The following is a 288,358-nucleotide window of genomic DNA, read 5'->3' as shown; positions in this document are numbered from 1 at the left end:
TGTGAGAGTGTGTGTAAATGTGTATGTGAGTGTGTGTGTGAGTGTCTGTGTGAGTGTGTGTGTAAATGTGTGTCTGTGTGTGTGTATGTGTGAGTGTCTGTGTGTGTGTGAGAGTGTGAGTGGGTGTGTGTCTGTGCGTGTCTGTGTGTGTGTGAGTGTGTGTGTGAGTGCGTGTCTGTGTGTGTGTGTGTGTGAGTGTGTGTGTGTGTGTGTGTGTGTGAGAGTGTGTGTGTGTTCCTCATAAAGACCTTTCTGATTCTGGTTCTGATTCTGATGTTGCAAGAATTTTGCCTCTAGGCCTTACGATTCAGCACAAAATTGGGTTTTTGGACTGTTGGTGGCGCTAGAGGGTTTGAGCTAGACACACCAAAGTTGCTACAGTAACTTCTAAGACTGGCCTCTACATGTGTGCCAAATTTCATAACTTTCCTACGTACGGTTCTATGGGCTGCCATTGACTTCAATGGCGGAAGACGGAAGAATAATAATAATAAGAAAACTAACGATAACAATAGGTGTCTACACCCCTTCGGGGCTTGACCTCTAATAATAATAATAATCCTAACAAAAACAATAGGTTTCCAGGGCTTCGCGCTTGAACCCTAATTATAGGCAGCGTGTCCACACAGAGTCCAGATGCCTTTATTACTAACCTTAACCACAAGAGGGCGACAATCATGCACGTCTTCTGTTCGCTTTACATTAAAAATGTATTTCATTTATCAGAATCAGAATCAGGTTTATTGGCCAAGTGTGTTGACACACACAAAGAATTTGGTTCCAGCTGTTTGTGACTCTCAAAAGTACAGAAATAAATAACATTATACTATACAATATACATTATACTATACACTATACTTTATTTCACAGTACATCAAATAAAATATTTATTTTGTAACCTTTACTTTTTTTTGTCAATTTCGTAAATTAAACAAACAAACAAAGAAACACTCCCAGATGATTTAAATGGTTATAATAGTCAAAATCACGTCATATAAATGTTGCATCACTGATCAGAGAGGAGGGGCTTATCACTGCTAGACAATCCTGTTCTCATGCGTTATTCTATTTTATTTAATAACAAACGGATGTGTAGACAACATGCATTAAACAGCTACAGCTTTACTTTTACTTATGCATCATGTAATTTTTATGCATTTTGAAGGAAGCTTATAAAACCACATTTCCCATGATGCATCAGTGAGACTTCCGTCACATGGACTAAAGTGAGGGGGTTAAACGCAGCATCTGAGCTGACTGTGTGTGTGAGTGAGTGAGCGAGCGAGCAGTGTATGATCATGGCTCCTGTGTCAGACCCCTGCTCTTTCTCTTCTTTCTCCATGTGTGTTACTCGCCATGTAAATCTGTTCTATCACGTGGACTTCGACAGTCATGTATTAAAAGGGAAGGTCTCTCTCACAGTGGAGGTTCTGCAGGATCGATTCTCTGACCTGGTAAAATCTCTATATTATATTATAGATGTTTTCCATCCAGGTAGCTGTAAAGCTGTCTTATTAAACCAGGCAGCTGTGTGTAAAGTGTCTCATTTAAATCACGTGTTATAGATACAGTTACATTTACTGCTAATACACGAGCTTCTACTATTTATGTTGTGTGCAGTTTTGATTTCCTTTCACTGCTTGTGCAACTAGTGGAAGATTTAATATTACATCCCCGGGTTTGTGTCTGATTTCTGTACTTTAATCAGATATCATTACTCTGCTATCACAAAATAAATCTGCACATAACGAGTCTGTTTATTCCATACCCGTTACCGACACATCCCGCCTTCTGAGCGTGTATTGGCTAGATCTCATAAGTCTTCTGTGTTATGATTGGCTATCATTTACATATAGAAGGGCACACGCGCAGATTTAGAACAAATAGCCAATCCGATTACAGGAGGCGGAATTCGGTGGGAAAAAAATGTCTGAATATGATTTGGAAAGGTTTGTGATGAACTTTGGCTCGGGTGTGGAGTGATAATCTGAAGACAATAACACATGAATATGAATGACAGAAATAATTTCACCTATAAATAATTTTCACCCATAAATAAAACTACCACAGAAAGCTGACTGGTCTTAATAATATTATGGTATTTATTTATTAAAACATGTATAGGATTAATGACAGATCGCAGGATAGAAAAAGATTAATGTTATAATTCTAACGTTGTTTAGCGACATGAACATAACTTAAAAAAAAAACCATAATCAGTAATGATCTTAGTTATTAGAATAAAATGACTTGATCTGTTGTCTTTGACTAACAAAAGATCTGAAACCTGGGTGTCAAAGTCTCTCACAAAAACACACCCATATTAATAATCTCAATTAATTAATTAATGTCCAAAAAACAGGCCAGACATTAAATGATCACCTCAAGGTTTAATCAATCAGTAACTAATGTACTAGCTCCACATTTTTTCTATTTTGATATGATAACGATATTAGTGTCTGAACTTGTTACTGTCACTCAATGCTTATCTTTAAACTCACACACACACAACACCACACACTCACACACACACAACCACACACACACACACACACACACACACACACACACACACACACACACACACACACACACACACACACATATCTATATCAAACTATCTGATACTGATTTTGTTTACAAACCTGTACTTTTCCTAAATTATGTGAGTTGATGATGGTGTGCAATAAAACAAGTATTATTTTATTTATGTTTTATTACAGTGTAATTAAAGTTGTCACTAATTAATCACTGGTAATAACCTTTCTTTAATCTCATTTTGTCTTCTAGACTCTTGACACCAATGACCTAAAGATATTCAAGGTATCAGTCAATTGCCAAGCTGCCAAGTTTACCTTGGGAGAGAAACAGGGCTATAAAGGCAGCCCCCTGGAGATCAGCCTGCCCTTTGAGCTCTCACGGTAACAACACACTCTTCATCTCTGTACATTCGTATGCTCATAATGAGCTTTCGTGTGGGACTGTGATTTTGGGTTTTATTTTATAGAAGAGCCCAGAGAAACCTAAAATGTGCCTATTGTGTCTGAAGTTATGATGTGAACAGATGTGTGTTGTGTGTTCAGTGGGCAACATGTGATTGTGGAGATCGAGTTTGAGACGTCACCGAAGTCCTCAGCTCTGCAGTGGCTCAATCCTGCACAAACTGCTGGAAAAAAGCATCCCTACCTTTTCAGCCAGTGCCAGGTATGCCCTCTCATCCTGTAAGTTAAGGATGTCAGGAAGGATTTCAAGCTTGACCTCACCTGCCTCTCTCTTGAAGTTCATTAAACAGAAATAAATTAATAAAGCAAGAAAAATAATATGAGCAAAATAATATGCATAAGCCTATAGTTTGTCACATGTACATTACAGTGCAGTGAATTGCTTTTCGTTGCATGTCTCAATTTAGGAAGTTGTGGTCACCGCATAGGGTCAGCCATTATACAGCACCCCTGGAGCATATAGGGTTAAGGGCCGTTAACAGAAAACCTTTTAATATCATCAACTGCACACAGTTTTTTAAATGTCTCATACTGTCCACCACTCAAGTAAATGTGTATACTACTAAGTCATTATTCCAAGTGAGTTTATATAGAAATGAACACCACCCTCTGACCAAACAGATGTGAGACTTAGCTGTTACTTCTTCTGCAAGTGTGATGTGGTTGTGTTAAACCAAGAGTATCTCCTTTCTCAGAAAAACCTTGTCTTTTTACACTGCTTTCTCTGTTATCTGTTGTGTCTCAGCTTCATCTGCTATCTGACTGTGATCATTAATCTGTCTCCTGGGTGTCAGCACTGCATTCACATTAGCTGCAATGGTCTCGAAAAGCTCCTTATGGTGTGCTGTATTTATAAAAACAAGACTATAAAAGACTATAATTATTTAAAAAAATCTTCATTTAAAATCTTCAAAGGTGCAGTTTGTATTTTTACATCTACTCTTATATCCGTATTAATTTAATTGTATTTACAAAAATAGAATCTTTTCAGAATAGTTTATTATATTTTATTTTAATGCTTTGTTCTATCATTTTGAACAATCCCGTTTCATTCAAAAGATTAAGTTAAGTTTAAAAGGCTCAGTTTTATGCAGTTAGATGCACTAAAAGTACATCAAACTGCTCCTGTAATTTGACACATTCTGTACAGTTTTTCTATAAACGTTTCTTTGCATACATCTAAAATATACTATTTTACCCTCACACCCATTGCTGTTTGTCTGTTGTGCACAATTAACCAATCTTTCTTTAATCTAACAGGCTATTCACTGCAGGTCTATGCTGCCCTGTCAGGACACTCCATCAGTGAAACATACCTACTATTCCCAGGTACACACTAAACTCACATACAGCCGAAATACAACAGCTCCTAATATACTTCAATCATGTATTTTTTTAGGAATTAGGAATAAGAATTTAGTACTTTAGTGAAACCTGGCTTTGTCAACATAACTCCAGAGTCTTCTTGTATAATGGTTTATGAATCTCTGCACTACAGGACCTCAGTCAGGTTTTAGTCAAAAGCTTGATTCTGTACTTATTCTTTTGTTTGTCCTTTCATTGTCCTTTCATGGAAGATCCAACCATAACATTCTTTTAACTTTGTATCAGAGTTCTATTCCTTGTATTTTTTGGAGTCCATGATGTCATGTGTCCATGATGTCAAGGCCAAATGAGTCTCAGTACATCACAGATCATCCACTTCACATAACAGAATTAACATTCACATAGACAAAGAGGGACTTGTCAGCTTAGTCGGTTTTATAGGTGTGTGTGTGTGTGCTTGTGTGTTTTAGGTGTCAGTACCCAAAGAGCTGATTGCACTTATGAGCGCAATACGTGATGGACAGGAACCAGATCCGAGTGATAACAGCCGAATCATTTACCGCTTCCGTCAACCGGTTAGCCAACATCTCTCTCTCTCTCTCTCTCTCTCTCTCTCTCTCTCTTCCTCATTCTTCTTATGTCTAAAGTTGTTACACTTGAGTTGTTGAAGAAATGCTCCTTTGACCAATTTAATAGTGAACCTCATGAAAAACCAGGCACTGAAAAATATTAATGACATATATAATTAATTACATCAATACTGAAAAATGATAAATGCACTATTTATGCTCATGAGCAATGTGGGTATTGTTCAAATACTGCAGCATTAGAATTGGTTGGTAAATGTTGGTGTTATTGTTTAACTGTTGAAATGAATCTTTTAGATCTTACTTTAGCTGATAAGAAGTCACTTTACTGCATGCCATGTTTAATGCTTCTGATAAAACCTGTTGTGAACATGTTGATGCATGGTAGCATGTACTTTATTGTCTGTGTGTGTCTGTGTGCGTGCGTCTGTGTGTGCACGCACATACGTGTGGGTACATGTTTCTTTCTCAGGTGCCCATGCCTTCCTACCTTATTGCGATTGTGGTTGGAGCTCTAGAGAGCAGGTAGTTCCTGTTTTTTGTACTACAGATTCTGAAACAAAAAAGAATACTCTGTATAAAATGCATAAAATCCCCCTTACTGCTAGATTAGACTTCATCTGTGTATGAGCAGCTGGTCCTATAGTTAATGTAATAATGTCTTAAATATGAATGGACATGTTCTTAAAGTTGGACCACAAGCATTCTTCACCTGCACTGTTTTGACATTACTTCCTTATGCTGAATTTAAAATGAAAGTATTGGATGTAAAAACACATACACATGTCCAGTCTCTCAGGTTCGAGAGTTCAAGTGATCTTTAAAATACTTCAATAAGTTAATCAGCGTGATTAGAATTTAAACCATATTAAACCACGTTCACGTCCACGATGAGTGAAAATAAAAGTCTCCAGTCTCATTGGTGTTTGTAGTTAAATTGGTGTCATAGATTATACCACATATGATTAGGCAGCTGGAATGATTGTAGTTGTATGAGTAATAGATTTGACTTGGATGGTTCTGTAAATGTATTTTGTGTGCTGTACAGGGAGATTGGACCCAGGTCCAGAGTTTGGTCAGAGAAGGAATATGTGGACAAGGCTGCATTTGAGTTCTCTGAAGTAAGTGTGGCACGACATTGTTTCACACATCTCACCCATGTGTGGTCGAAAGTTTAACAAGTTCCACTGTTTGTGTGTGCGTGTGTGTGTTAGACCGAGACGATGCTTAAGACTGCAGAGAGTCTTGCAGGACCGTATGTATGGGGACAATATGATGTGCTGGTGCTTCCTCCGTCTTTCCCCTATGGTGGCATGGAGAACCCCTGCCTCACCTTTGCGACACCTACTTTACTGGTTAGAACACACACTAACACCATTTCCATCATGCAGCTGTTTTTGCAGACCTAAGCATGTTTGTAGTCTGCAAGCCAGCTTCCCGTTTTCTACAGTTTCTAGCACACACATTTATCCTTTTATTAAGCTTTGCTTGCATGTATTTAAACAAGTTTATAGACCATGTAATTAAACTAATGAATCACAGAAACTGGATCATTTGTAGAAATTGTGATTTCTCACCTTCTTCATAAACTTAGTTCCTTCCTCTGTACTGTGTGTCTGTGTATTTTACACTGCAAGCCATCTAACAGTCTGCTCTTGTGTTTTTCCAGGCTGGAGACCGATCCCTTGCTACTGTAAGTCTGTGTTTTTATGTGGTGAATTTGTGCCAAGCTGTTATTAAACACCACTACATATGAAGAGAATATTTTCTGGTTTATTCCGTATCTGTATTGTTGATAACTGCTCCGTCTGACTATAGGTCATTGCTCATGAGATTTCTCACAGCTGGACTGGAAACCTGGTGACTAATAAAACCTGGGAGAATTTTTGGTCAGTCATCATGCACATGTTGTAAATTTATCTTGTTTGTAGGTATAATAGAAAACTTGATCATAACTCCTAGCTTATGTTGAGGGTCATTTTTGGTTTGTAAATGTAAACTGGAATTTTATTCAGCTGGTCAGTGTTGAGCTTCAAATACTTCCTTCGTACGCATGTAGTGGTTCAAATTTATGTTATTCTCAGTTCATTAAAAATGACCTCTGTATGGTTCATGCATCATGTGCAACATTTTCTTTCCAATATCATCTGTGATCAACAAATGTCAAGATTTCGAATACACATCTAATATGATCTAATGATTGGTGATCATTTACCCCAGATGACATGCTCCTGCAGGTCTTTAAAGATAGTTCATATTTTTGAGGTTATTCAAGATGTCTCAAACATGCATGAAATGGGGAAATCTTGTAGTTACAACAAACCGTCAGTCAGTGGAGCTGGACTTAATACAGCTCTTTGTTTGAGTCGTTACTGCATAAGACAATGCAAGCCGAGCTCAAATCTGTAATAAATTGTGGGGTCTATATACAGATTTTAATCTTTCCTCCTCAGTATATGTGCTTATTTGCTAATACATATGTTGTACATTATCTATTATCTATCTATAAGTAAAATATAATAATTCATTATTATATAATATCAACTGTTTTATATTTTATAGGTTGAATGAAGGACACACTGTGTATCTTGAGAGAATGATTGGCAGGGTGATGGAGGGAGAGCAATTCAGACAGTTTAAAGCGATGGGAGGTTGGAAAGAGCTACAGGAGTCTGTAAGACACACAACCCAACATAGCTGTCTTAGTCATCCATAATACATAAAGAACATCAGTGAGAACTATGCACATAGATGCTGTAACTCCTCTAACAAAAGCCTTGTGATGTGTGAACTCTAATCTTACGCATGGTTGGGTTTTGTTTTGTAGATAAACCATTTTGGGGCAAATAATGTCAATACTAACCTGGTGCCAAACCTGGACGGTATCGATCCTGATGAATGCTTCTCTTCTGTACCATACGAGAAAGGTTTCGCTCTTCTCTACCACTTGGAAGAGCTGTTGGGAGGCCCAGGTACACACACCACACACACCACAAACACCACACACACCATACACACCACACACAGAGTCTTCCCGTGTCTGTACATACCCCTAAAAATGCTGAGAGTGGCCGTTCTCAGAAGCCCGAGGAGTTCTCCTTGATGCCAGGCTTTAGCTTTGTGGCTATTGAGACTGTATCATCTATGCAGACAAGGAGCAGATCTTACCCACCCTGTGATCTTGTAGTGTACTGATTGTTTGAAAAACATGCATTTCCTCTCCTGCACCTTATATATTATATTTCCCAAAAGTACTTGGAAATCTGCCCATCACACCCATAACCTGTATGCTTGATGAGTATCTCATTCCAAATCCATGGACATTAATATGGAGTTGATTCCATCTTTGCTGTTTGCTGCATCTACATTTCTGGGAAGGGTTTTCAACAGATTTTGGAGCATGGCTGTGGGAATTTGCTCATTCAGACAAAGTCAGTGTTCTATTTCATCCCCAAAGTGTTCAGTGGGGGTGATGCCAGGGCTCTGTGAAGGCCACTTAAGCTTTTCCACCTCGGTGTCTTCATGCACATCAGTTTTGACCGGGGCATTACCAGCCTGGAACATGTAGGGGCCCCTCAGTGAATGGAAATACTATGCTTACAGTATTGTGGAACAGATTGGGGAAGAAACATATGAGTGCAATTATCAGATGTCCATATACTTTTGGCCATAAAGTGCAGTAGTGTTGTGATATTATGTGATTATTTGTTTCAGTACAGGATGTAATGCCCTAATTGACATTATAAACCTATGCTTAGGACATATTTTTGTGTTATATCCCCTGTACAGAGGTGTTTATGGGCTTTGTGAAGTCCTACATCCAGATGTTTGCCTACAGTAGTGTGACCACAGATGACTGGAAAAACTACCTGTACACCTACTTCAAAGACAAGGTGAGAAGTACTAGTCTGTAAAAGACTGAGAGTGTGTTTCCTACAGGAACCAAGACCGTTCTCAGTTTGTAACTTAGTTTCAGGAGTAGGTATTTCTGTATAAACCAGGAACTGTCGGGTCTGGTGCAGTGTTACTAATACTACTACAGTACATGTGTTGCTGTAATGTAATCACTTGTTTCTGTGTTGCTCCATATCAGGTGGACATCTTAAATAAAGTGGATTGGAATGCATGGATGCACACTCCAGGAATGGCCCCTGTCAAGCCAGTGTAAGCATCGCTGTGTGTGTTTGTGTGCACATGTACATCAGTGTATCTATATGTTTGACAACTTAACATTGTCCTTGGTCAGGTATGACACCACTCTGGCAGATGCCTGTACTGCACTGGCTCAGAGATGGGTGAAGGTAAACTACATCTTTTATTGTAAAACAATAAAAAACAAAAAACAAACAAACAGCAATGTGCAAAGGTTTTGACGTACACATAAATGCTATAAAGCAAAGAATAAAAAATCAGTGAAATTAATAATTCTATTTATATTACATGGAAAAAAGACATTCATTGTGTGTGTGTGCCTGTTTGTGCCTGTGTGTGTGCGTGCGTGTGTGTTTGTGTGCGTACACGTGTGTACACGTGTGTGTGTTGTCAGGCTACAGATGCGGACCTGTCAGGCTTTAGTGAGGCTGATCTAAAGCAGTTCTCTTCTCATCAGCTGATTGAGTTCCTGGCTGTGCTGGTTCAAGAGGTACTGAGACCTACACTAACACTATTACTACATTTATTTACATTATCCTGCACTGGATGTCTATGATCTCTTTTTATACACACTCTGTTTTCTTCAGGACCCTCTTCCTGTTTCTCATGTGAAGAGAATGCAGGAGGTGTATAACTTCAATAGTGTCCGCAATGCTGAGATCCGTTTCAGGTGAGCATATCAGATTGTGTCTATGGTGGATTTGGTCCTTGGACTGCTTCCTAAACAGGCTGTATGTTGAGTGCTGAACTCAAATATTTGGATGGACACTTTTAAGCATAGCAGTGATTTATCTATTGCAAGGCCTCAAGCTCTTATTCTCAAACAGTGTGTTTTAATATTTTCTTCAGATCCAGTCTATTAATAATGGACATTGATATTTGGCATAATTTTATTAATTAATGTTTTCATCTTTGCTACTTACTCAGTCAGAAGCTGAGTTAGGATCATACGAATTTTCACAAAACATTTTACTGTATTAAATATAATTACATGGTTTTATGTAAACATCAGTACACACGTTTAAAGTGAGTAAGTCACTGCTGCAGTAATTAATCATAGATCACCACATTTATAGGTGGGAGCTATTCTTATTGGTTGAAATGTGTGTGTGTGTGTGTGTGTGTGTGTGTAGATGGCTGCGTTTGTGTGTCAAAGCACAGTGGGAAGAGGCCGTTCCTCTGGCTCTGAAGATGGCCACGGAGCAAGGCAGGATGAAGTTCACACGGCCGCTCTTCAGGTAACTGCCAGACATATCTCTGGTTTTGAGTATCCAGTTGTTCCAGAATAATAGGAACTTGCTGGCAAAAACATTAATCAAATACAAATCTATGAAGTGTAATGAAGTTGTTAAGTGATCAAACCTCTTCTTCTTCTTCTTCTTCTTCTTCTTCTTCTTCTTCTTCTTTTTTTTTTTTTTAAACTGAGGGAGATTTTATTGCAAAATTCTATCAACCCCCACCACTAAATTTAAACTTGTGTATTCATGGGACATTTTTATTCTTTATCTCTACATTTATAAACTTAAAGAATGTGTTACATTCTAGAGCATTCACTTCCATTCCAGAGATTACTGCTTAATGTTTTGTATTTTCCTGATCCATCATTTTCAAAAGTGTCATTTCATGCTTCTGTGTAAAATGTTGTAGTGATACCTTCAATAAGAAAAGTGTACAGACTCAGATCTTTGGTTCTGGTCTGCATTCATGGACAGGAAAGAATCAGACACGGATGAACAGGCTGTGATCTTGTTTTGGTTGTGTGTATATATAGAACAGTTGGTGGTTTTTATACCAGAATTCTATGTCAGAAATATGTCAGAAATCTAGTTCCTTTTTCCAAGCAGCCGGCTTTCATCAATTCCACTTTCTCTTTATATTAGGTTTGTACTTAAATGTTTCACAAAACCTAATTGCATGATCCTTATTGTTTTGTAAGAAGTCTCACTAAATAATAATAATATTAACACAGGAAAAAATACATAGCTGCCTGTGTGTTTCAGATATCTTTGTGTTGGGTTTTAGATTTCACCAAAGACCGGATGCAGTGCACTTGCTGTTTGTTTCCTGTAGTGTTGTAACAGCTTTACAGAGCTGCAGAAGACAAATCTTCTGCATTTATAGCAGCCTAATTTAATTCATGTCTATTTCTCAATGGTTCCAATCATCTACTTACCTCATTGCAGGCACAAGATTTTTCAGTTTTCCTGTTGTGAACTGTTACAGATACTGTAATAACGTCTTTTGTGTGCGGTCTGTGTTCAGCTCTCGAAGCCTTGATCGAAGTTTTTGAAGGAAGGATTGATGTGGATTGATATGGATGCACCTTTGGCCTTTCAACTTTCAAAAGGAACATTGTTCTTTCTTTATTCTTATTTTTTGTTGTCTTTATGATATTTAATGCATTTGATCCACACTGTCACCAATTCCTCAGCATTAGCAGTAACAGCATCGGCAATAGCACCATGCATGTTATTAATAAAACGAATAAAATGATCGGAATGCAGGTATAGCAAGACAACAACAAGCTGATGTGATGCAGCACAACACAAAGTGAAGCAAAGTGAAATGAATTATTTACCAATGACCCAAAGTCACTTTCATGAGAGACGCTATAAACATTCCCCCATTTTCTTTTTGATTGGAAGTTAATAAGCCAAACTAACAAAAAAAGCAAAATGCGATGTGTTCCTTCTTTAGTGTTTCCCAATGGTGAACCTCTGAAGGTTACAGTATGTTTACATTGGAGACTCTTTTTATTTATTATTAGGCTTGGATTATAGGTTTCTCTGAATGAGCTGAAAAAAAAACTTCAGTCAAGTCAAAAAGCTTTTCTTGTCATTTCAGCAATATATAACAAATATACCGTTTTGACAGTCAAATGTCTGAATAAATCTCATATCAATATTAATATTTAGTATTGAGCCATAACATTAACATGTATTGATGCTTTATTGCTGTTTCTTGAACCTGATGTCCAGGGTATCGACTATGGATTGATTATTTCAGTATTTCTCTAATTGATCCACAATCTAACAATTATCACATTTATTAATGTTTTGCTAGAATTTGTGTCCATAACTTGGATCTCTTGTCTCTTATTCTTCCTCTCTTAGGGAGGTATACAATTTTCCCAAGTACAGTGATGAGGCTGTAAAGACCTTCAAGGAGCATAGAGCTGCAATGCACTATGTCACTGCCACCCTGGTAGCAAAGGACCTGAAAATTACCCTGGCTAGTAGCACAGACTAACCCTGCTGCCCAGACTAACCCCTATGAATAACCTCATCTGTGTGGCCTTGCAAGTCTATATTTGACTTAAAAGAGATCTTTATCTCAGGGCAAGAGGGGGGAAATAAAGCTTCTCAAAATTTTACCATCACTTTTGCTTGCTCTAATCAGCTTGTTTTAAGGGAAACGTATACTTATAAATCACCACAATGAGCAATAAACGCTTCAACTTCATAAGTGTAAGTGTGTTTATTCTACTAATTGTATAATTTTACACTGACATGTTGTGTACAGTAATTTGTGAACCAATTGTGCTTGGTAAATGTGTTTTTGTCATCATTACCATTTAAGCAGAAATAAACAGTCAACGTCTCAACATAAAGTTAAAGACACAACATACAGCTCGTAGTGAAAAATGCTTAACATCCTCCCTCCTAAACTTGTCTGAAAACATCAAGTTACATTAAGCCTTACTGATACCTCTGACTTCTAACCAGAAATGTTTCATCTTCTCAACAATATTGGAGACTTAATAGAGGTGTGGTATGAATTTCTATTAAATTATTTGAAGTTATTTGCTTAGACGTGTTTAGATTTTAAGGATTGTCTTTATCTTTACTTATCAGGATTTTGTACTTCAACAATGTCATCAGACTTAAAAAAATAATTTTGAAATATTAATCTTAAAATAATTTTGTACAATAATTTGGCCGACAGGGGGAGACAATACATTACTTCACAAACCAGAGAACATCTTGGGTTTTCTCCTCTAGTACTTTGATATTTGGATGCTACTAGTGCACTCTACCAATGTTTAATTGTACTTTTAAATATTTATTCTGAATATTATTTATTCTGTTTCTAAATCATAAAAATAATCATTAAAAATTCTTCTTTTAGATACAATGCAGGTTAGAACATGTATATGTGACACATTATATAGCTAAAGGTATGTATGTGAACACCTGACACCCATTCCATTGTAGTCCTCTAGTCTAGATCCCCCTGCAGCTTTTCAATAGATTTTAGAGCGTGACTGTGTGGCACTTTTAATCATTCAGCCACAATTGGCATTATATGAGTCAGAACCTGATGTTGAGTGAGGAGGTCAGGGGTACAGACATTGTTCTAGTTCATTCCAAAGGTGTTCACTGGGGTTGAGGCCAAGGGCCTGTGCAGGTCACTCCAGTTCTTCCACATCATCCTTGATCTTGTTCTGAGTTCCTAGTCTGCACTCCTCTTCTTCCAGACCTACTTCATCAATCCTAACACCCTGCCCCTGGTTTGAGTCTTGTTGCCTGGTGTGCACTCTTCTTGGGATTGATCTGCATGGACATCCAGCGACTCATGGGATTGCTGTGGATGGGGCCGCCCGGATATTATCACGCCGTGTTTGAACCACTGTTGTGTTAGCCAGCTTTATCTTTATCAGCGATCATTTGAGCACTTTGGCAGGAAGAAATTAATGTTGGGTCTGTGGTGAACTCAGAATTTGTGCTGACCCATTAGTTCACTCAACTACAAACTGTTGTAGAAAGGACATTATTTACATTTACATTATTTACTGTCCAGTGTCACCCAAAGGTTCTCTTCTGAGTCTGGTTCCTCTCTAGGTTTCTTACTTAAATCATCTCAGGGAGTTTGGAGATATGTATTAGAAATATATATTAACTTAATTTTAAACTTTGAATTTATTATTATTATTATTATTATTATTATTATTATTATTATTATTATGTTTCTACAATTCTGTAAAGCCGCTTTGAGACAATGTGAATTTAAAGCACTATACAAATAAACTATACAAATAAATTGAATTGAATTGAATTGTCAAGCCATGTCTTAATGGAGCTTGCTTTGTGCACAGGAGCATTGTCATACTGAAACAGGTTTGGGCCTCGTAGTACCAGTGAAGGGAAATCTTCTTGTGCTTCCAAGTTTAAGGAATAAGCACAAATAGATTCAATATTAAGACCTGCACATAATTTTGGCAGTTCATTTTGTTTTTGTCTACTAAACACATGACTAATCAGTGAGGGGATTTCTGTGGTCAAATATAACTTAAGTGCCATAGTTTAGTGATTCACATATCTGCCTTCCACGTTTTTACTCTGATATAACTATAATTTCCAGCTTTGTAGACAGCGTAAACTTTAATTCATTCTAGATGCCACTAGAGGGAGACATTAACTTACAAAAGTTTTTGTTGGCAGAACCATTCATCTTCCTTCAGCATCGTTCCTCTGGTGGATGTGGAGATTATCCCATGAATCCTGGGCATCATGGAGAATACACACTAGATGTGCATCGTTATACATGTGAGTGTTTCCCATCTCTGGTCCTGGAGTAACCCAGTGTATAGTGTTTTCCCTGCTCTAACACATGAGCTAATTAATGTAAGTAGCTAAGTCAGATAAACCACAGTGAAAAGCAATGAAAATTGCACAGAGGACAAAAGGAGAACAAAATATAACTTATCACTAAAGGCAATAATATTATAGAAAGTAAAAAGACATATCTTGTGTTCCCTCACAATTTAACAACTTCCTGTAGGTCTTTAAATGCCTTGGTGAAAAGTATAGATAATTGAATTGCATGAATTGTACGAATTTACACAAATGATATATGAATACAGCTGATGACAGTGCAGACACAACTAATGCCGAAGTTAAATAAGTCTATTTTAAAATGTAAGATCACTCCAAAAACAGCAAAATAAAACAGCTTGTAATATCACACAATGATGGAGACGTCACAATGTTGGAGACGTCACAGTGATGGAGACGTCATAACGATGGAGATTCACAATTTCTTGGCTGGTAAATGTAATGATAAATCATGTGGCCTGGCATGAAATGCACTATTTTATATGACCTCTCTGTTAACACTCATTCTAAATAAGTTAATCAGACATGAACAAAAAACATCACCAAATATTTATATAAATCCTAAAAGTTTTGTATTTCTGTTACCTTGTCTGTGGGGCACTATACAATTCATCAGTCCTGGAGGGAATCACCGAGTGATTTTAGAAAGCTAGGTGATACAATTCTGCACTGTGAAGCCAAGCCTCCTGAGCCCTCCAGACAAAAAAGGAAGCATATCTTTTTTGTCAAAGTTAGACAAAACCACTCAGACCATAAACTGTGCCATTCAATATTCTGAGAGTGAAGTTTTTTTCAAACAAGAGGGAAAAAAAAGTTATCTGAGTGATTTGCGCTCTCACACAATGGCTGTGGTTGAAGTTGTGCCTCCTCTGATCTTCTCGCAGCTGGACTCCTGCCTTCCACCCTGTCTCCTCTGATCTTCTCACAGTCATCCGAGAGGCTTTTGCCAGCCTGCGAGCTGTCAAAGTATCCATGGAATCAAACGCCACCCCATGCTCTCTTATGATCAAAGACATACAGGTAGGAAGACACAGAGCCACATACAATTGCCATCTCAAAGAATGAGTCATTTCCCCCCTTCCCTCACAACTACTCTGCCACAGTGCCAGGAAATGGAGCACATCGATCAGAATAAAGCAAAGCGATCAGGTTTTTAAAGATGTGACAAGAAGTTTGTCCTCTCAGAAACTTTTGGACAAAGAGAGAAAGCTGAGACAGAGGTGAAGGTGATGTTTAAACACTAGTGATACTTTTCCTTTCTTTTGATTATTATCATGAGTCTTTAAACACCATGCTTTTTGCTGTCTGAGACCTGTTTTGACTCACTCCATTGTCATCTGTGATAGCAGTAAGTCTTGCTTACTGGAATTGTAATACAAGAAATATTTCAAAACTGAAGAGTGGCGAAACATCTTCCTGAACTCAAGCCCAGGTCACCTATTACGAGACATTTATCATAGCCTGGATGACTGGAATTCTTCAGACCTGTAATATGTGATGGCCATATATGTCATGATACACTTTACTTCTGTAAAAACAATAGTGCAATGATTTGAGCTCTACCTTCTTTCACTCTTCTCTTCCTTCAGCTTTCCTATTCTGTAAAATTACGAAAGACATGAAAAATATTTGCAGTGCTTGGATGAGTAATGGGAAAATACCAATGCACAACAGGAGCTCAAAAACCTCATGGAAAACAAATCAAGAAGAACTGAGATTGTTGAAAAATCAGATGATAAGTGGATTATTACTCACTGATCTAATCATATCACAACAGCTCACAGAAGGCTGGCACGAAGTCCGAGTATGCATATATGTCTGTTGTCCTTCATACGGTGATTATATTGAGTGTATAATACTTTTTAAAAAATGTTTTTCTAACACTTTGATGACTTTGATGACTCAGAGTCATCAAAGGCCCTTTGATAAATGTCGATGACTCATACAAACACATGCTCAGCCTACACAAATAAAAGGAAGTTCTGTTGTGGCCTCGTTTACAGTCACACGCAAGACTGCATTGATATGTAAGGAATAACAAGTTGTGGCATGTTATTAGTTCATTATAAAGCAATAATAAATTACGGTTTAATGTATTGTTAGTAGTGGACGTGCAATAAAATGGTTAATCTCCATTTACAGCACATCACAAAGTGTGCTATAATCCAGCATTTTGGAAACATTTTTATTTACTAAAGTGTGACGTGTGCTTTTTAAGTCTTGTTTCTGACACACTCTAAAAATGCTAAACAGACATGTCCATAAAGAAAACTTTGTCACAGTGCCGACACACACATTTTATAATCTGTTTTAGATCCTTTACCATGACGTCTTTACCAGGGAAGTTGGATCTACAAACTTTTGTTCTCCACAAACTTCTGTTCACCTCTCCTTTCTATTTATTTATCTATGTTTCTACTTCATTCACTTTATCTTTTCTTTTATCTTCTTTAATTTTCTCAAATTTTCTCTTCTTTTCTCATCTTTTCTTCTCTTCACCTGTCCTCTGTATGTCTGCCTTTTCATCTTCTCCTATTTTCCTCCTCTCTTATTCCCTCCTTTTCTGTGCTCTCTTTAACTATCCTCATCTCTCCTTTCATTTCATCTTTTTCTCTTCTCACCTCTCTTCAATCCCTTCCTTGTTTATCTATATATCTCTTTCCTTATCTTATTAGTTTTCTCTTCTCTCTTATTCATTTCTCTTTTTGCGCTCTCTATACTTTCTTCTGTCTTCATACCTTCCTTCTAATTCTCCCCTTTCGTCTCCTATCTTTATCTCTTCATTTTTCTCCTCTCCTCTCATTATCTGTCTATCACTTTCCCCTTCTTAAATCTCTCTTCTTAGCCCTCTCACTTCTTATCTTTTTTATTTCTTCTCTTAATATCTTTCCTTTCCGCTGCTTCCACCTTTTCTCTGTATTTTACTTTTCCACTCTTTGTCTTTCCCATCTTTCCCTTTCCTTTCCTCTCATATAATCTCCTACCCTCGGCATTCCTCTCCTGCCTCTTCTTCGCTCCTCTTTTCTTCCTCTCCTCTCTCATTAGAAGGCTTGAGTTATGATTACTTTCTCAGCACAGCCTCTCCACAAGCAGATTGCAGAGTGAAGAGATTAATGAAGTGCTTTTGAATCTCCATTCATGAAGGCTGCAGTGGAGAACAGCTTGATTTTTAGGGTGTCTGTTTGTTTCTCTGGTGATTCCTGATTATCTGTTAGAGCCAAGTGGCTATCCAGCCTTCTCTATACAACTATGATAACACAGCATTGTGAATAAACATATCCATTTGGCACTGAATAAAAAATCAAATGCTGGTTCTGCTCACACTGGAGGAATAGATCATTATTATCATTATGTAGATGAAGCTAAAAGCTCAGTAGCCCACAGACCTTAGTATTTCAATCTAAACCTTGTGTCCTGAAGAATTCTCCAGTGAGACATGCTCTAGTCCTCTCTGATATATCTTCTTTTCAGGAGTCTATATAAAACACACAATTTGTAATTTGTCTGTAAATAATTTACACGATTAAGCAGTATATCCATTTCCATTACATATTTACATAGAACATAAAAAACATGCTTGTTTCAGTAACATTACATTCTCAATTTCTCTGAATTCTAAAAAAAAAAAATACCACTGTATTTTAAACCAAAACATTTAATATTGTTGTGCAATAAAGAAACAATGATAAGTCACTTTTTTATGGTTTAAATTTGGATCAGCTCGTGTCGGAGATGCTGGCGTAGAAACTTCCCTTTGCACTCAGTCCCATAGCCTGAAAAGAGGAAATGGATAAGCTTTATATCTGACTATGTCTTAGTGGATAATACTAAAACATCTGGAAAGCCCGATCTCACTGAAAAGAGAAGACTTTATTATTCAGACCTACGAGCGTCACAGACAGGTAAGAACACTTTCATCACTCAAATCAAGGAAACTACAGAGGAAGTGAATGATGGTTTTCATCTCCACATTAGCAACTCACCGACATCACAACCAAATCTGCCATCATTGTTATGAGCTGGTCATTCATCACAGGTACAGGAACTGGACAGTGCTGTGTGACTATGAATTAAAAAAATTCTAATTATTTTCTACTGTGAAGCTCCAGATTCCTATTTAAATAAATCAGAACATTGCGTTTTTAAGCGGGTCTGAAAAGTACAAGTACAATATTTGTGTAGATTTTGTTAATTTGATTCTTTGAGGTAATTTAATATCAGGCGTGTTGTCCTGATAATGTGACTATGACATGATGTAATAATCACATCCAATTACTATCCCATGTCCCATTTATAATGTACAAAAATACAGTTACTGTATACACTTACCAAATTATTAGTTCAAATGGAAAAAGTAAAAAAGAAATGAAAGTAATGAAGAAAATATATTAACTAAATTACATAAACATTAAAATATGAAATAATATAGTGTCATTGTTATTTGTTACCATGTGGAAAGTCAGTGTTTTAGCTATATTTGTGTATGTTTTAACATAGCTAATATTAACATAAATAATATAAATAGATTTTTTAACGATATTTTATGGCTTAAATATTTCTGGCTTTTTTTTTATTTTTTTTTTATGGCTTTAAGGTTCGCTTAAGTGAGATGATTTCAGTAACATCACCATAGTAACTAATACTTGTATTAACTGATTAAAACAAAGAACAAAATAAGCATCACCTGCATTAAGCCTTAATGTTCATCACATCAGTGTGTAACATTAAACCAGCAACATGTTACTCAATGTGTGTGTTTGTTAAAATTAAGGATTTAGACATTCAGAAACGAGGCTCTTAAAAGCAAGTTCTTTTAAATTAGACAGCTGAAATTCGCATCAACTCCTGAGAACAAGGTTCAATAAGTTATTTAACTAAAGCAGGTTTATTTACTTAATATTGAAACAAACTCTCAGTTACTAAAAGTGATAACTTTGTTAATATTATTTAAATTTATTATTTATTTATTATTATGAAAATAGTTTTACAAAAATACATTGGCCGATTGTTTAATTTTAATCCTGATACATTTATCACATTTATGTGTGTGTATATATATATATATATATATATATATATATATATATATATATATATATATATATATATATATATATATAAAGAAAGAAGAAAGATAATGGGAAAAATTCTATTTTAATACTACTATTTATTGTTAAATAAAACCAGGTAAGGATTAGCGCATGTATCACTGTGTCTACGTGTATTTTCATCTTTGAGATTTTATATGTGTGGAACCACAGAATGACACAGCAAAGAAACGTTTATAATAAATGATACTTCCTCTTTTAGATGTTATCCAATATTTTGCTTGAAACCCATATGTTCAGGAAAACCAACGTGCTAATCATGGGGTTTTGCATTTTTGGAGATCTGTTTTGATGACGTGTGCTATTTTGCGCTCATTTCATGTGAAGGTGTGCAAACACTGGACTTGTGTGGCATGTAGGCTGGGGTGCATAAATAAGTGTGCACCAGTCACGTAATGGGAATGACTGTGCAAAAAAACCAGAAGAAAACAAACAAAGAAAACCCTACTACAAAAAAAAAAAAAAAAAAAAAAAAAAAAAAACCAGCCTGTTTATATCATGTAAATATAAAATGAAAGATCTATGATAGTGGGCACAACTCAAAGAAAACCATCACATAGCTTTAAAATAAACATTTAATTAAAGCAGAAGTTGCAGGGCAAAGTGAACGAATGTTTTCTTGTCATACGAATCATATTAGAAGTGTGCTGAGTTTTGTTGGAAACCACAGCCACGTGAGGGACAGAGAGTGACTGCAAATATGAACGTATTTGTTATTGTAAACAAAACACAAACGAAGAGAGAATGATGCTCTGTGATGTAAAAGACCATCTCTGTTCGGTTTGAAGGTGATGCTGGAACTGCAATTAATAGAGAAATAATTATAATACCATAAAATAAAATGTGTTTACTGCTTTATAGAGACATGCTTTCATTTGAAATATATATATAACATATATTCATATATATAACTATATAACATGTACTCTTTATTGTTAAATAAAACTATATATATATATATATATATATATATATATATATATATATATATATATATATATATATATATATATATATAAAATTGCAATAAAATTTAAAAAAATCATTTTATTTTAAATCTTTTAAATCTCAACTTAAACATTAATGTAATCAAATAAAATATTAAACACTACCCTGAATGCCCTAAACATTTAAGGGTCTAATTGGAAAATAGCAGCAATAATAATAGTTATTATTATTATTATTATTATTATTATTATTATTATTATTATTATTAATAATAATAATATTATTATTATTATTATTATTATTATTTGTAGTACCAATATTGAAGGCAATTGAACAATGAGTTTTATATAGACGGGGGAATTTTTGGATAAAGAATAAAGACCATGCAGCTTGGTGTCACTGGTGTCCGAGGTGTAGTGTGCAGTACAGAATGTCTGAGTGGAGAGCTGAAGCATGAGCTATGTGCACTAGTGGAAATCTGTGCTAGCTCTAGTTTGTGTAGGAGGATATGGGCCCCAAGTTGTGTGTGGGCTTGTGTGGTGTTACAGAAAATCGGCATTTGTTGACTGTGTCATTGCACAATTTCCTCATACCTCCCTTTCCTACCAAAATGTCACACTCAATTACAGAACACTGCTTCTCCATGCTATTATGGCAGCTTACTTTGCTGGCATGTTACTCAACACAAGTGAATCAGATCTTAGTGTTTGGTGCTTAGACATTACTCCTCTTGTACATTCATTTTGCATATGCTTGTGAGTTTCTGTGCTCTTCCTCTGTCATTCAGGGGCAAGTAATCATTTAATATCATTATATATTATATTCAGATAATAGACCTCACAGTAATGAGGCAGAACATCATTTAAAACAAGTGTTTAGAATTTACTGACCTCAGGTGGTAGGATGAGGTACAACACTTTAAGGCCAACATTAAGTCAGAAAATATGATTTCATCCAACCCAGCTAAGTTCACAAAGGGCATGTGCTGGAAATCTCAGCAATTGCACTCAGACTGACTATTGCTTAATAACAGGGAGGGATGTGTGAATTGCCTCATTGACAGTGGCCAGCTCTGGCGTACTGGCGCACTTGTGTGGAGTGCTATCCCAGTGACGTGCTGATGAAGGAGCTCTTCATGCGCTCCAGCCCCGAGTGAAGGCTTAAGTGTGGCTCAGTGGACGCGCTCTCTGGGCTGCCTTGCCACACACAGAGTTCAGCCACAAGTGAGGCATGGTTCACTTCGTCCAATCAGTGGCAGAGACAGGGTTCAGCACAAGGGTGAGGCGCTGCTCACCCTTGACCAATCAGAAATGACATTGAAAGGGTTGTCTGTTTGCTATTCGTCGCTCTCAGCAGCAGGCAAGTGGCCATGCACTGTCCTATTTTATGCCAATGAGACAGGCTCAAGAGGGGCACAAGCCTGACTTAGACACACAGACACACACACAGACACACACACACACACACACACACACACACACACACACACACACACACACACACACACACACACACACACACACACACACACACAAATATATCCATTCTCATGTAAAAAAACCTGTCTACAATCTGGAGATTTATTAACTTTGGTCAGATAATCTGATTATTTTATAGTACAAACTGCACAGTGTGAGAATTCACCTGGGCTGTCGGAACTTTTTTATTCAGAAATAACAATTATTATAAAAACAACAACAACAACAAGAATAATAATAATAATAATAATAAAATTTGTTATTATTCAATTATTATTTTTATTATTATTATTATTATTATTATTATTATTATTATTATTATTATTATTATATCAAAATTGCTTGCAATTTTATTTAAGAGTTGTCTGAAGCATAATTATTTCTGGCATCAAATATACATAATTTTACAACTATTTCTATGTAATTTTTGAATTAAATCAAATGAAAATATAAATAGTTAAATTCCGAAAGACATATATTGGAGTCACTTTAGCCGAATCTCATATCTTTGCTAGATATATAGTGCAGTGTGTGAACAGGAAGTCCTTTGGTATTCAGCCAACTGTGTCTTTTATAATCCTTAAAAATATTCCTTATTCCGATAGACACATGATAGTAGAAGTTGGCTAATGCATACATTTTTTATGATCTGCTCCCATCACAGGAACAGATATACTGCTGTTAGATAGGGTGAGAAATGTAAGAAATTACTGTGGGCAAGATTCTGAACAAGTTCATGTTAAACCTATGACAGTAACAATTTTCACTCTCATATGTGCAGTAAGAATTTAAAAATAATATCGGATTTTTTCTACTAAATATTTCAATGAAGCAAAATCTGAAAAATAACAACACTAGTAATATTAATAATGATCATGACGATGATGATGTGCAGACAATACGTACATGAAAATCAATTTCAATTATAATTCTCTGAAACATTATATGGGTGTTTAGGAACGTTTTCAAACGAACATCTTCCAGCTGCTGAGTTATAAGTGCCTTAACAGTAAAATGCTCAGAATGGACTATACTGCTTTTGGAGATCAGCAATATATCAGGAGATCAAAACAAAAAAAGTACAGAAAGCCAGTGTAGATTGATTAAATCTGTGTTTATTTGCTTTGAATGGTCGCACCTGGGTCCTTCTTATAAGCACAAAACCTTTATGTATATTCCTTTGGCTCAGTGACTAAAGGGTCAGACAGATGCAGCCATTACAGCTCTGTTCAGAGCTCTGAGAGGCAAAAAGCAAAGAAGTACTGGTGACAAGAGCAAATAAATGAGTGCTTCCATTTAAAAGGTCTACAACAAAGCGCTGTGAGTGCCTGACAGACAGGTGAGAGCCAGAGCACGGCAGAGAGAATAAGTGAGAGGACATGAGTGTGGTGTGTTTTGGCCAGGCCTGATGAGAGGAAAGAGCTAAGCTGAAAGGCCGGTTGGGAAGGACTACGGCATCACACAGAGCTGTTCCTGACGAAAGCCTTTTAATGAGGCCCTTGGGGAAAGAAGAGCTCATCAGACTATAACTCATCCTGAGAGACCACTCTCTCTCTCTCTCTCTCTCTCTCTCACTCACTCTCTCACACTCTTTTACACACACACACACACACACACACACACACACACACACACACACACACACACACACACACACACACAAAACTGGTTCTCTGTTCTAACTCCAGTGTCAACCACCCACCCACCCACCCATCCACACACACACACACACACACACACACACACACACACATATGCATGTGCGCACACACAGCCAGCTTGTGTGCTACAGCCTTGTGATGTGCGTTCCGCTGCTAGTACTCAAAGCATCCTGAGGCTATTGCTCACGTCATTGTTTCTTTTATACAATCAATTACCTCTAGGCAGGTCTTTTAGTCATCTGGAGAGTTTACTGCTCACAGTAAATCATTACTAGGCACAAATTTCTTCATTTTGACCCTTGCTTGACTCTAAGATCACTAAGTGTTGGAATGTCCATAACCATGACCAGTATACAAACTGTTACTGACTATAAATTTATAGACGAATATGTTGTCAAGCAAATAAAAGCACTGCTCTCACACAATGAAGGGAAAGTTTTAAAACAAAGTGCAAATATAAGCTTTCATCTCATTGTACAGTAAATAGCTTAACATTTTTGACCTTTGCATCAGCCAACAAATGCTGAATAATACAGAATAGGTGGCAGTGTAAAAAATCTATGTTTAGTGTTGTTATCTTGTCAAGAGAGAGGCCTTGTTAATTGATTACTCATACAAAATGCCTCCATTGTTTATGAGGAATACAGAGTCTCTGGTTTATAAAAAATCTTCCACAGAAATAGTAGCCAACACTGGCTCAAGCCAAGTGCAGACAGGGACGATTGTCTCAAACAGCACTGGCTGAAGCAGACACTGTTCCTAGGAATGTAGAAGCACTCATCATCAAATTTGACCAGAGTCTAGATTCAGCAATTACACAGCACCAGCAATCAGCAATGCTGGTGACAGGGAACAAAAAAGATAGGATGGACAAGGCAAAAAAATTAACAGTGATTGCACTGATGTAGCAAGGTGAGGAGAGAAAATGCGAATCTGCCAATTATCTCATGCATGAGGTAGTGGCAGATGTGAGCATCATCTTTGGACAGCTTCTTGTCAGCCTATTAAGGATTTCTCTCCTCTCTCTTTACTCCATTCTGATCTTTCCCAGGCACTAGAGCTCAAGGTCTGGCTCTTCAGATTGGATAAAACTGCCTCACTACCAAATTGCTCTCATAATAGAGAGACATTATAATGATGAAGAAAAAGCAGCTGCAGCTCAGAGCTACAGAACTCCATATTTACATGATTGCTTGTCTGCAACTGGTTATACATCCATATATGAGACGATGGATGCTACATGACCCAGAATATAGTCTCTGTTGTTCAAACAAGTGCTGTATAATTAACAGGTCATAAAATAGCCAGTGAGTTATAGCAAAAGCATTGGATTACCTCACACATTCAGTTATCAAGACCTGTGGGATTTGGAGAGGATGTGATGTTCTGGTTCACTGTGGTCTGGCTTTTTCATGAGAAGAGACCGCTGGCATACTGTCTAATCGCCTAGGAGTTCTCTGTCGCTCCTTTGTCCCACTTATGTTCATTAGCCTTCTTCATTCTCAACAAGTGGGCTGGATTATACGAACACTACAAAGACGCATTTCGGTTATGCCAAAGATGAAGCAAGGCCAGTCACGCAACTCTCACATAAAGAGGCCTGGAAAGATTTCTAACATTTTCCGGCAACAAAATACTGTACATCCTGACAAGACACTGCAGTCATTAGTGTTGAACTGAGTGGTACTTAAGATGTTCCAATGGGACAAATCCTAGAGTTTTTCCTAGAGAAAAACTAGAGTTTTTGAATCCCAGAAAGTTTGATCAATTCTGCCTGCTCTCCCATGTGACCAATCATGCTAGCTCCTTCTCTTGACCAATCCCACCTGCTCTCACAGACACTCTTGACCAATCCCATTCACTCATGTTAAAAGTCCAAATTTCTTCTTCTTCTTCTTCTTCTTCTTCTTCTTCTTCTTCTTCTTCTTCTTCTTCTTCTTCTTCTGCTTCTCATTGGTACTGCCTGCCATATTGTCTGACTAATTTAGTTGAATTTAGTTGGTCATATTCTAAACATTCCTGACCATAATAAAGCACTTACTGCTGATATATGAATGAAAGCAGTAACTGCATCACAGCGTGAACAAGCTTTCTATATGAACATGTCCTTTTATTGTCCTGTAAGCTCTTTATTCCTGACAGTCCACAACAAAGAAAAAACTTGCTTGCCTGCTTTGTCAGGTTCTACTGAGGTCCCAGTGCATACCTCAAATCAAATCTTACAAATTACAGAATTAGTTCATTGCATGCGTACTTTTTTAGCTTCTTTATCACTCCATACTGAAAGGCTTAAATGGTAAAAATAGGAGGTAACATTGGACTAGGAGTAAGCATGAGTGCTGGCCTGGTGCTAAAATTATCCTCTGAATTGTTTTAGATATCAAGTGATTCTGTGTGACAGTTTAAAAAAAGAGTTTATTTGTACCACATTGTCTTTTATTTACTTCACTTACAAATAACATTGTGCATATAACATAGTAACTTTGTGGTCTTGTTTTTGTCCAGGTTTTAGAGATCCAGACTTCCAGAATGTTCCAGGGCTACCCCAGTGTGCCTGTTTCTCTTATAAGGAGTGATGTAAGTGAGCAGTGGGATTCTGGCCCATGGCATTCGTCATATAGCTACCCTTCCACCTTACAGCATGGCGACTACCACCATGTTCAACCTCCATCCTGGAGCCAGCCCCACTCCACCTGGAAGGTACATTTAACCTCCTTCATTTTCCTCCTGTTAGATACGTTCAGTCAAACATACAAAATTCTAAATTAATTTGGCATCAGTTAGCATCCAGCTAGCATCCAGCTGTTACATCCCTGTATCACATTTGAACCTACAAACATAAACCTACAAACAATATGTGAGTTTATAGTGACAGATATAAAGATTGCTTTCATCAATGCTGTTGTTAATATTAATACCTGAGTCAAGTGAAAGATTTTTTTGTAACTTTCCTCATAACTTCTGTAAAAAAAATTTGTAAATTGTAAAGGGATTTTTAACATACTGATGTCCTGGGATCAGTATTCATAGAAATCTTATATATAGTTACTTTAGGAAAAAAATTTGTGTTATATCTTTTATTTCATTGTCTTGACATTTTATGATATTTAAGACAAAAACATTGTAACCTGAAAGTTTATAACCTACATTAATAACCTATCTATCATAAATATCTAAGCGTATAATTCTGAGCCTAATAACACATTGTTATAACTGTTTCATTACAATGTCATGTCAGAACAAACATGGCACATGGCATTGGCATTCATAACAAATCTTCTAAATAAACCCATATAACTAACTCTATTCTTAATGGGTTTTTTTTTGTTTTTTTTTTGCCAGTTTACAAAAATTGGAATAATCAGGTGCTTACAGAGGTGCAGCATAAAATATAGACAATAATTCTTTATATGGTTATGGTAATAAAGGTAAAGAAAATGAACAGAGAACAGAAATTGTTAGTAAATGAGCAAATGAGCGTGTAAATTCAAGTGGGGGGTATACACTTGTCAAATATGGTTGTGAGTGTATGCAAAAGTGTGAAAATATGGTTGTGAGTATATGCAAATGTAAATGGGTAAATGAGTAAAAGTGTGAAATAACAATTGTGAATTTAAGAGAGAAAAAAGTTTGTAAGTATGATTGAAAGATTTCATTTGAAAAAACATTAGACTTCCTCTTACTACTTCCTCTCTGGAAAATCCATTTTATATTCTTACAGTTGTTTCATATTTCCACATAATTTATAATTTTTTTTACCGTATAAATGTCTTGTTTTTAATGTTCTATACTTTAATATAAAAATTTAACAATGCTACACGTGAAAAGGAATTAATGTCTTCATATTTACAACTAGATAATTGTTATATCACTTCATATTCTTATGAATGAGACATTTTTGGCATGAAATCTTATACATACTCAAGGTTGGGCAGCAGTATTAGAAATGCAAGAATGGATGCTTCATCCATGTATGTGTGTATAGTTGTGACCTTTCACATAGGAACATGCAAAAGACTGTGAAAGCTGAACCTTTTTTTGCCTGCTACTCTGGTATTTAAGCCCATAATGTGATTACAGATGAATGCAGATATCCGCAAACTGATGCAGAAACCACCCAAATGGCTCTTTGTGTTTTTGGAGACATTTTTCAGAAATTCTTACCCAGAGGATTTTGTGGCAGCATTGTTTTAGCTGTAAGTCCCTGCTAAGCGCTGACAGATCGGGTCAGTATAATCATGCTATTTTGTATTATGTGTATGTGTGTGGTCATTTCCAACATTAGCGCACATGTAGATCTAGGGTAAATTAACATGGTGTTTGTTCTGTGGTCTTTGCTTTTAACTTCCATCTGAGATAAGAAAATGAAGTTTTTCCTTCTGAATTTTCGAGGGTAGAAAAAAAAGAGCTTTAGTCTTCTGAGAAGGAGGAAAAAAGTAGCAGTCAGTTTTGTTGGTCAAGAGGGAAACAGGGTGTTGAGGTGGGCTGACTTGGACATCAAAGGCCTGAGTTTGGTATGTTCCAGAGGAAGTCTTTCATGTTTAAAGTCTGTATGAGAGAGAGAGAGAGAGAGAGAGAGAGAGAGAGAGAGAGAGAGAGAGATAGTTTGTGTGTGTGGGTGTGTGTGTGTGTGTGTGTAGATGTGAATGAGAGTGCAGCAAAACCAGTGTGTACAGTAGGAAGAGAAAGTTGTCTTTCAGGAAAATGTTAAACTCCCAAGGTAGTTGTGTGAAAGCACACACACGTGTGCACACAGACACATGGAAACAGACAAAGACAGATCCATAGCCATGTATGAACAAGTCGGCCCTGCTGTGAGGCTGATGTTGGGTCGGGGCAAGTGGAGAGATGTGTAGTAGAGAGGGAAAGGACAGGGGGTACAAAGAGAAGGACTCCTCATGGCTGCCTGAGTGATTGCAGACCACACATCCCTCCTGGCAAAGGGCCAAGTGTGACTAGCTATGTCATGCTGTGGCATACTGGGCTGCTAGTTAGGAGAGCAGAACAAGGAAAAAAACATTTGGGCATACTATCGTGGGAAAATTATCCATGACAGGATAAAAAATATCCCTTTTGCCACCCCAGTGCTGAATATTTTTTTGTTCAACCTATAACATATAGCAGGTGCTGACTTGTGTTATTCCTTTTATACCACAGCAGTTTGCCAACAATGGCAGTGTGTAGTTTATGAACGAATGAGTGATGGATAGTTTTAATGTTACAGAACATCTGCAAGACAATTTAGTTATCAGTTACGTTATATCAACTTTATGTTATCTCTCATTTTTAGTTTTTAAGTTTATAAGACAAATAGTTACAGAGAAACCAGAAACTGTTACAAAGCACTGATAATTGAGACTCTTTTAATTAATAATAAATAATTATTAATTTTTCGCTGTCAAATAATACCACTGTTTAAAATCTATGTGAATGTGCTGATGCTACAGAAAGATAAAGATCATATTAAAACAAGTGAATTAACATAGAACTGTCATTTGAATTACATTTGGAACTACTGCCCAAGCTACTGTTACAAAAAAATTAATCAATTCCTAATTTCCAGTCAGAGTAAATAATACAACTGTGCAGTTGTAAAAGTAGTGTTAATGCACATCGAAACATAACACAGTTCTATTAGCATTATGGTGACAATATGTTATGCCATATAGCTACAGGGGTTGGAGGTCATTTAAACAAAAAGTTATAGTATCAAGAAGAATCATTTACAAACAGAAAGAGAAAGATACAGCACCTCTTTTATCAGATACCACCTTTTGAGTGTTTCAAAAAATATCTCACCAAGATGTCTGAAGATGACCTTGACAGATTGGGATGTTTCTGGTGCTTTATTAGTAAGGCAATACCCTACTCTTTAGTGCTTGTTGTCCCAATCTTTGATCTATAAGGGTTACTTCCCTCTAATAGGATTAAATCTGAGTCCCTTTATGTGCTGAGCACTATGTGCACTGTGGAGTAGGGCCTGACCTGCCCTGTATCACCCTGTCTTTCCACAGATCAAGGAAGAATTTAACACACAATTTTAAATAATCTTACCACTATGGCCATAAATGGTTAGTAGCACATCCAGAGAAGACAGAGAAACTCATTCTGAACTGTCAAACACAAATTGAATAACGCACTTATTAGTGTGAAAATGTGGTTGTTTGGTTTATTATATATTTCTTGCATTATTAGCAAAGCAAGCTAACTGTACCAGCAACGTACATTTACCAGAAGCACCAATAATCTCTGCTACTCTTTTTTCTAGCTCCAATTTTCCTCAGGATATGATACATTATGTAAGTCAACACAACTGTTTGCCAGAGTTTCTTCCATGCTTTTGTTAAAAAATATTGGACCATATGTATCATAGAACTGGTCTGAGAAATCCTTTGAGCCAGTTGTTTTAATTTGTTACTTCATCAATTCATAGCAAATTTCCATTAGCTGAAATTATGGTTACAGTTTGGGAATGAATGGCTGCTTAACACTTTGTTATTTGGTAGCTGTAATGTAGGGTAAGACTTTTGCACAGTACTCCCATCAAGTGAAACATAAATAATTGCTTTTTGGTTGAGGTTGAGTGCAAACAGGCAGAAAACCAGTGTGTCTAGCTGGAGATTAAGGCCCATTTAATAGAAACTAAATGGACTGTGATTGGCATTGTGCCACATGGGGAGTAAGATGTTTCACCACATCTTGAACCCAGTGGACCTCACAGCATCAGCAGCTTTACCCTGGTGTAACCAACAAGCTCTTGCTCTGCTCTCTCCACCCTGGCATTGGTGGGTCTCGCTAATGAGCCTACATACTCTCCTTTATGAGATTAATGCAGTACATGTAGCAGGTGTCTGCCAAAATTCCAACCCTATTTAAACCTCCCGGCCCATACCAGCCCTATAATCCTATTAGCTCTAATTGAGTGAAGTCGGCAGTCTTTTTCAGTTTAACCAAGTTCAGCCACTAATAGGATTCAAAAAGAAAAAGGCTCAATGCATGGAATATGTGGAGTTTTAGTAGGGAGACAAGGGCATCTCTATGTCCAAGGGTTCCTGAGGGGGTGAACTAGCCAGAGATTTTGAAAGAGAGGCTTTAAAACCATGTTTTACTGGTTTCCAACCCCTCGTTCGCAAAACACACAAACACATATTTTGCATGCTTATATATTTCCATCCAAATTTTTATCCTCCTGTCTAACCTTTGGCCCCGGGTTTGTGTCTAGACAGGAATAAAGCCTGATTCAAAGCATCACTAAAGACCTTTCTATCCCCATCAGCCAGCACCTTTGGTCTAGACAGTGCTCTGACACAATTCCTTGAAACAGCTGATCTTTACAGAAAAGAACCTTTTGTGGTGAAGGCTATTCTTGTGAATATACTAATATCGAGAATGATTCATTCATTTGACTAACAAGTGATTGCTACTATGAAGGAAAAATTTTTTGTTATTCTTTAAACTATCTGGCTGCTCCATAAAGTGTCTAATTCCCTACCAATTTAAAGAGATTCCAATTCACATAATAAGTAATTATTGAGTTAATCATAATCCTTAAATCTTTATCCAGAAATCTAACACACTAAACACACTAAATATGTTCGTTTAAATTAAATTTCTTTGTCTTATTCAATTTGTCTGAAGGCTCTACAAACCTTTGCACTTTAGCAAATATAAGTGTTAATTGAAACAAACACACACAAACATATCAAGGGAAGTATCCCAGTGTGAAGGAATTGGGTTTTACCGCTATAATTAGGTTGATGTGTTACTGATTGCACACATATTACTGGCTCACACTGTGAAAATGCCCTGTGGTGCTGAGTCTTGTGTCCTGGGAAAAAGGTGTCAGGGACAGTAACAATACCAGATACTGAAAAAGAGGTCAACTGCATAGAAACACCTGAATGAGGTTAAATACATGCTATTCATTGATTTCTTTGTGCAATGACTACAAAGTAACAAAAGTAGGGACCCTTCCCAAAATGTCTTGAACCTGGTGAAATCTTTTTATTGTGGTAATTGAAAGAAATATTTTAACCCCTTAAACCCCCTGATTATTATTCACTTTTTTATTCGGCTGCTCCCTATATGGGTCGCCACAGCAAATCACGTCGTCCATGTATTAGATTTGGCTCAGGTTTTATGCCGGATGACCTTCCTGATAAAACCGTCCTATTTTATCTGGGCTTTGGAACTGACACTGACAGTTAACTCTTCAGTGGCTGGGTTAGCGCCTTGCTCGGGAATCAAACCCGGGCCACAGCATTGAGAGCGCGGGATCCTGCTGCTGGACCACCTGGAGGCCCCTCCCAGATTATTATTCACTTATTCACCTGGTTTTCACTTATTCACCTGGTTCACTAGGTATTAGAGTGAAACCCATAAAATAGCAACTTTCTAAACTTGCGGCTTTTGCAACCAGAAGGTTGTATGTTCATATCAGTAGATTTGAAATCACTCAGCTCTTAAAAATCTCCTGTGTTCCTGGAATAATCTCTGGGATCCACCATGAACCAGACCTGGATCATTAGCTTGTCATCATTAGTATCACAATTTCCCTTTGGTATAAATAGGCAATCCAGTCAGCTACATGTTATTTCAGAACCCTGCAACAAGCTGTTTTTTAAAGCTGATATTAATCAATAATTACTTCATCAATAAGACTGATAGTACAGTCCTATGTCATTTCACCAAGAAATGACACCCAACATCTTAATACTGCTCGGCATGTCAGCTCCACTCTTATAAACGTCAACCCCCTCAATCAAACATTACCGTGCACCCCAACATTACCCTGCACTGGGGAGATTATGAAGTATAAAGGAAGAGCAAAATAAGCAGAATGAAGAAGAAAGAAAGCAATGTTGGGAAATCAAAAGAGTTGGATTAATTGCCATAACGCAAGGTGGCTGAGCACAGCAAGAGAGAGCACTAGTATTAGGAGAATCCGAACTATCCTCAAAGTTAAACCATTTGCACAATTAGGTAACTCACCTCTGACCCCAAGCAGAATAATTAATGAATAACAGAGAGGATAAAGACAAAAGGCGCAGAGTAGTTGGGTTGAGAGAAAGCGAGTTGTACATCAAAGAATGCCAGTAATTGGCCCTGTGGTTTTCATTCCTCGCCCTATTTCTTTCAATTCATTGACTCAAAATAATGGGTTCAGGTTCATTATCAACAGATCGTAAGCTGAGCAGTGCAAAACTCTAACCAGGCTGTATATGTGTGCAAGAATGAGTGTTGTGTGTGTGTAGTCCTGATGGTTGACTGATAGCCACAGACGTGCCAACAGGAGAAAAGGGAAAAGCTGTGAGCGATATTTCGGTCCCAGAGAAAAGCTTGAGGTTGTCACTTATTAACAGGTTAACCTGTCTCATCATCATGCTGGAATATAGCTGGTATAGCCAGGTAAGTCTGCCTGGTCTTATATTGATATATTGATATATATCAAATATATATTGATTTCCGTTCTAACAAAGTGCCTCATGGTATATTGTGGCAAGAATCTATAGGGTAAACTGCAAGAACTCCTTGAGTCATCGCCACAGAGAAACTTGAAATTAAAATATTTATGTTAATAGCAATGTTAATCTACAATGATTTTAATATTACTATTTGATATATACGATTAAGAAAGATTTTAGATGTACTAATAATAGTAATTTGATAATAATCCGTTTTGTCAAATCTGTAATTCACTCACAATGCGACAGGCAACATAAATGAAACAATATGAAAATATGAAATGAAAATATTTGATGGCAAAAATAATGAATGTCATTCGAACACTTACTTGAAAAAGGAATGCATCTAAGGAGCTAACTATTATTGTGTTTAGGATTATGTTTTACACGGAACAAACCTCACTAAACAGTTAAAGAATTGGGTTCTTTTTACATCTGATGAAATCTGCAAGACTTCTCTATTTAAAGACTTCACTTACACACTTTAAACAGTACAAAAAAATGAATAAAAAAAAACAAAAGGGAGAACATTAATCTTTAACGTTTACCCTGTTCTAAATGCTGAAAGTTACTAGACTGTTAGATTACATCAGTTCTATTGTGACGTGAGAGGCGCATACTGTACAACACAGTTATGGATGAATCAGGTTTCTTTCTTATAAAAGAGAATGTGTTTGTGCATAAATAACATTGTGTATGGATTTGTGTTTATGGTAAATTTCCTCCCTGGGGACGCTATCAGTCAATCACCTCCTTCATGCTCAGGGAAAGCTTGCAAATGACTCTGATTTCAATGCCCACAATTCAGGACCTTGTCCACTGCATCACATGCAATTAGCCATGCTCATTCATGCAATTCCACCTCAACATGCTTAATTCAATTGCTGGAATCTGAGCGATAAAGCTTATCACACACGATGAGGCTGAGATTTAGCAGACAGGCTGTCCTCACAATCCAACCTTGATCTCACTTCAGAAATTTTCCAAACCTGGGAGTCATGTTTAACTAATAGTCTGAAGTTTGTCTGAAGTTTGGCTTTGTGTATGAGGGGCATCCTGTGGGGATGAAAAGAGAGGTGTCATGCCATGTTATCCTCACACAGGAGCAAAGCTCCGAGTAAACTTTAGAGATAGTCTTCCAGGAATGTGGGGTTTCCTACAGCTGATTGACTTAGCAGTGCATGCTGGTGAAAGAGTGAGTGAGAAATCATTATAGAAATGCTGGGATCCTGACATATGGATGAATTTCAAAAAAAAAAAGAAAAAGCAAAAAAAAACAAAAAAGAGAAAAACTGGAGAAAGCTCATCTCAACATAAATTCATGGAACACTTGCATATACTGTATTTCATCTGACCATATTTAAAGCATAGGAACTATATGCAGTGGGTTTTATACCTGCCATGTCTGAGTCTTTGGACATGACAGTAGTGCTTTATAAAATCAGAGAAAATTTCCAGTGTGACAGTTATGAGCAGGTAAACAGAATGCCCGGAACAGCTCACCTATAAAATAAAACTCAGTCTCAGTCGGTCAATCAATTTAGAAAAAGAAGCCACATTGAAACTTTCAAATTTCCGTTATAATAAAGATCAAATTAAAGATCAGCTGTATCTGTAGGATTTTCTTCACCTTTTATTTAATTGCTGGTATCTCACCAGTTGATAGGCTTTAATCACTAGAGAATATTAAAAATGTCCAAAACATTTGATGAATCATGAAGGCATCATCAACAAATAGATAAAATGAAGCATCATAGTGACATCACCAAGAACTAGAAATCCTGCCAAAATGTCAAAAAGACCAAAACTTACCAGGAAGGCTGCCAAGAGACCTGCATTAGCACTAAGGTAGCTGCAGGATATCTGACAAGTTTTTGAAATATCTGACAAATGTTTACTCTATGCATGTGACAAGAATCTCTTTTGTGAATAGAATGAAGCCCTTTGTCTTACCAAAAACATCCAAACTCAACTAAATCGCTTCAAACTATGTGATAAAAATGTTGTTGTATGATGAGACCAATTCCAAAAGATATAATAATCCCATAATTGAAAAAAGATAAAAAAAAAAAAAGAACACCATACCCATGGTGCAGCATAGTGGTGGGTAACATCATGCTTTAGGGCAGCTTTGGGTCTTTGATCAAGGTGGAAAATTTAGTGTAAAACCTTCAGGTGTCTGCTAGCAACTGTTAGATGAAACGGAATTGTACCTTTTTGACACAAGCAAATATCCAAATCAACAAAGGAACAACTTAATCAAAAAAAAGGTCAATGAGGCCCGAAATGTCTTGTGTCCTGAAGCTGGCTGTGCACAGGAGATGCTCTATAAAAGTCCAAGTCCAAGTCAAAGTGAACTTTATTGTCATTAATGCAGGCAACAGGATATACATAGCAAAAGGAAATTGTGTCTCCAAAGCTCCTATGTGTAGTTGTAAACAGCCAACATTCCATAGCCACAACACGTAACAAGTGGACAGCACACAGGACCGTACATTAATCAACAGTACATTTGATTTTTCAGTGAAAGCCTGATTATTGCATAAGAAACATCATTTCATATGGTGTAATTATTGCACAATAATATGGTTGTAAAACATTCAGTTGGATGTTTCTGAAATGTTTTTTACAAAAAAAATGAGAAAATATTGTCAAGATGTAACTATTAGCCAAAAAGAATTAACAATTAAGTAACAAAGATATTGCAAGACTTTTACTTTTTTTTTTACTAAAAGTTTCTGCTTTTCACTTACTGTAATTGTTATACATTGTAATTTCACATTAGGGAAAATCTTCTGCAATGATGTGTCCCGTATCTCGGTTTCAGTCATTTATTTTTTTTAAATAAAACTTAGAAAAATAGACAATAGCAAGTTGAGAATGGGTCAAAGTTTGATGTTTAAGAAGAAGAACTCCAGAAGTAACTGAAAATGAAAGACAAGGATATTAGTGCAGAGCTTTGCATAAACACATCACTGTTGTGTGTGTCAGTGTGTAGAGATTTAAGTTCACTGTACATGCAGTGTCACAAGCATAACCAAAAGCTTTTGTTCCACACTTAGTTACGGAACTCTTAACAGCATGGCCTCAGAGTAGGACACACACACACACACACACACGCACCAGCCTTGAACAGCTACAGCACAATCAGTTCTTTGTTCTAACCCAAACTGTGTATTAGTAGTTCGGGTAAGGTCAAAGTTGATTTAATTTTCTGCTTAGTTCTCATTAAGTGACTACTGCATTATTTCATTTGTTAATTTCCTCCAATTAAATTACAGCTGTAACAATTAGATGTCCAGCCTAAACTTCTGAACAGAAATTTATCCCATAAATGCACTTGAAAAACTTTACAGTACACATAGATTACTTTACTCCTGAACAAAGATGAAAGGAACTACCAGGATTGACAGAGAAACTTAAATAAGGGAAAAACCTGTACTAATATTGTCTTGGGTGTGTTTTTTGAAAATCATAGTCCACAGAATTTCAGTTGGCTTCTGACTTTGTTGAGATCCATCCAGATGATATTAACAGCCTTCCAACTCCTTTTCACACTGATGTCCCAAACATCTACTAATGTATACACTTCACACAACAGGGCAGTATAAATTCTATGGTCTAATTTGTTCCTCTTATTTAATCTTTCGTGATATTTAGAAAAAACAACAACAACAAAAAAAAATAAACATTAAAAAAATTTAATCAGGCTTTTGAATATAATTACAGATTTATATATAAGCTATACTAATTTTCACCTGAATGTTAATCAGTTTTTTGCGGTATTTTCGGAGTGAATGCATCTACTCATGCTACTCAAAATGAAAACTTTTAAGCAAACAATCTAGTCAAAAATGCCATAAAAGCTGAAAACCATCTCAACTTCTTCCTGTGCTGAGCCCTGGCATTCATATTCTTATTGACCGTACTAAATCTCTCCACATTAGTGTAAGAAGCACAGACCGTAGCAATCCGTTTTGTTGTTCAAAGCCAGTGGTTTGACTAAGCCCAGATAAAGTGCTCCTTTTAAATGAACAGCTTACCCATAAGCCTTTGCACTGCAGGCGCTGAGTCCCGTTTGTGGACCCGATGAGTGAGGGGAAGTCATATGACAGTTTGGTCACTTTGTAAAATTTGGTGGGACCATCAGGGGAGCATCAGAATAGAGAAACAGCAAGAATCCTGGCTGACACTGAGATCTTATGATGTAGATTACACATAACAGGACACCAAACTTCAATGTGACGTTCTTCCTTATGGGTTTGGGATCATCACACACATTGGGACTGCTGTTTAAAGTGACGTCTTTGGGGCACACAGGTAGAGTGAGCTAGGAAAATGCAGGGCAATTTACAATCAGGGTGAGAGTGAGTACTGTATGTGTGTGATTGTTGTCCACCTAGTACAAAAGTATAATTAATGTTGTTCAAAAAATACACAATCTTTAATAAATGCTGGGTAGGTTTTAAACAGGATTCTGAAGAAATTCATTCATTCATTCAGTCATTCATTCATTCATTCATTCATTCATTCGTTCGTGTGTGTAGAGTTAGGTCTGGTGTGTGTCCTGGTGAACACTGGGTATCCACTGTGGGCCACCATGCACGAATATCTAGGGAAATTTAGCATAAATATGTTTTTGGGAGGTGGAAGAAAACTGGAAAACCTGAAGAAAAATCACAGACAGTGACAAGAGCTCAGACCTGGAGCTCACCATGCTGTCTGTGTGTGAATGTTAAGTCCAAATCAATTAATGTCCATCAGATACGTGCACTGGTGGTTCATTGGACTGCTGAACTAATGGTAGTGAGTTCAAATACCAGCACAGCCAACTGAACGAGTAATGTGATAATAATAATAATAATAATAATAATAATAATAATAATAATAATAATAATAATAATAATACCATTTTTATACCTTTAAATAAAAGACATTCTTAGACTATGGTTTATTGTATTCTGGTTTCCCATGTGTGCTAGGTTACTAAAGGGCTTCTGCTCTTCTGTTTCTACAGTTTCTCTTTCTATTGCTTTTATTGGAACTTCACTGTGTTTTTTCACTGAAATTTATAAATGCTCTGCTTTGGGAGGTTAAACAAACTGAAAAATGCTTCATTTTAATATATATATATATGAATCAATTGATATATGAAAAAGATATAATTTTATAAACAAAATTCCACACCAAATAAATGGCCAGATATGATCATTTCAGACAAACTGGTGAAGGCTTTTCTTCATTATACAATACACTATAGACAAATCGTGCAGACTTTTAAATATATAAGTACAACTAAAATCTGAATGACAAAAATAGGGAAGTGGGAGATAAATGGGCACATGCAAAACCCTAATGCTGAATCTGCATGTCTGAGTGATGCCTTTTAGTTGCTGTATTTGCAGCAGTGTTGAGGTGCTTCAGTGCTTTTTGGCAATTTTCCAAGGTAATTTATAGAGTTGCATCTATTATATACAAAAACTGGGACGTGCTGTGACCTTCCTTTTCTTGAATTTTTTTTCTTGGATCCTTGTGTGTCTTGATTATGTCCTTATCTGATCATCGGCATGCATGCCCTAAAGCCAAAATTAGATCTGGCTTTGCAGCTGTGAAAGAAGACAGGCATTGCTCTAAGGTGTGCCTACTGTATGAACGACTTGCCTTGTTGCCTATGAAACGGGCACAGTTTAATTGATTTAGGGCAAAAATCACATTAGTCCTAACTGTATAATTTCAGAAAAGTCTGGCTGGACTGAATGCCCATTTCTATCCATGTGTACAAACCTCTTTTGCAGAAAATGAAGCTATTTAAACAACACAATATGTATCTAATGTTCATTAGTCCTGCTCTTATAATCTGAAAAAGACCTGGACATTTAATTCCTATGTTCTTATCATATCTTATTATCATTATATATATGTTTAGATATGCATTTGATATATGTACCTTACTCTTTGTTGTTAAATGTGACAGAGAGAATGGACCAGCCATCTCATAATAAAGTAAAAAAATGCTGTAATATTTAATTTATATATAAAATCATTAAAGTGCACCTGCTATTATGCATTCCTTTTCTACTTGGATAAAACAGACCTCAGATGTGTGAGCCAGACTTTGAAGTCTTGTCTTAGAAGCAGACCAACTTTTACAGGAAGTAGCTCATGTTTTATGCACGCTGTGTGCGGGACTAACAAAGGTGAGCTGTCATGCTGGGACAAGAGAGAGAGAGGGAGAAATTGGCTAACTAGTACTTTTAGCAGGGCTAAACATCTACAAACACACACACACACACACACACACACACACACACACACAAACACACACACACAGAGTACAGTACTGTGCGTGCTCATTTTCAAAGCCTATTTTAGATTTTTTTCAAAAACTAAAAAAAGCAATTATTTCATTGCAGCAGCAGATAATAATACAAATGAAACGGCATCTGAATGATGTGGATAGATTACACTTTACAACGCTGTATCTGCTATTTGAACTGTAATCACACCTATGTCGTCCGTCACACTGTTGACTGTAAGAAATTACTGCCTTTACATGGCTCTGATTATCACCCAAGCCTCATCAGCTGTGCACTGAACAAATTCAGCCTGACTCACTGATTAAAATACAGCATAGCGTAACTGTGATCATGTGTGATTCCAGTGCTGTGCAAAAGTGTCAACAATGACACTGAAATACTGTCAAACTAACTGGAATTGATATTACTGTAAACTCTGATACAAACTCAAACCCTCCCTCTTCCATGTTCAGTATCCAGAGCCTCTGATTTACATAATCATGCAGTCTTTGCCCTCTAGTGAAGTAATATGTGTGCCAGGAAATCCCCTTTAAAATGATTTTAACTAACTGGAATTGATATTACTGTCAACTCAGATACAAACTCAAACCCTCCCTCTTCCATGTTCAGTGTCCAGATCCTCTGATTTATAGATTCATGCAGTGTGTGACCTCTAGTGAAGGAATATGTGTGCCAGGAAATCCTCCTTAAAATGATTTTTTTGCCTGCGTGTATGTGTGATGTTGTATATAGTGCATGCGTGTGCTTTCTTTACAGAGGTGTGTGTCAGGGAGATAACCTGTGCCTGGAATGTGCTGAGTAAGAAAATGTGTACAGGCAGAAAGGAAAGATCCTAGAACACAACAACCCCCTCCACTTCCCAACCCGTTCATCCCTTGTTCCTCTGCTTTTAGCCATCGAAGCCATTTTTTGCCTCTGTCAGGCGTTTGGCTAATAGCTAGTGGTGGAGAAAAACCTTGCAGAGGAAGCCTGGGTACTGAGAATGCTGATGTGTCATGTCTTCCTTCCCTGACTTGGCTTTTAACATATACTGTTCAGGAAAATAACACACACACAAATACTCATCCTTCTTTCCATGCATGACTGCACAACCAGCAAGCTGACTCACATCAACTCCTTATTCTGTGAAGTTTCAGTTTATGGACACTGGGATTGTGAGATAAAGACAGAGGTTGTGTTGCTGAACATTACTGCTGCTGAAGCCATGAGCCACCATTGTGTAGTCAAAGTCATCTCCCTCACTGAGGTCCAGCTGTTGCCGGTAGGTAGCTGCAGATACAAACAGAGAGACAGAAAGACAGATAGAAAGACAGACAGAAAGTGAGGTGTGTGCTGTTTGCTTTGTTGGGTCGTTAAAGCGTGCATCTCGGTAAGAAATGTTTATTGGTTCTGTACCTGTGTGTGTGTGTGTGTGTGTGTGTGTGTGTGTGTTAGAAATGAGGAACTAACAGGCTACAAAGATTTTGAAGAATTTTTATGGTTTTGAAGAAGCTGTATGAGTTCACCTGATTATAAAATACAGAACAAAAAACACACTGAATGTGACATTTCCTCAACTGTGGCAGTTTATATGTATTAAGAATGAGAAGTAATTACTGAATTCACTTGATATTTATGAATAACATTTTTCTTCAATATGCAATCCACCATTTTACAGGAATGTAGGATTCATGGATTTCATATTTAGCCTTTAATGTGATATGTGATTTCACTTAAAAGACTGGTAGCCTTATAATAATAATAATAATAATAATAATAATAATAATAATAATAATAATAATAATAAAGGCATGAGAAACATGCACCTAAGAAAAATCTTGGCTCCCACTTTACTTTCTCTTCCCTATAGAAAACTTTGTGGTGCAATGACTCTGCATATTGAGGCCAATGTAGCTTACAGACAATGTAGGAAAAACAGTACTAACTGTATAATTAATGGCATACAAATCATGTAAATTTAGCTGTACGGTATATTGTAGCATTGTAACAGTAGTCAGAATGAGAGAAGTTTATTTGAAGACCTGTGGGCGTTAGGGTATTTGTCCATAATTTCTACAGTTGATAATCATCCACCCCAATGTTTCATAACCTGAGGTGAAGTGAAACAAGAACTTGGCTAATACTGAAACACAGTTGTGCAACGTCTGTGCCATAATATAGATTAAATTCCCACTTCCAGTTCACAGTCAGTGCCTGTCTGGAAGCCTGATGTAAGGACTAACATTTCTAGTAGCCACAAATCAATAAGGTAATGCAGAGTCTCATTTATTTCCGTCTGTCACTCTTTAGTGATTCTTCCTTCTCATGGAATTGAATGGTAGTATGTTAAAGAACAAACTGCTGGATTGACTTTAGCAAGTCAAACTATATTTTGGATGCAGGAGAACTTATAAGTGCTTAGATTCCAAGGTAGTAGCATGTAAATACCATATAAATAAACTATAGAGTGCAAACATGACTTGCAGTTTTCTAAACCTAAAGAGAAAATGAGAGATGATTTTAAGAGCATATTATTACTATTACTCTGGTGAAAGTGTGTGTGTGTGTTCTTGCTGTCCTATCAGATTTGCTCTGTGAACAGCCAGTGCAGCATTCCTTATCTGACTGAATTAAATAAACAAAATCAAGTTATGAAGCTACAGCTGTGCATTTCCCTCTTAACCAATTTTTATGTACTGTTGCACAGTTAATATGGAATTCGGAATACAATCCAGACAAAAACTGATAATATGGAGGTCTACCAATAAAAAAAGACTTTACTCCTCCAAAACCTCTGGCATCCTGAACATCATCATCATCGGGTCATTTCAACTAGATGGATGTCCAGAAAATAGTAAAAATATCTATCACAGAATCTAATTTCAGTAGTTTTGGATGAAATGGACAGTATTACCATAGAACATTATTACCATAGAAATAATTATGTTTATAAAGTCATTTAGAATAAAATGAAATACATTACAAAGTTAAAATTCTAAAAAATAATATTTTTCAGAAGTTCAGTCAAAATAAGCTTGACATTCACTGAGTTTATTTTTAGCCACATGGCAATAAAAGTTATTTTTGGATGTTCTAGAAATACCCTCAGCCGCCATGGGGTAACTTCACAGCTGGCCCTTTGTGAACTCAGACAGCACAAAGACAAAACAGGGTCAATTTGGTCTCCCAAAAAGTGAATAGGTCCATGCTATATATAGTTTTATGATGTGTTATGGACTAAAATAAGATAAGGGTCCAGTTCTTGACAGTTAGTTTTTGAGAGCTGACAGAGAACAATAGTCCTCAGAGCGCTGTGCCTAAGATGAGCCCTGGAGTTATTGAGAAACCACACACAACAAGCAGCATTTGTTTTCGAGCCCCCTGAAGCAGACGTGGGAAAGGGTTAGGGTGGCAGCTTGAGGAGAGGCTATGTCACACAAACAGAATAGGGCGGTCCTCTTGAATTGGTGATATAGGCAAAATGCAGGCATCCCACTGTGATCAAACCAACCAGATCAGTATTCTGATGGCTCTCTGTTTGAGGTGATTATCACACTAGGCCATAAAAGGGCAAGCCAGCCTCCCTGTTAATTAGGTCTTTTACTACACCCAGTTGGTTTATAAAGAGTCCTGGACAGGAGGGGACAGTCACAACATAGCTGCACAGCAGATAACGTTATCCTGGGATCCTACTAGAGTTCCTTGACAGAGCTTCAGAAGACAAGCGGGTTCTGAGAATGCCACATTTATCTGATTGTAGCTACTACATGATGCGAGACGGAGCCCAAGTTGCCAGTGTAAGGACTTGTTTTTTGCCTTGTGATTTTGAATTTTTAAGGTATCTGGTGGCTGAAGGTCAGGTATGGCTATGAGATTCATCTTCAGAAGTGGCCTCAGCTATCCGGTTGGAGGGAGCAGATCGCCATCTATAGCCTAGCATTTTATTACAGATTGTCAAATGTTGTTAAAAGTTAAATCTGAATTTAGAAATAAACAACAACTTAGTTCTTTTATAACCTTTGACTAGTTTAAATAAATTAGGACATATAGTGCATTTTCATAAAATGATGAACATTTTATTTATGTAAAATTTATGTCTGAATGTATAATGTGTAGTACTGACCATGACTTCAATCCCCAGGTTCAGAACCACCTGGAGAACTCCAAGTACCATCTCCACCAAGCCCAAGCCCAGCAGGTCAAACAGTACCTGACTCTAGGAACCAAGCTTGCTGGCCAGGCCCATCCACACCCGGGCCAGGCCCTGGGCACGATGCCTATCATGCGCAACGGCCATATGACACCTGTAAGCGACAACAGCACTCCGGGCAGCCCCGTCACCCTGTTCACCCTTGCCAACAGCCATGACACTGAGGTGAGTATCGTTCTCCAACCCCCACTCTTCCCCACACACAGCTCATCAATCACATCAAACATTGCGCTGATCAATACCAAAGTAAAAGGCCTCACTAATCTGATAAGAGACATTTCCATGATACTCCAGTCTTTTTGTGTAGAGATGATGAAATGCTTGTTATTGGACTGTCCATCACGCTGTTCTACTCTAAATTGATTCAATGACTATTAACCTTTGTAGATAAAGATAAAAAGGGACAATTGAGCATGGCAAATGTGCTACAGTGTAATCATTGTTTTTCTATAGTTTCCAGTGGATGATATTGATGATCTTATTGGCTTTGAATCGGGGTTTAATGATGGGAGCCTGGAGTGTATGGAGCCTAGCATCATAATGCAAAATAACGTAAGTATGAATTAGGTTTATTCTTTCAGTGTGTGGTCAGCGACCCTGTATCTGTAAATCCGGTATAACCACTGCCATTTCTACCAATGCTATCAAAGTCTGAGATGAAGTATTGTAATAGGAATTAAGAAATTATAAGACTCTAATCACTTAAATTACATCAACACAAATCTTCAGAGGTTTTAGACATGTCTGCTTTGATAAATCTCTTTAGAAAGATCAAAAGTTAAACCAAAATGTTGATTCTTGATGTGTTCAAGGGAAAAAAATAGTTTGTCTTTTGTGAGGTCAGATTAAGTCCAACTGAGAGTCAAAGTTCACGATGTGTGTGGGGAAAAGGCTTAAACAGCACTGCATTCTTTGCTGTGTAACAATATAGATTAGACACCTAATACAATCAGGGAACTGAGTGGTATGCAGAAAATGAGCTGTAATGAGTGCAGTGAATAGTCCCTTCCTTTCTGCGAGGACTCTCACAGGCACTTTAGGGTCAAAATTAAGGTGCAGAAGGGAGAAAGTGAGTAATGGGATGAACTAACAAAGAGAGAAATGCATATACATGCAAATGTGGAAAAAGTTCATGTTCGTCTAAAGAAGTGCAATTTAGCTAAGGAATATAAAAATGCACACACAGGCATCTAGGGATACAAGCGTTCCCTATGTTTCTTTGACTGGGCAAAAAATTTCTGCTGCATTTTGCTGATGCTTAGCCTGGACAAAGAACTGCTTGAGCGGTGATTATAATGACACCTGAACTCACCACAGAGGAATGCGTCACTGAAAGGGAAACTGTCACGTTGCATTCTACCACAAACAAAAAGACAGCGATGGAGAGGAGTCCAGTTTTACAGAGGGAATGATATGAGGGTACATGGTATGAGAGAGAGAGAGAGAGAGAGAGAGAGAGAGAAAGAGAAAAAGAGATGACAGATTATGTCTCAGTAACGTAGTGAGGCATTGGATTGGGCTAATGCTTCGACTCCCAGTGGGCTTGTTCAGAAATGATACCATGCTTAAACGGATCAATTGATTTTAATTAGTCATACAGTGCGACGCGTCATGTCGCTTCATGTATCCAAATATCTGCAAACACAGATGGGAAAGGATTGAAGCGATTACAAGGCCAGGAGCCGAGGGACTGTAGCAATCTTTCATTTTTGATAAGCATGATTTTCCTTTACTGAGATAATGGCATACACGCATTCACCAGTCAAACAACAGTCGAACACCGTATCTTCTGAGCTCTTCATCTAATACTGATTATGTGCCATCTTTTTTTAGTCCTTCAGCATGTAATCCACATAGAGTGTAAATGAGAAGTGTGTTGATTGTACTCAGCTGTATTTGAAGCGTGTTGAGCAGATGCAGCAGGAGACAAGCCCTGACAGATGGCGTTTTCTCTCACACAGCACATCTGTCAATATTGCATGTAAAAAATGTCAAAACTGGTAACGTATGTGATCAGACAGGTCCAGCTCTTATATAATGTCAGAAAGTGGCAGGGGCTTCTGAGATTCGATGCTATACAAAAGTGTCTGTGTTTGTCCTCACATATGTACTATACATTTACGTGCTACTGTAAATGACCTAAGCTGAAAATGTGGCATTAGAGAGTGGATGAGAGAGAGAGAGAGAGAGAGAGAGAGGGAGAGAGAGAGAAATCAGATCTGTTCTGTAAATCATATACAAATACTATTATATTCTAATAGAAATATAAATGACAAAGAAACCTAATCCTATCTCATCCTCTTTTCTTCCTGTTTAATTCAAAGGTGGCCCTGAACAGTAGTATGCTGGAAGTCTATGGCAGTGACCAAGGTATGACTGCCTCTCATGGTGGACTGACACCCCCCTCATGCCCCCCAAAGCTCTCTGTTAAAATGGAAGTCACAGGTACGGAGCACAGCTGCAGAAAAAAACTGCAATTGCGTGGATCAATTGTCGCTTTAAGGCCCCTGAATATCTCTAATCATTTCAAAGCTGTATACAGATGCACACAGCCACAAACATGGATACTCCTAGTCGAACATTTGTGAGTCCATGACCAGTGCTTTAAACACAACAAGGATGAATTTCAAAGAAAAACACACAGGCATAATTCATGTCAGTGTCTTCTTGCTTGATTACAGCCACTCAAAGTGCACACTGTTCAACTTCCTCTTTTACTCCACACATTTCTCATTTTCAATGCTTCAGTTAACTGAATATGATGGGACGTATCTCTTGTGTCGTACATATTGCACAAAGAGCTCCTTGAAAGAGACTTCGCCCCCACTGTGAATGTCATGCATCAACTAAAGCTAATTGATTTAGGAAATGTTGAGGATGCCTCAAGATCTCTCCACTCCGATGAGGAAAAGAAGTCACTTACTATCTTTTTCACATAAGTGTGCTGCAGGACACAGAGCGGTTACACACAGCTTAAACGTTCCTATCGAATCAGCAGAAACGAATCCAGAAATCTAATCACAGACTCCAATTACATAATTTGGAAGAATGCAAGTGGGATGGAGCACTTTTCCTTTGTGAAGCCGAGTTAATTGTCAGTGAGGGTGTTTTAGAAGAGGGCACAGAAGTGATGTTATGAGTGATGAGCAATAGGTATATAGCAAACATAGTGACTTTAACATTAAGTCATTTGCCACCTACCATCAGTGCAATTTATATTTATTTATATATTTTTTTCAAAAATGCTGAATTTGTACTTTTTTTTCTAAATGCCTTCTTCTTCTTTTCTCTTCTCTCTTTCTCAACAGAACAAGACACCAGAGTCTTAGCAAAAGAGAGACAAAAGAAAGACAATCACAATCTGAGTAAGATGCTTTATATGTAAATCATACATGCGTGTGTTTGTGAGTGTGTGTGTGTATATAGCGCACACGTGTGTAACATATATAGCAATTATTGTTATTTTCTGTTTCAACAGTCGAAAGAAGGCGGAGATACAACATCAACTACAGAATTAAAGAGCTTGGAACTCTGATACCAAAGTCCAATGACCCGTAAGTGGCACTTTTTCCCCACTGCTTCTAATCTATTAATCAACATCATTAGCCTATAAATATCCTAAAAGATAAACAGAATCATTACAATGCAAAACATCCCCTTTTTCAAGCTACACCCAATGGCTGAATGAAGTTTCTTAACTTACACAGTGTGAAGTGGCATCAGTAGTTCAGTGCAATGCCCATCTGAATATTGAAAAATGGGGTCAAAGTCAAAGTACAGACCTTTTGAGGAAAGGTTTAAGCACAACTGGACCTCGGGAAAGAGAATCTAGAGGGCCAGCTGAACTGAACTTTGGGGAAAATTTAAATGAAAGGTTTTCTTCATCACCATTCCATTAATGTAAGATAAAGGAGATTAGCTCTGATCAGACAAAATCTCACTCCAAAGAAAGACACAATTTTAAAACACTTCCTTCCTTTTAACAACTAATGGAATTGGCAGAGGCTCCACTTAGCTTCTGCTTCCAAATTTTTTTTTAGCTCAGCTGACACCTATTTTTACTCGAGGATTAATTTTTCACCATAGAAGGACCATAGAATAGCTTTTTTGCAGACACACTTAACTATTCTATTAAAATTCCCATTCAAAGCCAACATAATGTCTGAGAATGAATAATTGGCCATGTAAATCACCATTTCTTAGTCCTATAAAATAGGGTTTTTGTGATGGTATTTTTCCTGTGTGTGAAGGTTCTGCTGACACGACGCATGTGTGAAAAAGGTTATCTTTTCTGTTCTCTGGCAGTGATATGCGCTGGAACAAAGGGACCATCCTCAAGGCCTCAGTGGAGTACATTAAGTGGCTGCAGAAAGAGCAGCAACATGCGCGAGAGCTGGAGAGCCGCCAGAAGAAGCTGGAGCAGGCTAACAGGAGACTGCTGCTCAGGATTCAGGTAGGGAGAGCGGATAACAGAGTTCAATAGTAACTCTGTTGTAAAATAATAACAAAAAGAAAGAGTAGATAATACGAGTTAAATGAACCAAAACAGCCTTTACCACACACTCCTACAAATTGCCCCATGTTTTGCTGATGTCTGTCACTGAGCTCCGATTGAAAACACAGGGAGCTGAAGGAAATTACCTGATTAATAGCTGAGTGCTAGGACAGGAATACACCTGGAATTAGATTATGGGGCCTTAATAATGCAGGACAGACAATCCTCCCTTCCCCACTTGTCTGAAATTGCATTACAATCCAGGAGTGAGATACTCAAAGAGGAGACAGCAGGAGATATTACAGAAGTCCTCACACACACAGACATCCCAATTAGCCTCCAATGTAATTACACACAGCTCCTATCAAGCAGTCCTGCCACACACATTTCTACACAGGGCTTCGATCTCATAAAGATGCATTTATTATTATGGGAAAGCCACTGGCTGTATATATACATATAGGTATAGAATCTTCTGTATAGATCTGGTAAGCCTATGTGTAAAGTAATGACAAATCTAATCAAATTAAATTTCTGCTTAAATTCATCATCAATGATCAAGTCAGATACTAGTCATTTGTACCCCAGTGACTCTTCAATTATGACCTGAAATGAAGTGAGACAATGATCTTGTATCAAATGCTTGAGTATATGTTTGTGTTTAACAGGAGTTGGAGATCCAGGCTCGTGCTCATGGTCTGCCCTGTAACCTAGGAGCAGCAGAGCTCTCATCAAACCTTGTCAAACAGCAGCAGCAGCAGGCACTACCAGCTCCTGCGGTTACTCCTGGAGTGCAGACTTTCTACACACAGGATGAGATCAACGGCCCCGAGTACCTGCAGAGGAACTCCCTGTCTGTGGGCCATGCTGGAAATGAAGGTAACAGCAGCTCTTCTGGTGAACACGGAGACGCCTCCTTGACAACCTTCTCAGACCCGCTGTCGCACTTCACAGACTTCTTCAGTGCCACTCTGAAGGAGGAGCAGAGGCTGGACGAGCTGCTCATGGAGGAGGCGCTGTCTCCGTTCGGGACTGACCCACTGCTTTCAGCCACTTCGCCCAATGCCTCTAAGGGGAGCAGCCGCAGGAGCAGCTTTAGCACGGATGACAACGATGAGCTTTGACCACAGTTTTCCTACATGTCTGGACCTGCTGAATATGACTGAAACCTTTATGGTGAAACCTCCAACTTTTTCACTAGACAAAGAGACATATCTTCTATGTGTCCTGGAAAGTCAGAAACAACAAAAAGGAGAGATGATTTAACATAATGGCATTGTTCATAAGGACCTCTTAAGGAAAAAGTAAAGAGAAGATGGAGAAGAGGAGTTTTATTCCCCTCCTCTGTCATGCCTTATCTAAAACAGGGTTAGCTTTATAAACATATATATGAGAAGATGTTGTAAAGGTAATTTAATAGCAATAAAACTAACCTGCCTTTTTGTTTCTAAAGTATTTTAAAGGAAAAAATATCTCACTGTGTATTTATATATCCTAATCCCTGTATTTTTGGAAAAAAAATTTCTTAAACAATCTAACAAGGTTCTTTTTTATATCTTTGGGGTGGGAAAAATACATTAAACCCCTTTTTGATAAACCAGAGTCTGCTTTTCTTTCATTCCTTATCACAATAAATATGTAAAAGCAAATTTCTGAATGCACACACACACACACACACACACACACACACACACACACACACACACACACACACACAGGCTTGATTGTGTTCTATAGCTTCTCTACACTGCTGTGCGACTGATGAGGTCTTGGCCTGTCTGAAGATCCAGCAGCTGAGAGGTTTGGTGTTTAAGTGACATTTTGATGAGGACGTCTCCCTGTCACAGGATAATAATGACACACAATATACCCATAATTACACCAAACTAAATGCTCTAACAGCCCTCTGCCACACTGAGTTCAGGTTAGACCTTCGAGGCTCTCCAGACACTTCACATTTTAACTGCATTCAAACTCACACAACACGGCGATCGAGGAAACATGTGGAGCAGTGCTGGGGTCCTGAAGACTGGGGTGAGGATCACTGGGGTTGAAGACTGATGAGCAGGATGTTTGGATAAACTGGCAGAGTCCCTTTCAAATAAAAAAAAAATAAAATACACACACGCACACGCACACACACACACACACACAATTTTACACAACACAAATGTATTTTTTTTTAATTTGAGGGGAAATCTACATATAGATTAGAGGGGCAATTTGCATATGTATGTTTAATATCATACACATGCCCCTTAAGGGCATATCATTCATTCATTCATTCATTCATTCAGCTTCTACTGCTTATCCGAACTATCTCGGGTCACGGGGAGCCTGTGCCTATCTCAGGCGTCATTGCGCATCAAGGCAAGATACACCCTGGAAGGAGTAGGGCATATCATAATACTGTTAATTACTAATTACGAATATGACTGTTAATGCTACGTGTTTATTGTTTACATGGCTTTCAGTATGATGCTTTACATTGTTTGAGTTTATTTCAGATGTTTACAACATTTAAATTTTATTTGTTACAAAAGATAATTCATTTTACACTCAGTTTTTTTTTTTTACTTTCTAAGCTATAAGTATGGATCATTGTACTTCACTGCATTCAAAGATCACATTCTTTTATAAAACATATTTAACATGAACTATTAAAAACATAAATAGCTATTAAAAAAGCCACTGTGCTGTTTAGTCAATCTACTGTTTTTTGAAGCCTTTTTTATTCAAAATTTTATTTCAGTTCTGTATGATCATGAGTTTTTAGAAGGACTGTCTCATTAGCTGAGATTTTTAAGCAAATTCAGAAATGAAGTAATGCATGAATAATACAACAAACAGCGAGAGGAGAAACATGTGGATGTGTTGCAGTGGAGAGGCTGTGTGCTCATCAAAGGCTGCTGAAATGAATGTTTTACAATGCTATTAGATATTAGATTTATGTTTCTCCATAATGAATCTCTCCACCATATTATTATCAAATATAGACACTCTTACTACAGATTACAAACACAATTACACAAAGTGTATGCATGCTGGGATTAAAGCGAAAGCTTAGATCTTCTCAGTACATTTCTGCTGTTCCTGTTTCTCAACCACTCTGTGAAGTCTTTTGCCAGATTACAGCTCGATTGCTCTGATTAACATAAATACTACCTGAGATGTTTAGGATATCAGGCAGGTTTAGGAAGATTTTCCACCCCAAGTATTTACCTCAACAGTTTCTACATAAACACAGAAACAGCTTTATGTAGAAAGTAAATAGAAAGTCCCCATATCTAAAGGACTCTGGGAGATCATTCTAGGAAGTCTCAGGTCTCTGCTGTTGGCTTTACTCTGTGAAACCCGTGACCAGATATCTTAGTGTTTTTTCATCATATCGTCTCAGGGAGATTTTCCTAGACACCTTCACCTCTGGCTTGCTCATAAGGGATACATTTATAAATGTACAATTTAGATCTAGAGTTCAGATATTTCTGTAAAGCTTCTTCGTGACAATGTCAGACTGAATAAGCTTTCATCAAGGTCTGCTGTAAAATAGAAAGGAGGGGAAGGGATAAGTACCTTTAAAAAAAACAAACAAAAAACCCTGAACTTACTGTAAATTTTGTGTCAGTGTGTGTTCTTTCCTTTCATGGGCATCACTAAAAATCCAATGCTATTAGGTATTACAGAGGGTCAGAGAGGGTCAGAACACATAATATTTTACAAAATCCTCATCAGAGTGTAATTCTGGAGGAACTCCAAAAAGAAACTGGGGAATAGACGTGGACATGCTTGCTTAAAAAACAAGTCCGCTTATGATTTGTGTGTTAGCTCATGCGACAAAACCTTTACTGTAATGCATCTGTGCTTTCACTCTAATAATCACCAACAACCTTTAGCAGAAGCAAGCGCAGATAAAATGGTAGGGCTGCATTATGAAAAACATCCAGTGTGAAACCTGAGCCAAAATCAAATATGTGGATTGGATGGTGGTCCAGCTGAAAGACAACAACAACAACAACAACAACAACAACTATATACCAGTGTGGACATTTCAGTGTGTTTATCACTTCTCTGTTCACTGCACTATTTCACCAGTAGATGGAGATAATGCACTGTACTGCATCCTCCCTCACACCGCACACACACACACACACACACACACACACACACACACACACACACACACACACACACACTCCTTCTCTCCACAGCACTCTAATTTTCCATCATTAAAACTGCCTATAGGAAATACACACTACTCAAAACTCAGTTCAGCTCAGTTGAGCCATTTGCACTGAGTTGCATTATGCCTAAAAAATGAGGCAAATGCAGGATTTAATAGCAGCTTGGGTATAAAGTACTTCTTCACACTTTTTTGCAATGCCTACATATTAAAGGCTTTATTAAAGTCTGTGGCATTAATAGTTCAGACTTTGAAGGCTGCGTCAGCTTGACATACACACACACACACACACACACACACACACACACACACACACACACACACACACACACACACACACACTTACTAACCTTCCGAGGACCTTCTATTGACATAATTTATGATAGATTATATCTAACCCTAAAAACATTGGTAACCATAAGGAAACATTTTAGTCCTTTTTTATTAAAAAATACAAAACTAATAATAATAATAATAATACTAATAATTTCTTTTTTCTTTTCTTTTTTTTTCTTTTGTGGGGTGACAGACAAATATCTTTAAAAAGTCAAATCAGTCAGAAATTCCTTTTCCATGTTTGGACAATTGTAAAGATACTGTAGATGTAGATATAAATAGAGACATAAAAGCATGCCCACATACACATTTTAGAACTAACACTCTTTCCCATGATACAGCTCTCCTGTGATAAATATATGTACAATCTACAGCTAAACTATAAAGTGACATTAAACTATAACGTGCATATAACAATAATAAATAATTCATAACCAATAAGTGACTTTTGTAGCATGACTTGATGTGATGGAATCTTCTGCTGGATTTAAAGGTTCATTAGTGAGTGGATCCTGTGTGTGTGTGTGTGTGTGTGTGTGTGTGTGTTTCTGTGTGTGTGTCTGTGTGTTTGTGTGTGTGTGTGTGTTGTGGTGCCTGGTCACTCCACAGCCACCCTCTGGGGCTCTGAATCTATTCTGTGTTTATGGTGGCCGCACCCAGCCATACTTTAGCAACTCCCACGTCACTGGCTGGTGAACGGCGTATTAACAGCGGAATACAAAGAGATGAAATCCCTCCAGCTGCGGTCAGCGCTATAAAAGCCACCGATGCGATTTCCAGACAGTCCGATTGAATCAAACCAGATTCCAAAAACATAACTTCAAACAAATTGACTTCCAATTATTGGAGTGCACACTTCCAGATGTGCTACAGATGGAGATGGAGGGGGGAGGCAGAAAGGTGTCTTGGGCCACGCTGTACAGCGCTCCACCATAAAGCCAGGGCAAAGCACCATGTGTTTTAAATCACCTAAAGAGGGACAGGATGTAAGAGGACAAATATGGGTAAAGAGAGGAGAGGGTATCATTAGTGCAGTATAACACACACACACACACACACTAACACACACATACACACACACACCATCATCTAGCCAGGAGGTTTCTTTAATGCTAATTTAGTAGTGATTTCCGAGCAAAACCTTCATGATGAAAATGAAATGCCAGGCAGAGGACACTAACAGCTCCACGTGCATCAGCACATATTCATTTACAGCTGTATACTTATTTGTAGAACTACTTAATGGACACATGTAGCAGCATTCTCATTTTATTCAGCAGCAATACCTACTTCTGATACTTACTACATCCTCCACTGCTTATTTGATTACTGTTTCCATTCCAGGTAATACAATTAAAAACGGTTCAAAAAAATTCATTCATAAAGGGTTAACTACTATGTAATTAAATTAATTAACAGAAAGTTAGAATATGTTATTGAAATGATTTTTTTTTACAATTGTATATTATAAATAAAATAGAAGCGATTCACTTCATAGCATGAATAACAATCTTTAAAGAATCATCCTCAACAGACATAGTTATTATTTTTTTTTAATGAAAACGGTCTCAAAACACATCTCAGATGAACACAGCAATAAATCAGAAATACAAGTGACTTTTTTACACAAAGTCATGTGACAATTTAATATAAGAACATTGACCATTTATTGCTTTTGAACTATACAGTTACTGATCTTAAATGAATTAAAAATCTAACAGACAAACAATATAATATCATTTAAAACATTAAAGCACTGATCCTAAATATAAAAAGGTAAGAAAAATATTATATAATATAACATAATAGGTAAGAAAAAAAAAGAAAGAAAGAAAAAGACATGACCACTGCATTGCTGGTAAACTGACTAAATACAATTTAAGCACATGATTAACTGTAAAATCAGAAAATATCATATAAATGTGATAAATATTTCCTGATGTGAGTGGACTGATTTACAAATGATTTAAACACAGATAAAACCCATTAAAGAGGGAGTGTTCATCTCAAGGAGACCTTTGGTGTTCCCGTGTGTAATATCTGCAGTACCGGTGCTATGTGTAAAGGGCTAGGTGCTTATCTCATTAAAAGAAGTAAGTGGGGGTCTTTAGGGGGCTTTTGGGGCACTGATGTCCCACAGGGGCACTGGTCCAGCACGGCTAACAGGCCCGTTTAACTGCATTCATTCCCATTTGATCCACAGGGCCAGAGCTCCAATTCCCTGTGTCTGTCTATCTCTGCCCCGGGATTCAAATATACAGGAGCAGCAGAACGTGCAGCTCTGTTTAATTCAAGCCCCTGTATGGGACTATGCTAATCCATGGCCAGTCCTCCACTCTGATGCAACCTCTGCTAATCTAAGTGACCTTGGTAAAGTGGTGGACGGGACCTGCGATTGATTTGTAATTCAGAATGGAAGCGACAGGTCTGAAGCAGTGGACTGCTAGAACACAGCCGGCCTTCCTCAAAGCACTGCGGGGAAATCAGACAAATAAAATAAGCTGCAGTAAAAGGTTAATCCGAGTGTGTGTGTAAATGTGTGTGAGGTGTGTGGCTGTTCAGTGCTCTTCTGGGTGCATCTAGGAGAGTGTATGGCTAGTGTGTCGGGTTTAGGAGGCTCGTTAGCACACAGAGATAATTGGCGCCGCGTGGCTCGGCCCATTTGACCATGGCTCTGTGCATTATTCATCCAACAGCAGGCCGCTTCCCGGCCCTTTGGAGACGGACTCATTCAATATTTATGGGTAATTGTTTATTAAATGCAGAGCCTTGACCCTATTATGCCTATTACAGGCTGCAGAGTAGAGCAGCGCCATTTTACCATATTCCAAAGATCTACAGTCACACGAGGAGCACCAGGGTTGCATGGAGGGAAGGAGGAAGATGCTGCTGGAGAGAATGATGATGAGAGCAAACAGGTGAAGGCACATGAGTCAAAAGGGAAATACAATATTTATGATTGTTGAGGATTTTATAAGACAATAACAATTGTAAGAGTAATCACAGAATATAGTGAATAAAAATACTATATTACTGAGGTGACAATCTTTATATATTCTTTTATATATATATATATATATATATATATATATATATATATATATATATATATATATATATATATATATATATATATATATAACCTGTTTAAAGGCTACTTGATGATTTGGTTTCACTCAGTTTTCTATTCCTAAGAGATTTGATTATAAGAGGAGCAAACTCTTGAAATTCCAATTACATGAATTCGTCAGTGCCACTGTGGCAAGTGGGCAATTGTAAGATCATTAGTGAAGGAGTGGAAGCTTGAACATGACAGCTGGAGTAGTTCTAGGTGTGTGTGTCTAAGGCACTGAATGGGATAAAAGGTCATTTCTTTCCCCCCGTGCGGGCAGAAGGCGAGGGCCACTAGAGGACAGTGTTGGAGCAGAGTTGGGGTTATGTCTCGGTGCATTCGTTGTTCTGCTCTAACACAAATCTCTCAGAAAGACTCAAATATTTCAACAAAATCAAGACCTAACCTACAATTGCTACAATAACTAAAAAGCTAGCGTAGAAATTCATCATATCAAGGTAACACACAATCTATCACAAGTATTCACAAAATTAGAAAAAAAATCTGCCTGTAAAACAAATTTTCTAAAAAAAAAAAAGTAATAATGGAATGAAGAATAAGAATTTACCGCTTTAATATTTACCACAGAAGTGACAATTCATTTTTTATAGTTATCAAAGATATTTTTATAATTTATGTAATAGATGTTCACGCATTTATGTGAAATATCTGCTGCAAACTGTTATGACGTTCAGCGTGGTGTAAAAGCCAGTGCTACCTTTTTTAGTGTGTGGAGTAAAACACAAATCAGCCAGAGAGGATCTGCATATGGATGTGTACAGAGGGCTGAAGGTAAGTGTTGCATTGTGTTTGGTGTTGCTGGAGAGAAACTATTGTTTTACCCGTATTGTTTAATCTCATTTACAGTGTGTATAATTCAGCCTGACTTCCACACATCTTTAACAAATTCACATACAACATGACGGGAGAGGCTCATCTCTCTTTCCATATTTGGTAACAAAAGGCAGGAATGTTGTGGGAGGCATTAGGAGCAGTGGAATATTTCATTACCTTTGTGCTGCTGAGGCTGATTAATCTGAAGTGTGAGTTAGAGGGCTTGAGAGTGGGTGTGGAACTAATGACACTTTTCTGAAGAGCTTTCCAGCTCACAAACACAGCCAAGATTCGGTCTCGTTAAAGAACAATTAATTACGAGTCCCGTAATTACGAGGATGATAGTCCAAATTAAAATCGTCCCGGATTTATTAAATCACAGGAAACAAATGGAAGAAAATATTACCTTTTCTGGGAGACATGTACAATTAGAAAACGAAAAATCAATAATCTGTGAGCTTCACACATAAACATAATATGTTAGGGAAAAACCTGTTTTGTATATATAGAAGATGTCACATAATCCATAAATGCACAGCTAATTTTACACATGAACACACACACACACATACACACTATAATAATAATAATAATAATAATAATAATAATAATAATAATAATAATAATAATAATAATAATAATCAATACTAACCACTAATTAAATATAAATATATTACTAGTAATATTACTAGTTTATTACTAATATATCACTATTACTAGTACTACCACTACTAATAAAAAGTATTAATACTAATAACAAATACTAATGGTTAGAAATACTATTAACACTACTAGAACTATTGTTACTTGTAACAATATAATATTAAAATGAAGAACTAATACTAATGGTTAGCAATACTACTACAAATAATAATTCTAAATAAAATATTGCTATTAATAATGATCACTACCACTTCTACTACTACTACTACTACTACTAATAATAATAATTAGTACTAACAAATAATATGAACGATTAGCACTCTGTCTAATACTGTTACTACAGTAATTAATAATAATTACTACTAAACATAATCCATTAGTATGAATTAATACTAATGACTAATAATAATAACTAGTAATAATACTATTACCACTACTACTGCTACTAATAATTAATTATAATTGTAGGTATCTATACTACAATTATTATGCAGAAATATTACCACTACTATTTATAATGATAATTACAACAGTAATAATAACAAATAAAAATAGTACTACTATAATAACAATAATTACAACACCACCACCACTAACAGTGATTAATAAAAATACTATGTATCTACACTACAAATTGCTTGAAATAGCATAGAAAGAGAAAAAAAATGTAAATCTAAATTACTATTTATCTCTAACATCTATCCTTATTACTACTACTACTACTAATAATAATAGTAATGATAATAAATAAAAATACTACTGCTATAATAACAATAATTTCAACCTAATCACCACCAATAAAAAAAAAAAATCATCATAATCATCATCATCATTATTTTTTTTTTTTGCTGTATCTAGCCCTGTTAAAATAAAGCCACACTGCTACTTGCTGTAAGCTTGTGTGTGGTGTGATGGTGTACATGGCTGGTGTGTGTATATCAGTCATATGTTTCATAGATTCTAAATGTTATGCTGATTTTTGCTGGCATTACGAATCCGAGGCAACAACAGAGCAAATCAGGGACGAATAAAAGCTTGTTCCGGTTTGAGAAGCAGAGGTGGATTCCACATTAATGCTAATGCTTCTTTGTTACTTGCCCTGAATTCTAACATGCTCAGAATAAAACAGCACTTTTCACTCCTCACATGATGGAATATTTCATGTTTGGTTAGCACTGTCAGATTTAAACCGCTGTGTGCTAATGTGTGTAATCTGCTTTGCAACACATCAATTATGATGGATCTTCCTCCAGCGCTGGTATTTTTATTGCATTCCTCATGGTAATCACTCTTCACTAGTTTAGTAAATAACGTTCTGCGCTGTAGCACACGGAGAGCCCAAGACTGACAGCGTCTATCTCAGCAAGCACAGAGAGATTGTTACAAACTCTGTGCACGTTTCTATTCACTCACATAATCGTGTGTGTTTATAGTGTTATACTTACATGTGCGATTACAATTACATGATAGAAAATTACTAGCTCTCACTGTGGGTTATCTCTGACTGCATCATTTCTCACAGCATGCCGAGCTTTAATAAAGCTGAGTGAGGGTGAAGGCACTCTGTGGCAAATTCACATACATTACCTACATGATCAGATGTTGTTTATAGCATATAAAAAAAAATGTCCAGGTGCATTTCACCATCTTACTCCCTGGAAATCAGATTGATCACGTGGCACTACATGAATATTGTTGTAATGTGTGAAACATAACATGTAACTGCTAAGCACTTACACAATCCTATTACAGTTTTAAAAGATTTTTTTAAATGAATAAGGAATATCTTATCTTATATCTATGTGTGTGTGTGTGTGTGTGTGTGTGTGTGTGTGTGTCTGTGTGTTTGTGTGTGTGTTGTGGTGCCTGGTCACTCCACAGCCACCCTCTGGGGCTCTGAATCTATTCTGTGTTTATGTTTGTGTGTATGTGTGTGTGTGTGATACAATAATCTAACATAATGAAGACTGCCTGTTACCACTCTACCACCCTTTGCTTACGAAAAAAAGTGTTTTATTCCTCTTATACCACAGAAGGATATCACTCTGCTGGCTGCTTCACATGGCTCAGAGGAAGAACCTAAATGCCTTAATCCTGGTTGGTAGCTATAATTAGTCAACATTAAACTAGGGTGATAATCTATAAAATGTTTTATAGATGTAAAATGTTTTAATAATAGAATAAAAATACCACAAGATACTACTGGTTGAATTTGCCAACAATACAGTTTTTAAAATGAAAGAATAACTCATCATACATCATCATCCATTTATAGTTAGATTTAATTTATGAAACAACTAAGAATCATGGTTCTGTTCTGTCATTTGTTCTCTCTCTATTAAGACATTCTTCCAGAGAAAATATACAAAATACAACTTAGAAACAAATGGAATTAATATTTCCTTGAATAACTCTGTGGTAGTTCAGTAGCAGATGCTATATACAGTATGAGATATGCATGTTTTTGCCTTACTGTCCAAAAGAGAATAAGAGAAGATAAAGAGAGAATAAGAGAAGATAGATAGATAGAGAGAGAGAGAGAGAGAGAGGGAGAGAGAGAGAGAGAGAGTTTGATTTGTAGTGTCAGTTCTAATCCTTTCTCTGTGCAGCAGAAGTGATAACAGTGGGCTAAAGACCAGCTTCGTCCCTCTCACCACACAACAAAGCCACGTTTGTTCAGCAGCACACCTGAGACTAGAGTATCAACCACAACCTCACTGCCTCTACACACACACACACACACACACACACACACACACACACACACACGTCTTCAAGGCTCTTGTCTTGTCCAGGCTGAGTGAAGCCGTGGGATGCAGAGGTAGTTCTCTCAGCAGGGTTTCAATCTCTGCTCAACGAGCTCAAGGTCACGAGGTGTTGGAAAAAATATTAGCATCTTCTCAAGAGTGTTCATGAAAATCAGACCCAGTCCATATGTATTAATACATAAAGCATCATAGGTGATCCCAGATACCAAGCCATCACAACATCTCATCACAGAAAAGTGTTGAAGACAAGAAGATTTCATCATTTTGCTGATAATGCTCCTCTTCATACCTCTAAATATACAGATGCTAGACATCTCGTGATAAAATGGTCTGAAATATGAGCAGGAGTTGCTGACCAGATATAAAGAGTGTCAAAAATTCACAGAGAGACACAATTACTGACAAGAGGAGTAAAGGAGTTCAGAAAAAGTGCTGTGAGCATAATAGCAATATGGTTGTGTGGTGAGAGAGGAATGAAAAAACTGATATAACTCTTCCTATCATTTCTGTTCTGCATGACACTACTGGCTTAAAAAAGCTGCAGTTTCTCTCATTTAAAAAAAAAGACACTGCATTTCATATACACATTTCAGATGTTTCATAGATATATAGGAATAAAAGACTTTTCCTGGGTGTACTGCTAAAGCAACATAATCAGCTATGTGCTGGAGTGATGTCATGCTGATTATTATCCTGTTCTACAACATCTGTGTGGATTTTAGTCCTCTATCACCATAGATTGCTTTATATGTTGATAATAATGTTTAATGTTGTCAACTGTGGGAGACTAATTAGCACCTGTTATCATGTACTGTATATCATATGATGTAAGGAATAACACACGCCAAACCATGCTGTTTTATGGAGACAGTACACTACAAGGTGTGTGATGCGGCACTGTAGGCAAATGGAACGCTGCTACTCTCTCCCAATGTGCACAGGTGTCTGGAGTGAGGGGGTTATTCTTCTTATACCATAGCAAACTGCCAATGATTACAATATTTCATTTAGAAACTGTGTATTTTAAATATTTATAGTTAGATTTAATGCAGTGAAACATCCAAGAGACATGTTAGTTCCTGTTTGCACCTACACTATAGCTGCATAAACAATCAGTCTTTACCAGCTTTCTATTTCTCTCTCTCTCTCTCTTTCTCACTCTCTTTCTACGCATATATCAAATTTTTTACTTTATTTTTTTTTGGAAGTTGTGGTCAGAGTGCAGGGTCAGCCATGATACAGTGCGGTCGGAGCAGAGATGGTTAAGGGCCTTGCTCAGGGGCCCAACAGTGGCAACTTGGCAGTGCTGGGGTTTGAACCCCGATCCTCAACCCAGAGCCTTAACTGCTTGAGCCACCACTGCCTTATATATAAATATATATTTATAGATTTTTACAAGTAAGCTCTGTGTCATTTTGGAGATATCATATGGACTCTAGGACAGCTGGACAATCAACACCAAATCTCACAAAAACAGGATATAAAGAAATGTTAGTGTTTTCCCCAGTGGCTTCAACCCGCCTACTGCCAATCAGTTAAGACTCATTAGACATGCACACACCTGTGTTGTGGATCAGAAAGACAGGAGCAAGATGCCCTTCTGCCCCAGCGTATAGACTCCAGCTGGAGGAGAACGTGACACACCTGCGGATGTCCAGTGGTGAGACCCAAGCTGTGTTGTGTTGATATTGTAGATTATGTGACAGCTTTTATACAAGGCCACAAGCACTTTCCAGCACCACACAGGGTTCTGAGTTTACAGCTGCACAGACAGTGGACAGAAATAAACTCTTTATATGTACTAAAGACAACACGTCTGACCTTGGTGACACATCGAGCCCTGGCTGGAACTGATGTGCCTCACACTGTGTGTGATCATAAACTCCATACTGAGTTGTTGTCTCTTCAGAAAGAAAAAAGTTTACGGCTAGCGGATTTTTTTCACCTCTAAAATCAGGCAAAGACGACTACTTTCTCTCCGGCACAATTATCTTACGTAAATACGATGTTCAGCGTTTAGACTTCCAGTCCAATTACTCAGTCTGATTATCATTCCACTGATGAAAGTAGAGACTCAGTGTTCACTATTCTATTGCATTGAAAAGTGTCTGAATCAGGAATCAGGTGGTTTCCTTCATAAAACTGTTCGTAAGTCAGCAGAGATGTTATACTCTTGTCAACTTCACCTCCGTCTTGTTTTGCCAGGTGAAGTCTCCACACTCGCTGGTGTTTTGATGGAAAGCAGCTGCTGAGGCCTAGTACCAGTTTAGTCTGTAAAAAGCAGCCAGCACAAACAAATACGCCTGAGGCCTCGCTATGATCACGCTGCATCTGCTGACCATTACACAAGACGAAAAATGAACCATAGATAAACAGAGGACAAATAAAGTCAAGAGTGTGTAACAGTAAATAAATAAACATTGTCTACGGTATCTTTGTTTATTAGTGCTGATAGGAGCTTGAGAAATATCCACAGCTGCATGCAGAGGCCTCACACTTTTTCACACCTTCCCATCCTGCACTGCTCCACTGCTAACAAGAAAGTCCAAGCAGGCTGAATTTTACCTAACCAAAAATCTGATTGCTACTTAATCTGCAGCACCATTGATCTGTGATGTCACCGGCTGGTGCTGGTGATGTCACTTTATCTGGGTGAACCTTTAACCTGTGACATCATGATCTTCAGCCTGAACTAAATAAAGACCAAGATATTGGTCATTACAGACTATTACAGACAATGACATCACAGATCAGCTATCCTGGTCTTTATATAGCTAAGGCTGAGGATCATGATGTAACAGGTTAAAGTTCTCCCAGATAAAGTTGGCAAGAAATAAAATGAACCGGTATTTGAAGTTACAGTTCGATCACCATGTCCCAGGTTTCCACATTTCCCTTTCAGTGAACCTTTAACTGTAAAAGCAGAAAGGTGTCTTGTGTCCCGGTGTAGCAAAGAGAACGCAATGATAAAGCTAAAGCGAACACATACGTTATATTACAAAGTATCACATTCGCTGATCTCAGTAAACTTTTACACAACATTATTAAATAACTAAGTACACTTGTGGCTCAGCTTATTGCAATTACTGCACAATTTCAATAAGTAAATAAAAAATATCTAATAGCTGAAATCCTGTAAGTCCTTATTAAACACTGACTGGATAAAGTTTTATTAAAAAGCTACAAAAGTCAAGGTTCACTGTTTTCTTTGTTCCCTCGTGATGTGTGTTTTGCTACCTTCACACACTTTTTCCGGCAGTTTGGACAGTCTGCTATATTTGATCTCACAACATTCCTGATCATGTAAATTTGCACACCTATCCACAGTATAAAACACAAATTGGAAATCAATAATGCAGCTAGTTTCCCAGCTAGCAGAATCAGAGCGTGAGAGCACAGTGATGGACCTGTCCTGGTCTCCATACACTGTGTGGTGGAGCTGATGAAAAAAGAACAATGGGAAAAAACTCCAACAAGTCAAAGCCACTGAAATGTATTGTGTACTCGTGATAACACACGTGATCCTGTGAATGATAAATAGTAAAATGTAATAATAATAAAAAAACAAGGTAAGCTTTTGTGTTGATGGCTGAAAAGTGAAAGGTACACACATTTGTAACAAAATCTCCTAGTATGCACAATCACACACACCCACACACACACAAAGCACACTCACGCACACACACATACAACAAGAAAAAAAAGGTAAGTGTAGCAGAAAGAAATGTAGAGAAATAGGAGAGAGAGAGAGAGAGAGAGAGAGAGAGAGAGAGAGAAACTAGTTGAAAGTGACACAGCTGGTACTGAAGTTGTGACTAATAGCAGTGATGCTGAGTGACATACGCTGTTAATAAACACACTGCTGAGTGTTATAAACTCATTACAGTGTTATTATGCAAAACTGCACAAAGCAGCTCATACAGCTCACTACTGACTTACTGTCTTCACTTATATGTTCTAATATTTACTGTACTATAGTGTTATTTTCCTGAGAATAAAGTTTGCTAGACAGCTTACGCAGAAAAAGATCTGAACTCCATATATTAAGCTTTTTTATGTGTGTGTGTGCTTGTGTGGTGTGTGTGTGTGCATGTGTGTGCATGTGTGCGTGTATGTGTGGTGTGTGTGTGTGTGTGTGTGTGTGTGTGCATGTGTGAGAGAGATTTTGATTTTGACAAGAATATGAAAAAAGCGTTTTAGAGCAAAGTTGTTTGTTATGCTTTAAATGTTGATACTTTCAGAGAATTTGTCAGAAATTATTTTCATTTGTTGAATTTGCTGCTTTTCAGAGGTCATGGTAACAATCTGTTAGCAGTAGAGACAAACAAAAACGTGTCTTGGAGTCAGTCTGTATGTAAATGAACATCACAGGAAACTTCAAGAATGATTTATTTATCAGGATTTATTTTGTTATGAATCATATAATTATTATCAGGATAATTATCAGGATCATATGATTATATAACTTATCAGAAATATCCCTTTAATGTGAAAATAAATTCCATGCTCTGTGTATGTGTGTGTGAGTGTGTGTGTGTTTGTGTGTGTGGGTGGGTGTGTGTGTGTTTGTGAATGTGTGTGTAGGGGGGTGTGGGTGTGTATATGTGTGTGTTTGTGTATGTGTGTGTGTATGTGTGTGTGTCTGTGTTTGTGTGTGTGTGTGTGGGTGTGTGTGTGTGTGTGTGTGTGTGTGTGTGTGTGTGTGTGTGTGTTTACATATCTTGGTAGGGACCAAATATCCACACAATGACATATCTGGATATCTGTTTTGACTATGGGACATTTGGACGGTCTTCAGCTGAACTAAAATGGTTAAAGATAAGGTTAGCATCAGTAAACTATTATCAAAAAGATTCTCACAAAAAAGGAAAAAGAAATGTGTGTGTGTGTGTATTTAGTTCTACCACAAACATTATTAATTAATCGCTGCTGAGGAGGAGTTTAGTCCAAATTGCCTCACTACAATTAATGGCAATAAATCATAGTTGACAAGAACAGGCTTTGACACCTTTCATACTGCAAACAGGACAAGTAAGAAGCATCTCTCTCTCTCTCTACTTCTCTTTCTCTCTTTCTCTCTCTATTGCTCTCTCTTTATGTGGGTGTGTGTTTATCAGATATCCCTCACAATACAGCTGTTACTTTTCCTCGTCCGCTGAAGGATACAGTCACAACGATGCAGGTAGCAATGTGTCAGAGGCGAGCAGAAGCAGCAGAGCTGGATGTGGCTCTGCAGGGAGTTCCTCAGGCTACGACTGAGTGACAGCACACACAGAATCAAGAGGAGAAATGAAAGCAGGCACACTATCATGCCATCCCAAATGCTTCTCATTACCCAAAACATATTACACTCCCAACATTAACACTAAAGGAGAATCTGCACACAGGCCATTACTCACAGCTAGACATGCTAGAAATGTGTGTGTGTGTGTGTGTGTGTGTGTGTGTGTGTGTGTGTGTGTGTGTGTGTGTGTGTGTTTGTGTGTGTGTGTGAGTATTTTTCTCAGGAATGTGAAGATGGCTGAAGGTCACTGAGACATTGAGGCAATCACTCTAATGAAAACAAACGAGTGAAAAAGAGACACCACACAGACAGACAGACAGACAGAGAGAGAGAGAGAGAGAGAGAGAGAGAGAGAGAGAGAGAGAGAGAGAGTGAGAGTTAAAAATGTGTGAAGAAAACAGCTATAAAGAAATAATCCTTCAGTAGCACACAAGGACAAATTTCATCACAAAGCCTATACAGTTATGGACTGCTACTGTTGAAGAAATAAAGATCTATTATATACAGCTCAAAAAACATCACTTACTCTCTCACTCACTCATTCACTCACTAACTTGCTCTCTCACTCATTCAAGCATTAACTCACTCTCTCACTCACACACTCACTCACACTCACCCACTCACTGATTTATTCACTCACTTATTGATTTATTTACTCACTCACTCAATCACTCGATCTTTGGGTTGTGGTGGATCCGGAGCCATTGGGTACACTTGCTACTGGATATCATGTTTGTCCTTCACAGGGTACCACACACACACACACACACACACACACACACACACTTATTTACAATTTATCAAAGCCATTTTATCAGTACGTTTAAAGGAGGTGGCAGTAATGAACATAGAGGACACCTACAGTGTCACATGGAGAACATGCATGCACATACATCAATCAGGACAGCCAGGAGCTGTGAGCTGGAAAAGCTAAACACTCTGAAAATTCATCTTAGAGGAAAAGGTGTGCATTTTAAAAACCGATCATTTAACCTAATTATATTTAAAAATAAAAAAGAATATACATGAATTGACACATTAATGAAATGCCCCAAGTTTGTTATCGGGGTCAGGCATCATTTAGCCTAAATACATGACCATATTAAATACATAACTCCATAGACTTGTAGGTGGTGAACAGTAGAAGAAGGAATTTAAAAAATTTGAATGTGATTTTTGGCCTGAATTCTTAAAGAGTCTGAAAACCTGATTGTTATTTGAATAGTGAAATAAAGGATGGTGTAGTAGCTAAATGTAATGATGCAACACTGCTGCATTTCAGGGCAATTTGAAGATTCATCTCACAATTTCCACAGATCATGCAACCTAATCGTCTGCCTGCAAAGACCATGCAGAGCTGGTGAGTGCCCTACACACTGAGAGACAAGCTGAGCTGAGCCAGCCACGGCTTCTTCATTAACATGGAGGCTAATTAATGAGCAGCTGTAACTCTGAGTGTAACATGAAGGCAACAGATGTGCCGTAATATCCCTACTGGTGGGAGGGAGGGAGGGAGTGAGCAAAGACGAGAGAGAGAGAGAGAGAGAGAGAGAGAGAGAGAGAGAGAGAGAGAGAGAGAGAGAGAGAGAGGCATCATAAGGAGATCATTGAGACATTAGCACTGATCAATACGCTGAAGCCCACTATTGCATATAAACCATCCCGATGGAGCCAGTGCCTGAGGCAGCAGAGAGAGACAGAGAGAGAGAGAGAGAGAGAGAGAGAGAGAGAGAGAGAGAGAGAGAGAGAGAGGGAGGGAGGCAGGAAACACAGGCTTTTCATAGAGTACACACACAACCATTACTCAAACACATACACTAAAGCTTTAAACACTTGCGCAAGAACACAATATTCCCATTGACTGAGCTGCAGGTGTGCAATAGGTTTTGACACATTGCCTCCCATGACATCTTAATAAAGGCATTATTGTGTTACAGAAGTATATGTAACTGTCAGCATTTATTATTAATAAACCTTAAGTTGCTGTAAATGCTCTAAACTGTGCACTCTATAACACTGTCAGGCCTTCAGTAACTGAGGTAGATATGATTTCTAAAAGCACCAATCATTTCCAACTCTTATCAAGGCACCATGTACTGTATGTATAGGTACAGCCTCTGGCAGGCAAACTCTAGTGTAGATCATATGGTTGTTTTTTTTAGATTTTGCAGATAGTTCACTGTAGATGGCTTGTAGATATACTTGTAGACTTTAAATGAGGCATTAATTCAATAATGAACAATGTTGGCCATTAATTTTTCATTTATTTCTGAAAGGTAACATTGCCAGGGACAGCATCTTACACTTATCTTACATCATAACATTTTATGACCTTAATTTTTGTATCTTTTGGCTTTAATCGCTTCCCCCAGAAGTCCATGAATTTGTTATCATAGAAATTAACACAAAATCAAGTAAACGTAGTGGTTTTTTTTAGCAGCTGGTATTTTTTTCGAAATTAACCACAACCCTTCGGAAGATTTAGGCCAAGATGCTTTTTGATGATGTCACATGTCTTCTCTTGGTCCAAATCTGCTGAAGCTCTGTAAACACCTGAGCTTAGCAGTATACTGTACACATCTGCAGTTATGTTTAATCACCAAATGGTAGGAAATGGTAGAAAATAATTGATCAAGAGATTTCTGTATCTTTCTTATAAAGACATAATGTATGAAAGCTGATGTCATTTAGTGCCAGTGTTAGTCAATTCACTGAAAAGTCTCTACATATCCATTAAAAGGGAATTCATATAAGGCCTTTTAATGTGGGAATCAGCATTGCCATTCCTACCATAGAGCCTCTGTCTGCGTCAGCATTCTCAGTAAAAGGCCTTGGGACCGAGTGTGTATTGTGTGTTAGGAGGATGCAGGCTGTTATTTTGCCCTATCTATCAGACAGCAGGCATGGAAGTGTGTGGAAGTGCAGTAAACACCAGGCAGATCTCTGGCAACCCTGTGGTGCGGGACCGACACTTATCCCATCCTGAAAGCTCCCTCACAGACCGCTCTAATAGACCCTTCAAAAAGCCGCCACGCTATCTCCATTCTGTTTTATGACTGTAGTGAGAGTGAGTCTGTGTGTGTGTGTGTGTGTGTGTATGTCGGCTGGCTGTTGACACGGGTTGCTTCAGTAGTGTAAGCTCTTGAGCGCAGTCTGCAGGGAGGATTGACTATAATCGAGCCGAGCTGCCGTCCCTTAAGCTGTGAGGATGCAAGCCAGATCGCTCCAGGGCCTGTGTCGTTTGGTGGGTCAGCCACACACACACACACACACACACACACACACACACACACACACAAACAGCGGCGTTTTTTGCACAAGAAGCCCCATAATGGTCTCTCATAGTCATTCAGCTCATGTCACAAACGTGTCAGTGCAGAAGATATCTAAACAAGCCCAAAGGCTGGTGTAAAGACATGGAGACATGCTGAGAGCTCATAACCTCAGCTCTCGAGAAGATTTTGCATATATAATATCGAGGTCATATAGCAAGATTGTGTGTTAATCTTTTTTACGTCAGGTTTCACTGGTACTGAGTGTTGTAGCATAAATAAACACACTAGTTTACATGTCCACAAGATTTTTGAAATCACTCACCCTATTCTCGCTCGTTCAGTCACTATTTAATCTATAGACTGAAAGTGGACTAAAGCGGACTGAATTCAAGAGATACTATCAGCACCCACCGATTCACAATACACCTTGCTGTAAGCATTCTGGATTTCAGTCTTTTTCAAAAAGCATCCTGGGAAAATCCTCATATTTGATGAGGATATTAACACTAGCTTTTTTGTTTTGTAAGTGAGCGTACAGCAAATCTCAGCCCTATTGAAGTGACAAGAGGAGTTTTCTTTTTATTGTTTCTTTTTATTAGATTGATATTACACTAACTGTTCGAAACTAATTAACAATGCAAAAGTGACAGAAAAAAAAAAAACTACATCAAAGGCAGATATATTGAAGGTCACCTGCTCGTCTCGGATTGGCTACAGCAAGCATCAGTCAGAGAAAGGACGGAAAACTGAGAGCAGGAGGTGAAGACAATCGAGGTAAGCAAACTAATGAATCTTCTGATGCTTTTGATCAGCAACATTTATTTGATGTCGTTCTACATTAGAACCGCATTAATATGTGCATACAGGAAGAGAAGTTATTCAGAAGAAACAACAACTGTTTATTATGACAACATAAGAAACTTTAGACCAATCTGAAAAAGTCCACGTCTTGTTTCTTGTAATTGTCGTACACTGTAGCCAATCATCATCAAGCTTGTGTGTGGCCTTCTCCTTCCTGTTCAAGTTAATGATTAAGTGTTTCAGAATACAGAATAACTTGTTTAATAAACTCTCTGTATAGACACTCCTGTTACTTTGTAGTGGTACCATGACTAGCATTCCAGGTGCTGAAGGACAAGGTATCAGTATTAGAATTTAATGAGTGTCCTGAAAGCCTTGTTAGGATCTGCCATGCTACTTAGCATTCAGCTGGGAGGCTACAATCAATTTTTCATGTTGATGTGGGAATATTTGTGTGGATGCAGCAAATATTTCCCATGCTGTTGAAAACAAAAAGGGGTGAGTGTGCCGGGCTGTGTATGAATGCGAGCGCAGAGGGATCTTTGAAGGTTCTCCTTCAAAGCAAAGCTAGCCTGCACGGGTGCGCCGGGGGATTTGTGTTATTAATTGAAGTTAATTTTCTGGGATATCAGTTTGCCAGGCACGTGGGGAAGATTGATGGCCCCTGCACATCTCCCCAGCGCTGGGAAATGACACTGTTCCTTCACAGGCACACACGATTTTATCATCCCAAATCAAATTATAAACAGGGGGGCCGAGATCGCTGCAACCTGGCTGGGGGAGATCTGCGAAAGATTAATTATGCTGGCTGGGCAAAGACAGGATGGAAAAGAAAGAAAAAATAGCAAGATCAGGAATGTGTCAGGGTGTGTATGAATGTGTGTGTGTGTGACAGAGAGTCAGAGAAGAAGGGGGGGTTCATTGCTATGTAAAAGTGGGAAGTCAATTGGACAATGGGTAATTAGCAGAGGCTGTATCTAGTCAAAGGCACCAAGGACACAGGCCTCTCTCTCTCGCAGTCTATGATGCACAGGGCCGCACTGTGAACCCTGCATTTAATTAGAGCACTTTGATACCCATAGGAGAGCAGTGCCCTGGGGCATCCTAAACACTGACTGACACCCGGCAGCCCTGGCCGCTCCCTGCACTCCAATTAGAGACGCACCAAGCTGGGAGGAGCGCCCTCCCCCTGGCACGTGTACACCACACACACCACCTCCCCCAACTATGCCAAACAAGCCCACGTCAAATTGGCATTTGGATTAAACGGTGTGCCGAGATGCCCTGAAGGACGGCGGGGGTGAAGGTGTTGGGAGGTGGTGCTGGGGAGCAAGCTAGAGGGTTCTCACCTGAGCTAATCTAGGTGCCTGGTGCTGTCATTATAATAAGCATTTTTCAGAAAGATCGAGTCAGAACGGAAACACATCGTCGCTTTCCGCCTTCTCCTGACCGAGCCAAGGAGCCACGTGTAATATTAATGCCACAGCAGCTGAATAAATGATAACAATAGCAGAAGCTTTGCTGCATTACACTGGTGTATTTTTAATGTGTAGGGACAGTCCTGACGCCGCAGCATTTTCCGAGGTTCCTCTTACGCACGCAAACACGGTGCATGAATTATGCAGCCTGGCGCTTTGATGCCACATTCACATGTTTAGTAAACAAAGTGCTTCTCTTATGCCAACAAGATGTTACTGTGAATAATAGATATTTAATTGAGCATTCAGAAAGTGGATGTAATTTGTTGTATTATTCACACACACTCCTGTCAATCTCAGCAGAAACACCAGACACAAACACATAAACACGCATCGTAGGCCTGCGATGCTCGTGCCGAAATAAAAGGCTCTGTTTATAAAAGCATCCTAAAGCGTTTGTCCTATTGCTTCTTGAAAGACAGTGAAGCTTTTTGGAAGGCGTACGCAAGGAAACAGGATAAATATGTGAATAAACAAAGACAATCCCGATGTGAGGCGCACAAACAGCCTGTCAGCCTTCATGATCCTATAAAGCTTTTCAAGCTAAGAACCAGTCCCATATGAAGCTGTCAGCCAGTGAGATGCTCACAACACAGCTTTGGAGTGGAGAGCAGAAGAGAGATCAGTGGCACAAAGCTGGAAGAAGCTGTTGTTTACAGGGGATTCAGCTTGCAGTACTGTCTAACTCCATGTACACTGTTAGATCAAAGATGATCTTTCTGGCTAGAGACAGTGGAGTAAACACATGTGAGTAACGCTGACTGAGCTCTGAGCTGGCTGAGCTGAGCTCTGACACAACTGCACAATTAACTGGGTTTTAATCATCAGCATGATTCTCTCACTTCATTAATTATCAGCATCTGCAATATCAATGAGCTCACATAAAGTCAGATAACAGGATATCCTTTAACTCATCCTGCAATTATTCCTCATTAACTCACTTCCTGTCCCTCAACTTCCTTCTGTTCGCTTGTGTTACTACACATTTTATTTTGTATTTATTGTCCTCTGTCTTTATTGTGTTGTGTCTTTATTGTGTTTTGTCTGTATTGTGTTGTGTATTTATTGTGTTTTGTCTGTATTGTGTTGTGTATTTATTCTGCTGTATATTTATTGTGTTCTGTCTGTATTGTGTTGTGTATTTATTCTGCTGTATATTTATTGTGTTCTGTCTGTATTGTGCAGTGGATTTATTGTTTTGTGTATTTATTGTGTTGTGTATTTATTCTGCTGTATATTTATTGTGTTCTGTCTGTATTGTGTTGTGTATTTATTCTGCTGTATATTTATTGTGTTCTGTCTGTATTGTGCAGTGGATTTATTGTTTTGTGTATTTATTGTGTTGTGTATTTATTCTGCTGTGTATTTTTTGTGTTTTGTCTGTATTGTGTTGTGTGTTTATTCTGCTGTGTATTTTTTGTGTTTTGTCTGTATTGTGTTGTGTATTTATTCTGCTGTGTATTTATTATGTTGTGTCTGTATTGTGTTGTGTATGTATTCTGCTGTGTATTTATTATGTTGTGTCTGTATTGTGCTGTGTATTTATTCTGCTGTGTATTTATTGTGTTGTGTATTTATTGTGTTCCGTCTGTATTGTGCTGTGGATTTATTGTTTTGTGTATTTCTTGTGTTTTGTCTGAATGTTGTTGTGTATTTATTCTGCTGTGTATTTATTGTCCTGGGTCTGTATTGTGCCGTGGATTTATTGTGTTGTGTCTGTATTGTGCTGTGTATTTATTGTGTTGTGTCTGTATTGTGCTGAGTATTTATTTTGTTTTGTATTAATTCTGCTGTGTATTTACTATTTTGTGTATTTATTCTGCTGTGTATTTGTTGTGTTGTGTATTTAATGTGTTGTGTATTTATTCTGCTGTGTATTTATTGTGTTGTGTATTTAATGTGCTGGGTCTGTATTGTGCTGGATCTGTATTGTGCTGTGTATTTATTCTGTTGTGTATTTATTATGTTGTGTCTGAATTGTTCGCTGTATTAACTTCAATGGCTGTGGTTTATTTCTTGGCTGAGTTTTATTTCTTGTGTGTCAGAAAACACAGTCATGGCAGCTTACTGTGTGTGTGTGTGTGTGTGTGTGTGTGTGTGTGTGTGTGTGTGTGTGTGTGTGTGTGTGTGTGGCCTCAGTGTGATCAGAGTGCTCATGCTGATCCTGTTACACTGTAAAATAAGGCTGATCCATAAAGGCTCTGCCTCACAACTTCCATCATCTGTTAAGCATTTAAGATTCACAATTTCTTTTCTGTACACAATTCTACACAACTCACAGTACCAAATGTAAATCAGGTCACTCCTCTTAGACTCTGTGTATAAATAAACTACATTAAAGAACTAGCTCAAAAGAAAAAAGTAATGAAAAGGTCATGGAAGTAATGTGCATTATGTTGATGTTAATGTGTTACCTGTAGCAGCATGAGGTACAATTGTAAATAAATGAAGATTTAGTGACAGTACAGCGTGTAGTGACACAACATGATACATTAACCTGCAGGTGAGTTACATGTAGTAACAGTTAAATGGGTCTCCATGAGTGTATTTATGAAGCTTCCTTTACAATGTGTTCCATCTGTCAGGTGTTCATTTATACCCCAGTGCTGCTGAATCCTCTGTTCTGACTGGACACAAGGTGTTGATTACTTTTCTATCAGGCAACAAGGCAAATCACTGGTTTATATTAATATACTCCTTTGTGTTGCTATAGTAACAACAGTAAGAACTTGTCCAATGGAGCTCAACATGAACTCATTTAAAAACAGCATGTAATTGTTTTCAGTGAGAAGATGTTTATTTGACATTTTTGGAAGAAGTCAGCATTGTTAGTGGTTTAAAAGAAGAGAGTAAGAGAGAGAGAGAGAGAGAGAGAGAGAGAGAGAGAGAGAGAGAGAAACAGAGAAGAAGAAGACACAAGAAGAAACACATTTTAAAGCTACTACAATGTAAAGGATAATGAGCCCTAACTTGTTTTGTGGATATTCCACAGTATTAAACCTAACTACCAACGGATAAAAAGTATGGTGTTCTTTATTAACCACTTCCACCCAACACCTCAGTACCTGCGGCGAGCCAGGACAGAAATGATAAATCCAGCATATCAGAAGTACGGGAAGAAGCTCCGCTAAAGCAAGTTATATAAGGCTACAAAGACCATTTCCACCTAAACAAAACACGGTTCCACAAGTGTCTAAATGAACAGACAGAAAAATTGTGTACATTGCGCACCAATCAAGACTGACAACAGACACAACCGGATACTGCAGAGTATAATAATGAGCACTCTGTGACTAAAAAGAAAAAAAAATTAAACAAGTTTTGTGAACAACCATTTTATTTATTTATTTATTTTTCTGTCTTCCATCTTCTCTTACTCTGACCTGGTAGTATATATATGCTTATTCTAAGAACTATAATTCTACCAGAATTATTTAAATACACCTAGTAGTTTTTGAGATACACTCATTTTAAATTGAGCATGTCGTTTTCAAGCAAGAGGTTTAAAAATAGGCCTAGAGTTAAACAGGTTAAATAAAACAATTGTTTGGATTGGAAAATTCCTGTGGTAAAAGCGGAATAAAATTTTAGGGTGGAAACATGTCGGGTCACATCACACCAGCCCATCCATCACTGATTATTTTCCTATAACAGCGCAGTGTGCACTGTCAGGTTTTATTCCTTACTTAACTTACTGAAAGTACCGATTATTACTTATAATCAGCGCTTTTTCATTCTTCTCACAGTCTTGTCAGTCTGACTAAATGACGATTGGTCCAGTCGGGGTTTACCAGATGTCGTCTGTTCATTGAACTCAAGTCATTTGTCATTGGAAACATGGAGGTGTATCCATCAGTAATTAAAGCACCAAGTGAGCATTTATCTCACATCCTTTGGGGGAATGTCGAAGGCATTATTGTATATGATTTGCTTTGGTCACAGTCAGATGGCTATAATCAAGGTCTTAGGGTCTCTGAAAAATCAACATTCTTCCTCTTGTGCTATTTTACATCAAGTCAATTTGATGACAGACTTAAAAACACGTTACGGCGAGTTAACCAGCGCTGCGATGTTTACTTGCTAGTAAGTACACAGACCGCATGTGCTACAGGTGAGTCACAGATACCATGTGCAGGTCATGTGCTATGTCTTTAATGTCTTCTTAATTTCCTAAAAGATCTGTCACATGTTTACATTTTTCCCCATAAAGTCACTTCCATTTGAAAATGAGAAAAAATGGAAACATTAGACATAAAACAAAAACAACCCCAGGAATGTGTATGTATACACAGAAACACATCATCTTGACGAGTAATGCATTTTGATAACACGCTCTTCACAGCATATTTTACTAAGTCCTTCAATTACATGTTCATTATTCCTTAGTGTATAGAATGAGTCAAAGCAAAGCCCCAATCAGGAATACAGAAAAAAATCAGGACTTCATCATCTCAGCCATCAGGCCATGGAGAGAACCTCTGACACCACGCTATATCTACACACCAGCTGCAAGTCATTACCATTTGTTACAGGTTCTGTATATCAACAAGGAAAACATTAAATAAAGAGTTCCATATGTTAAAAATGGCATTTGTGTGTTGGATGTTAAATGGTTTTGGGTAATTTAACATGATCCGTTTGGAGAAAGAGTTTAGGCTCCTTCCAGCACATTCTATCCCTTTAGCCTTGGAAAGAAATTGGGGAATTGGATGGAAAGCACACTGACACACACCCACAGACACAAAGCAGTACAATAACATTTACACTTGGAATCACAGCCACAGCATAATGCTCTACAGCAGAACCTCTCCAAACGTGTGCAGCCAAGAACGCCTTTAGCTGTTTAAAAAAAATCCACACAATCCAACTATTTAATTATTAAGCTGATTATTTAATTGTGCACCAAAATATTCTGGGCCTAAAGAGCACTATTTAGACTTTAACTTTCCACAAACAGAAAACTTTAGGTCCAAGTTGACATTATTTAATGCTTTTCTGTTATTGGACTTTAATCCTATTTAATACAAGTGAGCAGACTAATCATGATAAATATAGAACTTATTTGAATATGCTATATTTAATAAGGGTGGCTTGTCTTTTATGACCCCTGGCTATGAGACCCATTACCCTACAGATTCCCAAGATCCCCTATCTCTCTCTCTCTCTCTCTCTCTCTCTCTCTCTGAACAAGAAGAAGAGAACCTGTTGCATTTTGGCTCGTGATGTTGGCTGAAACCCAGCATAGCCTATTAAGGCAAAATGCCAACAGTGCAAAACAAACAAGGCTGTCCTCGTGCTGTGACACGGTGCTACATTAAGGCCTCAGACTCAGACAGTTCACTGCTAAACTGTTGTAAACACCTCTCACCCGAGTGAAGCAAGCTAACAGCAATCTGTGAGTAAATTAATGAGGGGCCTCCCACCGCCCGTGCCTGGCACTGTGCCAACATTGCAACAGGCGGGCATGGCAAAAAAAGACAAAAAAAAACTACCATGTAGCGCCAGCATCAGTGAAGCTTAACAGCAGAGGATGCCGATAGATTCCAGATTTGTGGGAATGACTGTGGAGTGTATATCTTTAAACCTGACAGCAGTTCAAAGCAGCAGCGTGAGCAGGCCGAGTTCTACCCACGTTTTCACACACACATGCACGCGCACACACACACAGCTTTTGGTTGAGCTCATTTACAAAGTAGCCTGTGTGAAGAACCCATCCCACCCCCTTTCCTCACTTCAAAGCAACTTTATTAGAGAAAAGATTAGGCCACACTTAACCCCTAATGAGCCATAAGGAGAAGCCCAATAGAAGCTTTCTTAACACCACCTTTTATTTGATAGTTTCAGTATGACTCGTCAGGAGGGGACAGCTCACTTGCTGTGCCTTTTTGAAACACAACAGCAACCTTCCCCATTTTAACCACAACTTCTTTTGCCACAACCTTTTTCCTTTTCCTGCCCTCTCTCTCTCTCTCTATCTCGCGCTCTCTCTCTCCCCATCTCTCTCTTTTGGTCCCTCTTTTTTTGTTGCAAAATAGGCCAAGGTAACTTGCAAGGGGGTCTCCCTAGGGAATCGTGTGATATTTAACTACAGCTACAGTGACATTTACTAATTTTATATGTGCAGAATTTATGTCAGATTCTTATTCAGAGATTTGCAGAGAGGGGAGCAAAGGTGGCCGCTCTCTGTCCACTGTGTATACAGTGGTATTAAGTGAACTATTCACAACACGTCCTGTGACATGTGCATCGCTATTTTGTCTATAACCGCTGCACTTTCCCCCTTGTGCTACAATTAAAGCCTAACCTTAGCATTTGGAGATTGGAACAAGGGGCAATTTACTGTATGAAAGTATATACTTTTAAGGCTGGTGAATGTAAAAGACGGGCGATATTTCACTGCGTCTCGAATTGCAAGGGCAACTAGATCATGGCAGTAAGAGCATGCCGTTGTGTGTATGCATTACAGAAATGGCTTTTGTGGGGAAATTCAGTGTTAGTAAGCAGCTAGCTCTGTGTGGAAACAGGAGGAGCTCTGATAAAAGCAGAAGCTTATAGACAGAGTTAAGCCGATTGACCCGAGGGACTCCAGAGCAAATTGCTCAGATATTGTATTCCTTCCTTTTTCCAGTTGTGTCAATCTAAGCTCCTTATTGATACCCATGTGCTGATACCACCCACACCTTAGGCTCATCCCTCTGTCAAAGCACAGCAGAAGAAGAAATTGCTGGCCTCTTTTCTCCAACTAATGCCAGATCCCCTAAGGGGGAGATTCCTGTTTGCTGACTGCATAAAATAATTAGGTGGGCATGGCTGTTAATCAAGCTCTAGAACATATGCAAAAAAAAAAATTAAAGTATTCCTCTTTTTCCCACCCTTACTGCCACATTTATCTCGTTAAGTCGCCAGTGTGCACCGCTGCCAACTTCTAAGAAAGAAAGAGAGGCTGAGAGATTGATTACGAAAGTGCTTTTTTAATTTTGTGTTTAGTCTACAGGAGGGGAGATTATTACCCGCGACGCTGGAGAGAAACGCTCGTATCAGCAAAATGGCTCCTGACTTCAAATAAATCCCATCGGAACCCATGTAATGGTGTTGGTCAAATAAACTCTTTCTATATTTTCCTTTCTCAGAGATTCCTCGATATGTAATTGTCAGCCATAACTGCGAACATCTGTTTAGCGTTGATGTCTGGACTAAAACGCTGTCCCAACAATTACCATTTTTAAACAAACAGACAGTGAGATGGAGGTGCGGTGGAAAACAGAAAGTAAGCAGGCGAAGAGAAAAGATAAAGGTGTAGAGGTTTAATGTAACCTTTCAGCTGACACGTTATTGAAATTAACAAAAGAATTGCAGACAATACCATGGGGAGAAGATGTGATAAAGTCACAGTGACAACAAGCCAGGGCCCCATCAGTGGAGGATGCTTATAACACTTTGCAACTTGCAGAGGCTCTAAAATATGAGGTGTTAATGCAGGTCCTGACACGTCTGCATGTTTCTGTTCCTCCCCCTGATAACAAATAGAAGTGAGTCAAGGGGTTAAACTAAGCATGTAATTACAGCTTCACAGAAATACATTCTACTCACCTCTCTCCAGAACTAATTAATGTTACTTCACTTATTTTGGGCAACAGTGTTGTACTGCGCTGGGTCTGTCTCTTGGGTGACTGTGTCTATAATTCAAATCATCAGTGGCTCAGATACTCTAACAGATGCTGTTTGCTCATGTAGAGCGTGTGCTGGGTTGCAGCTTTATGTACTAATAGAATACCAAAAAAGAAAAAAAGAAAATTTATCTTGCCACTTTAAGTGTCACAGATAAAATATCACTAAGATATCGATATTTTATACCCCAGAGCTGTTGAATTTTTAAAGCAGAAGGTGTTAATTAATTAAGAAAGGCTTTGACTGAACATCTCTGGCTGGAATTCAAGGAAAGATTAAAATGAATGTGCTTATTCTAAAGCATTGTTGTTTCTACAGTAACAGCTCATACACCCGTATGACGGAGGTGACAAAAAACAATTAGATAAATAAGCGTTAATATATAGTAAGTGTTAATATCATTAAAATGGTAAAGTTTTCTGTTAGTAGATATTTATTCAACATTTATGGAAGGAGTCTCCAGTCAGCACTTTTTTTTTTTTGCACTCACTTCAGGGAAAATTAAAGGAGAATCATTTTCTGAGCAGCCTTTTAACTTAAACAGAAAAAAAATTGTGCGTAGTTAGAGAAGGATTGTTTTTAGTGCTTATAACATAACAATCTATAATAGGAACGATCCTGCAGACATTCCGGAATAGAAAATCTTATAGTGAAAAGGGCCACGTGCAGTAATAAATAAAATATAGAATAACGTGTGAAGAATAAACCAAATCAAGGGGCAGGATTTTTAGTGGGTGAAGATACACAGAATTTTAGTGGGTGAAGATAAAGTTTGAAATCATACGAACAAGCACTTGGGGCATCTCAGAGAGCAGAGGCAGGTTTGATATTATTTACTTTAAAGATACAAAAAAATGTTTTTGGGGTGAACTTACCTTAACATTGTGATACATATTGTGTATGTTGGCACTGTCATTAACTTAAGTATTTCTTAAAGTGGGCTGGTTTAAGATATCACAGTATCACAATTTCAGACTTTTTTTTTAATATAGCAAGTTTCTTTTTCTATCAGAATTGTCTGTAAGCTCCTGCTACTCTACGCATGTGTATCCAAACAAATGTAACCTAGGTGGAAGATCACTGTGTGATTGTGTAACTTCAGTCGTGATGTCCAGGCTCATATTTTACACACCTCTAATGTGTGAACTGAAAATCTTGTTGAAACAGATGCATGATACCAAGATGTGTGACATATGTCATGAAAACACCACAGAAACATGACCAGTGTGTGAAAATACTCAACTGCACATTACCAAACCACATGAAAGCTTGGAGCGTTAATTGTTAGCAATTAAAAAAAAAAGACTATTTTAAAATGAAACATTTGAATGAATAATTTATGTCTTCTTAATTCTGTCAGCTTTATTAAAGCATCAAAATGAATGAATGTTTAAAATCTGTGATATTAACATATATTTACAACACAGTATACATTCGACTAAAAAGTTTGAGGTTACAGCTGGGTAAAATTCCTTGGTCAGGAAATAAACATGACTGAATGTGTTAACAGACTTTTTATCTATTGCTGATTAGTTCATGGCAATGAATAACTTTTGACTTGTACCACTTGCAAACTGAAATGATGAGGCATAAATCTTCAACTAAATAATTGTCGTAAATGTATGTAATGTGCTGAAAAAGCCTCAAGAGTGGGCCTGCTCATATTTACGTGTTTCTAACCATATCTTCACAACAATCAATGCAACCAGAACAGAAATGGGTAAAACTACAGTATACTGCACATTCTAGTATCTTTTTTTCATCAATGCACAGAAGAAAGCTTAGAGTTTAATTAACAGAAGTGTATGAAGAAGCATGCTGCCTCATCTCCTGCTGCATCAGAAGAACGCCTCATCTCCTGCTGCATCTGAACCTCTTTCATCTTGGCGGGCCTATCGCACAGCGCACCCATTCTTAAAACATGAGTCCGGCATCAACCAACAAAGCAATCAATAAAACATGCAGGGTCCAGCGTTCAAAGCCAGGGTAAATGCAGCTGCCATAGAGGAGAGGCTAGCAGACGTGTGTGTTTTGTCAGATGGGCTCAGAGGTAATGAGACTCACAACACCGGCCACAGCGGGAAGAACAGGACTTCGGCTAACTTCTACTACCTGTCATACTGAGAGCTAGCGGGGGGGTGAAATAGAAGATAGACCCTTGTGAAACAGGTAGCAATAGATAGATAGATAGATAGATAGATAGATAGATAGATAGATAGATAGATAGATAGATAGATAGATAGATAGATAGATAGATAATACAGAGTAACAGGGAGAGTAACAGGGAGAGTAACATGAAGATTATACAGAGTGACAGGGAGAATAACATGTAGACATGTAGTACAGTGTAGTGGGGAGATTGTATGAAGTAACAGGGAGAGTAACATGAAGTTCATACAGTGTAGTGGGAAGATTACATGGTGTCACAGGGAGCGTAACATTGAGATTATACAAAGTAACTGGGTGAGTAACATGGAGATCGTATAATGTAGTGAGGAGTAACAGGGAGAGTAACAGAGTAACATAGAGATTATACATAGTAACAGGGAGAGTAACATAGAGATTATACATAGTAACAGGGAGAGTAACATAGAGATTATACAGAGTAACAGGGAGAGTAACAGACAGATTAACATAGAGATTATACATAGTAACAGGGAGAGTAACATAGAGATGATACGTAGTAACAGGGAGAGTAACATAGAGATTATACAGAGTAACAGGGAGAGTAACAGACAGATTAACATAGAGATTATACATAGTAACAGGGAGAGTAACATAGATATTATACAGAGTAACAGGGAGAGTAACAGAGTAACATGGAGATTATACATAGTAACAGGGAGAGTAACGGAGAGATTAACATAGAGATTACAGTATACATAGTAACAGGGAGAGTAACATAGAGATTATACATAGTAACAGGGAGAGTAACAGAGAGATTAACATAGAGATTATACATAGTAACAGGGAGAGTAACATAGAGATTATACAGAGTAACAGGGAGAGTAACAGAGTAACATGGAGATTATACATAGTAACAGGGAGAGTAACATAGAGATTATACATAGTAACAGGGAGAGTAACATAGAGATTATACAGAGTAACAGGGAGAGTAACACAGAGATTATACAGAGTAACAGGGAGAGTAACAGACAGATTAACATAGAGATTATACATAGTAACAGGGAGAGTAACATAGATATTATACAGAGTAACAGGGAGAGTAACAGACAGATTAACATAGAGATTATACATAGTAACAGGGAGAGTAACGGAGAGATTAACATAGAGATTACAGTATACATAGTAACAGGGAGAGTAACATAGAGATTATACATAGTAACAGGGAGAGTAACAGAGAGATTAACATAGAGATTATACATAGTAACAGGGAGAGTAACATAGAGATTATACAGAGTAACAGGGAGAGTAACAGAGTAACATGGAGATTATACATAGTAACAGGGAGAGTAACAGAGTAACATGGAGATTATACATAGTAACAGGGAGAGTAACATAGAGATTATACAGAGTAACAGGGAGAGTAACACAGAGATTATACATAGTAACAGGGAGAGTAACAGAGTAACATGGAGATTATACATAGTAACAGGGAGAGTAACATAGAGATTATACAGAGTAACAGGGAGAGTAACAGAGATTATACAGAGTAACAGGGAGAGTAACATAGAGATTATACAAAGTAACAGGGAGAGTAACAGAGTAACATGGAGATTATACAGAGTAAGAGAAAAGAGAAAAATAAAGTATCGGCGTCAGATATACTGTATAGTATAGGGCCATGCAGGTCCAGAGGCCCAGCTTTAAAGTTTCAGAAAATCTAAGTTGCACTCACAACAATGTGTCATGGGCTTCCCCAGTGAGAAAAAAGGGAAGCAAATTTCATAGCCCCGTAGAAGAGTCTCTGTTTGTTCTGGCTATTCGTAAGGAGTCTCTCTCAGGTGAAAATATGCTTTAATTGAGTCCAGAGAATAACTCATACAACCTCTTCAACATGCGTAATAAGCTGAGACATACTCTATTCAGAGCAATCAGTGTGGTGAAAATCTGTAATGCTGTCATACAGCACACACTCAATTAACACCAATGTACAAAACATTAGTGTACAGCGATACGCTATCTCGCTAACAGAATCAAAAGCATGGAATCAAAGTTTTAATAAAGGAGCAGGAAGGCAGGCACAGTGCTGCATCAGTAGAGGAGGAGGTTAATTGGGATGCAGAGCGGAGTCCTCTGTTGAGCAAACACGTTCTTTGAAGGTGACTATGGAGAAGTGCGTTGCTTGGTGATTGCCCTTGCTCATCATTTATCATAATTACGCCGAGCAAAAATTAGCGCTGGCCCTGTTCAAATCTCCATCATGTCCGCTTTCATCGGACACGCGCTACTCATCATCAGCCAGCAGATCAACTGTCAATCATCTTCACCACTACTGTCCGCAATCTCCAATCTCCAACTCCCAGTGAGAGAGAGAGTGTGTGTGAGAGAGAGAGAGAGAGAGAGAGAGAGAGAGAGAGTGTGCTGCTAGTTTGCATCATACGAAGAGCTTAAGCAAATGATTAGCTTAATATATATATATATATATATATATATATATATATATATATATATATATATATATATATATATATATATATATAAACAAACAAAAATATGTTATATTTTTATATATATATTGTGGATCTACTTAAGTCAGGGGGTGGATATATCATAAATTCATTGTCTAGTCAAGTTAAATCTCTAATGTGCAAGCCAGTCACACCATTTCTTGCCTGGAAACATAAATGACCAACCTAAATAATGGCAGCTAACTTAAGGTAACTATATAATGCAAGGTTGTTAGTTAGTTACAAGCATTAGTACAGACTAAAAGAAACAAATGCGACCTTATCAAGGGTTTCTATCATAGCACATTGTGCTCTCAACAAAAAGGCTTTCAACAAAGTTTCAGCAATGAGGTTTATAGATCCTTGCACTGCATGTAAAAGCAATTATTCAAGTCTGGCTATCATCTTTATTTTCTTTTGACATGTTTAAAACCGCAAAGTGACTTCATGTTGTGCTAGCAAGAGTCATTTGACAGCTTCACCCTGAACCTTTTCACTCGGTTACATCAGTGTTTCCACATACATCTGTGTTCCTGATCCTGAAAATGTCATTCGTCATCTGTGCACAATAATTAATCTGCCTGAAAACAAAAACGATTTACCGGCAGACATCACAGCCTGGTCCATGTAGGTAGTGCAGCAGGTGGAGGAATCAGGAAGTGTGTGCTGTAGATACAGCGTTAAGACGAATACAGTATACAGCAAGTAAACATTAATCATAGCTATGTGCCTAAGCTGAGTCAAATACAAGTAAGATTGTTTGTGTTTTGTGAATGTTAGACTGAATATGTGCAGATATCAGATCTAAATCTGTTTGTCTCGGGTGTCCAGACTACTGACTTGGCCACCTTTCTAATCATTTATTATTTTCTTTAGTCAGATTCCCCAGAGATTTAAACTCCCTTTAACTATCCAGCCGTAATGCTTAGTTGTGTTCAGACCCAGAGCTAATACAGCATCTTAAGGTCTAGGCACAGATGCACTCTTTGACGGAGTGTTACTAATACACAGCTCAAGTGTCTGGTGGCGTGCTACATGACAGCATCGTGACTATCTCTGCTGTATCACTGAGCCATTCATTGAGTGTCAGCCGCAATCTGTTACTTGGCACTTCTGTGTGATGTATGACCCAGTTCACACAACTGTGTCAAAAACAGACAACATCTAAATCTCTCATAGGTGAGCAGACATGCAGAAGGCTACAGAGATGAGGATAAAGCCGTTGTGTCTGATAAGCCCTTACAGAGTCTTACAGGAAAGTCTTCTGTGTGACACGCTAGGCTTTTTACATTTAGCCCACTGTCAAAACCTGTGTGTCTGAACATACAAACAAGCGGTAAACAGCATACATGCCTGTGGTGTAACAGGATGCTGACATGTGTTTTCCCTGTGTTTCCTCCTGCTCACACACTTATAATTCATGTTCAATATTGGTGTTGGAGAAAGCCAAACATGTGGACCATCACATTCCAATTTGTTGCCCACTGAAAAATTGAAGTGTTATAAAATACTAATCAAGCTGCTTGTTTACACAGTGCTGATCTTTGACTGTGTGTGTGTGTATGTGTGTGTGTGTGTTTTCTTCTCAATGATCCCTATGTCCCTGTCTGTGTTTGTGGCACCTTCTTCAAACACTTGTGCTAGGAACAGACATTAGCTATTACATGCAGCTTTGCAGCTTGAGACTCGACATGTTTACCTGAAAATGTAATTCCTTACACACACACATACACACACACACACACACACACACACACACCACATGCCCCCACCCCCACCACACACCCCAAACACACATTGAATACACACCTTTCCTGCAGAGGTCAGTATAGTAACAGTGGAGATCAAACACAGTCTTCAATCTTAGCACCGCTCTCTAATGGTTAAGCAGCTTTTTAAAGATGTGCAACTAACACACTGGTGATAGTAGTAGCAGATGTTTCCAACACTGCTAACAGTAAAATCCCAGCAAGATTTGACTTTAACAGAAAAAAAACCCTAGTACCTGTTAATGTATGAAACAGCATTATATAAATATCTGTGCTAAGCAACAGCTAAGCAAATGTTCGGTGAAGTCATCAATTACTAATAAGAAGCCACACTGTCTTATCCTCATAACTACACAAAACACAAGTAATCACTACACAAACGAAAACGTGTATGTCTTACATCCTCTGTCCTTTCCCCTTCAGTGAAGTATTTTTTTATTAAGTAAACATTTTTGTATGTATTGAGAAACAAGTGGAGTTTTCAGGTATCTCTTCTGTTTCTTGAAGTTTCTGGATGTTTCTTATACTGTATATTCAAGACACTGACATATCTGGATTTGTTCAAAGTGCTAAATAAATCTGTATAGCTGTGCACACTACAGCTCATCCACTCTGGTTCATACAGTATTTGTCCATTGCAGCAACCTATCATGTAAGTATGGGGCAATTCAGCAGTACTGAATGAGCAACAGTGTGGCTATGCTGAAGATCAGCTGTGATTCTTCACAGGCACAAAATCAAAAGCTGAGTGCTTCGAATGTGGTTTGAATAAATAACACTTTGGGAACACCAATCATATTAGTGGACTAAATGTTGTATAAACCAATTAATAACCGTTCCTGAAGCTCTATCTAAGTTTTCTAGGTCTATTTATGAGCGTTTCATGATAATAGGCTGCGTTGAGGTCCATCAGTTCCATCACCAAAATCCTTTTTTATAATGTCTTTAAGAACCTTTAGAAGAGCAGTTTCAGTGCTGTGGTTTGTCCAAAATCCAGCCAGAACGTACTGAAAAAGTAGAAATCATCTGTGAATAAGTCAGTTGATGAAACACTATATTCAAAGGCATTTTACATTTATACTCACCGTCGGAATGGAAACTCACTACACTAAATGTCTTGTTATGTCAAATTTATTTCTTTTTGTTAATACAGATTCTGTCCTAAGAGAATGCAAAGATTTTCCCACAAGTCTATGAGTGTAGGTATTACTCCAAAATCCAGCTTGCTACATTTCCTCTCTCTTTATTCATCGTGCTCGTCTCTGTGCCACCATAAAGGCACGGTGTAAAGAGCTGATATTATCTGCTCCAGCCGAAGGCACTCGTGCCATTTCTTTTGTTAATTAATTTCATACCTGTCTCCACGTTCGGCTCTGGAATCGTAACAGTTTGTGAACATGTATCTACACCCCAAAGTAGAGGGGTAGAAGAGAAAGGCGCTGTGTTGTCTATAGTTAGTGCAAAAGTCATTGTATTTCTTGTTTTTATTCCAGATCTATTCTCTTGCTGTCTGTCTATCTGTCTCTCCCTTTCTCTTGCTCTCATTTTAATTGTGAGGTGTAAAGTGGAATGGCTGCACCCCACCACTCGGGGTAAGTGAGACTCGGGGTAAATGCATGTTGCGGATGGGTGAGAGACAGAAAAGCGAGTCCCCAAGGTGCTCTCTGAGGAGCAATAGATAAAGATTCCCTTGGGAAACTTTTCTCATTAGTTCTCAGACACAGTTCGGTAATTCAGTGGTGTCAGGTTACCATTTGTCATGAGACCGAAAAAAAAGAAGTCGTTTCTTCATGCTTTGGTTCTTTTATTTGGTTATGTCACCTCAGTGGAAAAATTATAAGCCTGGCTTGCATTCAAACAAAGGCCTGATGCACAGTTTACATTGAGCCTGCTTAATGAAGGATGGCAAACTCAGTGTGCGATGCTTATCAGGCTGTGCTCATGATAAGGCTGTCTGTAATGATTAAATATGAGCTTTCATACGCATGATCTCCGTACACTTTCTCCGCATTTTACGGCACAGAAGATTTTTTTTCTTCACTAAAACATGCCTGCATCAATTATTCTCCTAAAAATCTGCACGTGCAAAGACTCAGTGGGTGCGGTCTAAACTGCATTTTAATTCTTTCCCCATTATGTCTCATGACTCAACTCCCAAATATACAGTGGAAAATCCAAATATTTCCCTGTATCAGATTTCAACTAAAAACAACATGTGCTAGCAGACAAACAGCCCAGTTTGTGTCATGTAGCATGTAGAAGCATCCGTCCTCCTGCAAAACAAACAAAATAAAAAAAGACACCTCTGCTTTGTGACAGTATGCACATACAGTACAGGCATATTATGTTAGATGATTCTGATGATTCTTGTTTAAAAGAAAAGATTTTGACCAGTAAAGTGAGAAGCTTAAAAAGTTTCTTTAATGCTTTCTGAATTCTGCATGACAATCACTATTTCCTTGTTCCTCATCTCAAAACGTAACGAGTCATAAATAATCCTGATTTCTATTTCCAGGATGATAAAGTAAAACACAAGCCTGTGTAGAGGGATTTCTTTCTCTTGACTTACAGTACCATTTTTCCATTCATCTGAGATTAACCTGAGCCTGTAGAATCTTAGTCATAGATGATCAGCTTCTACCTTTTTGTTTTTTGTTTTTCTGAAATTAGGCAACATTTGTCCAGTGACATGCCCTAGGAGAGTTGTACTAAAATGTTGGTTTTCTCTCTGCTCAAAACCGTCTTCTTGTTAGCACCGCTTATAGTATTTGGCAGATTCCCGAATCCAGAACTACGTACATGAATCTCATTTACAGTATACTGTACAACACAGCAGTCTAGGGTTAAGGGCCCAGTAGTGGCAGCTTGGTGGTGGTGGCATTTGAACTCACAACCAGATCCATTGTCTTAACTACTGAGTAATGGACGCTTCCTAGAACCACGTTACTTTGTGAGCTCTGAACGCAGGTACAAATAAGGATACTGATTGCGAGTGCTAAAGAGTAAAGCAGATCCTCCATTTTTTTTTTTAAAAAGTGAGAGACAACAAATCTGTCCAATTGGCTTCTATTGTCTCATGAATGTGAAGCATGAACACCTAAATAAAGCTACCAGAAGCAAACTTCATGCTGCACATATTATTCTCTACAGTGAACTGGCTTTAAGATCTAAAGATTATTAAGGTTACAAGCAGATTGCTAGAAATTCTCTGGGCCTCAGTTCATATTTAAAAAAAAAAACAAAAAAAAACACTACTGAGTCCTGATGAATTAATAATACTTCATTCATCATCTGACCTTGGAGAAAGATGAACCCTCATGCTGTTTAGACCCAGAACTCTCCCATATTGCCTTTATTATTGATATTATTAAAAGGTGTAAGAAAATGTGAGACCAGCCACTCCTATTACACAAAATGTCCAGAGATGCACACAGATGTGGAGACGAGGCTGGCCGAGAGAGTGAGCCAACTCAAATGAACACTTGAGTTATTGAGAACAGAAGATGGGCCCCTGTGCTGTGTGGTAACTCAAGGCCACACAGCACCATGCTGAAATAACACTGGTGGTTAAAGCTAGCCATTGTTGGTTTTCTTGCCCAGAGTTTAACATACCCATGTCAATATTTGGACTGGGCTGAGCCTCAGGCCTCCCATTGCATGCGGATGTGACCTTCCATTTTCTGCTGCTGTGCACATCAAACGCAGATGAAGAACACATAATCATATGAGCTGGTAGGGGTGTGAAGTGCCCGCTTTCAGATGATACCATCCATATACAATTGACACAGTTATACAAGTAACAATTAATTCACTTCAGATCACTACTGAATAGAAGGGATTCATGTCGAGCATTGATTCATTTCACTTTGATTCACAATTGATTCGATATGACTCAGTTTAACATGAACAGATGTATCCTAGTTTTGTCTCTGTAAGGAACAACAGTTTCAAAACTTGAGCCTGCTTAATGTCTCAAACAGCATTACTACTGATACATTAATATATACCTTCTATCCTAAAATCTTTGTTACTTTTTTTGTGATTCACTAAATTACCTCTGACTCTCCACTGCGTTTCTGGCTTCGAGTGTAGCTGTCTTTATCTACAGGCTTTCCTTCTGTTGACATTACACAATTTTGCCTTTGTAGGTGTTTAACAAGATTAGCCAGTGTATTTTATGGTGATGTTCAAGTTCAAGGTTAAGTTTCTTTATTTGTCATTTCGCTACATGTTGAGACATGCAGTGGAACGAGATGTCGTGTCTCACAGGTCAACGGTGCAACATCCATACAGACATTAAACATAAAACACAAAACATAAAACGACAAAGCAGGGGGCAGGTACGGACTATGCCATCAGTACAAATAAATACACAAAAAAATAAATAAATAAATACACTCAAATGCTGTGCATATTGTAATGCTTTTATTAAAATGTTTTCCTATGCTTTTGTTCCAAAGTTTGTATACACTCGCTCTCTTTCTCGCTAGTTTTGTCAAAACTTTTTTGTACTCATAACTAAAGTTAAAAGTCGATACATTAGCTGGATTTAAAACCAGTGCCTTAAGTTGAGAAATTCATAAATTAAGTAGTGACATGCTTTAGAGCAGCCAATATGGAAACTGATTATCTCAACTATATTCAAGAATTCTCAAGTTATTAGCAGCGGCGTCTTCTGAATTTCAACAATAATTATGTGCGCAGATTCTGATAAAACATTCGCAAATGAAGGAACAAGTAATGAAGCTACTATAATGTACTTCCTTCTCAGAACCATCTTCCTAACACACTACCTAACATCACCAATTAAGACAAAGTGAAATGAAGTTTCTCTGGAAAGTGCACTAGCCGTAAATGCTCTTTATATTGCATGGAAATAAAAGACTCCATTATAGTGGGAAAATTCTTTATAGAGGGAGACGATACGGCCCTTGTATGTGTGCCACAGTAAATGGGCTAGGGGTGTCGAGGATCCTCTAGATAGCCGGCTGTCCTTGCAGCCAAGCATGGTGCTCACAGAAACGATTGGTCTTCCTGTAGAAGGAGAAACAAAAAGGTTAAGGGCATTGCATCTTATTTCACGCTAGACAAGCTTTTCTAGGTGGTAAGGAGAAAACGATATGGGGTTGCACTGATTGGTAGCTAATTAAGAATTTGGGTCTCCTGGGATGTAAATAGAGTGCATCACGTACCCAGGCACGCTGCCATAAACAACAACACATCACACATTTACACATTCACACATGTATTCTCACACTGCATCATCATAAAGAGATCACCGTCACTGAAGATTGGTCTGACATCCGCACTTGTACAAACAGAGAGCCGGGATTTGATGAGCCTGCCGCTGCAGCTGTCAGCCTGCGTGGTTCAAAACCAAAAAATGTGGCCAAAAAGGAAGAAAGTAGAGGAGGAAGGGGGAGTGGAAAGAAAAGGTTAATGCAGATCTGTGAGCACACATGACAGCACGTAGACCCCAGCAAGAGCAACGGAGCACCAAAACGAGGAGTCCAGGGACTTTCATCTTCATATTCACTGGACCCTTTGTGTTCCCCCCGTGCTCAAACTTCAAATTTATTGCCAAGCTTTTGTGAGGCAGAGATGACCTTGAGAGGACCTCGTAGTCATCCATTCCACTCAACGCTACCTAATTAGCGACACCATGGTTTAGGGTTTGCTAAATCATGGAATACAGTAATCAAACCAAGCGCTGTCAGGGCCTGATACAAGCCACTAAGCAAAAGCCTCATCTCTGTGTGCTAGTAAAGCAAAAATAATTATGGAAAGAAAGAAAGAAAGAAAGAAAGAAAGAAAGAAAGAGAAAGAAAGAAGAGGAAAAGGCTAATTGTAGTTTATTTTGTAGTTCTTTCATATATATATATATATATATATATATATATATATATATATATATATATATATATATATATATATATATATATAAAGAAAGAGCGACAGGCATTAGGCTAAATCACCATGTCTAAAACTGGTCCCTGTGAAGGAGCAGTAGAGTGGTGGAGTACGGCTTTCTACCATTCCATCCTTATCTCGGTAACCTCTAAAAAACAGGTCTATTGTTCCTATTGACAAGCAACATTGAGCAGAGCTTACACTAACCATTTAAATCACTTACTCTCATCCAGACCCTTCTGAACAACAAGCAGCATGTCGTCTCTTTTGTAACTCACTTTGCAAAAGAAGAGGAGAAATATAATATGCCAATTTAGCTAAATAATTACTGCATTTTACAACTACGCCTACACAGCCACCGCCGGCACCAAAAAAGCTAATAATTCAATTTCTCGCTTCCTATAATTGTCACCAAAGCACCTAAAGGTCATATCACTCACCCAGAAGAAAAAGAAAGGCAGGCAGGGGCTTGAGTCATGCTCACAGGGGTAATTTAGTGAAGTGAGTGTTAAGAGGAATGCTACTGTAATGGACTGTGGAGTGGTTGCGTCTCAGGGCTCTCTGATTCGTCTGGAATGGTGATGTGGGTGATTCTCCAGGTGTCCATCTCGGACAGCTGACGTGGAGCGATTGACTCAAAATGGAGTTGCTGTTTGTGTGGCGTGATCTAGAGCCAAGCACCATGTAGCAGGCTTTTTCTCCTTCTTTTTTTTTTCAATTTAATGGCAGCTGTAAAAAGCAGGCGTGATAGGGGAGTGGTGGCTGGGGTGTGGACCGGGCTTTGCAGTAATTGTCTAATACAGTGCTGGGTATTAAAGTCATTGAGTGCCAAAAGGGAACACGCTGGCGCTTGACCCTCAGCCACTTTCAAGTAATCTAGTATTCAATCCAGCGTGTAATGACTGCTATGGCTGTCAATCCTGATGCTTTTCTCCTTGCCCTCTTTCTAAAACGCCTGCGGATAGTGGGAGCTAACAAAAAACGCTGTAAGACAGATCAAGAAAAGCAAAAGAGACGAATGAGTGGCAGGTGTAGCTGTATTTGCCCAATGTCCAGTTATACGCCTATACTCCGGCTTCAAATCTCCACCAAACACTATTGGCACTTAACCTCGACTGATTTGTTATCTGTTTCCCCTTCTATTGACAGGAGAAGCTGGAGAGCCGTTTGATGGACGGTTTTGAGAGTGCTTCGGGTGGTTTATACTAATGAATGCAAGGCTGTCACTTTAGAGTGGAAAAGTTCACACACAGATGATTTGGGACTTTGGTTCCAGTTAGCTTAACCCCACAGCCACCCCTCACTACACCGGATCGATAGGTCTCGTCCTGTCACTAAACCATCTGTAATGACTGGGAGACACACTTCCAGCCTTTGTGCTGGAGAAGCCCTGATGTTTGCAGGGCTTGCCTGCTTCTCGAGATGTGTAGTCAGTGTTCATCACAGACGCCTCATTCCGAGTTTAGATTTAATTCATAACACAATTATACTGCACGCTAAAATATACTTCAGAAATAAATCCCTACATTTATTGTTTCTTGTACATATAAAGCAGTAACAAACTCCCCAAACCCACACAGATGCACTTTAGCTTCAAAGAATTAGTAATACGTCATTTCTAACTGCATAACTGTTAAAAACAACTCATTAGGGTTAAGGTTGCTCCATTACACAACTGGACAATATTTTAGTAAGTGTTTTCTGTTATTTTATAGTAATAATGGTTATAAAACTGTCAATGAATATACACTAATACGTACTGTAATATCGTGTAATAACAATGATTAGCATATATTAAACCATGCTAAGATTATGGCTATACTATAGAGCATTGAACTAATCAATTTAACCTTAAAACTAGCATGGATTCATGCTGGTGCTTTATGGTAACTATAACATAAAACTATATTTAAGTATGATACTACCACAGGTTTACTATACCAGTGGTTCTTGAAATGAGGTTCGGGGGCAACCGGGTACTGTAACGTGTTGCCAGGGGGTCTGGAATATTTTTTATTGTTCTAAAACTATGGTACACATGTTAGTAATAAGCCTAATATTAATATCATGTATGTGAAATAAACCACGGAAATGATTTTACTTATTTAGGTGCAAACATTTTGAAAACCCTTATACTACACTATCTTATCTAAAAACAGCTAGTGGTTTTAGTACTTTAGAGTATGTACGTTGGACTACAAGTCTGCTGCTTGTCATGAGAAAGTGTTCTCTGTCCTGAAGACTTTCCTATGGAGGAAAAATTACTGCTTGGTACCTGAGAGACCTAAATAAGCATAGGCTTAAATCATTTCCCCATATCCACAATAATACATTTGCCTTTGTTAAATAATCTGTTTTCAAATCTTATTGTTGTTATTAGGCTTTTCTCTTTCAACATTACAGAAAAAATAATGAGTTGAGTTTAAAAAGTTCATACTTGTCAAAGTGTTTTATATATATATATATATATATATATATATATATATATATATATATATATATATATATATATATATATATATATATATATATATATGTGTGTGTGTGTGTGTGTGTGTGTGTGTATATATTTTTTTTTGTTCCAAAATTGAGAGAGACTTGCACTGGCCCTGCTCTTAATCTCTGCCTTCTATGCCTTTATTATTTCCTCATCCCTGAATTATTTAAAAATGAGCTGATTTTTGGTCCAACTGCCTCCAGGATGCAAGGTCCTAGCCTTATTTGTTATTTTTCTGACTCAGCGGGAGTGAACATGGCTCGTGGCAGCTATACATTAACTCCAGTCCTGTTACGCGTTGGAGACGATGGACAATAGGAAAAGATCTGGGGGTCTGAGGGTGTCACGGCATGACATTTTTCCTGAACGGAAAAGCAGCACCTGTCACACTGTTTGAGCAGATGTAGGAGAAAAACAGAGGCACTTCACAACACTGTCATTCACATTCATAATACGCATTGCAGTATAAAGAAGGCCATTAGGGGCCCAACCTGGGAGCCATTAAATCATTTTAAATCGCTGTAACATCCCATTAGTGTCAGTGGTGAGACCACATAATAGTCTGTATTATAGAGCGCAGCAGTGCAGCCCATTTGGGCTAAATCACAGGCTCCGCCATTGCTCCTTGTCCTGTATGTCAGCATCTCTGTTCATGGACACTTGTGCAAAAGAGAGGGCTGTGTTGTCTCCTGGGGTTCAGCTGGAACTGATCTCGGTCTTCAACAAACACCAAGGCTGCATGGAGCCATGTGGCACTTGACTATTACTTATCTCCTGTTAAACAACACATTTCTGATAATTTTTTTTAGCTGCTTTAAATATGTGCTCAAATAAAACAAAAAAATGTTTTTGTAATAAACAAATTCAATTGAGACTGAATGAGAAAATTAATGCACTGGTCATTTTTTCGGCTTTTGTTAAAATATCCCCCCGATCCTAACAGCATGCAAATGATTCAAAGGAAAGGTCAGAAGAAATAGCCTAATTAACATCCACATCTAATGTGTGAGGTGTGGAGAGTGAGAGTGGAGCTAATTAGGGGACGATATGTACATTTCCTTACAGCTATATCACTACACAATCACACTATACAAAACACTCTACTTCCCTAAGTGCTACCTTCAAAACAGTAAAAGGAAAAAAAAAGACAATCTTGCACGGCAGTGTGTGTGCATGTGTGAAATATGCATCTCATATATATATCAGTATATCTCTTTCTCTTTTTCTGCAGATGATAAATCACTGGTGCGACAGACCCTTGGTCTGCCCTATGAATTCTTAAAGGAACAAAGCAATGATGAATGGATTAATGCCAGATCGCAAGCAAACACCTCTCAGCCTGATAAAAAAGATTCTCCAATGACAATTGGGGGACACTGGTGACCTGGGGAGTGGTCTATGGGGTATGCCCCCCAGAGAAAGCCAGTGATGGAGAGAATCGCCATTAGGGGGAAGATTAAGTAGCCCTGGCTCTTTCCCTCACTTAATTATACATGCAAGACTTGCCTCGTCGCACCTCCGAAAGAAGGCCTGCTCCATTGTTTCAGTGACTCACGCCACTTTGATTGCTTATTGGCTGTCTCGCTTGACAACCCCTGGCCACAGAAACAAATCCCAAGTGCCATGGTGCCCCTGTCAGGACTAGACGGAAAAGGAAAAGAGAAAGAGAGAGGAAGACTTCATCACTTAGCACAGATAGAGGAGAATTAAATAAATGTCGCCGTCAAACTCTTTCTGTCTCATTAAAGGACAGAGTCTCGTGTGCCACCTCCAAAACTGCTGACAAACAAGCAGTGGACCTGTTCTACTTCTTATTAAAGCAGCTCTGTTTCATTGTGCTTCAGTTCAATCATTCACCGCAACATGAATTTTACACAAACTCAACAGCATTTCCCCGGTAGTGGATGTGTTTCAGTGAACACAATAGAGTCTGATTTTTAGTAACTCTACCCCCCCTTTCTCATGGCCAGTGATGTGTGAGAAAAGCGAGAAAGGAAAGTCATTTGCAGACAGTTATGAGTCAAAGCCAGCTAAGAGCTGATGACTTTCATGGCTCTTTGACTAAATTCCCAATACATTCCACACGCATCTGAAGCAAAGCGAATCCAACATGTCATCAATGAGCATCATCTAGCTATCAGCATCTCCAGCAAGTAAAGCACACACACACACACACACACACACACACACAAGACAGCAAAAATATGAAGGCACTTTGAGAAGAAGGGCTGTATGGAGAACAGTGTAAATAATTAAAGGCCAAGCCATTTTAATCTGGCATTTTCTTTCATACAGATAAGCAATGATGCTTGAACGTGTTTAGGAAAGATCAACAAAACTGTCACTAAACCCCTATTTGGTCTGGATTAGTTTTATACAGATAGGTGGGATTATGTTAATATATCCAGAGCATCTCTAGGAGTTCATTCCAGTGTAATCTGTCCTGTCACAATATTTTTATGGACTTTTTTGTACTTTTCTCAGTATAAAGATACTACAAAAGTTTTTCTACAGAGATCAACCAAAAAAATGAGTGAGTTTAAAACTGGGAGCAATAAAAAACAGACAATGATTAAAAGTTATTGAGATATTGAGTTATATAGTCATGTATAGTCATGTTATAGTCATGTGATATTATCAAACGCAGCTCAAAGAGCCTTACAAGTGTTTAGTCCTGCTTTACTGTTATATAAATTTCTACTCTTCTGTGAAGGCTGTCCACTAGATATGGGACTGTGGCTGTGGGCATGGGTGAGAACAGCCACTGACGGTGTGTGATGGTGTGTGCTTGTGTCGGTTGGTGCACAGGGGTGTTGTTATGCTGGAACAGGTTTGGTCCTCATATATTCCTATATTTTGCGGAAAAAGCAAGGGTGTCCATATACTTTTGTCCATTTAGTGTATATATATACTGTATATATCCTCAAATCTTTTACATTTCTATCACTTTGTTTTCAGTTGAACCCTGATTTTATTTGATAAATGAGAAACTGATCATTGATGTATTCAATATTCTTATAATAGTAGAAATCTTCACATTTAAACCTTCATAGACAAGAAAAAAAATCAATTTTTTATTTAAATGTATTTACTATGTTTGTATTAGAGTTGGAAGAGATGGAACAAAAAGTGATAAGGAAGCATCAAAAAATTGTTTCTTCCTCATAATGACCGTATAAAACTGCTATGTAAGACCAAAAGAAGTTAAATAGACGATGTCACTTCCAGGACATAAAATCCAACACTGTCCTGCATTAACATTTATGGCCAAAAGCTATTCATTATTAAATATAATTTGAGAGTGATGAGGCGAGAGTGACATTAATGGCAGAAAGTAAGGGCATGCAAATTCAAACTAAGGCATGTCAATTCTTACACACACACTCACACATGTTTGCCTTACTATCCTTATGAGGACCTCATTATTAATGCAGTGTATTAGTGCTATTCGACACAGACTTCTAACCTTAACTTTGACCTCAGTAACCAAAATGCTTTTTCATTTTATTTAAAACCTGCAGTTTAAAATGAGAAGTTAAATAAAAAGACAAATGTCCCTACAAGGTTAAAACTGTCAAACATTCCAACCTTTTTGGGGACACTTGGGCTCAAGAAGAATATAATAAACATGCACAAACAAAAAGAAAAAAGAATAATAATAATAATAAATTCTGGGATTTGAACAAAGAACAGAAAAACCTGATCAAATAAAAATCACTTCATTATTGTGAACAATTCCTATAAAATTTCACAAATGTACCACTACAAACCTGTCCTGAATCCTGCGACTGTGCCATAAAGATTTGTGAGCTTTTTAACTAACATGATGCCGCAAAACAAAAGGCCGCTGCATGACTTGCCTAACTGCAGTCAATTATAAATTATGCAGCCATTGTAGGCCCACAAAAGAAGACATCTCACCATCGCAGTCAAATGTAATTATGTCTGTGAGCTGCAGGCTCCTCGTGATCTCTAGCTGATAGCAGCACTGACTGATGACCTTGGCACTAAAAGACTACCGGGTGGGTCACTGTCTTACCCCTCTACAACATCTCAATACCTGGCTGCATGGTACGTTCCAACACTAGCCACTGACAAATCAGTGCGTGGGTGCCCAAGCCGCGTCTCGCCTATCACTCACAATCAAGTCGCTATCACTCGTCTCCGTCAGCGTGCTAGGAGAAATGAGAGCTCGTCAGAGCTGCTAATTTGACACAGCCCGCTTGGCTTGCCATAATTGCTCTGTCACTGTCAGCCCTTGGACAGCCTCACTGTACAATTTGAACGACAATTATCGCCACCGTTTACCACGTGCCATTATGGCGCTGATGTTGCCCGGGTCGAGCGCTGACGCCTCATCAGGCCTGGATGCGGTCCATTAATGAACACTGTTTCTCTTAAAGTTAGCCCGCCGCTAATAAACAGGCAGCGTTCCATGAAGGCGCACCATCATCCTCATGACATGATATTTGTCTGCTCTTGACAGGGCGGGGTGTGGGGTGTTAAACGGAAAGAGAAAGAGAGGGGAAGAGAGACAGATAGATATATCATGGAGGTTCATGGGGTATAGCACAGTTATATTCCGAGCTATAGAGCTACTCTGTAAAGTGAGGTCATTCTTCTACTCACTGACACCTGTTCTGTGTGTGTGTGTGTGTGTGTGTGTGTGTGTGTGTGTGTGTGTGTATGTGCCTAAAGAGGAGAGGACACCTGCAGTGACCTAATGGTGGCAGTGTCCTCTAAAGTGCCCTCATTTCCTGCCCTGCCCCCTGGGTGGCGTGCACTGACACTGTGGGGGCCATCTTAACTGCAGGGGTCACCATTCATCATAGCCCACCCCTCGTGGACTGCACCACTTCCTGTTCCGAGGTAATTATACGCTGATCAGAGACAGCCGAGGTGTCACCCTGCAGCGGCTATATGCGACACACACACACACACACACACACACACACACACACACACACACACACACACACTCATACACACACACACACACACACACACACACAGGTCCAACTATTGTAGGTACTCTGCAATGTTGGAGTGTCATCCCAGGACAGTGGGCTCTGCTGGGAACATGTGACACTGTTTCTCTGTGGCACAGGAAAACTAATGAAGCCCTTAGCAGCGACTCTAAACAAAAAATGGCTCCTCATTAAATATCTGCATCAAACATGCACACGTTTCAAAAAGGTTCATGGGGTGAGCATTTACATATTTATATTTATTTATACCACAGTCCTGTTGAATTTTCAGATATGAGGCAGTAGGTGTTGTTTAATGTTATGGCAGCTGTGTTCAGAGGAATTCATGGGCTCAGTGTAAGACAGGTGCTACTGTAATCTGAGGCTAATAAAAATGCGTTTTTATTTAACACAGAAAAACATACAGTATAATCGGTGATATGACGTTTTCTGTTATGAGATGTTATGTTTAGATGTGGAAGGAGTCTCCAGTGTCAGCAATTTGTGACAATCTGCAAGTTTTCCATTAATGAAGAGACTTATGAAAGAAAGCTAAAGAGAGAGAGAGAGAGAGAGAGAGAGAGAGAGAGAGAGAGAGAGAGAGAGAGAGAGAGAGAGAGAGAGAGAGAGAGAGAGATTAGAAAAGTCCAGTCAAGAGGTTTTAATGTCATTTCTACCAAATGCAGCTAGTGCAGCATATAGTGACATGAAACAATGTTCCTCCAGGTCCCTGGTGCTACATAATGACATAAAGCTGCATAAAACAACACAGAACTAAGGGCTGAGAAATAATAAACCCAGTTTCACATAAAGTACATGTGTGCAAACAGAGCAAGACAGGAGACAAAGTATGACAGAGGATAGAGCAAGACAGGAGACAGAGCAAGACAGGAGACAGAGCAAGACAGGAGACACAGCATGACAGAGGATAGAGCAAGACAGGAGACAGAGAAAGACAGGAGACAGAGCATGACAGAGCATAGAGCAAGACAGGAGACAGAGCAAGACAGGAGACAGAGCAAGACAGGAGACAAAGCATGAGAGAGGATAGAGCAAGACAGGAGACAGAGCAAGACAGGAGACAGAACAAGACAGGAGACAAAGCAAGACAGAGGATAGAGCATGACAGAGGATAGAGCAAGACAGGAGACAGAGCATGACAGAGGATAGAGCAAGACAGGAGACAAAGCAAGACAGGAGACAAAGCAAGACAGAGGATAGAGCAAGACAGGAGACAAAGCAAGACAGGAGACAAAGCAAGACAAGGGACAGAGCAAGACATGAGACAAAGCAAGACAAAAGACAGTGTATATGAGACAGTGTAATACAGGAGACAATGTAAGGCAGGAGACAGAGTAAAACATGAGACAGAGCAAGACATGAGGCAGTGTAAGACAGGAGACATAGTAAGACAGGAGACAATATAATACAGAAGACAGAGAAAGACAGGAGACATATTAAGACAGATGTGCAGGTGAAGGGACGAGTGTTCATAGTTGTTATAATGTGTGTGAATACAGGAACTTGTCTTACAAATGTTACACAAATTATTAATAGACAAAATGCACAGTAAGCTGTAGAGTCCGAAATTAAAATCTCTAATTGTTGGTAAAATCTCTAATTGTTGTTCTGGTCTGAAAGGAATAAAATAGAACTGGAATGCTGTTACAGGAATATAACCAACTACAAGGTTCTAAATATCCATGTTATTAAATATGTTCCTGTGCAAGCTGCTTTATTCCTCACATCATATACTGTGCACATAAACCTCTGCCTAATGACTATCTTGCAAATGAACAGACTACCCAGCACTCATTTACAGTCTTCAGCTTCATTTCTGTTTACTTTTCATCCACTTATTGATCTGAGGAAGTGAGGAAAAACAATTACGTATTGCAAGAGCAAGAGCATTAAGCCTTCATATTCCACTATTGATCAGTGAACCCTAGTAGAACTCCACTTTTTAATACACTTTGCAATTAAATTGATAACTCTAAACAGCTCGCAGGCTTAATGAGATGTGTGTCCTGTTCCCTCCCAACACAAATACAAAGCAATCCACGTGCAGTTTTCACAGAGGTATCGCTTCTCATCTCTGCCTGCGTTTAGTTGCTCACAGAATAAACTCATTAATTTGGTTAATTATTTGACCCTATCTTTTCCTTTGGATGCCGTGTGACAGTCACAGAGCGGGAACAAAGGCCTGCCGCAGCATTACTGTTCCTCATATCACTAAATAAACAAGCCAATAATACCCCAAAGGCTGATTAGAGAGCAGGCAAGCATTCGCTTTCACCAGCAAATGAAATTGTTCCAGCGTGTTTTTGACAGCTCCACTGCAGTAGCTGGGTGGCTACGAGAAACATGCTGCTGACTGTAATTATTAAAGACTCGCAGACGACCTGAATAAATGAATTCCTCCGAAGCCCTCCATGCGCCATGCCACGTTCAATGATTAGGTTTATAAATTTGTATTTTTTCTTTATTTCTACTTTTTCTTTATTACTATAACTTGTAATGGTGTTAATACTGAATGCAGCACACTAGCACTTTAAGAAGCCTGTTTTATTTCATAGTGCCTAGAGGATGTGTGGAATAAAAGACAGATGTCTTATGGGACATTGTACTGTACATTTGAGATGAACAAGGATGTTCACAGCCATAAATAGTGCAGATGAAACTTTAAAAGAAACTCTGATTTATTTACACATAGCGGCATCTTCTCCAATATTCCTACTCACAAGTAACCAGCTCACACACCAGAAAGAAAAAAAAAATCACATTATTTTTAGTCCAGCCCAAAGCCACCAAAAAAGGGAAGAGAGGCCTCGGAAATATCAATCCATTAGTCCATTTGTGCTGAAAAACAGATTTGACCTCTCGCTGGTGCCAATGCGGGGCTGACAGTGTCAAGCTTCGTGTCTGGATAGGGTAATTAGGGGAGCGGTGGCATGTTCACGCTAGCAGCCAGGCTAAATCCCATTATTTGGCTCTTTTCCCAGAGAGAGTGAATTGTGTGTCAAGTAGGATGCATGCAGTAACTGCTATGAAATTACAGCTGCTGGGAGGATGGAGAGCGAGTAATGCACTTCCATTGTGTTTTCGAGTGCATCCAAATAAGCAGGGCTAAGTGGGAGCATGAGCTGTGTGGTGCTGGGTTCTGCCACCTGATGCAGCCGGGCTGTATCACCAACTTATTCACACTGCTAGAGTTGAGCTTTACAATGAGTTAAAGAATTTTTTTCACCGTGAACAATTTGCATATTAATCTGTAATCACTAATGAATATGTGATCTTAATGGCATCCAAGATTTATTTTGTAAAGAAACGGACTAATGCTGTCCATCATGTTCTACTACCTGTATTGTAACACTAGTTGAAATGATTCACCGCTACATAAAGAACCTGATGCAGCAGAGCTTTAGTCCTGTTATATCTCATGTCCAGCTCTCTCACCACTCAAACGAGTCAGCTTTCAACGCTTTCACGGCACAGTCAACACCATCACACTCGTCGTTTCGTAGATCTCTAACTAGCCGAGCCGAGTCTCTGCTGTCATACAGATGCAGTCCAACATGTTCTTTCTCCACTACTTCTACACTGGATTTTTCATTAATGTGACACTGAACATGAAATAAAGCGAGTGAGAAATAGTGGCTAGCTCTTTTATAAATATCATCACTTTAACTGTAATAAAGGTGCAGTTAATAAATAACATAGGCACATTCTAAGAGGAGATGCTAACTACATGTGGCCTTTGAGGACAACAACCTCCTCATCAATACACAATTGTCGGACTGTATATTTATAATCACATCCTCTGTGTCACCCAAATGAGGATGAGGTTCCCTTTTGAGTCTGGTTCCTCTCAAGGTTTCTTCCTCTTCCATCTAAGGGAGTTTTTCCTCACCACAGTCACCTCAATCACCTCAGGCTTGTTCATTGGGGATAAATACAAGCACATCTAAATATATATGTCTAATATGAATCTTGAATCTTTGTATTATATTAATCTTTGTATAGTATTAAACTTTTTGTATTATGTTTCTTGTGTTCTGAAAAGCTGCTTGGAGACAATGTCCATTGTGAAAAGCGCTATACAAATAAATTTGAATTGAAATTTGAATTGAATAAGAACGCATGAGCATTTGAGCCATTAGCTCCAAATTCTGTCATGTTTTCAGAGCTGCTTGTAACAGTGACATAGTGACTGGGATGTGGGAGAAAAGCCTGTGGAGTCGGAGGACATTCTTCACAACTCCCAGCAGGAAAATTAGGGCAGTTTCAGAGAGAGAGAAAAGAGGAGGAAAAAAAAAAGAACACACAACTGTCAGAAAAGACACAAGCCAGAGTTTCCGCACATCTATTATGAATGAAATAAATCTTGGCGAAGAGGCTGAATAATCACATATGCAAGTGCGCGCACACCAAAGTGCCTCAAGCACAAAAATGATCATTAACACAGGCTGCATCAACAAGCCCTTTGCTTTTTCCTCACTCATTTACCATTTATCATCAGCAGTGTCCGTCAGCAAGGTAAAACAGGTGATCTGAAACAGAACACAGGCTGCTGACAGCGGGAGAGTGGGATAAAGGGAGAGAGGGAGGAGGGAGAAGATTGTCGCTAATGATAGCTGCTTACACAGAGCTCTTTGTTCAAATTGGAACTATTGATGTGTGTTGTTTAGATTTTGATGCTGGTCTGTTGCAGATTTATGGTCCTCTGTGTTGGTTCATCGTATTACTTCCATAAACAATTCATATGTGCTCAAATAAAAAAAAAAAAAATCATCTAATTTACCTGAGATTATATTTGTTAGTTTTTTTAAGATCGAACTTGACCAATTCTCCAGCAAGTAACAGTGTGGAGGTTTGTTCGTCCAGGTTTGTTATTCTGGAAAACTGCCAAAATGACAAAAATGTAAGTTTTCTGTCAGCGATAATCTTTTAAATCTCTACTTAAAACATAAATATACAATCTGAACACACAAACAGATGATAATGCTGTGTGAGGAGCTGGTATAAGACAGAAACAGTGGTCAATTCAGTTAGTCCAGGTATTTGAAGGTTTGTTATGGTCCACAGCAAAATGACCTCAGATGTCAAGTGTCGGTTGTTAAATTCTGCTGTGTGTTGATGCTGCTGCACAGTCACGTCATCATCACAACAAATAAGAGTGCTGTCTTCTTAAAAAAAAAAATACATTTATTATATGTAATACTTGTAATAGAAATGTAATAGAAAGTAATACTTTCATTTATTTTGCTGATGTGAGTTTAAAGAGAAATCAGTGGAGTGAAGAGAAGACAGAGATGGGAATTGTGTTTAAATGCCATAAGTGATTTTTACCTCAGGTTCAAGATTCTTTTATTGTCACTACACTGAATACAGTGAAATTAAAGCAGTCCTTACAGAGCAATTCCCTTGTATACAAAATACAAAAAACAAACAAAACAACAACAAAAAAATAAATAAATAAAAAATTGCAGTCAGGGCGATAGAAAATGATCAGTTATTGTAAATGATGTATAGAATAAACAAGTAATAATATTTTTATAAACAGAAATATATAGATCTAATAGTCAAACATAGGGATTTGTATATAATAAATTTGATAAGAGAAAATGATCGAATTTGATTGTGTGTAAGATTTTCCCAGGCTGCCATGCAATTACGGCTCTTTGATGAGTGTATTTGGTGAACACACTTCACTTCTAAGGCAGATAAAAAAACAGATGTCAAAAGAAAGATGAGTTCACCCAAAACCTCTGTAAATTTGTAGTAGGCGGAGTTACACATTGTATATAATACAATTTACACATGAAAAAAGTACAGAAAGTACTGGAAAAAAAAAGAATACAAAACCGTAATGATCTAGACTTTTCATTAGAAGCACGGTCCTGCAGATTTCCCAATGTTTTTGAAGCATATTAAAGCGCCTCTGTTGGATTGTATACCAATTCATGAAAAAAAAAGTAAGCAAAATTCATGAAGGTGTTAATGCTTTGGAGCTGAACACTGCACCCCCTCGTTTAGTGCAGCGTTTCTCATCCGTGAGCATGCAGAGATGAACGTCTCGATACATAATTCTTTTCATCCTCATTCTTTAAGACCTTGTCTTACCGCAGTGAAATGTATCCCATTTCATATTAATCCCCCTCGGTGTTGCCCTGCTAGAGAGGAACTCATATCTCTGCTCTCCCCTCCCTCTGAAATTAGTGCTCATTGCTTAGAGGTGGGTGCAAATAGCTCGAAGCCAGAGAAGCCTTGTGCACCAGAAATATGGAAATGTCCTTATCATGAGAAAGGGCTTAATGTCTGACCTTGGAACATATTACTAAGAAAGTGTATGGATGCTGGTAAAGCTGGGTAAACATGAGCTTATAGAGAAGCTGAAATATTTTAAGAATAGTCCCTTATACACCCGAATGTACCTAGTTAAACCTATAGGTTTAGAGGAGACAAATGTATATGAGTGCACTTTTCTGATTTTATTTCAAAACCATATGCAGATTTTGTTTCTACAGAAAATTTGTCTGTAATTTGTTTCAATGCACTATACATTGCGATGCTATAAGAAATGAACAGCTTTAAAGGCTTTAAGTTATGTGCAGGCAGACGGACGCTGATTTCCAGCACAGTGAAAGCATGTCACACTGAGACATGTCTGTCCTCAGAATGCCCTTTTCCTCTAACAGTGTATTTATGATTAAACAGTTCTGCTACTCTGCTATAACTTTGTTGTGTGAGGAGTGAAGCACGACAGTAAACTCTGCTGTTTGTAGCCAGCGTGCTCCAAGTCCCCAGTGATAATTATTTGATCTTGTTTAGTTCATTATGCATCTTATGGGAACATGCTGTCACTTGTGCATAAATGCCACATGAAAGCATTGTGATCTGGGGATGCACCTCTACTTTTATCCCCGCTCCCCAAACAGATCAATTAGTAAAACTAAACAGTAAATAATTAATCATGATGCTTTGTGTCCTGGTTTCATCACCATTCGAAAAACAGTTCATTAGCCGACAACAGGCAGGTGATTGATTGGAGCTTTAACCCACACTGATGTTAAGAGAGCTTTAGAGAAGAAACCGGAGCCTCAGATTATTTGAGGTGCCTATCACGTCGTTTGACCTCCTATGTGATGGTGAATTTGTTATAATACGAATGTGAAAAATGAGGTCAGGTGACAAACAGAGTCACAGAGGCTTTTAACCTTATCTACTAACAATGGGCCTTGATTATCACAATCATTTAAAAGAAGCATTTGCACACGAACGTGTCCTTTTAGGACAATGTTAAATTGCTTAATTATTCACAGAAATGTAGAAAATGTTAGTGAAATCAGTTTTTTCATATTAATGCCTTTAAACAAAAAAGCCTAAATATTAGGGCTCTATAAAATCAGGAAGAGTTATTCGTTGTCTGGGGCACTGTGATGCACTGCAGTGGCTGAGCTGCATTACTGGATGTATTAACACATTAGTCTTTTGCTGTTTTCAGCTTTCTGTGAGATTTTGCCTTTTGTGGGCATGAGCAAATTAACATTAGATATTTTATGACCATACGGGGCAATTTACGGCAAAAAAAAAAAATGAAGCAAAACGTAGACATTTTTTATTTCATTTTGCAAATTTATGCAATAATCAGATTAGTCAGACTGGTCAATTCTATCAGTATACTAACAATATAAGTTCTAGTAAGATGTGAAAACAATTAAGACACATCCCTTGTTTCTCTGAAGAGAGTAAAGTACATACGCTATACTTTGTCCTTTTTCAAGAATACAATCTGAATTCAGGGGTCCAATCAGGGGTCCAGATTGCTTCACTGTTCTGAGATAGGCAATTTAAATAAATTATTCTGAGGCAAAAGAGAGAATAAGAGAAGGGGAAGAGAAAGACTGATGGAGTGAGAAAGACAGAAGTGAGAGAAAAAAATGGCTTGGTGGTTCATTTTGTGCAGAATTATATTTTCGCTGGAAAGGTTAATTTTGAAGGGAGGCTGAATGGCTGGGAATGGTGCAGCTGAGGGAGCAGCCTGCTGGAGGAGACGGCAGTTATTAAAAGCGATTGCGTTTCCTCCTGGATCTCTCCAGAGAGCAGAATCAGTGGAGATGTTAAACCTTGCTTGACACCCCAGTTGGATAATTGTGGGTGTGGGAGCTAATCAGTGGAAGATGTCTCCTCAATTTAAATCTTGTCAGTTAGTCGAGATTAGGCCCTCCTGTATTGGGCACCATTAGCTTTGTTGCATGTCAGTGTGCATGTGAGGCTGCTGGCAAGGTCTGGCTGCAAGGGTAAAAGTCAACGCTCGCTGGTTAAAGCAGATGTATTCGAGTTAAAGCGCTGGTATGGAACTGTTCTGAGAAATATATATATAGACTGAGGACAGAGTCCCTGTGTTGAAATTATGCCGTGTTTGAAATTTGTTCTTTCTGACACATGTGGGGGATGTGAACTGTTTTCTTTTCTTATTCTAAAAAAAGAAACTACACTTTGAATTAAAAAAAATGATACCAAGCAAGAAGCTAGAAAACATTACAATTTCAGTCATGAGCAGAGGTTAAAAATGCACATATGTATTTCCTCTCTCAGTGTTAAATTATTGCACGGTGCTCTGTCTCTTACATGAAAAGAATCAGGAGATCCGCAGCACTGACGGCATAAACGGCTAATAACCAGTGACAGCGTGATCTCATTAATAAAGGGAAAGTGTAAATTTAGTGCGGTTTGAAAGGGGACTAATTCAAGAATGTGCAGTGAATTTTATAGCCCCTGTCTGGCTGGCAGAGGCCCAGGCCTTTGCATTCCCTCATGGTAAATATTTGTAACAGATTTCTGCTGGAGGACAAAAGCTCCTTTCAGCGACTTGCTGCTGTAACCTCATGGCGAACGCTAGGTCAGGCCAAATAAACAACGCAACGCTGCCAAGTTCACCGGCCCCGCTGATTCCTGAGCTCGGCTGCCGCATACCAGCCCGTCTCCTCATCCGAGCCTGCTGAGTGCTGACAGATGTTTCAGCCTTGACTCTCTCTCTCTTGCACTCGTCCTTCCACCCTCCCATTTAGCACCATCTCTAACATCTGGAAAGCTCTTGGTTTTTGTTGAAACATTGCCTTGTAGTTTCCTACACTGACAATCATGGTAAAAGTTTATAATCACCCGTGCCACCATCCTATCCTGTTTTCCCCCTTCATGATGCCTATCCTAATCAATCCCACAAAACATATACACATGTTAGTTTCTACAAACACACACATATGCTCTTAGTCTTACACTTTCCACAAAACTGGAGCCTTAAACAAACTCTGGTCCACTGTAAGGATCCTGACACAGAGTTCAACAACAACAAACCTGTTAAACGTATATGACAGTGAGAGCTGGAGCCCCAGACTGGAGCACAACCTGCACGCCGGAGGAGAGTTCAGCACCTAGATTAGCTCTATCAAAGCTGTCTCCGCTGTGAGGTGGAGTCAGATCAAGGCCTGTCGGCGCCAAAGCTGTCTGTAAACAGCAGTTTCTCTGGAGCTCAGACAAAGGCGTGCTCTGCGAGGAGCGGCAGCTGTAGCCGGGGGAAGCAGAGTAAAACATCGATCCAGAGCGGCGGCGCGTTAACACCCCTCTGAGCGCCGGCCTTTGCTCATCAGCCCGTGGCTACAGCAGCTCTATTACATGCACTAAGAACCTCAGTGCATGTGTCCGGCTCGACAACAAAGTCAACATGAAATAACACTGGCTGAGACTGACAGACTGTGTGCGTATTATTAAATAAGCAACTGAGGCAATAAATTATATTGTAACATCCATCATGGTAACAATACAGAAATATTCCATGTGCCTGGTCTGGTTATGAATGAAGCAAATTAGGCATGCGTGTGTGTAGATGTCAGAGAACTAAAATCATTAAACGATGTCACAGGGCGTGTTGCAGTTTTATTTAGGAGTTTTAATAGTCACTGAAGCATTAATTATTGATAAGGCTGGCAATTGATTGGTTAACCAGATAATGTAATTGAAAAATGAAAATCATCAGAGATGAGTGAGTGCCTGGAGTACTAAATATGCATCTGGGAAGGATGTGTGTGCGTGCGTGTGTGTGTGTGTGTGTGTGTGCGTTTAGTTCTTTGGGGATCACCCTACGTAGAATTTCATCATTACTACCACACTATAAAAGTGGAGTGGTGATTAAAAAGACTTGATTGATTTAGCTCTCATTAGAATTAGCTGCCCTTGCTCTGTCTGAGTGCCGTGAAAGCAGGCACGTGCATGTGCCTGTGTGTGTGTGTGTGTGTGTGTGTGTGTGCACATTTGGATGTGAAGGAGCAAGCCAGAGTGTGAGGAAGCCTGAATGACTGTGCGTTGTTGCTGTCAAAAGGTGGCCCCACTTCCTCAGTTTTCATTCCTCCCTCATCCTTCTCTTATACAACCTACTGCTCAGTGACACACACACACACACACACACACATGCGAGTGCCTATTGATTTTACTATCAGGTGTAATGAGTGATCATCCGCTCCCAATTCCTTCACTCACATATGAGTTCAATAACCATAATGATAGTGAGGGGCTTTTTCATTAGCAGGAATTGGGAAGAGAAAAAGAAGAAAAGAAAAAAAAAAACACTTCTAGATGGGAAAAACGGTGAGAAATGTTTCATTTAAATGATGTTAGAATTAATTTTCATTATCTATGACAGGTTCTTTAAAATGTTAGATTTTTCTTATGTTATTAATGTGCAAATAAAAAGCATCTTCAGATTAAACACATTCATTCTGATGTAATATATGAAATCGTTCTTGTCCTCGACGCTTCCTACTTCAGAAAAAAAGTGTCGTTTTTAACATTGGGATATTACAAATATGATGTCAGGTTACATGAAGAATTACAGAAATAATATTGTGAAATTGTTATTTAGAAATTATTATATTATATAAAAAAACAACATTAATTGAAATCTATGAATTGTTTTTTTTTTTTATCAGTTTAAATAAATTCTTATTTTTTAGACACAAAAGCTGAGGCACTGCTGTGGAAGACAGGTGCTGAGGTTGTCTAGAACACACACACATAGTTAGATGTGTGTTTGTGCCACTCTGGGGCCGATGTGTGTTAATCGGAGAGCCTCCCTCATGCCGGGTTGGTAATTCAGCAGGCTGTTAAGAGAGGTGTAGATGAACAGATAAAGGTTCTGTGTGCAGGGGTCACACTGATATGGACTCCAGTCTAACCGAGGCTTGTCAGATGCCTGCATGGATTAAGTCTGAGATTTCCTCTCCTTTTTTCCCACTATTCTTTCATTGGTGAGAGGTGAAAGGTTAACCATTTACTGCGTTCACCAGGCCCTCAATCAGAAGAGTGTGTGCAGGTGATCTGCATAAAGGCCGCGCAGGCAGACGCTCCTCTGGGTTCATTTGGCTGGGGCCGAGAGGAGAGCAGCACATGTGGAGTCTGCCATAGGGGATTACAGCGCATACAAAAGACCCGAAGACACACACCGCATCACGTTCAAAGGATTTTTCCGTTTGCCGATGCTGCGGATGTCTCAGTTAAGACAGAACGGGGGAAGCGGAGAGATCACTCTTTTCAGTCGGCACAAAAAATTAGGGGGGGGGCCGCAATGAAAGGAGAGGGAAAAAATGAAAAATGTGGAACATGAAACTCGGCAAATTTGACTTATAACAAGCAAAATTACACCCTGCTGTCATTTAAATTATGGCTGCCCTCTATAAAGGTGTCTTTTAGGTGCATTAATTGAATTTGGCACTATTTTCCAATAATAATCTGTAAAGTTCATCCGTCCATCCCTCACAGGATCCCTGCTGCGTGTGCGAGGAGGACGTATCTATTTCAGTGGCTTAATTTATTTTCATGATTCGCTGATAATGACTGCCATGCAGGCTGTACATCAGAATTAACCTTCATTTCACTGAGGTATATTACGATGACAGTCCCCGACACATTTCACCTACACAAAGGGCATTCTCCCTCTCCCTGCTTTATAATCATCCTAGGCAGAAGAAGATTGTTTGATAGCCGATTAATTTTCATAGGAAATCAAGTGGCCAGCTTTCCCAAATGGCATTCAGCATTGTGCTTGGTGACTTTTCTGGCAATTAGGTATTTTATTTAATCCTATCTCTTTTTTTTTTTTTCCTTTTTATAAATTGCATTTCTTTTTCTTCCCTAATCCCCCACCCAGTCTCTACTATCTATACCCGGCAATTTATTTTCAGTGATGCCAACATAACAAAAGTGCTGTAAATTAATCAGGGACATCAAGTGACAGGGGCTTTCTAATTTCTATGCAAACCATTAAGTGTCAGATATGAATTCTACCATTTGCTATGGTCTCAGTCAAAAGATTTCATTAGGGAGCTGACGTCACACTTGGAGCCCACGCTGGATCATTTCTGTCCTATTTTCCCCCTCATGAGTTCTTTGTTCTTCTAGCCTTTGTAGGATCTGTACGCTAAAAAGGCCTATGCAAATTACAATAATAGATTTCGCTAAGCACCACGGCAAAGGCATGATAGCCTATTTAGGAAGAAACCAAAGCAACTTTCAATTTATAATATTAACCCTAGCACATGCAAAGGTTGCCAAAAAAGTGATTAAGAAATTACAGAATTGGTCCACACCACTTGAAGCTTCTTTTTTTTCTCCTCCTCGGTCTTTCCTTTCACAATGACATGGCATACATAATAAGAAAGGGCTGGTAATTAGAATGTTCTGGAGAGCGGTTGGGTGCGAGAGCACAATGTGTGTGTGTGTGTGTGTGTGTGTGTGTGTGTGTGTGTGTGTGTGTCTCAGGACTGACACAGCGACAAGAAAGAGCCAAGTGAGGTCTGCAGGTTACAACTACTGCTATATATAGGTTGGAAGAGACAGGAATGATGGACTGATGTACACTAAGAATTAAAGCGGAAGTGCAAGATTTTAAAAAATCTGCTACACCTTACATTTTTTCTAATTTTTTTTTTTTTAATAATTTTTTGATAAATGGAAAATTGGTAAATAAGAAAATCCACAGTCAGTCTGCATTAATGCCATATAAGTCTGAATGTAGTGAAATAATTTCAGGGAATATGATTAATAAATAATTAACTGGTACAAAGAGAGAGAGAGGACCTCAGATAGAGGTTAAACTGTATTTGGTTTTAAAGACTAGGATGAGTTTAATTTGTTCATTTAGCCAGTGCAGGAATCAGACACAGGCGTCCAGGGAGCATGCGTTCCAGACACAAGCCCCACAGCTAGAAGCGGGAACTCGCTGCCTGTCTCCGTGCCATGGCTTCCCTATGAGCCTGCAAATAAATATAATCAATCCTGCATTTACATACAAATGGACCTTCGCTCTTCTCAGTGATCTGTCAGCTGTCTAGGAGGCCACCGCATACACTCCGTATATCAATTTAGCATTTATCTCTCAATATTTTATTGATTGTTATTTTTTTCCTCAGTATTTCCACTTCATTTTATTAGCGGATACTGAAGGCATGTTGAGCTGACACGGCTCATCTCTCCTCGCCCTGAGAAGATTATCGCTATTGACACTGTCACTTTTCTCGTCACTTATCGCTGCTTACTGCTTTGCATCATGTTGCTTAAAAGCACAAATGGGCAGAGAGTGTAGTGTGTGTGTCTGATACTGTATGCCTCATTCAAGCTGACAGCTCGCCGGCCTCGAATGGATGTCAATCGCAAATATCCCGCGACCACAAGCATGACCGAAACAGCTCATGTTCTAACAGCACACGCAGAGCTGAGGACTCTACTAAATCATTCCCATCACATCCCTCGCTCACTAACAGTAACGGTGATACATATGTATCATTAGTGTAAATGATCACTTTATAGGACAAGCGCATGAGAGATGCAGGGAATCCTGTCCAAGCAAATCATTTCTCGAAAAAAAAAAAAAGAAGCAACTTTTAGCCCTGACTATAATTAAAGTGTCAGAATGTGCCTGATCTCACATACAATAACCGTGGCAGGTTTAATTTGAATAGGTAATCTGTGCTTTTGCTATGCATTAAGAGAAACATCTGAGCTATTGCTCTATTAACTGTTTCACTCACCCAGTGCTGGCCTTTTAATTAGAGTTTAATAGCAGTTATTAACTCATTACGGGGCGTTGGGGGAGCATTTGGAGCTACTGTGACCTCTAGCAAAGTTGACACTTCAATGGTGGAATATTTCCCGAAAATTCATTCATTTAATTGTGACCTATGCAAATGTGCAGTTCGTCATTACAACCCAGCTGCAATAATTAACTAGAGTGCTTCAAATTAAAATATAAATGGAGGAAGTGTGTGTCAGCCATGGCTCACTAAAAAAAAGAAAGAAAGAAAGAAAGAAAGAAAGAAACAAAAGAAAGGATTTAATTCTTTGAATTGTTTTAAATGAGCTCTGCAGTTTTGGATAAGGAAGCAGTGCACTTGGGGTAAAGAAGGATTTGTGTGTGTATATGTGTGTGTGTGTGTGTGTGTGTGTGTTTCCTGACTCAGGAACACACGCAGACACACACAAACATGTCAACACATGTCGTACACAGTGTCATCCGTCAAAACTGCCGAGAACAAACTTATTATGATTTGCATTTCACAAGCAATTTGTTTACTCGCAGACGTTAAGTGCTGTATCAACACCTCAGGCGTACATGACATCATTACTGTCACCCGAGTCTGCGAGGCAAACAACAGCATGCATCTGCAGAAACAATTAAAGCTTTTTTCTTTTTTTTTTTATATACACTTAACGCACCATTTTATTTTATTTTTTTGCAGAAGTGCCTGAAAAACACATTTCCTTTCCATACACAAAACATCAAAAGTTTGCTGAGTTTGCCTCAACAGAGCCTATAATTGAGGGAACTGGCTCTGACAACGACTCACATCCACCCAAGATCTCACACTCTCTATTCTCACTCATACCTATACAGCAGAGAGAGAGAGAGAGAGAGAGAGAGAGAGAGAGAGAGAGAGAGAGAGAGAGAGAGAGAGACAGGTAGATGCATTTCTCCTTTCACTATCCTCTCCTAGAGGAAGAGCTCAATCTTCCTTCGCAAATGAACCAAAAACTGTCACTCAGGAATTGCAGCGGGCTGCAAATATGTTCTTTGAAGTCCTCGTTTCAGCAAATTATTTAAAAAAAAAAAAACTTTATATCTAATTAAAATGATAACTGCATTCTCATTTTTCAAACTCTCCATATCCTGAGGGCCAATTGGGATGAGTGTTTCTGCCCCCCTCCCTCCTTTTTTTGTTCCTCCTGCTGCCTGTACAGCAGTGTGGCGTGCTGAACTGCTCCTGCAGCAAGATCACATCATTACCATCTCCCCAGCTGAGCCGCAGCCAACCATTATCATGCAGCATTATTAATCTTCTTGTCTTATCAACTTGCAAATCACAAACCATTGAGCCTTATGGCATGGTTTTTGGGTCCACGGTTATTCATTTTGTAGGTCTACCTAGCCTGCAAGTCCTCTTAATCACCTGACGATTGTCATTCTCTTACTTTTGCCCTGCCCCCTGTGGCCTGCCTCTGTATCTGTGCGGAAAAAAAAATCCCTCTATCCCTCTCCTTCTCCTCAATCTCCCCCTTTTTCCCCCCTAAAGGAGGACCCTTGCTTCTGAAGAGAGCAGACAGTGAGGTGGATAAATTTCAGTAATAGAGGAGAATTAACATCCCACTGCCATGAGATGACCTCTTTTCCTGACATGCATGTCTAAGTTGTTCTTGTCTTTATTTTTGTTTCTCTCTTTACTGTTAAAATTCTAGGAGAGAAACAGGCAGCGTAAAAAACCTGTAGAGAGGCAGAAAAAGTTTTTAAGCTGCATTCACTGACCCCTGGACTTCAGCTCACGGTGTTTGGTTTCACACTGCTGAAATATGCATTGTGTTGAAAATACACGATGGTTAATGCATTACATGTGTTAAACACACACATACACACACACACACACACACCTTTTTCTCCTTTCCTTTAGAAAAAAAAAATCCGAACTGGGCATCTTTTTTTTTACCCTATTCATTCTTTATATATTACAAAAAAAAAAGAAATAAACAATTTCAAAACTTAAAAAAAAAAAAAATTTGATATAAAAACCATTCATTAATTAAATCTAGCAATTTATTTATTTATACACTTCTTTACAAGTATTGTTCATAATAATCCAACGATGTTATTATTTAATATATTTTAAAATTAATTTTATTCCATTTTAAGATAAAAAAAAATTGTTTATAGTATTTCAGTGTTAAAAAAAAAAAAATAAAAAATAAAAAAGATTTCTTAATCACTTCCACTAACACAGACGTGCACGTTTAAAGAAAGGGTGAGAGATAAAAAGAGAAAAATTGCTGTTCCAAAGTTTTCGGGTTATACAGAAGCACAATGTACAGTATATGAAGCAGATAATAATTTTTATGCTTTTCAAATCGATTTTGCAGGCTTCATCTAACTCCAACCACAGTTTCATGAAAAAAGATCGGAGTGCTGTAACACTCCAAACGTTTATAAATAATAAAAGCGGTTTTTAAAAGAAAAGAGCGCTTAAGGACAAGATGTTGATTGCGTAAGTGTTTTTTATCTTCTCCTTCTGAAGACGTGAGCTTCAGGCAAAGCAGGACACTCCTTGTTACCAAAAATTCATTTCAATCTAAAATATGCTGACTTTTATATTGAGATGGACAGGCGGTATTTAGATACGGCTGGTAAGAGTCAAAGGAGCGCCATGCTGTGTGTGTGACTTGGTTTGAGCTTGTGTAAGCCTTTGTCCTTGGAGCTCACCAAGAACCTAAAAGTTTTACCACAAGCATCGTCTGATCTATTGAAACGGCTGCATTCATACATAAGTTAAAACACTTTCCATACTGAGAGAAGAACGTGTTTATGGCATGCATCTTTCATACTGAAAAGGCCTAGATGGACATCCAGCAGTCACTACAAGCTGTTTTGGAAGAAACAGAGTGTCAGAGTGTTTTGAAAACTGGAGAAAAGAAAAAGACCTTTACATGTTTAACAGCATGTGTCCTATTTTGTGGTGCCAGTGCTAAGCAGCAGCTGTAACGGAGGAGCCGGAAGTTTTTATGCCTGTCTATAAATTGGAGCTGGGAGGTTGATGAGCAGTGAAGGAGAAGAAATAGAGAGAGAGAGAGAGAGAGAGAGAGAGAGAGAGAGCGAGAGAGAGAGAGAGAGAGAGAGAGAGAGAGAGAGAAAAGGGGACACACAAAATTATATATATATATATAATGATTTAGATATATATTAATAGAGATAGAGAGATAGATAGATAGATAGATAGATAGATAGATAGATAGATAGATAGATAGATAGATAGATAGATAGATAGATAGATAGATAGATAGATAGATAGAGAATCAGTGAGGGAGAGAGAGTTATAGACATATTCACTGCATGGATATGTTTTTTACTGTTTTATTGTTATTATTTGCTTTCTTTTCATTTACTGTGGTTTCTATAAAAATGTCATTTCAACGCTTCAATACTATAATGCTGCAACAATCCTGCTAAATAAAGCACAACGAAAACTCAGTGATTGGCAGAGCGAAAGAAAGAGAGAGAAATATAGACATATAGACAGAGAAGGACAGTGAGAGAATGACAGAGAGGGAGAGACAGCCTGTGAGACCTGTGAGACACACTCCACACACTCTACACACTACACTCTACACACTCCACACACGCTACACACTACACTCTACACACTCCACACACTCTACACACTCCACACACTCTACACTCTCCACACACTCTACACACTCTATACACTCCATGGATGAGCTAGAGATCATTTCTGCTGTATTGCACCAGACACTTGTGGCGGCGTTTTCACACAATCAGAGTCAGAAGAAACAGAGGTGAAAAAAGAGAAATACACAGCAAGAGAGAAAGGATAGTCTTAGCCCACAGCACAGAGCTTCTTTCCTCTCTTCTCAGTGTATAGTGTGGATTTTCTCAAGGCTCCTGGCAGGTCGAGTGACAAATTTCAGCCTGAGGAGATGGATCCTTCACTGGCAGAGCATCAGAGCCATGATCTCTCAGCTCTCCCAGAATCCAGCCAAACATCCTTCCTCATCCTGGGGTTTATGAAGGTGAGAACGGACTGAGAGAGAGAGAGAGAAAGACAAGATGCTTGACTCGATGGGACAGCTGGACAAGCTCTGGGGGAGGTGAAAGGGCTCGGGCGCTGGGTCTCATCCCTTCAGGCTGCCCAGGGCCGCATGCCTGGGGCTATCGCTCGCAAATCGGCACCACTCCCCAATATCAAAGGCTGTAGAGCAGACCCGACCCAGCTGCTTAGGAGAGTGAATTACTCCTCAGAAATGTACCCTTATTCTTTTATTGCACGCTCCTCAAAAAGCATGTCTCAATCTTTAATGGACAGACAGGAAGGGTAAAAGACGAAAAAAAAAAGAGTGCAAGACACGATCAAAGTGGTTTTTAAATTTGCAGAGTTTTGCATTTGAATTTATTAATGATTGATTTATTAAAATCAGACCTCGACTTCACTCGGGTACATGGGGTAATTAAGTTGGCTTCATGTCTTAGTGGTGAAAAGCAAAGTAATTGACCTTTTTGATGATGTAAGCCACTTTAAAACTGCTTTTAATCATCCATGACATTGGAGATACAGCTTAAAGGCTATCAAATATGTGCTTATGCCATTAAATAATTTTAAGCTAGATGAGGCATGGTAACCTGAAAAGTCTAGGGATGTTAGAAACATTTCTTTATAAGGCTTACATGTTGTATCAGTGGAAGATCTCTGATTCTGTGCCACTGACTGCTGCGCTACGAATGATCCATATGACTTGATTTAACTGTTAAGTATTTTAACATTTATTCAATCCATGACTACAACACTGCAAATGTTTCTTTACACTGAATCTGGCCATCACTTCCAGAATCCTGCAGCAGCGCTTTGCCAAACGCTTTTTTGATGGTGTCTCAGGTGTGTTTGCATCACTGCTTAATTAGCCATGTGGCCGAGAAAGCAGAGTGTGGAAAACAGGAGCTGCTGCTGGCTCTCGTCATCAGGGATGCGGTTCCACTGGGCTGGACATGAACCACAAGCACCGCATGTTTCCATGTTGGCTGCGGCAGCCAGGTATCTTAATGAGAGAGGATGCGTGGCTGTGCGCACACCTGTGTGGGGAGTGCAGGGTTAATCCGGCTCACCGAGCGTGCTCAGTGCGACGCTGACAGCAGCACGGTGGAGGAGAGGGCAACAGGAGGTGGCCATCCCCTCGGGTTCCTTCCACCACAGCATGCCAGAATGAGCTGTTCCACTCACTGCTGGATACCTGACAGGCAGACCTTCATAAATTACAAAATGAAGATTGATAATCCCTGGACTCCCATCTGTGTGCTCACAAAGCAACACGCTTACAGAGGAAAAAGAAGCAAAAACACTGTAATCAAGGCTTTTTGTAACAGGCCAAGGTTGTGGAGGATATGGAGCCTGTCCTGGGAACACTGGGAGTGAGGAAGGAATAGAACACTACAAAGGAACACCAGTCCACTGCAAAGCAACTAGAAACCATGTGGACATGAGGACAAGCAAAAGATAGAACCTGAGCTCAGGATCAAATCAAAGACTCAGCAACATGATCTTCTGTGAGATTACGGATGAAGAATGAATGAATGAATGAATATTTTTGTAACTGATAATCGTGGAACAAATTCAGCAGACACATCACATCAATAACCATGTGTAGAGTCGCATCATCGAAACCGTCTGTTTTTTTTCACGTGCACGTGAGGCTGTTAATATTTCCCTCAAATATCAATTGTAGGAATATTAATTCACTTACTCACAACCGAAGTTAATCAGCCGAAGTTTAAAATGTTTAGTGTTGCTCTGTTTTCCTGCCATTAGTTTGGACACAGAGGTGTTAAAATGACTCTGGTCTGAGTTTGGGATTAAACTGAATAATGTAAACAATACAACAGACTCAGAATCCAACAAAGAGTGTAAATGGTCTAGACAAGGCATTTCACATAATCTCCAAATTTGTGAAAATACGCACACAGGAACATTTCAGCTATGATGTAAAGTTTTCAAAGAGCAACAAATTACACAGAAAGTAAAAGAAATACAAAACAAAAGTAATGAAAGACAGATTAATAGTCAATAAGAGTTGTATGTGTTTTACCTCTATGTCACTTAGGAATAAAATGTTTAATCGCCGTTTCTTTCGCTCTTGCCTCTGGCCGTGTTAAATTTGGGGTAGCGGCCATGAGAGATTGATGCTCGCCCATCTGATGCGTTACGGATATCTGCAGGGATCCCACTCCCCTACGTCTTTAAAAACCTCCACATCAGCATATCGGCCGTGGCCGCACGCACTCATACACGAGGAAGGTTATCGACTTGTGAAATCGCATTCAGGACAGCCTTGTATTTTTCCCAGACTATAACCTTGCCTTGTAAGTTGCTTACTCAACAGAGCCTATTATGAGGGGCCGTTACTCTCTCAGCGGAAAGGTCAGCGCAGTACTAGATGCTCCGTTTTCAATATCAGCACTTCATTATTAGCCTGCTATTAACATAAGCTGATTCACAAATTGGCACGGTGGTGTTTTTTTTTTTTTTTTTTTTGTTACGATGTACAGTGAAGAACAGGGTTCTAGGAGCTCACGCAACATCCTCTCGTAGTTCTGACAGCGGAACGGCGCAACATGCTGCATCTCTGCCGTCTCCTCGTCATGGCCTGCACTGATAAATTGGAAGTGGTGCAATGAGAGAGTCTGCCCTGGTCATAACAATCTGAAAAAGTGAAAAGGGGAAAAAATAGATGCGTGGAAAGGAAGAAAAGTGGAGCCGTTTACAGACAGGCAGACAAGGATGACTTCAGGGGCCTGTCAGAGGACGAGGTGAAAAAGTCAATATAGTTGACTGATACTTTACTCTGTCAGTTGGCCAAAATGCCAGATAGCATGTAAATCATGATCGGCTGACCGTTTCCACAGCTTCTCCTGGCTAGTTGTCAGTTTCCTGCAGGCTGTCTCCGCTGCATGATTTGGACAATTGTCTCGACGTACGCAAGAGCCTGAGATTGATGTTTATTCAAAGTGCCTTGCTTCAATAGCCAGCCAACATATTTCAGTACCAGAGCCCAAAAATGGACCCTCTGTCATTACTCTCAACGCTCAGAGTGAAAGGCTGTTTAATATGCTAGAAGGACTAAAAAGGAAGAGAGTTAAGACTTCCATCATTTATCTAACCTATATTTAAAAGTATTGTCAGAGAAGTTTAGCAAGGCTCTAGTTTTGATAATTAATGGCTCAGGATGTCTTCATTTCCTTCGCAAGTGTGAGCATCCTGCCACAGGTTCATTTTTAATATGCCATAAAGGGCATTCATTCAGACATGACGCGACTAGGAGATGACCAAGCTACAACAGAATAGTCAGGACTGCGGCAGTCAGATATGACAAAGTCGGTAATGTGAGGTTGGGTCGCAAACAAAAGAGAGTCGAAATATACAGAAAATTCAAACAGAACTCTCTATGTATTGTTGATGGCACTAGGAGGTGAGGACAGAGTGTCTTAAGTAAGTAGGATAGACATTAGTAATATGAAAACTGCAGTACTCTGTTGTACATATCAGTCACAAGTAAAACTGACCCATGAGCACATGCTGACTTAACTCAGCAGTCCTGACTACATGGCTGTATGTATATTTCCACAGGTGAGGAGTTAAAAATGTTGCCACACTGAAGCCTGTCCAATAAGAATTACCCAGCCTGTCGTCTCTCGCAAACATCCCCTCCAATATAATCAGGCCTCATTGCAATAAATAAGGCAGTCCCTGGTGAAAAAAACAGGCTCCATCCGAAAATAAGCGCAAGTTTAAATAATTTTCAAAAACAGCAGGCCAATAAATTTCTGTGCAGAGGTTAATTTAGTAAGGGGGAAACCCTGGTGCAATTACCTGGTCCGATTCCCTATCGTGCCCTGAGGGCTCCAGTCGAAAATGTCAGAGCGAGGAATTATTTTTCTGCTAAAACACAGCACAAGGAGAAAAAAACAGACTGTCCTAACTAGGCCCTGCCAATATCTCCCGCATCATATTAGCTTTTGTCACAGAATATTACTTTATCGTCTCTTCTACTGTGCAATCCTTAATAATGCACTGTGGAAGAGGAAAAAACTTTCAGCCACAAGGCTTTTTTTCCTTTTCTTTGTGTGGCATGGTGAGACATGCCCATGAGATGATGGGGAAGCAATTCAACTCAGCGAGGCAGCGCAAGCAGGCTTGATATGTTCCATCGAGGTGACAGTTTGCACCGACGTAACTTCATTTAGCTCTTCTAAATGAAGCCTTACAAGCGTAATTGAGCGCTGCACTCTAATCAGCCAGGCCTGTAGATCAGGTGCAAGCTCCTAAATCTCTTCCACCCATTACATGTGAAGCAGTGTATACGTTGTGACAGGATGTGAAATGTTTAGCAGTCACACATGTGAGTTACTGACACGTGGACTGCCCACCTGTCATCAGTGGACACACACACACACACACACGCACACACACACTTCCTAGAAATGTTTTAATCTCTCTCTTTCTTTTAGATCTGGACTGAACACTATAAATCTCATCATGCATCACTAATTATGACACTATCTTAATCGAGTCACATCAGACAGATCAAATCAAATTTCCTAAGGCTAACAACCCTTACCACCAAGAAGTCAGATCATGCTAGCTCAAACTGCTACAACAGTAGAGATGAAGATAAAGGACGTGCTGTGGATATTTTTCCCCACAACCCCAAAACGATTTTCTCAACATACTGTATGTGCTCTACCTCATGCTTCCGTGTTGTTCAATATTGATTTTCTAACAACCTTCTGACGTGACTTTTTAAGTTTGACCTTCTTTCATCAGCATGTTGGTTTCCCACAATGCCATTTCACTAGCTGCTAATAGTAGTGCCAGTTAGAGATTGATGCAGCGGGGCTTTAATTATACAACCTGTCCAGTTCTTACACCTCCACATTTGTACTGCTCAAACAGATCAGCTTCCAAATCATCATCTTGTAAAGATCATCTTCTGAAGATTCCTATCATAATGCTGAAATTCTCATTAAGATTTCACTGGAAAAATATCTTGTGCTTGTTTGTTTCAAGACTGAAATTTGTTTCAAGACGAAAAAACAAATCACAAATATTTCAATAAAAATGTGAATTTTTCTCTTAGTAAAAAATAATATACGCTTTTCCTATAAATAACTGAACTTCATAGAGATTAAAGTCCTGAGCTAGCAGCACTTCTTTCGCTCTTCACCTCTGGACCTGCTGGAAAATAAGCAACAAAACATCAAAACAGCAAAGGAACATTTCCTGATAACATATATCTCTAGCACATTATTAATCTTATGCTAAATAAATGCTGCTAATTTTGCCATTTCATAAAATCATAACTTAGTGTTTTTTTTTTAATGAAAAAGCTCATTTGCACTTCAGAGGTGTGACGAGGCATGCTTAGCAGGCTTGTACTTCATCACTGCATATCCTAGCTGTAAAAAAAATAAGGCAGTAGGAGTCCAAAGCTCCAGATTAGAAATTCTAAGCAGTTTAATGCAATGTGTAAAGCATTTAAACAAACATTATGAATATTTCACTACCCATAAAACCTCCCCTTTGATGCCCCCTAAAGCTGATTCCACAACTACACGCAAGCCGCAACATCTTGTTAACTAATTGACTGTGACGGTTTGCTAAACACACAAATGCGCTACATGCTCTGAACCTGTTCACACAGCATCCACAACAGATGATGGTTTCGCTGGATTTCAGCCTCCAAGGCCCATACAAACAGCCTGCAGATTTCACTAAGCTTTTTTTTAGCATGTTCACATCTATAATGTGCGCTTTCACTGGGAGACCTGTGGCAATGAAAGAGACAGGAGGAAAGAGAAACAGGCGTGGTTTGGCAATTAGTGCTGCCATATCCCTGTGCAGCTAGCAAAACTCTGAGAAAATAATGCATGAGGAGTGTGCGAGAGAGACCCTCTCGGTTAGAGCCGACACAAAGCGCAGACCAGAGCGGCTGCATCACGCGCTGCTCTGTCCTACACTGCCTTTTGAAGTGGGTGTGCTGGTGAGCCTGCTCAAACAAATCACCTCCTCTAAACCTAAACACACACCATCACAACACACAGACTGCACTTACTATTCCATTTTCTATGATGCTTGTATAAAAAGGCTACAGTGCCTTGTATAAATATTCCCCTCCCTTTGAACCTTCCTACAGTTTGGAGTGTTACAAACCTGGAGCTGAAATGGACTTCACTGCGATTATACTGTATGTAATGAATTTACGCCAAATTGTCAACAGTGCTTAAATTAGAATGTGCGAACACGTGTGTGTATGCGTGTTTGTGTGTGTGTGTGTGTGTGTGTGCGTGACAGCAAAAAGAAAGCATTATGGAAGTGTCAAATCTCCTGAGGAAATAGTCCGCTGCCTGAGGAGGAACTTGTTAACCCACAGTCTGCTAATTAAACGTCTGAGTCAAATGCCTCTTCATTTCCTATAACAGCAAAGCGGGCAGATGTAAATACCAACAGAGGGGCAATCAATTAGGGGAAATCAATACAGTCTGCAGAATGACTTACAATGTAAAAAGTTGGCATTGTAGAAGTATTCACCCCCTAAGTGTAAACTGTATTCGTTCGGGGGTTAGTAATGGGCTACATGCTCTCAGGGCTATACCGCATTTCTGTTTTAAAATAGCCGGAATGTAACATCACCATTAGCACTGCAGCGAAGCAGTACAGCAAAACAGCAACATCTAACATTTAGGGTTGGTTTTTTTAAGCTGTGCAATAAAGTCGTAGTTTTGGCCTACTGCTAGTAGGGGGTTAAAATTTATTAACAGTAACATGTATTTTCTTTGTTTTATAGACGTTTATGTATATATAACAAACATAGAGAGCTCATGTAGTCACTGGGTATACAATAGTGGCACGGCCATTAAAACATACGAGCCAGGAGCAGAAGGGGTGTCCTGGTTATAATGCAGAAGTGTTTGTGCAAGTTGCCCATTAGTCGAATGGAGTCCACTAGTGTGCAGTTAATGTGTTACATAATCTGCAAATACACCAGTTCCTGGAAGACCAGAGTTTGTTAGAGAACCTTCATAAACAAACAGCATCATGAAGTCTAAGCATCTATCAAGATACAACCAGGATCAGAAAGTGTGATCATCCTGTCCAGCACCATTAAGGCAATTATTTAATGGTGTCATCCAACAAAGTCAATGACTGGTTAAAGAGTTAATGTGAGTGTTGAAAATATATATATATATATATATGCATGTCACTGTACGTTTGATTACCTAAAAAGTTACACATGACAAGAAAACATGATCAGGACTGTTTCTGTTTTGTGTTTTTTTTTTTTACTTATGACCGGAATAAATGATTGTAATGCATATTTAGCATATCTAAGCGAGGCTAATAAAATCAGGTGTGCTCTCTGGTGTAACACTGAGCGGTGGCAGGAGCAGCTGGTGGTGGTACAGTCTGCTGCGCTCTGCTGTGCTGCCGTAGCACAAATCACTGATTGAATCCGAATGCCTACATGGAGGCTTTGTGGTACATCTGTTACTCGCCAGCTCCCCAGAGAATAACCTTCGACCACAAACGCTGCCTGCCCGGCACACTACAAGAATGTGTGTGGTCCTACGTCTTCTCCAGGGGCCACCTCACCCCTTACTTCCACCTGCCAGCTTTGTGCTGAGAGAAATGGTGAAGTGAAGCCCAGAGAGGTCCACAAACCTTCCCGCATCTTCCTTCCCCCCTGCTGCAACATTACAACTGTGCTGTAAACTCAGCCAAACAAATCGAAAATGTAGGTAATTTCCCTGTCTACATGTCTCATGTAAATGCTTGTGTTTCATGCCATGGGGAAAAGAAGCGTGTTGAGATAATAGCCGTCAACTTTAGAGGACGATGCTATTTTTACTCCCCGTCCTGGAGGAATCACCCCCAGCAGACATTTTCACCCGGTCTCTTCATATTTAAAGTATTCACAAGCAGGATTTGTCACATTCGCTGCAGGAAAGCAGGCCTGATGAAAACAGAGTCTGTTTGATGCAATGTGTATCAATTCTTTCTCCCACAACAGCCTGGCGTATCAAAAGCCCTATATAATCAAGGGATTTCTTCCACACATACACAATACCAATCCTGCCTGGCACCCAACTCTGACAGTCCCAGTGCTGGGCTGAGCTCTTGTTATTTCAGTCTGTTTGTTGTGCCGGCATGTGTTTACAGCACACAGGCCTTGTTTCCTCCCTGTGAGCACTGAAGGCTGATGAATAAGTAACAGTGTGTCTCCATGTGGCCGGCGCTCCCTTCATCCTCCAGTTCCTCTGCTTCCATACAGGCAGCAAGCTTTTGGCACCAATCTCTGAGGGTCTGGGACAAACACACCGCAGAGACAGAGGGGAAAACAGCTCTTTATCCAAGACTTCAGTGGGAATATATAGGGAGGAGAGAGAGAGAAAGTGTGTGTGTGTGTGTGTGTGTGTGTGTGTGTGTGTGTGTGTGTGTGTGTGTGTTGGGGTAGGAGAATAACAGGAAAGAGAATGCATTATGGAAGTGCCAACTCTCCTGAGGAAATAGTCCGCTGCCTGAGGAGGAACTTATTAACCCACAGTCTGCTAATTAAACGTCTGAGTCAAATGCCTCTTCATTTCCTATAACAGCAAAGCGGGCAGATGTAAATACCAACAGAGGGGTGGGTTGCAGCACGAGAGCATCTTCAGCCAGCGCTAACTGCTGGAGCTGTCAGTTTATTTACGCTTTATAAATAATAAAATTAGAAAACAGGGAGCATTTATCTCTATCCGCTGCAGGCTGTGCATGGCATGTTTAGTCTGTTTGTAGAACACGGCACACTAATTCGCCATGATTTATACCCAGTGTGTGACTCTTTCTCTTTTTTTTTTCTTGTAAAGAGCATGCTTTACTAATCGCATTGAAGCATAAAATCTAAAGCGCTAAACAATAGCTTTAAATCTTTAATACAGCTGGCTGTGAGAGTCACGACTCGCTAATAGGGTGTAATGCCTTTTGTTGCCGAAATGAGAGGAATCCGTATCGTTTGTAAAAACAATGCATCAATTAAGCAATTAGCTGTGAACAAACTGGGCAGCTATCCAAGCCACCCAATAAGGCACAGTGCCAAGGGGCTTGTAGCATTCATTATGAACATCACAGAGCAGAGGGTTGCCTTTCATTCACAGAGTGTAGGCATTTGTCTGCCAGCAAGGAGATGTTTTGTTCCACCAGATGTGCTTTTAACAGGGCCACATGGTCGGTCAAGGCTGGCAACTACGGGGGGACACTGTGGCCTCTTCACTGAATCAGATTAATTAAGTCATCAAAGCAGCCCAGTGGCAGTCGGGCTTAATTGTGGTAATTGAGGTTAATAAGGTGCCATTAAGCATTGATCACAAGTATTGTCTCATTGAAGCTGCAAATTGGGCTTAGTTAAACACCCATAGAGAGAAACTACAACTTGTTTCCAGGTTAGCTTTTTCCCCCCTCAAAGGAATCTAAAAGCTTTTAATATACAGTTGACATAACATTCTAAAATATTTCATAACAAAAAAAAAACAAAAACAAAAAAAAAAACAAAGTTACACTCAAAGATTTATTTATTTATTTAAAAAAAGCCTGAATCATACAGCGCCTCAACGACTTTGTCATTGGTGCTACAGTACAACAGTTTCCTTCTATACGCAGAGTCATGGCTGTACTATATACTTTCTATTTTTCAATAACGACTTATTGTTAGTTTGAGGGATGTCTGATACTGTTTCAAAACTTTTACTTGTTTCGATAACTCACTGGTTTGTTTAAAACCAGTTTGTTCAAAAAGCACACGTTTTCTTCCGTGTATTCGTGGTATTGAATATTATGGGTTATGTTGTCTACATACATGACATTCATATAATTCCAATTAAATCCATTTCAGTTCAAGGTACAGCAGTAACAAGAGGCAAGAATACTTAGACAAGACTCTGTAAACGAGGGCTGCAGCTTAATAAGATACTACCGCTGATTCATTAGGCATAACAACTGCAAGAAGGCATTGTGTGGATCTAATAATGTAAATCAAACGTTATCAAGGTAGTCAAAGACATTGAACATAAATAGAAAAAATCTCAAATCCAAACCAACACCTATTCTTTTAAGGTCTCATCGAAAACCATAATTCTTTTAGATGAGGTCAGTTTAGATGTTCCGTTCTTCAACATCTTCCTTATACAGTACGTCTGAAATTGTGACAGGAAAGCAGCTTGACATCGCTTCCTCTGCTTATGAATGGACTTTGCGTCTGGCTAATTTCAGTCGAGCACGTCCACTGCCTGCGGATCATCCAAGCTTAATGTGCAGCTGGAGTAGGTAGTAGAGTCAGAGAAAGCAGAACAGAGCAGGAGCTTGATGGCTGACGTCACCTACTACAACAGAGCCACAGTTAAACAGCTCTGAGAAAAGCACAGTGCAAGCAATTCCAGCATTCTCTCTTAATTCCTCTATTACAGCTCATCTGGATCAGCTATTACAATCCTTTAGGTTCTTACATTAGCTCCTCTGGATTTAATGCACCAAACCGATTTGCATTAAAATAAACTGCTCTGTTCTTACTCAACTTAAATGGCTTTGTTTTTTTTTATTCCACATGTTACTAGAGACATGAGCTGTGGCATGCTTTAAATTAGATGACACACAAACTCTAAAGAACTGTCAAACAAATTCCGCTGCCAGACTTTCCAGGGCTCACTACTACAGCATGATCTGTTCTGGCCAGAGCTTCAGCATCTGGACTCCATCTTTTAGTGATCTTTTATACATCTACTCTTCTCTTCTCTTCTCATCTCTCTCTCGGCACGGATGTGGATTTAAGAACACATCCTGAGAGAAAACATATTATACAGTAAGACAGTATAAAAACCTTTTGAATGAATATGCCACCGCTCTTGAAAAGTGTCATGGCCTGTGCTCCACTGTGCTCGTACATTCACGGATTGGCCATGTCAGTGGTCAGAAGGAGCAGAGCTGGAGAAGAAGTGTGCCAATTAATCAAAGTCAGATGTGGTGATGTTCCCGGTGATGCAGTGGATTCCTGTCGCCCACTTGCTCATGACAGGCCCCTGATCCAGGTCTAACTCTGTCTCCACATATCCTCTATCTCTCTTTCTCTCTCTCTCTCTCTCTCTCTCTCTCTCTCTCTCTCTCTGCTTTTTTTTTCAGTTTGTTCACTCAAGTTGTCATTCAACCTGCTCATTAAATCACTTTTATTTATACATAGGTCATGACCAGTTTTCAAAAGTGCTTTAAATAAACCATGAAAATTAAAAAGTTGATTTTTGACAAGGTTTCAAATACATAACAATCATTTGGTAAGTGTTTTTTATGTAAGTAAATGATTTCAAAAGGGATAGTTATGGCATGCTACAACTCATTAAACATCTGAAATCTGTACATTTGTCTAAGACATTTGTGTTAGCAGTGCGTGAGCTGTCACTGAACACTCACTGTAGTCTGGTGGTATTTTTATCAATAGAAGGTTACAGTAACTTAAAAAAAAAAAGATGATGTTTTAATTTCTATTCGAATTACAATACATGTTGGCATTTTATCATTGTGTTACATCAAGGATTAATAAAACCTATTTTAAATGTGTTTAATATTAGGTTTAGATTATGTGGCGAGCCTGGCATTCCACTTGATTTAGCTCTTTCAATAACGTCATGAGCACATTATTGTAGCTGGCACTACTGCCGCAGCTGCTGATATAGAAAACGAATCAACACTGACCAATCAGACTAACAGTGCTGTGGTTTACATCAAAAATAACACACGTTCTAATGTTCAACCAAAATGATAGATTGAACAAAGATAAAAAAAAAAATACAAGAAGTCCTGAAGTACAGAACACAATCCTGATGCACACAAAAAAGTTCAAATCTACTTGCACTTGATGATTATACAAAAGAATAGTGAGCAGCCACATAAAAGCTTCTACTGTGTTTTCCAATTAAGGAAGCAGCGATAAAGCGGACTCTGAATGGCATTCGAGAAGAGAAATGAAAGCTTATCATGCTGTTTAATCAAAGCCGTTAGTCATGGCTCCAGTGGAGAGGGAGGTTTAAAATAGCACAGCGTATCTTTAGTTTATGTTTTTTCATTATATAGACAGCGGCATGTAGAAAGAGAGAGAATGATTGAGAGAGAGAGAGAGACAGAGAGAGAGAAAGAGTATAAGAGAATAAGGGCACTCACTACTGTAATCTGTGGATTTTAAAAGTAGCTGCAGCTACAGGCCTAAACAGCTTCAAGCAATCATTACAGCCCTACCCCATCGACATCAGTGTGGCAGCTCTAATTCTGCCCACCTCGCCGGCTCTCTGGCAATTGTGCTTGTACCCATCAGACTCAATAGCATAATTACATATATGATCTGGAGTGTGTTGCATGCATTGTTGTGTGATGTCGAGTGCAGCTTAGGGGTTGTTTACCTGCTAGAGTAAGCTGTAATTATGTACCTTTAAGAGGTAATGTTGTAGAGATTGGAGAGAGGAAGAGAAAGAGAGTAAGCGGGGAGAATGAGACAGGGAGAGAGAGAGACAGAGAGAGAGAGAGCGAGAGAGTCTGAGCAAATTGAAAAATGCAAGTGAAAATGTCAGACGTTCCTCTTGATTGTAATCCGCTGTACTATAGAATCACGCTGCACTGCTGTCAACTATAATCATACAGCACCATACAATTACTCTGAATTAAGCTTCCTGGGAAATTTAGAGAAATGCATCTAAATGAGCAGATCAATGATGTGACCACTTTGCTTTGGGTAAAATATTGATTACTTGATGGAGAAAGGCAGTGATTGGAGTTCGTCATAAAAGCAGGCTCAGGGGGCAAAATTTAAGTAAGTGTTAAAGGTATAAGGAGAAGAATAAAACAAAATTCTGATTATGTCTAAATCACCTCATCATCAGGTTTAAAATTATGTAGCTTTGTTTCTCCCGAAAAGAGAAAGCTCAGCAATTCGGCTACTTAATTTCCAGTCACACAATCCAATAATATAAGTTATTTGTTTTGAGCCACCTGTTAACCGAATCCTGCTGTGTATTTAATTACCCAGAATCAAACAGCTACAGACAGATAGTAAGATACTCTAGGATTCTCACTTCTCCTCTCACTCTGCCCTCTCTACCCCCTCCTTTCGGCTGCCATACGACGGGGTCTAATAGACTCTATGGGGACTCAGCCTTTAGCACTTCTGAAAACTTCTGTCCGCGCACACACACACATACTGTACACACACACACACACAGTCTGAACAGATCACCTCCACACAGCAGTCCCTCCATCTCCACCAGCCTCTGTCCCGTTTGATCAGCAGCCATGCTGAACATGCTACCTTCTCTCAGAGTGTGTCCACAGACAATTTATTCACACAGACGAGATCTCAAGGTGCTCAGGATAATCTCTAAGCAGTTTGCTTTAAAATAGTTCCCTCTGCTGCTAGGATGTTTGAAAATCCTTACAATACAGTATCTTCAGAGGCTCAGCACTGCTCTCTTTCTGACCAAAAATGACACGTACAATTACTGTACCTCAAAATCAGACACTGACACTACCGTCCCATGACAGCTCTAACATTCTAAAGTGCTTGTGTCCTCCTTTTAATAGAATAGCTGAATCTAGATTTAATGCAAAGTGGTTATACACGTACCGGATACAAGAATATAGCTAACACACCAGTGATTTATGTAGCACCGTGGTCCTGGAGGAACACCGTTTCATTTCACTGTATACTCTACCAGATGTACATGGTTGAAATGACAATAAAGCCACTTGACTTGACTTGACCCTATTCTGTCCTCATGATGGTAAACGCTCCACATGGAGGCTAAAATGTGTTAAATCAAGTAATTCAATAATATATTATATGAGATGTTTAGCAAGCTAAGTGCATGAATACAGAATGGGACTAACTGTAAGCACACGGTGGAGACTGGAGAGTTAATTGATGTCTTTGCACTTGGATTTTATTTTGCTCGGTCATGTCAGTATGTCTACTGACCCGCATGATTCTGAAAAGGTAGTCTATCAACGGTACATGCTAATTAATCCTTATAATAGATGATAAAACCCTTTTACCGTCAAGCAGACGGTGCCTCGGCTCATGTGTGTACAGCAACAGGCACTGATGTTCAGAACAAACAGTACATCACTAATTAGAGCATCATGATATGCGACATTATCACAAAGTGTTCATTTAATGAAATGGAAACTTTGCTTTGGCCAAAGCCAATAAGGAGTACTATTTCTCTTTTAGGCTTTTGAACCTACTTATACTCTGAGACACTACTATTTAAAACTATCAGCCCAGATAGTACATTTATGGGATTTGGCAGACACCTTTATCCAGAATGACTTCAATTTGATCTTGTTTTTATAAAACTGAGCAGTGTGGAGCCGTAAGGACTTTACTCTGGGCCGAGTAGCTTGGTGGTCCTGGGATTTGTGGTCCTGGGATCCCAATACATCTACTTGTCCCAGACACCATTAATAGTGATACAGAGTGCTGAACAAATACTACAAAACAGATCCCACACATGCCTAATAATCAGTGCCAAAAATCTGTACAGTCCACACTTCCACTGTCAAGAAACCTTTATAACCCAATACACAAATTGAGGAATTAAGAGCAGACACCTGAGATCTGATTAAAGCTAGTTAAGCTCATACATACATATACATTTATACATATATACACAGTAAATTCTGTATACACAGCATGTGAGATCTTACAGCAGCTAGCCAGAATCAGTCTGAAGCAAAATCATTTTTCATTTCTGTAAATCAATGCTGTATACATACACAGTCCTACGGTCATTAGTTTCAAATATTAATTAGCTCATTATCTCCTTCCCTTTGTAATAGTGCAGTTGATCCGATGATAAACAAAAGATTTATGGCCATCGACCTCACTGAGGCTTTATAGCTGCCTGGAGTAACAGATTAATGTTATTCAAAGGACATCTCTGTGTGAGAAGAAGATAAACAGAGCCAGAGCCTAGACTGAGGCCTTTACAGACATGATGAAGAATATACTGAATTCCTAAGAGGAATCATACAAGCAGGACTTAAAGCGTTAAGGGAAAGTCCAGTAATAACCCCACAACAGACTGAAATCGAAAGCCAAAATTAATATATGTTTTTTTTTTAAATGTTTGTTTTATTAATAAAAACATCACAGGATTGAATGAGATTACAGAAAGAAAAAAAATAAACGTTTCATATTATTGGTATTCTACCCCTGATTTAATTCAAATATATGAAATGAAAAACTTCAATATTCAAGTCAATATTCAACAGATTAGTGTGGAAAAAAAATCTAAAAATATAATTTAATTGCTGTATTAAACAATAAAATAACATCATTAAAAACAGCAGCTGAAACAGATGGGCAGAAGGAGTGTGGGTGAGGTGTGTACACCGCATTTAATTGATAAAACGTGTAAAGTAAAGCACTTCTTTGAAAGTTGTCATTTGTGCGTGTGTGTGTGTGGGTGTCGTGTAACTGCAAAAAAGTTTATTTGTTACACACACACACACACACACACACACAGTTATACAAAACAGATATAGCACAATAACTAAATCATAACGCTTATCACAAAGTCACTTCATCAACTTGGATTAAAGTTCTGAGAAAATGGCTTCAAATGATAGGTTTCATTCAAGACTACAGACAGAAATCCAATGGAATTAATCAGTCCAGTGCCTTCAGTAATTGTAATTTTTTTTCGCCCTTACACAGAATTTTGATATAAATAATATATGGTGTATACACAGATCATGATGTAATCTGCACTCTAGGTAGAATACAAACAAATGTCTGGCTAGGAATGAAGAAATTCAATACTGAGGTCTATAATTGATTTCGATTAAAATAAGGTGGTTGAACATCTCCCGGGTAATCTGCTATTTATGAAAGTCAGTCCAGGATTCATAATATATACCAGTACCTTTTCAGCTGTACTTTTATTATTATTGTTATTATTCTTCTTCTTATTATTGCATAGAAATATTATTACATGTAGTGGAATAAGGAGTCTTTAATTGACCGATTATAAATCCACAGCAAATTCTCTATAACTCGCCTTTCAACCGATCTGAATCCAATATGCACGTTGCCTTCAAAATATCCCATAAAATCCCATTGCTGCACCTAATTGTTCAATATGAATCCAGAGCATCAGAGGTAATTCAAATGTCTTTGTGCGATAGATATATGCAGTCGTCCTCTTTTTCCTGTTCTAATTTAATGCCATCTGTGCGACATGATTGGCCCGGTGTTGCCACTGCTGCCAACTGAGGTCAGCACAACCATCAAGCGCTGTAATTGAGTAGTTAGTGGCAATTTCAACCCTTAATTTCCATTTGCGAAGCCCAGGCTTGGCATGGCAAATAGCACATTACACCAGCACAATGCTGCCGACAAGTAATAACATCATATCCACAGTTTGAAAACTTCCATGAACAAATGAGAAAATGTCAGTCTACATCGCAACTCGTTCATCTCTTTTAGACACACACACACACACACACACACATGTTAATAGTAATATGAAGATGTAATGCTTGAGAACATAGAGACATTCTAATTTACAGGTAATCAGCTTGACGTACATACTCTGTAGCATTTATCAAGCAGGACATGAACCAATTTATTCATAAATTTTTTACAGCACTATGCATTCAACCATCCATCCATCCATCCATCCATCCTTTTTTATAGTGCTTATTCTACACAGGGTCACAGGGATCCCAGAGACAATCCTAGGGACTCAGAACTCAAAGTGGGGTGTTTGTTTAAAAGAACACACACACACACACACACACACTACAATCATCACACTACATACAACTTAGAGATGCCAGTTAGCCTACAACACATGTCTTTGTTCTGGGGAGGAAACCGGAGTACCTGGAGGAAACCCCCAAAGCTTGAGAACATACAAACTCCACACACACAAAGAATAGACGGAAATAAAATCCTTCATCCCCGGACGTGCGAGGCAAACGTAGCGTAGCAGCATTTCCACAAGGAAATTGGTATTCAAGACAATCCGGGTTAAACTACTGTATCTAACAAGAGCTGGTGAGTTTGTTTATATTGTTTTATAAGGAGACTCATTCATGTGAAATCTGATGAGTTGCTGCAAATTTTTATGCAGAAATGATGTTTCTGTAGCAGGTTTCTATCAAGCGAACAGAAAGATAATGAGGTGTTAAACTGTGATTTCTTATTAATGACCTGTGACAAAGAAATCCAAAATAAAGACAAAAACTGAAGATAAATGAGACTGACTATTCACTTAGGAATACTATTTACTGCTGTAAAAAGGAGGAAGGGTTAGTTAGTGTATGTGGTAGCTGATGAGCTGCAGTGGCTGAGCTGCATTATTGGAGTAAGTAGGCACATGTTCACCGTTCATGTTCCGCTGTGAGCTTTTGGGCTTTTCTGGAGATTTGCTTTTGAAATAAATGCAGATCAGATGTGCTGTAAACAAATGAAACACTTTATTGTTGATTGGCATTCATCAGAGTACATGAATACAAAGAATATCAGCTGAATATTTAGTGCATCTAGCAGGAATCTGTAAAAACATGCATAACTGTGCTGAAAGACTGATATATGAAGGCCAGAGTGTGGGCATATTAAAAGATTTACAGTCATTTTGTATGGAGCATTTGTAATAGCGTAGACCTAAAAAACTGATTTATGAATGTGCAATCTATAACCAGTGACGACTTGTGTGTATTGTGGGGAAAAAAAGGACAAGGTGGGTGCTGTAAACTAATGATCCAACAGCGTCTAATGTTGCAACTTGATAAGTTTTAGCAACAGATTTATGGAGATCATAAACTGGCATCAGGGACAAAAAGGTACGAAGATAGGTGACTTATAATGGATAGATTATCACACCCCTGGATTTTATTCAGTGTGACGCTCTGTCTCTGTCTGTCTCACACACACACACACACACACACACACACACACACACACACACACACACACACACACACACACACACACAAAGAGCTCATATTGCTTCACCATGTGGAAAATGGCTGCCGAATTCTTACTAATACTTACTAATGATCTTCTTGTGAACATGGTGAGTATTTTTAAGAAAGAATTATTTGAAATAATAAATCAAGGCATGATTCCTCCATGAAGGATAGAATTCTTTTTTTTTTCACACTTTTGTAATTACTCTGATGCACTACATCAAAAGGAGAAGTAATAATAGTTGTAATTTAATCTATTCACACAAGTCATTTTCATAAACTCTGCCTCTCGCTGCTTAATGCACGTTTCATTCATTATTTATAATGTGCTGATGATGTGGTGATGACAATGCCATTGTTTTTTCCTCTCACTGATGATTCAGAGCCTTCATTATGGGCACGGCGGGCTGCGGATTATCAAGGGCAAACAAAAGATAATTAACGGCAGGAAGTGGGGCAGCGGAGCTCGGCTGGGCTCAGGAAGGAGCCCCGCTCTCATGGTTCACTGAGCGCAGGTCCTTTTAGCAGCCTTTGCTTCTGCAAGTCCTCAAACAGCATAATTAGTGAGGGCTCCCTGTTAGGAGGGGAATGCAATTTATTTTCACCTCCTCCCCTCCTCCTCCTATTCTCTCTCTCTCTCTCTCTCTCTCTCTCTCTGGGCAGACATTAGCACTGCATTAAGGTACGATGATCTACAGATAGAGAAGAACAGAACGCGGTCACATTGGAGAATATAAAGGTGAAACACACTGAATGATGAGACAAAGGATGCTGGGTGTTTTATGTGGAAAGCTGGCTTTAGACTGTTTGATTTCTATTTTGCCATCGCAGACAAAACTCACTTCTAAACGAATTTTTCAGAACCATGTGACGTGCTCCTGAATCAGTGGGTGACTGAAGACAGCCAAGTTCCGAAAGGCTCAGAAATCTTTCATTAAAATCCCAGAGCAGTGACAACTACTATCACAACTTTAACTGTGATGCTTACAATTACCCTTAAGCTTACTTTAAAAAATGTGTCTGTTTACACAGCCCTTTTTTTTCTGCACTGATTCATGACATAAGCAGCGTAGCGTAGTCATGCTCTTTAATCGCTCCCGTATCGTTGGAGGACTTTCACTGTATAGTCCTAGAACACGTTCTCTCAGATCACATGCGGAATTCAATCAGAGATCATCCCGTCAATCTATGACAAGTAATAATCATACAAACAAACAAACAAACAAAAAAGGCTGAATTTACTCTGTCTAAAACTAGCAAGTGTGTAGAAAAGTGCTAGGAGCAGAAAAGAGATGAGGAATTTATAAGGAAGATTTTGTAGCCAGTCATTTAACCTATAAAAGAAATTCCACAGATTTACGCACAACAGATTTATTTCATGAGCATGCTTGTGTATAAAAAAATGTGTATAATGTGATATAAATCTCGAAATGTGTATAATATTTTGACTATTTATTTATTGGAGCCAAAAATGTCTTTCCTTCCACAGAACACATTTTAAAACATAAAAATTTTTACTAGATGCAAGTTTTTATTATTCATTCATTCATCTTCTACCGCTTATCCGAACTACCTCGGGTCAAGGGGAGCCTGTGCCTATCTCAGGCGTCATCGGGCATCAAGGCAGGATACACCTTGGACGGAGTGCCAACCCATCGCAGGGCACACACACACTCTCATTCACTCACGCAATCACACACTACAGACAATTTTCCAGAGATGCCAATCAACCTACCATGCATGTCTTTGGACCGGGGGAGGAAACCGGAGTAGTTTTTATTATTTATTATTTATTTATTATTACGAGACTTTTTCTTTTTTAGTTATCGAGGTTTCAATTAAAACACATTGAAATCACCGAACCAGTCTGAATGATAGAGATGCAAAACTATAACTTGATTGATACTGAGGGGAAAAAAAGAAGAAGAAGAGTAAAAAAAAAGCTTCTTGGGCTTTGCTTTCAGATCCACTGATAGAGAGATGAGCTGGAGATCTATATATAAGATGAAGACTCTCATGGCAGAAGCGTATTGGCTGTAAAATGCTGAAACTGGAGACTCCTTTATTTAACAGTAATGTTTAATTAAACACCTCCGGGCAGAAAACGTCACCAAAACAATAATTAAGCATTTGTTACCCACTTATTACTAGTCTTAGATGATGTGGATCATTTACTGTAAAAGCTGCTGCAAGTGAGCTGTTACTATAGAAACAATGACAGATTAGAAACACAAATATAAACCTGAGAATTAATTAAAAGCTGTTAAAGCCAACAGACTTTTGACCAATCAGAAACAAGAATTCAACACAGCTACGGTGTAGTATGAGTTCGTATGAACACGATTAAGTTATTAAATTAATATTGAAGTTAAATTAATTTACTAAAAGTGTTATCAACTCCAGCATGATGGACATGAATAAATACACAGGGAGAAATGAATAAGGCAAAACAACGGATACGAGTAGACATCAATAGTCCTTAGTCTATCAGAGTAAAACCTAACTATGTTACAAATCTAAAAATAAATGCCGAACACACAATAAATGCTAATTACACTCCTACGCCCGTTCTAGGTGGTATTTCACAACCTTGGCTGTTTTTTTTTTTAAAACCTATTTTTCTGGATCTCAAATGCAGTGTAAATGATAGCTGACAAAGCCAGTGAAAATGATGCGAACAGGACCAGATACTGACAGCTGTCACATCCTACAGCACACAGCAGATCTGCCTCTGTTCCTACACAATCAGTGCCTCACACCGCTCACACAACCGAATCACACCTCTCCATATAATGACCAGCCCAAGAGCCGTGTAAAGGAAATGCCAGCGAGTGCTATATGCCTGAACAGACACACGTCTGTGGATGTGCATATAATGAAAGGTAGAAGTGTGTGTGTGCGTGTGGGTGTGTGTGTGTGCGTGTGTGTATACTCAACGTGCATCTGAGTCCCAGTCAGTGATTTTCAAAAAACACACAAAACAATAGTGGGATTCAAAGCAAAAGCAAATACTACTGGAAGTCAAGGGTCTCTTGAAAGCTTGGCTATAGTGTGTGTATGTGTGTGTGTGTGTGTACCCAAGGACCTGTGGCAGCCTTGACTGGAGTAGCACCAAAGAGAAATGACTTCAGTCTGACTACTAAGAGCTCGGGCAGGATTTTTATTAAGAAGTAGGGACAGCATTCATTTTTAAAACCTCCTCAATAAAATATCATACAGTCGTTACATATTCCTCAGTATTATAATGATATGAATATTTAAATTTAAATGCATTCCAAGCACGGGCTCGTCTTCAGTACGGCATCAGATCTCATTTTCTACTTAAGCTCCTCGGTCATGTTTATGCATATCCACATGCATGATACATCTCTCGTTTTAAAAGCCTCTTAATGCAAGCCTGATAATTTTGCTTGACTTTAATGAGAAATGACTCTTCATTGGAGAGAGATTTCCCTTTTTTTTCCCCCTCATCATCCAAATCGTATTGTGCTTTCTGGTAGCATTCTCAACGTCACAAAGCTTCTATATCATTACACGATTATTATAGGTTACAGAGTTGATTATCGTAATTATCAGAATTGCGGTAAATGAAGAAAAGATCTTTAGTTACCTAAAGAATGTATATACTGTTAAAGGTTTTTTTTTTTGGTTTGTTTGTTTTAAAGCTAGAATTTGATGATCACAGTCCTTAGTGGAACCACACTACTCTGATCTCTCTACTTACTGACAAGATGCTTTTTTTATCTTTTATTTATTTATTTTTTTCTGCGGAAAAAAAAGAAAAGAAAAAGACACTAAAGGCTCTAGCAGCATTTCATACAGCGGAGCAGTGTTCGTTGCTTAATTAAAGAACACACAAATCAAACAGTGGCATTTGTTTCTATGAGTACAGACCTGTCAGAAAAAGTAAAACGTGTCAATAAGCAGGTCTTTCTACTGCGTCACTATTCTGTGCGCTCAGAAATTTCTGGATTCAATCGAATAACATGCCAATCAGCTGGAAGAAAACGCTGAGAAGATTACTACTAATAGCAATTAACACTCGCTGAGATATCTTATTAAAGCAGCTTAATGAAACAGTCACTCCCTTTCTGTAACTTTAGCGCATGTGTGTATAAGCCTAAAGCCAGGGTCAGGACACAGGCACAAGAAGAGGAAGAATCGATTTCAATGCTCTTGACCTCCTGGCACTTTGGATGGAAGAAGCATGTGAGAGAGCTGTTCGTGTGCTGCGCAGAGCCTGACTACTGACTTTGATGTTGTGTGTGTGTGTAAAGGGTAAAACGGGTAAATGGCGACAGTCTCCTCAGATAAAATGCAGACAGTTGCCGGCACTTGGCATTTCCAGTGCTGACAGGCTGGCTTGTTTGTTCACTCTAACGAGCACTCGGACTCCATTAATGAGCGGACTGAATCCATTATCATCATCATTTCAAAAGGAAGCTCAGGGCTCAACAGCTCCCTGCATTAGCAGGCGTTGCCCTTGTTGTTCCATTTGATCAGCAGTGGCAGCAGGAGTTCATCCCTCTCCACTCGTACACACACACACACACACACACACACACACACACACACACACACACATACACACACATACACACACACATACTGCCATCATATTTCTAAGATACATACACAGAGAAAAATAAACTAGCGCGCATATGTCAGGGATGCCATTACCCTGCTACGAACCAGATAACACTATAATGAAGGATACAAGAGAGGAATCCTTCTTTTGTACGTCATAAACATTCTGAGACAATAATGTGACGGTGGAGGATGAGAGCATTCTGTCTCGCTGCCACTTTTTCTAAGGGGCATCAAAGGCCCAATTAAGGCCCTGTGTGCAAATGGTGCACGAGGACGCTGCTCTGGAGAGCTGTCATAAAAGAGGTGTGTGTGTATGTGTGCGTGTAGGGCTGTCGACTCCCTAGCACTGTGACAGGCCCCCTTTACAACCCCAACTCTCTCTCTCTCCCTCTCTCTCGCTCTCTCTCTCTCTCTCCCACTCAGTCTGCTAAAGGATTTTAATTAGGCCTTGTCTGCGCAGCCCTACGCAGGCCTTTTGTATGTGCTGAATGGTACACGGGCTGTGATTTGGAACCCCTTCCCCACCAGTCACCCATGTGAGAGAGCATGAGTGAGAGTGTGTATGAGTGTGTATGTGAGTGTGTGTGTGTGTGTGTGAGAGAGAGAGAGAGAGAGAGAGAGAGAGAGAGAGAGAGAGAGAGAGAGAGAGAGAGGAAAGAGAATAAAAGTCTATGAGGGAGGGGGCTTTTTCTTTTCGATACTTCACTACATTGCACCCTTTTTCCCACCCCATTGTACACGCTCCCCTTATGAAGCTGAGAAATTATTAAAATGTTAACACGACTGTGTTGGCTTTGATATTTAAGACAAAAGGGTACAGAGCGGAAGCTACAGCGACACTCCACAAACTCTAAATGTGAGATTTCATCTGACAATGTCCTGTGCTGATAGATTTAATCCCTGTGTGTGTGTGTGTGTGTGTGTGTGTGTGTGTGTGTGTGTGTATATGTGTGTGTGTTTTTTTAGTAGCCTAAGCAAACTTGCATTTATTTATTTATTTATTTATTTATTTATTTTTCAGTTATTCACTTAAAGTGGTCATTAGTAATTCATGCAGGCTTTAGAACAACCCATTTTTATTGTTTTATATCTTAAATGTCGAAAATAATGAAGAAAAATAAAAAGTAAATCTTGATCGTGATAATATACTTTCTATGTGTGTGAGTGTCTGTGTGTAAGAGAAAGAGAGAGAGAGAGAGAGAGAGAGAGAGAGAGGGAGAGAGAATGAAAGACAGAGAGGGGGAGAGAGATGTTAAGGGACTGAAGAAATTGACATAAAGAGAAATAGAGATAGAGAAATGGGAAATGGGAGAGAGATGGAAAAAGAGAGATTGAGAGAGACAAAGGGAGAGAGATGAAAATAGATTGAAGAGATAGAGAAAAGAAAAAGACAGAATGAGAGAAATGCAGAGGAGGGAGAGAGAAATGGTGAGAGATGGAAAGGGGGAGTGGTGGTGAGAAAGGAAGAGAGATGAGGGGAGAGAGAGGGAGACAGAGAGAGAGAGAGAGAGAGAGAGAGAGAGAGGGACAGAAAAGCAGAGTGTGCTGAGAGAGTAGTTTGGGCTTTTACTGTGGTCTCAGTGCGTATGTCTACGTCTGCGTCTCTCTCTACCCCACATCCTCAGAGTGCGAGTCTTGGCACTGTGCCAGTCCTCTCACCACCTCTCTTCTTTCAATATTTTTCCTGTGTAGTGGCCTGAGTTTACCAGGCGTGCCCATGCCAAGCAGCCGCAGTGCCCTCCCCAGCACTGACACGCCGTACTGCCACAATCTCGCCTTTCTCCCAGGCTGACAGTCCTCTCTGACAAGCCTTTTACATCTGCCTGCTCTGCACTCCGCCCGGCAGACAAAGAAATTAATACCCCCAGTGACTGTGTTTTAATTAAGCAATTTCATGCAAATTACACATTTTAGATTGTCAAATAATATACTGCGCAAAATGGAAGGCAGGCTGATCTGATATGCATGGAGCGTTTTTCTTCCAGGGTGCTGTGCATACATGGAAAATGAACAAAAATGCTAATTTCTAATCTATTATGCAAACAGTGTGATACTTACATAGATTTGCACGCCTTTCTTGGCATGGCTGAACAATCCTCTTGAATTTGCCGTATTCACTGGTAGGGATTTTAAGGCAACTTTTTTTTTTACGTCAACCTTTTTCCTTATTAGCAGTACAATTATTTACACAGATCTCTCTGGTTTACCTAACGAGCAAAATTGTGATTGACTCAGGACCATTTGTGTTAGTCTTGAAGGAAAAGAGTCACCTTTCATTTGATCTTATGGTTATAAATTTAGCATGTACTCTATACTACACATACAGAAGTAAGTTTCTTTTAATTATTTTTGATTAGCGTTAAATACGACTCTAAAATCTTTTGATCTAAGTATGCAAATTGTGAAATTGTGAATTGTGAAAAGAAGTCCTTGCATGTTCCTACTATTATAATTATTATTATTATTAGAATAAAAAAGTTGACTCTAAGAGGAAAGCCTTTCATTCAAGTTGATCTGATTAACTATTTGCACAGACTGGCTCTGAGAACGAGTACAAAAAGGCCTCCTGAAAGCACAAATAAAAGTCAGCATGTGCAGGTAGCACAATGAAGCCCTCCTTAACAAAGGCAATGGAGAGATCTGGCTGTTTCTTTGTGATTCAAATACATTTAATCAAAGGTTTGCTTCGATATACTGGCACTTAGTAGTGTACATTAACCCATACAATAGCACAGAATGAATTGCAATCCTTCCAGTGGGCTTTTTAATGGGAACAAATAGCAGGATAGGAGTGGGGACAGAAACGATAATGGAAGGGTACGACATGTGCTGTTGACGTGGGTTTCTTCATCATTGGAGCAGCAGTGCTCTTTAAATGGACCCTCATGGCATAATCGTGGGGTTTTAGCATGCATGGTACACATTAAAATCAGGCTAAGCACCTTGGCCCAATTATTAGGTTTTGAATTCACAGCCATACTCATAAGCTCTTTTACTCGCTGTGCTGCATGTATGTGTATGTGTGTAGATGTGTGTGTGTGTATGTGTGTAGATGTGTAGAAAGTGCAATGTGTGTGTATGGGTGCTGAACCAATACTACTTACCTTAATCAAATCAACAAAGGGGGTGGACCGAGCAAGGACAGTGCTGTTGTGTGATTTGGGTGGATGCAGACATGATTACTGACAACAGTCTCAACAGCTGCTCAGTTTCATTCAGTGGCAAGTGCTCTTCATCACAATACACAACCTGCTACACTACACACCATCAGAGTATCACAATACACAACCTGCTACACTACACTTCATCAGAGTATCACAATACACAACCTGCTACACTACACTTCATCAGAGTATCACAATACACAACCTGCTACACTACACTTCATCAGAGTATCACAATACACAACCTGCTACACTACACACCATCAGAGTATCACAATACACAACCTGCTACACTACACACCATCAGAGTATCACAATACACAACCTGCTACACACTACACACCATCAGAGTATCACAATACACAAACTGCTACAGTACACACCATCAGAGTATCACAATACACAACCTGCTACACTACACACCATCAGAGTATCACAATACACAACCTGCTACACTACACACCATCAGAGTATCACAATACACAACCTGCTACAGTACACACCATCAGAGTATCACAATACACAACCTGCTACACTACACACCATCAGAGTATCACAATACACAACCTGCTACACACTACACACCATCAGAGTATCACAATACACAACCTGCTACACTACACTTCATCAGAGTATCACAATACACAACCTGCTACACTACACACCATCAGAGTATCACAATACACAACCTGCTACACTACACTTCATCAGAGTATCACAATACACAACCTGCTACACTACACACCATCAGAGTATCACAATACACAACCTGCTACACTACACACCATCAGAGTATCACAATACACAACCTGCTACACTACACTTCATCAGAGTATCACAATACACAACCTGCTACACTACACACCATCAGAGTATCACAATACACAACCTGCTACACTACACTTCATCAGAGTATCACAATACACAACCTGCTACACTACACACCATCAGAGTATCACAATACACAACCTGCTACACTACACACCATCAGAGTATCACAATACACAACCTGCTACACTACACACCATCAGAGTATCACAATACACAACCTGCTACACTACACTTCATCAGAGTATCACAATACACAACCTGCTACACTACACACCATCAGAGTATCACAATACACAACCTGCTACACTACACACCATCAGAGTATCACAATACACAACCTGCTACACTACACACCATCAGAGTATCACAATACACAACCTGCTACACTACACTTCATCAGAGTATCACAATACACACCCTGCTACACACTACACTTCATCAGAGTATCACAATACACAACCTGCTACACTACACACCATCAGAGTATCACAATACACAACCTGCTACACACTACACTTCATCAGAGTATCACAATACACAACCTGCTACACTACACATCATCAGAGTATCACAATACACAACCTGCTACACACTACACACCATCAGAGTATCACAATACACAACCTGCTACACTACACATCATCAGAGTATCACAATACACAACCTGCTACACTACACACCATCAGAGTATCACAATACACAACCTGCTACACTACACTTCATCAGAGTATCACAACACACAACCTGCTACACTACACTTCATCAGAGTATCACAATACACAACCTGCTACACTACACACCATCAGAGTATCACAATACACAACCTGCTACACTACACACCATCAGAGTATCACAATACACAACCTGCTACACTACACACCATCAGAGTATCACAATACACAACCTGCTACACTACACACCATCAGAGTATCACAATACACAACCTGCTACACTACACACCATCAGAGTATCACAATACACAACCTGCTACACTACACACCATCAGAGTATCACAATACACAACCTGCTACACACTACACACCATCAGAGTATCACAATACACAACCTGCTACACTACACTTCATCAGAGTATCACAATACACAACCTGCTACACTACACTTCATCAGAGTATCACAATATACAACCTGCTACACTACACACCATCAGAGTATCACAATACACAACCTGCTACACTACACACCATCAGAGTATCACAATACACAACCTGCTACACTACACATCATCAGAGTATCACAATACACAACCTGCTACACTACACACCATCAGAGTATCACAATACACAACCTGCTACACTACACTTCATCAGAGTATCACAACACACAACCTGCTACACTACACTTCATCAGAGTATCACAATACACAACCTGCTACACTACACACCATCAGAGTATCACAATACACAACCTGCTACACTACACTTCATCAGAGTATCACAATACACAACCTGCTACACTACACACCATCAGAGTATCACAATACACAACCTGCTACACTACACATCATCAGAGTATCACAATACACAACCTGCTACACTACACACCATCAGAGTATCACAATACACAACCTGCTACACTACACTTCATCAGAGTATCACAACACACAACCTGCTACACTACACTTCATCAGAGTATCACAACACACAACCTGCTACACTACACACCATCAGAGTATCACAATACACAACCTGCTACACTACACACCATCAGAGTATCACAATACACAACCTGCTACACTACACTTCATCAGAGTATCACAACACACAACCTGCTACACTACACTTCATCAGAGTATCACAATACACAACCTGCTACACTACACACCATCAGAGTATCACAATACACAACCTGCTACACTACACACCATCAGAGTATCACAATACACAACCTGCTACACTACACACCATCAGAGTATCACAATACACAACCTGCTACACTACACACCACCAGAGTATCACAATACACAACCTGCTACACTACACACCATCAGAGTATCACAATACACAACCTGCTACACTACACACCATCAGAGTATCACAATACACAACCTGCTACACACTACACACCATCAGAGTATCACAATACACAACCTGCTACACTACACTTCATCAGAGTATCACAATACACAACCTGCTACACTACACACCATCAGAGTAACACAATACGACATGTTGCTTTCCTGGGGTTTTATGTAATAAGGTATAATAGACATTTTTCCAATTCTTTTTATATAAATGAAAAAAAAGTGAGGGAATGAAAGTTTATAGCTCTTATAATATAATTGATAACACAAGCTACTTTAACTCTAAACGATTAAAAAGCCTGACAAGGCATTAAAAAAAAGTAAGATATAAATAAGAAATTAAATAAGAATAAGAAATCTGCCATATGTTATAAATGTAAGGGCAGCTCCAGAGTCCACTTCCCTCTGAGTGTTACACTGACCTGTGTTTGTGTTCGACTGGCTCAGATTCATGTGTTAGCCTTTACCCTCTCTGTACAGTAGCTGTTGTGTGATGGCTAAAGCTGGCTGATGGATGGGAATTGGCAGCTGACCAATTGAAAACACGAATGAGAAAATGTACTCGACTAGAGAATTCACTTTCTCTGTCTTCTTTGGTTTCTGATTTAGCCTGTGCTTTGTAGTAGTAGCCCTGCATGATGGAAAAGACCGAAAGCTCAGTGCAATAACGATATCTTGCCACAGAGGTCTGCTTCCCCGGATATAAATCAAAACCAAAGCATAATCTTGTGTAGAATCACAAGCTGGCAGCTTGGCCTGAACTCCACAAAAACAAATTGTGTTAATGTAACTCAATTTATTCACATGGAACTGAAGGTGTTGGAATTCCTCCTTTTTTTCTTAAAGGAGGAATCAAAGAAACAGCTAAATAAAGTTCATCTTATTTATCCTGCTCTTGCACTGATGGGGGGGTAATAAGAGTAAAAGTAAAAGAAAAGGGTATAAAAGTGCCAGGATGAGCTGAGGTTGTGCAAACATCCTGGAAAGATGGCAGAAAGAGAACTGATAGTCGTGTTAAAGAACCAGATTGCAGTGTGTATGTGGGTGCGTTGAAGGAAACCATGAATGAGGAAGCTTTCTCACAAAAAGCACAACTTTTAAAAGTGAACCGTTGGATGAACAGGTTATGAGCGACTTAAAAAAGAAGCAAAAATGAAGATTTTTCCTTTTCTTCATAGAAAAGTTACAATTACTTTAGAGCAATATCCATGGTAAAAAAAAATGACCATCATATCCGAAAATGATCTCCCAAAGAAAAACTAGGTCTCTCTGTAGAGATGACGGTAGACCACAACATCCACGGTGGTGTAGAGCTCATTAAATCTGCCTCTAGGTAATTCAATTGATCTGCAATTCATTTTAAGGAGCGTTAAATCAATGCACAAAGACATGAAAAGCTCTGCTCCTTGTTGACTTCAGTGGAGCTACCTGCAACACTTTGTAATATTGATAATGCGCCTGACTCACTGCTCCAGCTTCGTTTTTCTCATGCAAATGATAGCTGTTTGTAACTGGGCCTGATCAGTGGGCTCGGGAAGGCAAGCTGAATGCCTGAGGGAATTTATTTAACTGAAGAACAATGCAGGGAAGCGCAGCGCTCCACTCTGAAGCCGTCTGTTCGCAGAGATAGTGTTTATCTTGAGTGTAATCCCAGCTTCTCTCTGTGTCTTAAGTGAAAGCCACAGGCCTACAGCAAGACGGGGACTGTAAATAAGGATTCGGCTCACTTTACATGCCACACATGGCAAACGAAACAACTTATTACACAACAGCTGCACCGCTAAATTAGCCGACTTGAGCGAATACGTGCAAAACGCATACAGAGCTGATGGCACACTAGTCAGAAAAGCATGCACAAACAATGTAAGATCATTATTAAAGTGCTGTATCTTTGCTTGTCAGATCTCACACTTTATACCTTATTGACTATTCAAAGCAAATAACGTTAGAATTGATTCCAAATAAGCTGCCGCTGTGCCGTGCAGCCTCACATCTGAATATTAGAGTATAATTAGGTAAGCCTGTTGATTTTTTAATGCTCTCTGAAATCATATTCATGCCCGCCGCGTGTCAGGTAGAGCCTGGCTGCAGTGATACATCATCATACGGTGACACAAACATAATGGCCATCCCTTCAAACGTGTGACCTTTTCCAGCGAGCGCACCCTGCTGCGGTATATCCAGCCACCACGTATGGCAGGAAACCCTCTCACCTGACACACACACCAGAGTGGATGGTTCCTGTCTGCTAAACTGCTGCTGAATGAGGCACAAAAGCATTTATTTCCCATGACGTTAAAAAAAGCCACATACAATATTCTCACTAACATCAGTGGAAGTTCCCACATCCAGTCTGTACAATTAAATAGACAGGAAACACTTAGCACAGGGCCTATATTCAGTAAAGGCTCCTAAAGTCCTAAAGTTACATCAATATTTATCCAGGAAATGTTCTGCATATTCAGAAACGAGTTACCAGCTGAAGACTTTTAGCTTGTACAGATATACAGGAAAAGTGTCTGTTTGTGATTATTTTTTTTTCCCTTAATGTCTAGACGCAGCCTTTAAAAGCAAGTCTTTGTCTTTAAGTTTCCAAATAATCAATATGACATATGACATATGACATATGAACTGAAAAAGGAAATTTATATATAAATATTTCTTCTTCATTGTCACACTGAAAACTTTGAAAAAGCATTTACAAATAATTTAAAAAAATAAATAAATAAATAAATAATTATATATATATATATAAACACTAATATAATGATCTAGGAATGAACCGATGACTAATACTAGTGTTTTGCTAGTATTTCGCTGCATGAGCTGTTCTAGCTGTAATCATCACTGTCAACGCCAAATCTAGTTTAACTGAACAAAATGACTTCCACCCTCAATATTCACAGGCATTCATCAATTAGACCATACTATTATTTAGCAATTTATTTTTTAGACAGTACGCTAACAGAAGAACATGTGCACAACTTGAAGCGATGTAATATAATAAAATAATATCGTTTTTAATTTGCTATTTTGATTAAAGAGAACATGGCCATAGGTGGAAGGACAAGCTAACTCAGCACTCTGCTGATACACTTACAGCTTATTTTAGGTGTGATTAATCAAAAATAGGGTTCATCCTTAGAAATGTAACCATAAAAAAAATCAGACCGTGAGATAAGCAATGTCTAGGGTTATAAATCCTTTTTCCTTTGTTGATATCAAACTCAAATGACATTCCATAGGTTTTTACCATACAGTTACATCAAATTGTTAAACTCTAGCACTGGCTTCAATACAAACCAATAAGCCTCACACAATTCTGAATAATGCCTAAACCTGTAGGTTACGAATACAATTTCAGTAGTAAATTTACTCAACTCAAAGTCACTCAACACAACCCGCTGATGGAAATTTAGCTCAGCACCAGATTAACGCTGGATAGAAGGCACTCGAGTGTAGAGCAAAGGTGAACACAATAAGACAAGTGAAAAGAGCTCTTGCCTACAACAGGTTGCTGCATAGAGTCTATCTTTAGTCTGCTGGTCCAGAGGTCAACGCTACTCTCTTAACTCACACTTTTGACCTCTTTAATAGACAGAGGAAGAGGACATTGCATACAATTATCACTTGCCTCTGAGGGGTCAATCAGGATGGAAGCTATTAAAAAAGGGAGAGACGAAGCATACAGAGTGCTACACGAGGGTAAAAGTTTCGACAGGACCTTGCTAACCTTCAGCTGGTAGGGTTCTTCATTAGGGAGCGATTGCTTAGCCTATACAAGCTCACTGAAACACTGATCCTACAATTATTGTCATGATGAACATGATTTCATGGGAAGTTTCCAAACTGCAAACTATTTGCACAGGAATATAATAATCCTCTTCTTTGGCTCGTGATGTCTTAAGAATAATCTATCCAGTGAAGCAGGAAGACGGTGCATCTCTGATCTGGATTCAGACACCTGGATTTGTGCATGCAGTAATTTAGCTATCACGCCTGGGCGTTCTGAAGCATGGCACTTTATAACCAGAGCTTTTGCTTAGCCCACTGTACTGTAATTCACACTGGATTGGCAAGACAACTTAAATATGGGTGGTATTTGTTGTTGGAACGAAAAGATTACAGTATTTACGAATAACGGGCTTAAACCTTTTCCGTTGGAATATCATATCGATGCAGTACAAGGCTTCTCTGACCTGCATATGAACTATTTCCAATGCACTGGAATCAAATCCAGAAGCAAGCTTACCAAACAAAAACACAGAAATTGGTCTGTGTTGTGTAACATAAAGTTTACAAGTTGGTTGTTACTTCTTAAAATGTTTATTCCGCTCGAGTCGTGCGCAGGAGAAGCGAGTGAGTCTTCAGGCGCCCATTGTGGCATGAATGCTTCAGATGTTTTCACATCTCTTTCTGTACAGGCCTAGCGCTGGTTTTTATACAAACTGCAATACATTCTCACACTTTAGGTGTTAAATTAAAAGCAGTGATTTTGAAACAACTGATAATATGATGTGTGAGAAAAATAAGTGCTGGAATTAAAAAAAAAAATTAAAAAAGGGGCAGGGAAAGGGGCATTGCAGAGTAGAAAATTAATAGAAATTGCACCTTAAAACAGCATTAACATCTTATGAGGCCCATTCATTAGGCAGCCAAGTGTTAATCCATCATTGAGAGTGTAGCATGAAGGACAGACTCTGATAGGAGCCTGGCAGAAATAATCGCACATTTCTGAAATTAAAATTCAAAGGAGGACCCATGCATCAGGAGCTAGTGAGAGGATGTGAGATAATAAAAGCGATGAGACTAATAATAAATAACAGGCGCGAGATGAGTGCCATAAATACAGCAGAGGAGAGGCAGGCATTAGCACAACAGTGCGCTTGACAGTGTGATAATGCAGGGTAAATACATGCTGTTTATTCATTTGGCCTGCCACTTTCAATGTAGTTAAAGCAGAGACTGGGGGTGACGGGGAAGCTTGAAGAAATATACCCTTAATATGCTACGATTAACAGCAAATAACACTAGCAATAAAACACGCCACATGCCACACATTCTACAACACACATCCTCACAAAAAGAAAGGTGATTTTCACTGCTGCTGGATGTTAGGAGTAAAGCTGCAGTTTTTTCTTGATTAGCCAAGAAATAAAAAATAATAATAATAATAACGCTTGTATATGATTTTCAAAATATCGAATGTATTGTTTAAAGACTGTAGTTTCAGCTGCTGGACATCTGAGAGCTCGCTGAGCAATAAAGTTATGTACTGCCATGTATCACTTTGTGTGTGTTGGTTTGTTTGTTGGGGGTCCAGAAGGAGGGTTAGAGGTTGTTTCATATCATGATGTCTTTACTTTCTAACTAAATGTGTAGCTTCAAAAAAAAAAGATAAATAAAAAATACGATCCCTCACAAGGACAGTACGACAACGCTGTGTGTGTGTGTGTGTGTGTGTGCAAAAACAGCACGAGGAGGTGGAGATTAGATGGAGGAGAAAAACACACTTCCTCCATTTAATCTTCAGCAGACAGGAAATGACAGGCGGTTCAGGCCACAACACACCACCTTATTACAGTTTGTCTGTGCAATCGTTGCATATGCATTAGTGTAGTAGACTGGTCAGGAAGTAGCTTTGGCATAGAGTCTCACTGGGCTAGTCAGCAGCAGCAGCATGGCAGGAAGCTGACAGGCCACTATAGCTTTATCTGAAGGTTTGTTTTTGATTAATCTAGGCTACTGTTTATGCACAGCAGATGAATATTACAACCCTCTTCACAACCCCCTGCTTAAGTCAAGACCTTGCCCGAGCGCTCAGCCTTCCACTAGAGCCGCTCTCTCGCTCACTTAATTGATTCTGCTGGGGCACCCAAAAAAGTGAAATACACATCTCATTTTTTATTTAAGCTCCCTTTGATATGGGCAATATCTAAAAAGGGTTAATATGTATTGGGTTAATCTCATGGGTAAGTTTAAAATTTCATGGAGGACTGACCAAAAAAATGCAAGTAAAAGAAAGACTGCTCTCTAATGCTGCCTCTGAGCATTGTGCAATCCAAAAGTCAGCGTGTGAATAAAAACACCTGACAAAGTGAGTCTGTGTGTTTGCAAAAAATACTATCATGGTGAAAATAATTACAAATAATCTAATCCGTTTTGAGGAGAGGAGAGAAGAGGAGAGGAGAAGAAAGAGAGGAGAGGAGAGGAGAGGAGAGGAGAGGAGAGGAGAGGAAAGACAGCAGAGAGAGTGGAGAGAAGAGGAGAGGAGAGAGAGTGGAGAAAGAGGAGAGGAGAGAAGAGGAGAGGAGAAGAAAGAGAAGAGAAGAGAAGAAGGAGAGGAGAAGAGAAGAGAAGAGGAGAGGAGAGAGAAGAGGAGAGGGGAGAGGGGAGGAGAGGAGAGAGTAGAGGAGAGGAGAGGAGAGAGAGAGAAGAAGAGAGGAGAGAGGAGAGGAGAGGAGAGGAGAAAAGAGGAAGAGAAGAGAAGAGAATCTGCGTGATCGTGTATGTTAGAGAAGAACAGAGAGCAGGGGAAGACACTGGGCTTCTGCTCTCAGCATATTCATAAATCAGCTTTTTCAGGAGCTGTCAGCTGTTCCATAATGAGGGTTATTATTCAGGCAGTGTGTCAAAGCTACCATCAGAGGAGCATCTCTGCAAGGCCCTCTCACTCTCCTGCTCGTTAAATAAACAGCAGCATACACAAAATGGCAAACAAGACGCAGGTCAATCTGATACAGAGCAAGGCCATGTGGGCCTCTGGAGTAATTTACCCTACGGGAATCGCCCACAACCAGGGAGATGGATGATATCAGTACCTCTGTAAAAGATTAATGGAGAGAAAATACAAAAAAGAAGGAGAAAGCAAAGAGTTTGAAGAGGAAGACAGAAATATGGAAGAAGGTTGTTATATATTTAGAAGACAAGAAAGGAACATGTAATCCTTTAGTTAAGGTTAATATGTCATATGTTTCTGATAATATTGCAATGTACTTAATTAATTAAAGATTAAAGCCATATTATGAAGTATAAAAAATGAAATATTATATATCAATTTACTATATATGTAATTTACTGTGCGTGTGCAATTTATATACATATGCTATTACAACTAAACAGACAATATATATACAGTATATATATATATATATATATATATATATATATATATATATATATATATATATATATATATATGTACATACATACATATATAGACAAATGGAAATAAATCATTTCCTGCAGTGATGACCATAAAAATATCCGATTATGAGGCAAGTTGGAAAAAAAAAATTCTCATATCACTTTAATTTGACCTCTTATTGATAATGGTCTAATATTAACGCTTTAGAATGCCTTCCATCAAAAATTCATCCTCTTATTGCTGTGTTAATATCTAGTAGTGCCCTCAGAGCTGAGGTGGGGATTCATTTTGAATAGTGAGGAGAGCAGAGGACAGCACACGGGCGAGGAGTGAGCGGGATCACAAATGAACGAACAAAAGTCCGCTAAACACCAGAGTATTCGCAAATCAGAAAAACTGCCTGGCCTACATAGTGCTTCCACTGTGAAACCTGCACACAGCGGTTAAATATGAAACAATGCTAATCTTAATTGGTCAAGAAAGCAAAAACATATTTCTGTAATTATTTATGTCATTTAAAAAAAAAAAAAAAGCAGAACCAATTACAATATATACAGTATTTATTTATTTATTTATTGCTCCATGCTCTAAATTCACTCCAACTTAGTCAACACGAATACAAAATTTAAGCCTTGATCTGCACTGAAGTGGAACTTTTTAAACTGATTGCATTTAGCGAATCTCCTGGGTGGTGAAATCAATGACTTCATATGGTGAGTAGATGAGTGAGATGTATCACTATGTCACAGGCCATTTCTCAAGCTGCCATAATTACTGTAGCCAGAGGAGTCATCATCGCACGGTCCAATTCAAGGACAAAGTAGGTTTTGCCTGCTCTTTTTTTTTCTCGACTCGTTTTAAAGAGGAGAGAATTCAAAACTCTAAACAGTAAGGGGTACTCATCCTAGGTATTGATTTTCATCTCACCTACCTGAAGGCGACAGATTAATCTTTTACATCTGTGATTTGCAGACAGGCCTTCATGCTGTGCAAAGGCACTCGAAAAAAAAAATCACCAGCTTACCTAAATCCAATTAATGAATTTGTCGTTGCAACACAGGGGTGCCGCTTTATGTTTGTCAAAGTACATTTGAGCATCACCACCATGGTAATTTGCACCATCTGTTCTAACTAAGGGAAAAAAGAAAGCGATACAAAGTGCTTGAGTCCTAAAACACTCTATGCGAGTGGCTCAGCCATGTCTGGAGGACATGAAGAGAACATATGTTGTCTTCTAACCCGCAGGCTGACATTGAAGATGAGGAAAGACAGTACTTCTTGGCAAATGTTGTCCCTGAAGAAAGACTGCCAGAACCTATATGGCTCAGAGTATTGACAGGTCTCCTGTGGACAGCCCGCACACACAGGTTTACACACAGTAATAGGCAATGCCACTCTCTCTGTCCTGTGCAGTGTGAGGAGAAGGACAGCGAAAGAGTCCTAAACAGCCTGGACAGATCATCCTCGCCTGGAGAGACTGCAAACAGTTTTGAGTCCGTTGAAAGACACATTCCAGTCTTTCAGCAACTTTATATTCAGACACATGGAAACCCGGGGATTTCTTACTTTTCTGACACCATATTTGATCCACTTACACAAATGATGTGCATTAGAACTTGGTATGAAACAAGCAGGTTTAATTGCAATGTTGATGTAAGGGTATACCCAGCTCCCTCTTTGACGTCTTTGGGATAATGATGGATGATAGTGAGATGGACTGCTGCCATTGGAGACTGTCGAGCTGGAACAGATCCACCAGTGATGAATAACAACTCAGAAGCCCTTTTTCCCCACAGGAGACACAACTCCAGCACAAAAGGCAAGAAGTTGACAACCCACTTCTCCGGAGCCAAGAAAAAGACGCTTCCATACAACTTTACCCATTACACCAATTAGAATCGAGACAGAAACAGCAACAGAAAATTCAACCCACAGAGCAAGACACTAGGATTATGCAGTTTAATGTGTCTTATATCCAAATTCCCTTCATATTTAAGAGGTGAAAAACAGCATGTGGCAAACAAGAAGCAGAAATTGGAATATAACAAATGAAACTGGAATAAACAAGTGAAAAAAACATTTACATGAATTTATACCACTGTGTTGTTAGAAGGTCTAATGTGATCTCATTTATATAGTAAAAACACATTCACAAGGACTTCTAACAATCAAAAAAGATATCATCAAACACAGTAACAGTAATAGATATTTTAATGCAAGTTTCATTATGGAACTAGTCTCCGGTGTCAGAGATTTGAACGTTCAATGATTTTCACGTGAGAGGTTTCAGGACAGAAGAGTTGAAACTTTCTGGTTAGCTGGTGACACACAAGCTGCTGTGTTTTTTTTTAACAATCTGGAGAGCAAGTGACTGTTGGGTTAGGGCTACTCTAACATAAAGGCATGCTATTATACAGAAATAATGATATTAAAAGAGATTAATCAGGCTCAGTACCATCAGTGCTAAACTTGAAGTAAGACTTCATGAAGTTTGAACAGGTAAGGCTGATCAGAAGTCCAGTGATATTAGCCTGAGGAATCATGTGATACGGTCTGCTTTTGATGGGTATAGATGTAAACTTAATAATTATATATCATACACACAACCTTGGGCATTGGACAACATGATGATCATCCAATAGTGATACATAAAACATCTATTATTAGAGAAGTATGTTAGATTTTTTTGTCTTTTCAGTGCTCATGTCAGTGACATGAGATAAAAAGCACAACAGAATTCAGTTCCTTCCCAGAGAAACCTCAGCTAGAAGTGCTTCTTTCATTCTCCTATTGTACCACTGTAAATAATCTCTTACCTCTAATACATCAGATGCTGAAAACTTCTACCACTGTATACTGTATTATATATTTACTATACTATATCTACTATATATTTAAAACTACAAGGTGTGATGTTCAAACGTTCTGTCACAGAGATTTGGTCTATTTCCCACCAGGGAGAAATTATACTTTACTGTTTGTGGCTTGTGATGCCACAGATCAAGCTTGGTCCATCAATTAAAAAAAAAAAAAAAAACATAACAATCCAAAAACTTCCCATGCTTCTGGAAGGACACTTTAGTCTGCCTATGCCACCTGCTGGAAGAGTCAGCTAAAGATGATGATGAGGCTGTTTCTTTGATAAGCTCCAACGCCATGTCCGGCTCTTATGGGAGCTTGCAAAACCTGTGGAAAGTGCTGCATTCGTTTACAAAGCCTACAGACTGATGATAGACTGATAGCAGGCAGTGATCCTACAAGACTCCAGCATGTGTTTGGGGTTTAAGATGTGCAGTCAAGAACAGAAAGATGTCTGGCGAGCGCAAATCTGTCTTCGGTTTACAAATTTCATTGGCACCCTAGATCTCTTCACTGACAAAACTGAGTCTCAAGGCAAGGCTACAAGGCAAAAGCAGCTCGATTTCCTGCAGTGTTGAGCAGGAAAAAAAAAGCTTCAGTATATTGTCTCAGAAAACAAATAAAAAATGTTTTATTTGCAGAGAGATAGAAACGATATATATAGTCAGGCACAAAGGATGTTGATTAGTAGTCATTCTGAGGATGATGATGATGAGAATGATGATTAATGCCTAAGTATGTTGATTCATATAGGAACGTTATTTGGGAATTAGTATAAGAAACTGTAAGAGACACCACACAATCAACAAGAACAAAGAAAACAACTCTGACATTATCCTGTCTGTTATTCACTGTTTGACTTACAGTTCATATTATCAGTCAAGCTTTAACTGGAGTGCTGGCCAGAAATCCCAAATCGCAGTAAAAGAGGGTTTTAAAAAGATCATTTCAAACTCTTGTTGAAGATACTGAACAGATTAGTGTTAGAGTTATTAATAAAAACATCCTTACACAAAAAGCTAATGAATAATTTAATGTGAATATTAAATAAGAACAAACAAATACATCAAATACATCACATACAGTATACTTATATTTGTACCATATAACATGTATACTAGTGCACTTGTTTTTAAATATACTCATATTTGTACCATATAACATGTATACTAGTGCACTTGTTTTTAAATATACTCATATTTGTACCATATAACATTTATACTAGTGCACTTGTTTTTAAATATACTCATATTTGTACCATATAACATGTATACTAGTGCACTTGTTTTTAAATATACTCATATTTGTACCATATAACATTTATACTAGTGCACTTGTTTTTAAATATACTCATATTTGTACCATATAACATGTATACTAGTGTACTTGTTTTTAAGTATACTTATATTTGTACCATATAACATGTATACTAGTGCACTTGTTTTTAAATATACTCATATTTGTACCATATAACATGTATACTAGTGCACTTGTTTTTAAATATACTCATATTTGTACCATATAACATGTATACTAGTGCACTTGTTTTTAAATATACTCATATTTGTACCATATAACATGTATACTAGTGCACTTGTTTTTAAATATACTCATATTTGTACCATATAACATGTATACTAGTGCACTTGTTTTTAAATATACTCATATTTGTACCATATAACATGTATACTAGTGCACTTGTTTTTAAATATACTCATATTTGTACCATATAACATGTATACTAGTGCACTTGTTTTTAAATATACTCATATTTGTACCATATAACATGTATACTAGTGCACTTGTTTTTAAGTATACTTATATTTGTACCATATAACGTATACTAGTGCACTTGTTTTTAAGTATACTTATATTTGTACCATATAACGTATACTAGTGCACTTGTTTTTAAGTATACTTATATTTGTACCATATAACGTATACTAGTGCACTTGTTTTTAAGTATACTCATATTTTTACCATATAAAATGTATACTAGTGCACTTGTTTTTAAGTATACTCATATTTTTACCATATAAAATGTATACTAGTGCACTTGTTTTTAAGTATACTTATATTTGTACCATATAACATGTATACTAGTGCACTTGTTTTTAAGTATACTTATATTTGTACCATATAAAATGTATACTAGTGTAGTTGTTTTTACGTATTCTTACATTTTAAGTATATACACTGTAACACGTGCACTTCACTTAGGATTTAACAGCATATCAGAAGTAAACTGCAATTACATTAGGATGTATGCAACAGGTCTGGTAAAAAAAAATATATATATGTGAATGAACCTGACACATCAACATCTTAGCAGACCTGAGAAAGCATGAGATGCTTGTTAAGATTGCTACTGAAACTCACAAGATGATATTAAGAGATTACTGTGGCCTTTCCCTCAGAAGAGAAATGTGAGAGAGGTCAGGTTAACCACTTCATTTTACTTCAGATTTTATCAGATCTCTGTGGTCTATAGCTATGAACCTACAGTGATGAACTGTGTGCCATCCAGAGTGAATTCCCGCCACAGGCTCAGCGTTCTCGAGGTCCCGAGTTAATACGGTTACTGAAGACGTACAGTATCAGTAAATATATTTTAGATGTGAATGGCGTTGAGGTGGTGTGAATGGCTTAAATTCTATACGTTGCATTGAAATGAGTTTTTCCTATTCCTGTTTCAAATTCCACATCAATCGGGACATGGCCTTCAGCTCCAATTCCAATCAAATTCCAAGTGAACAATTCTCACATTGTTTTTCTTACCAAAAAAAAAAAAAAAAAAAGTAACCGGTGCGCATTAAGAGAAAAAAAGGGAAAAAATAACGAGTGGCACACAGACAAATTAGCTCTGACTGCTCAACAAGGAGCACATGTTGACAAGGAAGAGCATTGATCTGATTTGCTGACATGAGCAAAGGAATAGCGAGACAAAACAAATCTAATAATCTTTTCCATCAAGAGGAAATTGCAGGCTTTTTCCTCACACTGGGACCCCCCTTGGCTTAAATCAATCGCTAACAAACGCCATTCGCAGGCTGGAGCACAGGGGAATAAACAGCAGCTTTTACTTTTATTCAGCACTACGCCTGGGGAGAGGACAACTTTCATCCATCACCTTCAAGTGTCGCGCACACAGCAGCACACTGGAATGAACAAGAACGCACACGCACAAACACACACCCGCACACACACACACACACACACACACAGCTTATAAAAACATACTAAAAGCTGTCCCTATGAGCCGGTTATGTACAGTACAGTGAGATGATGCTCTCTGGAAAATGACCAGACACATCAAAAGTTCACAACTGGCACACACCGACTTGGACCAATCTTCTTTAATTAAGCTACTCAGTACCTACTTCAAATCAAATAAATAAATAAATAAATAAAACTGCTTTTGACAATCCACTAATAATTCAATTTAGCAGACCAGCTCAGTAGATTGCCATTAGTTTGGAGGATGTGATTTAAGATTGATGACTTGTGCCCCTTGGGAGTCTGTTTCATGAGGGCGTGTGTGAGGGAGGGGGAGTGCTGTTGGCCTAGAAGCAGTACAGGAACAGGCGTGGGAGTCGAGAGAATTTCAGTTTAGAGTTGATTTTCTTAAAATTTGAGTTGACTAATGTGACAAGTCGCAGCTGTGAGCTGCAGAGCGCCAGGCGAAGAAACGTTCGCCTTGTCTCCTCCAGGCTCCTCACAGTGACATGGCAGTGACAGAGAAGGCCCTTCCTCACACACACACACACACACACACACACACACACACACACACAGTGCTGTTCAGCCATCAACCTGCCGTCACTAACACAAATTACAGAAGGGAGAGAGAGAGAGAGAGAGAGAGAGAAAGAGAGAGAGAGAGAGAGAGAGAGAGAGAGAGAGAGAGAGAGAGAGAGAGAGAGAGCACTTATTACCATAGCCATAGTTCCATGTACTAGATTGCTGACAAGGAATGGGTCACTGCAGTGACAATCTTCAATAATTCAAAAAAACACAAGAAAGTAAAAGAAATAAAGCAAGAGCGGATAAGTCAGTGGTGAATGCTAGATGGTATATATGGATGGATACCAGCTCCTTGTCATATTGCTGTGTTATCAAAAGCAACACAGCGCATCATGTACAAGTTACAATATAGCAAAAAGCTTCATTGAATGCTTACATCAGCGCTATACAATACTTGTCCTCTTGGCACGTCTGCTAACATTTGCATCTAGCTGCCATCGCCAACCGATATGGAACTAATTGTGGTTCGGAGAACAGGAAACGCAGACCAACAAACCAAGCGACTCTTTTGCTCATTAATAGCCGACTTCCACAGAATTTCTGACCAGTGCAAGTCACAATGCAAGGCCCTTTATCCAGGAACACAGTTCAAAAAGCAACTTAAGGACAGCGCAAGCAAACAGAGCCGAAAAAACGCCGCCCCTGATGAGTGAGCACTAGAATTGGTTTCATGCTCCAGCGCAGGCGTTAAGACAAAGCACCTCAGGAGATAATTATTGTGTCAAGCATCCACTGGGCCGGCCACTGATGATTGGCCAATATTTAGCTTTAATTAAATCAAAGCAGAAATGTAATTTCTCCTGAGTGATCTTTACGCACAGAGTCAACTATCAAAAAACACAATGTGAGTGTTAATGCCTTCCCTTTTCACTTCTTTTTTTTTCCTCCTGCCTTTCATGTTTCAACAACACCACATTGGGCTTTTAATAGACTTTAAGCACAGGAGGCACAAGCTTTAAAGCAAATCATTTAGAATAATAAACGTATTTTACAATAAGGACACTGTATAAAGTATGTGCTGATAATATTTTTAAGAAAATCGAAAGGCTTTCTCGTGTTATCCGTGAATTCAGTGTTTAACTACGATGCTTCCTCATAAAGCTTCCTCATGTTTTTTGCAATGCTCTCACTTAAAACATTAATAACAGCTAAAAAAAAAAAATGTTATTTTTTCTCCCTTCATAATTTAGTCCTAACCCAGTCTGAAAGCAGAAAGCGGCAATACTATTGCTTGGCACATGAGCAGCCTGGGAGTATGGAATGTTTGATGATAATTATAAAGTAAGCTATTGATCTTGCTGCTTTAATATGTTGTGAAAGCTTCACTGTTTGACTGCCTTTTTCATTAGCCATCACTGGCTCACCGTGTGTGTCTTCAGTGGCAGGGAATTAAAGCAGCCCCTCTCTCTGTTTGGACTGCATGGATGGAGCCGACCAAAAAGGTCAATACAAAATTAATATGGGCATTAATATTTTGAATGCAAACCTCAAGCACACATGCTCATAGTTTTGACCGAAGGCCTGTAATGGCGTCACGAGTGACACACCTGCGAGCACCTGGCATGCATTTCCTGCAAGCGCGTAATGCATAAAGGACCATAAAGGAGAAAAGTTGTTAAAAAGCAGTGACACGTAATCTGTTTTCTTTTTTTTTCCCCTGATTGTAAAACAGCATGGAGAAAGTGTTTCAGCAGAACAAACAAACATTTAAAGGTTGCCTGTATGGTTCGGAGGTTTAATTACATTTATGATTTCAGGAAAGGTTTGAGTTTAATATATAAACAGTGCTTTATACACATTTACACGTTCCAAAAACATCCTGGTAATTGCACTGTAATTATTTAAGGCAGTAAAACAAAAGTCAGGAAGAGAGAGTGAAAACATGAACGCTATGGAACCTGGTGACATTCAGTTTTCCCAGGATAAAATGATGGCTTGCTGGAAGAATCCCCATCTGTGTGAATGTACCTGCTGTTATTTATGGGATTCTTGTCTAAAAATGCACACTGCAGATGCCAGTAATTAATCCAGCACACAATTAGATATTGTTCCAATTCACAGCTGAGTGCAATTACCATAGAGGGGTTCCCATAGATCATGCTGGCACTGGTGTAGATTTGGCAGCAAGAGCACTAATTCTAATCCTTAACCCGAGGCCGCTTACACAGGCCTCCTTTAATGATCCTCTAAATGATGTTGATGGAGAAATAATCATTTTTCCATTGAAAGACTTTCAGACACTGATTAACACAACCACAGACCATGTAATTAGTATGTGTTGTGCTTTTCTCCGAAGTGTAAACATGGATAACCTGCTCAACGTCTAACCTGTACGAAGTGATTCGAGCAGTTCTGCGTTATAATAATGACTGCTGCTTTAAGAGGTTAAGAAGAGCCATTAGGCCCTTGTTAAGACACCAGCAAAGTGGAGGAAATGCCCCTTTGTGGGTCAGAGTGCAGCTCTGTTGATCGTGGTGATGCTTCACGACAGTTCTGACCTCAGCTGTTCCCAAACGTCAATCCCAGTCTGGCTGCACTGGCTGCTTTCTTTGTAGATCTTGCACATCTTTTTATTTTAAATCCACTCTCATTACAGTTCCCCTCGGTCAGTCAGCAGGAAAAGCCCTGCTGAAAGTTGGGGAGGTAATTGAGCGTATCTACTCCTCCACTTTACAGCCAACCCTGCTCATATTTGCCTAGATTCCAGAATTCCAGATGTGGCGGCATCACTTGAGCATTCATGTCTGGACAGTGGGCGCAAGGCCTCATTATCAGCCAGCAGAACTGTCAGAAGAAAAAAAAAAAAAGCAAAATGTTGCTGTAATATAATCTGGACACTGGACATTTCCCCCTTTTAATGATGGTCTGACTCTTTCTCTGCTCCCCTGCTCTTTGCAGTCACGAGTCAAAGCCGAAAAATGCAAGGCCAAAGAGTCTGCTGTATAATATGATATTGATTTTCAGCCGTAGGCAATTCCAAAAGTGCCATTATCCCCAATAACAACGTGAACAAGACAAACAATCTTACCCCCCACTTGAACAAAAAAGTGCTATAAATGAAAATTAGGATTCACTAAGCAAAGTCTAACATCTGTTAGCTAGTTAGACTTGGTTAATAGGGAAAATCATTAGAATTCTGTCTAGTTTTTAATCCCTTTGCCTTCCGTTCTTTATTCGCTTCTGTAAAGTGGGAGTTGTGCTACCCTCAGGCAGAGGAAGCAATAATGTGAGCCCTGGAGAGCCATTCACAGGGAAAAGAGATAGGACTGGAAGAGGCTCGGCAGCTCTCCACCTGGGCGCCTGGGAGGCTAAACGGCAGCGATATCGCTTATTAAACCATCTGCCTGATGCTAATTAGATTATCGCAGATAAAGAGAAGGAGTTTTCTTTGTACATTTTAATGAGATAATCTGTCAGGCGATTGTGCAGCGAAGATGGATGTAATTTGGTTGGTGGGAGCGTGCCCAGGTAGTAGAAATACAGGTGGAGGTGTACAAGCGAACAGATGTAGACAGAAGTGATTAATAGCACATAGCCAACAACATCTTGCTTGCATAAGGGGAATAAAAAAAAAAAAGAAGAAAAAAAAAAAAAAAAAAAACAGTGTCATGGCACATCCCAAGCACACTTATTGCCTGGGAAAATAAAGCCTACTCTTCATCATGGACCTCTGAGACTTGTAACATCTACATGGGATACAGCGGAAAATAGCAAATAGCAAACTTTACTCGTGCATAAAAACAGCACATGCACCCAAGCATACCTGCAGGGACTCCTCTACAAAACTTCACCAAAACAGCAGTGCTTATCTCACTAATACAACAGGAGAAGTACCAATAAACATCTGAGCTTTTTTTTTGAGCTGTCCAGTATTAATTATATTAACAAACACTTCCTAGATGCCCTGCTTCCTTCATCCATCTCATGTGCCCCAGTCTCCAAAACAAAGGATGAAGATTTTTGAAAAAGATAAAATAGGCCTACAAAGTAATAATAATAATAATAATAATAATAATAAATAGATACAAACTTTGTAATCATCATATGATGGTTGACTATGTCCTGTATGGTTGTTATAGTTGTATGTCCTCCTGCAACTCTCCTTATATCTGAAATGCTCACTTTCCTGTTTCCGGTTCAGAACGATTAATTCTCTCGATGTTTTCAGATAGAAAACAGCAATCAGGGACAAATCCATATGGCACAAGCCAAGCACCTGGTTCTTCTTTTGACATAAGCAGATAAATTTCAGCAGTCTTATAGCTCGGCTGACTAATGAAGGAGAGAAGCTATCGATTAAGACTGTCACAAATGGAGAACATAAAAGTACACATTCTATAAGGGACTTCATATTCTGTTCAGCTAGAGTAAAGGTTAAGTGCTGAGGAATATTGCTAAGATCAATAAGTGACTGCAACTTCACATATGACCTGCTGTACCATCCTACTACATCTTCCAATAAAGTGATGCACAAAATGCCACAGCGCATGCACGCGTTTGTGTAATATGTGAAAAAAGTCTTTAAAATAAGCTGATGAAAAAAAGATTCATGGGTTTGCTGGTCAGTGCTCACTGGTGTGTCTTTGCTGTCATCTAACATACAACAGTGTAAAATGGAGCTTATTAAAATTTAATAACCATCACACAGTCGCTGTTTCACAGTAAATAACAAACTCAATTTCCTTCTGTTATGGCAAGAGAGGCTCCTTAAGCAAGACAAATGAATGGTTTGCAGCACAGTCTAACAACATTAACTGGCTAATTAAACAACAAAAGAGGATGCTGGCAGTCCTCACAATAATTATGCAATGTGGTTTAATGAAAAGGTTAACTATGCGTGAGGAAAAGGATGTCTTTGTCTCAGTGCCAAGATTGGTAGGCGAAAAAAAATCATTTTGCACTTTTTTTTCCCATTAAGCAACCCAAATGCAGACTCTGGCTCCTACTGCGTATGGGGACACAGACTGTGCTTGTCTTTAAGTGACACACACCCAAAGTGTACAAAGATGTAGCTAGAGATATACTGTATGAAGTATGTTTATGAGGTGGCACAGAACCACACTGCTTAGCTGTAAGATTAACCATAAACATCATACCGATGATTAATCCTTTTTACCAGTTTACTGACATTAAATTCAACCGATAGAATGGAAATTTTCAATGGACATTTTCAATCAGTATGAGCAAATGAATCAATTTAAGGCCACAAATCTAATATAAAATAAGACCTCTGTTGGGAGAAACTTACACAAAATTTTTAATGGTTGAAGATAACGGCTTAAATTTTAGATTCTTATGAACAAGCACATGGGGCTTCTGAGAGCAGAAATCCATTTGATATCTTCATTTACTTTGTGGATAGAAACATCTGTGAGGAAAAAACTTTTTTTTTCCTTTTCTGTTAATATGTTGCTCCTAGTAGTCTAGATTAAAATAGTCTATAAATGCTATGAAAAACTACTAAGTCTTAAAGCCCTATGTGTTTACTTTCATAAAGTCATTATGCACCACTGTGGAGTAAAAAATTCTATGCTGAATTTGGGCACAACAAAACAGGTGCAAATTCTATTTTTTTTTACCTCTAGTAAAAAGAATCAAGATTCTATATAGACTCCAGTTTACTGTTTTCCCAAGACTAGTAAACCTTGTTGTACTGTCTCCTGTAGCCTTATCCTGCCTTTCCCAAACTACCCCTACTCGGTTACACCCTCAACTCTCACCCCTACCCTCAACCCCTAAAAATGTAATTACAGTCAAAAGCAATACTAGAAAGGTGGCATTTACTATTCTGACTGAACATATAGAATTAAACTAAGGCAATAAATATTCCATTGATTGATCATCTAAATGGCCTTCATACTGACAGATTGCAGTCATAAGCTGCTGGATCACTACCACTGCTGCTATATCTCTATAAACATCTCAATCAGAAAGCCACCATCACTAACTGTCTTATTCAAATTTTATTAATTTTATTTGCATAGAACCTTTATCTATGGACAATGTTTCAAAGAAGCTTTACAGCAATATAAAATTGTATCATCTAGGTGACACCAGGGAGTGTGATTATACAGCAAATACTTTCTTCTCTGTAACTGTGTGTTCTATATGGAATTGCAATTGTGTAACCAGGGGCTTCTGGGCAACTAATGAATATAAGCATCAGCACAAGTTCTGGATTCATTCTAGCTTTAAAATGAAGCTTTTCCTTTTGAAGTTATAAAATGTTAAACAATGGAGACATGAGTGCAAAATTGATAATTGCAATTGCAGTCCAAAACCATCTCCATCATCAGGTGGTACTATCTCCAGGCTGTCCATATGGGGTCATCCTTAGCAGCAGTAAGCAGTGATGTATCTCCAACCAGAAGTAGGGCATCAGAATGACTTTTTATACCAACAACATAAATTTTACATGAGACAATGTTAGTATGCATTTTACACTTACATTTATGGCTTATCCAGAGCAACCAACTGAGCAATTGAGGGTTAAGGGTCTTGCTCATGGGCCCCACAGTGGCAGCTTGGTGGACCTGGGATTCAAATTCACAACCTTCCAATTGGTAGTCCAATTCGCTACCACATCCCTGCAAGCTAGAATGTTAAGCAAATGCTGACCACGTGGTCTTTCATAAACACAGCAAGTGGGTGGGACTCAACTCTGCGACTAGTGCTGTTACCAGAAGAAGGTGCTATACAGTTCACACTCTTTACACGCCAAACAATTACTACAAAATCATCCCAGATATTTGAATTCCAAGAGTGCTCTACCACAAACTTTCTTTTATTTATGATAAAATGTATTTTTGAATTAGTGTTTGTAAGAACGACAAAAAAATTCTTAGAAGAAAAAGCAAACATTAAGAGCCACGGTAAAGGCAAATGCTGAAATAAATAGTACTTACCAAGCACTGATTTATTAACTGAAGACACTCTAGAGGAGCAGTCAAATGCAACCAGGAGATCAATAATGCACACAGAGCAACTGTTAATTATTCACTAAACAGAGTGACACACTAGTCCATTAGTGGTTTTCCTCAGATCAGAAAGATTAGCTGGAGACTTATGATTTATGGCTTGTGGGCTTAAAGAATTTATGAAGAAAAAATATTTATCTTGTGCTGATTGAAAAGGATGCAAATCTCCTCTGGTGAACCCCACTGGATGAAAGTAGATGTACTCAAGACATGCCAAAGAGAGGCAATTAAAAAAAACAACAACAGGAAAACAAGAAGCAGAACTAGGACAGGTAGTGAGAAATCAGGAAACAAGTGGAGGTCATATCAATGAAATTAACCAGAGAATACAAACAGTTCTGAGACATCACAAGACTGTCTATGTATGACTGTTATTGTTGTGCAACATAGATGCATCTGGTTAGAAAAGTCTGGCAAGTGTCATGGTGAACAGGTTTCAGGAACTCTCTGAGGATCATGGGAGATGGACAAGGGATACCTACTGTATCTATCCAAAAGGTAGGGTACACCATACACAGAAGGTTAGTCTATCCACATTGCAGGGTACACCCTGGACGGAATGCCTATCTATCCACAAGGAAGGGTACACCTTACACAGGATGTCAGTCTATCCAAAACTTAGGGTACACTCTGGAGAGGATGCATTTCTATCCACAATGCAGTGTACACCTTGGACAGGATGCCTGTTTATCCACAAGACAGGGTACACCCTGGACATGATGCATTTCTATTCGTTTACATTTACATTTACAGCATTTGGCAGACGCCCTTATACAGAACAACGTACAAAAGTGCTTCAGTTTCTTTCATTGAATGCATGATCTCTGGGTTACTAGGCTAGAGACTCCATGAGCCTAAATCACTGTTTTTTATACAATGCACACACAACAAACAGGGATGAAAGTGCTAGTTGAGGTGTTTTATGAATAAGTAGGTCTTCAACGGTCATTTGAAAATAGCCAGTGACTCAGCAGTTCAGTTTTGCTAGGATTGAGCTTCAACTGATCTGCAATGATATATTTGCCAGGCATGCTGAGATCCAAGCATAAGCAGTGGTATCTGAAGTTGGGAAAGAGAAGATAAGTTGTGTATCATATTCATAGCAGTGGTAAGAGAACCCATGTGATGAAAAAACTTCACCAAGAGAGTGAGTATACAGGGAGAAAAGAAGAGGACCAAGTACTGAGCCCTGTGGGACACCAGTGGAGAGTCTGCAGATGTCACTCCCCTCCATGTTACCTAATATGAGTGTCCTTCCAGATAGGAAGCAAACCATTCCCATGCTGATCCGCAAATCCCAAGATTCCTGAGGGTGGACAAGAGAATCTTGCGGTTGACCGTATCAAACGTTGCTGAAAAGTCGAGGACTATTAGAACAGATGACAGCTTGGCTGATCCAAAAGGGCTGTCTCTGTCGAATGTGCTGCTTTAAAGCCAGACTGGTTGGGATCTTGGAGGTTGTTCTGTGAGAGATAGACAGACAGTTGATTATAGACAATTCGTTCAAGAATTTTTGAAAGAGAAGAGAGAAGTGATACCGGTCTGTAGTTACTGATGTCTAATGGATCCAGAGCAGGTTTCTTCAGAATGGGAATATGAAGAATCTTCTGAGGGTAGTTGGTACATAACCAGATGTTATGGATCCATTGATGATAGTGGTGATGAAGGGCAGAAGTTCTTGCGAGATGGTCTGGAGCATAATGGAAGGGAGGGAGTGGATCCAATGGGCAGGTGGTAGGATTGCAAGACTGAATGAGTTGTAAAATTTCTTCTGCTGAGAAATGGGACAACAAAGGAGTAGGGGAATCCTGACTGTGAGATGTAGGGGCAGAAATGAAGGTCCTGCAGATTTTCTCAATCTTCTCATGGTAGAAAGATGCAACCTCTTCTGCAGTCAGGGTGATGAAGCAGGTGGAGTCAGGGGGTTGATTAGAGAAGAGATGATGTTGTGGAGCTTACGAGGAACTTGTGCCAAAGCTTCAAACTTTTCCTTGTAAAAAGAAGTCTTGGCAGAAGTTACATCTGAGGAGAACTTGGCCAGGAGTGTATGGTAAGAGTCAAGATCTGAATCAAGTTGTGATTTCTTCCACTTCCTCTCAGATGATCTTAACTCTCTTTGATTGTTGCACAACACATCTGAAAGCCAAGGAGCAGAACAAGAAGTTTTCTTGGGTTTAGTGGACAGAGGGCAGAGAAAATCCATGGTTGAAGAAAGAGAGGAGAGCAAAGTGTCTGTGGCTGAGTCCATGGTTAGTGAGGAAAATAACTCAGGATCAGGAAGAGATAAAAGATTGCCAGAAGCTACAGGGGGAGACAGAGTGGAAATTGGGGCGAGTAAGAGAGAGAAGGTGAGAATCCACAATGTGGGGTACACCTTGAACGGGATGCCAGTCTATCCACAAGGCAGGGTACACCCTGGAGGGGATGCCTTTCTATTCACAATGCCGTGTACACCTTGGCTGGGATGCCAGACTATCCACAAGGCAGGATACACCCTGGACAAGATGCCAGTCTAGCCACAAGGCAGGGCACACCCTAGAAAAGATGCCAGTCTAGCCACAAGGCAGGGTACACCCTGGACAGAAGCCAGACTATCCACAATGCAGGGTACACCCTGGACAGAATGACAGACATTTACAACATTTGGCAGACACCCTTATCCAGAATGAACAAAGTACTTGCTGACTATTGCAGGGAATAATCACACACACAATTTTTTGGGGGGGCTGAGGGGAAGAAACCAGTGTGCTCTAGAGTACCCAGAGGAAAGCTCAGAGGCATGGGGAGAACAAGCAACTCCACACATGGAGATGGGAATTGAATCCCCAACCTTGACTGTATTTTATTCCCCTTAAAGAACCACACTGTATATACTAGCATTGAAGTGGGTAGCGTTGCACCCTCACGGTTCCAGGGATCCTGCTTTACTCCTGAACTTATGATACTGGTGATGCTATTTTTTGTTTCCTTGCCACTGTTCCAACTCATTCAGGAAGATGGCCTGCCTACACTAAATTTCTAGGTGTTAATGTGTGTGAATGTATGTGTGCACTGGAGTCACACACACCAACATAAATTCATCCTCCAGGCACTTGTTGTTACTGGGATAGATTTTTCATTAAAAAGAGTGACACACTAGTCCATTAGATTTCACCTGAGATCCACTGCTCTAACCAGGGTAAAGCAGGGAATGTCAACATTTATCAAATTCTAGCTACATTTTATCTTGTGCACTGTCTGAAAAACAAGTTAGTTCCCTTTATTTCTTTTCGTATAACACCTAAAACAACTGCTCTCTCTCTGTCTATTTTGCTATTTTCTTATTTGTTTTTAATCCACTTATCATTAGAATTAGGCTTCAGGAGCATCTGCCGTCCCTGTGAATGAGCTGGGATGATACTACATTAGAACAAGCACTTTAATATAAACAGTTTGTGGTAATCGGTCATGTTACAGATTAAACTAAACAACAATAGTGTGCTTTTATCTATGACATTCTCCACACACACAAATGCACACACAAATGCACACACACACAAAGGAACTATCCTTGTTAAGCTGTTCTTAAACACAGCAAAAAAAAAAAATGTAAAAAAATTATTTACTCATTTAGCACTGATATAATTATAAGCAGATGGTTTTCAAAAAGGTTAACAAACAATTTACATACAGGAGAAGATAAAGATAGAAAGTATGCTGAATTTTCTTATAGTTAACACTGTTTTTAATAATGCTTATGTTCTCTTCCCATGAGAAGCTAACAATATTTTCTTTCTATTTATGAAATTACTGTGAAGATGCTTTCACGGCTTATCGCTCTATCACTTCCGACTTATTTATCACACATCTACACAAACGCACACATGTCAGAAGTCAACATCACAGGTAACACTACACAGCTACTATATAGTGTGACTAAAAAAAAAGTTTTCACAAGATCACGCATGCAAAATTGCACCTGATATTTGTAAAGGCACAAAGTTTCATACAAACACATTTATATTTAAATATAAAAATATATTTAAATTCTCTCTCAGAGTCTTTCTCTCTCTCTACCTCTCTGTCTCTTCTTTATTAACAAGCTCCACACATAAAACACATCCGGATGACTGAGACTGTCACTCATCAAAGTCACATTCACAGCTGACTCCTAGCGTGGATATGGACAAGAGGTGATCACTGATTGCCAAGACTTTCAGGTGACCAGACCTTTAAGCCTCATTTCTAGACACCAGATGAATATTGCATACAAAGTGAAGTGAAGCTTTACCTCCCTGAATCACAGGGTAGAGGATGGAGGCATGTGTGCTGAAAAGAGAGCTGGGTTTTATAGTGTTTGTGTGTGTGTGTGTGTGTGTGTGTGTGTGTGTGTGTGTGTGTGTGTGTGTCTTAGACAGAATGAGAAGAAAAACAGGCAGAGAGTGACATATTTTTCAGCCGTAACTGTTGTTATTCCCCTGTAGCTGCGTGACAGCCCCTGGACAGCTTTTTGCCAAGATAAGCAATAATCCGCTCCTTTCTTCCCCTAACAAAAACACAATCCCCGAAATGTGATTACACTCCTTGTTTAATTGCTTCTATAATCAAGGCCCTCTCTAGAGCAGACGAGTTGCACATGCAAACAGAAGTTTTGTTCTGCACAGTGTAGTGCGCTGCACCATACAGCTCTAGGGCTAATGGGGGAATTCCTGGCCCTGGCAGGTTTGATGTGAAGCTGTCAGTGACAGAGAGACAGCTGAGCATGTCCAAACACCAAACACAGACCTCTGCACCTCCCCGGCTCCAAAAACAGAATACAGGAACACAGGTGTTTGAATAATAAATACTCATGCCACTCCAGCGGCACTGTGCCTGTAGAGACACGCGCCCAGAAAACAATGTTGATGTGCAGGAAGCTTCTCGTGCAGTCTGTGCTGGAATGAATAAGGTATACAGGGACTTCAATGCTTAGTGCATTGCTTTGGGTGATGCTGTTTCTTGCAGGCTTGGGCTTTGCCTTAATAATCCAGTAAGGTTCCTCTGGGGGCAAGTAATGTCACTCTGATTCCAAAGTTTCCTACCAAATACCTCAAACTTTTTATAATTATATTTCTGGTAAAAGATATCATTTGTAACACAGTCCAGAATATGAAGGAGTGTTCTGTAAAACAGTACACTGCACTAAATCAAAGCCTCATCAGTGTGAGCAGGAGAGATTTTTATTAAAAAAAAAAATTAGAAAAATCATTTAGAATTACAAGAGAGAGATTGCCAATATAATTACTATAGTTTGAGATATCAGTTGTGCCGTGATGGATCTGGTAAGGAGAACATTTTTGTAGATGATGTGTCCATCCTGTGCTGCTATTTAATACTCGGTTAGTCTCTGGGTCGAACATGACAGAAAATCATTAGGCACCGTAGGCTGCTAACTGTCACATGAATGATTGAGAAAGCAGTGAGGCGTTCAGTTTTGTGGCAGTGAAACGTCTGTCCTGAGGAGCAGAGCCCACGAGACCTATGATGAAGTTAAAAAGAGAGCGAGAGGGAGAGAGTGTGAGAGAGAGAGAGAGAGAGAGAGAGAGAGAGAGAGAGAGAGAGAGAGAGAGAGAGACAGAGAGATACTACCAAATGAGATCTCACACAGGGGTCAAATGAGCCACTGAGCCAGATGGTGTCTGTCCTGTACACCAAAGATTATTAAATTCCATCTGATAGGTATATTACGCCCTATAAACCCTGTACATCTGCGCGGTTAGATGTACGCTCACATGTCAGCCAAATGTCTTAAAATGATGGCCACTCTACATATCAGTGAGCTTGACCCCAACATAGCTTAGACACGATTTCACTAGTGACGTGAGGGATGAGAAGTATCTCCTGAAAATAAAGAATTCCTCTAGCACGGGCAGTCCCTGTTCAGTAATGACATTCAGCACCGACTGACTTCTCTATGCGAGTGTGCACTGGGGCAGGCCTTGCAATGTGGAGATTCACCATGGTGCTCCCGCGAGCCCTATCAGCCCCTCCTCGGAGAGAGCTCCAGACACACACACACACACCCAGACACACTCAGACTGAGGGCTCCGCTGGGACACACACACCGCCATGTCTGTGCTCACTCACTGCACACGCTTCCTACACAGAACTCCACTCACTCTGCACTGGCTCCTGTTCATTAAGGTCATTACTGTTAAATGTTTTTCCAAGTGAGAAACATGTGAGAGTAAAGGTAGAAATTGGCCAAATTGCAAATTAAGCCAGCACCTTAATTATTTGCTTCATTTGGTAGCCTGCGTTTGATTATACAAAAAAGGTTAATTAAAACAGAGCTGATGAAATTCTAACAAAATCAAGGCTTCTAATATCCGTTTATGTTCAAATTCACATTCACTGAGGAAATATTTTCCATTGTTAAATCTCAATTATCATAAAAATTGCACCAGCCACAGACGACACAGACTTTGCGCTGTCCGTTTGCTTCTTCACATGGCATGATGCACTGTATAGTATGAAATATTGACTGTTTACAACTGTTTGAGCTAAAATGGACTATGTTCCACAAGAGTGTAACAATAAATGGATAAAAGATATTCATCGTTGTTTTTTAATCAATGAAAAATAATTGGCAAGTTGTTGTGGTGTAAGGGGAATAAAACAATTAGAATAAATGGTGTTGTGAGGAAAATAATCAACCTCCACTTCACATCACAACACTCCTTAGTCTACGTTTATTTTAGGGGTTAAGCTTTATCTCTTTCTCGCTCTCTCAAACACACACTTGATCTGAAGCCAACATAGCACCTCACAAGGGTGAGTTCCCCCACACAATCTGAACAAGCTGAGGTGAAAGTACTGCTCTGTGTACAACAGTACTGCGCTGAAGACTGTCACTGTGTGTGTTTGTGTGTAAGTGAGAGGGAGGTGTTGGTGAATGACAAACGGTAGGGTGAGGGAACTTGCTCATTCACACAGGAAGCGTTTGGCACAGAGCCCTAGGGGGCATGATTACGGTGCTCAGGGTGATGCTTCAGCTCTCCATCTGACACAGTTTTCTCTTCTCTATCCCCCTGTGCGCTGCCTCTCTGCCATGGCTTTATGTTTCCCTGTGTTTTATTTACTCCGAGTGCTGTGTCCGTCACAGTAATGTATCTGCCAGGACCGAGGAAATAAAGCTGTTTTTCTTTTTACAGCTGCCTGTACCGTTTATGGTTAATGTGTCCTTACCACTGCTGCTATTTATCAGCCACCAGACATCCGGTTTGCTCTGAGGACAATATTTCAGTGCAGTACTGTCCATCCTGCACCTGTGGAGATAGTTAATGTGGAAGGCAGACAAGAAGTGGTGCAAGGCTCTGCAATGATGCAACATGATACTGAGAACATAGTTTCTGTATACAATATATTACATATTCTATAATAGTGTACTTATCTACACTTCATTTCTCTATAGTCCACTATATTTTACTATATTTTATTACATGCCAATTATATGTTATCTTCTTTTTTTATTGTGTGTATATCCTTTGTTTTCTTCTGTTCCGCTCTCACTGTGGGACGAGGAACTAAGAAAAAAAACATTTCACTACATTACATCACATGTATGCAATATGTATGTGACTTTTATAGACATAAAGAACCTTGAATTATTTTATGGTGGAATATACTTTTCTGAGTATGTCGTGGGAAGGGGAAGTATTTCATTAAACATTTATTACACCACAGTGCTGTTGTATTCTTGAATCAGATTGACCTGATTGCTGTTGATTAATTTTCTATAACTGCAGCTTTGACGGTAGTGCGGCTGGAATTTGAACGCATCATTGTTTCTATAGTAACCACTCGTACACAGGGATTTGTATAGCTGATAGGCCGCATGATGTAATGATAATAATAAACCAATTTAAAAAAAAAAACATGATGCTATTTAACTCTTGAAATGATGACGTTTTCTGTGAGAGGTTCGTTTAACCGTTCTTTAAGACTCCTGGGTCCAGGCTCAGATGAGTCTTCAGGAGAGAGCACTTTGGGCTTACTTTTAGGTTTTTTTCTTCTTTAACATGACAAGCTGCATTTTTGAGACAGGAAAATCTAATGGAAACTGAACTGCTTCTCATACATTGCACTACATAAACAAATAACCACAAACAGATAAAAAAGTATGATGAACATTTCTTTACTAAATTAAAAACGTGCAAAATGCTGTGGTATATGTAGAATAATACACTTAAAATTAGCACTGTTACATTAAATAATTATGACATTAAATAATTATAAATACTGATACTACATATTTTTGAGGGTTTTTTTTAGTTTTGCTTCTTCTTTGTTTATCGTTAATCGTGGATTTCATGATACACTGGGATATGATCTTTTAGCCATGCCAACCACATACACTCATTTAAGAAATTAGTAATTAGTAAGAAAAGTAAGAAATAAGTAGTAGTTAGTAGAAATGAGAATTTCCAGTTTTTCTCATGCTTCCAGTCCATCACTAAAAATCTACAAAAGGACACACAAACACACACACACATCAAGACACTGAGAACTAACCAGGCTTTAAGAGTAAAATATTTTCATTATGGCCTGGCAGCATCCTTTCATGCTTCCTCCTGCGGAGTTCATATAGACATGCTTGGTTTAAACCATCTTATTAAAAAAAATGAGAAGGGGGAAGAAAGGCGGGGGACAGGAAAAATGGGCCTGCTGTAAATCCTGACACTTCCACGCGCACTTGAATTCAGTTTCAAACACTTGTCTTTCTTTACCGTAATAGATGTCAGCCCCTCTGATGTAGCTGGAACAGGAGGCAGAATAAGAAGATCTCACTCTTGCGTGTTCTGTAGCTATCATAAGTAGTGCCTCTGTGTTGTTCTACATCAAAAGAGAGAGACGCCGCATCACCTGCCGTGCTCTCAGCGCATGAAGCAAAATATCTTCAAATCAGTTGTCCAAGACATTTCCCCCTATTAGAGCTCCACTCCTGCACAAGCTTAGAGGCAGAGACAAGCCCTTCACAGAAGCTAAGCGAGCCACGATGTTACAGCTGGGAGATCAGAGGCCTGTGCTGCTTTTCGAATAGCCTGCAGTGACATGCCATTTAAAGCGCTGAAAGGAGAAAAAAGGGCCTCACGATTTAACATGGTGAAAGAAACCAATGCTAATACACAGCTAACAAACAGGAGTGTGCTACTGATCGTCTGTCTGCCACTGAGAGCAGGAGCACACAAGGTGAGCTGAGAGGATAAGAGGATTTATTTGTCTGACAGAAATCGTGTTCGGTGATTTAGCTGTGGACGGAGGTATACATTTTAATACCACAGTGTAATAACTGGAGCCGGCATTGTTAACGCCACATATTTGCTATCGGCAGGAATATTCTTTATGAGTAATTCCATATTGGTTAGCAGGAGCAGGTGGTGTACAATACATGAATAGGGTTTATTAAAGAACCAGAGCCTTTAATAAAAAAAAAAAAGACCAAAAACACAGTCGGAAAAAACAAGCAAAAATAATATACCAAAATATACACAGTAACAACAGTACAAAATCACAAAACCAACAAAAATCAGGATAACAGGACATGGGATAGAATACAGGAAGGATGTAAAACAATAGAATGGCTTGATATGTAGCTGAACTAACAATACTTTGCATGGAGCTGTTAGAAACACCGGGAGAATGGTGCCGGATGGTGCGTTTTGGCACTTCTGTAGGTGCATATGGGCATTCGAACACTGTCTGTCTCAGACAAAAACAATCATCTACAGCCAGCATAGCAGATGGTTCCCCAGACCAGGTGAACAACAGTGGAAACACGTGAGGCCTTTGGAAGAGTGAATCATGGAGCATACTCAGACCAGTCAGGTCTTCCCTCAGAGGAAGTCACTCTACGAGTGCGATGCGTTCGCAGATAATAGCCCAGTTATTGTTTTACTGTGGTTGATACCCAGACATGAGGCTCCCAACAGTTCAGAAAAGGCCCTCTATACGTGTGAGGTAAACTGGGTCCCCTGCTCTGATACTATTTCTTCGGGTAAGCTGTAGATGTGAATACATTGTGGAAAAGTGATTTCTCTGTCTCCAAGGCTGTGTGAAGGCCCTTGAAGGGCACTATCCTGCAGGCATTGAAGAAACAATGGACAATCACAAGGATGGTGGTGTAAGCATGAGAAATTGGTAAATCTGTGACAAAGTCAATGGAGATGTGAGAACAGAGGTGTCGTGGCACATGGAGTGGTTCTAGTAGTTGTTGGGGTGACTTGGATTGAGTGCATACGGTGCAAGCCTAAACATAATGTGCTACGTCCCAGCTTAGTGTGGGCCACCAAAAGGCTTTTTGGACTAGTGTAGAATGCCAGGGAGTCCGGAACTGGGTGTACTGTGGGTGTACTGAAGGGCACTCAGGGGGTGGGGGCTATGGCTGTTGGTCCTGTTTAATTTCCTCAATAATGTCCCAGCAAAAAAGTGCTATAACAATGGAGGGAGGGAGGATGGTTTCAGAGATGGGAGATTTTTGCATTGTGTCATGGTGGTGTGAGAGGGCATCAGCTTTACTTTTTCTTGGACCCAGGACAATAGGTAACTGTAAACTTAAAGCGAGTGAAGAAAAGAGCCTCAGCCCATCGGGCCTGATGTTAATTGAGTCACTTGGCGCTTTTAAGAAACTCAGGGATTTTATGGTCAGTGATTACCTTAAAGAGACAGGGGGGGCTTCAAACCAGTGATACCACTGTTCTAATGCTGCCTTGATGCACAGTAGTTCCCTGTTCCCAACATCATAGTTAGTTAGTCATTTTACATGAAAAAAAGCACACAGAAGGAGTTTACCAAGATGCTGATAGCACAACTCCGATACCGCCATTTGACCACCTCTACCATGAATGATATCTTAGGGTCAGGATGGTGGAGGATGGGTATCTGGAATCTCTGCAACTCTTTGATGCTTCTTGGGGTTGGCCACTCAGTCACTGCATCGTATTTTATCTTTGTCCAATTCCACAACCAGTTGAGTAATAGCCTAGTCTCACATAGCCTAGAAAGGTAATGGTCTCATGGTGGAATTTACATTTCTCAGCTGTGATGAGTCGAGTCAACACTAGGCGAACTTGAGCAACATGGTCCTCCGTGGTCTTGGAGTATATTAAAATGTGATGTATATACACTATAAGACATCAATTAAGGAGATCTCTAAAAATGTGGATAAAGGCTTGAAATACAGCTTGAGCCTTGGTCAGGCCATAAGGCATTAACAATTACTCATAGTACCCCTCTTGGTGCGGCCTTTTTCCATTCATCTTGTTCGCATATTCAATGAGATTATATGCAATTTGTTAATCCAACCTGGAAAAAAACATGTCTCACAAAGTTGTTCCAAAGCCCAAGAGACTTGTGGCAGAGGGTAAGTGTAGTGGACTTTGATGAAATTGAGTCCTCTGTAGTCAGTTCAAGGCCATAGACCACCATCCTGTTTTTCCATAAAGAAGAATCCTGCAGCTGCGGATGAGATGAACCCTGATGCTTCCTCACTGTAGTCCTCCATGGCCTGAGCTTTGGGCATAGAAAAGGGGTAAATATGACTTTTTGGAGGTGAGGTATTGGAAGTAAGTCAATAGTGCAGTCCCACAGCTGGTGTGGAGGCATTTTCAATGCACATTCTTTACTGAACTAGACAAAAAGAAACAGGGAAAAGAATAATGTGGATTTACCGAGCAGACTGTATTTTTTTTTTTTTTTTGCTTTGCTGTCTTCTTCATAGCTCAATCCTGCACAGATCAATCCTGAGACAAATTCTCCCACCTCCCAAAACCATTAGGTGAACTGGCTCACATACGCTGCACCTAGGTGTGAATGAATGTGCGCATAGTGCACTGTTATGAAGTGGTGTACCAGTCTGTGTCCAGTGTGTAAACTCCAGCTCCTTGTGACCATGACCTGAATAAAGTGTATGCTGAGAATGAGACATCATGCAAAGTAAAAGACATTCAAGAAACAGTTTAGACTTATATGATACAAGTGCCAAAAGCTTTGGAGAAAATTACTTTAAATGGATGACTTTTTTATCTCTTAAGTGATAAACTCTCACAGAGAAATGGCAATTAACTGAACGCTGGAGGTACGAGATGCTGCCAGGGTGTTTAGTACAGGAACCCAGATGTCTGCTTCACACATGCTAATATGATTTTGTCTATTTATTTAGCAGCATCTTCTCATACTAGATGATTAAGCATCTTAGAACTGCATATTTTCTTTTCCACTGCCATGCTTTAAACACAAAATTTCAAAAAGAAGGAAAGTTTTTTGTGGTATTTTTTAAGCCAGGAGGCAGCATCTTAATCATTGCTTACCTAAAAAACTGAATTTTATTATATGGAGAAAAATTCTAAAAAAAAAAAAAAAATGGTAGTAGAAGCCATATTGATGTGACATTATTATTAAGCAACATTAGGAGTGATTGCACACGAATGTGACGATAATGACTGTTGTAATAAGACTTAATATCCTTAATATCCTGACAATGTTTTAGACTACCATAAGATTAGATGAGGCAATTGCATATCACGTTTGTTTATTTGTATGTTTTTTGTTTTTTTGTAAGCATCTCTTGCTTTTATGTTACACTGTATTATAGATGGCAGCAAAGGTATAAAAAAATAAAAATAAAAAAAAAAGTGACCCACTTTCATAATTTTTTTTTCAGGCTTAAAGCCCTGATTAAAGGTGGTCTGGTCTAGATACTACTTTTTCTGATACCTCTATTCAAGACAAAAAATTCTGTGGCAGAACAGAAGGCATAGTCTTCATAACTGTTAATGTATGCTTTGTCTGTGGCAGCTAATGTCTAATTATTATTTTAAGTAATAAAAGTTTGCATGTAAGGAAATTTGACCACCCTAAAGCAATATGAGATCAAATTCCCAGCACATCAGATACCTGCTCTTCATTCCAGTTACTTTTTGGGAAACTTAGAAGCCTGCAGAAATGCCACAATGTTTAATTAAGGACTCTACATATAAGGACCTTAAAAAGATGAGAAATTGCATGTGTGCATGTGTCATTACAAGTGTATTTTTGTGGTCCGTGAATGCATGTGTCTGCTCTTGGTTTCTTGTGAGAAGTGATGATGTGTGTTTTGGGGGAGAGTGTAATCTGGGCAGGTTATGTTTTCCAGAGCTCAGATAAAGAAAAACAGGTTTGGCAGCCTGACGTTTCATCTCATGCACTGGGGTCCAAAACAAAGAGAAGATGATTGATTGGATGATGAATAATTTAGAGGTAGAGGGCTGTGGGATGTGCAGACGGAACATGAGGCTGAGGTGCTTCACGTCTCCACGTAAAGATCGGATTACACTCAAGAAAAAAATAAATAAATATATGACTAAATAAGAACATATCAAGGGGCATTATGGGGAGATTCAGAAATCAGTTAGTGTCACAGAGAAATCCTGTAACACTACCCATACTGAACAAACCCTCAGGTGAAATACTTTACAGCTCACATAAACACCCTAACTCAGACATGACTATAAACAATACCAACAACACAACCACAAGCTAACAACAAGCTGCACAACCTTGTAATATGAATTTAAGCATAATGGATATTTACATGCACGCAAAGACATGTCTTAAAAACAAACTTTAAGTTAGAGACCAGACACCCTGACAGCTCAGACACCTTCCTCGCTGCAACACCATTTCTGACCACAGGGGGCGCTGATGTGATGCATTTGTCACAGTGCATAAGGAGGAGTCAAGAGCACCAGATGCACACAAGGCTTTTTTAAATATCAACCCTCATGAAATTTCATTTGGATTGTAAATGTACTGTAATTGACTGTCATAAATGTGTAATGGGCCCCTGAATCCACTGACATTGTGCTGGCTAATCAACTCATTTGAAAATGATTAGAGATCTATTAAGAGAGTTAGTCAGTATTTCACAGGGTTAGAAATGACTTTCCATCAACACCGGGAACTTTTCAGGCATTTTACACAAAATAACTTTTTTACCTCCTAGTGGAGTTAGAAATGGTCTCCAACAGGAAATTAGCTATTTTTTTATTCAAGGTATTATTTTATATCATCTGGCGAATAAAAAAAAAACAAACAAACAAAAAAAACAATGTAAACATCTATCATTTTACATATTATATTTATTGTAAATAACATAAATAAGTACATGACATATTTATACAATGTGTGTGTCTGTCTGTGCATAAGTAAGTAATTCACCACATGCTAAGAGGACATGTGCAGTAGTAAGGAGGAATCACCAGTAAGGTAAGTGATTGAGCAGCTCTACTACAAGTCCAGCAGTCCATGCACAAATGTAATGAAGGTGAGACACTTGGAAAGGGAGAAAGGGAGATGGAGAGGCGCTATCACACCACCAGTCATTATTCCTTTCTTACCAAGGATGTGGAGACCTGTTTGAGGTGTATAATGGCCGTTATCTTCAGGATGCAGAGACAGACAAAGTAAAAAGCAGAAAGAGAGAGAGAGAAAGAGAGAGAGTAAGCCAGTGGAAGGACTCTGACAGACTCTGAGCCGCTATGACAGGCCAGTGCTTCACTTCACAACTTTCTCTCTCCTTCCTGCGCTCCTCCATTGCTGTGTGAGATGCCGTAAGCAGCAGTGGTTGTGCAAATGAATGTGACACAGTGTGCGCGCGCACGCACACACACACACACACACACACACACACACACACACGCACACACACCACTAGAAGACTAAAAACTCCGTATGAAAAACAGAGTGGTTAGCTGAGTCCAGGTCTAAAGCGACGGTATGGACAGTTGTATGGTCATAGATATTAACGAGCGAGTTCTACTCTACGTTCATCCTCCTGTCAATCTGTAAACTTTAACAGTACTAAAATTCGTTTTTTCGATTTTTCACAAAGATCCATAACACCAATGAAGGTCTGCTGCATCAAATAACTAGATTACAATATATTAGTTGATTACTAAATAATCCTGAAAATAATCCTGTATCACTACATCAAGGCACCAAATGATACAGACAGATTTGTTTGAAGCACTTCTGTAGTTCACCGCTATATAGTAAAAGTAGATTTAAAAGTAGATTTCTATGTGTTTATATTCATTTTGCATAGTACATAGTTTAAAAGCATTATGGCACACTATAGGGACAAAAGTATGTGGATCCCTGAACATTACACTCCTATAATCTGATCTCTCTGCTCTTCTTTGAAAGCGTTCCATTACATTTCAGAGCGTGGAAGTGTGCAATAGTGGGGTCAAGCACTGACTCAAGTTCTTCTGCGTCAGCACTGGCAAACCATGTCTTAATGGTGCTCACATTGTCATGCTGGAACATGTTTGCACAGTTAATCCACTAGAGATGAGAAATACAAGAGAAAATTCAGAAATTAGTAAAGTCAATCTAATTCAGACGATAAGATATGCTAGCCTGCAGATTACTTGAAAATGCTAATCCCCATAATTATAGCAGGTAAATAGTGCAACATACCCTCAACAGACTGTACCGTCAGTTTAAGATACAGATTTGTTCTTCTATATTACCTGTTCACTGCAGCAAGGAATAAATCTGGTAAAACAGTATGCAAGTACCCATATATCTAGCATAGAAAACAGTAAAGCCCCTACGATAACAGGTATTCTTTCGGCAATGCACGGTTTTCACATGCCATTAAGACCATTATCTTTAACAGTATAGGGTACCATTACCATGGGAATCAGAGGAGAGTGTGGCATCGACAGTTAACCTTTATCCTATTATCAAACATTTTTATCCTGATGGGAGGGGTCTGTACCAAAAAGTCCCCGCCCCCCAGTTTTCAAGACAGGACAGGGCTTACTGAACGGTTTGGGGAGTAAAAAAATATGTAAATCATATGTTATGTCCTTCACCGTGACCAGATCTCAACTCGAATGAACACCTATGGGAAATTTTGGACTGACAGGTTAGACAGCAACCATCAAATATGTATCTTTAGAAAAATGACGTTCATCCTTTCAGTACATTTCCAGAGACTTGTAGAGTGTACACCAAGGGGTACTGAAGCAGGTGCGGTGACTTGTGGTGGCCCAACACCTTATGTTGTGTGGGGGATGTGGTAGCTCAGTGGTTAAGGTGTTGGGCTACTGATCGGAAGGTCATGGGTTCGAACCCCGGGTTCGAACCCCAGGTCCACCAAGCTGCCACTGCTGGGCCCCTGAGCAAGGCCCTTAACCCTCAGTTGCTCAGTTGTAAGTCACTCTGGATAAGGGTGTCTGCTAAATGCCATAAATGTAAATGTTGATTAGTTATACAGCTAAGTATGGTGCCCCATACTCAGAATTCGTTCTCTGCATTTAACCCATCCAAAGTGCACACACACAGCAGTGAACTCGCACACCATGAACATACAGAACATACACCCGGAGCAGTGGGCAGCCATTTATGCTGCGGCGCCCGGGGAGCAGTTGTGGGTGCCTTGCTCAAGCTTGGTAGTGCTAGCCCGAGACTCGAACCCACAACCTTAGGGTTAGGAGTCAAACTCTCTAACCATTAGGCCACGACTTCCCCCTTGTATGTGGTTTAAATATACCTCTATGGCAAATACTTACATAGACATACAGATTTCATAACTTTCTAACCCTCTTCACACACACACACATATTTCCAAAACATCTAAGCAATTGAGCAGAAGTGCCTGAAGTATTTTAAGTACTTTATCCTTAGTGCTTCATTGGCCAAAGCGAATGCAAATGACATGCCAGTCAAATCACCACAGAGGCACTGGAAATGCTTGGAGCCTGTTTAAAAAGACAGGCACATATCTGTAGTTTACAACACTCCATAAGAGTAGCGAGAGGAGAATAAGAAAGACAAACTCTAAAGATGTTTTTGAAGCTAGCAGAAGCTCCACAAGGGGATTCCATGCACTCATCATCTTGTTTAGAGTGCATTAGCAGGCGGCTCCTTCGTTTCCTTCGCTCTAGTTTTCTTGTTGTTGGGGTGGAGAGTCCTGAGGCAATAACAGCCCCCTCACAGCTTTCTTCAGCAACGCACAGGGGCCTAGTTTTTTATTGCTAAAGCATGAAATCATCACCGAATGCACCAACAAGAGCCACTTCTGCCACCGCCACTCATATATCAAGCTCTAAATGCATTTAAATTCCCATGTAGTGGATGTACAGGAGTGTGTTTACCATCACATTATTGTACACCAGAGCCAGACCCTGATATCAGTCTTCAGTTATAATAGGCCTGTGTGAATTTTTACTCAGGCACACAGATCATCATAGTTGGTAAATGCAAAAAACATTCATCTTCACTAAACGTTTTATCCTGGTCAGGTCAGGATCCGGGTGGATTCGCAGAACATTGGATGTAAGGTGGGGGATATATATATATCAGGTGCTTATGTTCATCATTAACTGTCTTTGTCAGCTCAGCATAATCACAGTTTGATGGGGGTCTGTAACATTGATCTTACTCATGTGTGCAAGTAAGCTGCTTGAACTTCCATGCTACTGACTACTGAAAACTACTAATCCGGTATTCTTTCATTCTATCATCTAGTGGCCTGAAATTTTATCACCATTCTCTCTTCCAGCGACATCACATTCAAAGTAAAGCCCTCGTTTGAGGACGGTTACTCCTACAAACTCAACATGAGGCCATTTCACAGCACTGACAACAGAGCCATGCAAAATGGATGACAAGGGCATAGCACACATAACAAACTAAAGCCATGTTAAAATGATTCTCTCCTTCAATAATGAATCACCACCAGCGTGGCATCAACATTCAGAGAACAAGAAAATAAGTCAGGCTCTCTGGGAACAAAACTTCTATATTTAATCTGGGAGAAGAAAAAAAAGAAGCTTGCATAAAAAGTACTGAAAAACAGAATGCATCACAAGTTCTGTGGCATGCAAATTGCCTCCCGGATATACTCTAAGCTTATCTGTCCTTGTCTTTGTGATTGACAGGATTTTTTTAATGTGCAGATTATAAATATTTATAATTGGGTTGATATTGGCAGCCCACTGTTGCCAACTGCATCTATTGAACTAAGGAAGGCAGAAAGACAGACAGAGAACTCTAAAATCTTGGAGCACAATATGGCATGCAGATGGCACAGGGCTGCGATAAATAAGCCAGGCTTCTGAGCGCTGCCACTTTTTTTTCTCCCAGGAGTTAATGAGTGTAGCTATTTCAGTTTTGAGCTGTCAGTGTTGATGCGCACTGTCCTCAGCGGACTGAGCAGCGTTCCATAGGTTCAGGTGAAAGTCAACATAAGCTTTCCAGCACTCTATAAAGGGAAGTGACAGAAGAGGAGGACAGAGGTTGTGAATTTGGACACTGAAGCATTCCTGGGAATGCTAAGGAACAGGCATTATGGCTGGATATACTAGCCAATGAGCTCACGTTCTTGCGTGTCTTACATAAGCTCTAAAGTATACAGAGCCTGACGAGGGCAACTCCCTCTTCTTTCCCTCTATCCAACCTCTACAGAGTCATCCAACATCAACATCCCTGCTCTGTAAAAGAGTTCGTACCCTCGCTGAACACTGCAGCAGGGCAGGGCTCTAAACAGTGGGCAGTATTCTTCTGTATGGCTGCAAAGGGTGAGGAATTTGGACGTAGCCACAATGGCTTCATTATTCTGCTGTGGCTGAGCCTGCTGTGAGCTTGCTGTGAACAGCTGTCAGCTGCCCTGTCTACCTCTACCACTATGCACAGAGCTGCGAGAGGGAGGAAGAAAAGACAGAGAGAGAAATAAGGTGGGAAAGAGAGAGAGAAAGAGAGAGAGAGAGAGAGAGAGAGAGAGAGCACTCGACTACAGAGGAAAGCACCTTCTTTTGCCACAAACATTTCCCTGTGAAAGAGAACCACATCTCAGATACAATAAATCACCAACACGTCTCTGCTGGACAAGGAAGTTGAACTCCAGATTGTAACAATGACTGAGAAATGATATTATGCAGTTCAGCAAGTAATTGAAATCACTTCATCTGTTTGGTTTCCTTTTATGATATTATTCCAAATGTATTTAATTGGTTTGAGTTTATTTTCATACAATATTATGCAGGGTGTCCCACAGATCCTGCACTAAAACTACAAATAGTTTTTAAATGGCAAACAAAAGTTCCTATTTAGACATTTCCTGAGTATTTGGATTTTTATTTGGATTTGCTCCACCTAAAATACACCGGAATTTGTAAAAATATGCATGAACGCTATAATGCTAGACTCATGCGACTTATATATATATAATGTTTTATATCTACAATGTAGTTTATGTTCTACAGTATTTTGGGTACCTCCAATGAAACAAACAGCTAATGAAGGACTTTTAGTCGTCAGTGAAATGTCGTCAGGTTACTTTGTAAGTGTTTTCTGATATTATACAATACCTTTAATCTCTTTCTAATCTAGATTTCTAATCTACATTTGATCTTCATCTTTTATTTTATCCTCGTGCATTCTATTACATGACTTTTTATCATTCATTTCCATTACTTGAGTGTATAGCGTGTGCATTATTATTTTATTTTCATAATTAAAACTACTTTTTAACATCTTTTCAGAAGCTGTTCTGTCGAACCCGGATTAACTAGCCATCATAAAAATATGTATTACAGAGTGTGGTTCATATCATATATTATTTCTGCACTGCTTTACCTACAAATAAAATAGAATCAAGCCTACAAACTCTCCAGGCTTTTTACCTTTTTTTTCATCAGCATGTACATATGAAGTGACTCACTTTTTTGTATCCTACATAATAAATCTCCCTATTGAAATTCTTCAGTAAACTCATAGGCAAACATAATGCTGGGGAAACTAGTATATAAATTATGCAACCAAAACATAAACAGAGTATATTCACCATCACAACACAGACTATTTTCCTTTGTCTTTGTCACACACACTTTATTAAATCTCACAGGGTGTTTGAATTTAATGTGAGCATGAAATACAAACCCTTCAAGCAGATTAAATTCAGAATCAAGCTGGCCATGTAAATGATGTGACGACAGGGGGCCCGGTGCAATTAGCATGCAGGCTACCGCTAGTGCAATTAGGCAAAACAGACAGCTACAGCATAGGGGCCAGGGACAAGGAGGAAAAGACAGCATTTCCATATTACTCCAAAGGACAGAAGGTGGACGTTGGAGAGAGAGAGAGAGAGAGAGAGAGAGAGAGAGAGAGAGAGAGAGAGAGAGAGAGAGAGAGAGAGAGAGAGATTGGGCGGAAGAGAGAGTTTAGACTTGACAAAAAACAGCTTGTTCTGTAATCCTGAATTTAACAGAATTTTACAAGCTGAAGGAGAAATGGAAACAAACAACCATTCACTGTTGCTAAGGGGTAAATTACAAACATTTGTGGGTGAAAACCGCTAAAGAGGAAATACTTCACGGGAAACGACCATTTATGCAAATCGTTCAGGTGAATTTGTCAGCGTGCCAAGATGAAAAAAAAGGCAGTGGAAAAACCACCTAGAGAAATAAACTAGGATAAATCAGCTAAACGAGCATGACATGTAACACAGTCCTCTGAAACTGTGCATGAATGCAGCATTAGAGAAAATGCCAACATGATGCAATAACAAATAGCGTCTCAGAACTTTTTTAATTGTAGATAATTCAAACAAAACCGAAGAGAAGAAAGCAGGTTTGTTTTCCATCTCAGAAGACCAGATAACTCTATGTGTCCATGTGTATGGAGAAGGGGTAAGTATGGATGAGTGCACTGTTGGAGTGTGTTCATAGGTCATGCTCCTGATATCACGGTGACAGCTTATTGTCAAATGTTAGGCCGAAATCTTGGCACCATTTTAGAATGCATGTTTTATTAATGTGGACAACTGCCATGGAGAACAGCATAAGATGCCCCGTTGCCTGACTGGTAGTGCTGGCGAGTCGTGTGATCTCCCATTGGGTTGAGTGGCTTTAGCCTTGGGGCTTAAACACACTCACACTCCCACAGCTCACCTCTTACCACGTGACTACCTGTCAGCGCCGAGACAATTGTGCTGCTCGGCTAACAGCTGAGGTCCGGCACACACACACACACACACACACACAAAGCCACCCACACCTGAAGTGCTTTTAATGGGGCATGTAGTCACAATGGCAGAGTTCTCCTACATGTCTAACCTTTCTGCTGCTTATCCTAGTTGGCCGGTTCTCAGCTGACATCTATTATGATATGATCCTGGCTCAGGGCTGAGCTAACATTTATAGCACAGTAGCAAAGAAAGGGCTAAACCTAAGTACCAACTCCTTAAAGCCATCAGAATGAGTGCTGACAATACAATCAGCTAGAAAGAATAAGTCATGCATCTAATAATCTGCCATGCATCTAATTAATGACTATAAAAAGCAGAAGGCATATTTAAGACATATGGGGCTGACAAGTCTTTGAAAAGGAGAAGATAAGAAGAAAAACATCACAAAAAATTCTACTGCCACACACTCACACACACATACACGGCTTAAAGGAAGAGAAAGCAAAGTAGCCGCGACATCCTGGCATTCACTTAAACACACCACACACAGAAAGAGGATCTCAGAACTTCCCCTTTCCATCCACCAGGAAGCACATGGTTCCTTAACTTTAACTCAAATAATCACTGCAGTCAGTTGAGCACAAAACAATCCTGAGTAAATAGCAAATGAAAATCACTCACACATGTATCTCCATGAAACTCTTCTAAGCAGTGTTTAACCAGTAAACACAGAAATCACAACAATATTTATAGCTTTACGGTTGTGAGATCAATACAAGTTAGTTCTGCATGACTGCTTGAAACAGGAATTAACTAGCAACTGAATTAGTAGCACATTTCTAAATTTTTTAGTAGCACATTACTAAAGCACATTTAGTATAAATCTTAAATCTCACTTATGTGCCAACAGGAACTTGTGCACCACTTTTGTGTGAAAATCAGTCTTAATAAAGAAGTTCTTTACGTAAGGGTAGTTCTGAGTGAGACAGCACATGCAACCATGGCTCCAGCCTCTTCATTCAGGTTATAAATGTAGTCGTTGTTTAATAGTTTAATGACCAGTTTAACATATGTTAAGAGAGGACATAGTAGTTTTGTGGTTAACACAGTTGCCTTGCATTTCCAGGATCAAGGGTTTGAGAAAACATGCAACATGTTCAAAGACAAACAATGTAGGATTACTGACATCTCCAAAAATCCCATTGTGTGTGTGTGTGTGTGTGTGTGTACGTGTTTGAGGAAGAGAGAGATTAGTCCTTGCATGGTGTTGGCACTTTGTCCAGGGCATCCCCTGGGATATGCTCCAGTTACCCAAAGACCCTGTGTAGGATAAGATGTACAGGGATGGCTTAAACAAGTTCAGTACAAAATGAAGTTATTCAGAACAAAATGATGATATCTCAAGTCTTCCCTTTTTATTTAGAAGACACTGGGATTCAACGAGGAACGAGGTCATACAATACAACATCTATGCTCAATGGTCACAGTAAATAAGGAAGAGGTGGTACTTTGTTCTATGCCACTGTTGAATGATTGGGGAATCAATGCTACCATAACACACACACATTTGTGCTGCCCTACACCAATCATCACTGTTTGTGCAAAATGTATAAACTTCTACAGAGCTCTGTGTCATTCTGTAACATAGGTGAAACTAAATATGTGAAATCATCTGCTATCTGTGATGTGACAAGTACAAACCACCCTAAAAGATAGACTCACATTTAAGAAGACCATATAGGCTGCATCGAATGAGGTCCAGCAATGAGAGCCCTTGTGAAGTGTATTATTTATATGACTCGACTGCTAGAAAAAGCTCTCCAGAGACACAGCTTGTTGTGAAACTGCAGTCTGGTGATGAGGTGTTAAGAGAAAAAGAAATCAAGAAGCTGTGTGTTGTGAGGTAGAAGGCGTATCTGTGAGCAAACAGCTAATCGGCTTTAAACATATGATGGCAGCAGCCCTCGTTCATCCCACGAGTGTTTTCACGCTTCTAGATCCATACCTGAATGAGTCAAGTAGTCTGACAAAACAGCAAAAAAGACGCAATACGATAATGTCACAAACAACAGAAAAGATAAACATATGGGGTTAATAATGAAGTAGAACAAATAAAAAAGTATCAAACAATTTCAGTCTAACATGCCTGTAGGTGCAAAAAAAACAAAACAACAACAAACAAAAACAATAAAGCAGCTTGTGCAAACTGTTTTCATCTTCAATGTCAGGGAAAGCCCATGAAACAAAAGCTTTCACTAACAAAGCTTTCCACTGAGACTTGACACTGGTGTTAGTATCTATTTACATACTGAAAATGCACTGGCGGCAATTTGCATAATGTTTTTTGTAGCCCTGTGCTCTGGGGAAAGGCATTGTAACATATTGATGCTTAATGAACTCTGAAAAAAATAGATTTTCCACAGAGTAAATTAAGAAATGCATTATAGCTGTTAAAGCAATCTTGTGGGAAATCGAAGCCTTCCACTGCTAAACTATGCTTGATAAGTAATAAATTACACGTTACAGTTATTTGCTTTAATTCATGCTAATTTTGTCCAATTAATGTATCACCGTCGCTCTGCAGTCTGCCACAAGAGGTTTAATTATTATCTTGCTTTTTTTGTCCGTATGTTTGTGTTTCCTGTTTGTACTGGTTGCATGCATAATCACATATACCCTAAAGTATATTTGAAGTTATATGCATAATTGAGAACGAATGCCAGCAAGTGGTAATCACTAACTGTATGTGTGTTTATTGTTCTTCACTATATAATAGATCATTTGGACATTGTACACATTTAAATGGAGCTGAAACAAAAAGCATCACGTCTATACATCTGATCTCTAAAATCAAATGAAAGCAATATTCATATAGTTATGATAAATATGCAGACAAACATATTTTGAACACGCTATTATACTGATATTTTCCAGTAAAGAAACCTAGGTCAGGCTGTGTGTGTGTGTGTGTGTGTGTGAGTGTGTGTGTGTAAGCTGTTTTTTTCCTGTGTGTGGCTCAGACAGGACAAGGCTCTTCCTCCTTCCACACGGTGATGACACACTGTTTACATGCTCTGAGACTCTGCTGTCCTATCAGGCCTCTCTGATGCCACTTTTCCATTCAATCAGGATGTGTGCATGTGGCAGCTCGATGCACACATGGAACACGGTACACCTCTCACCCTGAGGCTCAACTCTCCGTTTCTGGAGACGTTTCTCATGAAATCAAGGCTGGAGAAAAACAAACAGTAGATTTCCTTCAGAGAAGTAAGTAGCCACAAACATGCATTGCTGGAAAGGAAACTTCACACCACATGAATGTCAGGGACTGTTCAGGACAGCCCATTTTACAGCCCTATCAATGACTTCATATATCAAATAAATCCCGCTGCCATACGCACCTATGAAAAAAAGCCAAACGGAACGCTCTCCCAAAATCTGGCACTGATGCTGGAAAAAGTTACTCCTTAATCAGCCTTTTATTCCTCCTGCTACAGTAGGTTTCTTTACCTCCGCAACCCGGATATTTCACCCCATCTTTACACGCTCGGTGACAACTAAAAGTATACAGAGAGCACAGTATATTACTATTCCAACTCTTTTCACCAAAAAAAAAGAAAAGAGAAAGAATCAAACTACGTCCCCTTTTCTAATAGATGGCCAGTGTTCGCTATTCCGCTCACACTCATAGTAAAAAGCTTAAGCGCTGCTGGTTTTTCCACTAAATTAGAGAAAACAAAATCTCCTGATTAGTCAGTTAAGAGCCACATTAGCTCAGGAGTTAATTAAAAGATAGGGCACAGTCTTTAACAATATGCTAAGGCAGAGTGTTTAAACAGGAGACTGAACAAATGGTGCTTATTAAAACTTACTGTGAGTCACTTGACACTTAACATAGCTGTACCTAGAGCTACACAAACAGATTGTCAGGCTGTGGTGCTCCCTGAACCCATCTATGCTAATATTCTGGAGACAGCCAGGAGAAGTGCCACACGTCAACAGCTGGCACCACAGGATGTAAATGCTTACAAAAGCAGCACCTAAGCTACGTCAATTACTGAAACAAAAACACACCCAAGCACCCTCTTTAACCTACGCCAGCACTGCTGTCATTAATTCAGTGTTACCAGCTTAACAATTATCGAATTAACAAACCTCTTATGATACAACGAACAAATGAACTAATTGCGCATGATACATTTTTTATCCTGGGATGTACTTTATACTGAACACAAAGCAAGTTTGCATGTAGACTCACCAGCCACTTTACTAGGAATACCTGTACAATCAGCCAGTTGAAACGCCGCAAAAGCAGCACAATTTAGTTAGTGTTAACAGCCAGCAAACATCCGAATGAGGAAAAATCAGGTGTCGGTGACTTTACCTGTTACATGGCTGCTGGTGCCAGATGAACTGTATTTGGTATTTCAGAAAACTGCTAGCTTTATGAGATTTTCACACACAACAGTCATAAACATTGAACAATCGGTGAGCTGAAAAAGAATATCAGAAAACACAACACCTTGAGGTGGATGAGCAGCAACTGCAGAAGTACACATCAGGTCTACCAAAAACAAGAAGACTATCATCCGAACTAGACAATCTAAATGTTGGAACAAGAACATAATACTTTGAGTAAATAAATAAAAAACTAATCTGAAACATGAAAGAATGCTCACGATAAATTGCTTAAAATCATGACACATCTTCTGGTTCGTATGATATATTATAGTGTACTAATGCTTGGCTTTAACATCATAGTGCATTCTAAATATTTCCAAAAATAGTGATAAATGGACATAGAATATAAATTTGATGGAGCATCCCTTCAATCTTTCTGCAAGTTCTGCATCGGCATTTTTTTCCCCTGCACACACAAAACAGCAAGATGGTGCCAGTGCCCTGAGAGCTGATAGTCTCTGCACTGAGACATCACAGTTCACTGCCTGTGTTGGCATATCAGCGTCACTTACTATCCAGAACAATGCGACAGCTGACAGCTTGCACAGAGAATCATCCCGCTAAGCTGAATTATTTCTGCCACGTGTTAATTTATTAACAACCTATGCATGCTCTAATGTAGTGAATTTGCATATACATTTTTAACCTGGAAGTAAGATCATGAATATTCCTCAGGCAGCCAAGCACTTCTCTTTGTTAGTCACTTTTGATTCATAAGAGAGTGAGAGGGAGAAGAAGAAAAGTCACAACTACTATATCTCCTGCAGGGCCTGTATTCTTGCAGGGCAAATAACACTTTCATATACGGAATGGTTAATGAAATATCGGGTGAAACCTATTATTATTATTAGTAGTAGAACAAGTATAATGTAAATAGGCAATTCTAATGAATAAAGTATAATGAAAACAGTGTTTGTGTGCTACATTGTGGATACAGATGTTCTCAGACACCCTCGACTAGCATGTGTAGAGGAGTGTTTTGAGACAGAATAAAGCTACATAATTTGTATGGGCTGCACTCCTAAGGTATCAGGACAAGAAGAGTTATTCCTAGGAGACGACTCTACAGGTTCCTCTCCTCTGCACCTGTGAAGTTTCTTGTGTACGCTCTTCATTTTGCACAGAGATGCAATGCTTAGCCCTGAACATAAATAATACACTGCCTTCCAGCTGCAACACACTTGTCAGTACAACAGACTGCTTTTGAATGCTGAGTACACAAGACAAACAGAGACACAAAAAAACAGATGAGCCTATTGTCTGAAGAAACAAGCGCGACAAGCTAATAAATTAATAGAACACGTAACGTTATTATGGCTGTGGGTGCTACTCGTGGTAATTGCTATTCTTATTTATTTATCCTTGCAGCGCGGCTCTACTGAGAATATAACTGTCTGTGAATGTTAGTAGGCTTTAGTTAACAGTATTGTAGAATTTGATTAGCAGATCTAACATACTCGCAGTGGGCGATATGTAAGGAATAAAACATGACAGGCATGCTGTTATAAAAAAATAATCATCAAAAGTCTTGATGTGATGCAACCCAGCGTGAAGTGGAATTATTGCTACTAGCTTGAAGCTGGTTATTTTTCTTGTAAACAACACGGACTGCTGTGTTTAGACCTCTTGAGCCACTGCAATACGGACATTTACAGAATAAGCAATCACTTACGTTATAGCAGCTATAAAAAGCCGTTCTTTCACCGGCCTCCTTTTTTCTCTCTCTTGATTTTAATAAGACAAAAAAATGCTGCTTGCCAATTTACAAAGAAGCAAAAAAAAAAAAAAAAAGAAAGTCATCTCACCTGAAGCCCTTACTGTGGTGTAAATAAAAAGTACTGACGGTTACAAAGCACTGTAAATGACACTGGAGACTCTTTCCATAAATTTGTAATAAACACATCTCCACAGAAAACTTTAGTGTCATCAATTTCGCTTTTCTCACTGATGTGGAGCATCTTTCCTACAAGTCTCTTACAACTACGGTATAAATACAGTCATGTTTCAGAATGAGCAGATTATTGTAATGTAGAAGAAGAAATGAATCAACACTGACTGACACCTTCTGACCAATCAGAACTGTGAGTTCAACAGTGCTGTGGAATGAGGAAAAAATATCGCATACAGTATGTGTCATGTCACGGCATCTTATTTTAATTTTCAGCATGCTTTTTTAAATCTTTTATCGCCACGGCTACATTATTACAGGAAAGAGAACGTTTTAACGTCCTGTCAGCTATAAAACTGAGGATACCTGCGAGAGTTAAATCACAATATCATGTTGTATAGTTATATGTCATATTCCTCAACACTATTTTATTCCCCAGCATAGTTCGTGCTCATGTGGGAAGAAGTCTTCCTCAATAAGTTCATTAAGCTGATCTATACCTAATCTAACATACTTCTAATTCACATTCAGAAATTTAGCCTTATTTCCACAAGTAACTTTACACTAAATGAATGAAGTTACAGTGAAAATACTAAAATGTCTTAACTCTGCTATACGACCGACACAATAGCTCTTTAACAGTGTCTACAGTTCAAAAGTAAATTCTATACAAAGTACAGTACGTTACACTGATCACACTGTCTATCTTGTCTATCTGTAGTATAGTATAGCAGTGATTTGACTCAAATAGTCGTTTCCGTCCCTCAGAACGACCCGAGGCTGTCCAAGCCCTTCATTTAAGTGATGTTAAGAGCAAACAATCAAACCACCGCTTTGGTTTCCACAACACCTCTGTATAAGCGAATGACAAATAGTGAATCTGACATCTAATTTATAGCTCAAGGGCTGCATACAAGTAAATAAACAGGGACTTCCGCTTCACATGTCCTGTCCAATTTGCCTCTCCAATGAAGCAAAGAATTTACAAAGAGAGAAAAAAGTTGAAGGTGTAACTGTGACCTAATGTTTTACTAATAGAATGGACGATCTCCTCTGCCTCATACATCCATTTTTCCTTAAACACACACACCCACAATACTGATGCATGCATTTTCAGCATCCAAGCTTCCAACATTCACGCATATGCATGTGCTGAGAATTATAATACAGCAGCACCTTTAAGGAAGACTGCATGAAAAGAAAAACTATGTTCAGCATATATCAGAATCTGCTGCTCTTTCTGTCTCAAAGTGCTAGACTTCAAAAGGCTAAAAACTTTAAAAATCGCTCTGTGCCTTGTCTGTGGATGGTGTTTTTTCTTTCCTGATCTCACTCAGTGCCGACTGCTGTCATTACATCTCTGTGGTGCTGCTCCCTGCTAAAGTAAGATTACATATTACACTGTGCTCTCATAAAGCAGCACAGATTTTGTGGAAAGGGTCTTTAAATATTTAAGGAGTGAATACAGTAACACACTGCTGTGACAGCGAGACACAAATCTGCAACCTGGATGTATCATTTGCATTTCATTTGCTCTGTTTGTTTCAGTTAATCATTTCTAAACTCTAAATTTCCTGTTAGAAGTCAGAATAAATGAACAAACACTATGGTTGTTTGCCATAAGATGTCTTCAGTGAGCAAGCTTGGATAGCTCTGCCTGGAATCCCACTTACATTACATTCTGTAAAAGTGTTATTAAACAGAGGCTGTGGACTTATTTTCGTATGACTTTCTGAACGGGAACGATCGTATACATATGCTGTTTTATTTAGTATACGTAATGTTTGTGGATAAAGATTCCAATTCAGATTTTCAAAATGAATTACAGATAAACATGAAGCAAAAAAAAAAAAAAACACTCAGGTTCCGTGTCACAGTCAGTTAAGCTACTCAGATAATCAGAGCCGATCAGCCCTCATACGCTCACTACGCAAGTTGCGTAGGGCCTCGCAAATTACGCACGGCCCCGCCTCCCCCGCCTCATTTAACAGCGTGTGTTAATGTTTACTGAGTAGACGACAATATGAAACGGAGCTATCCATCTGGCTATAAAAAGAGGAGAAAAAAAAACAAAATGAGAGTGAAATGCGAGAACAGCAATCAGGTAAACTTGTGTTCTCTTCAAGTTTGATGTCAGCAAGAGCAAATAATGGTAAAGTTAAGTTGATGTGATTCTGTCTCTAGTCTCTATCAGACTGGCTAAATTAGCTGTCCAGTGCTGCCAGTGCAAGTGTGAATGTGTGGCAAATGGTTTACATGGCTCACGGGTCAGGTAGGAGGGCCCCTTAGCAGAATTTTGCTTAGGGCCCCAGGGAGGTCAGGATCGGCTCTGCGGATAATGACCCCGATAGCTTTGTAAAATTGTCTGTATGCATGCAGGCATCTTACAGGAAACTGTAAGAAAATTACACATGCACCCAGATTTCACTCCAAGATACACACAGAAAAGAGCTCATTCCTAAAAAGGCTTACATATCATAAGGTAATACGTTAAATAAATTAAAACTCTAAATAAATTAACTTGATTCAATCGTTAGTATGGGAGCGGCAGCTGGACATCAAGGATCGCCACTAACAAAGGGTCTACGTGACCGCAATGACCATTTAAAGTGACCATTTGGTTGATAACAACTGTAACAATACCAAGCCAAGGTGTAAATGACCATGAACCCAAAGTACTTCATGTATTTTGTCACTGCTATACTGGAATAAACTTCTTGTTCTTCATTCATCATTTTATTTTCATACAAACCTGAAGAGATTAATTGACAGTGAAGTTACTTGAACTCTATTTTTTCCTTCTTGTCTTTGCTAAGCTTACTATGCTGATGGACCTGTCACCTGTAAGTTCTTATACTATACTATCTATAAGAGCATGTCGGAGGTCCATCAAACTTTGGCACATATGCAAGCACAGAGTAATACATTATGCATAGGTGTTAGCTGAAGACTTCCTTCCTTTGTGGTCACTTGAGCCTACAGTAGGTTTAGACAGCTGATGGAAAGAAATAGTGTTGAAAAGACTGTCAAAGTTGTGTATTTTTAACAGCCACTTTAACAAGAACACCTGGAAATCTGCTCATTTGTGCAATTATCCAATCGTTATGTTGCATAATGCATAAAATGGTGTAGATACAGGTGAAGTGTTATTGTTCACATCAAGCAATAAAATGCTGCAGTAAAAGCTGTGGTCTCTGTAACTTTAACCCTGACAGCATTGTTGCTGCCAGATCTACTGTTTTGAGTATTTCAGAAACCGCTGACCTCCTGGGTTAGCAGACTACTAAAGTTTACACAGTAAGCTCACTAAAATTGGACAGCTTAGACAAGCCCTGGACTTTTACTGGTCTTCATCTGTCCAGTTTGGATGAGTTTGTGCCTATGATAGCCTCAGATTTCTGTTCTTGCCTAACAGGAGTCACTGCTCAACCACCTCAAGGTGTGATGTTTTTAATGTTCTAATATGCATTTTTTTTTTCATTTCTGTAGTTATAAATGCTTATTGTAGTAACCATAGACCTCTTGTCAACTCATTCTTATCAACAAAATGTGTCAGCCTGCAGACCAGTTTTTTGTTTGTTGTACCATTATGTGTACAATTCAACGCTACAGACTGTTGTGAGTGAAATTCCCAGGAGATTATTAGGTACTGAAATCCTTAAAACAGCTTGCCTAGAGTCTAGACCAACAACCATGCTACGGTTCAGGTCAGAGATCACACTTTTTCATTGAACATTAACTGAAGCTCTTGACCTGTATCTGGATGATTGTGCAGGTGTACAGGTGTCCCTAATGATGTGGACAGTGATTCTGTTTAAGTAACAAATACAGATATTGATATTTGGATTAGTAATAAATTGAATTATATAGCGTATATGTGATTATCTATTACACACTCTCGGAACATGCAGCTTCACAGCCCTTAGTAGTAGAAAAGGGTTAAAGTCTGATCATTATTTCCCGGCATTATGGCATTAGTAACTCAAATTGCTATATTATGCAACTGGGGAAAATATTAACCTTATAGCCAAACACACTCGTGACGATTTTGCCTGTGATGCAAGAATAGTGAAAAAAGCTGCAATTTGTGCTAGAGGGAAGTGACTGACATTTATTTGCTAGTGAGAACAAAGACACTGGGTGGTCTCTAAAGATCTGTTCAATAGGGTAAAGGAAACAACCTGAGAAAAGCACAAAAACACAATTCAAGGAAGCACTGGTAGTCATGGTACAAGCAAGAGCATTTGGAAAAACAGAACAAAAATCCTTTATAGTGATTAGAGTCGTATCTGTGCAAAAAAACGGTGAAGGGGACAATTCTGGGCTTAATTAAGTTAAAGTATGGAGATGCAAAGGGCAAATAGAGCCTTCATGCAACAGAAAGTCTATACCATGTTTACCAGTAGTCATGTTGTGATTCAGTGTGTGTGTGATCCACATGATCGGTCACATTTTATCACTGACAAAGGGATACTTAGACTAACACAAGCTGTGTGATGTCTAGAAGATTATCATCTCAGCCTTTACTCTAACCTCATGAAAAAAAAAATCAAAAAACGTAAATAAAACTTTTGTGGGCACCTTAGTTCCAGTGTAAGGAGATCGCAAAATTTGTGGCAACTAATTATCTAACTAATTTGATAGTCAGGTCCACAAGCTTTTGGCCATGTAATGTAGAATAATGGGTAGATCAACAGAAAATACTGAACAGGATTGTAGGTAGGACAATAAAGAGTTGGGGCTCAAATACAGTTTTATTCTTAAAAAAAAAAAAAAAAAAAAAAAAAAAAAAAAAAGATCAAACAAAAAAATTTTTTTATTAAACAAAAAAATTTTTAACAAATAAAAAGATAGCGTCTAGTGTGTCAAAAGCAAGCAAAGCATCATACATTCTACAACAAAAAAAAGTCAGTCGTAGTTAAGATGACTACAGGAAGAGATCAAATAAAATGATTTTCAAAAGAATGCAGTACAATAAAATTCTGATAAACAATATCAGTGAATAATCTAATAAAAACATAACATACATTAGGTTAAAACATGACATTATAACGTTTGTGGAAAATTGGACCCTGCTTGTACATACCAAATGCCAAAGGATAAATATGCAAAAGCTAAAAAAAAAAAAAATTATTCACATTTTGTCATATTTAATAAATTTGGCACTTGCATTCATAATAATGGGTTTATTAGCTGTTGTTTTTTTTAAAGAAAGAAAGAAACAAACAAACAAAAAAACACAATTACAGATACAGTTTGCTGAAGAAGTGCCCTGTTATTTCAAGCATTTCATACACCAAACAAACTACTGGTAAATTTAGGGTTAATAATCACTCTACAAAATGTATTTACCAAATTGTCTTACATCCAACACACACGTTTACCCTGCAGTGGCTCAGAGCTAAAATATAAAAAAAACTAGTTTTACTGAGTTTTGCTTGTGCTCTGAGAGTCTTGAGATTAAAAAAAAAAAGTTTAGTGCATCCAACGTTGCTATTTACTAATTCCAATCATATCCCTCTTGGAAAAGTGCAGTTAAGCAAGTATGTCTTTTACATTGAAGAGATGAGTCAGTTTTAACAAAAACACACAAGCCGTACCAAACGTATCAGAATAACCCTTATCCACCAAAGTTAAAAAGACATGAGCACAGATTTGAGTATAAAGACTGTTGAATGGAATTGTGTCAGATTCAGGAAAATAATGAACAATATCAAAAAGAGCACAAATGATAAATCAGCTTCATACGTATAGCGATACAAAAACCTATTACCTCTATATGTGTACAAAGATTCCATAATCGCAATTCTGATCATCTTATTTGATTTTTTTTGTTACTACTTATACTATTCTACTTATTAAATAGAATTATTGATGATAATCTTCATTCTAAGAATATTATAATTGATGATTTAACTACAAACCAAACATTGGTAAAGTGGAACGCTCAAATATTTTCCCACACACTCTGATTAGACGTGAGTCTGACCACACTGATACACCAAGGATGAAATCAGCTTTGACTATAAGCAACGATAATAAATAAGGGCCATTATGACTGTAAAAATATAACCGTTCATATAAAATTAATTCAATCATTTCATGTAGATTCATGACTACATGTACAACCAACCTCAAAAACGCTGGTTCAGGAATGTTTATTGTTTTGAATAATATGTCCAGTATTTAATACAAGAATCTACTATGCATTTACATTAACAGGGATTAAAAAGAAAGTTTAGATTGTAGTGAAGTTCGAGACTGAGTGAAATAAAGAGAAATTGAGTATGAACAGGATTTGGTGTTGTTAAGTACAAAGAACTATCTACATTTATTTCTTCCACAATTGAATCATCGTTCATTATTCCTTCCTAACGTCTTTCCATCACACTCAAAAGTATAGACCTGTAATGAATCAAGATACAGTAGACAATGCTTTAAGAAAGCTTTCCAAACAGACAGAAATACCCATGAAACATGTGCAGAGCCTTGCCCTCTGCCATATAAAAGAGACGTGAATCTGTGGAAATTACAGTGTTGATTTAGAGCATAGTAGTTAGAAGTCTACTCTAATGTAATCTAGAGTAAGACAAGAAATACAAAATCATGGTTTAAACTGAGTTAAACTAGTAGGTAAGACACGAAACACCACTGTTAGACCTTGTCAAGAAAGGACATCTCCAGAATTATTGACATGATTTATGAACATGAGCAAATATAAATATATTCTGAATGATGCATGCAGTGAATGGGATTCTCCATCTATATATATAGATATGGGAATTCTTTTTGGCTTTAATTAAAAAGCAATTATTTGGTATGAAATAAATATTTTTTGGTAAAGCCTACTACAAAGAAAATTACAGCACCGAGCATCTTTCTCTAAAGCCCATTAAAGTTGTTGAAATCTCAAGAAGGGATCTTAGAATGTCTTCTCAAGCGCCTTTATATCCCTTTATTCATTTTACTCCATATTCTTTTTTAAATCAGACAAAAGATTTTCAACAGTGGTCAAATGTGCTATCAGATAGCAATAAACTTCAGGGCTGATTTGGACGTTAATATTCTAGAGTTTAGTGAAAGTCATAAATCCATCAATCTTCATAACATATTTTACTATGGGATTCTTCTCTTTTTCTTGTATACAGTTCCCTTTTTTCCCCCTTCACCAAAAACATCTCATCTGGGAAACACACATGATCACAAATCACACTCTCAAATTCTGCACTGAAATGTGTTATAAGCTTGAACTTAAACTTGAACAGTGTACTTGTCAAAGGTACACTGGTTAAAGTAGTGTAAGCGGTTTCTCCAATTCATTTTGAATCACTGGGTGTAATGATTATCTCAGAAAGTAAGATTTGCCTATGTTTTTTTAAAGGTGTCAACAATTAGAGATAAATTAGAGATAATGTAGTAACTGACGGTCATAATTTTACTTTAAACGTAACATACACAAAAAAATACAGAACATGTGTAATCGGTTTAAACTGATGAAGCATCTGTTTGCTCAGCTGGATGGAGGCCAGTAAGAGTGTGTACATGCATGTACGTAAGAGTGTGTACATGCATGCATACTTTCAAGAACACGATACATACAAACAGGCACACGTGTACTTTCACACACAGGAATGTCTCTGTCTCCATGTGCTAACTACTGGCAAACAGAGCTTTTATGTGGGGAAGCAGATGCCACAGCACTCCATGCAGATCTCGAGACAGTCAGAGGACTCGCAGCAGGCATCCATAATGCCACAGTCCATGTCACAGGGGCAGTTACAGTCGTCTCCTAGGTCGTCTCCACAGCAGCAGCAGCAGCAAGCCTCTGATGTGCAGGCGCCACATGATGCCTGAGCCACCACCATGTTGCACAGGTTGAGAAACTCGCAGAACAGGCAGGCTAGGATGCAATGCACACAACAGTCTGCTCCCACCGGCCAGTTATGAGAAAACAGTTCAATAAGCAAAGGAAAAACATCAGTAAACCAAAATGTGCAGCATAATCATCAATTTTGTATAGTAAACCTGCAGGACATCAACAGTGTACTACATGTGCTTCAAACCCTGCAGATAAAATGTACTGGAAATGCATAATTAACTGACTTCTCAACATAAATGTGTGGGGCTATGGCTGTGTGAGAGTAGGGAGGATTCCAGCTAAGCAGGGAGGAAAGATGGAAGAAATCAAGGAAATTCTAAGGAATGAATTCCACTTTAGGGATGATTAGTAGCTTTGGAAATAATGGGGTTATCATCATGCAAAAGCACAGGCCTGATCACGTAAAGCTGATTAGCAGTGTCCGAGATTTTCCCTCGCAAATTGCCCTAATGCTACCATTTCTCTCATCCCTGATTAACATTTGAACTCTCTACTGGCCTCTTATAGGGATGCAGCACATGATTTCAAATTACAGATGTGCAAGATGACGTGGGGTTTTTTTTTGGTCATTTTTCCTGACAATGGTCAGTTGAAGGTGTTCACATAAATGACAAATAACATAAATGACATAGTAGATGCAGTTTTATTCACTAGGTAGGTAAAATAAATATGTCTACCTTATGTCTACCTACCCAAGTTTAAAACTTAAATGCTTCCTAGTACAACCTCTTCGGGCCATTCTAACAGCAAGACTGATTTGTAACTAAAAAACTTGAGATTTTAAAGCTTTCTGAACAAAAATTCACAAAGTTAATTTTTATTAGAGGCACATCACACAGGGATCTAGAGCCAGTGTTTAAGAGACTAACAGCACCCTGCTGGGCATACTTCTTCCAACTATGAGCCAAGTAATTGGATTTGATACATATTTTAGAGAAATGGACTTGATGGTGTCATTCCAAAAAACACTACATTTGCATGGCTTTCATCGGTTCATGGTGAGCTGTCAGGGAGAATACTCAGACTGACTGGAGCTGTTATATGAAGAATAAAGAGGAAAGCTCAGCCTCAAGACCCCTGAATACTCATGTTTGTTTAATCAAAGTGTGTTTTTTTAAGGAGAAGTCACGTGGTAGAACAATAACCATACTCGCATGCACATCGGTCTGAATAGACAGGTGTAATAACCTGAAACCATGACACTGTCCTTAATCATGACTTAACAGTTAAACTGACTGTTTACAATTAATAAAAATGTAATAACAAATTACTGATGAAACACACTTCAACGTCATATTTAAAGTTCATAACTTTTTCTCAGGTCTTTATTGGTAGTTTCTAGACATAGATTAATGTGATACAGTGCTTTATCCATTCTCTTGGATGCATAATTTATCAGCAGTGATTATTATGAATCTTAAGGAATGAGAGGCTGGGTAATATACGCAGGAGACAGGCAGCCCTGCAAAACTGACATCACTCCTAGGAACATGTTATGCTTATTGTCAGCTGTAGCTGAAAAAGCTCAGAGTTTAAGAAAAACTAAACTAGTCTGAGCGCTGTAGAGGAAACAGTATGAGACATCTGGAAGAACCCAGAGGCTAACATCAAAAAGAGGGGCAGCCTGACATAAAACAAGATAGATCTGGCACAGAACAGTGAATTGTGTAGGAACACTGAAATGAAGAAAGACTTCAACTTCTGCCTCAGACCCTGAATGACAGTGGAAGCAAAAGACAAGAGGAGAGAGACTTATAATGTACTGACAACCGGATCAAATTTAAAGCTGCAACAGCAGGACGATGGCAAACATCAGATAATTGCTGATAGGACACCACAAAAAACTCACATGGCATGCACGTATTGCTAGATATTAAACATTTGTGATAGCACAGTGCACAGCCAAGGATCAGCTCAAAAAAGCAAGACGTTTCTTGGCTAATCTGAGGGAACACACAAGACAGAAATATAGAAATATAAAATATTGAATAGCAGCTTTCTAGTAGATTCTGTTGCACTTATTAGATTTGTAGAAACGAGTAAATGCTTACGATAGAAATGTACGATCATTAAAGTTTCTAACCTATTCACAAAACAAAGCAGCTCTCAATTAATTGCAACAGGGTTGATGTTATCACAGCTGAATATTAGTGCCAGTCATACAAGCCAAGAATGCAAAAAAGCAAAATCCCCTGAGTGGCTCCTTGTAAGGCTTTATTCTTCTGCTTTCCCACCTGTTTAGAAGCTAATTTCCCATGCAAACAGATTATGGTAATCCATGTAAACATTAAAACACAACAGATTGCTGTTCTCCAGAGGGAAATAGATACTTGAGTGAGCATATTGATTTAGACCACAATTCTACAAATAACAGACACAAAAAGCAGTAATGAGACTTATTGAAGTGGCTTTTTTTCTCTCACCAATTAACAAGTTGATGGTATGATACTATTAAAACAGACACTTCTGTCAAATCGACAAGGACAAAAAAAAAAATCTGTGCCACAATCTTCCTCTACCGTAATCGAACTATTAAAAAAAAAAGATTGTGGCACCTTTCATATTTAATAAAAGCACAATAAAAGACTTTTTTTAAGGTAAACTAAATCACTGTATTCAATTTGAGCTGATGCCACATTTATCTACACTATGGACATATGCTTTATAAGAAATGTTAGTATAGCATGGAAGAGCACTGAGCCAAAGTGGGGGGTGTGAGACAGTAGCGTGTGTGTGAGAGACAGAGAGAGAGAGAGTGAGAGAGAGAGAGAGAGAGAGAGAGAGAGAGAGATGGCCTGAAATGGGTTGAGGTGTGTGTTGCAGAGCCACAAAGCAGATCTTAATGAGAGGACACTGTGAGAGAGGAGAGCGAGGGCCCATGCAGAGGTGGAGCTGACATATGGCAGACCCCCCACTTTCCCTAGCCTTGTTAAAAGGTCACACCTTGGTGACCATTACTAATGCACTGGTGAGCTCCTTCATTACTGCATTCAAATCATCATCTGACCTGACAAGGTGCTAGCTGCTTTTTTGGCTTATCAAAGACCTTGCACAATTTTAGCCTTGTGAGCAATGACTCAAAAAAAAAAAAAAAATAGTTATTTATGGTTGTGGTTAGTTTGCAAGTCCAATTAGAAGCAAGAAGGGGTTGTGCAAAAATTATCCAAAGTTTCTAATCTTATAATCTTATAAACATGTATGTGTGTGTGCATGTGTGCACAAGACAGAGAGAGAATGTCTGTGTATAGTATTGCTTACCTTCTGGAGAGGAGCCAGGTTTGTGGGAGCCTGTGGAACTGCCTTTGCTCCTCCTGCTGCTGTCACTGTTGACGGACAGGCTAGAACGCAGTTTTTTCTGCACACGCTGAGACACAGGAGGTGGTGGTTTCCTCATCTCAGAAAAGGAGGCAGAAGCGGCTGCAGGCTGTGTGGCTCCTGGTGGAGTCCTATGGCCATTGCTCATGCCTGGGTGGAGGCCATTGTGCAGCCGTGTGGCCTCTCCATCACCGGGCTGAGGCTGGGCTGCACACATGCACACAAACACGTGTGCACATATAGGAGGGTGAGAGCGAGAGAGAGAGAGAGAGCGAGAGAGAGAGAGAGAGAGAGAGAGAGAGAGAGAGAGAAAGAAATATATAATAATACTACACAAAAAAAATTTTTAGACTGTGGGTGTCAGATAAATTGCAGATACAAGAATGTGTATATCATATACCATGTAAATTAGTGTCCTTGGCCTTATATCTACTATAAAGACATTTCAGCTATTAAATATTCAAAATATTTTACCCATTTGGGCTCTTATTAGCAAACACAGTAGCATGTGCTAATTTCACACCTAATGCTCTAAGCTTCGTCAAAATCAATGTAGTGGTTAACAAGCCAAAAAAAGATTCAATTGCTAACTTCAGTCCCTAATTAACACATCTAGAGCTCTTTTTGTGATGGCCTAGACCAAAAAATGGCATATATTGGTATATACTGGAATACATGATTAATAAAAGCATTCAGGTGTAAACTTCAGCAAACCTCAAATGAGCCGTTTCCAAGTCAATATTTGGCTGACGTACAGTAGCTCATTTGTGAAGCGGTGCTACTTTAATAGAGAAAAAGCTTATTCTACTTGTGTCAGCTTAAAAAACACAGAATTTGGATTTGTCAGGGTAAAGAAAACACTCGCTGTGATCCATTATCAGAGGTCTGTCGATCCAGAACAGCAGCCTGAGAATGTGCGACTGAGAAAGTGAGCTTCATGCTGTCTCTGCTCATAATAAGGTCCATGCTGTCATGATGTTCATTTACTCACAGCCTACACACGTGTTACAGGCATAAGTAGGTGCTGGAATGAGCTGAACTACCTGATGAAACAGGAGCATCTTCAGCAGGAAGATCTCCTGTGCATTTAGCTCTACTGGGAGCTCTGCCTTCCTCACTATTTGTATCAGTGAAGGAGTCACACCACAGACACTTATTGAGCTCTGAATTATTCATCTTCTTTTGCTCCTGTACCTTCTTGAGTTTCACTTTGCATTTTCTTTGTGCAAGTCTACACAGCAGTAATCATAAGGCAACTTTTTTGACAGCTTGCATCAAAACATTGATTTGAAATACAACTGAAATTTTCAATGAAGTCAGCAAGGGAAGAGCTTTTTCCTTGTATTTTCTGAATCATCAGAACACCAACAAGTGCAATTACGGTTAACAAGAGGGGGAAAATAATGCAGCCCACTGCTTTTTAACAACACATCACCGAGGGAGATCTCTGACAGGAATGCAAATGTAAAACAATGCAATTAAACTCAGGCCGAGCCTGGATCTTTATCTTCTCGCCAATCTACATGCAAGTACTCCTAAACAAGTATAGACATTTGAGGGCCGACCATCTACAGTACAGTACATGCGTCTTCATAGCAGAGCTATCCAACAGCAGGCATGCCCAATAAGCTCCTGCCTATTAGTCCACACAGCTGTTAGTCAAATTTTAAATGAACTTCCAAGTGTTAATGAATTGGAAACACAATAAAAAAAACTGAGAAATAATACTAAAGGCACAATAGAAAATTATTCAGATAGCACCATGGCTGCAACCAGGATCTTATTAACACAGAGCATCACAAAAATATATATTGTACATTTTAGGAGGTATGAGCCAACGTTATTATGTATGTATGTATGTATGTACAGTATGTGTGTGTATGAGCCAACATTATTATGGACTGAAGTCAACTTTTGTTTTGTTGCCATCTAAGATGTTTTCCGTTCCAGATAACTTTCCATTCCAGATAAGTCACATTCCTTACCAGTATAAGGAATCCACTGCAAAAAAAAAACAAACAAAAAAAAACAAAAAAAACAACAATGTGTAAATGTCAGGTTACATTTTCAATTCTCCAGAAGGAGTCAAAATGGACACAGACTCAGCTTTAGCAGAGTTAGTCAAAATACTCAAAAGAATTGTGAACAGCAGCAAAGGGCATTGTCTAATGCAAAACAGTACAGCATATATAACATCCAAACGCAAAGTAAAGAGCCCTAAACATGGCTAACTCATAAACAGATGCAGGTAAACAGAAAAACATACTGACTACTGTTGTATGCAAGCTGACAAGATACATTATAACAACATGTTCAGAAAAGAGATTGGGGGGACAGCTCAAATTGGACTTCTAACTGCTCTGCTTCCAACACATCAACAACTGTTGAGAGTGTACATTTGTAGTTGAATAATACATGGTATTCCTCTGCTCACTCTGTCAAACACATCACGGGCAAACTGGGGGCGAGTGCTTCTTGACTGTCTAAGCAGCATCCCAATTTGGTCCCCTGCATCTGACAGGCTGAAATATCTTGGGAGCATTTTTAAAAGGCCAATGTTTGATGGATTCATGAAGAACACACAAATATAATTGCCATTTGTCACCATGTGTTTGGCGAATACCCCACACAGGGACCATGCGGAAGGTGCCTGGAGTGAACCGGCACTGCTGCTGTGCCGCTCTCTATGTAAAACTGTATATAAACACCACCGTTTTTGTGTCGCAGAAAATGGCTCCATTGAAAGAATTTAAAATTGTACCCCAAAGACACAGAGCCAGAGCATCACAGACCTCCCAAGAACAAAACATGTGTGAATATCAATGGCTAGGATCAACATAAACAAAGACTGCTTTAAAAAAAAAAAGTGTCAGGTGGAAGGGGAGCATTAAGGCACCAACAGGTCCACACACTCATACAAATGACAAATAACATCAGATTTCTGTATTTCACCACTTTTTAAGCACGGAGTCCTGTATTTAGATTTGTTTACGAAAAAGTCCATTGTTAATATTCAGTAAATCATCAGTTACCTCATTGAAGTCATCCAGCTAAATAAACAAGTAACAAATATCCTATTTTCATCTAAAAATGGGTAGCAAAAATTAAGGCTCTACCAATGTAAAATATACACAATGCTTCATGTATTTCTATATTCTCTAACTAAAATCACTCCAAGTGTATATGTTCAGATCAGTCTTTATGTACAGTCCCTTAATTTCTCCTGACTGAATTAAGTGCTGTATATTAAGGATAAATCAAATAATCCCACACAAATTTTAATTTCTAATTTCTATATAATTTATCATGATCTCTTTTCCATAATATAACCAAATAGAAATACTTTATTTATCTTCCTGCATCTGCCCACAAATGAAAGTCTCAATTGCAAATATGCAGTGACTTACTAGCCAAGCTTCTGTCCTCTATGAAAACAGCCTGGAGTGGCATTATTTCCTCCAAACATCCCACGTGCTCATGCTATTCCATCCACAGAAACATTATTTTCATTAAAAACTATAGATTTCAAACTCGAAAACAATGGGATTATGTTAAAAAAAAATGAATATTATTACAAAGGATTGAGGCTTCAAATTTCTTTTGGCACATCAAAGCTAATACATGAGCTGACCTTCCGACTCTACTGCAAGGACTTCCTTTACTGACTACTGGGGTTTAAAAATAGTGTTCCCAGATCACATTGGAGGTGTGCAATGAACCTAAGGTAATGCAGAACATAGCAAGTCATGGGAGTAGGCAGTTCTGATGCAGGCTAAAGTGGGATATCAGATATGAAGCTGATATGAAGCAAATATGAAGAAAAGCCACACGACAGCATTTGGACACCTAAGCAAGTTCGTATGTTATGCCTGGTGTCCGTAAACTGGGAGTAACTACTTTATCTTGGTGACGGTTGGTAAGGTTTATTACATAAATTACTTATGTTTAAATGTTAATTTAGTGTAGGCCTATTAAGTTACATTTTGATAAACAGAACCAACTGAAAAAATAAGGATTTATTGAGAAATATGAAAAATGAAACTGACGATTCTTCAGAAAGCAGATGGATGGTATTGGAAAAAGACACACAGAGCTTCTAACTATTTCTGTCTTAATCCACAGCTCTCTCAAAAATAATCTAACGAGTGTTTTATTAAATTTGCATGGTCACTCTAAAAACAAAAATCAGTACCAAGATTTTCTTGCATTATCGATTTGTACACCTTTTGTATTTTTCTGTGCATGATCAAAATAAAGTGCCTTCGAACACTGAGTCAGAACAGCTGGTAGGTAAAATGTTTACAGTAAAAGACTATGATATTACCCCCTCACTTTCACCATACCTCATTTCAGAAAGCCTAGACGTTATTTTATTATTCTCCACTTAAACCAGACAATGAAACAAGGCCAAATTTCCTAATTGTTTTGTCATACTACCTTTTTTATATTCTGTGACAATCATTGAAATGTATCCCTTCAAATAAACTGATAAAAATTTCAAATAAATTGGCCATAATGTGGAGGTGCTATATACACCTGCTGTATAAACTAGACTCTTGACAAGTGTTTGATACTCCAAATCACCCCCATTCACATTTACCCACTGTGTGTCTGTCTCTCTCGTTTTCCTTCTTTAATAATGACTAGGAAAGCCAGGCATCTGGGATTTACTAATTTCAAATTTGGTAATTTGGCTGCTGATTGAGTGGAAAAAAACAGCCCCTTCGGACCTTGTTCTGCTTAATTACATTTTACAGTGGAGAAGGCAACTTGAAAGACAAGAGTGGGGAGTCTTATGGAAGAAATCTTTTGCAGCTCCAGGGACAGCAAAGGCAATCATCAATCATTCTTTGATTTCAAAATTGTATTTACGGCGATTAACATGTCTGACTGCTATAGAAATCATTACCTCATTCAGTGAGTGACAATTTGTGTCAAATGACATGCACTGAGAAAAATCGTTTTCACTTTTCAAGAACTTGAATCCAGGCTCCAAAGTCTCTTTTTTTGTTGTGCCATCATCATGACAATGCAAACTGTAGAGACTCAACTACCACACTGGGATAATAGTTGTAAAATTAAAAATAAATGATGTGTAGGTTTCTCTTTTTTTCTAAACTAATCTGTAAGGCATTTTTTTTCTTATAATCTGTGTCTACTCTGGGAAAAGAGAAAAATGCAATAAATACAAAACTTTACCAAAAGTGCAGCAGTAAAATGCACATCTTGTACAGATTTAGCCTTTTTACTCAGCTACCACATTTTCTCAAAAGATCAGTTATGACGTGACTCAGACCAGGCAGCTGTTGCGCCTGCCAGCGCCAACATGCTCCACCCAGCCTCCTAAACAACTCCAAACAAAAACTCAACAACATAGTGGTGAATGGTGCAAGATGACATGTGGAATATATTTTCAGTTTCAGTTAAGCAGATGACTCTCAGATTCCAACAAAGTCAAAAAAAAATCATCCAGTGCTGAAAACTCGTCGAAAAGAGTTCAATAGCATGATACTGTACAGTATATCAGCTTTACAAACAGACACAAGTTTGTAAAGTACGATGTGTCTTGTATCAGTGGCCAAAAAAAAAAAAAAGACAATGGGATCTGGGAAAGAAGCACTTCTCTCCAATCCACTTGAGACTGGACAGTTCATAAAAATATCTATAGACATGGTTCCTTTATTTGCTCGGTATCAATCTCTAACATTAACAGCACTAATATGACAGCTGTGGGTCAGTGAGCTCTGGCTTTAGGGTGCCAATCAAGACCCTAAGCCTAAAAATCGGGTTAAAAGACAGAGGAGCTCGTGTGTCTGAGTGGCTATTTAAAGGGAGACGGCTGTATCGATTTTAGCGCTGTGTGCACTTCGGCTCCCTGGTCACCCCTGAGTGATCAGAGGCCTGACGGAATGACCTACTACAGAGCCAGTGAACCTGCAAACATGCAGGGCCAGAGGGGGCCACATCACCAGAGAGCTCTGTAATAGAAAAGGGGTTTAACCTTAATGTTGAAGCCAAAACCCTGTTAGAAGGCCAGTAATCCCACTGCTCTACTATCATTTGAAGTGTTTTTTTCCCTCCCCCTTGCTGAAAAGCACCATTTCTTGATATGGATGCTTCTAAGGCAGGCCTTGTTCTGTGTTGCTCACAAATCTCACACAGAATACTAGCTTTCTGTAGACAGCAAACCCCACAGTGGCCATGATATCCACAGTATATTTCCATATGTAAACTTTCCTTTTAAAACAAGCTTACCTTGTGTGAAAAGGTTGAGGTTCTTTTTTTTCCAGCGCAATGACAATGTTATAGTAAAGTTAAGAAAAGTCAAACACACTATGATTACATGGTAAGAAATGGATGCATGCATGAGATAATTGGACTAAATCAAACACACATAAATTCTTTCAAAGGCCCTGGGCATTGGCAGAATGCTAATTAAAATGCTTGAAATTTTCCATATGAATGTATCTACACCCAAGACAATGAGGAAATAATTATCACAAAGGTAGAATCACAATGGCCATTTTAATCAACCTCTGTGCTAGCATTTCACCCTATTTATACCGCTTTGATTTCATGACCCACTGCGAAGTAATCACTTGAAAATTAGCCTTCTGTTCTAATGGGCCCTTGCATTGGAGACATGTGATCAGACCAAATTAGCATTCTGTGTAATGTGAAAGATATGAAACCATTCTTTAAAACTAAAGTAATTAGAATATGCAGGTGTGAGTAAAACATATGCTGCTATAGTCTTTCATTTCTTTTTTTAAACCAAATTCTTTACAATTACCTTGCTTAGCCTGAAGAAATGAAAAAATAACCACAAAGATCCTAAAAGATTAGTGACTGCCATTTATGCAATGAAAATGGGTTGACAAATGAATACATTTTGTACACAATCTGAGCTTAAGTAGTCATGTGCACCATACTGAGGTCTCATCAAGTCCATCAGACTGCTGTTTCTTTTTCCAAAAGGAGTGCACCATCAAAAGTACATGTGTATCAAATTTGTGTTCTCAAGATTAAATTTTAGTCCACTTCATTCTTTCATAACCACAGAAATCATAAACACCAACCAATGAACATTTGATTCTATCTCTAACTTTTTATTCAGCAGTATTCCTGATAATGAAGTGAAAAACACATACATAACCAGAGCCATTGCACAATTATCAGGGGAATGATGTAACCTTGTGAGGATAACCACTAAAGCATAGTTATTTCTAGCTGGTATTCAGGAGACCATAAGATCATTTGAACAACAGTTTCATACAGTGCTGTTGTTTCCTTTCAAACCAGCAACAAACACATTCTGAAATAACAATTTTCTAAGGAAACAATAGAGCATGCCTATGACATGACAGCATGTTTGCTATGAAAAGTAAGAAACATCTTTGAGTGCTTAAGAGTTCTAAATCATACTTAATTTAGCGGTGTTAAAAGTTATAGCTGTATATACTGTACGTGTATTAGACCATTAGAGCTTTTCACAAACAACGGATAGATGCACACATAAGGTAGTAAGAGAAAGTCTGCACTCCGCTATGGCATAAAGGCTGGTGGTTCTAATCTATCAGCTTTTGTTCATGGTTTTATCCTGATACACGTTTAAATACAATCCTTATGAAAGGCAACTTAAGAAAAATCCTGCTTTAACACCTGAGATGTGTTAAGCATGGGAGGATAGTCACATAACAGAACACTATGAACGTTCTGACATGTAATCTGTCCATGACTTGGCACTTAAACATTTAATGCATTACTTAACTGTTGTGGTATTTGTTAACGTCATACACAGGCATGATTAAAAGAAGCAAAACTTTTAAAAACCTTTACATTAAATGGCTCGTAATGTCAGTAAAGCAAGTGTAGCATTTCTGATTAAATATTAGTTAATACAAATTGGCATTTGATTTCTACAGATTTCAGTTTCTACACCAATCAGTGCAGTGTCTGCCTCTCTACCTCTCTCAGTCTTTGTACATCAGGCACCGTGACAGAAAAGAGCCATTTCAATCACCATCAATTTGGCTGACAGCTCTCTTTACCTTTTATAAAAATGTGCCTTCTATCATGACTGAAACGTCAAAAAGTAGTCTAGAAGTGAGATTCCCAAAGTACTACCTTAACCAGTGATTTCTGTATCAGCTTTGCAATCTACACTGAAATCAATGTTACATCAATTACAGTGCTTACTGAACCTCCTCTTCAGAGACATGAAATAAGAAAATAAACAGATGTTTAATATGCTTCTATATTAATAAATATACTAATGAATTGCTTGAAAAATCTACATATAAACATGCTCTGTGTTGAACAGCTGAAGTGACGTATGTATGTATGTATGTATGTATGTATGTATGTGTATGTGTATGTATGTGTGTGTATGTGTGTATTTATGTATGATGCATTTATGTATGATGTATGTATGCATGCATGCATGTGTGTGTATGTATGGTTGTATGTGTGTATTTATGTATGATGTATGTATGTGTGTATGTATGTGTGTATGTATGTATGTATGTATGTATGTATGGTTGTATTTATGTATGATGTATGTATGTATGTATGTATGGTTGTATGTGTGTATTTATGTGTGTGTGTGTGTGTGTGTATGTATGCATGTGATACTTGTCTAGTGAAGTGGCTCTAAATGAAACTATTGAAAACACACCATTATTTTTTCAACCCTGTTCCCGTTTTGAGAGTCTTGGCTTTATCTGTTTGACAGCACAGACACAGGAATATAAGATGCAGCACAGAAAGATGTTTTGTTGCTCTGCTCCAAAGACAGACAGCAGGTTAAAATTCGTATAGGATATAAAACAGACAAAAAGAAGCGCATAATTAAATACAACAAATTTTAATTAGTTATCAATCTTAAAGCTGCAGACACTATAATCTCCCCACAGACATTTGAAAATATCTGACCCAATAGCCAACATGAGCTCATTTCCCGCTGCTATTGTCATTCACCCCAAACCCACTGCATATTAAACAAAATGAAGATTTTGTAAAATGCTAGAATGCTAAAATATCACTGTCACATAAATATCACACAACAGAAAACATATGAGAAACCTCTACCTTTTAATACAGCAAAGCTAATGCAACAAAACAATTGACAAAAATACACTGCTTCCAATAATCAAAGCTTAGAAAATCCACGTGTCCCACACACCCAAAATCTGCATACTGCACGGCCCAGATTATTTTAGGACATGATAGACTATAATTCATTTTGACACAATAACACTTGTCTGTCACAGGCTTAATAATAACTCCAATCTCCCAGGAAGACTTTAGCTCTACTTTAGCCTGAATATTGCTTCAATACTTCACACTTTGATGAGCCAGCACACTTAAGTCATAACTTTCAGTCGTAAAAGGTTTATTAATAAAAACATGTTTTAGAAAGACGTGCAGTTGAGCAGATGATCATACAAAGTAATGAACTATTTTGTCAGAAGAAAGCAATTCATTGTTGTTAGAGGGCCTAAACTGTATATATATAAGATATATATATATATATATCTTAATAAGGGCTTAGCCATGTGCTGTGAACAACTGAGTTTTATATCTAAAAAATATAACGCAAATCTTGGGGAAACGTCACATGATACTGATGATGTATACTGTAGGTTATGCTTTTGGCGTGTGTGTGTGTGTAAGAGAGAGAGATTGAAAGGAAAAGAGACAGAAAGGAAAAGAGAGACACTCTCTTAGACGACATCCAGAAAAAAAACTCTTCAAACTTTTTTTTTTGCACTCCACACAATGGAACTGTAGGAAGAGGGTGTGTTAGTAATTTTCCCCTCCAAAAACAAGTGTTGAGAAATTTCCGATCACAACCTCTGTTTCAAATCTCTTTCCATAATTATTTCCTACTAGTGCAGGGGAATTCAGGAATTAAACATCTTTTCCATCCAAACTTATCGATGTGAATTCATTGGGAGAAAATCTACATACAACTTTACATACCACACATAAAACTATCAGGCTCTGAGCACACTGTTTTTTTTGTTTTTTTTTAACATATCATTGCTGCTCAATGTGAAAGGCTTTTGAATTCACCAAGCTCAAATCCTTAGCTGTATTTCCCAGATCCAGGGCAGCCAATGCCAATGTCAAACCACAATGGGATTTCCTGACTCATACAGCTCTCAAAGAGGAGGCTTTGCAAAGGAAACCACATCTAAAATGATCAACCATGATACAACTAAATTGCTGTATATAGAAAAACATTAAGTTCAAACCAGTTGCTTAAGACTTTCATCCCATTTTTTTGTATAAAGAATTAGGCCGTTCTTTTTGCAACCATTTTACCAATGAAGACTATGGCGCTAAACTCACATCAACCATTTACATAATTAAACTTAAGCGCTGCAGATAACAGACAAGAATTTCAGAGTTGAAGTAAATATATGCAGAAATGTTAGTATTAATTGTCAGCAAACTAATTTAATGTGTATTGATGCTGAGAAACCTCAATATACATGCTGATCATTCTCTACAAGATCCGATCTAAGCATGCATCGGCTTTGTAGTTTATGCTGCAGTATCGCGTATCAGAGTCTGTTGCATATTGTGTATCTGATTAATTATAAAACATTTCTCTTTTTCTATGTATCTAAAAAAAAATTTTTAAACACCACAAATTTGCAAAGTGGTTCATTAAATTTATCCAATCAATCAATGCATTAGAAATGCAGTGTTAAATTAAAGAAGGCACCATTTTAATTAAAATAGGAAGTTCAGTCTAAAACACTAGCTTTAGCAGTGAATTTTGCCTCCTATCAATCTAGATAAATATCATATACATCATTTAAGGAAGAAGCACACCATCACTTTAAATTATATTATAATAAAAACTATTATTAGTGTGACATACACTTACCTCTGCCTTTAACCTAGCAACAAAGGGGCCTTTATTTTGACTAGATGCAAACATTTTTAATTAATGAAGCTATATTTATACATTTATACAATTTCATATACACATCATATGATTTTGTATAAAAAGTTGTTTATATTTGTCAATTTAGTCAAAAAATAATTATTTTTATATAATAATAATAATAATATTGTTCTTTGCCGATCTGTCTATTTCTGTGTCTGCCTGTCTTACTTGTATTGTTTCTCAGTGCAGTGTTTGTAATCCCAGTCTTGACTTTTTTCTTCCTCAAGGCATAACGATTAAAGTGTTCTTCCTGAACTACATTTTTGCAACCAGTTAATTGAGGAATATATAGAAGAAAAGCTATGTGCACTATTGATCAGACACTGGGATACATAAAATATTCATCTGCTTTTCCTGGAAACCTTTTTCCAAACCAAAACTGTGACATTAATACAGTAAGACACCAGGTGACCAAAAACCTTGACAGACATATCAGAAGGATCATCAAGGAGCTAAAACATGTCACTGATCTTTACAAAGGAACTAATAAAACAAAGCACCTAAAAAGACTGGTATGGTGATTTATTCAGAGAGTGTCAAAGAGAGCCATGAACAGTCCTATTATGCTTGCACGGACTATAAATCAAAACGGAAGCACTTAATCAGACTACTGTACATGCTTTTTGTTGCTCACGATATTTAGAACGTATTTTATTAGCGTGATCATTTCATCTCACTGCATGACACGGGTGTTACAAAAACACAAACTTATGGGTATCAGAAACACATTTAGTGCTGGAATATTCATTCATTCATTCATCTTCTACCGCTTATCCGAACTACCTTGGGTCACGGGGAGCCTGTGCCTATCTCAGGCGTCATTGGGCATCAAGGCAGGATACACCCTGGACGGAGTGCCAACCCATCGCAGGGCACACACACACTCTCATTCACTCACGCAATCACACACTAGGGACAATTTTCCAGAGATGCCAATCAACCTACCATGCATGTCTTTGGACCGGGGGAGGAAACCGGAGTACCCGGAGGAAACCCCCGAGGCACGGGGAGAACATGCAAACTCCACACACACAAGGTGGAGGCAGGAATCAAACCCCGACCCTGGAGGTGTGAGGCGAACGTGCTAACCACTAAGCCACCGTGCCCCCATGCTGGAATATATGACTAAATAATATTGATATCATAATAAATTTTGTCACACTGTGCTTCTGATAATGAAATTAAACCTATTGTTTAAGCAGCACTATTATGTACTATGCTATTGTACGTGAAGGAATTTTTAATAACTTTTAATAAAGCTAGAACAACATGATTCAACACATAAATCATCAGAAAATAAAAGTAAAAGACATACAAGTGAAAAATAGTCATTCCAAAAATGATAATGTCCATTTTAATTTGATGTTAATTGCTATTATAGTCAAGAATAGAAATCAAGAGAAAAGAATGAGAAACGTTTTAAGTGGGAGTGTCGGTTTCAGGAGTCTAACTGACAGGTGAGTTAGCGAAGGCTGAGACCCCATTACAGTCATTATGATGCAAGTGATGACAGACAGAATACAATGTATGGCTGCGAATGTAAAAAAAAAATATAGTGAAAGTTGTTTAAATAGTCAGCAGATAACTGCACATTTTACTACCTCTTTATCTTTCCGGCAAGTGTGAATCACTTTCTCCACCACTACAGTTCACAAAGGCTACAATATGAGTTAAAATAAAACACTGCACCTGAATCTTTTTTACAATTTTAAGCTTTAACAAGAAAGTTTTTACTTAGAAAACTGACTGAAAGCAGGTACTGTAAATGTTGCAATATTTTGCACTGTATTTGCTACCTCAGTGTTTAATCTCCAAATGAACACTTACTTCTTATAGGGTCACCATGAGCGGGGCTCTCTCTGCTCATGTCCTCCTGCACATCAACACAGCGGTCTCTGGAAGATGGAGCTGTGTTCTTTTCTGTGGTATCAGACAATCCTTTAGCATCAGTGTGGCATGTGTCTATGTAAACAAAGAAAAAATATATTGCAGAGCCTTCCATACAATCCATCTGAGAACACATTAAACTCATATCCACCCTTTTTAAGGTAGCCAAAGTAGCAAAAAACAGATGAACAATGATTTGTTTCAGAATCAGGAATAAAAAAAAAATTCCAGATAAAATTGCCAGATAAAATAGATTTATTTGATGAACTGTTGCACAACATTGTAGGCGATGAGTTAAAGCCCAAGCCAGACCTCTGGATCTAATTTTCTCAACTTTGCTCCAAGGCATGCAATACCAGCCAAAGTTTTTACAGGCATGAAGACAGTATTCATCTAAACTAGGAAAAACACAAGCAAAAAGTCAGCAAAAACTATGACTGACTAATATAAAAGGAACAAGTGAATTTTACATTTTTATACACCTTCCAGAATAGCATAACATTGACATGACATTGAACCTAACGACTTGCTCAAATGTTTACATATTTTAATGCGGAAACTAGAAATGTCTGATTATTCAGAATAAATGTTCATCAACAAAAAAGTAGGCTCATATATTAAATAATCCCACTATTCTGAGAGAACTCCTCATTACTTTAACTTTAAAACTGCATCACATATATTCTGGAGATGCTCCCATTTTTCTTGAGTTTCAGATTATGAACACATATGTAAGCTCCCAGTGAGGAGAATGCAGTATGAGTCATCAGGAGCACATGTCTCTTTTCCTGGAACATCAAGTTTTTTTTTTAGTTCTGTGTTTCCCAGAGTTCCGCTTATTATACAAGACTAAGGTAAATGAATATGGTGTTACCAGCGCCTAGGACTGATTTATGGAAAGCCTTTATTCAGACAATGATTTCATGAATCGATGCACACTTGCAATATGGCCAGCTTGTAATGCATCACAGTATTTAGTGATTACAGTTGGAAATAAATTGTTCTATTCTCCACACCTAAAAGGGAAATCCAGTGTTAGCTGTGAGGCTTTCAAGGTCCTGTGATTATCCATTTGCAGGCAAAGCCTGTGATTGCTTACTTTGTCCTACTTTGCTATTTTTGACAGTAATGCAATGATGCTTTTTATAAATAGGCTGGTTAACGGTTCAGTGGCTAAAAAAATGAGACAAAGCTTATTTTATATGTGATCATCTCACCAGCAACTAGAAATTAATTAAAAACTATAATTGGTAGTGGTTCCTGTTAAGAAATACTCCCTCAAGCCTTAAGTTGAAAAATAATGAAAACATTAGCATTCTTAATGGAAACACCTTTTAAGTATATATAATATATACTTGGAAGTGAATTTCTGGTTTCCCGCATGACACAAATGTAGCTAAAAATACTTTGATTTGATCCTTTCCCAAAACTGCTAAAACCAGTTAAAGTCTAAATACAACAGGAGAAAATATTAATACATGTATTTATCTTATACACACCCCATTTGCATATGTAAAAAATCCCAGAGTTTTTGTTTTCAGGAGATGAAAAATTATAGAGAGCATAAATCGATATCAGCTAAACAAGCTAAACTGAGAAATCCCTGGCAGTTGTACCATAAAGTGGCTACCTATCTATATAGCACAGCTATAACTGATTTAGGGCACACTTGTAATAGCACTGAATATTCAGATTTTAAAGTGACAATGATTATATAGCGTGTCACATTAAATATTATATAAGTATGCGGGTACATGACCTTCACTCCCATATGTTCATGTTCTGGAAAGGGTTTCCAATAGATGTGTAATCACTCTGCTACAGTAAGAGCTGTTAGTAGGTTCAGGCACTGATGTCAGGTGAGGAGGTTTGACGTACAGTTAATGTTCCAGTTCATCCCATAGATTTGAGATTAGAGTTTTGTTCAGGACACTCGAGTTCGTCCACTTAAACTTTAACAAGCCATGTTTTCACAGACCTCACTTTGTGTAAATGACCACAGTCATGCTGAAACAGGTTTGGGACCCTGGTAAATCCTAATTTTACATACAGCTACAAAGACGTTTGTAGAAAAAGTAAACAATCGTGTTCTTTTCAACTTTTCGGCAACGGTTTGGTGAAGAATCATGTGTCTGTGATGGTCAGGTATCCAAACACTTCTGGCCATACACGGTTTATATAATATAAACTCATTTCTTTAGGATCTCTAGTATACTTCTGAGGTAACTGCATAATTAAAGAATAATTTAAAAAAGTGTTTATTTAAAGAGCGAAGGCATTCAGGCGAATAGAAACAGTAGAAAGTTGTCTTCTACAACTGCTTTCAACTCCTACAGCTTCAGGAGCATTTCACTTATAAGGATGAGCATTGTGTACTTTGCATAACGAAAGATTAACTTCTGTAACATCTATAGACACAAAGCTTAACTACAGACACACAATCTATAGACACACAATTGACACATTGTGCATGAATACAGCCAACATGTTATGGCCTACTTCTGCTATGTCAGTCCATGCTTTTGAAAGGGCGACGGAATGTGCAAAGTGCACAGATGAGGTTTGAGCTCTGTTAGAAGGTGTGTAAATAAAAGCTGATGGAAAAGCTGTCAGTAGCAGTGAATCAGCCATCCCTCACCTTGGGAGTTAGCCAGCAGCAGACTCGTCTCATGCTGTTGCTTGTCCGGACCTACAGGCCCCTCCGGAGGTAACACTGTCTCCGCGGACATGAGCCAGACCTCTTGTTGAGATACTGAACACACCCGAAACAAATACCCAAGCCACCCTTTTGTATCAGCCGTCAACCCTGTCAGAAAAGACGCAAACAAGTAAAGCGTGTCCACAGATGAAACATTGCCATTGAGCTTCAGCGCTCGTGCTCTTTTGAGGAGAAAAGTGACGTCAGCCAGCAAGATGTCGTTAAACTCAAGTGGAAATTTTTTGCCCCCCCCCCCCCCCCCTTAGCTAAACATGTAACCAATTCACTCACTCAAACAGCCGAAATAGTTCCTTTTGTGACACGTTAACAAGTAACACTTCGCACAAAGCTACTTTAAACGAATGATACATTAAAAAAGTTACCTTTTAAACCCGTTTTAAACTCCACCGCTTCATTTCAACGGTGCCTCCTGTTTATCATCCTGTGACAAAATAAATCTCATCCCCCGTTCAAAAAATAGATAGAAAACAGCTCAGGATCTTTTCAGGATAAACGAAAACTCCGTTAAAACAAACATTTCCAGTGAGCTGCACTGCTCTGAGTCGATTCGGAGTCGTGAGTTAGTTGAAGAAAATTCGAATTGAAACTTTTTTTTTTTCTTTTCATCACATCCGGATTCCGCGCGCACGGCCAGCTTCACCCAGTATGAACGCGCGCACTGCCACACAGAGCATGGCGGATTTTCCCTATTTTATTTGTTTACAATTGTTTAGAGGTGCTCCCAACGAGCATTTTATATACCAAGAAAACAAGAGACTGTTGTTTATACGATTAATTAATGTTTATTGTACTGATAAATTGATATTTTTCTTTTCCCAGGACGCTCGTGCTCAGCTGTGCCACATCCAGTGGAAGACACTTTCTGAGGACATATAGAATTTTATTAGAACAGATCTTAATAGTATATTATAATTTATTTATTTTTTTTCATATATAAAAAGTACCGTGCGGTCAAATCATTTATTTACAATTTAATTACACAAAATAGATTTAATACAGCTATAAGAAAGCAGACAAATTAAAGTACTGGTAGAAAGCAGTGAGGAAAATTGTTAGGAATGGAATGACTTTATTTTATTTTGTGTTAATGTATGCAAGAAGAGCATTTAAAAGCAAAGAACAAAGTGCACAGTTGATCAGATATCGGTCATTAATATAAAATGGTCATCATTAATTAGTTGTTGAAAACAATGGGATCAGGGATTTGTTCTTGGGAATGATGTCAAGTAAACACTGTAGTATTGTAGGTTTTTTTGACCAATCCCCTTGAATTTCAGTATAAAAAATGCACCAAGATTCAGAAATCCTGCAAATGAGCCCTCATCCAATTCATAATTAGACATCACCTCTTAGTGTGTTTTTGTGGTACACTTTTCTACACTATGTCTAAAAATCTGGACGTGCCACTGCACCAGTGCTAGCGCTACTTGGGCTGAAGTTCATAAAGCATGGGTGATGTGAAATATGCTCTCTACATCGACTGGGTGAACTCCATTTTCTGCCCATAATGCAGAAATCACTCTAGGTCTCTGGAATAATGATTTACAATGAATCTGTGTCAATGTTGAACTCACAATCCCCACATAATCCATCTTGCAGCAATGCGCCCTTCTCCATTTATAAGTGTTGAATCTATTACCACACTGATTGGTAATAACTCTTGGCCTCAATGCTCCTTGGACAGTCATTACTTAGATAGCAATATTCCTAGAGACCCTGCACCAGTGGCAAGTGTCAGCATCGACAGGGCTTTATCCCGAACCTTTGGCCTGTAGAGTTATCTGTTATCTAAAATCACCACAGAGCACCATATTCCACATGATCGCATTTACTTGGAGGCAAAAGGGCATCAAATTCCCTCAAGCTAGTTTAGTGTAGTGGCACAGCTTGACACAATGTAAAAAAAAAAAAAAAAAGATTCTCATTTGAATATTTTACTTTGTGATTCTTACACAAGAAGAGGGTTAGATGATTTGCTGTAAAATTCTATGGTGACTCTGCTGGCAAACATTTATCATGTGTTAAATCATAAGAATTAGCAAGAGACATAGCATTTGTATCAGGTCATCACATGGTGTCAGTGGGGTGTCAGGAACATGTCAGAAGTGCATATGTCACAGTCCCTTCTCAGTCATGACAGGAAACGTCTATGTTAGCTCACTTGCATTTGGCAGCATGCCTGATTGCTGAATGTGTGCCAAAACCTCTGAGATAATCCTCCGTGGTGACATCTTTCCAAACACCGGGGTGCACAGTGCATGCATGCAGGAAAACGCTCTCACTGTTGACAAAAAGCTGCCTGCTGTAATTTAGTAAATATTCACAGCAAGCGTTCAAATGTATAGTACATTTATGGTAATATAAGCTTTCACAAGATCATTCATCTACTAAGTATGTTGAATTCCATCCCCAAAATGAACCTGATTTGCATTGGCATCTATTACCAGTGTCATATAGTTACTTAATGAGTATAGAAACAGAGCTCATAATAAACCTAATGAAGTGAGCAGCTTTTTTACTTGCAATGAGACAGAAATTTTAAAATTGCCCCTTTCTCCAACTACTATGCAACACCCTGATTCAAAATTCTCACACTCAATTATAGCTGCTATTCTGCACTAAGAACAAATTTTCCAAAGTAGACATGGAAGGTAGGAGGTTTTAAAACCTGAGCTTACAATGTGGGGATGGGAGCCCTTTGTGGAGCTTAGCTTCGCACTCTTGGTGTTCTAGCATTTGGTTTTTGTTATGGAATAAAAATCAGAAGGAAAAGCAGTAGAATAGGAAACCTGTAATTAGTGCTATTGAGCTTATTCTTTGGCCTCTGTGATTGGAATAAAAATGGGAAACTTACTGATTCATTTCTCATCTTGACTTTAATGGCCAGTGAAATAAAGGTGCCACTTTGAACCATGGCACAGCCACAATGCACATCAGCAACTGATCAGGTCTTCAAAGAAAGCTGGCCGAAGTCTCAGCTGAATGAGAAGAACTTAATAAGTCCTGCTTTGAAGCCAGGAACAAGGCCCTCTCCCTCCCATGCAGAGCGTGAAAAACCAGATGAAATCTAGTGACCTACATGATTAATGGCTTTAGGGTCATTTTTACATATTTTCAGCACAGTCTCTGATCAATGGGTTCACATTGTCCTTCCTCTTACAGCTGGGAGAGGCAGAGAGGCTTGGCCTTATCATGGCACTGAGTATTGTGAGTTTAGTTTATAGCATATCTATATAAATAAACTTAGTCTCACATGTGTAAACTTTAGTAACTTTTGAGAGAATTGAAAATAAGTGGCATTATGCATGTGAGTGGGAGAAAGAAGGAAGGGTGATTATCTTGATTTATACAAATATTTCATGCCTGAAATATTAAACTGCAAATGAATAGCAAATTCCTGCACTGACAATGTCTCACATTCATAAACATGCTTCATGCTACAATTTTTGCTCCACACATTATAAGAACCACACAGTAGTATTACAATAGTAGCACATACTGTAACCTTCACAAAAGTACTCTAAGACGCTTACTCTACAGTCATGAATGTGTTATACATAAATTTGTTTGCATAAACATCCATAAACGTCCTCTACAGCTGCCGTTATTTTACCATTATTCAATTTCTGTTCTTTCCTTATTTAAAAAAAATGTGAAAAAATTTGTCAGTGGTAATTTTCCATAGGTTTCAAATGTACTGTGAAGAGAACATTTATGGAGTAAAGACAAAGATAGAGAAAGAGCATAGATGTGGCTTAGCACTCCTTGTGAGCCACAGCAGAAAAGTATAACTGGTACTGAATAGAGAAAGCAGCGATCAAAGTGCTGACCTGAATGTGCTGCCAAAGAGAACTGTTGAACTTTCACAAAAATCACGGAGACATCTTGCTTTATCCAGTCTATTGCAACTCTGTAGCTTTCATATCAAGACTGTGAGGTTTCACGAGAGAGGGAGAGAGAGAGAGCGAGAGAGAGAGAGAGAGAGAGAGAGAGAGAGAGAGAGAGAGAGAGAGAGAGATTACTTAATCCAGGCTACAGAACGTGTAGCCTGGATTATTGACAAATCAGGATTCTACATTCAGACCTACCCACCCTGAAAAATACCCCATTCGAATCACTGGTTTATCTTTTATTTGCATGTGATGATGATTTCCATTAAAACATTGCAGTTGAATGTTTTAATTTTTTTATATAGTTTTCAAGAGTCATTTAGAGTTTTTTGAGAGTTTTTCTTTATTCAGCTTCAGATCAAGAAGATTATTCAGTGTGCAATAAATCAAATGATATTATTGTGGTGTTGAAACCTCCATTCTAGTTGGTCAAAAGGTGGCAATTAATACAAAACAGTTCGGTAAGTAGTTGTAGTTGCATGGTGTATATAATATAATGCCCTCATTCATTTTATGTATCATTTCCAGAGAAACATATTATACAGGAATTTGTATGGTGGATGCTGCACATAAACGGATTTATTAAACATGTGTAATTGTTGATATAGTGAAGTGTTCTAGTAGGCGATGTTTATCTGCAATCTTTGGCAGTCTCGAGGGTCAGTGATTTGTAACAGAGATTATCTTCAATTTGAATTGGAGTTAAACAGTTAGGTAACAGTAACACTACTTTGTGCTGGGCTGCATCGTAAACACACACACACACACACACACACACACACACACACACACACACACACACAGACACACACACACAAGAGTTCTTAATTATTTTCTATAACTGCTTTTATCTCCCTACTTGTAAAAAATTATATAAACCGTTAGAGAAGAATGAATGCTACATATATGTAGATGCTTTTTTTCTTTCTCTGTAGACAGTTTGAAAGATCTTCAGAAGTTTTGCAGGATATTCAGGATCATTACAGACACAAGCATCACAGAAGGTCCATTGAATCACAGTGCATTAGTACAAAGTTAACATCAGAGACAACCAGCCTTAGAATTCAATTAGAAATCTATCAAACTTCTAGATTTAATCATATGTTACATGCTAAACCATTGCTTTGTAGCTTTACCGATTTGGGAAATACAAAAAGCTATCACAAGCCAGCCAGGAACCAACAAACGCTGTAATGGTCACTCCTGGGTAGATACAGATCAGTGTGTGCTCACACAGACATACACACACAGACACACACACATGCACACACACACACACACACACACACACACACACACACACACACGCGCGCACACACAAACACACTGGTGAGCAACCTTTATGCATGATTGAAATATAGTAAGAGAATACTAACGTTTTGGACGTCTCTGATTAATTCAATGCTCTGCCTTAAAGTCCAAGATTAGGTTTCAGTCAACAGTAGGTTGTAATTAAATATTGAGAACATGGAAATGCAGTAATATTTAATTCTTCTTTTAACCAAATCTGTGGTTTAATTTACCTCATGCCGTGTGCACCTGCAGTGCAGGAATCGACATGGCATTGTTAACACTGGAAGCTAGGTTTAACCATGGACCAAGAGCCTCTAAAATGAGCCCTCTTCCAATTTCTGCAATGGCAGTCAAATATTTATCTAGTTGATGAAGCAAAGGCAATGCGGTGCACTGACAATAATTAAAGTCCAGCACATACAATGGTGAATACCAAGATCTTTTCTAATAACCTGTATTCTGCTGGTCAGGCCTGGTGCATTGGCTTTCAGGAGCTAGCTCAGAGAACTGAGCAGCTCTGTATGTGAGGACTTTACATAAGGAATGATAAATAGAGTTACTAAATGCTGACATTTAACATGAGAGCTTATTTCCTCATGGAATGCTTATATGTGGGATGATTAAAGCAGCGAAAGCACAGTTTACCAAACACGTCATGTTGGACAGAGGTTTGGACAGACTCTACCATGGGAACGAATCTGTGGACTCATTACTTTCACTCTCCACAGCCTGTCAAACATTTGCACCCACTTAGTGTTTAAGTTTTTTTATTTGTCCTTAGAACCTTATTAATAAGTTCAGTTATTTCACTATTTAGATTATTAATGATTTAATAAATTAATGCATATTTTTGACAATATGTTTTGCTAATAACTAAAGAACAATAAGGAACTACAACCATATAAAAACCATATGTCATTTAAATGGAAAAAAAGGTTTTTGACTAATGTATGTTAGGAAAGGTAAGACGATTATGGGATATCTCAGATATTGTTAAACTCTTCAATGCTGCACATTGATCTGATAACCATCAGGCTCTCTTTACCTGAAAAATGGTTTGACAGGCTTTAGTTATTTTTGAGATGGTATGTATTGATATAGCAAAAGTGTGTGTGTTTATATGTGTGTGTGTGTGTGTGTGTGTGTGTGTGTGTGTGTGTGTGTTTATGTGTGAGTGTATCTGTGTGTGTGTGTTTATGTGTGAGTGTATCTGTGTATGTGTGTGTGTGTTTATGTGTGTGTGTATCTGTGTGTGTGTGTTTATGTGTGAGTGTATTTGTGTGTGTGTGTGTGTGAGTGTGTGTATGGTATTTTTCATACTTTTTTGAACATGCTGTTGTAAATGTCAGCTCTGTGTATGACAGAGTATTACTGCACTGCAAGCTGTGTGTGTGGGAACAAGTCATCACAGCCAAAAGAGACAAATCACTGATCAAAGTTGTCTAATTATGTAAATCAAAAACTCTCCAAATGTCAGCATCAGCAAAGCAGATTTGCAGAGGTAAACGGTAACTTGCCAATCAAGTAGACATACAAACAGCAATTTAGCGTTTAATATAATGTCCTCACTTATTTGCCCGTTTCTTTCTTACTGTATATGATATATGAATAAAAGATGCTTAAAATGTATGCAGATCTTTATAAATAATATTCATAAAATGCAAATTGATTTAATCTAAAATACTTCATATTATACTTATTATGATACTTTATACAATAGAAAAACTACAAGAATATGAAAGTGTTATTAGCCATCAGGAGATTTTACAAGAGATTTTGTTTTGCTTTGTACTATTTTAATTAAAAATTTACATATATGAATACATAAAACACATTCAAAACTATATTTAAGCTATAGTGTGTGGTGCTTCATTTTGCATTTATCTCTGCTGGTCTGAAGTGTAAATCTGGCACATGATTAATTTTTTTTTCTTTTTTTTTAGACCACACAACTAGCAGTCACAATGCTCTGGGCTTAAGAGACTTGACCGCATGTTCATTGATTTCTCATATTGATCACCAATCCTTAACAAATAATATCCAGTCAAATAACACAATAAAGAGTGTTTACCACTGACACAGGGCAGTGTGTAAAATCTATAGCCGGGGCTTAGACACCCCTGATGGCTGTGTGTACGCAACGGATGTTTCCACAGAGTCATTTTCAGGGTAATATAATATGGTGCTTATCAGTGGGCAATGTATTCCCTGACTTAATATAATGCAGTCAAACTCATCTGAAAGCAGAATTCCCCACGGTATGATATTGGGAGAGATGCAAATGTATGAACCTTCGAGATGCCCTCGGCACCACTGCAATCATTACCTTTGAATAAGTGCTGTTTACCCACCAAACACAAATTGTGCTAAACACACCTGAAGACCAGTTCAGATTTTTCAATACAATAATGGACTTGTGGTGAATAAAAAGTTCTTTTTAAAAAAGAAAAATACCTTCAGAAATATAATAACTCACTGTCTGTAGTTATTAATGACTTTTCAATACATTAACAATATCATCTATGAATAAGTAAAAACATTCAAAGCCTCAAATTTTGTTGGTTTGTGGTTGCTCATTGTCCATCTTAGTGTTAGATTGTGTAGATCTTTGGCTGTATCATGAATAAAAGATCAGAATACTGTTTTTTTTTTGTTGTTGTTGTTGTTTTTTAGCAAAGCATTCTGTTCCTCAAACACACCCTCCATAAACTTGAGACAGAACAAAACATTAGGTATTACACTCCATTTACATATCATTAGCGAGACTGGGACCACCACCTCTATGGGTTATTCCCTTATAAATATATTTAAATATATAAATATCATGAATACATTCATTGATATTGCCCTCACATCCTCTCTATAAGCGTTTCCTCGCCATCCCCTCATCATCGTATATCTAGCTCTCTCGGGACACACACACACCCTCACACACACATATGGACATGTATTTTAGAGGTTGTTTCTCGTGTCTGTCTGGTGCCTAAATCTGAGGAAACAAGTCCTCCCTTTTTTCTCTGGTTCAGTCTGAAGACCATCTGCAGGCCTGAAGATGTGAGCATTGCTCAAGGCAGACACCTGACTGTGGTTATGACAGTGGCCATGAGGCATAAGTCACACAGTGTGTGTGTTCTGAGAAAGGCATCTCCTGCCTCAAACGGGCCTTCAGTGTTAGTTAAGTCAGCTTAGGCCTCAGTCACTGGCCTGCTCACTCACTGCATTTTTACTAACAGTGTCTGAGTGCTTGAGCTGGTGCTTAATCTTTCCAAACACCATAAGAAAAAATTGTGATTTGCTTTCAATTTTTATATTCATTCACACTTACACACTTATACACACTTATACACTGAGACCAAGACCACACACACACACACACACACACACACACACACACACACACACACACACACACACACACACACACACAAATGGGACTTTTAGGAAAGGGACATGTTTTTGATAATTGGGAGGAAACCAGAGGATATATTAAAATTATTATATATATTTTTTTTTATATGCAAATAAGTACAGAATTAATTAGCCCCTCCTTCATTTGCATACTGTAATGCATTTTAACAAAGAATTGTATAAATATTGTCAGTTTACTCCACTCAGGTCATCAGTCACTTATGTCGGTTATAGCTATACCAATGCTAAGTAAAATAACACACTTGTACACAATTTCACATACACAGATAGTGGCACAAAGCTGACTCTTAAGCAAGATGATTGTATCTTCTTTGGATTTCTGAGGATGCTGTACCTAGTGAAAACTTTCTTTCTGTCACTGTCCATGTGACCAACTAATCCCACACCATCTCACAGCATCACTTGTTGCTGGCAGAATGCCGTCGCATGTCGCTTAGCCAATTAACGGCAGAATAAAGCCAAACAGATTTCAACTGATAAATCTTTAATGATATGAGGGATTTTACACAAACCCACACTTGACAGTGCTAAATTAAAGTAAATACTGAGCATGATTAAAATTCCCCTGGCTGGGGGAAGATAAATGTTTGAATAATTTATCAGATTTAATTGACATGACTGTGATGTTGTAAACAGAAATGTTTTGATGTTCATAATACATTTTGACAAGAAGACATTTTTTTTCTTTTCTTCCCTTTTTTTGGGTTGGATCCAAGAAAGCTGCAAAATGTGACAGATGTGTGTGTGTGTGTGTGTGTGTGTGTGTGCATGCGTGTGAGTGTGTGTGTGCGTGTCTGTGTGTGTTACATCTCGGTGGAGCCCAAATGGTTTGGAATTTCTGATAGTTTTGACCTTGTGGGACATTTGGCTAGTCCCTATGATGAAGACTGCATTTTGCTTATTTCCCCTATTTATTTACAAGAAATACAGCTTTTGTTAAAAAAAACAAAAAACAAAAACAAAAAAAAAAAAAACTTTAGTTTACTCATGCTTCAAGATTTAGATATGTAATATAATTAATTAATTAAATTAATAATAATGTAAACAGAAGGTGCTCACAAGAATAATAAAACAAATGTGTGTGTGTGTTTGTAACAGAGGTGCAGTAACTAATTTAAACTCCAGCCATGAGTTCTGTAAACGAACTTTCAGTGCTCTGTATTTATATTTAGCCGCAGCTCAGACTTGGTGAAATGGGTAAAGCCACTGGGTATTTTATAATAAGTAATTAAAAAAAGGAATGTGAGAGGAAAGGAGAGGAGATGAGGGAGGTGAGAGAAGTATGAGTTGAGGAGTGTTCTGGTACACAAAGCTCAGAGCCAGCCCCAGGCTAAAGCACTTTAGTTTAACCCTGGGAAAGCGATACTAAACAAGGGTGTAAATACAGCTGGAGAGTGATTATGACAGCGGGGACATGGCAAGTGCTCACTACACACACACACACACTCTCAGATGTATAACCCTAATACACAAAATAAAGCATCACTTAGACTAGTAGCATGGGGAGAATTTGAATTGCATGAAATTTCTAAGGCACAATTTGGAGTTGTGCCAGAGGCACGGCGTCCAGCTCCTTTCTCAGATAAGCAGCGTCCTCCAGTCGCTCTTCACCTGCCCTCTTCCTGCCTGCTAAACTTCAGCATGCTATCTGTAAACAACAGGCTCACTCGCCACCATAAATGAATACATCAAATTTTGATGGAATGGCCTTGTCATGCCTCTGTGGCCCTCAGTAGTGTGCGCCATGATACAATGTACACCTGCATACATGAATAGGAAAGAAGGAGGCTGCTGTTTGCCAGGCAATGTTGACTGAATTTTTAAAGCTGTAACTACGATTTGATGCTAGACCACAGCTCTGTGGATAGACACAACAAAGGCACGAGAAAAGAGAAAAGGCCTTCTGCTGCAATGGCAGCTCAAGTATTCTCCTACGACGTGTTATCACTTTGAAGTAAATCACAGAGATGAACAGAGGAACAAAGAGACTGATGACATCCTGGTTCTGGGAAAAATGCCTGATATAAATCCGGGGTCATCAACCGACAGACTACGGTGTGGACTACGACCGCTCAAAGTATGTCAGTGGTTTAAATCCAACACACAGAAAATATAGCAAAACTCATATATGCATGAAAAAAGTACTTTCTTTTACTTTTAAAAGTTAACTCAGATGTAGCAGATCATCTCCCCTGCTGGAAATTCGTGTTTGGTCTGACCGGCCATGCTGTGTGTCACTTATTTTTCAGCTTCTTTATTACTAAATGGATCAAAACATGTTGATATTTATAGTAAAGCAAAAACAGATTTCAAAAGTAAATAAAAAAATGAAAGCAAAATGTTTAAATATGATTGAACAGAGACGTAAGCGCTTCAAGTTAAAAAAGATATCTCATCTGTGAGTCTGTGACATTAGTCAAAAGTAGTAAGGAAACAGCAGTGAAAAACAAAACACAACCGATGCTTCATATTTATCGCAATAAAACAATCATCAATGTTTAAGAATGAAAAAGAAGAATCTACCTTATAGAAGAAACACAAATATTTCCTGTGATCAGTTTAATCAAGTTTAACATACATGATTATGCAGCTCACATGTGAAAAACACGTGGCATGATGTTCGGGCCTGAAAAATTGCATGTGAACTCAAGTCAACACATTGACATCATGTGAACAATATGTGGTGATGTGAAAATAATCAACCATGTGTAAAAATCGCATGTGAAAATAAATGAATCATCATGTGAATCATATGTGAAAATAAACCACATGGCCTACATGTTTTAAGTCTATGACACATGAATAATCTGTGAAAGCCTACATATGAATTGTTTAAAAACCACATGTGAATCTCTGAAACGGTCAGACATGATTATCCTGAGCTGTGGAAATTTTATATTCCAGGAACATAGAGGAACGTCTAGCATATATCTAGAATAAGCTGTCTAACACACACACACAGAAAAACAAAACATGGAGACATACTTCAAACGCTGAACGTCTTTTGCTAAATGAAGGCATTCATGTGGTGGCGCGCTTTATTAACTTTCAATCAATAAACATGCAGTCGAGAAGAGAAGTAATCAGGAAATGCAGCCAAATGGGCTGACAGCATATCAAAGCACTTCGCTCGAAGGCAACAGCAAAGCCCTAACAAGCAGTTTATTACCGGTAGCTGTTACTGACATTAGTCAACACTGAGAAAGATAAAATGGAATAAGGAATGGTGCGCCAGAGAAAGGCCCACAGGCTGTGAGTTCCTCTCTCTCTCTCTTGATAACGGCATGTCTCCTCTTTGATATGATAACAAATATATGTTGCTGAAACACATCAAATGCCTAGAGAGCTCTGGCCATGGCATCGTGTATAAGTGCAGCCTACTCTGCGGGATCAACTCATTTAGCAGTGCAGGCCCTCTGGATGCTCCCGAATGAGATGAACTGATCCTGGATCTGTTGCTCTAAGCCACACTGCTGAATCAGTAATGCAAGGATATTTACTGTATGTCTTTCTATTAGACCTTGATGACTTGTTACTATGGAAACTTTTAGGTGGTTTTCACGGCTGGCACGTTAGCTGCGATTGTTCTGAAACCGAGTGCATTTGGTCTGGTTTCAGATTCACTGATTCCTTTGAGCCCAAGTGCATTTGTGTTCATCTTCCATCATTACAAACACACATGAGAACTCAATGCAACTAACTAGCTGATGATGACATCATCAGCTAAAACACATGTGCAGGTTATTTTACTTCCTCAACAACTGCAGACCCGAGTACAGGTTGCATTCACATTCAGGAATCAAGGCACAGTTCCAGGTAGTCTAGGGTTTGGTACCATGGTGTGTTTTTTGGTCCACATAACAGCTTTCACCTTACCAATTTTTTATTGAAACCATCCTCTGTTTCAGAATGAACTGCCAGTATGAAATCTCCCATTATGACAACTGGCTCTGTTATATTAGAGGTCTCCATAAGAGTTTCTTGGGCAGTCAGACTGATTGTTTATGAGTTATGTAACAGTGTGGTCTTATATAGAGCTGACCACACACCTGTACAGCACAAAAAGCTGTATCTCTATAATCAGACCCCATCAAACTCACACACACTTTATCACACACTTTCTCACACACACACACACACACACACACACACACACACACACACACACACACACACACACACACTCACTCTCAGATGGTCCAAACTCCAGCACAGGTTAAAGTGCAGAGAAAAGGCCAGAGTAAACTTTGCTCAAGTCTTGTTCACAAGTCAGTTTTAATAAATCTAGGGCTAATTTGAAGGAGCAGGTATTAAAAATCTGTTAGGTATAGCGGCGCAAAGCTCAAACTATGTGTATCTTATTCTAAATATATTATTCAATCCTCTTTTTTTAAGATTAATTGTGTGTAGTATGGCCTTCACCTAAAGTCGCAATATTTGGCATATTTCATTTCACCTCAAAACATATTATGTTGTTTAGACAAATGAAATGCTTCAGTAATTTTGTTCCACTGCATTTTAAATCCTGGCAATAGCAGTGCAAGGACACTCTCTCACCCTTCTGTACTGGTTGCTTTTGTGCAATTGGGAAGACCTTGGGTATTGTAGATTTTAAGTTCAAGTATAGTAGTCCACAGTCATTAATAGGTGTAAGGCTCACACAATACTACTAGAAGTAGCACATGAATAGAATATCACTTCACAATATTCAATAGTTTCCCTTTAAACAACACATTAACTTTCAACTTATTGAAAATGTTTTAGAAAGCGGTTAAAATATGTATCCTTTGTATCAGTCTTACCCTTATCCTCATGCTGAGAACCAAAAAACTCTTTAAGAAGAAATTTACTCTGTGGGTAAAGTAGTATAACGTACATTTAGGTCCATGAGTATTTGGACAATACAACAATTTTCAGTAATTTGCCTGTGTACACCACCACAATGGAAATAAAATGGAAAAAATAAAAGCAATCAGAATGTAATTTAAGTGCAAACTTTGAACTTTCCTTAAAGGAATTATATATAGTTTGGGAATTACAGGCAATATTTACATAGTCCCTCATTTTTACAGCCTGGAAAGTAAATTGGTAATTGATAAGCAGATTACTGGCCGACTGTGGCCTGTTCTCTCCTTATTTCTTGACCAATTAAGGAGATAAATGGAGAAAAGGGGATGAACTCGCAGTGTTGAATTTGCATTTGATAGCTGTTCATAGGAAATATTAATACAAGGTCTAAAAAAGTTTTGAAAAACAAACAGATCTATCCGAGAGCTCTTTAAGGATTGTCCAAAACAAGAAACGCACCAGAAAGCTCATCAACACCAAAAGGCCTAGAAGACCACAGAGAACGACTAAAGGGGATGATTGCAGAATTGTTTCCTAGGTGAAAAAACCCACTTCACAACATCTAGCCAAGTCAAGAACACTCTTGAGAAGGTAGGTGTATAGTTGTCAAAGTCTACAGTCAAGTGACACTCTCATGAATGTACTGTATATACAGAGGTTACATCCAGGTGCAAACCAATGATAACACTCAAACACAGAAAGGGAAGATAAAAAAAACCTGCTTAATTGCTCAGTGGAACAAGATCCTTGGACAGATGAAACCAAGATAAAATTATATATAGAGAAGGAAAGGAAGGTGATCCAAAGTATACCACATCATTTGTCAGACATGGTGGAGGCAAGGTTATAGCATGGGCATGTATGGCTGCCACTGGAACTGGGTCACTGGTGTTTATTGATGATGTGACTGCTGATAGAAGAAGCAGGATGAATTCTGGTGTTTAGAGCTTTATTTTCTGCTTAGAAACAGTTGAATACTGCAAAAGCTTATAGGACAGCACTTCATCATGCAGACAGATAATAACCCAAAACATACAGCGAAAGCCAATCGAGAGCTTCTAAATACAAAGAATGCTCTTTAATGACAGAGTCAGTCACCTTTCCACAACCAACCTCAGTGAGCTTATCACTTACTGAAGACAAAACCCACAAAAAAATCAGCAACCAAATATATAATAAATATACTCATTATAGGCCTGGTAAAGTATGGTATTGTCTGGTAAAATAATAAAGCCTGGTAAAGCATCTCAAGAGAGAAAACTCAGCATTTGGTAATATCCATGGGGTCCAGACTTCATTCACTGCAAAAGCATTTGCATTAAAAATAAGTATTGAAAATAATCTTTCTATTTATAATTGTTATTTTGTCCAATTACTTATATGGAGGGACTATATATTTCGATTACTTAGAAATCTAGAATAAAACATCATTCTACTATTATAACTATCACTAATACTCACTCACTCATTTTCTACCGCTTATCCGAACTACCTCGGGTCACAGGGAGCCTGTGCCTATCTCAGGCGTCATTGGGCATCAAGGCAGGATACACCCTGGACAGAGTGCCAACCCATCGCAGGGCACACACACTCTCATTCACTCACGCAATCACACACTACGGACAATTTTCCAGAGATTCCAATCAACCTACCATGCATGTCTTTGGACCGGGGGAGGAAACCGGAGTATTCGGAGGAAACCCCCGAGGCACTGGGAGAACATGCAAACTCCACACACACAAGGTGGAGGCGGGAATCGAACCCCCAACCCTGGAGGTGTGAGGCGAACGTGCTAACCACTAAGCCACCGTGCCCCCATCACTAATACTAATAACTATTATTATTATTATTATTATTATTATTATTATTATTATTATTATTATTATTATTATTATTATTATTATTATTATTATTAGTTGTTGCAGTAGTAGTAGTAGTAATGTGCACATCTGAGCATAAATTCAGACTTTAGCTCTGTAAGGAGACCATGAGATGCCATGTAGTACATGATAATTTTGACATTGTAAATGGAGAGTGTGTGTGTGTGTGTGTGTGTGTGTGTGTGTGTGTGTGTGTGTGTGTGTGTGTGTGTGTGTGTGTGTGTGTGTGTGTGTGTGCGTGCCTACGTGTCAGGGGAAACATGACTTCATCACCCCTCAGGTATATTGAGAAGATGCTATAGAGGGAGAGAGAGGAAAAAAATCTCATCTAAATAATTTTCTTGCCTCGTGGGCAGTTACATGCAAATAGAAGATCAAACACATATTGGGTGGTAAAAGTGAGATTGGTGTGAATATCATCAAGCTGGTGAAGTGGCTGGTGAGCTACACAGTTGGAAAAAAAAGGACAAGATGCTGATCACCACTGTGTATTCAGTGAGGAGAGATAGAGAAAGTGTGAAAGAGAGAGAGTGATTGGATTTAATGTCAGAATGTAAATGAAACATAAAAGCTTAATTAACACCGGTGGTGCAAATGCATGGACAGCATGGTTTTAGTTTTTTTTTTTTTTTTTATAAACATATGAGAATATGAAAGTGTTGAAATGAAGTCTGTGTGCATAGGACAGTGTCACAATTCATCCTTGTATATCAATCCTTGTATATCAAAGTCTTTAAACTGCTACTTGGGGCAGGAACAAGCAAGTCCTGAATGAGGTCCTGGTGAAGAAAGAGTCTCTGTTGATGGTTTCATTTAATCAGGTGAACTCTTGCCGAATAGTATTGAACTGCAGCAACAGAGTTTGGACCTGGAAAATAAAATTTTACAAACAATTTCTTAGATAGCATGCTTATAATTAAGAAAAAGCTGAAGCCTATATTTCAAGCCTCAAATCACAGATAAGTAAGTTCAAATGAAATGAAAAATTGTGCCAGACTTAAATTCAGGTCCATTCTATTTAAACCTACTGAACTGCTGTCATCAAATGCTAAAAAAAAAAAATCACATTTCTACAAAAATCAGACTTTTATTTGAGGAAGAAAGGGCTTTCATGACCTACTCTGTCTTTAACATCTCTTAATCAATTATGCTGTACAAGGTTTTTTTTGTTAATTGAAAGATTTACATGGTGATAATTAAATAAGAAATACTCTCTTTTTGAAATCTCATTAAGTGACATTGAAAGGCAGAGCAGAAATTGTGTTCTGAGACAAAAAAAAAAGGCAAGTCCATTCCTCTAAATGTCATTTGCTTTAATCTCTGAGGAGTTGTGCCATTTGAAACTGAGCAGTCATGAGAGCGCTGAGCGGTGGAGTCACTGGACAGCAGGAGGACGGAACGAAGCGGCTTCATCTGCACTCATTCACTCATTCACCTCTTCTGGCTGAGAGACATAAACCCTTAATCCTCTTCTTCTTTTATTCTGGATTTCTGCCTATCTGTCTGAAACCTCTCTCTCTCTCTCTCTCTCTCTCTCTCTCTCTCTCTCTCTCTCTCTCTCTCTCTCTCTCTCTAGCTGTCTGTCCACCTTTCCACGCCTCATTATTGCCAATCATTTGAATGCTGAGTGCCCAATGTCACCTGCTCTGTATTCTGATTACTTCATGCAGAAATTAGTATGTATATTTAATGCAGGGTTTTCCTTTTCTTTTTCTTCTTCATCTTGATGAGTGCAGCAAGGAGAGGAGGAAAGGTTGGGCTCGCCTGTCTGGCAGATATGCCAGTATCAGCCTAATAAATGACAGCGGATTTATGCATCTGTATTCTTTTATTTATAAAAAAAATAGCAAGCCGGACGATACTCTGATATTAATAATACAAGTGGATCCACTTTGATTAGGCCTGCACAGAGAGCCGCGCATATTCAGCATTACAATTAAATCTTGTGATGTGAAATGGGAATGACACGCTAATGAAGCGAGCCAGCGAGCCTGAACCGAGACTGTCCAACATCATTATGGGATATCTTAGATGAAGAGTAATTATACGAGGAACACTGAAATGTCATTAAAAATCTTCAGTAAGTGATTTAACCCACTATTCCTCTGTAATGCCATCTCTCTCTCTCTCTCTCTCTCTCTCTCTCTCTCTCTCTCTCTCTCTCTCTCTCTCTCTCTCTCTAGGACAGAAAAGTTCCTCTTCAGAAGTTCCAACAGAAAATTGTAGCCCTTCAAACACTTCGGGATTTTCCCAGACAGACACAATCAAGTGTCCTAACTTAATTTGGCGCATCAGAACTCAGTGGTGGCTTGATGTAATTGAAACTGTTCTTTAATAATTTCAGATGAATTGCCAATTAGATCCTGATCTGAGACCTAAGTACTGGATTGAACTGAGAGTCGTATCACTCCAGAGATTTTAAAATATGTATTTAATAGATGTTCATTTATGAGTTTTCTCACTTCTGTGGCTATATTTAAAATGAATATATTAACTTTCAGTAATATTATTATTCTAATAATAACACAACACATCTGTACAGTATATCATGTTGACATACATGTGTGTGGGGTGGGGGGAGGTTAAACAGAAAGAATGTGTGAGTGGCCAAAAAGACCAAATGTCCTCATATATCAAATGTCACAATGACTATATTCACAAAAATATTTTCTAGGTGAAGCATATCATTAAAAATCACTGAAATTAAAGTTTGTTTGTGTGTGTTTGGGGTGGGGGTGGGGGTGGGGGGTCTTTGCATGTAGTTAGGGATATGTACCAGTTTTGACCTTTGTTTAAACAAAAACTGCAAAGGAAATGACGCCACAAGTAAAACTCTCCATTGTCAGCATTTCACACCTGTTCTACCAGAAATCCACTTTCGTTTTTTCGTTTTCCGAACACACATTTTATGCGTCATATGTGTAATTTTTTGTAAACAGGGTCCTCTTGATTTTTCCCCAGCGACTGACAGTTTCACAGATTTTTACACACCCTAAAATATTTTTCAATACACTAATAAAATATACTGTAGTTGCATTTCCTGCATAATAAGCACATGTGCTGCTTTTTCTTATTGTAAAAAGAAAAATAAATAAAAATGTTCTCCAGTGTATGAGCAGGTGCAGTGATCCGACATGAAAGCCTGGGTCTCTGTGGCTGTGCTGAGGAGCACATCAGTAACATGACCAGCAATACAGGAGGAGAGATAGTGTGCACTGGTGTCCCTGAGGGGGGAGAGAGAGAGAGAGAGAGAGAGAGAGAGAGAGAGAGAGAGAGAGAGAGAGAGAGAGAGAGAGAGGAAGCTATCCAACCCAAACGTGCCTTGCAGCCATGCAATTATTTTTTGCACTGCATTCCAATATCAGCTCGGGAGCAATGCAAATTATTTAAGACATACTTTTTTTCTGGAACTGCAATTATAATAATGATGATCTCAATTAGCGTTGCCATCACCTTGGACTATTTAGTGGCCGATTGCGCTGCCTGAGGGTGCGTTCTGCTGCAGACATGCTGTCAGAGTCGAGAGGAGAGGGACTGTTCCGGGCAATGAACCCAGAACCTCAATATACCATGATTCTCATCTGCAATCATACAGTATCATGAGAGCCAATCAAAAGGGGCATTCTGGGCAATGTGTAAAGTTATGTGCCTTACAACCTTTGAATATTTACATGATGTGGCCTATAAATTTAGCATTCCTGCTATATATGAGGGAAACAATCTCAGTAAAAGGCTGATGGTGTAAAACCGACCTTCACTTATTATCAGGGTTGCCAGATCTGTGATTTGTATTTCAATAACTTTCATTTTATGATTTTTTATTTCTTTTTGGTGTGCATGTCAGGCAGGTGGATTAAGGTGTATGGAACTGCCTGACAGTGGGTGGTGCATTGTGCAGTTTTCCTTACAGTTCCAGGGTCCCTTGATCAATCCTGAGCTTGTGACAACTGTCTGTGCAGTTTCACGTGTTGTTTGTGTTTCTTCAGTTTCCTCCATAGAACATGTATCTGGAATGTTGACTACTGAGTGTGACGGAGTTTGTGAATGTATGTATTTGTGTGTGTTGTTCCATCCAGTGTGTATTCATGCTTCATGCATAGTGTTCCCACTATAGGCTCAGAATCCACAATGACCCTGAGTAGGATAAAGAGCTTACTGAAGATGACTGAATGAATGTCTCAGGAAATGAGTAATGGCAACAATGTTAGCCTAGACATATCACCAGGGTTGCCAGGCTTAGATTTTCTAATAAAATTGGAATTTCCCAACCTTTTATATTTTATTTTTTAACGTGGGTTTGACATTTTGCATGCATTAAATTTGTCATAATAATGTTACTTTGTAAGACTGCAGTTTGATACAGTGTTTGGACTTGTTTTATTGACCCAAGCTCAAAATCTTGCTTTTAATCTGGCTCAAATACAGCAATGAACTCATCTGAGTACAGCTGCCAGAACACACACACACACACACACCCACACACACACACACACACACACACACACACACACACACACACACACCTCTACCCTGATTAGACCATATCTCAGGAATGATATGGAGCAGAACTTACAGTTAAGCCACTTTTGGTGTGAAATTGGAATGCCACACAAGCATTAGATGTGGTTTGTTGCATTTGGGCCGTTTTTAGCCCAGACTCCAAACATTGCAAAAACCTTAAATGTTGTTATTTATAGCAACAATAAATGTTGTTATTATTCATAAGAAACTTGTAGCCATAAGTTTATTTGGATTTTCCTTGTCTGACCCTTTATACTGTTTTTTTTTTTACATGTACTATTTGCATTTTTTTATATTCACTTGTATTTTTTATATATTTCATTTATTTTGACATATTCAGTTTCTAGATTATTCAGATGTAATACATGTTCTAGGTGATCTTTTTCATATAATTTGTGTCATTTTTACACAAGTTATTTTCACATATTTCACATTTGTGATTCAAGCACAAATAATTTTTTAATCTAATGAATTGATTTGCAAACCCTTTTTACATGTGATTCAAGTTCACGGTAAACATACACTATGATGTATTATTTTAACATGTAATTGCTTATGTAAAATGCATGGACTCTTAAGTATCTAATTGTCCAAAGGAGAAAGCTAGTGTGCTGTCAGGTGAAATTTGATCGAATGAACCAAAGTCTATTTCTTCATAAGTGAAATGCACATTGACCCATTTCAGCTCTCTCTCTCTCTCTCTCTCTCTCTCTCTCTCTCTCTCTCTCTCTCTCTCTCTCTCTCCCCCCCCCTCTCTGTATCTGTATGACTTTTTCCCTTACTGTTTAAAGTGCCTTCCTCTTCAGTGTGTGGTACAGAAGCCTCGCACCACTACCCCTTTCTTTTATTCATTGCACTGTAAATAACTCCACTTTATGAAAAGCAGCCAGTGTGACTCACGGCTAGCGCTAACCACAACACATTATTATTTCATGGCCTTTGAAAGAGGGGTCTGTAGTGTTGCTCACACTTTAATGTCTGCACTCTCTCTGATGTTGTGTAGTACACAGCGCCCCTTGTTGCGTGCCGTATGCCATCCCTCAATTGAATTCACAAACACTTCCAAGTGCATAAATAGCACAGAAGAAGAAAAAGCTAAAGAAGAAGGCAAGTGCCCCAAGAGCTAGTGTACTGGAACTCTGTCTAACAACCTCAGAAAGACTACCAGCTTTTGCCACTGGGGTGAGGTGTGGGGGTAATAAGGGTAAGAGGAAACAGGGGTGGGAGAAGGTGATGGATGACACTGCTTCTGATTTTAAGCAGTAGAGAAACTAAGCACAACAGTTAGCTATGTGTAGATGGCTTCTTCAGGACCTGTTAGAGCAGCTGTCAAGGAAAAGTCAAACCCCTTTAAATTAAAGGAAGGGCCAGTGTGAGAGTGAGCCATTAGTTATGGAGGGACTGGTGCGAATGGTAATGCAACTCTTACACCAGAGGCTAAAGATGGTTTTAGATGACACTCTCAGCTGAATTCTGTAACAGTCTGTAACGTGTTCTCCATGTCAGAGTATATGATGAGGATCCTCTACTGATAGACCTGTAAGTATAAATAAATACAGTCCTTCTCACGGCAATCTACGTGAGCCAGGCTCATGTAGAAAACGATTCATAACAGACAAATTCTTTAAAGTGAGATTAAGGTAATGCTGGTGTTTCACATTAATAAGACAAAAAAAAAAAAAAAAAGGACATGGGGAAAATGGATGGGGTGAGAAAACCTTTTATATATTTTTTCATATGTATTTTTTCTATTTCCATTCACAGATAAAAAAGTACATTTTTATTTCCTTTTTTTATTTACATTTCTCTACTTCTGATGTCATGGACAGTCAAAATCATTTCACTACATGTTATGTGTATGGTCATGTATGTGGCAAATACAATTTGAATTTGAACTTAAATCTGATATTTGAATCTTTACAAACTACTGAGCTGTACTGAAATCTTATAGCCTCTGCTGAACTCAATATATTCCCTTATTTTAAAGGACGTGATGGCTGTGTAGAACCGCTGCCATTTTGAGCACAGAACAGTGGACTGACTGCACTAACGACATGCATTTCATTTGCTGTGCTGTTGCTCGCAATAACCATAAAGGAAGTAAGGGATTAATGTTTTATTTCACTGGCGTAATAATTGCATTGTCACCATAAAAAGAGACCACTGGACCCCAACAGAACATTGCTGACTGTGTAATGACTGAAACCCTTCAGTCAGGTCAAGCTGCTAGCTAGACTAACATTGTCCAGCATTAGCTCTAGTTACTGTGTAGCTTAAGTTGGGAGCTGCACTAATCTAATAATAACCTAGAAGTTAATCTCTCAATCATATTTAATTTAGTCTTATCTGTAATGTTTGCATTTTTCTTATCCAAACATTTAATACACACAAATTCACCCAGCTTGTTATTTATGTTATAGGAATCCTGGTAAATCTCAGCAGCAGGTTTTGCTAACGTTAGCAAGAGGTTTGTTAGCTGATATTAACATGCCATTTCTATAGATTTTCTCCTCTTAATGAAACTCTCTGGGGTCTGGATGTGTTTTTAAAATGATTTGTATTCATTTCATGATTCTGTCATGATTCTGTCATGATATTCATGATTCTGTATCATCAGTACTCATGTATCATCAGTTTGCTAAGTTTTCTGGATATAAACTAGGAACATGAGCTCAGGGGAAAGTACACAAGCATCACAGTCTATTTTTTCCACTTTATTGATACACTGTTTATTCACATAAGCATGCGGTTGCTGTGTGATATTAGCCACAGATTATAAAGTTAACTTTAGGATCACTGATATGTGGACATAACACATGCTCGTGGCAAATTTAGACAAGGTTTTATGCTTTAATGTCTGGTCCTTTTTACACTTAAACTTAAACTTAATAGCCCTTTACACTGAGCTACTGTACTGTACCAGTTTAAAGACAGACCTTATATCTAATCATACTTGTTCCTTCAATTCACTGGCCAAGTTCTCAGGTCAGGTTGTAGGTATCACTGATATCTAGTGTGCTGCTTTGTGTAGGTGAGAGATCACACTCAGCACAGCACTGACTGTGACATGGTAGTGGCTGCTGCGAGTGGATTAAACCATTTTATTAGACACACTTGTTTTTGTTTATGCAGCATGTAGGTGTACAGTTGGTACTACAGTTTTTTTTTTCATGAGCAATGTGTTAATCGACCTTAAGTTCATCTTTCAGCCGTGTCAGGTTTCGAGCAGAGTATCACCTTCAGCTGGATATTTTTAGACTTACACTAATGCAGTGATGTAGAGGTATGCTTAATGCACTTGTATCACTAACAGCACACACACACACACACACAACCTTCCTACTACAATGTCAGTGTTTAAATCTGGTGAGCAGTGCTTTATCAGTTATCTATGTATTGTAATAACTTAACAAAAATGCATAAAGTCCACTGTCAACTGGCCAAACTCCCCTGGTCTCTTCAGGCATCTCAAATGCACTGTTAAACACACACCATGGGGTCAGAGACGAAAAGAAACGAATGAAAGATGTGCTGCTTTCCCAGGGAGGCCACACTCTAGCTCTTAAGTAAGCAGCGTTAGGCCGTGTTCTCCACAGATCAAAGTGGTGGACTGGAGAACATGGGCTGAGCCCATTAGACTGAGCAAAGCCTGCTCTTTTCCTCAGTTCTGCTTGTCTAAACAATACTCTAGGTGCTGGAAGCGCGAACAAAGATGAGTAGCACACCTATTAAACATTAATTGTTTTTATCCTCCATTTCTCCCCGTTGCCCGTCTTACTCGCACTACCACTTTTACAACTAATTTTTCAACATTGCATAAAAGCATAATGCAGGTCTGATCTCTATGCGGTGCTGCCGAAGAAAAAAATATATACGGTATGTCTACAAAAAGCAGGAACTCCCTGATGTTGGTGGTAGACAGCGTTTCAAATCCTAGTTTTGGTCCTTTATTTTATTCAGCAGTGAAAAGCCATGAATACAGAAAATAATAATAATAATAATAATAATAATAATAATAATAATAATAATAATAATAATAATAATGCCTGTTACAATTCTCCATCATGATCTCTACTCTCTGAAAGTATGGACACAGTACACGGTAATGAAAAATATAAAAAATGGATTCAAAGAAAATAAAGGAAAATAAAGTATTCACCAATTACATAAACATGTTTTTTTTTTTTTGCTACTGTCCCAATTTACCGTATACACAGAGGATCATATTCCCCATCATCAAAGAATGGTAGTAATAGAAAGGATACATGACTCAACGGCCAGACATAATGTTCCATAACGTATGCACAGAGGTACAAGCAATAAATACACACATTAGGTAAAGCCTTACAGCTACGCAACGCAGATGCAGGAAAAAAGCGGGTTTGCTATTCTCAGCAAGCAAGGTGACAACAGTAAAAAGTCATGAAATTCCCAAAAAAGAAACACTGATCTTTTAGCTTAGAAAAAAAATGTCTGGTAAATTCATGAATCCACCAACATTTTTTAAATCTTTTTACATAATATGCACAATTATCAAAATACAGACAAAATCATCCCAGAAAAAATCCAGACAATCCTAAATCTAGTGGAGGAGCAGATTGCAGATCTGGAGGTCTTCCTGGTCTTATGTGCAAGCAACAATTTTAGACATTTTTAATTTTTTTTTTTTTTTTTTTTACAAAACCCATGCAAAATCTACAGGTAATATGCATTCTGTGGTTGAAAGTTCTTTTTTCCATCCTTCCCAAAAACAGTAGGGCTGAGGTATGCATATTTTATGCATTGTACACTTAGGCCATCATCCTGATCTTTTTTTTTATTATATGCTTTTATTAAATCATTTTTCCAGTCCACCACATGAGTTTAGACATGCATTAAAAAAAAGAACCACAATATTCCCTTATAACAGGTATATGTTTACATAATCATTCTACAAATGTTCCAGGACAACCTGTGACAATGCAAACCTTCCATCTCTAACATTGGGAATGTAAACTGTATTGGTGATGTCTTATGGAGCAAGTGGAGGAGAACGTGACGGCTCCTGTAGCTTTCTGGTAACTCATGCAATCTGCCTGTTTTGTTCTGAAATCGAGGTGAAGAGGTAGAACCTTTTAGAAAGCCTTTTTGGATAAAGTGGGAGAACCCTTTTTTTTCAGAAAAGCTGCACCCTTATATTTGGTGTGAGAAAATTAATATGAACGTCATTTTCAAGTCAATTTCCAGCGAAGGATGAGGGATAAACTTTGTTCCTGGATCCAACTTCTTCTTTGAGCTGAACTGGTGTAAGTATGTGTATCTGCACTAAGCTAAAACAACACCGGAGAGCAACAAGTGCACGTTCTCTTTTGCACAAAACATACCTCGACTTTTCAGGTACAATATTTGTCATGTTTTAGATTTCAGATTTGGTTCGTGACCTGAACAAGGACCGGAAAAGTCAGCTGGACTTTAATGAACCTTACAACACCTTTGTGTACTAGCATCTCTATTTCATAAAAGAGGAGGCAGAATTTTGTGTAACTTTGGTTTGAGTGAAAACAGAAATGACTGTTAAAGCAACAACCCCTTTTCTAGATGACATTAGCTGTGATCGAATGGAACATGAATAATGTCGGGTATCTCTACAGAGGACATACTCTCTTAAGAACCAACTGTATCTGGATAAACATGGATTATACTATGAAAAACAAATATCACCCAGAAAAGGTTCTCGACATCGATCTCCTCTTTTATAATGGCTATATTATTTGCTTTTAAAAGATAACCAAGCCACATCATTTCAGCTTGAAATCATGACGTTTTTTGGCTTTACTAGATATCATAATGTTTGGTTCCTTTGTTTTTTAGTTTCGGCATTGACACGGATCTGAGAAGAAAACCCTACAGACAGAAGACATGACAGATCAGACAGTCCCACTGTACAATACATTTAAGTTAAGACTATTTAAGAAAGAAAAAAAAGAGAAAATGGGAGACAAACAATGAAGAACATAAAAACATCATATGTATGTATATATATATATATATATATATATATATATATATATATATATATATATATATATATATATATATATATGTGTGTGTGTGTGTGTGTGTGTGTGTGTGTGTGTGTGAGTGAATGATGGCACGTGTACTATTATATATACGTATTTAGAACAAACACAATTTTTCTTTTTCTGCACTTTCACAGACACAAAAATGGTTGTTTTGGTCATGATCCATGTCTAGCTGCTCTGTACTGCTAGCCAGGCCACATCCTCTTTCTGGACCAAGTAAGTGGTCAATGGGAAAACTCTCCAACTGGAATTAAATTAAATCACTGTCTTCTTCCAAATCTTTGTACAGGGCTAAATGATGCAATCCCCGAGGTTATTCGAAGGTAGTTAGCGGAACTAAAAACAAACAAAAAAAAAGAAAAAAAAAGCTTCTCTTTGTACTAGTTAAAAGTCACAGAAGGATGACCAAAGAGTCTGGTGGCTTCTGTCTAAGCTATTGGCCATTGCTAGTGTTGGCTTTGGTTTCTAGCTGTTGCCTGTGACTCTTTGCAGGTAGACAAAGCTTTAGAACAAGGAGGTAAAGAGACTAGAGAAGAGAATATGCAGAAATGCACATTTTTTTTTTCCTCAGCATGATGCTTACACAAACATTTACATTTCAACTCAGTTATCACATTTCACTTTTCAGCACAAACAGAGATAGAGACACTGGAGACTTTTTTGGACAGCTGCAACAGTCTTGATACCGCAGGTCTGTTATTGGTGTGACTTTAAAAATGGCATTTACAGTTGGTGGTGTTGTAAACATAATGGAAAAAAAAGGTTGGTAAAAGGAAAATAAAGAAAAGAAAAAAGAAATACTGTTGTTTAAAGCGTTTAGCAACATACAGGCAGTGACACTAATTTCTGGTACTACTCCTGTGCAAATAATAACATAGCAACAACTTGAATTGAACCAGCAATTGTATCTAACATCAGAGACTACTGTGGGTCGGATATTCACAAATTTCAACTTTTTGGCAGTATATGTGGCCATCAACGTTTCTACAGAAAAGACTCAAGTTTTTTATTTTGTTTTGTCCATGAGTCTGCTGTGCATGGTATGAAGTGGCCAAGCAATCTGAATGAAATCTTGTCCTATGTTCATTATCATTTAAAAGGCAGATGTCTGCTGCCTGTTCTCAAACGGTCCTCAAAGGGCTGTGAGTGTTTCTTTGGGACAGTCTCCTGGCGCTTTCTAAATAAATATTCCTCGCTTCCGTCTGCTGCCTTTCTGTGGTTGTGGAGTGGTTCGAGGGGCCGGCTGCTCAGGGTGGGGGGGGCGGAGTCCCAGCAAACGAGGGAGGAGAGAGACATCACTCCAAGTCCTCTGATAGGTTTCCCTCCTCAAGCTCTCGATCCTCATCCAGCTCTGGACTGTGATCAGCTGTCGTCACCAGTGACATTGGACAGTCATCATCGTCCATGTTGAGTGGTTCCTCCTTGACGTGAATTGGGGGCCTGAAAAACATGCCAAAACTGTAAACATTTAATATCTTTAGTTATAGTATACTGATGATGATTCATTTTGTTTAACAGTAGCTTCGACAGTGTTTGACATGCAAAGCAAAATCATAACTTTATACTAAAAGGATCTGATATGATCTAAATATCTGATATGATTTAATATCTAAAGTAACAATTGTGTGTAAACAGATGCTTCACATTAACAGATTAAAGTGAGTATATGATATGTGAATATATGGATCATCGTATTGTAAAGTTTCTTGTCAAGAGTCATTTGTTTGTTATTTTTCGAAAGAGTGTGTAAAAGCTTTTTTAGGTCAGAGATCAAGCTGAATAGAAATGTCTTTTAGGATGGAGGGATTCATGGTTTCTCTGTAACATGACAACTTGCATTTTATCTTATTAATGTCAAGAGACAGAAAGAGAGGGCAATTCGTAGCTATAAACAAATGAAAAGCATGATGTTTCCTTCTTAGTTAAATAAAAACTGTAATGGTGTATGATGACATGGAGTGTACTGGTATAGAGAGTCTAAAGATGTAATTGAACAACAAATCTTTTCCCGACACACTCACAGACACGCCAAAAACCAATTGCAAATTCAAAACACCTTAAGGAAAGTTCCAGACCAGGTATGTTTTTTTGATTTTTTTTTTTTAATAAATATTTGTATAAATGTAAATAGCACCGGTCATAAAAAATTAAAAGCAAAATGTTTGATACCTCAAGTTTACTGATGGCACCTGGTTAAAAAAAAAAAGCAGCAACCCCATTATAAATAATGGAGAATTTCTCATCCCCTCAGCCCCTGGAGCAAAGGGGGAGTGAAGCTTTTTTATCTTGTTAATAGAAAGCGCAGGCCTTCGTTAATATGCAGAGGCTGCAGTGGCACTTCTTGAGAGGAGAGAGAACCTGCAGCTAGGCTCTTCCATTAATCAACTCCAGGCCGTCAGTTCGCTCGGACACTATGATCCATGTTTTTAACTCCAAATGGATGAATATCTTTACTGACTGTCAATAATTGGAGTGGGGAGGAAAAAAACCCACTGCGATGCTGTTAGCGAGCACCTTCTTCCTCCTGCAGAACAGTGGAGAGGATGGAGGGTGGAAGTGGGGCTACTAACAAGAATAATAACGCTGTCACACACAAACAAGGCTTAACATGATCCTGGGCCCTTGGCAGGGAAAGGGGTTTGTGCTACCATGATAAATCTGACAAAACCTAATTATTTCTGACACGTTGGATGCATCGGGAAGTCCCGCCAGACTATGCGATTGTGAGAGAGAGATAGAGCGAGAGAGAGAGAGAGAGAGAGAGAGAGAGAGAGAGAGAGAGAGAGAGAGAGAGAGAGAGAGAGAGAGAGAGAGAGAGAGACCAAAAGAGGGAAAACCTTATCAACCAGTTAGAACGTGTCTGGCAGACATCTCTTGGGCAGAACTCATCAATGACCGGGGTAACTTTGAATTTGAAAAGGTACAGATTGCTTTAATATTCATAGCTAAATAAATAAATATTCAGATAATGGGTACTTTTGATTGGAGAAATGTTGTCTAGTGAAACCAGTGTGTTAGAAATGTAACTAGGTTAAAACCTTATCTTTTGAAAGCCCACAGGCCACTTGGCTCATTTATATAAACTGAATCTAATATATACAATATATTAATGGATATAGTAAAGATTACCCAGAAAAACTGCCCAAGTTTTTGGGGACAGAAGCAATGTGTTTCTAAGGCTGCAGCAGGGGAAATGGCCAGCAATGGAACGGGATCATCAAATGACAACTGAGCAGGTTTGATTTAAGACATAGGTCCATTTCCTCTGACATCAGCTAGACTGAACATAACAAGTCTTTAGACTTAAGTGTCATTGCTGAGTTAAATAAAGCCCTTTAATGACTGCTTATTTTATTAAATAATGAAGTAGATTACTCCATTCCAAACAAGGATACTGCCTCCTCCTGTCTCTCACATTAAGCAGCATCTCATTTTTATAGTGCATTTGTGGCTCATTTCTAATTACACCTAACTATTTCTACCCACACAGCAACACGTGTGCTGTTAGCATGTCTGTAAACATGCATTATAGCGATATAATGTGAAATGGGGCCATAAAAATCCCAATTGACCTGCACCTCAGCTCTTCGCTTGGCTCTTTAAAGCCACTGAGCTCACATTTATCATGCCATAACAAACAGAGCTGCAGATATGGGCCTAAAGATATTACCTGGAGACAAATGATCCCCGGCCAGGGCAGCGCTGCACTGGCCATTAAGCCCGACACAGGCCTTTAGCCTGCATTTGAAGAAGCATGGCTTACAGCTTTCATTTGCATTTATTAGAAATCAGAGACACACTTGTGTTCTTGGAGGAGGGAAGAAAACGATTAGTCCCGTCTCCGCTGTATTAAGACATCAGGACAAGTCATTTAGTGGTTAATGAGAAGCTCGCATTAGCAAGCCATGAGCTGGTACCAGATCCAGTCTGTATGTGTCTGTTTGTTTATCACGACATGACTGCAACATCTGGGTATTTTAAATAAAAGAAATTTTAGATTTCTCAGATTGCTCAGATTTCTTTCATTTAATTTACTGAATTGGAATAATATACTGTTGCAAACACAGGACTAATTTTAACATTGCCCTTTTCAATTTTATTTTTCTATTCTCCCTCTTTTAAGCACCTGATGTAACATGGTCATTGTGTTTGCAACTTTATTCTTTGGGGAAAGGCCTCTTCATTATTAAACACATCAGAATAAAACCACTTAGAAAACACAATTCTTCCATTTTGTAGGGGTCATGTGAAGGAGATACAGTATCTGCCACCTCTACTGTCCATTCTCAGTGAGAGAGAGAGAGAGAAAGAGAGAGAGAGAGACAGAGAGAGAGAGAGAAAGAGAGAGAGAGAGAGAGAGAGAGAGAGAGAGAGAGAGACTTAACTGCCCATTATTAAAGATTAAATAACCTGAGGGACTGAAAATGCTGGGATTCTGTCTGGCTTTCAGATTTGTCCCACTTAATGCTCCTGCCCCACTTCTTAACCTAGTGCGCACAAACACACACAAACACCCCCCCACACACACAAACACTAACACAAAGTCGCACATTTAGGACCATTCAGATACTTTTTAAAGAATAAAAAATAGATAGGCTGTTTGTTAACACACTGGGCTTAGTAACATATTCCCCACACCTGTGGTGTAATCCTGTACTCTGACAGTGCTAAGTGTCCTATCTTTTGCTTGGTAAACATGGTGCAGTGACATGCATGACATCACTGATTAGTGGGGAACACATTCTCTACATCCACAATTCCTCAAACTCACACTGCATGAATGTTTAATCAGCCCGCTCTCTCTCTTTGTCTCTGCACCATTAAAAAAGATGGAAAGGCAAAGATTTTAAAGTAATTAATGATACAGTTAGCTGCTAAATATTAATAGGAACAGTCGTGCATAAAATATAACATCTAAACCTCTACGATGCAGACTTTGGAGTAATTAAAACAGAATCTGTAATAAGGATGGTCTCTATAAATAGGTGTGGGATGAAATTGAAGAATTTAAAGTAAACTTAATTTGGGGTATGATATTCAAAAAACACCAAATGAAACACCCACTTATATATTTCATAGGGCCATAGTTTTAACATTAATAGACTTGACCAAAGTGAATTTACAGTATTAAGTCTTTATTTGAGCTGAGAATGTTAAAGGAGTGTGAGAATATCTCGGTAAGACTGAACGTCATGTGTGGCTGTGCGGTCTATATTGTGGCCTATCAAAAAATGGTTGTATGTGAAAGCAAAGAATCTGAAAACCATAGTGAATTTTAAATACTAGTACAAATCTTACTTTTTTTTATTTCCATATATTGATTTTATCATTATAATTTATTTCAGGAAAAGAAATGTCACTTTTTTTTTTGGTGTTTCCAAACAAACTGTCTACAAGAGCACGACATGTTATTGTAGTAACTCACATGTGGGGGTGTGGGGAGTAGGCGGGGCTGCTGTGACCATTGGTGTCGAGGTGCTCGAGGGAGCCGTTGAGCTCGTCATGGGTGCTGCTCTGTAAAAGGCTAGGTGGGCTTCCACTATGCAAACCTGGAGGACTGGCACCCATCAGGCCTGACGCGCTGCTGTTCATCAAGCCTGTATTGCCCAGCAAGGGCAAAGAGGTCTCTGCCAGAGCCGCCTGACAGAACATTCACATACGTTTGAGTTACACTTAAATGTCACATCAGGAACAATATTCAGTATATTTTGCCACATTTAATTTTTGAGCATCACAGATATGCAAAAAAACTCCCTGAAAACACTCTCAAGGTTCTCTTCGATATTCCATAAACAACTGCTTTAGAAAGGTAGAAAAAAACATCAAGCGTCCGCATTACTATACAACTGCTCGAAACTTTACCTGAAACTAGTAAAAAAAACTCCTGACATTTTCGCCTCCTGCACATTAAAGTTATATATAGTAATTAAAATTTAAAATTTTTGCCATGAGCGCCTCACTGCGCCAACATTATGAAGCCAAATCATTTATGACAGCTAGGATAAATATTAATGCTTATGCCCTTGCATTTGCACAGGCTGCTATCAATCTGAAGAACAGGTGCAGAAAACCAGACTGGCAGAGAAGCTACCTGCCTTTGCCACATGGTGTCCTTCTAGACTCTCACTGCTTTCCTTATGCCAGCCTGACTCTTACGCACACACGCACACACACACACACACACAAACTCTGAAGAATTAATACTCCTGCTGTATTTATTAGAATAGAGAGAAGCATACACAAACTGTGTACTGAGGCAGACACTGAACGCTCACACTGACTCTCTGAGCTCAGTCTCAGGCTGCCACTTCTTGCTCTGACTGTGTGTGTGTAACACCTCTGATAGCTGGCTGCTCACCTGCAGGCTTGCATTAAGAGCTGCTCCATAACCCAGACTGGGCGGCAGGTTCTTCACCAGTGTCGGGCTCCTGACCGGGACAAAAGACAGAGTCGGTTTAAAATCTTAAAAGCTTAAATAACCAACATCATATAGTCTTTCAAGTTGCATTACAAATGTGAGAAAAAAAAATTCTAAGCATTTTTAAATTAATCAAAAATCAAGACAATGACAAAAGATGTACATGGAAAAGCTCCAGTGTGTATTTGACTTTTAATTACAACAATAGTTAGTACAGAGTCTAGGTGGACTGCAAGTGTTAATTTAACACAAGGGATTTCAATTTATAGGTAAGCATATCTCACCACATCCACTGAATTGGCTGATTTTGTGTCAGAGACATTGAAGGAAAAAGAGAGAGAGAGATAGGGCTGTACCCTGTTATCTTCTGAGATCTGCGTTTCTGGTACTCCATCTCATCCACCGTCCAAACCGCTCCCTTTACATTCTCCACCCGCACAAAACACTTATGCAGACTGAGGTTGTGGCGCACTGCATTCTATAACACAAACAAATATGCTGAAATGTGTAAACAAACAAACTCAATCGATCAATCAATTAATCAATTTTAAGTATCTAAAACATATTACAATTGAAATATTCATCTCTCAGTATCAAAAATCTAAATATCTCAGTCATTATATCAAACTGTAATTATGTCTATTATGGTGTAAGGCATCAGCATGTGCATATGCTAAGATGGTCACTATTAATATCCAGAAGGTCTGTGAATTAGCCGTGACCTCACATGGCACTTCTGACATCTATTTGTGATAACATACCTAAATTTAAATAACCGGGATTATGAAAATGACCCCAAAACACATCTAAATGCATAATTAAGATGGGTATTTGAAAAGAGGGGTCTCTTATATCATAAAAGAATCATATCTAATTAAAATGTGAGGCAATGGTGGCCAAATAATATCCTTGCTTTAATATTACAGTTTTTTTATGTTTTATTTCAGGCATGGGTTTTAGTGGTTTTGCTCTAAGAAAGGGATTCTATAAGACAGGAGACAGAAAAAACTCATAAGCAGATCTCGCATCTGACCTGAAAATCCCAGGATTTGATTGATCTTAATGCCCATGGCTCTGAATATGATAATTTTAATATTAATGAGCAAATGAGCAGTTTTATTATGCATGCTATATAGTTATAACTAATAAGCTGCCGGGCTGAGAGCTGGATCCCCAAGCTGAGCTGATGAGACCAAGCGGAGATATTAAATCACCTTTCATTCCTTTTTAAAAATTCTCTCAGTTAATCAAATGACAAGCCCATCACAGACTAGCCTTGTAGAGGCAGCACAAAGGAACAGCCAGGCTCAAAATGTAAATATCTCAGCGCCGCTATTGTAAAAGGAGGGGCCCAAATACTCCTAATGCCCAATCCATGGCCTTTTTGTTCCACCCATGGCCAGATTTAAATATTGTGTGATAAGGATGGCGAATCTGTGAGTCTGTTTATCTGAGCCAGTAAAGGATATGAGCACAGAGAGAAACTGTTCTTTATATCATTTATAGCAGACTTACTAATAGCTTGTGTTTAGGATCAGAGAGTCAAGCAGTAAGCAGCTGTCTTTGATCGTTTCCGTGCAAGACCTCATAGAGTAAAAGAGTCGCAGCACTGTGTGCTGATGTACAGGGAGCTATTGCACACCCTTGTGGAGCTGTAATCATATGCCAGCATCATTAGCAACCCAAATCCAAATTAATTCACTTTGCTAAATCTAGAGCTGGGAAATGCTTAGCATGCTGATGAGAGAGCTCGAGACTTGCTATGAAAAAGGGCTTTTTTTCTTTTTAACTCAGGCAGGCAAATTCTATAAAATAAAATAAAGAAGCACACTGCCAGCTATCTTATCGTCACAAACACCTACCCTGTCCAAAAAAAATAAAACAAAACAAAACAAATCTCCAACAAGGCCAAGGCAATTTTTAAACCTTTTTCTCCTTTTCTTGTCTTCTCTGAGACAGAAAAGGCTGATATTGTAGTTGTTGGGACAGGGATACAAATGAGAGCCTTTGTCCTGGTAAATAAAGAATGCTCCCATAGTGACAGCAGCATTTACTTAATGTCGGACAGGCCCTAACCTCTCTTTCTCGCTGTATATACATGAGATATGGCGTGTACAAAGAACCACCCAACAACGGCGCAAAAAAAAAAAAAACAAAAAGAAAAAACAGACTGCATCTGAAAGGCAAACAGCCATCTTTCAAACTAATTAACCAATAATACTGTATGCCAGGGAGGGGGTAGTGGGGAGGGGGTTGAGAAAGAGTGTGCAAGAGTGTGCAAGAGAGAGCGAGAGAGAGAGAGAGAGAGAGTGGAAGAAAGAGAGGAAGGAGTTATATACTGCATCTAACAAAAGGTGCTGATGATTGAGTGTCTGGGTAGTAATTAGCGTGTCAGAATGCACACCTCCCCGCCAAGTCTCAGCTATTAATTGCACCAAATTAGAAAACGATATCAGAGGCCGAATTATTCTTTCACTTGTCATTTTTTAGAGCAAAGAGAAAGCGAGAGAGGAAATTTGCCATTTTCAATAGAAAGGTTAAAAAGAAGGGAGGGCAATACTAATGTATCCATGTCAAGTAAATAAATGCCCATTCTGGACCTCTGTCTCTGTGCAGTGGACAGGCTAAGGAGGAGGAAAAGAAAAAAAGCTGGAGAAACAGAAAAAAGAAAGGAAAAGAAAAGAAAAGAAAAGGGGAATAAGAAAAGCGTTACCTTCCAAGTGGCAGCGTTGCGTCTAAAGTAGGCAAAGGTGCGCGTAAACCAGCTGTAGATTTCATTAAGTGTTAACTGCATGTCTTTTGAATCCATGATAGCCTGCAACAAGACGCCATCAAAGAGCATTAGCTCGCTTAGCCACTCTCACCCTGGCCTAGTGTTAATTCAGGCAGCAATTAATTCTAATCTTATCAGGCAAAAGCTAATTTATTTCTCCACTCACCTGCCTGATGAGCGTTGCATATGTGAATGGTGGTCTGACATCAGCGTTCTTATAAAACTCATAGTTTGGGGCTATTTCTGCAATAAAATAAATAAAAAAATAAAAACATAAATAAACAAACAAACAAATAAATAAATAAAAGTCATGGATAAATAAATAAACTATCAACATTAAGAAAAATTGACTCCTCAAGGGAGCAAATTCACCTAGGATTCATTCAAATTAAAAAGTGGGGAGGAGAAAGGAGGGGTGCACATCAAATCATCGTTTTACATGTCCAACAAAATACATTTTTAATTAATTCCTCTCAGGAGAAATCTTAAACATTAACACACGCGTGAAATTAGAGCTCGTGTAGATATTTTGTATGGATCTGAATATTTCATGCCCCCCTCCATGTGAGGCCAGTAAATATAAACATCAAAAAGAGTGGATTTTTTATACACACGCAGCATAACACACAACTCGTCTAAAATGTGATGAATTTTGTATCATTTCTCTATTTGACTGTAATTAACATTCATAAAATATTGAGGAACTGTACAGCATGATATTTGTCTCATTTGCACAGAGGGGAAAAAATGAAATAAAGAGCTTCATTTGGATGCTGGCTCTTATTGGAGCAAACAGCCCACCAGGAGGAATGTGTGTGTACCCAAACAGAAGAAAAACATACAGTATTGCTACAGATACTTATTGTATTTACCTGAGGATAGTGGCATGGAATACTTGTCAGAGTGGCGTCTGCGCATGGCGCCCATGCTCGGCACGCTGGCGGGACTCAGGACGGAGGGCACCTGGGGCATCTGGCTCAGTGGTGTGATCGGAGTGGTGGGTGTGGTTGGGGTCTGGGGGAGGTTTGGGGGTGACACCGATGGCAGGTTCTTTGACATGGTCATGCTTGACACGAGATTCAACTGATGAGAAACAGAGAGAGAGACAGAAAGAGAGCGAGAGAGAGCGAGAGAGAGAGAGAGAGAGAGAGAGAGAGAGAGAGAGAGAGAGAGAGAGAGAGTTTTAAAGCACTCAGACAAATAAGAACAGATTCCGCTGTACAGCTGTGTTCACACTAATAAGCTGCAGAGAAAACAGCCAATCTCCACTAATTACAGGATGAAACTGTATCATAAGAATTCTAATTAGAGCACGCTGTTAAAGATTATCTAATGATGATCCTTTGTGTTATCTCAACCCATCTCAATCCCATAAGAGCTTCCTGTCTGTGTGTGAGAATCAATGTTTTCTGATAGTGAGTTGCCACCTGTTATATTTCCTTAACTTAGCTCTCTTGAAAACAGCTGGATTATAAACCCACACTGAAAACACTCCCACCTTTCGTCAGGATCCAACACTTATACTTATATATTAAATTCACCCTGAGCATTATTTTTTAGGTTTAATCTCTCCAAATGTTACCATTACAATTTCTAATGTCTAAGAGGGAATTCTGGATTGCTTTTAATGGAGAGAAACTGGAAATGACAGCAGCAGACCGAGCTAGGCATCAACAATCATTTAGAGCAGGTGTTGATAAATAGAAGGAAATGTCATGTTGCCTGTTCGCGTTACGCCTAGGTGTTTACATAGTCGATCATTACGACACCACTTAATGATAATGAGATGATGACAACAGAAAGAGCACTAAATAGTCATGGAGAAGAAATACATTACTCCACTAAAGAAACACTGCTCCTCAGCGACGTGGCTGCATCTACAACATCGATACAACGTTAATGATAAACATGCATTATTGCTGACAGGTGGATTTTTTTTCTCTACAATTTGCCAAGCCTCTCTGTAGTATATACTAACTCTTCTGTGACTCATGCTTTCCATAACATCCTACTACTCATGGACATTTTTTTTGTCTTACTGTAACCAATGTGACACTCTGATAATGGCTGACTCTACTGGCATCATTTTCTGTCTAGATCACTCTTCTGTGTATAATGCAGAAATCTCCATATAATTCAGCTGAGGTCAGGTCACGGCAATGGGTAGGTGCTCTAAAGAGCCTCCCCCTTAATCCCTCATTCACTGCTGTACACTGCATGCTACAAAAAACACAATATCAACCAGTAATTATGTGCTACTTGTTCTACACCAGGACCAACAAAGGCTTCTGATACACCATCAAACTGAGCAAAAAAGAGCACTTCATAATAAATCCTATTAAGAGTGAGTGTGTGCGGGGCATGTATATTTATAGTGTTAAGACAAGATTCTCTTCCCCTCTCTCTTCACCTGGTTACAGCAACAAGCGTAACATGTTTGCAGGCACACAATCCCGTATTTGCCAAATGGAATTTATTAAAGCCTAACTGAGCAGGAGTGAATGAGAGGCAGGAATGAGCACTTCGCCAACTCTACTCATCTGAATATATATTCAAGGTTGGCTGAGAGAGAGAGAGAGAGAGAGAGAGAGAGAGAGAGAGAGAGAGAGAGAGAGAGAGAGAGAGAGAGAGAGAGAGAGAGAGAGAGAGAGAGAGAGAGAGAGAGAGAGGAAAAACCCTCATTATTCAGGACTTGCAACCTTGGTAACTTTGATTTTCAGCCATCCGTGGCATGGCCAAAAGGTAACATTTAATGAAGTGCCATTCAGGGCATAAATGGGGTCATATAATAGACAGCATGCCTACACCTTGTGTTGGGCTACTGATAGCTGTTAAGGGTGCAGTGATGAACCAACAGGGCTCATTTTTCCCTGCTAATAAATTCATGCTATTAATATTTATCAAACATGTGGGCTGCCTCTCTCTCATTCATTCCTATGTATGCGAGGGACAAGAATCTGTGCCAAATCATCTATTACCACATATTTTATTCTGTACATACATTTCTAAATGTTGGATACACATGTTCCCTTTACATCAGTTACAATGGAAATATCAATATTCAAAGGCACAAACAGTCGCCTGGAAATAAATCCACAGTGGCATGCAGATACACACACATACAGTACACACACAGACACAAAAAAAAAAAAAAAAAAAAGAAATGAGAAAAACTGAGACTGCTTGTTTAAAAATCAGCCATTAATTGCTCACCATCAAATGCAATTAGCAGCCTTTTCATGTGTGGTTTATGTAATGTAATACTTCATTAATAGCATTCATTCATATGCAGTCTTGGATTACGGGCTGAAATTCTTTATTAGTGTAGATGTAACCAAGCTGCTGGAATTCTGAAGATTAAAAAAGGGAGAGTGAATAATAAATTGGCAGAGGGGAGCAGATGATTCCTTGCAGATCTACAGGGATAATTATTCTATCTTGTGATTATCTATTTTATATGATGGGAGGTGATGAGAAAAATTATGCCATTCAAATTAGGCACGTACTAAATGTTAGAAACACACTATATATTTCTGTACAAAATATTGAGCACTGAATAAATAAGTTGAATAATAATATTTATTTTTGCTCTGATGTCTATATGCAAATACTTTCTATAAACCAGGATTACACCGAAATTTTAGGTTTGTTTGACATACAGTATAAGTGAAATATCTTTTTCCATAATACGAAAAAATCCATATTTTTGAGATAGTATTTGGCCCAAATTTCCTGCTATCTTTCAGATTGTTTACAGATTGCTGGTAATTTCATTTCACATCTTGTTCAGCAGGCTCTATCTATCATTAGAGCTGTTTGTTTTCTGAATGAAAGGTCCTCACTGGCTTGTGGCTCCTTCGAGTGCTCCTCCGGTCACAGAGCTTAACAGCTTCTGCCGCCCAACAGGTTGTTTGCAGTATTAAAGCCATCAGGCCATAATGGTTGGACCTTTTTGGCTCAGATTGGGGCTATGATTTAATGCACTCCCCGTTGTCACAGTCTACTCCTGCTTGCGTCTGATGGGGAGCAGTGAAACCTGGCATTACAAATCCCATTCGCTCCTCATCCTCTCCCTTTTCATCTCTCAGTGCTGTTAAATGGTGGTGTTTAGAGAGCTCATCTGCTGGCCTGCCGCCCTGTTTACTGAATGTAGAGCAATATGCACTCACCGGTTTAGGAGATGGCTTGGGCTCTGAGGGCCGCATGTGCAAGTGGGCCATCATTGCCTGAAGACGCTCACGTTCTTTAGAAAGCTGTTAACAAAAAGAGAGGGAGAGAGGAAGGGGGAAAAAAGAAAATACGGCAGTTTTAGAAATGAGTGATCTTCCCCAGACAACCATACTCATACATCTTGTTATTGAGCTTGTCTGAGTATAATGATTCCTGCATACGACCAGTTTGGATTGTTAAACCTCACAGACACAGGCTTTAAACAAACAGTGAGACTTAAAATGAAAAAGGAGAGGGGAAAGAGGAAAAAATATAAAGAAGAGAACCACTCCTTTTGTCAGTGGTGAGAAGATGTGTGGTGCAGAGAGGTCAGAGGAAAACAAACAGCACTTCATCTTTTTGTCAATAGCAGAATTTAGGTCAGCAATGCTCTGACAGTAACAAGCTACTCGGTCCGTAAATTAGAGAGTCCTGAGAGTCTAGGCAAAGTCCTGTGGACTCAGTTAAAGCTGGACTGAAGCCAGCAGCTGCCAAGAGGTGAAGGGGTCCCACAAACAGAGTGCCAGGCGAACCCCGCCTCCCTGCCTTGCTGCTTCGGCCCACTCCCTCTGAGCTCCAGTTAATGCCCTGGCCATCCGCTATCATCAATCTAGCTCACGGCGAGTGACAGAGACCAGCCCGCGACCATGCACAGCATGCTGAACTCTGCCACAGAGCCTGTATCCTCACTCTGATCCGCGCCTCATTACCACTGACGGAGGGATAAAAAAAAGAAACAGGAAAATGGGAGGACAAAAAAGCACGACGGAAAACAGAAACACTGCTGTAATTGGTCACAGTGTAAGCACGGGAGGTCGTGCATCTTTGGTCTACGGGTACTTTCAGAGGGGAAAAATGAAGGTGGTGGACTTTTTAAATATAAACAGGAATTATTCATTGTACTGAATTCTTATAAATAGGGAGGAATTCACAGACCATAAAAACCTTAAAAGGTTAAGAGCAACACTTGGCAGACACTTCGGTTTAGGCCTCTTGTCACAGACAAGAATATGCTGTGTGGTATCAAGAAAAACCTGAAGTTTTCTTAATACCTGTTATACTTAAACAAAACTCTGCTTTCTGCTTTTTCTTTAATTAATCTGTCATGACTCTTAACTTAGAGATTATTAATTACTATTAAAATAAAACCTGTTGTTTTACATCTCTCCTTATTCAGTGTCATGGGGTGACCCATGCTTCCACTCCCATAGTGCATTACGTCCAACAAGGGTGTGAAGACAAAGATGGTGTTTTGCTGGCAGGGGAGCTGGCCGCAGCTCTGAGTAATAACGTCCTTCAATCACTGCACTCATTATCTTGCCAGCATGACTTCTTAATAAGGTCACGCTCCACCTCCTGAAAATAGTGGCCCACTTTAGAGCTTCCGTCAGGTGCAAAGTGCATTTAATTAACACCGACCAGCCCGAGATGCGTGCATATTAATTGAACAGCATAGAAAATAGGCACAAAGCCTAATTCAATTAAAAATATCCAGTGACAAGTTTTTATCAAGATTCACTCACAATCTTCTCTAATCAACAGCACATTATTATTTTTTAAAAATATTTATTTATTTATTTTCACAAAAGTAACAAAGGAAAATCGCTGAAAGATGCTATTGCTGTTGTTTCAACTTAACGGAAAGTGCATAGCTTATATGTATGTACTAATGTAGGTGTAGGTGATGGCAAAGGTTGGTGATGATACCTGTATCTCTAGCTGCTGTACCACCTGCATTTGGACCCGGCACTGGGCTGTGCTCCTGTCATCTAGAGCGTGCTCACTGTTAAGGTGCCTAAAATCAAAAGGAAACAGATCAATTACGCAACACAACCCATGACACATTTTACTGCAAAATAATGCAGGCCACAGTGCTGTTTTTTTTGTGTTACAAATGTTTTTGATTTTTGAATATGTGCAACCCTGCATTTTATTTATTTATTAATTTTTTACTAAAAAAAGGTTCACTATCTCTTGAGTGTTCACCATAAAAAAAAGTGAAAACTACAATTTACAAATTACAATAGGGGCATTGTCAACTAAATGCATAGCAGCAGCACTGCTTATAAGGGATGCTGGCGTACAAAAGGCATTACAGAGTGGTTTTGTCCTCTTCATTTATGGAAAACAATAAATGCAATTTAACTTGAGTAACATTTAAAAAGCGCCTCCTACGAAGGGTGCATTATTCAGCCGACGTATTAAATGTATCTACTCATCCCTTCATTAGAATAAAGGGGGAAAAAAATGGCAGACTGCAAAAGCAGTCAATGACGGTTTTCCTTGATTGGATTTTGTCTGCAGGACACAAAAGAAGCTCGCCATTAAAATAGACCTCTATTCCCGGCAAACGCACGGAGGCGAAAAGGTTTTTAAAAGTGTTGTGATGTTCGGTAATGAGCCTCTATCTAAATTATCATTGGTGACAAACCCACAAAGCGCTCTTTGAGGAGACATGGTTATGAAATGCCAAAGCTGCCACTTTCTTTCCTGTAATTATAGGTTAGCTTGCAGACCCTTCAATGATCATTTACAGTACAGCCTCCAGTGCATTAGAGTGAGCTTAAATCACACCGACACACACACACACAGACACACACACACACACACACACACACACACAAAATGCTATGCATTTCCTCTATTCATTCTGAACAGGCCATTGTTTATGTGCAATATGCAAAATAACAATGTATTCATAACCCTCCCAAAACACACCAATCAAAGTGGAGGGCATAAGAGAACACAATAGCTCCACTACCTTTCAATTACAGCCATGCCTCATTTTAAATCATTTCATTTCATCATGGTCATTTCTGCTTTTGTAACTATTTCAGGTCGAATGCCCAGATATTCTCCATTATAAATCAAAAATGAGATGGCTTTAAAACAGAGAGAGGCTGGGAAAGCTGGTGGCTCCCTCCAGCCCATGCCTAATTGCTGTTTCAGAATGCGCATGCAAAGGGGCATTTCATTAATCATTTAATCATGTCCCTTGCAGGGAAGAGGGGAACTAATGTTGCAAATACCCTTTTCATTTCAATGCTCATAATGCTATCTTACGCACTTGATGTATGGTGGATGTCATAAATTACAGCTGCTTCAAAAGGGCCAAGCGCCTTGCCTGCTTTCCCCTAAAGACACTTACTCCTTTCTCCTTACCATCAGCATTCTCATTGTATCTTTATTTTTTTTTTTTTTTTTTTTTTTTGTGTTCATGTAAAGTAAGGCTTTAACACAAGGTCAAGAGTTAGCAATATTACCTACAGGTTAACAGATGCAAATAAAAGATGCAAGAGAATAAAAACAAAGAAATGGAAAGAAAGCATCTTAAAATGTGGGTGTATATGTGTGTAAATGAGAAAGAGAGAGAGAGAGAGAGGGAGAGAGGGAGAGAGGGAGAGAGAGATTGGGGTTAGACGGAGTCACCAATACCTCTTAATGAGGCAGAGGCGGTGGGCTCAGTTCAAACAGAAAGGTGAGGAGAGGATGAGAGAGGCCATCTGCACAAAGACAGCTCTGAGCAAACATCTCTGGAGCTGCCTGTAATTTATGGGTCACTTTATAGTCATATTGATTTTTGTTTTGAGAGTGGGAATAAGAGCTCTGATGGCACTGGGCTCTGTGAAAAAGACTGACAGGAGCAAGCCACACTGACACTGACTGCGTTTAGCATTATGGCCTACAGAATTACGGCAATAATACTTTTAACAGTAACTCAGATGGAGGTAATGACAATCGAATCGTAAAAATAGTCTACAGATAAATAACAGACACAACATTGTTGCCTCGTTTACGTAGAACACAACAAAGTTACCTAAAAAGAAAAAAAAAGACGGAGGATAGCACACTTTATGAAAGTAAGAGTAGGAATGATATGATAACAGTCTAAAAAGATCACGGATATAATGGTATTAATGGTATCATGGTATTAAACAATCATTTATACAAGTTATTAAAAAAATGTATTTAGTCTAAAAGACTAAAAACAGGAAACAAGTTCAAATCACCCTTAATTATTTTTTCATTTTTTTTCCTAATAGCTATTACATTATTTGTTTGTCACATTGTTGTTATAAGCTGACACAGAGTGAGAGAGGCTTTGAGGAAAGGTGGCGTAATGAGCCAAAAGACATATAATCTGACTGGAATGGCAGTGTACTGTGCTGCTCTGCCAAAAATAGCATGTTTTTAATGGTTTAATGGAACATGGCAATGCCGTTTTCGTCTGTTGATCTGATAGACGCTGGGTATGATACTGTTGCTAACATACAAGGAATGTTAGTATAGGTAGTGTGTTTACAGCAGTAGTGCATTACGCAGATAAAGAGTTTTCAATCCAGTTCACATCCTCTGTGAGTGATACGGTGTTCTGGTTCAAGGGCAATTCAAAGTGAACAGGATGCAAAATATTTAGGGAGTCGCTGTCAGACACAAAAGAAATGAGCCACTGCAATACACGGTAACTTAGGAAAATTGTAAACAGTATTAAAGTTACCAGTGAGGTAACTGTCTAATCATATATCATGACTAACCATAAAAACAATAACAAACAAGTCTATAACCTGGTCAGCACATGGGGCAGGAGGGGGCAAACTGGTGTAACCGTTTCTGTGTTACACTGTTAATGTTATATTACGCATATATTAGTTAATTTGTTATATTAGTCTATAATATAAGTTTGAGTGTTCAACACTGTGCTGGAAAAAATGGTGACAGGTTACTGAAGATATAACTGAAGATGTAAGAGCCATTTGTAGGACATTTACAGTAAATGTCCAGTAAAAACTCACTGAACTGCATCATCTGATTTAGGTTTTGCCCTCCATACACATGTGGAAAAAAAAGCATGCAATATGAGAAGTAGGGCAGCAATCTGTAGCTTATATAATAATAAAAAACTTGCCAGCACTCGAAGAGCAGAACTTGGGTGGCATGAATATATTATGCAGTTCTTTTAATTTGACATACTCCCCAAATAAGTTGACCTGAATCACACTACAAGCACAAGAAACTCTCAGAATAATGCAGTCTCTGTTGCATAAATATACATATCTTGAGGAAACACACCCAAACACACACACACACACACACACACACACACACACACACACACACACACACGCACACACACATACACACACACATACACACACACACACAAAAGTAACATTCCATTTAAATTTCAGAGCTAATGTAATGTGCCAGGAACCTCTAGGCTACCTCTCCAGGTAAGAAACACTTAAAAGAACACTGAACAGCTATTAAATGCTGATCTTGACAAGTTTCTTAAACGCACGGTGCAAATTCTTCACCAGCAGCTACAACCCCAAGCTGCACGCCACCCCTTCAAAGGTACTACTTGATTCTGACACCTGTTTTATGTAAACCGTTTTAGGCATGTGTACCGGGATGATGCGTGCCAGTGACTGCCATCTCCTAAAACATTAAAAGCCTCTTCCTGACACAGACAATAGCTCCTCCAAAGCACAGTGACACCCGCCATCTCGATGGCTCAGATCACACTGGCTTTGTGGTGGGGGTTTCAGGTGAGGCTTACTGTACTCTAGATTCCGAGTCAGGGAATGATCAGGGGAGCGCTGTGCGTATTTCAGCACGACATACTTGAAACACTTGCTGCTTCACATGCTGACTGTTGTGGCAATGTCCTACTATGCAACATGTCAAACTGAGATACTTTAAAAACATGTCTCTCTGCTTTATTTAATGGAGCTGATGATCATAATTTATAATGTGTATAATAACAGGGAGAACATAGAAGATATTTAGAATATAGACACTTGTAAGAGCTTAAAAGAGCCCTATCTGACAATCAGTCAAATTGCAATTTAAAGTAAGTTTTTAATACAGTTTCAGTCCTATCTTCTCCCTGTTTGGAGTTAACTTTCATATGTCTAATTCCTATGCCAGTCCACAAAAAAGAAGAATGAACAATGTTCCCACTTACAAATGCTGTTTATGTGAACTGACGTGGACATTTGTGCCTGCCATAATGCGTGCAAGATCATTATTTCACAGTTAATTAACACACCTGATTAGAATATTCAAATGAACACTTCTTCTTCCTCTTGACGTTGAGGCACTTGTCTCCAAGTGGCAATGTGATAACCTATAATCTCCGGCACGGCAAACACCTTCTCCTTTGATGGCCCTCACTAGCATCCCAGCAACAAAGCAGACCAATTACAAATGAGTTAATTAACTAAATTGTTGATGGAGCATGAAGAATTCATTTCACTCCATTGGCTGCACCATGACAACACTAAATGTATCCCGTTGTGTGAGGATAACGTAGCTACACAAGCTGCCATTAGCTTCTGGCATTCTCACCATTCTGTCATGCTTTCCTCAAGACTGGCGCAGGAAACTCACGGTCATTCCAAAGCTCCGGCTCTAACAGACTGACTGATAACATTGAAAGGCAGTCAGAAGTATCACTACGCAAATTTTACACTTTTCAACTGGCTGTGAAATCTTTCAACGCCTTCAGTGCTGGTGTTAAAAACACATTCTGTCTGCATTTTGCAGTTTTTTTTTAATAATAACTATTTTAATGAATAATCATTGAAGCAGCTAACCACAGGAAATGTCTGAGTTCACATTTTTTTAATATGATTTGTGATGAATTATGGCTTTGTAGTTTTATTTTTGTAGTTTAAGATAAATTGGGAATATTATAATCCTACATAATATTAGGAACCAAACATTTAACCATGATGAACAAATTCCAGTGTGTAGTTTTTTGTACAGAGCCAATCATTTATATAATCAAAGATACCTACTTCAAAAACTGTCCGAAATCCTCGCAGATGCTCTCACAGCCTGGCCATTTGCACACTCCATGACCATAGAGAGAATGTGAGTGTAATGCTCCAGTCTCTTCATGTAAAGAGCTAAGAGACAGAGCCAGACAGAGAGAGAGAGAGAGAGAGAGAGAGAGAGAGAGAGAGAGATGTCAGATACTTTACAAGAGGCACAATACAGTATATGGAGGCCACTTGCACCTGTCAGGTTACAATCAGTGACAATTGATTGGTCAAACAGGTCCCAATTCACAAATTCTGCTGCCTGCTAAAAAAAAAGCTTCAAAATTAGACACAGAAATATCATTGATTATTATATTGGACAGCTGACAACTAAATAAAGCGTGAGATATAGATGGGAAATATTTTTTAAAGAATTTTCAGACAGCGGAAAATAGCAACAACACCATATGACACAACCTATCTTGTCTAAACCTGTGATTTGAATTTGACTAATGTTTAATCTGCTGTTATAATGAATTAACACCTTCTGACCAATCACATTTGAGAATACAAGCAGGCTGTGGTATAATTGCAAATAAATGTGGATATTTATCAAGAGGAAGTGATTCTTGGTATTACCAATAAAATCATTTGGTAACACTATCTTATGATCCTATTAAGAAAAAAAGACAGACGACATGCTAAAATCTCATCAGGAGAAATACTAATAGCGCAAGCGACATATTTAAGACTGCTGTAAAATTCAGGACGCTGTTACAAACATCTTCAGGCACATTAGAGCTGAGGAAGCTCAACAGGTCTGTGTGTGTGTGTGAGAGAGAGAGAGAGAGAGAGAGAGAGAGAGAGAGAGAGAGAGAGAGAGAGAGAGCGGGTGTGTTAGAAAGACATTGGTGGCTATCTGACACTCAGCTCTGCCTACATTGATCAGCTCCTGTTAGTAAGCAGCCGACTTTGACAATTCTCCACACTCAATCATTATGAGAGGCCTTGAGCCCTTAAGACATTGTGGACTATTAATAGTAATACAAAATAGTGTTTTCATTTTTTTTAAATTGTCAAATCCCACCTATGTTTTATCTTATGTTTCATTATTCAGAGAAAAGACTGCTTCTATTATATATATATATATATATATATATATATATATATATATATATATATATATATATATATATATATATATATTGTTTTTTTTCTGAGCAGGTCTTAAGAAGCTGCTCAGATGCTATCTACTTTACCCTAATGACACAACACCTGCGCTAACAGTAAAGTCGACGGCTGGGGATCTGCATGTCTCGTGTGGCAGCAGGCGCCTGAATAATGTATGGAGCAGGTAGGCAGAAATGCAAAATGCTGTTTCACACTGGCAGCGCAGCAAACAAAAGGACCATCACATGTATAAACAGGAAGGAAATGTCACACTTGCATCTAGTATTCTGTTTACATGACAACCTGAGCTGCCGAGGTAATTCCAAAAGAGAAAGCGGGTGCGAAATGCTTCATGTATTGTGAGGTTTGTTTTGTGCTTGTTCCTGTGAGATGCACCTTCTTGTTTTTGATAATTTGATAACAGTCTATATAACAACACACAGCCCCTATGTCTCCAGGGATCTTTTGGTTGGCTTTGACTATTATTGCACATGCTTTAATAAAGTATTGATGAGCAAATAAACAATATTATGCACTTCCTTTAAGAATAAATTCTCTCTCTTGTTCTAAGTGGAGACAAATACTACAGCATTTTTTAGACGATGTGTTACATGAAAAGGAGTTGCATTTGTACATACATTACATGCTCTGTTTATGTTCAGAAGGAAGATGTAAGAAAATATAACTGTATGTAGGATTCAACACGGCATATAAATATCATATAACGACACATTTTCACAATATATGATTTGATCATGATATTTTGGCAGAATACAATAGCAAATCTATACTCCAAAAAATTATCTAAGGAATACAAAGAAAGGAATGACACAACTGATAAAAGTAAGTTTAACGTAAAATTGTATTTATATATTATATATTTGTGTTTGGAAGTGATGACACTGAAAACACAACACTGAAAAGTGCACAGTGAGAATATCTTGCTAAAAGGCTTATCACCACATCAACCATCTCTGCATGTATGCTTGTCAGCTATGCATGTGTGTGATCCTGTGTGTATATGCGTGGAGGTACCTCTCTCTGCGAGTGTTGATGACTGGGGACTGGCCGTTGGCGATAGGGTGATGAGTGATTGGCGGAGAAGCTTTGGAGGTGGTGGAGGAGGTAGTGGAGGAAGAGTTGGTGGTGCTGAGGTCCAGGCCGCTGTGTTTCATGCCATTATCATCCATGGTGTGGCCGCTGGTCACATCCTTCCACAACTGCTGGAGCTCGGCCGGGCTCAGGCCTGCTGTAACACAAATATAAAATCAAGTTCAGTTCAGTGCATTTGACCACATACTACTACTTCCTAACAAGCAACGGGTTGACAGACCAACATGAAAGCCTGTAACAGAGGCTTAAAAGCAGCCTGGATTTACTGCACTTTAACATGTTTGACAGCCATCTTCTCACTATAGATAGCTAGAGACGAGAGATTTAAACCACATAAGCCAAGATAAAGCGTTCCGTTTCATTTTTATTTGTCTGCTCACTGACAGGTTAAAAACAAAACGTTAAAAATCTTTTTATATAGCTGTTATCATTTTTGCTATAGCTGTGAGTTATACTCTGTTAGCTTCACAGCTGTCTAGGTTATGACTACACTATTTTTTTTACTCTGTTATGATATCTGTATCTGCTGTCAACATTATGTGTATGCTATCTTGTCTGCAGTCTTTGTTATGTCTACCAGTTTGTTAACTATTAAGGTTAGATCACAAAACAAGCGAATAGCTGACTGATCATCTTTCAGTCTTATTATTTAATCTGTAACATAGATCTTTGGTTTTATGATGCTGTTCAACCTTGTAATCTTCAATAGTTCCCATCTATCACTTTCCAGCCATATTTGTCCATACAAATTCTAAGCCCTCGGTTAAAACAGACATAAGCAAGACTGACATACTGTAAGCAGAATATTAGAAAAAGTGCACCTGAACTGTCCTTTTGAGTCACATGTTCTTCATCCATACTTTCCAAGTCTCCACTGTGTCTTTTAAGCATTTGAAGATAGACAGAACAAAGATCCACTGGCACCTTCATCTCTTTGCTCTGAATGCAAAATCCAAAAGTGCTCGACTGCCAGCGGTGTGGAACTCATCAAGCCACGATTATAGCCTGACAAACAAGCTTCTGTCTGCAAAGTCATATCATCATGTAATCCCTCAGCTGAGACAACAACAGTCCTACGCCACAACGTTCCAACCAGTCTGCACTTAAGACCCGTTTGCCACTGTTGTTATCTACTAATGCGGCACCCAGTGCTCGTTCCAGCCAAAGCAAATGGCAGCTCTTCATTTTCTGTGCTCGCAGTGTGAGGCAGTAAACAACAACAACAATAACAACACCAAGCGGCAAGGGAGGAGGGGAGAGAGAGAGAGAGAGAGAGAGAGAGAGAAAGAGAGAGAGAGACACAGCAAGAACAACAAGCATGCAAACACAGACAACAGCTCTGGAAAAGAAGACAAAGACAGCAAGAAAAACAGACAGAAGAAAAGAGGTGAGGAAAGAGCAACAGACAGATAGCAAGAGATCAACAAGAAAGAGGGAACGTAAGGAGAGACAGGCGCAAGAGCGGAAGGCAGAGAGCTGTGCACAGACAGGCAGCGCATGTGAGTGTGAGTCACATGATGGTGGTGGGTTTACCTGGCGGGAGAGTCTGTGCAGGGAGGGCGCTCTGTCCTGGGCCCGGGGGCAAAGAAAGCAGGCCCTGCCGTTGCATGCTGAGCAAGTGCTGCTGCTGCTGGAGCTGCTGCATCTGCAGGAGCTGCTGCTGAAAGACCAGCTGCTGTGCCGCTAACTGCTGCTGATGCTGCTGCTGCTGCTGTTGCTATAGTGAGAGTGTGATACACACAGCACACACACACACACACACAAATCACACACATTAACAAGCAAGTGGGAGCTCAACATACATATGAGTCTACTGGTCTTCTGCTTCTTTTCATCCCTCTCTCCCTCCTCCTCATGATCTCTCTCTGTCTCATCTCTGCCTCTCTCTTTCTCTTCTCTCTACCTCTCTCTGGGGTGCTAGGAGGATTGAAGAGTTTATGGTTTGATTAAGGGTGTGGCAATGGGTAACCCCCCCTTTGCTGATAGTTAATTACCTTGCATTACATATTAGTGCTTGAAACAGAGAGAGAGAGAGAGAGAGAGAGAGAGAGAGAGAGAGAGAGAGGGGAAAAGAAAGAAAGAGAGAGAGGCAGCCAGCCCACAGCTCCCCCTCCCTCTGCCTTGTTTACTGCCAGCTTAGTCTGCCTCTTACATAAGGCAGAGCAAAACAACAACAACATCCAAAACAACAACAAGCAACATCAGAAAAACAGGGCAGCTTTGAGGACAGCATAGGCACACTAATGTTCCACTGCACAAAATCAGAAATTCCTGATTAAAGGAACATTTTCAAGCTTAATTTATATTCACTAAATCATTAGTGTATGGGTGATTATAATCATTTTGATGTTTCCCTTTACTGAGACTAGCACAGTAAACATGTTTGTTCGATACACATTATAATGGAAGCCTAAGGGCAGTTGCTGCCTTTAAATGCAAATTCAAAGCTATGACTGTCTTAGAATCACACAGATATGACAGAAAGTATTATCAAAGCTGTTGCTATGCAGTTTTACCCAACTTTCATACACTGGGCATATACAACATTCATTAACTAGAGGTTAATAGTCCTTATGCTACAAATTGGATTAGACAGAGATTAGGCTGAAATACCCCAGTAATTTACTTTAAAAACAAAAAGAGTTTAACTTGAAAGAAAAAACAACAACACATAACTGAGAGTGAAAAGCTTACATATAATTTTACACTGATTATCAGTGATATTTTATTACTATCAGTGATATTATATTATTATGATATACACTGACACTTCTGTACTGTGTTTGTATTAATGTCTTGTATCTGTCAAAGTCCTACCATTCTATAGTATTTATATGCCCCATGAACTGAATTCATTAGCAGGTTTTAGGCGGCAGTTTTTAAAATGTCTTAGCTTCGGTTCTCAGTGGACTCTGCGTATGGTCTCCAGAGGTCTATTAGTAAACTAGGAACTCAAGCAAAGGGCTTTCACAGACACTCTGAAGGCTTCAGCACTTACTCTCTTCTCTTGTCAGAATACATTACAACCTGGTACTGAGGAAGTCTGAGGAAGAAAACTTCCCATTTTTGCCTGGAATTACAAGAGCGAGCAGAGTAGAGCAGGCCCCGGAGGAGCTCTTCAACACATCACACTTCAGCCTCAGACACGTTCTCTGCTGTGGAAGACCTTCCTCTTTTAGTTTAGGGTGGGGGTACGTGGGAGGTTATAGAGAAAGCACAACTTGTGATGCGCTCACTGGAAAACAGGCTGCATAATGGAGCAAGCCGTGTGGATTGGCCTCTGTGTCTCGAGAGAAATAAGGGAGCAATTTCTATTCCATATTTGATGGTGGAGGCCCGAAGAAATTCTATTCACAAATCCAAACAGAAACAAAGCCTTCGGGAGGTCATGCCTGCTTCCTCTCGGCTCTGCATAATGGGACACGGGAAGAAAGAGATAAAGAGACAGGGTGTGCGTGTGTCTGTGTGTGGGATCTGCCATATACCTGATCAATTTAAGCGCTTCAACACATTCTGTTTGGATTTGGGCCCCCCACGTGCTGTGTTTTGTTTTTGATGCCTGTCGCCCCATGTGTCTCTCTCGCCCCCTTTTTCCCTCTCTGTCTGTAAACTGACTGTCAGCGTGATTTATGAGCGTGTTGTGGACGAACTTTTCAGCTCGTCGGCCCGGACCGGCAGCGTTGCTTCATTAATCAGCGGACCCTGTGTACGTCTGTCCCATCCTGCGTGCTACACTGGGCCTTTAACAGCACTCTCGCTTTGCATCCTCTAGCAGCCTGACACCTGCCAAAAGACTGCGTCTGTCTGCCTGCCATACTACACTGTCAGCACAGAGCTCTCCTAGCAGCCATTAGAAGTTTCCTTTAATGTAAAAGCAAGACTCCTCCCAGTGTTTTGCACAGAGTCAGCAGAACCAGCTTTAATGCTGAGACTGACTGTAGTGCAACTTCCTGCTGTCACTGAAGTCACAAAGATCTTTGTGTGTGTGTGTGTGTGTGTGTGTGTGTGTGTGTGTGTGTGTGTGTCATTATACTGTACCTCTTTTGCCTGTTTGCTGGGGTGCTGTTGCTGCAAAAGCTGGAGGTGAAGCTGCTCCTGCTGCTTCTTGTAGAACTCCTGCAAGTGTTGCTGTGGACAAACAGACACATACTGAATAAAGAAAACACTCCAGCTACACTGGCAGCACTAATAACAGAGACTAGGATAGCAGTCTAATCAGTGCACATCCAACAAAATTGACATTGCAGTTTGCAAAAATCTTTTGGGGGCTTTAGCTTTTATTATCACAAACATAAAACTTTTTACCAGACATCTGAAATACAAGAAGGTAAACAAATCCGCAACCCGTCACGCATAAATACCCTGATCTAATGCTCCAGCGCTGCTCCATATGGGCCTTAAACGCTCCTGCATGATATTCCAGCAGGAACAATTCATCACTTGCACTATATATTTTTGCTCTTACACCCTGACAGGCAGTGAAATGCTGAGGAGCACTCTGAGGAGAAGATTCATCACTGTGAATTAATGCATTTAACACACTTCTACTCATCGCCATGAAGAGCAACTGTGTTCAATGTGGACTGCATTTCTTTCAGACGAAACAGCACCAGGCAACTCAGGGCTTTTTATGAAGATTTAATTAAGAGCAAAGATAAGGCAACATGGTCTTTCCAGGACTATGAGAAGAACTTTAAAGGATGTCTAAATTTGAGTGTCAGTTTCTACATAGTCTGGTGAGTAAAGCCAGGGCATAGTGAGGTCTCTCCTGTCAGCCTCACTTATGTCTTTACTGCATCAGTCCTTGAAAGATGTCCCTACTGAAAACACCTAATTATACGCCTGTCCATTATTGTTTCCCTCATCTAATGTCAAGAATAGGAGCATTGGAGGAAGGGTGCATACACTTACATATGTCTAATCCTAGTGACGACTGATATCGGTTTGGGAAATTTGACAATATAATAAGGTCAGAGTATGATTTTCTGAAAGGAATTGTAAGGATGTAAGTGCCAATAGTTACACAACACTGAACAACTCTAGTGCTGTTTGAAGTAACAACCACCTACGAAATGTTAAGATCTTTTTTGGATCTAACCAGTTACTCAATTTTCCTTATTATTCTAATTAAATGTTTCTCCCCATCAAATATTTTTTTCCCTCTTTAATACATATATCATGAAATCACGTACATGTATCATGAAAATATACTGAAGCAACATACTACAATGTTTTATCAAATATTGTCCAGTCCTATGTTTGTTAAAAAAAGGTTAATAACGAACATATTCCTGTAAATAAATATTAGTGATGCTTTTTTGGGGTAATTTTATAGCTGAGCACAATAAATTGATTAGTCAATATTTAAAATAAATAGTCTTGACAAGTACAAAGAATTACTTAGCTTTGCTGCACAGCTCCAATTTAATAACAGAAAACCAACATTTCCCATTTTAGACAAAGTGGCAAAACATTGGCAGTCAATTTAATTCATTTACAATTCGAATGCATTTGAATATTAAAGAGCCTATAATTTTACACTGGCTCACAGAGTGAACATTAGCGGGAGTGCTACAGTGCCTGTTCATATTGCATAAACTGCAGTCAAAAACTGTGTTGCTTTTGAAAGCCAAAAAACAAAATCCCCCAAAACGAATAATAATTTTTACATGGACTTTAAGAAAATAAAAATGCATCTGAAACTTTACTCACAAATTACAAGTAACAATTAGGTAGTTGGGCTGAATGGCTTCTTATTGACTATATAGCCTCCCAACATAGAATAGGACATAAATTTATGTAGTAGCGGTTTGACAACTGATTACTTACTTATAAAAAACAACTATGAAATAATATTTACTAAATTTTTACTAATATTTGATTAGGTGGTAACAAGTGTACTAAGAATGAAGTTCTCCATTGTACTGTGTGTGTGTGTGTGTGTGTGCATGCGCAGGTGTGTACCTGCTGCAGCATGACTGCCTGCTGCTGCTGTAGAAGCGCCTGGAGCTGCTGAGGCGAGAGGACCTGCTGCTGGAGGATTTGCTGCATCTGCTGGGGAGTGATGACCTGTGGACTCATCATGGCCACTGACACTGGCACCTACATAAAAGCAGGAAAAGCAAGAGATTAGTGCGATCCATTTTTCTGATCAATAGCATTTATAAGAGACTGAAGTACCGCTGTCTCTTTTAACTCGAGTGACTAAAACACAAGCATTTCTAGCCTTTCATATATGTGAATAGGGATGAATCACATGAAAATAAGACACAGATTTAGATTTAATTGCTCAATCCACTGTTCTGAGATCTGACTCAGGATGTTGGGGGTTATGATATGGTGACCAAATGTCCTGCTTCTTCTGTTGACCAGATAATGAGTTAACATTTACTATTTACTGAAAAATGTTCAGGTTTTAAGCATCCAGATGCATTGTTCTTCTCTCAGATACTATTTGAATCATGTGAAAAAACTAGCTGCCAATCTGTGTGGAAATTATTTTTAAAAATATTGCATCCAGACAGCAGTGCTTTCAGAAACAAACAGATCAATGGAACAAGCTGAGTCCACTCTGAAAAACTCTGCAAAATTATTAACCGGGGAATACAACAACTGTGCGTGTTCATTCATGGGAGTTTTTAAGAATACAAAAATCGAACAAAAACTGCTTGCTTTATTATTAGCAGTATATGCTTATAGTATAACATTCGAGGCTGCCTTATTTCAGTTTAAAACACGGTGTGGCCAGTAAGAGGAGTGAGTGGTGGACTATGGGTTGTGAGCATGGCGCGTGGTGTGTCGAGCGCTGTAGAGACACGGGTGCTCCTCAGGACGGCTAATCAAGCTGCTTGATTGCTTTCCATACATCCGAGCTCTCGGGGCCTTGACACGTCCTTGTTTTGCTCTCCTCGCTCGCCCTGGCTCAGGTTCCCCTCTTTGATTAGCAGAGACATTTGCATGGTCACTACACATTTTTCATTTTAGAAGTCATTATGCATTAGCGCTCCTGATCGCCCAGCTTGACTAATCCTGATGAACTGAGTCGCAGAGATGAAGGTCACACTCTATCCTCACTGCACATTCATATTCATATTCAAACAAATCCAAGCACCATTCTTCATTAGACTGGCCCCAAAACTCAACAAGCCCTGCCATGGAGGAGTTGAAACACACACACACACACACACACACACACACACACACACACACACCCACACACGTACTCTACACAAAATATCACCTGCACTAACACTCTTGGGATGTGAAAGTGATAGGAGAGAAAGGGTAAAAAAGAAGAAGAAGAAAAAAAAAACAATGAATAAAGCAACAAAGTCACAAATTAAACAGCTGCATGTAATTATGCAAATGTATGCTTACACCTTCAATGTTATTAAACCTTAAGACACATTTGTGATGTGTAATTACCCCCAGGTTCAACTGGGGTTCTGCGTTGGACTAAACGACAATACAAAGACCAAAGCATAGAAGCGCAAGAGATGTTCTCATTACGCTCATTATTTGTCTATTTAAATGAGCTTTTGCTGAACAACAAAAGAACCCTCTGTGCTTCTACAGTCCACTGAATGCAATAAACATGTAAATTTCACAACAATGAGGTATTAGTTTATTTATCTATCCAGTCCGATTACGTGCAGTAAAACAGGCAGCGAGTGGAAAACGTGATTCTTAATCATTTCAGAGGCACTGAGCAAGAAGCCCACCCTCACAAAGGGAGAGAGAAAACAGCAAACAAATGAAGTCAGGAAGCGCCTTTCAGCCTTTCATTAGCTTTTTAGTGGAGAGATGGATGATAATCATCTTCATTTCATCGCTCTTCCAAACAAAAAGAGGCGAGAGGAAAAAGGCAAAGTGGAAGGCCCCGACCCATTCACTAGGAGCCCTGCACAATGCTAATTCCTGCATTTAACGGCGTGCTTTTCTGCCTGACGTATCAGAGCTTGAAAGATGAAAGCAGATAAGTAATTGCTCTCCTGGTTCTTATTCTTCACTGACAACCCATAAATTTAATTTTACACACACGTTCATTTACATTTTCGAGTATATGACATGATAATTGGTGGAATATAACACCTCCATTCTGCTGGATACTGCACCGGGAGATGATTGACAAGTCGGGTGAATTGAAAGGAACAGAGGCTGAATTGCCTCTCCTGGAAATGATTTTGCAGAGAAGGGACAAAATTAATGAGCATTTACAGGAGGGGTCGTGCGGTAAACATGCACACACAATAGGCAGCTCTCTCGCACGGATGCTACACCAAAAACAGCCATCATGGCGAAGAACAAACCCCCAGTGGCACAGCCAAAAATCTATTACCACACACACTTGTGACCAAATGGGATTCTTAAAGAATCTCCTGAAATCAGTCCCACTTGAGACATTAACTGGGAACACTGATTAGAATGTGTTTTCATTGGGAACGTAATAAAGGCCAGGATCCAGATGTAGGTTTGCTTTACTTTCTATTTGGACTTGCAGCCTTTCTGAACTGCTATTGACATAAATCTGATTAAAATAAAAATTAATTTGGCTTAGATTATTTTACCTGAGGAAAGAATAAATAATATAAAAAGTCAGAGAAAGGATTTCTGTTGATCTGCTCTTAACAAATTGCCAATTTCAAATTGGAGAGTGATGACAAAGCAAAACTGGCCTTCCTGAAGAAGAAGAAGATGGTCCAGATGTTTACAGAGCATATACTACACACACAGGATTACCAAGCTCTGCTAAATTCTTGTTCTTCTCATAAGCAGCAGACCTGATTCAAGACGTCAATGGAAGTGTTATTGTGGCTATGTATTAGATGAACACAATATGTACAAGTGCAAATCAAACTTACAGAATGTGCTGCTAGGGATTTCCGAAAAGATAATTGTTATATTACTATTAAAATACACTCTAAAATGTGAAAACCTGACAGATCTCAACGTGTTCAATCACAGATGTGCCTTACAACACAAACACAGTTCGGGTTCCATTTTCATGGACTCCGTGGTCTTTATGAAGATTTAATAGTTAATGCAAAGTGCGAAAGCCTCCATGAATTTACTGACCAAACTAAAATTAGCTTTCACAGTGCTATGATACAAAAAGAGACCCACTAAAGGTGAAACCTGAAGAAACTCGGAAAATTCTCCAAGGTCTACGTGTAATATTTTCTCTATCCTGTATACAGGTGAGAATAAGGCACAGCTTCTTATTAAGAGCTTGAAGTGCTTTACACATTCCAAAGCACTGTTCACTTCCCTCCAGCTAGTCTGACAAAGTGCTATTAGCACTGCTTGTTTATCCCCATTACAACAGCCTGGAGTGCTATGTTTCGATTATCACCAGCACAGATACACAGGCAGGGTTAGAGCAGAAACAGTTAGCAGGAGCCAATTCAATACACCATTTCTGCACTGCTGATAGTCTAAGTAAAGGAAGGCTCATATTAGATGTGTGGAAAAAGGCAGACTGGCTGCTGAATAGGGTGAATAATGTGACCACTTCAAAGGTTGGAATGATGGTGGCGCTTGCTACAGATACTGTTAAGATAAACAAAATGAGAAATGGAGGGGCAGGTGGTGGTAATTACTTTAGTGGCTTGGCAGTGAGAGGTGCTGTGTTAATTAAGGTGTAAAGCTCAGTTTGATCAGAGCATGAGGGCAGAGATACAGTGGAAGGGGGAGAGTGCGATTCCACAGTCTTGGTCCCACTACAGTTCGTCTCATTTGCAGACTCCTGGGGCATGAGGTCTTAAAGTCCTGACTTCTCCCAAATAACTTCTGCAGGCTTGACACTGCTACTTTACACCAATTATTAGCTATTGATGTTAAACACGAAGGGGCAGTGGCCAACATGTATAGCCAGGAACACATCCAATCTCATACCTTTATGGAGATTCACCACACATACACGCAGAGAAAAGAGAGAGAGAGAGAGAGAGAGAGAGAGAGAGAGAGAGAGAGAGAGAGAGAGAGAGAGAGAGAGAAAGGTCGTTTGGATTAGGGGATCAATGCGAGTGATCCTAACTACCAGAGTTAAGTAGATTACAGGAATGATTTCCCAAATCAATTTATTTTCCAGTTCAGCAACACAGATGGGAAGTAATGCATTTAAAGCGATGATAACATGGATGTAGCGCTCTGTTAGCAGCGCCAGAGGAGTAATGGTGATACAATAGACCCTCCTCGTAGATTTATCTCCATGTAGATAATCATGCATTCATTTCCATCAATACAGGGAAGTATCAGTACAGATGTGTACTACAGATGGAAGCTTCTGTGCTAAGCCTGTCGGTGCTTTCCAGGAAACTGTAATGAGTCTTAAAAACCTTGGAAGAAGGCAGAGATAAAGAACTGAAGAAAGACCTTTCAAATATGAATGAACCCCAGCCAGCTGAACAAGTGCTCTTGATCTTGAGCCATGAAAGAAGAAGCAAGGCCTGAGCATGCTTGTGAGTTATACGATTTTTTATGGACTTTAAATTTTGAATTTGAAAAACTCATGTCTACACTACCACAATTAAAGAGGTGTACTGTGTGGCATTTCGTGAGGAAATCTGCTTCTCTAGTCTTTTAAATCTCTCTCTCTCTCTCTCTCTCTCTCTCTCTCTCTCTCTCTCCCTCTCTCTCTCTCTGATGTCACAGGTAATAGGGAGCCCATCGAATCCAACACCTCATCAAATGACATGCAGTAAATTACATGAGCTTCAAGCAGCTAGGCGAATTTCTGTTCATCATTTGGAAAGACTTCTCTTCACCAGGCTACACATATCAGATCTGCCAGTTAGGATCCAATTAACACCCTGGCCAGAGTAATCAGATTGCATGTGTAAAGGCTGCTAGAACTCGTTTATTGCTCCCATGAATCTTCTGTCAGAAGGTAAATTTGTTGCTACTACATCAAAGTGTGCACACTGTGGCACACTTTTTTTCCCTTCCTCACCCTACATCTAGCCGTAGGGTTATACTCCAACTTCTTTTGCATCACAATGACAAACTCTGCACGCTGTCCTCTGCAATTTATCCAGGCAGAAAAAAAAAAAAAATTGTTTTCTAGTTAAAAAAGCAATAACTGCTGGTGTCCAGGAGAATTATGCACACACATACTTGTAACCCTCCAAAGGTCCTCATGCATGTCTTTCCTTTCCATAAGAAAAGCTGTTTCTACATAGCTACATTTCTCCTTTTGGACCCACCAGGGGAAGTGAAGTTAATAATAAATGTTAATGTGGGAGCATATGTCTCTGTATAAATTCAGCTGTCTTTTCGCATGGTTCCAGATGGAGGGCTAAGTAGATGAACATGGCACAGGAATGCGGTGCTTTGATGAGATGTGTGTGGTGGTGACCTTTAAAATGGTGACACCCTGAAGATGGCCCAGTGCTCACAGTATGATTGGGTGGGATATCTCGGAATCCTGGTCTCTCCTCTCATCCAGAAAACTGTGCCAGCGCTCTCAGCCTTCATCTAGGCCAATGCATAGGGAGGAAGCCAGGCAGAAAGTTGAGAATGAGCACAGAGAGTAGGTTTTGAAAAGTTGCATTTGCTTATAGACTTCAGGTCCTGAGTTAACCAAAGGTCAAGACATCCAGAGGCGGTTCCTTTCGTCCTTAGAAACGTGAACTGTTGCTGGTTTGTGGCTGTTTGCGCTGAGCTAGAGGCATGGCTATGAGTGCAGAGGCTCAAAGTGCTTTTGTTCGCTCTTTCATTGTATGCCTCCATCTCGTTAATGCCTGTCCAGCAGCCTGGGCAGCATTCAAAAGGCCTACTGTGACCACAGGCCAGGGGTTAGCTCTCCCTCTTCATTCACTGTTCTGACATCCAGGAGGATATGCTCCATCACACATCCCCCAACACACACAGACACACACACACACACTGGTACGGAGAGCTATGTGAGTGTTTGCTCAGTATGAGACTCCTTGCCACTCGTATTTAGAGCACCTTACATGTGTCAGTTTCAGGTTCCGGGAGATGCTCCCACTCTGTTAAATGCCCATTCCACCCACCAGGATAAGACGATTTTATGGCCTCCGCGCGTCTGTGGCAAAGCGGCAAGCAAACAAACAAACCTACATGCAGATTAGACATATGCAGGCCGACAACTGTGCTGATCTGGAGGGAAGAGAAGGGGACAATTCTCAGGCATACGGGCTCCTTGTAATCCATCTTCCCTTTCATCCTCGCCACTCCTTTATTTGTGTTTTAAATGTCAGTGTATAAAATGCGGAGGAGATATTGCCATGCAGTGGGAGAGCTGCGGAGACGTGAGAGGGCTGTTGTATGCCTTGGGAAATCCTTGTAAGCAGTGTGGCAACGGCACAGGGATTTACGGGAGAGAAATAGGTGTTTATTGAGTGCTCCCGTGGGCTTACTGGGTAATAATAGACCTGTCACATTACGCAAATGTGGAAAAGCAGGTTGTGTGCACGTCAACAGCCTCAGATGCAGGAGCAGCTAGAATTAGTCAAAGAGCCTTTAGACACTAATACGAGTAATTAAAACTGCACGCTGCAGCACTTAGATGCTAACGTGGTAAATAATTTATATGACGTGATATATGGACGGTTTTCCTTCCTCCTGAGAAGAAAGCGGTGGGATTTGTCAGTGTCGCATGTATGCAGGCTTTTGCTTACTTAATGAGGGGCTGTTCGAGCCATTTACTTGCATACTGCAGAGCAAGTGGTGGATCTTATGTGAGTATTTACAACATTACTGTCTAAAACAGGCAATGCTCAGTGAGCTGAAAACTGTGAAAGGAAGACGAAAGCCGACTTGGAGACCAGATCCTAATTTAAAAGTTTACCTTTTTACAATGTTTTTGGTCATTAGAAGGTGTTAATAAAGAGTGGTCCAACAGCACTGATTACAGCTTGTAGACATGACTCGACAAGCCCCCGATACACATTGATTCATATGGCTAACATGAGGCAAGGAAGGAATAAGCAAATGTAAATATTCAATATTTACTATCCTGGTGTTATTAGAGTCAGAGCCTCTGTCCTGGCCCAAGAGTTGTCACAGACTTTCCTCAGCCAATATCACTCTGCCTCATCTAAGTATTGTGTTGTACGAGTGGTAATTTGCAGTCACACAGTGTGCCTGGAATCCATTCTCTAAGTATACACAGAGCTGGAGAAATTCAATAGGCTGAGCATATTCAATACCTGCAAGACTTTTGTTTTACAACTAATGTCGGTGCTCTGGGGGAAAAGATACACCAAGTTATGAATTCTCTAATGCAAAATGCATATTTGTACTGATAAGTCTAAGTGTATTAACTTTCAGAATACAACTGATTTGACTGATTCTGGTGAGAGACGTGATGGCACCCCATTGCAAGGCTTATCTTTTGCCACCACATAATTAGACAGACTGGGGTGTGACTGCAATAGAAGGTGTCGCCATTGTTATACTTGGTGAAAATATTAACAATGTGGGTTAACTGCAATTCTTTTCCTTTTATTTAATTAATTGTATAGAGTACTAATGAGGTAAACCACTAATCCATGATAGCACTTATTAGCAGCAAAGTGAGCACATGCTCTCACACTTTGGTTTGAACCTAAGAATACAGAGCCAGGCAGATGTCAAGTGCTTACATAATATTAAGAAGGAAATGAAGGCTGCATTTGTATCGTAGTGATGTGAGAGAAATGGCCTAATATGTTCTCTGACAGCGATGAAGTAAACAGCTCTGGTGGGAGGGAATGCATTGTGCACAACGCTAGCATATGACCTTTACCAAATAACTGACAACAGAAATAGAGCGCGACTGGAATCAATATGGCAAATTATCTTGGAGGAGTTCAAATGGCAGCTAGTTAGAATACACTACATTATAGGAAAGTCTGTAGCTGGCTGTCTTTCATAAAAGCAATCTTTTTCTGCAAGTGAATGGTCTGTTGGTTTTATGTAAGGGATGGGTTATCCTGAAAAGCATGCATATTAATGTAATCATGCCCAACTGCAAATAACACACTGTGTTTGTGTCATGCATAATGCCAGAATGAACATTATTATTCATTCTTTGTTAGCAAGTAAATTCGCTGACTACCTTCTCCATTCAGTGCTATACTCACATAGTAGGACAAAGCCTGACAGAAGCAGAAAGTTCACTATAGAAACGTAGATTGTGTGTGTGTGTGTGTGTGTGTGTGTGTGTGTGTGTGTGTGTGTGTGAGTGAGCATTTCCTCACCGAACGGCGGCCCTGACAGGTTTAGAATTTCAGTGACAAGTCCAGAATTACATTGCCAAATCAAACAGACTAGTGGAACAGAGGAAATCTTTTCCAGAGCACCATGTATTATGGATGGACTTAAGAGATTAACAAGGAGCTGCTCACCTGCAGTGGACGCTGTTTGTCGTTGTTCTTTGGAGACTTCAGGCCACTGCCTGGTTGCTGTAAGAGTAATTGCCTTGCTGCTTGAAGGGCCTGAGAAGAGAGTAGGAAGAGAGTGGCAAAATGAGATTTTTATGTCTTTCTTCCTCTCGACACACACTTATACGGAACAAAAAGCGCATAATCCAATAGCAATCCCACAAGTCCTACCTGCTTTTGGCTTTAAAATGGAGCCTGGAACATCGGGCAAATATTATACATTTTTCATGATGAGCCACGAAGCCGTGATGAAGAATAAATACAGTTTGTCTAAAGCACGCGTGAAGTGTGGGTGAAAAAACCACAGAGCGCGTCAGTAGAATTGACCTGTCTAGTGTGTGCTCAACTGAAATACCCACTTCTCTGCAAATTACCAGGCCATTTGCATATTCATAATATCAATTTGAAGTAGAGGCAGGCAATGTGAAGTGTTCCTACAAGCTGTAATTAAAGTTGACAAAATCAACATCAGATTACCTTAGGAGTGAATTAACAAGGAGCTGGGGTTTTACACTGTGCATTAGCCATGCTTATGAGCACAGAACGGGAAAATGGGCTTTCTAGGCCTAATCATGCTGGCTGCCTACTGTGCCTTCTTACAGGGGAAGACTGCTACCCAAAGTACACACGTAGCAAAGGCAGAGAAACTGTAGGGAAAAACCTGGTTTTATTTTCTGAGTAAAGGTAAAATGATGACAATAGCGAGATAGCAACAAAATGATGATAATAATAGATGATAATAAATAAATAAACAACACAATACAGTCACAGGTGTTTCTTCAAGTGGAGACAGAGCCGAGGTGAGGAGTGAGTGAGGGGAAAAAAACGTCTTCAGATAAAGAGTGACACTACTTCTTGCACATTCAATGGTTTGTTTTATTTTCTGGTGCTTGCCTGTATCCATGACAACAGATGCCTTGACAGGATGTACATATGGCACTGTTCTGCCAGCTGGTGAGGACAATGTTTGAACTAGTGCATTGAAATGCTGAGCAAACAGAGAGAGGGAGAAAGAGAAAGAGTAGGAGAATAGGGGGGAGAGAAACAGGGAAAGAGAGAACAAGAGGTAGAGGAGGAGAGAAAAAAAGTTGCCACATCTTAACCCTCTGGGAAGGCAGCCATCCCCCTGATCAATTATGAAAAGAGAGAGCAAGGAACTGCCACTGTCTGTCTGGCTGTGGCTCTGAGGAGCCAGGCTCTCGGAGCCCGCGGTAAACAAACACAACAGAGTGGCGCTAGGTCCTAACAGCATCGATCTGTCTCCTCAGACACATGCACATGATGCAGCGTGCTGATGTGGCCTTATGCTTCAGGGGACACTAGTGTGGCAGTCTGCTGGTGTACTTTACATCCCCTCTACTTCTGCCTGAAGCGTGTGGACCCACTGTCTACGAGTTCCAAACAAATAACAAACAAGGCATGCCTAACAAATAGCCAGCTTCTCGCTTTTTTTCGAGTCTGGAAATATCACTGCCCCATGGATTCATAATGCCTTACTGGTCTCTCCATTTTAATGTTGAATTGAGTGATTAGTTGCGGTGCTTGTGATGCTCCTGGATGCATGAGTGACTTAGAAGCCAAAGCCAAACTTGCTCCAGGTCTCAGGTCATTACTGGTTTAGATTTGAGGTTGAGATTGTAAATTGTGAAAGATTTCACGCCCATCCAAGCGTTGATTGTGATTGTGAACCTTTATCTGCTGCCTAATGGGCTTGGCACAACAATTAGCAGAGGGAAAATGTTTATCTGAGCTTGGATCAATACAGACATGCTGTCCTTGGGTGAAGACGGACAAAGTCAAAGAAGTTATTCAATAAGGTACAGGTACAGGATTGGGCCACACTTTAATGGCTTCTTCAGTAGAAACAGTGAAAGTGCTGAGTGCAGGAGAAAGCTATCAGCTTGCTACAGCCAATCACGCTAGCGTTTTTGTCAGCAAAACTTTGCAAGTAAAACTGTGTTTATTTTAATGGGATTCATATTGTATCATGCGTCAAGTTCAATTTTGGAGAACATGAACATGCAAATCACTGACCAATAGCACATTTGCTTTGGCTGCGTTGACCTCACACCATTTTATTGCATTGCAAAAGATGCAAAACAGAGAAAATTCTTTCCAGCATGATAACATGGGTATGTTGAAATGTAAACAATGCTGCCTACTCATATAACACTGCCTTCTGAGCTCATAAGCTCAGGATTATCTCATAATCCGTTACATCAGCTCCAATAACAGCCAGTACGAACAGAAATGCTGTAAAATATGGAACTGTGTTTTATTTATAGTGAGAAATGGTTGGTGTAGTCACTGAATATATGTTTGATCATCATCACTGATAATTTATTCCAGCTAAACTTAAGACTAAAGTTTTATTGTGGCTGTAAGTCAATCTTGCCGATGTTCTTTCATATCAGTGCCGTTTCCATACAAGTCCCTTGTTAGATATTAAAGTGTTTACATACTCTGGATTAGATGCTATTGCTATCATTCACTTTTGTGCCTTTTATTGTTTATGGTTAAGATATTTTTTTGTAAGTCACGACATACAAGCACCGAAATGTTGGCCTTTTGTTCACTGCATCTTCCAGTTATTATTTTCTCAGTTCTAAGAAAACATTTGTAGAGCTGAGGTCCATTGCAGGTGACCTTGATGCAAAAGCCATTGTTAGGTTCTTACAGAACCCTGCACAAAGCTATGTCAGCTGCCATAGAACTTTAACTTTGATGCATAAAATATGCCAGCCATCAAAACTTTACTGAAAGCCTGAGCCCCCAGAATGTGTTGCTGTGTGAGAGAAATGCCAGCTCCCATCCATTAATGCACACATTGTATAAACAGCACAATGTGCTGCATTCCTCAGAGCTAGGAGCTCAAGATCCCTGGCTCGAACATAAATAACAAGGCACTCAGGAACATATTTGATGTTGATATCCATCTCTGAGGACCAAAAGAAAAAGAAACACACACATATTCTGTGCACAAACACACACACACACACACACACACCAGGACACAAGCACCCAGGTCAGGATTCTTATGAAAATAAGTTTCAGCCAAATGGATATGCTATAATTGGTTTCAGATAGCGAGGTCAGGAGAAAGCCGATATGGGTAACTATTATGCGAAACAGAGGGTGAAACATGAATGTTTACACAGGCACTCCTCGGCTACATTAATAGCAGAGCAGAGCTCACCGGAGAGGGAGTAAGAGACAGACGAAAGAAACATATGTCAGCTATCGCCCCTCTCTACGTATGGTCTATGTTTAGACTTAATACATCAGTAATAAAAAAACACATCACAATGCACCTTTGTGAGAACCATTCCCTGATCTAAAACAAGCATGAAATACATTAGCACCAGACGCAGTTTGGCACATCATTACAAACATGTCGCCATTCTTGCAGACCACCACATAAATCATGCTTTAATAGTGTGATCCAGACTCCATAGCTGTGACTAAAGGTATTAAAAGAAAATACAAACAAGGATGAGATAGCATGCAAGATGAATTACCTCCGAGGGTCAGAGCTAGTTGATTTGTTTGAGAACGGAAATATATCCAGAGTGATGTAGGTTCTTGGGAATGCAAGGCCCACTGAATGCAATGATGTGCAAAATACAGTGTTTATTGGGTCATTAAAGTTTCTCTAATCTAATTTTTTGAAAGAACAATTTAGCTGAAATGTCTTTAGATCTTGACAGCCATCACTAAATGAGACAGTTAGGAGTAGTTAAGCATCAACATGATGAAGTAGAAGATAAGTCTAGGATTACAGCATAACGATTCATATAGCTTGTGAAAACAATGGCAAAGAAGCTCAAAGTTTAACCAAAAGTTTCAAAAAGGAGTAACAGACGAGATCAGAGTAAGAGACAAGACTGAATACTGAAGTGGCTTTTCAGAACTGAAGCTACCTGAGAGATTTAAAAGACTGGAAACTGACACCAATCTGGCTTTGCGTCTAAAGAGTGGAATTTTTGTAAGTGAAATGATCTTTTACTTCAAAAAACAAAACAAAAACCGCCAGGAAGCAGAAACTACAGATCTTCCAGATCTATACTTCATTTTCCATTTTAATCTAAAGAGATTATCATGACAGTAGTATAGACACAACAGATGTCCTGATCCTTTTTCTGCAATAAAATTACGGAGGAAAAGGTACATGACTTTTTAAAGTTCATTAGGGCTAATGACATTCCAGAACATAGATTTGTTCATGCTGCATTTGTGGAGCAACAATACTGTACTGTGTCTTTACACTGAAATCAATTTTTGGTGTAGTTTCAGAAATAAACCATATAATGATATGAATGATTTTCTTTGAATAAACAGCTCCTACTAACCAGACTACTTTTTTTTTTGAATCACTATGCATCGCATGTCATGATAAACATTTAACTAATCAGAAATGAACTATAATGCTAAACCCACTGTGAGTGTAAGTGGGTTGTTTATACAGATCTTAAAAATGAGTGCTGATCCTTTGCTATTGGTCGAGCTGCTTATGGAAAATGTACAGTTTTAGATTTTGGTGGTGAAACTTTGGTGGTGTAACTGGTATATTTGTGCAGTGAAGAAGGACTTTAGTGTTTTTTTGGCAGATTAAAAGTATCCCAACCCTCATTGAGGCAGCGCTAGAATAAACAACTGAGAAAGATGCCGCCGAGTATAAGCCTTAATGCTCTCCAATGCATCCTGAAGTCTACAGCCTGACCAATAACGGTGTGCTAACTGAGCTATTGCCACTGGAGGGGCAGGGAAACAAAAATACATGTGAGAACTATGAGGGGAGAGAAAGGGAGAGAGAGAGAGAAAGAAAGGGAGAGGGAGAGGGAGAGAGAGAGAGAGAGAGAGAGAGAGAGAGAGAGAGAGAGAGAGAGAGAGAGAATAGATATCAGAGTGCTTGTGGAAATCAGGCTGTTTTTCAGCATGTTTTTCCCCAACTGAATGTCACGCTTCCCAGACAAGAGAAAAGGATGTGGGGATAATGAGCATTTTTATGTATGACTCAATAAATCAACAGAGTGTGGCCGGTCCATGGAGAATCTGCCTCGACTGCGGGCCGGAGCAGGAGCTAACCAGCAGAACAATGGGCTTCTGTGTGTTTCTCTGGCCGCTGCTACTACTTTTCTTCCCTTTTTCTGTCTCTCACTCTATTCCTTCCCCCCCCCCAGCTTCCACTTTCTCCTTCAATGCCTCCATTTCTTATTTATGTATTCCCCCTCACTCTATGCTCTCAGATCTCTCATTCTTCCTTCCTTCCTTCCTTTCTTTCATTTTTTCCCGTTCTTTCTCTCCCCAACTGTCTTTCTCTCTACTTGTTTATTGATTTTCTAGATTAAGGATCCCAGGGAGAGGGATTGTAACACACAACCATAAAATTATTTTGGGGTGTGCTTATTTGCCTTTCCCTTGCATCTATTTGGCCTGTGTCTGTA

At 38.9% G+C, this 288,358-nt stretch overlaps 4 protein-coding genes across 13 annotated transcripts in view; 2 read left to right on the top strand and 2 right to left on the bottom strand.

Annotated features, from left to right (window-relative positions):
- Window positions 1-1,248: 1,248 nt before the first annotated feature.
- Window positions 1,249-12,532, top strand: lta4h (leukotriene A4 hydrolase). 2 transcript variants are annotated; one of them, XM_060889555.1, is made up of 19 exons: window positions 1,249-1,454; window positions 2,791-2,921; window positions 3,084-3,204; window positions 4,263-4,331; window positions 4,799-4,903; window positions 5,388-5,440; window positions 5,964-6,036; window positions 6,130-6,270; window positions 6,585-6,608; window positions 6,734-6,804; window positions 7,478-7,589; window positions 7,743-7,887; window positions 8,705-8,808; window positions 9,009-9,079; window positions 9,162-9,216; window positions 9,462-9,557; window positions 9,655-9,737; window positions 10,201-10,305; window positions 12,181-12,532. In XM_060889555.1, exons 1-19 carry the CDS (start codon window positions 1,293-1,295, stop codon window positions 12,314-12,316), a joined length of 1,857 nt encoding a protein of 618 aa, XP_060745538.1. In that variant the 5' UTR covers window positions 1,249-1,292; the 3' UTR covers window positions 12,317-12,532. The 2 variants fall into 2 exon arrangements, with proteins under 2 accessions (XP_060745538.1, XP_060745539.1); XM_060889556.1 differs by having other exon boundaries at window positions 9,462-9,560; window positions 9,658-9,737.
- A 5,937-nt stretch (window positions 12,533-18,469) lies between these two features.
- tfec (transcription factor EC) lies at window positions 18,470-49,939 on the top strand. 6 transcript variants are annotated; one of them, XM_060889793.1, is made up of 9 exons: window positions 18,470-18,584; window positions 26,383-26,577; window positions 43,779-44,012; window positions 44,301-44,399; window positions 46,172-46,292; window positions 47,156-47,212; window positions 47,326-47,401; window positions 48,153-48,300; window positions 49,011-49,939. In XM_060889793.1, the coding sequence occupies exons 2-9, from the start codon at window positions 26,407-26,409 to the stop codon at window positions 49,464-49,466; spliced, it is 1,362 nt and encodes a 453-aa protein (XP_060745776.1). In that variant the 5' UTR covers window positions 18,470-18,584; window positions 26,383-26,406; the 3' UTR covers window positions 49,467-49,939. The 6 variants fall into 6 exon arrangements, with proteins under 6 accessions (XP_060745776.1, XP_060745778.1, XP_060745775.1 ...); XM_060889795.1 differs by lacking the exons at window positions 18,470-18,584; window positions 26,383-26,577 and adding an exon at window positions 40,711-40,919 and having other exon boundaries at window positions 49,011-49,221; window positions 49,297-49,939; XM_060889792.1 differs by lacking the exons at window positions 18,470-18,584; window positions 26,383-26,577 and adding an exon at window positions 40,716-40,919.
- A 39,902-nt stretch (window positions 49,940-89,841) lies between these two features.
- mdfic (MyoD family inhibitor domain containing) lies at window positions 89,842-220,767 on the bottom strand. Of its 3 annotated transcripts, none has more exons than XM_060889719.1 (5): window positions 220,514-220,767; window positions 220,071-220,238; window positions 217,373-217,507; window positions 204,526-204,789; window positions 89,842-90,175 (listed from the first exon to the last, which is right to left on the bottom strand). In XM_060889719.1, the coding sequence occupies exons 2-5, from the start codon at window positions 220,159-220,161 to the stop codon at window positions 90,003-90,005; spliced, it is 663 nt and encodes a 220-aa protein (XP_060745702.1). In that variant the 5' UTR covers window positions 220,162-220,238; window positions 220,514-220,767; the 3' UTR covers window positions 89,842-90,002. The 3 variants fall into 3 exon arrangements, with proteins under 3 accessions (XP_060745702.1, XP_060745700.1, XP_060745701.1); XM_060889717.1 differs by lacking the exon at window positions 89,842-90,175 and adding an exon at window positions 198,560-201,312; XM_060889718.1 differs by lacking the exon at window positions 89,842-90,175 and adding an exon at window positions 198,560-201,288.
- Window positions 220,768-246,615: 25,848 nt separating this feature from the next.
- foxp2 (forkhead box P2) overlaps window positions 246,616-288,358 on the bottom strand; it is a 90,683-nt gene continuing 48,940 nt past the window's right edge. Inside the window, exons 5-19 of one of the 2 annotated variants that reach the window (XM_060889738.1) lie at window positions 282,879-282,968; window positions 274,489-274,626; window positions 272,563-272,652; window positions 270,058-270,241; window positions 268,447-268,660; window positions 266,278-266,388; window positions 261,182-261,269; window positions 259,435-259,518; window positions 256,138-256,348; window positions 255,432-255,508; window positions 255,206-255,307; window positions 252,849-252,970; window positions 252,433-252,502; window positions 251,500-251,714; window positions 246,616-247,532 (exon numbers count right to left, since the gene is read on the bottom strand). In XM_060889738.1, the coding sequence (XP_060745721.1) occupies window positions 247,370-247,532; window positions 251,500-251,714; window positions 252,433-252,502; window positions 252,849-252,970; window positions 255,206-255,307; window positions 255,432-255,508; window positions 256,138-256,348; window positions 259,435-259,518; window positions 261,182-261,269; window positions 266,278-266,388; window positions 268,447-268,660; window positions 270,058-270,241; window positions 272,563-272,652; window positions 274,489-274,626; window positions 282,879-282,968 (1,959 nt within the window). In that variant the 3' untranslated portion in view covers window positions 246,616-247,369. The remainder of the gene's footprint in view (window positions 247,533-251,499; window positions 251,715-252,432; window positions 252,503-252,848; window positions 252,971-255,205; window positions 255,308-255,431; window positions 255,509-256,137; window positions 256,349-259,434; window positions 259,519-261,181; window positions 261,270-266,277; window positions 266,389-268,446; window positions 268,661-270,057; window positions 270,242-272,562; window positions 272,653-274,488; window positions 274,627-282,878; window positions 282,969-288,358) is intronic. The other variant, XM_060889739.1, reaches the window with a different exon arrangement.

The sequence above is a fragment of the Tachysurus vachellii genome, chromosome 16 (genome assembly GCF_030014155.1).
Source record: "Tachysurus vachellii isolate PV-2020 chromosome 16, HZAU_Pvac_v1, whole genome shotgun sequence".
Taxonomy (NCBI): domain Eukaryota; kingdom Metazoa; phylum Chordata; class Actinopteri; order Siluriformes; family Bagridae; genus Tachysurus; species Tachysurus vachellii.
This window is presented reverse-complemented; position numbering and strand designations above follow the sequence as displayed.

What these genes read in the sequence shown, in the direction of transcription:
- lta4h (XM_060889555.1), top strand. Translation starts at nt 1,293, where the DNA reads ATGATCATGGCTCCTGTGTCAGACCCCTGCTCTTTCTCTTCTTTCTCC. An exon ending in AGAGCTGTTGGGAGGCCCAG is followed by an intron (nt 7,888 to 8,704) that starts GTACACACACCA and finishes TCCCCTGTACAG; the next exon opens with AGGTGTTTATGGGCTTTGTG. An exon ending in TGGCTCAGAGATGGGTGAAG is followed by an intron (nt 9,217 to 9,461) that starts GTAAACTACATC and finishes GTGTGTTGTCAG; the next exon opens with GCTACAGATGCGGACCTGTC.
- tfec (XM_060889792.1), top strand. Translation starts at nt 40,734, where the DNA reads ATGCATGACTGCACAACCAGCAAGCTGACTCACATCAACTCCTTATTC. An exon ending in GAAAGACAATCACAATCTGA is followed by an intron (nt 47,213 to 47,325) that starts GTAAGATGCTTT and finishes CTGTTTCAACAG; the next exon opens with TCGAAAGAAGGCGGAGATAC. An exon ending in ATACCAAAGTCCAATGACCC is followed by an intron (nt 47,402 to 48,152) that starts GTAAGTGGCACT and finishes GTTCTCTGGCAG; the next exon opens with TGATATGCGCTGGAACAAAG.
- mdfic (XM_060889717.1), bottom strand. Translation starts at nt 220,161, where the DNA reads ATGTCCGCGGAGACAGTGTTACCTCCGGAGGGGCCTGTAGGTCCGGAC. An exon ending in GCTGCTGGCTAACTCCCAAG is followed by an intron (nt 217,508 to 220,070) that starts GTGAGGGATGGC and finishes TTGTTTACATAG; the next exon opens with ACACATGCCACACTGATGCT. An exon ending in TCATGGTGACCCTATAAGAA is followed by an intron (nt 204,790 to 217,372) that starts GTAAGTGTTCAT and finishes GCATGTGTGCAG; the next exon opens with CCCAGCCTCAGCCCGGTGAT.